This window comes from Phaethon aethereus (assembly GCF_964289735.1).
Source record: "Phaethon aethereus genome assembly, chromosome: 4".
Taxonomy (NCBI): Eukaryota; Metazoa; Chordata; class Aves; order Phaethontiformes; family Phaethontidae; genus Phaethon; species Phaethon aethereus.
In genome coordinates, this window is record NC_138578.1 from 58,603,445 (window position 1) to 58,891,802 (window position 288,358).

The window sequence follows — 288,358 nt, forward strand, 5'->3', positions numbered from 1 at the left end:
GGAAACAGTCTAGGAGGTTCCTGGAGTGTGTGGAGGATAACTTCCTGATGCAGCTGGTGAGTGAGCCCACCAGGGGAGGTGCCTTGCTGGACCTTGCTGTTTACAAACAGAGAAGGACTGGTGAGAGATGTGGTGGTCGGAGGCCGTCTTGGGCTTAGCGACCATGACATGATAGAATTCTCAGTTGTGAGTGAAGTAAGGAGAGGGGTCAGCAAAACTGCTATCATGGACTTCCGGAGGGCAGACTTTGGCCTGTTCAGGTCACTGGTTGAGAGAGTCCCTTGGGAGACAGTCCTGAAGGACAAAGGGGTCCAGGAAGGCTGGACAGTCTTCAAGAAGGAAATCTTAAAGGCACAGGAGCAGGCGGTCCCCATGTGCCGTAAGAAGAGCTGGCGGGGAAGGCGACCGGCCTGGCTGAACAGGGAGATTTTGCTGGGACTCAGGGAAAAGAGGAGAGTTTATCACCTCTGAAGAAGGGGAAGGCAACTCATGAAGAGTACAAGGATCTCGTTAGGTCAAGCAGGGACAAAATGAGAAAGGCAAAAGCCCAGCTAGAGCTCAGTCTGGCCACAGTCGTAAAGGATAACAAAAAATGTTTTTACAAATATCTTAACAACAAAAAGAGAGGCAAGGAGAATCTCCATCCCCTACTGGATATGGCGGGGAACATTGTCTCCAAGGACGAGGACAAGGCTGAGGTACTTAATGCCTTCTTCGCCTCAGTCTTTAACAGCCAGTCCAGGTGTCCACAGGATATTCAGCCCCCTGAGCTGGAAGACGGGGATGGAGAGCACAATGTACTCCTCATAATCCAGGAGGAAGCAGTCAAGGACATGCTAAGCCACCTCGACACCCAGAAGTCTATGGGGCCTGATGGGATCCACCCAAGAGTACTGAGAGAGCTGGCGGAGGAGCTTGCCAAGCCACTCTCCATCGTTTATCAGCAGTCCTGTTTAACAGGGGAGGTCCCAGAAGACTGGAGGCTTGCCAATGTGACGCCCGTCTACAAGAAAGGCCGGAAGGAGGATCCTGGGAACTACAGGCCTGTCAGCCTGACCTCTGTTCCAGGGAAGATTATGGAGCGGTTGGTTTTGAGAGTGCTCACAGGGCATCTGCAGAACAGCCAAAGGATCAGGCCCAGCCAGCATGGGTTCATGAAAGGCAGGTCCTGCTTGACCAACCTGATCTCCTTCTATGACCAGGTGACCCGCCTAGTGGATGAGGGAAAGGCAGTGGATGTTGTCTACCTGGACTTTAGTAAAGCCTTTGACAGCGTCTCCCACAGCATTCTCCTGGAGAAACTGGCGGCTCGTGGCTTAGACGGGTTTACTCTTCGCTGGGTGAGGAACTGGCTGGATGGCCGAGCCCAGAGAGTTGTGGTGAATGGAGTTAAATCCGGCTGGCGGCCGGTCACGAGTGGTGTTCCCCAGGGCTCGGTTCTGGGACCAGTCTTGTTCAATATCTTTATAGATGACCTGGATGAGGGAATCGAGTGCTCCCTCAGTAAGTTTGCAGATGACACCAAGCTGAGTGGGAGTGTTGATCTGCTGGAGGGTAGGAGGGCTCTGCAGCGGGATCTGGACAGGCTGGATCGATGGGCAGAGGCCAACTGTATGAGGTTTAATAAGGCCAAGTGCCGGGTCCTGCACTTTGGCCACAACAACCCCATGCAATGCTACAGGCTTGGGGAGGAGTGGCTGGAGAGCAGCCCGGCGGAAAGGGACCTGGGGGTGCTGGTTGACAACTGGCTGAATATGAGCCGGCAGTGTGCCCAGGTGGCCAAGAAGGCCAACAGCGTCCTGGCCTGTATCAGGAATAGTGTGGCCAGCAGGAGTAGGGAAGTGATTGTGCCCCTGTACTCGGCACTGGTGAGGCCGCACCTTGAATCCTGTGTTCAGTTTTGGGCCCCTCACTACAAGAAGGATGTTGAGGTGCTGGAGCATGTCCAGAGAAGGGCGACGAAGCTGGTGAGGGGTCTGGAGCACAAGTCTTCTGAGAAGCGGCTGAGGGAACTGGGGTTGTTTAGTCTGGAGAAGAGGAGGCTGAGGGGAGACCTTATCGCTCTCTACAACTCCCTGAAAGGGGGTTGTGGCGATGAGGGTGTTGGTCTCTTCTCCCAAGTAACTAGTGATAGGACGAGAGGAAATAGCCTCAAGTTGCGCCAGGGGAGGTTTAGATTGGATATTAGGCAAAATTTCTTCACCAAGAGGGTGGTCAGGCATTGGAACAGGCTGCCCAGGGAGGTGGTGGAGTCGCCATCCCTGGAAGTGTTCAAAAAACGTGTGGATGTAGTGCTTCAGGACATGGTTTAGGGGACATGGTGGTTCTGGATTAATGGTTGGACTTGATGATCTTAAAGGTCCTTTCCAACCTAGTGATTCTGTGATCTGTGATTCTGTGAGGCTGTGACCCTGTGGGAAGTCCATGCTGGAGCAGGCTCCTGGCAGGACCTGTGGCCCCGTGGAGAGAGGAGCCTACACTGGAGCGGGTTTGCTGGCAGGACTTGTGACCCTGTGGGGGACCTGCACTGGAGAAGCCTGTTCCTGAAGGACGGCACCCTGTGGAAGGGACCCAGGCTGGAGCAGTTCATGAAGAACTGCAGCCTGTGGGAAGGACTCACGTTGCAGAAGTTCGTGAAGGACTGTCTGTGTGGTGGGGACCCCACACTGGAGCAGAGGAAGAGTTTGAGGTGTCCCCTCCCTGAGGAGGGAGTGACAGAGACAACGTGTGATCAGCTCACTGCAACCCCCATTCCCTGTCCCTCTGTGCCATTTGAGAGGAGGAGATTGAGAAATCAGGAGTGAAGTTAAGGCTGGGAAGAAGGTAGGGGTGGGGGGAATGTGTTTTAAGATCTGGTTTTATTTCTCATTATCCTGCTCTGATTTGATAGGTAATAAATCACTCTTTGCTGGGTAGAAAACTGGCTGGATGGCTGGGCCCAAAGAGTTGTTGTGGAGAATGGAGTTAAATCCAGTTGGTGGCTGGTCACAGTTGGTGTTCCCCAGGGCTCAGTATTTGGGCCAGTTCTGTTTCATATCTTAATTGATGATCTGGATGAGGGGATCGAGTGCTCCCTCAGTAAGTCTGCAGGCGACACCAAATTGGGTGGGGGTGTTGATCTGCTGGAGGGTAGGAAGGCTCTGCAGAGGGATCTGGACAGGCTGGATCCATGGGCCAAGGGCTTGTTGAAACTCATACAGTTGGCCAAGTGCCGGGTCCTGCACTTGGGTCACAACAACCCCATGCAACGCTACAGGCTTGGGGAGGAGTGGCTGGAGAGCTGCCCGGTGGAAAAGGACCTGGGGGTACTGGTTGACAGCCGACTGAACATGAGTTGGGAATATGCGCAGGTGGCCAAGAAGGCCAACAGCATCCTGGCCTGTATCAGAAATAGTGTGGCCAGCAGGAGTAGGGAAGTGATTGTGCCCTTGTACTTGGCACTGGTGAGGCTGCACCTCGAATACTATGTTCAGTTTTGGGCCCCTCACTACAAGAAGGACGTTGAGGTGCTCGAGTGTGTCCAAAGAAAGCCAACAAAGCTGGTGAGGGGTCTGGAGGAGAATGAGTATTACGAGGATCAGCTGAGGGAACTGGAGTTGTTTAGTCTGGAGAAGAGGAGGCTGAGGGGAGACCTTATAGCTCTCTACAACTTCCTGAAAGGAGGTGGTAGTGAGGTGGATGTCAGTCTCTTTTCCAAAGTAACAAGCCATAGGACAAGAGGAAACTGCCTCAAGTTGCGCCAGGAGATGTTTAGATTGGATATGAGGAGCAATTTCTTCACCAAAAGGTTTGTCAAGCATTGGAACAGGCTGCCCAGGGAAGTGGTGGAGTCACCACCCCTGGAGGCATTTAAAAGACACGTAGATGTGGTACTTAGGGATGTGGTTTAGTGGTGGACTTGGCAGTGCTAGGTTAACGGTTGAGGATCTTAAAAGTCTTTTCTAACCTAAATCATTCTACAAAATTAATTTGATTACCCCGAGTTAAGTCTGTTTTGCCTGTGACGGTAATTGCTGAGTGATGTCCCTGTCCTTATCTTGACCCACGAGCCTTTCATTGTATTTTCTCTCCCCTTGTCCAGTTGAGGAGGGGAGTGATAGAGGGGCTTTGGTGTCTTGGCACCTGGGCAAGGTCAAACCACCATGGTGATCTGGTATTCTTTACCAAGAGGGAAATGGATGTGACCCTGGCAAAGAAACACTGTCCCTGGTCTCGGAGGTTTGGTGTCTGTCGCACCTGAGATGGGGGAAGCGTGCCAGATGACTCGGGTGACATTTATTTCCTCTCTTGGGGTCTGTTTAATTTAGGCCTTCTTAATAGAAATATTTGCTTGGCTTATACAAAGCACAGTCACTTCCTTTCCTGGTTCTCAGGATTCACAGAATTAGCCCAGTTATGAATTTTTTAGGGCTCTACAGGATTTTTGAAAGCCTTTTTGTGGAAAACGTGGCAACTGCTTGTGAGTTTTTAACTTTTCTCCTTTTCCATATCACCAGTTTCTTATACAGAAGTGGGAAGAGATGCTGCTGCTGCTTTTTTTTGGTCTGTCAGTCCTCTGGAAGGGTTTGTTTGGGTTGTGTGGCCAATCTTGAAGCTGCCGTGTCCAATCTTTTTTAGGTGTGAGGTGGACTACACATTTCTCAGCTAATGCAGTGCCATAGTCAAATAACTTGCTCTCGCCATAACTTAGCTGGCCAACACCATTAGGTTTGAAAGCTCTTTTTTTTGCTGAATACCAGCCACATTGGGATTGTGTTAAATTTAAACATAAATCTTCACGTGCCTGTATAACGACCAACTCAGAAAGATGTAGTTCATAATCTAGTAGTCCACTGCCAGTCAACATCCTCTGTAGTGTTTGTTTTGCGTACAGGTATCCCTAATTTGGACTTTATCTTCCAGAATAGTAGTTCAGTGAGTAAGTTGAGCTTTTAAAAATATCATATATATTCTGCTGGTTTGATACGGTGATCCTGCAAAAAGATGAGCAGCAAAGCCTGTCTCTTAGGAATACTTGATGAGTGGCAGTAACTGGGTTTTTTAAATCATCTGTGTTAAGGTTTAATCATACAGTAGTGTGCCTGTGCTATACTAATTATGGATTTTTTTTTTAAAAAAAAGATTTAATTTAAAAATAGATTTAATTTTTGATTTCTTTTCGCAGACTATCTTTGGGTGAGTTCACAAGCTGTTTATTAGAAGTACTGACAGAAACAGGATTAATTGGAAAGATGATCAATAATAAAATACCCCAGGAGATCAGGTAACAGATGATGACTGGCACTAATGCACTGAGAATTTTAAGATGTTCTCTCAAATCAGGTATTTAAACACATATCTATCTTTGCATATTCTATGGAGGTATGTGGCGATTTTAAAAAAGATATTTATTTAATGCATTGATTTCTCTGAAGATTTGACAAAGATCTGGCCAAATGTATTTGCAATTGAAAAGGAATGTAAAAAACCACTGCTGTTAGTTACAGAAACAGGGTGCAGAATCCTAGCCCCACTGATTTCGCTGGGAACAGGTTTTGTCTCCTGATTACTTCTCTGAATAAGGTTTCCCCCTCACTTACACCAAAGCATTCTCCATTGATTTAAGACCATGCTTAAATTACTGTCAGTTAAAGTACCTTTGCCTGTGGCACTGTCTGTATCCCTTAGGAAGGGATGCAGAACGCTTCCCTGGTTTCTATTATATTTTCTAACTTAAGCTGCCTTTGAGCTATAGTGTTGGTGCTTTCTCAAGCTTTATTTTTCCTCTAATACTATTACTATTATTGGATAAACTGACTTGCAGGAGCACTGGTGTCTCTGTCAGGTAAATATTGCGCTGACTGGTTATCCAGTGTACAGGGACTCGTGACGTTTCTCTAAGTGAAACCCCATTGCTGCGTGTTGTGCTCTGCTTCCTGCATCTGCTGAAGCTCCCAGAGATTCTGGGTATTGCCCAGCCTGGCTGATGTTTCTGACAAAAGGCATCTCTTTAAAAATGCTTGTTACTGTGGGCAGTGTACACCAGGTACGTCTAGATTCTTTTGGGGGGCTTTTGCTTGTCTGATGTTGTGGTCACCCTTCCCTTCCTTTCCCAGGTGGCACGGAGTGGGCAGGGCTGTCCCTGTGTCAGCAACTGCATCCTCCTTCTGGACCTTCAGAGAAGGGAGGAAGACCTATTTGTGCTGAAATTAGATCAGGCTCCGATCTGAAATTTGTAGAAACCCATTTGTGGATTTCTGTAAGCTTCAGGTATGACCCCAGTGAGATTTCTTCCCCCCTTCCCATTTTTAAACAACAGTGAAACAGAGTGGGCAGGATAAGAGTCGAGCACACTGGTGAGGTTATGCGTGTCATCTGAGTCGTTAGTGCTGGCGGTGCTCCTGGCCTATCGTGTGTGCCAGATGTGACATCTTTCAGTGAAGTTTAAAGGCGTGGTGAAAGATTATGGGCACAGTTTCACATCACTCTGGACTGCTCCAAAATCAATATTTTAAAAGCTGTTGCTGACAGCATCTGTTAAAGGGTGTCTGTCCATCTTCTTCAAACTATTACAACGTGCCTTCTCTTCTTCCCTGGAGCCCTTGTGGCTCCCTGTCCAAGTTGATCAATTTGAGAACCCAGCTGAAAACTAACCCCTCAAAGAAGATGCATCCTTGTGACAGTGTCTCTGTGATGAGGCAGATGAGCCAGTCTAAAGGCCAACTGCTGCTGAAAGGGACAGTTGGCTTAAATCAGTGTAGGTGTAAACTGTACCGTTACGTGAAGAATTTCACTCTTCCAGCTGTGGAACAGCAACTTTGACTTTCTGCAGCTGAATGTGCATGGAATGATTCCTTAAGCTGAGGTGAGTACTGCCTGTTCATACTCAGGGGTTAACCTGTTGAGTCCAGGACTCTATTCCATTTAAGTTCTGCCTTCATGAAGTTCAAGACAGTTCCAGCTCTTGTTCATGCATTTTCAAGTTTATACTGTGTTTAATAGCAATACTAAATTTCACTCTTGCTTTTGACTATGGAAATAAGTTGCTTTTAAATGAAGACTCTGAGTTGACTGTCCCTGCAGGCATCTAAAATGTGTGCCTGTGTTCATCCGCGTGCATACTTATGTATGTGCACATAAACACACATTTATATCTCTAACAAGAAGTCTTGGAGCTACTGGTTCTACCCCATTAGCTCTGAGCACAGCCAGCTTCCTAGGTGGGTAAACTGGAAATAGCAGGAATTCTTCTTCTTGGCTTGTCTGGACTTCATCTGAGGTTGCAGGTGCTCACTTCTCATAGTGCTTTCTAGCAACCTTCGGCACCATTTAGGTTTTTGAAGGGTTTGATAGAGTGTTTCAATGTTTTGACATTCAGGTGGTCCCATTTCAGCTGTTGTGTCAACCTTGTTGTGACTGGTTGGTGACTTTGTTCCTAGAGCTGTAACTCTGCACTTGTACTTTAACAGATTCTGAGATTTATTGGAGGTGGCATGTGTGAGGAAAAATACTTGTAAGCTCAAAAGAGTTTTTAATTTTCTTTTTCAGTTGCGACATAGACTTCAGTCTAGGTTCTGTGAAATTGGTGGCTAAATTCCCATTGATTTACTGGAGGCTTCCTCAAGACTTCTCTACCAGTACTTCAGCTCAATTTGTTCAACCTATTACATGCTTTGCTTCTTATTGTAGAGCACCTTTTTAATTCTTAATTTTGTAATACTTTGCATCTTTTGTCACAGTTTAGCCAGAGAGGATCAAAACACAGACAGCTCCAGAACTTCCCTGTCCAAGCCAGCATTGCTCTCGCGCTTCTGGTCATTATCAGTACTTGTTTAAGAAGCTATCAACCCCCTCAGTCTCTAGTGAAGAGGTTCCTCTTTTTTTTTCTCTGCACTGATTAACTTAACTGTTTTGAGTAAATTTGACTGCCTGTGGCTACTTGCTGACCCTAGATTCCTGCAGTACCTCCAAGCAAAATGCTAAACATAGCTGGCATTCTTGGTATAGCATGAGTGGGCGTGTTGGGAATTCGGGGAGGCTAGGACAATGCACTGCAGAATATCCAGGACAATCTTTTATTTGGGCGGGCGGAAGAGTCTTATTCTGTGTCAAGTGCAGCTTGGGAGCACAGCCTTGACAGATGAGATGCTCCTCAGTTTCTTGCTGGTGTGGATGGTTCTGCATGAACTGGAAAAAAATTCAATGTACTGGGGGGGAAATTCAATGTAATTCTCTGTAATTGAGGCTCTAGTTAAAACAAGGGGATGGCAGGATGTTTTCATTCATAACCAGAAACAATATGTTTAGAAGTGAGCTAGGGTGAGCAAACGTTATTAGGATGAATTTTGTCACTTCCTTTTGGAGCATCTGGTAATAGCTGCCGTCAGGTCTGTTCTGGGATGGTATTTCCTGTGTTTTAATGAAAATGGCTGTAGCAATGTACTGGGTATTTTACTGAAGACTCAGCAATATTACAGCAAGATACTAATTTCTGTAGTTTGACTTTTTGGTATTGACATGAAGTGTAAATATAATTATTTGGCAGTGTAATTAAGTATGTTTGACATCCTGTGGGAAAATTTCCTTCCAATTCAAGAGGAAATTAATTTAGAAACTTTTTGATTTAATACAGACATAGTTGCCTCTCATGCATGTATATGAGCTTATTTTTTAAAAAAAGCACACTTGCTAATAAAAAATCTAGGTCTTAAAACCTTATGAACGGAGAACTTGGAAAGAACCTAAATGAGCATATTTTGGGCATAGTAATACAGTTATTAACTAATCTGAACCCTTGTTGTTTTGTTAATCACTTTAAAAGTGTTTTATTTGTATTTTGAAAGAACTTCCTAATCATGCAACTTCATTTGTATTTGTTAATAAAATTAAATAAACTCGGATTTTTAAATTTTATTTTATGAATAATTGCCACATCGGACTTGTGAGCATGTATTGTATTTCTTGGCTGCGTAATCGTACATGAGCAGAAGTCATTACTGAGAAATACTTTTTATGAAGTAGAAATGCTGAGTGCAGTCCTACAGCATGTAGTTCTTTGGACGTGATGTTTTGTCTGCAATTGTCAGAAAGGGTTTTTCAAATTTAAGTAATAATATGCTTTTGTGTCACAGAGTAAAATATGGTTAAATTTAGGGGAATAAACTTTCGAAGCCTATAGGATGTTTAAGGAAAGCTTTGTATAACTTAAGGCAAAGACATAGTCAATGCTGTTTTGAAGTCAGAGGTCATACTAAGAACAATGGGAAGTCACTGGTCCAATCAGGAAGCAAATGTATGGATACAGGAGTAACATCTGCGGCATAGAAGTACCAGATTTCTTGTCATCTGACAGCCATCCTTGGAGTTTGTTCTTTAGGTAGTCGTTCTCCTGACCATTCTGTAGCTGACTATTTTGTATCTTCTATGTTCCTAATTTCTGTTCTGTGGAAAGCATATTTCTTCCTGTTGTTGCTAGGATAGTTAATCATCATTTTCTCAGGAGAAACTGCAGGTTCTCTTCTACCAGTGGCCTCAAGTTCTTTTTTTTTTTTTTTAAAAAGATACTAAAAGTATATGGATTATAAATAAGAGGTAGAGACATATATATAAAAAGGGGTGTGTGTGTATATATATAAGGTGAGAAGTTTTAGCCTCCTAGCAGATGTTGACACAGTAGGAAGATGTATGCTTGTTTTTTTGAAGATGGGCAGAAAACTAATCTCATTCTTTTAATGACGTTAGTGCATCATTAATAGATGTCCCTATCAGAGGTAGGGAATTGAGAAAATAATGCATAGCACTAGAACTGCAGTCTTACTTAGAATACTTGCTTATTTTACTTACCTTTCTGTTGGTGAGAACTGTGAGTCCACAGCTGCCGCATTTTTCATCCACTTCCTTAAGAGATCAACTCTAGATGGTGAGTCAGCTAGCCAGCAAAGATGATTAATAAAGGAATAAGCTAAATAAGGATTTTTTTCTATTAACCACCAGCTATTCTGAGCAAGAAATGTTCCAAGTACTCACTGACCCTGTTTTTGTTTAAAGTAAACCAAAATAAACAAAAAAACCCCCAAGAAACCCCCAACAGTTGCTATATTTGAGGTGATGGAAATGTGACGGGTCTGATAGTTATTTCTAACAGTGGTTCTGCCTTAATTCTACTAAACATGAATGTAATGGTCTATTCCAAACCTTTCGTAGGCTTTAGGGGTGGGGAAGGGGGGAGGTGCTGTAATATTTTTTTAACTTTATTCCCCCCTCCCCAAACCAGAAAGATAGAGGCTTGTAAGGTAGAGGATATGATCCCTTTTTACAGCTAAGCATCTGTTGTGCAAAAAGTTTTGAGTATGTTGTCCTAGTTTGCAGAACAGTATGATGGCAACATGTACTAACAGACTAAGTTCTTCATTATCTTTTAGCTGGCTTTGAAGCCAAACTTATGAGGGCTTGCAACAGCATCATTAAAATTGATTATGACTAAAATTGGACAGAGACTTGAGCCTTTTATTTACTTTTTTCTTTTTTAGTGCACTCATTTTAAGCAAGCAGTCTGAGAGTCTGCCTGAGCTTTCAGGAATGCAGTTTGGTCTCTTGCTGGACAAATTTTCCTATATAGATTTTCTTGTATATATGAAAATAATGTAAAAGAAATATCATGAAACAATGCAGATGTGAGACACAGACACCCTTCTAATGGTATAATAAATCTGCCGCATGAGTGGTTGCCCAGGCTAACGTGAAAGCTGCATAAAGGCCAGCAGTGCTGGCAGAGTGGCAGGCTAAGCAGGGTGCTGGAAGGCAGCGTGCCAGGGAAGCCAAGCTGGCATTGCAGAGTGCCTTGTGCCACGAAGCTGTAAGCTCTGTGCCTTGCCCTGGCATGGCAGGTATCAAGGATGCTCTAAGAGAGAGCACCCTGTTGTGTGCAGTGTAAGCCAGAAAGTACTGGAGAATATCAAGAGAGGTTGGGGAGAATTACACAGTGATAATAGCACTCCAGGACAGGAATGAATAACTGAAGTCAGCTAGTGGCAGAGTTTGTATTTAGAGCACAGATAATAATGCCTTTTTTTAAAAAAAGGAGATGACTCACAAGTTCAGATTTCACTTCAGTTTTGCTGGACATTCTTAATAATTTGCCTTCATTCAGGCAAATTCAGTTACAAGATAAGGCTGAGTGTGGCTCCACCTGAATTTATCCTGGTTTAGCTAAAGCTTTGTGAAAGTATTGTCTTAACAGCGGGAAAGTATATCACTTGGGAAATGTGAACAAAGGACTACCTTGTTGGGAAAACTCTGGTTTGTGGAGCTCTTGTATTGAGCAGATGATGTAATATTTTAACATCATCTTCTGAGAGGTTGTATTGCATTTCTGTTTGTGTCCCTATTTATTCTGTAACGACTTGCCCTGTTTTGCTGGATTTGACCTGTTAATGTACGTGCAGAACAGGAGGTGGAGAGAGAAGAACTAAAGAGCATGCCTGTGCCCTGGAGAGGGAGGGAAGGATGACTTAAGCTAAAATGCTGCCTCCATATCCCATGGGTATGATATGTGGTAGAGTGACTGGATCTCCTGCATTATTCATTGCCACTGGCTTCTGCTGTGACGTGGGTGTTTATCACATGAATAGTAGTGCTGTGGGTTGCTGCCAAAAAGGTGTGTGTGACCTGAATACTCATCACCCACAGGTCTTTCTCTAAGTGACAGATAAAACCTGGTCTCAAATATGGTATGTCTGCTAAGAAGCCAGATCACCTGGAGATGTTTTTCTCTCAGACAGCTTGTGGATGAGCATCTTTAGTTGCTTCTAACCCTCACGGTTGGTCTGTCACATGTATCAGCATGAATTCCCAGGCTTTCAGTTTGTTCCCTAAAACTTCATGCCTGTGTGAAAGTAAATTTTGTTCTTAATATGTATGTGGAAAATTGATCAGCTAGCAAAGTTGCACCCCATTGTGGTAAGGATAAGATTTTTTTTGAGAGAGAAATTCCAGGCTGCTTTGTTTTCAAATATTGATTTTAAGTATCTTTCCACTTTTTTTTAAAATTATTTTTAACTTAGCTGCTTGAACATTTTCAAAGCATGCTTGTTTTGCTGCTGAAGTGCTAACAGCAAATAGTGTGTTGGGCTTTTGTGAGCTCTAATGCTTGGGTCAGGAGGGATGAGCAAACAGAAAATATGGCTTGATTGCCATCCACTGGGGGGAAAACATGCCACAGTGGGACTCGGACTGTGCTTGAAGAGTTGCTGTTGAGCAATACGTACCCCTGCGTCGATTGTGCTGTGCTTTTGGCATAATAACCCAGAAACTGTCAGCCTCAGCCCAGATCCTTGCTCAGACGGTTTTGTAATAGCAGCTACTTGTCTGGCTCTTGTTGCGAGTCACGATAGCAGTGATGCTGAAAGCTGGGGAGAAGGGGTGGGCTTAGGGATGGGAAAGGGGGACACAAGGCTTAGTTGTGCTGCTGTGGGGATGCTCAGCACGCTGCAAACCACTGAGTGTGGGAGCTGTGTTCAGGACAGTTCTGTCCCCTTATCCTCTTCCACTGGCTTTTGCACGTTGGATGTATGTGTGCTGAGACCTAGCACCAGAACAGCATCTGTCTGGAACAGCTCCTTGCCCTGGCTGGCTGGTTCACCCTTAGGAAGCTGAATTGCTCACCAGTGGAAATACCAACTCCCTCAGGCTATAAGAGTAAGGCATTTCCATAAAAGTTTTTACTAGTAGGATATTTTATGATGTATGAGTAGCTATAGAAGCAGAACACAAAGCAGATTTTTTAGGGTGTGCAATCTGATGAGCCCAGGTGAGCTGGAGCTAGTGCTGTGCAGTGGGAGATGTTGGCCTCTTGGAGGATGAAGATGAATTCTGCTTCAGTGTCAGCTCACTGCTTTGCTTTCTTCTGCTTTGGTGTCTGTGCAGCACAGCTCAGCGAGCAGTAAGACTTGAGAAAAGCAGTAAGTCATGCAGCCAGAGGGCCAAAGTAACACCCTGGTGTTTTGGTGCAGTCACTGGCAACGTGGAGGTCTGGATAACTGATTTAAGGGCGATGGTAGGGAGATTTGCGAAAATGAAACTACAGATTTGGTCCAGACTGGCATGAAAAGAAAGTTTCTTAGCTCCTCCCCTCCTGCACCCTGTTCTGTGCAAAACTTTAAAAAGGAAAAAACAAAAAACACCTTCCAATATCTGCTTTGGATGTTTTAAATAAAAAGAATCACTAAAATGAAGGGCACAGACTTGGGTATCATTCATAAATATCAAGACTTGCCCTCCTCGCAGTCTCTTCTGCAGTGACCCTGTGGTCAGCACACGTTATGGGGAGGCAGAACACCCAAGCCCATATTCCTTCTTGGCCCAGGAGGACCTGACCCATCTTCTGCCCTTTCCAGGAAGGTGTTCTGAACATGTTTTTTAACCTGGAAGGGGAGGAGTGGGACCCCGCCTGCAAATAATGGATAACCAAATGCCTTCAGTTTTGTTGGACTTCTCTGAGTTCATAAGTAAAATAGTGCCATGCATTTCAGTGTTTCAGCCACTAATTGTGAAATAAATATTTCTTCCTGACCTTCAAAAAAATTATGCTTCAAAACTTTGGGAAGGTAAAATACCATCTAAGTGGTGCTATTTTCCTTTTAGCCCTCTAGGGCAGTAAGTGGATTAATGTGTGAGATCCTTCTGTGGATTTGGCAAAAACTGCTGTCAAAGAAGGAAAGATGCAGACAAAGAAAGTTAGATGCTAAAAATGTCAGGGAATTCTTGAGACGGTGACAGTAGCCTTCTCCTCTACCTCATCTGTGATCTTTAATGAGTCTTTTACCAATCATTATGTTATGAGAGTCCTCTGCATCTGTCAGGTTGAGGTGCAATTTGTTAATACACATGTCAGTTTTGTTTTTTTTTCTCCTGTAAGAAAAACCATAATTTGTTGGTTTGTTTTTGTTTCTTTCTTTTAAACTATTTCCAGACTGAGGCCCCTAGAAACCTCAGAACAAAACTCAGCTCTTCCTTCTCTCCTTTCGGAAATGTTGGTTGCATAGACTTACGGAAAGGAAACGTCGGTTGCGTAGGTTTACGGGGAGACTGTCTGATGGACAACAGTTTGAAACTGGTAATGTGCTTTCTAGAAGGAAAGAGAAAAATTTGTCCCTGAAATAGTTGACCATGCTGTACTTATTAATTATTGACGTTATGCTGGATGACTTTTTTCTTCTATTTTTAAATTGGAGCAAGAGGTGGAAATTTTAATGGAGGGGTAAGTGGGATCCTAATTCCTGTTTAAAAGACAATTTAAGGCAGTCCTCAGTCTGATAACGTTAAGTGCAGCATGCCTCCATGTCTGTGTCCAGAGAAAACTGCAGTATGAAAACTGTCACCAGTTTCACACTGATTCCAGTTCACTTATCTCTCTTTGATGAGTACATATGTAATATCCTCAACCTCATGCATAAGTTCGTAACTGTGCTTCCATTCTAAACACACAAGAATTGGGAAATCTGTAGTTACTCTTCCAAGAGAAACTGGATCCCTGCTGACTTGCATGTTACTGATTTCACACCTTTCCACCCTGCCCAACACAGGCAGGTTTGCAGACTGTTAGCAATATATAGCCATTACTATACAGGAGGAATGCTCCAGACTGATGTAATCCTTAAAATTTGTATTCCCTGATACAGATAGGTGGATTTATTTGTCTACAGAACAAGCTTTCAAGGTGAGAAGTGGAAGACTATCTGCTGCTCTCCTTAGAGAGACGTGCCAGCCCCAAGGCCAGGCTGGCTGCTCTCTGTTGGGGCGTTCCAAGAAGCAGCTGCCCAGTGGGGAAGGGGAAAGAGTTGGTGAATCTTTTTATTTTTTGGTGTCAGTTTTTAGATTAAGTGGATCAGTTTAAGTTAACAGAAGCATCTGAGAACCTTGCTGGTATGTTTTTTTTCTGAATTTAAAGGCGAGAAGAAAAAGGCAATTCCATCACCGAGGAACACACCATTTGTATAACGTGTGCTTTAGGAAAAAGAGTTACTAAAGTATAAAACCTGTTGTTTTGACTCCAGTTTAAGTTTGGTGATAGGAAACCTGCCTCTTTTATACTTAACCTAAACTTTAAACTTCCTTACCAAAAGCAAGACGGTTGGAATGGAGAGCAATTAAACCTACTAACCTTCTTAGCTCTTGGCGAGAAGCCAGCAGGCACAAGCACAGTTTGCAGTGGAGCTGTAGGAAGAAAGCTGCAGTGATTCCTAGCTTGGTAAATTCCTACAAAAGAATCTACAAAAGTAAATTTTGTTCTAGCATCTCAACAGGGGTGATAATTCCCAAATTTCTTCCTTGCTGGCTGGTGTGTTCTATTCGGTTTAATGATTTTGAACTGAAATTCTGTGATGTGCCTGAGATCAGGTGCACACTGGCACCTGTGAGGTCACTTGTTTCTGAGGCTAGCAGAGGTCTGTGTCCCATGGAAATCCGAGCACCCAGGAATATCTAATCCCATTTTAAGTATATGTAACTGTTGTCCGTCTTTGCAAAAGAAGGAAATAGGGACTATTTAATTTTTTAAACTTGCATCTAGTATTACCTCAACCAGACAGTTGTTTATTTCATTAATTGTAACAGTATGTTCCTACTTTGTCATCTGTGGGCGTTAAACATTTGCTAATTCATTTTCTAAGAGGGGTATCAGTGTCTGCATGCTATCTGCCTTCCAATTTACTGTTTTTAATAAAGTTCTAAATTAATTATTCTAGTTTGCATAGGTCTGGGACACTGAACTTGCTGCACTGTTGGCTGGCTGAGCTTTTCTTTGAAATGTTAAGATTTGTAAACAGGAAAAAGAAAATTCATCTCCTCTTCATCCCTGAGTTGTTGTTTTCAAGTCCACCAATTTTCAAAGCAAGCAATGTGGTAAAAATGTGGGTGGCGAGGGGGACATGTTCAGCAGGACACAGAGAAAAAGGGAAGGACACTCAGGGTGGGGAGAGATTCTCAACTGGGAAATATAGAACATTGGGTGTGTGGTAGCACAGTTTCAGGAATTTATGTTGTCAGTGTTAATCTCCTGTTGGATCTGAGGTCGGATGTCTCTTGTTTAAACTTTGTTTTGCAATTTCCTATCTCCTCTTGTATTGGAGGGCTTGGTCATTCCTGCTTTCGAGAGCTGTATCTGGTATTTCAGGCTTTCCTCTGATCTCAGAAATGGCAGCTGACCTTATCTTAGTTCAGTTCACCAAATTGTCTTGTTCCAGACGTAAAATGCTTTTTGAGCTGTTGCTTAATTTTTATTGAATTAACCACTGTTCCTGTTGCAGTTACCTAATTTGCTGCAAGCCAAACCTAGTGTTTCATATATAGGACCAAGAGGGTTAATTATAAAAATGCCCATGCCAACACAGATGGATGCATCTCTTTGTTTATCTCAGGAAGAAACCCCTTAAAATTATTTGGAAAAAAGCTAGCATGTATGCCCAGTCTGTGGGGAAGTTTGGGGTCTCAACACTTAACCCAGGAAGTTTTGTTTGTATAAAACCTTCTCAAACAGAAGGAAATCACTAGTTTCTTGGCTTTACTGCTATGAAGGTGTTAACACAACCTGTGTTTTCTTTTTCTCACTCTCTTTCTCTCTTGAGTACTGAAATCTGGTCATCTGATAAATAAGTCCACAACTGTGCCTGCTAAATTGGGCTAGAATGTTAGTTTAATGAACGTTGTTCTTTTTTTCCCCTGCCCATTGAAGACTGTTTTTTTCAAGTGCAACTTCATTATTGAAATGAAAATTAGTTTATTTTCTTCAAATATTTCTTCAAAAAGGTTTAAATTTTAAAATTATTTTTCATCTGGCTTAAGAAAGGTCCATTTTCAAGTTTCCAAATGACAAATACAATTTTTAATGATAACATTTTTAACTCCCTTAAATGAGCTGTTCTGTCTCAGTGCTTTCTAGGATTTCTAGTTCTTGGATTTCTGTTAGAACAAGGACAGGGAAAAATAGATCTCTCTTTAAAATGTAATATGATTTGGCTTGATTTTGCCTGGCTTTTGCTTTAACAGAGAAAATTTTTTTTTTTAAGCTCTACAGCAGATGAGATTTGTATCTTCAGTCTTGCACGTTTATTTTCTCCAGATGAGAGAACAAATATAAAGTTGAATAATACCTTGAATCCTAGAACATTGTTTGACTGACAGATCTGCTACCACTGATGGAGTATCTTTTGATGAGGAGATAACCTCGCTTCTGTCACTATCTGGCAACAGTACCAAAACCCATAGCATTAGTGTAATCAATTACTGGGGGTGGAATGGTTGGGGACTGACTGTGATAGAGCATACAGACTTCGCAAAAATAAATTATGTACTTGACGTCTACTGAACACAAGCATAATAGAGAAGATGATTTTTCACTTTCTTTTCTAAATTCAGTTAGTAATGTGCTGTTTAGTGAGGACTTTTTGCTGCTTTTTTCGAACTTGAGGCTCATCTCTATAATCTAAATTAATTTTCTTTGTGATATTCAATGTTTGTGCATGGGGAAAACAGCAGGTCTGTAATGCAGTGCAGAGAGAGAGAATTTAAAGCGTGCTTTGCAGCTTCTCTTACATGCCTGACAGCAACTTGCAACACCTGCCTGGTTTGGGAAGATCCTGCACTGTAATACATGGATCTTCTGTTCTGTTTTTACGTTTTCTGCGAGTGTGCTGTTGAATGCAGATGGTTTTTGAGGATTTAAACTGAAGGTGGCTGTTTGGGTTCCTCAGTCACTTGTACTGCTTGTCTGATTCCCAGGCTCTTCGCTGTCTTGCTGGCTTCCATTACCACGGAGGCAGCCATGTGGGTTTCTTTTGGTAACCCGCACCTTTGCAAACTCAGTAGTTTTCATGAATCCCTCCTTGACTCTTCATAAATGAAAACTCTAACAGGTAACTTGTTTTTGTTTTGCAGCTTTCCTGATTTTGGCATTGACCTGAAGGGGTGCTGCTGCCAAGGACTCCAGGACCTGTCACTCTGCTACAGGCTTTCCACCAACGAGCTGGGGAGAGAAGTAACCTGCTCTGTGTCCGAGGATCCTCTGGGGTGGGGGGCTCTTTCTGTACTTTTCTTGTGCCACGTCTCAAACACTGAAGTCTCAGACTTGTCCTGGCACAGAGACCGGAGGTACCTGTATTTCTATGCAGTATTTACATTGTTTATCAAGATGTTTGTTAACAAAGATGCTCCAGCTCTTTAGGTACTGTAACGAGCAGTTCTTGATTTATCCATTCTTGCAGATTAGCTGGTTTTGTGCAACAAACCACTACAACTTGCTCTGCCACCTCGTGTGAGAAAAGGCTGTATGCAACAGAGGGGTTTCACAGTAGTGCTGTTCCTCTCTTGTGCCAATAATACTATTGGTTAATGCCATGTTGGATTTCAGTGTACTGTGCAGCAGAAATGTGGTCTTCTGCAATGTGTTCAAATTGTTCTGTGTGGGTCTCAAAGTGGGAAGGAGGCCCACAGCAGCAGCTGCTTTGTGGCACCAGCTGAGGCCATCTATGTGGAGGGATTATCTGGTGGCATGTCCCCCAGCAGCCTCTGGCACTGTGGCTTTCCCTTCCTTCTCATGCAACCTGACAGGCTGGGGCTGTACTTCCCAGTATCTGGCAAGCCACGGGGCTTCTCATCTTCAGAAACAAGATATGTGGGAGGTCTGGCATTGTCAGCCCACCAAGAAAGTGCTGTTAGCGGGAAGATTTGGGCTAAGCGTGTCTGCAGGTTTGCCTATGCCATACAAGCAGTTGTACTGCAGAGAAACTGCACCGTTTGCTGCCAGAAGGAGGAAGTTTTTCCATCAGGATAGCTGTTCCACCTTCCTGAAATGCAGCAGCACTCTTCTGGGCTTTTCCTGATGGGATCCATACAAGGGTGTTATTTTGTGTAGTCCTAACTGCTGGAGGTGAGCTGGCAGAGCTTTCAGATGTATGCCAGCCTTGTAACCACTGAGCAAATCTTATGCATGCCTCAAGTTCTTGCTTTACTTGTGGGATGCCCAGCTGCAAACTCTTATCCTGCAAGTTTCCCCTTTAGCTGGTTAGTTAAAATGTAGAGAGGAGCTAAATGCTAGTACCTAGCTGAGACATTGATTTAGAAAATGATCTTTCATGCTGCATGTTACTTTTCCCAAAGAATTCCTTTTTTATGAAGAAATTCTCATCCTGAAGAATTTGAGAGGTTTTATCTTTGGTGATTTGTACTTTTTTTCCCCCTGGATAAAGCTACACTCCAGTGAGACAAGATAGATATTTCTTATTAAAGCAGACTTTGCATAGAGAGAATGATGGGACTGCAGCCAGGGCTAATCTCAGTTGTGTGAGACACAAATGTTTTAGCCAGTGCAGTAACATGGCTCTTAAAGGCTTATGTAAGGGTTCAGGGTTAGTCTTGGTCTTCATGCTTTTCATGTATGTTAATCAAGCAGATTTAGTGGTCTTTAATACACAAGGAGGCTAACGATGCAACTTGTCTTTCCAAGTTGTTTTTCTTTAGTCTCTATACCTACTTGACAGAGCCTCAGTTCTTACATGGGAATGGAGCAATATTCTTCTAAAACATAGTTGCCATGCAAGTTACTAATTTATATCATATACTAGAGCATTCTTGTATCTTTTTTCCCTTCTTTTTTTAATTCTCTTCCCTCTTGGTCCTCTCCCTTTCACTAGAAGAGCCTATGAGTCCTCTTGCTGTCCTGAGTAATTCGATGTATCAGTAAGAGTCTCGTAATTTCCCTTAAGATTCCAGTCTTTTCCTGGGGAAAAAGCTACTGGGTTGAGGACCTTCACCTTCATAGGACCAGTCACCCTAACTCATCTTGCTCTTCTTTGCAGCCATGTCCAGTTCCCCAGGGGGCTGTCCATCAGTGTGTCTTTAGGTGAATTGCTGCGTGATGCTTGACTGGCCTCTGTTTTATTGTCAGGAAGCACTCTGCCGGGGCATGGTGCACCCATTGGCCTGGTGTTAGCTAGCTGTCTTGCAGGCAGCTTTGTGAGACCACCTCTGCTAATCTTTAATCAGCATTATGTGCTTCTCATGGCAGGCTGCTTTGATGCCAAGATGAGGGGAGTAGTGCTTCAGTCATTGTTTAATGAAGTTGAAACTCCTTACCCCAGCTGCTCAGGGAAGATACAGGTTGCCAGATCCTAGCTTTTCAAATTAAAAAGAACAGTTACTCATTTTGTGGTAACTGTGGGGTTTGGAGATAATGGAGTTGGCGTGCATTCAACTACCTGAGCAGCTATTGCTGTTTTTCAGAGTCTTTTAGCAAGCCTTGGAGAAAAGGCATGGGTGTCATGCTTGCAAGTGGAGCTGGTGCTCACCACATCATCTCCAAGATCAGATACTGTAGCATAAACTAATTATTTTCTGGACTTTGCTGGATTAATACTTACATGTTTAACATGTCTACAGAGTACACTTTAAAGGTGGAAGTCCATGCCAAGAACAAACTCTGTAGATGCAGCAATAGCTCAGGTTGCCCTTCATGCCACATCAGCATCTTCCTCCGTGCCTCAGTGGGATCTCAGTTTTCACAGCTAGTCTGATATTTCTGTGGAGACAGTCGTTTCTGTAGTGTGTGTGCCTCTCTGTTAAGGGTTGAACCAGAATCATCAATTTGTTGCATAGGCTAGTAGAAAATCCATGGTTGCTCTCATCTCAGGATGTACTTGTATTGGTGATCCCTCTTTAGTTTAACAAGAAACTGTTTAGAGTAACTTAAAACTGGCTACAGTTTTAAAATTGGCTACAAAGCAATGAGGTTTGAACCTGAGCTTCAGGTCCAAGTGTGGCCCAAAAGACACGTATTCTGTGATACTTTGTAGGGAGCCTGTAGGAGATGAGTTTAATGGGTTTCATTCTAAGTGACCTGAATTCAGCCTGTTTTGGTGCCAAAATCATATGAGATCATCTATAGTACTTGTTGCTTGGCAAATATGGTTGCAGTACCTCCATGGTAGCTCCCCAGTAGTGTGCTGCAAACCCTCTTCTGTGGCTCAGCAAGGCTATCAGGAACTTCCTGCTGTGTTATTGTCACTTAGGTCTTGAGAGAATAGCTGCTTGTTTGTGGAAGATGTTATTCACAAAAACAGGCTCATTCTCTGGTGCCTGATTTTGTTAATAATAGTAATAGGTTGTGAAGGAAACCCTGGGGGAAATTCTCAAATTGCAGCAGGTGAATGGAATAGCCTGTGCTTATGCTCCCAGTGTTGTTACCATTCATCATCACCTTTTGCCACCGGTAACAGCACCAGAAAATGTAGTACTGGGTAGTGTAGGACATGGTTCAGTCTTTTTTACTACCTTAGTATATCATACTTTCAAAAAGAAATAAATTTCTTGCTATATTGGTAGCAATTGTCCTTGCAAACCAAGGACATAGCTCTTGCCTTGGGGGAGGGTGTTGTGGAGAGGAGAGACCTGAAAAGAGGTAATTGAGTCTTGGATATTTGTCTTGAGCTGATAGTTTGTTGTCCCTGGCCTCATCATCTTTGTCAAAAAAATTGGTACTGTGAGGTAGAAATCAACAGTATTTTAGAAAATATTAAACAATATTGCTTTTTTCATGGAATATTGCAATATTTAATATGATTATTCATGGCTCGGTTAGGATTAGGAAGCATGAGCAACAACATGAAACTCTATTCTGATTATTCTGACAGATGTTTAATGATGAAAAAAGATTGGTTTTTCCTAAGAGTAAGTTCTTCCATCAAGAAAGGTGGAGCTGTTATGTGATAACTGCAGATAATGAACCATATCTTGACTTGTGACTCAGTTAATGACTTTTTCTTTTGTGATGCTGTGAATCTCTTCCACTGCAGTGTGGCAGAAAAACATGGCACGTGGTATGTCAGCTTAGGAACAATTTACACATTTCTATTGCAGCAGCTGTCAATACGACATCGGTTGTGAATGGAGAGGAAAGGAGGTACCCAGGAATATGCTTATATTATTCTAAATGCATGTCATCATTAGCTTTGGAGGAAAGAATCAAGGAGCCCCAGCGAGAGCCTGTCTCGTAACTACTCTGCTGTTTGTATGCAAGTGATTTCGGTTACTGTCGCTAGTGTAGAACTGAATTCACATGCATGGTTGATCACGTCCATATGTTGTTCAACATCCAAAAAGGCTGACCTAAGTTTTATCTCAGTATGTTAGACACCAGTTTCAAATACTCTTTTAGTCAAATAAAACTACAAATCCTACTTCACACTATTTGGCTGTCTGTTGTAGCCATTATTACATGAGGCTAAACAAGTACTTTGACAAAAACTCCAGTATAATTTTCAGTGTAATTACCATTTTGTTAACTTCTTCAGAAGTATTTCAGTACAACACTGATACATTATGTCATGAGGTTTTGTTATAGAGCTATAGAGGTAGTTTGTGTAGCTTCCTTCTAGAAAGATGCAAAAACCCCCTGGTTTATTATTTCCTTATTTCATTAACTGATCTTAAAGTAATTTTTTTTTTTTTACTATGATGTTGCAGAAATTACTCCTTCCAACATTTCTTTATTTACTAAAATGCTGAGGGGTTTTGTATGGCTGATGAACAACTGTTTAGTCAATAGAGGTGTTGTATGAGAGTTCTCTGTATTGAATGGGTCTGCCATAAAACCTGCTAAAACTGGAAGCAAAGGAGAGGTTTATTTTGTGTACCCTATTTAGATGCTACAGTGGTGTTGTCCGTATGAGTTCCTCATGACTTTCAATTCGTTTTTCCTTCATATCCTTCTGGGTTAAAAAACAAAACAAAACAAACCCAGAAGGCTGAATTGTTTCCTTGTAAAAAATGTACATGAGTTGCTTGCTTCCTACAAATAGGACTCCTAGTCCTTCCCTCAGTTCAGCAGCAAAAGAAATATACTTGCTTAAGTTGCTAGAGCTGTAGCTGTTGTCCAGATTACAGCAGATTGGGACATTCAGACATGTGCTTGGTAACTACACCTAGAAAAACGGGATTTTTAAGGAAGAAAAAAAAAAAGTAGCAGAAATTAAAATCCTGAATCATAACTCAGAAGTCATCTGCTTTCAGTCATTCCTGGTTTTGACTGTTTTAGAGGATGCCAAGAAATTCTGCAGAAGGTAGAGTGAAAAATCTGTTCACAAAGTTTCTTCCAGATCCTGTTAGATGAAAGCCATGTTGTCTTTTGAAACTTGATACCCCAAACCTTAGTTTGTTTTTTGCTTTTTTTTAAAAAAAAAAAACCAACCCCACACCCACTGTACTCTGGATCTTCTTGTTACTCCCTAACCATGCAGTTCTATAACCCTGCTGGATTTTTGTCCTGAGGTTTTTTAGATTCACATTAACCTCTCAGTGAATTCCACAGAAAAATTGTCAATGCTGTTTTTTAAATTAAAAAACAAAAAAAATCACATCACAGAAAGGTATCTCCCATTCAGCTGCTTACTTCTATCATATTACACAATTCATAACTTCTAAGATGATTTTTATTAGATGATTTTATACCGTTTTGGAAGGCTGTTCCTGGACCACCTTTCTCTGGTGTTAGGTATGTTCTAATTCCAGCCATGACTGTTTTACGTGCACTTGTTTCTTGTTCTGACATTACACCTAAAGTTTTTGCTACTTCTTTCAGCCTTCATTTTGATGTAAGCCAAACCGTTAATATCCTTGTACAAGACAGAAATCTGGTACCTAGACTATCTTCCAGTTTCCTGTGTTTTCCATTAGTCCCTGGTGTGTGAGGGACCAGATGCTACCGAGCTGTTTCAGACGAGGGCATTACCTCGCACGATGGTATCAGTGTTTTCCTCGCTCTGCGGGAGAGGCTGTAACCAGAGAACGTTTGCCTTCTCCTGTGCATGCATCACACTGGAAGCTCAGAGCAGGTCGGTACCCTGCTGATGTTGCTGGGTTGTGGGGTTTTTTTTTTTTCATCACAGCCCAACAGTGACAGCAGAATTTCTTAGCGATTCCCTGAATGAAGACCTTGTGCTCTGTGTTACTTCACTTCATTACATTTCTATTATGCTCCTTCTCAGCATCCAGTTTTCTTTGTGGTGATTCCATCTTTCCCCTTGCAGCAGAGCGTCCAAATCTTGTGTCACCAGCAGATTTCACTAATACCTTTTGTGACAATGCCATTAATGGTAATATTAATTGAAATTTCCTTTTATCATCTGATATTTTGCACTCTTCTGTTTAATTTGTATTTTCCTTTCTCTTCTTATTGTGTCAGAAGAAGTTCCCAGTTTGCTTCCACTGAAGCATTTATTTGGACCTTTCTTTGTGTTCCCTCTTTTTAACTCCTCTGAGGTAAATATTTTGTGCTTCCTTCAGTGCATCAAAGCTGCTGTACAGTAGCTTTGATAATTGGCTGTTCCCTAAGTCTTCCTGGTTTTATGGTCTCTGAAAAATACTTGAAGATACTTGGGCTTGTCTGGACTGCTGAAGTTTGTGTACTGCACCTGAGATCAAAATCAAGCATGGAGGAAGCCTGTGTTAGCATCTTACAACCTTCCATAGCCATAGGTAAAATAACATTTTGCTAAAGTAACAATTTGCTTTAGCATCGTTCCTCTGCTGTGACTTGTAAACGGCATTTCAGCTGGTTGTCCAATGGTCAGAAAGCTGTTACACACACAAAAATATAAATATATGTAAAGTGTTATGTATTTCCATATGAAACATATATATTTATGTAATAAACATGTATTTTTCATACATAAAAATGATAGGGTAAACTTTTTAGAGGAATATCTACCTTGATATTTCAAAATACAACCTGCACAACATTTGTTATTGCACCTGCTACCACCAGGTCCCCAGGGAGCAGCAACAGCTAATGCTGTGACTGTTGCATCGCAGGCTGGGGATATAATGCACTTGGGTTAAATAAAAATGGGAAACTGATGGGAGGAATTAGTAATAAGGTATAAACAGAATTGTTGTGGTTCTGTTTTTGGTATTTTGCTTTCAAGGTAGAAAGCATGGAGGCTGCATGGGACAGTGACAAGGAAATCCACAGAAGGTATCTGCTAGTGGTGGAGCAACTGTTCCAGAAGGAACGGTTTAAAGAAATATCAGCGCAGGTTTTTTGTATTGCATTGTAATTCCCTTCTTCTGTCCTCACACTCAGGAAACCAGCTGAGCTCAGCTTTATCTTATGCTCAGCTCGTCTTTTGAGGGCTTTCTAGTAACCACAGGAGTTAGAAGCAGCCTTGGCTTGAAATCCTGGTCTTCTGGCAGTAGGTGTGTTCTGCTGTGCCCACTGCTCCTGTGGAAGGGTAAAACACAGGGAGTGCAGATCAGATCATTTAGATGCAAATGGGCAAGATGGGTAAACTGGGACTTTTTGTCTTGAGTAATAAAATGAAGTGTTTATCTTAAATTATGTTTCAGTATTTAATGGAGGATACAAGCAAGATGAAGGTGGTGGTGGTTTTGGTTTTGTTTTTCTGTCTGAACAGTTGATGAACGTTTTTGGTTTAGCAGATACATCAGCTTGGATAGAGAAGCTGTAGCTGATCCCATTATTTAATTGAGAGCTGGCAAACACAGAAATTATGACATTTCTCTAGAGTTTCAGGTTCTGTTTTGTCTCCGCTTCCAAGTTTTGCATCCATTCTTGGAAGGACAGCAGTAACATTGTGTCCATTCCTACAAGATACAGGGTGGGAAGAAGTGGAGAGTAGTGGTGAAATGCTGTAACAGAAAACCTAGCTGTGCTTGAAAAACTTCCCGCAGAAAACAAAAGCACAGCGGCATCTCTTAACTTCAGAAGAAATAACCACCTTCTTCATTTCGAATTACTGCTATTACCCAACAGTCAGCTTTAAAAAATACTTTTCACTGATCTTGCTGTAAATGGGATTCAGAATGCATCACTGCAACCCTAAATATCGCCCTCTTGTTTTAGGCTTTGCGGGAAGATCTGCGTTACCTGGCGATGACTGCTTTGATCGTGTAAAGCCTTTGCGCTCCAGCACAGCTCCGTGGCTTGCCAGGCTTCCTTCTGGCTCGCAGCCTGACCTTGCTGCAACCCCAGAGGCTCAAAGCATGGCAGAAGCGGTCTTGTCAACCTTAACTTTGAACTTTTAATTTTTTTTTTTTTTTTTTGGCATGTGCAACTTTACTTTTAACTTAACAAATCCCCCCAAAGAGCAGGTAAAATTGAGATAGCTGATGCCAGTCCAGACAGTTGCACTGGAGAGAATGAAGTTATCTTGATTTATAACAAACTGCCAATATTATGGACAGTGTTTTTCTTGTGTTAAAGTATGTATGGACTGTATAGTTGCACATAAAATGTCCTGATACTTTCTTTTCCTGTTTGGCTGAACAAAATCTGCATTAAGATAACTTAATGTAAAATAAATATAAAAAGCAGGTGTGTTTTACTGAGAAAGTATGTATCATCTGTGCAGGGGATTCAGGGCCAGGGGCCCATGAATTACTTGGAATTCAGCTTGTTCTACATGATCTGGCTGCAGAAGTACCAAAATGCTAAATTTCAGAAAAACGCGTGTTTCATGAGTTAGGGACTCTATGACAAAGCCTCAAATATGAATTAGGGACACTGTAGGAGCTTTGTCCACGTGACTAATACTGATTATATCCCCCAGAACAGGGTGGGGAGTAATAACATCCATCCCCACGTAGTATATGGGAACCTCAACTAAGTAAGCAGCTGACACAGTACCTGGAAAAGATGATCGAGAATAACCAAAGCTTTTATGAAGGACTTCTCAAAAATGGAGAAGAGGGAAAGCATCCAAATAGGAACTTGTTAGGGGGTAAGTTAGAAGCACCAAGGCAACTAAAAATTATACAGGACAGAGAACTGCAAGCGAGAATGATGAGTAGTGTGAATTTGTTGGAAGGAGAAATGGTGGAGTCACCAGGCTTTTTGAGCAGGGCAGTACAGGACTTTCCAGGTCTCCGAGCACGACTGGTATTGGGATTACACTGCATCCCAGAAAAGTCCAAGTATGGTAAACCCATGGTGAGTGTGGCAGGGCTGGAGTGCAGGCAGGACATCCTCTGGGTCATGGGGTTGTGGTTGTCGTTCTGGTTCCTGGAAGGCTTTTATCCCGTGCCAGCAAGCGGGGATGATGAGGTCCTTCAGTAAGCAGGGCGGCTTCCTGCCCCTCGGCAAAGGCAGGCAGTGGGAAAGTGTAACCTCCTGGATGTAAGCACTCCCAGACAAAACTGGAAAGGTGGATAGGTCTCCTGGGTAACAGAAGATTTAAAAAAATAAAAAAAAATCCCTGAAATGAGAATAACTTTTTTCAAAAAGTGTGGCAGTTATTAGGTAAAGAATAACAGATATGAATCATTAATGATGTCGAAAAAGGTCACTCTCGCAATGATAGAAGGTATTTGGCTAGTAGACAACATTATGCTTTCTCCAGTAGGTAGTTTGGTGTGAGAGATCCACATCTGATAGCTGTTCCCAGCACAGAAAATTAATGTGCTGTCTCTGTACGTGCCTCCAGAAATCAACAGCACAAATTCCTAATGGCCTGGCTGTGTACTTTGCTTGCTTGTTTAAATTGTGTTTCGCTAATGTTCTCCTACAGGTGATGCTCTGAATGGCTGCTTAGAATGCAGGCAAAGTGAGAAGCAGTTGACTATAGGAAGCAATACAATATAACGCAAATATGTGCGTACATATCTACAAATACACTTTCTTATATCAAAATGAGCTATCCACCAGCCTTACAGGCTGATTTTTTTTAATTTTTTTTTTTTAAATCGGCCTCTTTCAGTGTCTGAACCCTTTTCTATAGTGGGCCTATTTTTATAGGACCTGTGGCCCCTGTGTGTTTTTAAAACAATGCAAGGCACTCCTCTTACCCATTGCTTAGCAGGGCTCTTTCCTGGTATTCAAAGCAAGCCTTCAAAGGTGGGATTGTGGTGTTTGTTAGAATATCACCCAGAGAGTACAGGAATGTAATTTCTTGAGTAGGTGTCCCTTGAGAAACTTTGTGCAATAACCCTTTTTCTTTCCCCGCTGTGTGTAGCTGTTCCTTGCGAGTGTTGAATGATGCAGTCAGTCATACTTGGATGACTTCTGTAGGTAATTTGCAGTCATCTCTTCTTTTCTGTATCCATTTTCTTGGGCATGTGAGGGTAGGTGTGCTGGCAATCTATTGTATGAGATTATAGCAGCCAGTATGAATGTACTTCCATTTGTGTTTGAAGACACACGTATTTATAGAAAATGTTTCTTGTAGAAAACCAGATAAGGTCAAGGAGTCAGCTGGTCATTTAATACCTTGATAAGCAGCAGCACGCATGAACAAATGAATCTGTGAAACCCAAAAAAGGTTTAATGTCCATTAAAAGTATGGAGGTTGGCCAATGAGGAGTTTGCCCTCAAACAAAAGATAATGGCATTATTTCAAGAAAACATGATCCTATGTGCCTGCTGTATAGACATAACCTTTGATTTAACTCTCTCCTTTAAAAAAAAAAAAGCACCAGAATTTAGTTTTTCTTTTTTCCCAGTAGTGTCAAGAGACTAATACATGAAACTCTTATGTAACAGTTATAAAAATTAAGAAATGTGAAAAAGCCGCAACAAAAAAGTGCTGTAAAGAAAATAGCTTTAGAAGATGACAGCCTCGGCTGAAAGTCATGGCAGGCCTCTCTGCAAGATGACTTATGCCCTCATTTTGTGTGATGATGAGCAGCTGGTAGCTCTGTCACCACAGCTCCTAGAAAAGGCTTAGCATGAGGTGAAGTGGATAGTGCTCCTGTCCACCTTTCAGATGCTCCTCTGGGTGGCAGGTATGCAGTGATAGTGCTCTGGTCTTGTTTCCATGGTTGTCTGTAATGCTTGCAGTATGGGGCTGGTCACCTGAAATGAATCAGGGAAGATCATCACGAAAGGACAAAATGTAAATCTTCAGGCAGAGCCAAATCAAAACATTTCTTGAAGAGAAGGCATTAGGCGCTATGTACATTTGTGTATATATAGTTTTTAATTTAACTGTAAAGATGTAAAAATAACTAAAAAACATTTTAAAAGCAATTTTGCAGTGGAATAATAACAAAAAACCCAGAAACCTGTTACAAAACAATTGTGAGTGAGCAGGTTAAAAATTAATACTAAGATAACGTGATCTGACATATTAGGTACATTCAGGTTTAACTCAGATTTATGTGCAGTTGTGGATTTCGAAGTTATGTACATCTAAAACAAAAACTCAAACCTGTACATGCATTGTACTTGGATCTTTTGAAGGGAATTTTTGAGACCTCCTTCCATTTTGTTTACTATTCCCATGGATGTATATGGAAAATAAGTGCTAGTTTTCACATGCTTTAACTATGGCATTTGGATACCAACAAGGTTACTTACATTTCTGTGGGAGTTCTCTGAGCTTGCTGAAGCTCAGGAGTCCCTCCGAGATACACCTGGGTGAGGGGATGTGTTTAAAAGGCAGGTTGCTTTGGCTATTCTAGTCACAATTCAAAGACAGTTCTTGGGGGGGGGAAAAATTAAAATGAACTCAAGCAGCATCTTCATTTGTCTTGATCTGGGTGTGTCCCTGCTTGTACATACAATCATAGAATCATAATGTGGATGGGAAGGGATCTCTAAAGGTCATCTAATCCAACCCCCCTGCAATGAGCAGGGACATATTCAACTAGAGCAGGTTGCTCAGAGTCCTGTCCAACCTGACCTTGAATTTTGCCAGGGATGGGGCATCTGCCACTTCTCAGAGCAACCTGTGCCAGGGTTTCACCACCCTCGTGGTGAAAAATGTCTTCCTCATATCTAGTCTAAATCTACCTTTTCTAGTGTAAAACCATTACCCCTTGTCCTATCGCAACAGTCCCTACTAAAATGTCTGTCCCCATCTTTCTTACAAGCTCCCTTTCAGTACTGGAAGGCTGCAGTAAGGTCTCCCTGGAGCCTTCTCTTCTCCAGGCGCAACAACCCTGACTCTCTCAGCCTGTCCTCACAGGAGAGGTGTTCTATCCCTCTGATGACTTTTGTGGCCCTCCAACAGGTCTATGTCTTTGCTGTGCTGAGGGCTTCAGAACTGGATGCAGGACTGCAGGTGGGGTCTCACCAGAGTGGAGCAGAGGGGCAGAATCCCTTCCCTTGACCTTCTGGCGACGCTGCTTTGGATGCAGCCCAGGATACGGCTGGCCTTCTGGGCTGCGAGCGCATCTTGCTGGCTCATGTCCAGCTGTTCACTCAGCAGTACCCCCAAGTCCTTCTCAGCAGGGCTGCTCTCGATCCCTTCATCACCCAGCCTGTATGGATACCGGGGGTTGCCCTGACCCAGGTACATGGACCCTGCCCTTGGCCTTGTTGAACCTCATGAGGTTCACGTGGGCCCACTTCTCAAGCTTGTGAATCCAGTATCACTACTGTTTTTCAGGGCAGTTTAACTTCACTTACTCTGTGGCACTTGCTTTTAAATTATGTTTTGATAGTTGGCTTTAATCCAAGTTGTAAATCCTTGCAGTTCCCATTTTATACAGTAACTGATGAAAACTTTGCTATAATGAGAATACATCTTTATGTTGTCTTTTTCACTGAGATTTCTGGAGTTTTAAAACTTATTTAAAATGGTTGTACCTTTGGGTCCCTACCTGGCCTCTTCAAAGAGTGATTTATTCCCATGGTGGGCACACTTCTTTAGGAGAACGATACTCTAGTTTAATTCAGCTGTTGTTGTCTCAAATTGTGCAGTTTGGGATTTTTAATCTGTATCTGTTAGGGTTTTTTTTTATTATTGTATGGCACAGAAGGCCCCCTTTAATGCTGTTGCTGTTAAGTAGGGAAGGAATAGCATGTCTCAAGTGTAGACCTTTGCTCTTAGTGAGTGTTACCACTTTAGAAAAGTGCACACCTTCTAGAAAGACAAGGATGCATTTATGAAAAATGAATAAACTTGCACCTCCATACATACCGGTCAAATGCTTTCATAAACTAGGGAAGAGAATTGTAAATACTGTCATCCAGTTACAATTTTTGTTTCCCTTCAATTTTTTTTTCCCCAATCCTTGCACAGCTAAGGACTGTTCTGTTGTATTTTCTATGAATTATGAACTTGGTGCATAGGTATTTGAGGGAAAGTAAAAAAGTTAATGAATTTGGGGTGAGGGGAAATTTAATTTTTTCTACTAATAAATATGTTTGAGGGTTTTTTATTCCTATAGATGAGGAAAGGGGAAGCAGCCATCTGCAACTTTTTTCCTTGCACAACATTATAATGAGTTGAATTGGTAGGCCATCACAAAAGTTTGAAAAGGTCTGTTTGGCCCATGGCAAGGAGTTGTCCCATATTGCCCTGCAAAAAAAATGCAGAGTTTTTTGACTGAATGTGAATTTTACTGTTTACCACTCACTTTTCATCGTAACAGCCAGAATTCTCCTTTTTGTTGCAAGAGAGTACTATCTCATTGATTCATTGAACTTCCTCTGTTGAGGAGAGTTGAGCAGGACACGCTTTGTCAGCACTGATTTGGGAAATAACGGAGATCTTCACCTGTTTTTTGCAACGTCAGGTATGCAGCCTTGTAGGCGTGTCTGTATTTCAGAAGTAATCCACAGAGCCTGTAGTTGTGTTTGTGATTGCATTTTAAGTCATTTTAAGCACAGGCTGCAATGGTCCCATTCTTTCTGCTTGCCCCCACTAGCTACCAATACTAGTGCAACCACCATGAGCCAGTTCAGGGGCCTAATCCGGATGAAAAGACATCTTTATGTTGAGTTTTCAGCTGTGTTGGCTCCCAGACCAGCTCACCAGAGAATTGCATGGATGCCTATATATATATATATATAAAAAAAAGGCTTATCTAATTCAAGAGTAAGCTGGTGTTCTGGCTCAGTCAGGGAATTGATGTGTCTGAAGATTTGTGGAAATCTACCAGTTTGGTGCAGTTCTATTTAATCTATGTCCTGATATTTCTATTTCATCTGTGTCCTGATAGTTCTGTTTCCTGGAGAGAACAAGCTTGTGCTTGTAGCTGCAGCCTGAGACAGTAAAAATCCTTAATGAATTAGGAAAAACACTCCTCATAATTTGCTGCTTTTTTGGCCCTTCCAGCAAGGGGGAGAATGAAATAAAAGGAAGTATATCTTTATAAATTGCGTGCTTGACATGCAGTGCATATTGGGAGGACATCTGGGTACGTGAAGGCTATTCAGATAGGCTAAGAAGAAGGTAAAGCCGAAAATCAGCTGAAAGTTGTGTTTTAGTACAAAACCTTACGCTGAAGAAAGAAACAATGGGACTTGATTTTAGACTAAAAGACTTTATGCTAGCTATTTGACAGGTTCAGTAGCATTTCAGTTAATATTTTGGATTTGTGATTTGGTATTCCAAACTGACTGTAAGATGTGCCATGCATTTCTTGTTTGCTTGGGTTTTTGATACTTCCGAAAAACCTGATACACTGCATAAACTGATAAACTGATAGCCTGCATTCCTGTAAAGACACTCTGGTTGTTAGGGACAGATCAAAAGTCATCAATGTTATGTAGCACGGCTAAGTCTTGCTGCTATAGCAAATTGTTCATAAGCTTGTTGCTTAATAATTGGTTTACAAAATTTAAGACAACATTGTTACTGAATCTCACCTACTGCCTAACTGTATCTAAAGCCAGAAGCAAACTTTCTCTTGCAGTGTTTGTTGTTCTGTCTGTGTCATGGGCCAAAAGAGGCTATTGTATGACCCCAGACTTCTTTGTGCCTTAAAATATATGTGCGCTTATTAATGGAGGCCAACCACTAATAATAAATTTGTGCTGCATGTGTAGCATAACAGTTCATCTCCTCTGACAACATGACTATGAATAACTTATAGCTGTAGTTATCCTGAAATTTGTAGGGGTCATTAGCATTTTAATGAAAAAAGATACAGCTGTTGTACTAAATCTTCACTCTTTTTTTTCTTCTCCCTCAGTTAAGCGTTTCGATCTATACTTCGGAAGCAGCTGACAGCGTGTGGTAATGTGCTGACTGGCACTATGGGCAGGCGGTACCCGGGGGCTCACTATCGGCCAAGCAGCTCATGTATGTATGCAATTGGTCTAATTTATTTGTTGCTTTATTGCTTTTGAAGGCTGCTAAGTTTATAAATTTTGAAATTGTGTTTATAAAGGCTGCTGACATATTCTAATCGATGTCAGCTCTCCTGTGTGTGCCCAAATGGTAAGTACATTGATTAATGTTTAAACTGGTAAGGTGTTTTCTAAAACTTTAAAAAGCAGCTAGTGGTGTGACTTGACCAAGTCTACTGTAGTGTGCTGTGTTTTGTGTTCAGGGTCTCTGACTTCATTTATTATAGGGTTCAAAAGTTTAGCTGCTATTCCTCTTCACTCCCATCCCAAGTTTTTAATACCAGATACTTTCAAATTAACAAACTACTTGAGCTTATCCTAAAATGTTGCTGTGCACTATAGCTGTAATTGCTTACAACTGCAACTAACGTTTCCAGTTCAGATTATTTATATGCTTGAGTTCAATATTATTCACGTTGTTTTTTCTTCTGAATTGTATCCTATTGGATTATATTACATTATCTGTTGTTTTCTGTTAAAGTACAAAGTCAACTCTTAAAATTTATCACCTGCACCTTCCATTGAGTAAGCAAACATGTCTCATGCTAGTGCAGATGGCAGGTACCACACCGCAGTGGTTCCCTAGTGCAGGCTATATGAAGTGAGCTGACGTGACCTTCCCTGGAGAGCTGTGTGGGGTAGCGCCCTTACTCTAGAAGGCTGCTGCCAGTCCTCGTGAGCTTTCTGTTGATCCCTCAGGCTGCTGAGGTGAAGCTGTGGTGGGTTAACTTTTGTATTCAGTCTTCGTACTGCTGTAGCAGAACATGATCCCATGTGCCTTGTCTTGGCATAAAAGCCAGCTTAAGAAGCTCTCACTTTTGTACCATTCTTTCTGTTTCTTTAAAGGTTTCTTTAAAAGCCTCAATCACTTCAGGCATCCAGCTAAACACATATTTGTGTTGGCTGATGTAAGCCAACTGCAGTGAGAGCTTACAGCTGTGGCAGGACAGAGACTTCCTATGGTGGCATTGCCATGAGGCTGTGAGGAGCTGCATGGTGAGGTCCTGTATTCAGAACTTGACTATGTGATTTTTTCCTAATTGTAAGGCTAAATCTTAGGAAGTAGTAAAGCATATTTACTGTCTGCTGCAGGCTAGTCATAGATGTCATAAAGATGTGTCTCAAAAAGGAGCATTAGAGCCAAGTTAGACACTACTTTTCCAAAGAATTTGTTTTGGGTATTAATGTCGGGATATTGTCTATCCTAGAATGGAGGAGATAAATGGTTGTTATAGTTTTGACAGGTCTCTGGTGGTCAAGTGCTGGAGTACAGAGGAGTACAGATGTGGACTGATCTATTTGAATCACTTGACAATAAATCTAGACACTAGCTTTCAAACGTGTCCTCTCGGTGTACCGTAGGACATGATATGCATGTCTCATACCTAGGCTTGAAGCTCAGAGCTTTAAAATGATCTAGTGTAGGGGTAGGCAAGCAAGTCTTTCCCATTCCTACTTAGAACAAGTAATGGGCATTAAATTCTTACCAGAAGAGCCTAGGATGTTTTTCCTGTTGTCTAGTTGAGCAGTTGCAGTGAAGAAGTGGAATTGTTTGCTTGAGGAAATGCTGGGGTTCCGAAACTTGCATCAGAATCAATTGGCACCAGACCTCCCTCTCCTTGGGGACAGAGATATCAAAATATCTACTTCATGATTGCGTTATGCTTTTGTTAAGCCAAGTTTTCCCTTTCCTTAATCTGTCAGGGTTTCTAAGCCAGGAAACTTGCCTTATTTTTTGGTTTTGTTGCTGTATGATTTGTGCAACTTCCTGGTGCCTAACATAATAAGTGCTTTCAGTATCCAACAATAATGGCATTGAAATTGCCCAGTCCTTGGCTGGTACGGATCATAATGAAATTTATGGTAGCAAGATTAGGTCTCAGTGAAAGTGCTGGTAAAATACAGTGTTTTGTTTTTATTTTCTTTGCATAAATAATGAGTAATTGCACCATCTCAGCTATTGTATTTCACATTCACAGTTGTTGCAATCTTAATGTTGTACCATTAAGGACTTGGTGCAGCCTTAAGCCTTAATCTCTGACTTTTATCTTCTGTCTGTACATACATACCTACCTAAATAAAGTCTGTGAAGGGAAGAATTAGGTCTTCCTAATTCTGAAAAAGCCCTCTCTTTCAGAAGACATTGGAAGTGAGGAAATGCAGGAATTTGTGGGTGGTAGTTTTTGGCACTTGTTAACCTTTGGAGTGTGCCAGGGCAGAGGTGCAGCCCTGTGGTGGCACGTCAGCATTCACTGGGAGGAAGGGACCTGCTTGTGCTTGGAGCTCTGCGACCATCCCTCGCTGCTCAGAGAAGACGGCACCACATCTCCCACCCTTAAGTCATCTTCTTGATTTGTGCCAGGCAGAGGTGGACTACTGTTTCTTTCTGAACTATTAGGCATCTCTTATTTAAGAATTACTCGTACTAGGGCCCATATGGAATGATTTATTGGTAGAATTCTGCCACTATAATTATTAGCGCTGACTGGAGTTTTATTTCAGGAGGAGGATGTGGAGATGGAGGATGTGATATTTATTTTTTTTCCTAAGCAAACCTTTTTGGGGAAATAACATTTTGATGAAATGTTCATAAATCAAGGATAAGGATGAAAGGAAATATCCCTCACGGGAAGGCACTCCCCTGGACTGCGGAGAGAAGATGTTTTAGTCTTGGTTCTTCCTGATTATGTCCCATGCTAGAGCTGCTCTTATAAATAACTCAATATACTTGAGGGCAGAGAGAGCAGGGTTAATTTTATAAACTTGGGGTTTGATTTCCCTCTAGGAACACTGCAATTCCTGCTCTGCCAGTGTCTCTTCTGCTTCGCAAGTGCCCAGCAGTGACCTTCTTTGCACTGGGGCAATCCCCCACTGCTGGTCTTGCTTAGTGAAACTGCTGGAAAGTCTTGGGTTCATTGCAGTGAAATAAGGAAACAAGTGTCAGAACAGTGACATTATAAATAACAGTAAACCCCTGAAAAAAAAAAAAACCACCAAACTTCCAGTCTTGCAGCCAGTGCCAGTAATTGCATTGCTATTGTTAGCCTGCAGTGAGTTGGTGTGAAAGTGTACCATGGACTGGCTCTGCAAGCTTGGCCTGGAACTGCTTCCAGAGTAACAGAAAACTCATCCAAAGAGGTATGCTGACCCTGAGGAGGAGCGTATCCACCATGCAACTCTTGGTTCTACCCATCCCAGTAAAATTCTACCTCTGCAAAATCCTGCCCTCTATCTCCTGACCTTTTCTTTCCAAAGAAAGATACCTTGGTATAAACGAGACTCAAACTTTAACACTGCTTATGTCGTGCTCAGGGGGGACAGTTTTCTGTAAAGGTGCTGAAAAGCTCCATGTATTCGTTGCTTAGCTGAGGAAAATGCAGGAATACAGATGATTCATGGAATGAAAATTACAAAAGCACCCCATGACACATACGTTGCTCTCCCCATTAAAGCCTCTCTTGTTTAGGTTTCTAGCTTTCCTAGGAAGCTATGTGGAGACTTGCATAACTTCATTGAGGTCTCCTGGGTGATCTTAGTGAAGCCCCAAAACATGTGCCGGTTTCCACAGATAGGAGCTGACTTGGAGCCTGCAGATAAAAGGCTTTCTTTAAGAACTGTGTGTTATTCTGAATGCATAATTGTCACTTCTGGGTTTATCTCTTAGCATAGTTAAATAGTACCTCCATCCAGAGACCCTGAGAGGTCTGTTTCTTCTTCATGGTGAAACCAGAGGTAGAGTGCTCTGAAGCTGAAGGTTCCTGGTCACTCAGCTTCTGGTTATGTGTGTTCATGGAGAACCACCACGGTACCAGACGTGCATTGCATGTTTGTCCCTTTTCACAGGAACCCCAGTTCCTTTGGTGTTTAAAGTGCTTTGTGAAGATCTGTGAGTTTGTAGATAAGAAAAAGCAGTAGAGGATTTTGGCTAGCACATCAAGAACTCAAGAATCCTTGTTGAAATTCAGGCCAGTAATACTACTACCTTGTTCTTTTCCACTTGTTCAATGTCTTCTACAGCCAAGTTTGCTGCTTGTTGAAACTGAGCTCACTTTTAGCCACACTTCAGTGTAATATAAATGCCAGTAAGTGCAGTTGCTTTTCTGTTATGTTCTCCTTCCACTTTATTATGGATTGATCTGTTTAGTTTATGGGGACCATAAAGCAAATATGATACTTTGATTTTATGAGCATGTGGTTTTGTTTTGTATATGAGCACTATGCGTAGAAGTTTCTCAGTGTAGAACAGCTGCATTCTCAAGGACTTGCTACAGCAGGCCAAGATTAAAAGTTATTCCTATATCCTGGTACCATAATTACACTGGGAGAGTTGCTGTAGGGTATGGCCGTTTTAGTCATCTCTCAGCATTCTGTCAGCTTAAGCAGTACTGCAATGATTTGTTTATGAACCATTCGTGTATTTTGAAGTATTTCTGATTGGTCCCCATTAAAGTTTGTTTGAAGACAATATGTAGCTTTGCTGGCAACTTTCAGCCTTGCTGAGATGTAGCTCTGTGTAATGAGCCTTATTTTAGTTTAGCTTTTAATGGAAAAACAAACTAGAAATGTGAAGACCTTTTCTAGTTTGATGCATCCTGTGCTCTGAAATACATCCTGTTCCATTACTGGGAGCAGGGGATATGTGGGTAGGACACATGAGTCCAAATTTAAGGCAGTTTTAACAGATGGAGTTAAAAGTGCACATATAATAGCCCTACCTAGGTGAGATACAGAATGTTTTTAATGTACGTGGAACAGAAGCAATCTTGTCAGTGTGCAAAATCTTAATTTCCTCTCTTTGAGAGCCCTAATAGTCTCCTCGCAAAAGATGGACTGCAACTGACGCCGAGGGGCAAAAGGATTCTTGCTCATGAGCTGGCAGGCCTCATTGAGAGGGCTTTAAACTAGAATTGGAGGGGGGAGGGGCTAAAACCAGGCTCACTAGAGTTGAACCTAGGGGTAGGTTCAACGTGCCAGAGTTGAAATCGATAGCCCGGCTCAGGTGCATCTACACCAATGCACGCAGCATGAGCACCAAACAGGAGGAGCTGGAAGCCATTGTGCAGCGCAACAGCTATGACGTAGTTGCCATCACAGAAACATGGTGGGATGCTTCTCATGACTGGAGTGCTGTGATGGATGGCTATAAGCTCTTCCGAAGGGATAGAATGGGAAGGAGAGGCGGTGGGGTGGCTCTGTATGTTAGGGAGTGTTTTGATTGCATAGAAATCGAAGATTGTGAAGACCAAGTATAGTGCTTGTGGGTAAGGATGAGGGGGAAGGCCAATGAGGCAGACATCCTGCTGGGAGTCTGTTACAGGCCACCCAACCAGGATGAAGAGACGGATGAGACATTCTATAAGCGACTGGCGGAGGTCTCGCATTCGCTGGCCCTTGTTCTTGTGGGGGACTTCAACCTACCGGACATCTGCTGGAAGAATAACACGGCAGAGAGGAAACAGTCTAGGAGGTTCCTGGAGTGTGTGGAGGATAACTTCCTGACTCAGCTGGTGAGTGAGCCCACCAGGGGAGGTGCCTTGCTGGACCTGCTGTTTACAAACAGAGAAGAACTGGTGAGAGATGTGGTGGTCGGAGGCCGTCTTGGGCTTAGCGACCATGACATGATAGAATTCTCAGTTGTGAGTGAAGTAAGGAGAGGGGTCAGCAAAACTGCTATCATGGACTTCCGGAGGGCAGACTTTGGCCTGTTCAGGTCACTGGTTGAGAGAGTCCCTTGGGAGACAGTCCTGAAGGACAAAGGGGTCCAGGAAGGCTGGACAGTCTTCAAGAAGGAAATCTTAAAGGCACAGGAGCAGGCGGTCCCCATGTGCCGTAAGAAGAGCTGGCGGGGAAGGTGACCGGCCTGGCTGAACAGGGAGATTTTGCTGGGACTCATGGAAAAGAGGAGAGTTTATCACCTCTGGAAGAAGGGGAAGGCAACTCATGAAGAGTACAAGGATCTCGTTAGGTCAAGCAGGGACAAAATGAGAAAGGCAAAAGCCCAGCTAGAGCTCAGTCTGGCCACAGTCGTAAAGGATAATAAAAAATGTTTTTACAAATATCTTAACAACAAAAAGAGAGGCAAGGAGAATCTCCATCCCCTACTGGATATGGCGGGGAACATTGTCTCCAAGGACGAGGACAAGGCTGAGGTACTTAATGCCTTCTTCGCCTCAGTCTTTAATAGCCAGTCCAGGTATCCACAGGATATTCAGCCCCCTGAGCTGGAAGATGGGGATGGAGAGCACAATGTACTCCTCATAATCCAGGAGGAAGCAGTTAAGGACATGCTAAGCCACCTGGACACCCACAAGTCTATGGGGCCTGATGGGATCCACCCAAGAGTACTGAGAGAGCTGGCGGAGGAGCTTGCCAAGCCACTCTCCATCGTTTATCAGCAGTCGTGGTTAACAGGGGAGGTCCCAGAAGACTGGAGGCTTGCCAATGTGACGCCCGTCTACAAGAAAGGCCGGAAGGAGGATCCTGGGAACTACAGGCCTGTCAGCCTGACCTCTGTTCCAGGGAAGATTATGGAGCGGTTGGTTTTGAGAGTGCTCACAGGGCATCTGCAGAACAGCCAAAGGATCAGGCCCAGCCAGCATGGGTTCATGAAAGGCAGGTCCTGCTTGACCAACCTGATCTCTTTCTATGACCAGGTGACCCGCCTAGTGGATGAGGGAAAGGCAGTGGATGTTGTCTACCTGGACTTTAGTAAAGCCTTTGACAGTGTCTCCCACAGCATTCTCCTGGAGAAACTGGCGGCTCATGGCTTAGACGGGTTTACTCTTTGCTGGGTGAGGAACTGGCTGGATGGCCAAGCCCAGAGAGTTGTGGTGAATGGCGTTAAATCCGGCTGGCGGCCGGTCACGAGTGGTGTTCCCCAGGGCTCGGTTCTGGGACCAGTCTTGTTCAATATCTTTATAGATGATCTGGATGAGGGAATTGAGTGCTCCCTCAGTAAGTTTGCAGATGACACCAAGCTGAGTGGGAGTGTTGATCTGCTGGAGGGTAGGAGGGCTCTGCAGCGGGATCTGGACAGGCTGGATCGATGGGCAGAGGCCAACTGTATGAGGTTTAATAAGGCCAAGTGCAGGGTCCTGCACTTTGGCCACAACAACCCCATGCAATGCTACAGGCTTGGGGAGGAGTGGCTGGAGAGCAGCCCGGCGGAAAGGGACCTGGGGGTGCTGGTTGACAGCTGGCTGAATATGAGCCGGCAGTGTGCCCAGGTGGCCAAGAAGGCCAACAGCGTCCTGGCCTGTATCAGGAATAGTGTGGCCAGCAGGAGTAGGGAAGTGATTGTGCCCCTGTACTCGGCACTGGTGAGGCCGCACCTTGAATCCTGTGTTCAGTTTTGGGCCCCTCACTACAAGAAGGATGTTGAGGTGCTGGAGCGTGTCCAGAGAAGGGCAACGAAGCTGGTGAGGGGTCTGGAGCACATGTCTTATGAGGAGCGGCTGAGGGAACTGGGGTTGTTTAGTCTGGAGAAGAGGAGGCTGAGGGGAGACCTTATCGCTCTCTACAACTACCTGAAAGGGGGTTGTGGCGATGAGGGTGTTGGTCTCTTCTCCCAAGTAACTAGTGATAGGACAAGAGGAAATGGCCTCAAGTTGCGCCAGGGGAGGTTTAGATTGGATATTAGGAAAAATTTCTTCACTGAGAGAGTGGTCAGGCATTGGAACAGGCTGCCCAGGGAGGTGGTGGAGTCGCCATCCCTGGAAGTGTTCAAAAAACGTGTGGATGTGGTGCTTCAGGACATGGTTTAGGGGACATGGTGGTTCTGGATTAATGGTTGGACTTGATGATCTTAAAGGTCCTTTCCAACCTAGTGATTCTGTGATTCTGTGATTTTGTGAAACCTGGCAAGTAATCTAATACTCTGTTCTGTGACTGACACTTGGATGTTTTTATTTTTGCTCACAGGTCTCAAATTTCTGTTAGCCATTTGAAATTATTTGCAAACACTTTGGAATTGATAAAATTAGAGGTTTTCATTCATTAATTGAGACTTTTGATATACAGGTATTTTTGTTCTTTATTTCTTTTCATATAGAGTTGTAGAGAGTGTACTAAAAGATTATTTCCCATTTATTTAATTTTCAGATTTTCATCTCTAGAGCCCAATTTAACACTAAGTACAACCTTATAATAACAAGATAACAATTTTGGTGTACCATGCTCTTTCAAATGGTTTTTAAGATCTCACCTATGAAGCAGTGATAATAGGTGGCTCAAAACTATTGCTACCAATCTGGGTAATTTGAGCATAAAAACATTTCTGCATAACCTTGAGAATAGCTTAATGTGTAACTAGTCATAAATTTCTTATACATAGTTCAAAGGGCAGATGAAGTTGTGGCAGGTGAAATCATGAAGTTTAATTGTTAAAATACACTAGTTTAAAAAGAGAAGCTGAAATGTCTGTGTTTATGTGCATGCAGTTGTTACTGAAGAAGCGGATTATGCTCAGGAGTATGCAGTGTTGTTTCTAGGCTTTGCAGGAGCAGTTGAGTGTTTGCAAGCTGCAAATAGCAGGGCCGCAGACAAGTTGTGTGGGAGGTGGTTAATGATAATCATCTGTTTAATTTTTTTTTTTTTGGTCCAGCACAGATGCTGTGCTGGAATTTAACTCATCCATTGCATCTGACAGGCTCAGTTAACATTTTTGCTCATTCTGTTAATAATGCTGTGACCTATGCTTAATCTCTTTCCTGCTTTTGCTGCCTGTGTCTCCTGATCAAAGAGCTTGGTATTGGACTAGTGCCATTACAAACATCTGGAAAGCTGGTGCTGGACCTTGCAGGTTTCTTTAACCCTGTTCAGGATCAGTCATCTTCTGAATGGTTCTGCTTCCTGACTTAGGACCTATTGAATGATCTAAGTTCATTTTATGTGGGGCTGAAAAATCCCTGGTCTGAACTCAGTCTGAATCAGTCTAAATCATTTCATGTGCCAAATACGTGGCCATTGATTCTTTTCTATTACTCCATTAAGCATACAGGTACGGTGCCTGTTCTACAAAGCATTTTGGTTGCCTTTTTTCTCTGAGACAGCTTATCCTAGCTTTCTTTTTCATATGGCATCATGCTTTGGTTTTGGTAATTCTGATCAGATTTGATTACACATTGTTTACCTTCAGACTTGGTAAGAGTTATTTTTGGATAACATTTGAGATCAAAGTTGCAGGATATGGAAGACCAAGTCCTTCTTGCTTTAGTCATCATCTCAGTTGCAGAAATTTAAATTACCATTTCTGAGTGTGTGTGTCTGTTGAACAGAGGATGAGGTTTGTGCTTGCGCCCTATATGAGCATGTGCCTCTGAGGTGTGATATTTATTGTAGAGATTGAATAATTTATACATAGATTATAAAAAAAAGAACGGTAAGGCTCAGGAGTTTAATTTACACAACAGGATTAGAAAAAACAACTGAGGTTTACTTAGCTGTGAATGTATAGATCCGATGACAGAAGGTCTTATTATCTGTGTTTGCAAGTAGCTGATAGATAAAACGCACTCCATCTTCTTGCCGTGACAGCACTGTTTTTTGCCTGCCAGATCGTTCCATTCTGCACAGGGGGAAAATCTAATTAAGGGGAGAAAATTGAATTTGGAAAAGTATGCTATCTTGCTTTTTCCCTTACTAAATGCAAGATTAGTTGTTATTGTATGTCATGGTTATGCCTTATGTAAATGAAAGAATTGCTCTTTATTTCTCCAAGTGATCACTTGATTTAAGAATATTCTAGTAGCATAAGATGACCCAGGTCATCTGCAACATAGAGTTTCTGTCAGATAGACAAATATACACTGATTATTTAGCTGTATCTATCTTAATAAAATTATAAATAAAGGAGCAATGGATTTAGCCTGTTTCTTTTTTTCATTATTATTTTTATTGTTTTTCACTTTCCTTTGTAGGTGTTAGAGTCTGATTCTGAGAAGCATCTTGTCTCTTGGTTTTTGCTGGATGAGGAACTTGACTGGCTGTGTAGGAACGGGGAGGGAAAAAATGGCAAATGGGAAGGCATACTCCATTTGAGTGCCAGCACTCATTGCAGAATCTGGAGTTGTTTTTTCCTTAATAACTTTATTTAAAGACAGATCAGCATTATGGATTTCCATTAATAAGAGCACCACTAGAACAGAGACAGCACTGCTGCTAGGCTGTTGCAGTCAGTTGGCAGTATGATTAGTTCTAAAAAGAAAAATGTAATTACTGTGGCAGCAGGGGCTGGCAGGGTGCCTCTCAGGAAGGACGAGCCAGGACAGAAAGCTGGTTACCGGATGGTGATTTCAGTAGGACTAGTTGAAGCAGAAATAGCTAGAAATGGGGAGAAGCTGCATTTAGCAAGCAGGTTGAAGTTGTGATTTTGTTCTGAGGTGAGAACAGAGCCAGGGTGGAGTGGAGAGGGCAGTGGTGATTCCCGGCTTGGGCAGGGGGGTGGGCTAGACTATTTCAAGAGGTCCTTCCCATCCTCAGAAACCCTAAGGTTTGTGTTGAGGAGTCTGCAGATGGGTTTGAGAGCACATGTGCAAGCTCCTTGCAGCCCTGCTCCTTTCCTGGCTCTTGTGTTCCCAAAACTGCTGTGCCCACCATCGGCATTTGCTTTCCTGGCTTTGCTGAGCTTTCTCTCTCCAGCTTCCAAGCTCAGTCCAGCAGAGATGTCATTGCTGGAGGGAGCAGCAAGAAAACCACTGGCTGTAGGAATATCATCAGTTGCTCTGATCTACTACAGCATTTCATTCAAGTGTTTTCCTTCCTTTTCTCTTCTCAAAGGGTTTAAAGTCCCCTGGAATTTGTGTAGATACATAGGCAAGGAGGAGCATAATAACGTTACGAAAGCTTCTACTCTTGATTCTGATTTCAGCTATGCTAATGTAAACCTAGCCTTTATTTAGGATGCTTTCGGCCAACATCTGTTTAAGTATTACCATTTAGCTGGCCCTAGTTGAAGAGTGAAGGCAGATGTGAGAGGACAGTGTGTTAGGATACTTAATTAAGAATTAATGTTTTAACATTGGAATTCACCCTTTGAAGCAGAGAGAGTTGGCTAGCGTTGAGTTGCAGCTATTGTGTAATGGAGGCATTCTCTTCAGCTGCTTAGGCTTTAATTAGAGCTGAGCGTACAGGACCTGAGGCTGTAGCCTCATGGCATGAGTTTGTCATTAAATGCTTTGTACCCAACAGATATTCTTGCGGAAAGGAAATCTGCTTTATGAAAAGGTTTGTATTATTTCTTTCCTATGTTTCCTAGACACAATAGCGTCTAGAAATAGTCACAAGTGCTCCCAGTGTATGTCATTCGCATCCAAACCAGAGACTTTAAGGCAAAATGGTTTACTTATGAGAAGATGGCCAGGAAAGGGTCCCGTACAGGTGCTTGCTGCCTAGCTTGCTTTTTATGATTCCTTCCTGTGGGATCAACCCTGCAGCCTGTGCTTCTTAGTTTCATATGCTGGATCTCATTCTGCAGATTCTCGTGTGAACATGCCTTACTGCCATGTTTATTTTTACTGATGTTGGTGTAGTTTCCTGCGTAAGCTGTAGTTGGGTAATTGGGGAAACCCCTGGATTTTCTCATGTCATGAAGTTCTTGCTACAGTATGTTGATTAAAACTGGAGAATACTGTTGAACTTGTGCTCATAGTAAAGCATACATTAAGAAAAATGTCATAGTTATTTTTAATTACTTGTTCTCATTGCTGTAGACTGGCCTCTCCCATACTTTAATGACTGTCAAATGTCATTGAAAGCTCAGAAGATCCTCACTGTTATGTTCTGGGATTTGTTTAGAATGCTTAAAGTCTCTCAGGAGGTTCTGAAATGTGGTATTTTTATTTGTGTTTTCCTTTGGTTTTAATTCTTAAATGATCCCTCTTTTCAGATTTCAAATTATAATCTATTTCCTGATGCATTGCTGACGCCCCGTGAGCCATGTCAGAAGTACTTCCAGGTCAGATGCCCTTTAAAAGATTCTGCTATGCAAATATGTGAAACTTTCCTCTTCTTTTTCTTCTATTTCCTCCCAGGCCCATATTTCACTTTAATTTTGCACTTACACATGAAAAAGAGGAAGCACTTTCGTTTCTGTTTAATAGTGCCTTTTTGAATAAACTCTCTATGCAGCTTTTTAAAAACTATTCCTATAGAAAACACAATGCAAAAAAGTCTTATTAGAGGTAAAGGCAAATCAGTCATGCACTGTTTTCTGTTTGCAATGGTATTTTTTCTCTCCTTCCAGTTCTATGGCTTATGACAAGGTTGAAAAATATCAATAAAAGCCGTTCAAGTGATAGCATTATTTGTATTATTATGATGCTTAGAAAATTGAGACTACTTGTGTTAAACACATTATAATGGTGCAAGTGTGTTAATCTGTAGCTGCGGGTATGTTTCTAAACATTAGAATTATGCAGTTGAAACTGTGATTTGTTTTAAAAAGTAAGCACGCTGAAATCATTGATGAATTGCTATGACAGGCCGTCTACCTACTTAAGTGCCAACATTTTAATAATATCCTAATTATTCCCAGTAATGATAACATACTAATTATTCCTAGTTTTTCACCAGAGTCCAATATTTTTTGTTTTTACTCGCTTATAACTTGCCACTGTTCAACTGCTTTAGCTGAGATATGTATCAACTCAGTGACTCTTGGTCTGCTTGTCCATTTGTGTTTGCTTTTCAGCAGAAGGCAAAGGAGTTGAAAAAAGGGTACCCTCTGCCAGTGGTGTCATCCTTGCTTCTGGCCAGGCGGTGTGAGGAGCTGCCCGAGCAGGGGGATGGGGTCTGCCTGCGGCGTGGTGCCTGGGTGCGGGACCCCTGGCATGGGGTGTTGGTCAGCTGGTGAGGGGCACAGCACCAGCCTGCTTTATGTACCACTGGGGTGAGGGAGGCAGGCTTGGTGGGAGAGATAAAGTAAAAGATACGGGAAATCGGCGATTGGAATTTTGGTCTGGAAATTACAGGCACAGGAAGAAGTTGTGTTTCCTTGATGTTTTAATTAGAAAGTTGGGATGTGCTTCCTCTGGGAGTCGTGACGAGTTTTGAGCATCACTATGTCCTGTATAAAGGAGGAGGGACAGGCTATCCCTCTGCTTCCTTTTGCCATTCTACTACACAATCTTCAGTTTTCTTCAGTGCATTTAAGCATTTCTTTGCATTCAAACATTTTCCAGCGCTTTAGTCCTGGTCTGGTAGCAACTTCTGCTCCTGAGACGCAAGACCTGCCCTTTCCCATCTGTATTTCTTGTACTCTTTTTTTTTTTTGCCTCTTTTGTTGCTTTCCTTTTTCCCACCTTTGTATCTCTTTCCAAGAGAGGAGGGAAGCTGGCTGCATGTATCCTAGAGCCTGCCTGGGAGTGCAGGGTGGTGGCCACCAAGTAGGCACCTGTCCCTTGCGAGGACAGCCTGCTCCTCTCTGTACTTACCTCCTGGTACTGTTTGCATGTTCATTGATCATTTGATCATGATGATTTGATCAACAGATCTTTTGAAATGGGGTCAGGAGTGGAGGTAGTGTGTAGTGAAAGGTACATTTTGACATTTTTCTGCTTATCATCAACCAACCCACCCAACTTAGCACCCAACTTGCAAACACTGCTTAGGTTGCAAAGGCTTCTGGGGGCTTTGGCTCAGTCATTCATCAATTTACCAATGTTCATCATAAATCCATGGGGGAGCTTTATCAAGCAGATTAGTAAAACATAATACATTTTGTTTCAATGTTTCTATGTGCTTACTCTTACAATATTTTTTGATAAGTGAAATGCTAATGGCAGGAGGCTGGCTAAAGGTAATCTAACAGGCAGATACTAAGCTTTATCTAGAAAGATTATTTCTTAAGAAATTTGTTCAGTGCTTCATTGCATGAAGCAGCTCACTTGTAACAAAGGACAAAAATAAATTTCAGTCTTGTTCCAGATTGTGGCAGTTGTACTGATGAAAAAAATAAATGCTTGTTTTAATTTGCTGAAGCATAAAGTAAAATATAATCTATTGAAATCTGTAGATACTGTGTAATTCCGTAAGTTCTAAAGGTCAGGCAGTGGGTCAAAATTATCCTGCCATATAAATTTATTTCTCAAGTGACTTCCAGTTTGTCAGACTTTTAACTGGTTCAGAGAAAATATTAAGCAGCCAGTCTATAAACACAAGCCATTTTGTGTGTTTAGATTAGAACATGCTTTGGTAGCATTATGTTGGATCAGATGTGACCTTGCTTGTGTTACGCTTGGTTGTTTTTAGGCAAGATGCAGAAAGCAACATTTATTGATGTATTTGAGAAGTACATTTACAAAGTGCCTTTAAGTTATGTGACGGTTGTGTTTTAGAAGTCTTTTGTGGATAAGGCTGAAATTGTGTATAGGATGTTTGTTAACTGTTAGCTGAGCTGATGGCTTTTGCACAGTGGGCGTGGGGTGACCTGTCTTCTGAAGAATTTGCAGTTGGTCTAGACTGACTGACTGGGGCTTGACGAAATGGCAGACAGGAAAAATTGTAAAACTTAGTTTAAATTCTGTTTCAAACAAGTTTTAGAAGTTGTTCTATGTGGGTGATTCAGGAAACAAAGAGTATACTTTGTCTGCTTGATTTTAAATGAGCCGTAGTGATGGTTGGAAGTGTGCAGCTTTGACAGAACATCAAAGAAGGGAACACTAGCAACTGTGCCTGCATTCAGGTAATGTTGTGAAGTGTTCCTTTTCACTCTGTGTTTGTTTATGTTCTTTTAAAACCCATATATTTAATCTCTTGTAAATCTGTACAGCAGTCAGTTCTGTCATGTATCAAATATACAAGGATGCAACACAACTCATCTGGAATGATCTGTCATCGGCTAGTTCAAATTACAGCTTTTTCATTCCTGGATAAGCCCCAGACATGTTTTTTATGTTCAATGTAAGCAGTCAGTGATATCTGAGAATTAGGAACAACAGAAAGGGTGTTTCATACTGTGGCAGATGGGAATGATTTGCTAATTGGCCTTTAATTTGGTTGCCAGGTGTCAAACAACAGTGACTACTATTGTGTGTAAATTGAGGTGTTCATGGAGTATTTGTGCAGATTAGTGAGAGCCATAAATAGGCAGTACAGGAACAAATTATAATTTTTTTAAAAGTACATTTTTTGATCATTGTTTCATAGCCTAAAAATCTGTTCCCTCAACAAACTTAATATTTTTTCGAAATGTGGGCTGTGCCCCTGGCTAATAAAAATCAGAAACTTGACTACAAGTAGACAAAAGAACAGTTTTATTTAACTGTGGAATATGTGTACTCTGCCCTAGGACATTATGTTTTATCCTTAAGTTTGAACTCTGTGAGCCTTTTTCATCTCTAGAGCAGCCTGTTTTTAAAAGTTTGTTGAATTAGAGCACGATTTTTTATCAAGGGATTTTTTTCTTGTTTCCCCCACAGAAATCAAATACAGTATTGTGAAATAATCTACTTGTATTCCCTACATTCTGCCCCTCTACCTCCCGACCGCTGCCACCCCGCCCCCCCCAAAAAAAAAAAAAAAAAAAATTGGGGTGAGAGGAAAGAGACAGACAAAGAACAGAGGAAATGCAGATATTAAGAGGCAATAACTGACTGGCCAGTCAGGCTTAAAATTAACAGTATTTTGAGTCCTACCCTAGATAAAAGGGAGCAGCATCTGCCTATGGTCTGCTTAGAAATTTCTCAAATTATCTGCTCCTTAGTGATGAGCGCTCAAGGAGTTCTTCCTCTCCTCCTTGCTGGAGGTAGAGGTGAAATACTAAAATGAAATGATAGTGGGGATGATTTCTGGACTCCCAGGCATTTGCAAAGGGCACCTCTCCTGTCCCCAAGCCTGCCTGCTACAGAATCAGACATGAAAAAAATGCCTTAAAACTGCCTTGCATAAGGTCAAGCTTTCTGCTTTTTCTCAGCTTCATGGTCCTGATGATCTCTGTTTTTTCAGCCTCTGTTTCTCCTTATTTAATAAGCAAAGCTTTTGTTTATTCTCTTACTCACTTAGGTTGTGGTAATTTTCCTACTGTAAAACAATTATGTAAAGTGCAGCATCCTTTTACCAGAAGGCCTAGCGAAATAGTGTATATAATGAATGTATTTCATGACTCTTTCTTTTGCTTTTCTAGTCGATTCTGGTGTGGACGCGTTGGCGGTGTTTATGGCAAGCGGCAGCACGACGGACGTTGTGAACCGCAACAGCCCTGCCACCCCACCGAACACCCTTAACCTGCGCTCCTCTCATAACGAACTTCTGAATGCGGAAATCAGGCACACGGAGACAAAGAACAGCACTCCTCCAAAATGCAGGAAGAAATACGCACTGACTAACATTCAGACAGCCATGGGTCTTTCTGATCCGGCAGCACAGCCCCTTCTGGGGAACAGCTCTGCCAATATAAAGCTGGTGAAGAATGGAGAAAACCAGCTCCGGAAAGCTGCTGAGCAGGGACAGCAGGATCCCAACAAAAACCTCAGTACCACTGCGGGCATAAACGTAACTTCTGAGAAGTTTGAAGGCAAAGAGCCAATCCCGCAGGATTCCTCTGGCTGTGAAATACTACCCTCGCAGCCAAGGAGGACCAAGAGCTTCCTGAATTACTATGCAGATCTAGAGACATCTGCTAGAGAGCTAGAGCAGAGTTTTGTTGCAATGGAAGATAAATCTGCACAAAGCAACAGCCAGGCTTCTACCATTATTGTCAATGGGGAAGTCCTGCCCCGGAAACAAAACAAGCTGTCAAGCCCAGAGGATGGCCAAGTTGCAACAGTGTCGTCAAGCCCCGAGACTAAGAAAGACCACCCGAAAACTGGGGCTAAAACAGATTGTGCCCTCCATAGGATTCAAAACCTGGCCCCAAGCGATGAGGACTCCAGCTGGACTACACTGTCCCAGGACAGCGCCTCACCGAGCTCACCCGATGAAACAGGTACGCAACTAAAGGCAGCTTGCAGCCACTCTTTTAGAAATGCATTGCTTAATTCCTCTCAGGTAGCGGCTGGAAGGGGAGAGGTGATGTAATGGTGCTTTCAGTGGTGAAGTGGGTTGCATCAAAACACAAGCTCTGGGCTTGAATGCAGCTCCTTGTCTCTTTGGGAATGCTTGGCAGCCTCCTGCTCGGCCCTAGCGGCTTTACTGCTGCTTTAGGAAAGGCACCAGGTCCTAAAAATATGCTAACTGCACTTTTTCCTAGTTTATAAATAATTGCTCTTCACTGATCAACGGGTACATGTTGTGAGAAGTACAGGATTGTCTGTTAAACTGTTGATAGCTGCCTACACACAACAAACTTTTCTGAGCAATGATTTTTAGGTTCAGCAAAGATTTTTACTTTTCTAATTTAAATCTTTCGTAAGTGTCCCCCCTCAACCCATAATCATTTGATTATATTCTTTTATTAACAAAAAAAAAGGTCCTCCCAAGCCTTGGGTCACTTAACTTCTGTATTTTGTTTTCTTTGTGCAGCAGTTCCATACAGTAACTCAGAAACTGAAGCCATGGCATTTCTTATTTTGGAAGCATGGGCTCATTAATTATTTGAACAGTAATGACGACTTCTGCAGTGGCTCTGTTGTGATTTATAAAACATCTGTATTTTTAAAACTCTAGAGATCTCATTTACTTTTGTTAATGGACTTTGTAACTTTTTTTATATCCAAACCAGCCTACAAAGGTACAACTTTGTCAAATTGAGGGAAGGCACTGCAATTCTTGAGGGTGACATGTGGCTAAAGAAGTTTGTCATATATTGTTTGTACTTTAAGTGTACATTTCATTATTACAGCACAGAGATTATATACTATTTGGAGGCCACCATGGTCCAAATCCACAGCTGCATTACATGTCAGTCATGCATGATGATGACAATAGTGATTTTTTTACTCAATGTGTAGGGTTTTTAGAATCACCACTATGTGACTTATAATAGATCTTCTGATCTTCTTTTCTGATACGTAACAAACCTTTGCTGTTAAGAAAATTTTCATGAAGTCACCTCTTCACGTGCAAAATGAAAAAGTTTTCAGTTTACTAAAATTTCCAATTGAGTTAATATTATTTCTTGGGATACTTGATATAACGTGACACCACTGATAACATTTTCTGGAGAAACTATCAATAGAAGGTATGTAGATAACCTGACACTGAGTTTGTTGGCTCCTTTTGTACTTTCCTCAGGTTTGGCAATAAGAAGCTGTGAGTAGAGAATTTATATTCACTGAGAACTAAATTAGAGTAAACTCAAGTAGTCTAATTAAATAAAGGTGGCCTAAGATGCTAAGAGCTAGCGTGAGTTTTGTTTCTTTTTAAATAATGTCTTTAAAATTTTCTTTCCACATGTATATTGCCACTGTATAGTGTACAAGCTCTTTCAGCACTCAGGAAGGGGGATTTTTTGAGCTGTTTTGAGGTGTTGGCAAGTTTGCTTATTTAAGTATCCAAGTGTTAGCTGAGCTGTGGTTTGTTTGCACTATGGAAATAAAGGGGAACTTTCCCCTGCTGAGTATGGGGGGTTTCCTTGGTTTTTTTTTTTTTAAAAAAAAAAAAGAATCAATTAATGAAACCCTCAGAGCTCACCACTCTTCTAAAGCAAAAAAAAAAAAGGCTTTTTTGAATTCTCCACTACCTTCACCATACTAGCAACCAATGTATTGTAAACAGACAGTTGTGGAAAAGCAGATGTCCAGGTATCTGAGTAGTCTCTGTAAGAAAAGAGTTAAACAGAAACTCCTAGAAAACCTCAAAATTGCCTTTTAAGTCAAAGTGGTAGAAATGTTTCTTTCTCATCCCCATGGTCACTGTCAGAGACCACTGAGAAGGATGTAGGACCTGTCGTACTGGATTGGATCACTGGTTCTAGGATGCTTGTAACAGTCTAGAAGGTTCCTGGAGTGTATGGAAGATAACTTCCTGACACAGCTGGTGAGTGAGCCAACTAGGGAAGGCGCCCCACTGGACATGTTGGTTGTGAACAGAGGAAGACTTGTGGGTGATGTGGTGATTGGAGGCTGTCTTGGGCACAGCAACTACAAATGACAGTTTTTGATTCGTGAAGAACTAAGGAGGGGGGCTCAGCAGAACTGCCGCCTTGGACTTCCAGGCTTGGACTTTGGCCTGTTTAGGAGACTGGTTGACAGAGTCCCTTGGGAGGCAGTCCTGAAGGGCAAAGGAGTCCAGGAAGGCTGGACATTCTTCATGAAGGAAATCTTAAAGGCACAGGAGCAGGCAGTCCCCCTGTGCTGAAAGACGAACTGGCAGGGAAGAAGGTGGGCCTGGCTAAAGAGAGCGCTTTGGCTGGATCTCAGGAAAAAAAGGAGAGTTTATGACCTTTGGAAGAAGAGGTAGGCAACTCAAGATGTCATGAGGTTTTGCAGGGAGAAAATTAGAAGGGCCAAAGCCCAACTAGAACTTAGTCTGGCTACTGTGGTAAAAGACAATAAAAAAATGTTTGTATGAATACATTAGCTACAAAAGGAGAGCTAAGGAGAATCTCCGTCCTTTACTGGATGCAGGGCAAAACATAGTGACAAAGTGTGAGGAAAAGGCTGAGGTACTTAGTGCCGCCTTTGCCTTAGTCTTTAATAGTAAGGCCAGTGCTTCTCTGGGTACCCAGCTCCCTGAGCTGGAAGACCAGGATAGGGAGCAGAATGAAGCCCCCATATTCCAAGGGGAAATGGTTAGCGAACTGCTACATCTCTTCGACACACAGAAGTGTATGGGGCTGGATGGGGTCCACCCAAGGGTACTGAGGGAGCTGGCAGGAGTGCTCATCAAGCCACTTTCCATCATTTATCAGCAGTCCTGGCCAACTGGGGAAGTCCCAGTTGACTGGAGGTTAGCAAATGTGATGCCCATCTACAAGAAGGGCCAGAAAGAGGATCTGGGGAACTACAGGCCTGTCAGTCTGACCTCAGTGCTGGGGAAGGTTATGGAGCAGGTCATCTTGAGCACCATCACATGTCACGTACAGGACAACTGGGCGATCAGGCCCAGTCAGCATGCGTTTATGAAAGGCAGGTCCTGCTTGACTAACCTGATCTCTTTCTGTGACAAGTTGACCTGCTTAGTGAATGAGGGAGAGGCTGTGGGCATTGTCTACCTGGACTTTAGTAAAGCCTTTGACACCATTTCCCATAGCATTCTCCTGGAGAAACTGGCTGCTTACTGCTTAGACGGGTGTATTCTTCACTGGGTAAAAAAGTGGCTCGAAGGCCAGGCCCAAAGTATTGTGGTGAATGGAGTTAAATCCAGTTGGTGGACAGTCACAAGTGGTGTTCCCCAGGGCTCAGTACTGGGGCCAGTTCTGTTTAATATCTTTACCAATGATCTGGACGAGGTGATTGAGTGTATCCTCAGTAAGTCTGCAGATTACACCAAACTGGGCAGGAGTGCTGATCTGCTGGAGGGTAGGAGGACTCTGCAGAGGGATCTGGACAGGCTGGATCAATGGGCTGAGGTCAGTTGAATGAGGTTTAACAAGGCCAAGTGCTGGGTCCTGCACTTGGCTTACAACAACCCTAGGCAAGGCTACAGACTTGGGGATGAGTGGCTGGTAAGCTGCCTGGTGGAAAACACCTGGAGGGTGTGGGTTCACAGCCAGCTGAATATGAGTCGGGAATATGCCTGGGTGGCCAAGGTGGACAAGAGCAACCTGGCTTGTATCAGAAATAGTGTGGCCAGCAGGAGTAGGGAAGTGATAGACCCCTGTACTCGGCACTGGTGAGGCTGTACCTTGAATACTGTGTTCAGTTTTGGACCCCTCACTACACGAAAGACACTGAGGTGCTGGAGTGTGTCCAAAGAAGGGAAAAGGAAGTTCAGGGGAGACCTTATTGCTCTCTACAACTCCCTGAAAGGAGGTGGTAGTGAGGTTGGTGTTCATCTCTTCTCGCAAGTAACAAGCCATAGGACAAGAGGGAGCAGCTTCAAGTTGTGACAGCGGATGTTTAGATTGCATATTAGGAAAAATTTCTTCACGGAGAGGGTTGTCAAGCATTGGAACAGGCTGCCCAGGGAAGTGGTGGAGTCACCATCCCTGGAGGTATTTAAAAGACATGTAGATGTGGTACTTAGGGACGTGTTTTAGTGGTGGACTTGGCAGTGCTAGCTTAGTGGTTGGACTTGATGGACTTAAAGGTCTTTTCCAACCTAAATGATTCTATGATCCTATAAGTTCATATATCTCCAAGGATGTTTGAAGGGTAATAAAATAAGAGGTGAAATAAAAGTTGAGTAGATGAACTGGACTTTCTTTTTTGAGGCAAGGTCAAAAACAGTTCAGTGTTTTGCACTGTAATCACCTGTGCCTTTTCCATCTCCTTCTCAAGAGTTGCTTGAGTTACTGTGGTGCCTATCGGCAAGCAGTCACCTCTCACTGTGCCACGTCAAGCTATGGGAGTTGCCTCATTTGCCAAATAACTTGGGTGCTACAGCAGTGAGTAGTTGGAAGTACTGAAGGAAATCAGGTAACTCTGTTGTGCTTCCCAAAATCCCTTGCACCCTTCTGCAATGCTGGGGACAGAGAAGTAGTTTCCCACAAGCAGAAAATACATCCAATGCATTTATGTCAGTGGTGGTTGACCAAAAACCTGAGAGATTCCCAGGGGGCCATGTCTAGCCCCTCTGAGGCCATGGAGTAGATGTGAGAGCCCACATTTATGAATAGTCAAGAAGAAACCTCAGAAGGCAAGGACTGGTGGGAACTCTGTGCTCTTGTTATTGTCTGAGCCAGTTTTAAACATCCCTTCAGTGGAGGTGTTGCCCTAACCTGCTTGGGCTCTGTGCTCCAGAGGCATGTGATGCTTTCCCCTGTGGGAAAAGTCTTTTTAGAGTAATCTTTCATTCCTCGTCATCCCTATGTGCCAGCACGGGTGAAGGGAAGCCCTCCCAATGTGTGGGTTGTGCAGCGAGCCCTGGTGGTACCCATCCTGGGGGTCTGAGATGTTGGGCATGGCCAGGGCTCCTCACTGCCACTGCATCTGGGTGGGAGGAGAGAACTGCGTGGGGTCCTTGTGGCTCAGTGCTCTCCAACCCTTAGGTTTATGCTCCAGTAATCAATGTTAGGGACCAAAGGGAGAAAGGCATCTCTCAGAAGAATCTGCCAAAGTAGACAGTTTTAGTCTGTAGCTTCTCGGAAGGCAAAAAAAGGTACAGTTTTGAGAACAGTTAATCCATTAAAGAGTGCACTCTAGCCAATACCTGGAAGATTATTAATGTTCAATCCAGAGATTGTATTTAGCACTTCAGTATACATAGGAATTTGATAGAAATACTGTTTTACTGAGAGATCACTGCTGAAAATTACAATATACTACTTCCAGGGGCTTCTGAATTATTTTGTCGTCATCTTCCCTCTGTTAACATAATTTGTTATTCAAATCCTGGAAAACTTGAATGTTGTTTGCTGTGTTTTTTGTTTTGTTTTCATGTGTTTTGTTTTGGAGGTATGTAATTCAAAGGCCCTGAAAAATTTACCTTTAAGCTTAATTGCTTGCACTGGGGATGCATCACTGTTTAGACAAAATCCTCCTGAACTCAACTCCCCTTAGGGCAGGATACTTTTATTTGTGGTCTAATGAAAAGGTGTTTTCAAGAGACTTGATTCTTTTTCTGAATGAGGCGGCAAAAATAAGACAACCCAATTTAAAGATGAAAAAAATGGCTAGATATTAAACAGATGTTGAAGTTGTTGATTAGTAATGTTGCTAAACAAATGTAATAGTCTATTAATAACAGGGGCACCAAACACCTCAAGCACAGTACAAGAATTGTGGTTTGAGGAACCTCTCCAAAGAAATTATCTGTATCTGCTTCTTGACAAGAACTACACTGGCTTCAACTTTCAGAGACTTTTAGCTTTTCTCTGCTGGCCTCAGGACTGGCTGTGCCCATCCAGCTGACTCTGCTGTCATTCAGAGACGTTGCTGAGGGTTACAAAAGACCAGCTCCAGATGTCTTTAAAACTGCCGATGTCACAGAGCTGTTTTTAAATCATGATGAATGCTTCCTCCCTCTCTCTCCAGAAAATTTCCTTAGTCTAGTTTTCAAAGGAAACTAATCTTGTATTATTACACCCTCTATCTCTTCTTTGTCTCTGTGTAGTCACCAGTTTCACCTACATTTTATGAATCTGATGCGATGGGAGGATGAGGGTGATGCTAGCGCTGTTTTTTGGTTTTTGGCTGGCTTTTTTTTTTTTTTGAAGCCGCAGCTTACCAGACCACCTGTAGGAGGCAGTCACATTTCTTAAGCTTCCTGTCACCTGCAAACCAGTTTCAGTGGAAAGGTATCCCTCCTTAGTAAAGTGCAGCTCTCTGTGCAATGATCTTTAACGAATTAGGAATGAAAGGGGGGGGGGGGGGGGAAGAAATTCTGTTTGCCTCAAAGCTAAGAAAAATGCTGGAATTTGCTTTTGCTTCACGTTTTATCTTAACTTGAAGAAACCCCACTCCTTCCAGAGCACAGAATAGCTCCTTAATTAAGAAGGTCCCTGAGATGTGTGACACATGGTGCCAGAGAGACGCAGGTTTTCTTGCTCTGGGACAGTTGCCCTCCTTGCTCTCTTGAGAACTTCGGGAGACTGTGCGGGGGCAGCAGCCTCCTCTGGCTCCCCAGCTTCTCAGCCTTTTACTCACACAATGCCTTGTTTCTCCCCGGTTGAAAATGTCATTCCAACGGGTATCAAAAATACAAGTGTCCTCTTTTTCAGGGAATTCTGCCGCTGTATGCACCTGCCATATAGCAAATGCCTGTCTGCTGCTGGTCTTTGAGCAAATCTGGGAGGGCAGTTTAATAGCTACTTACAAATAAACAAGTTCAACCCAGTGCAGAAATGACAGCGATGAGGCTGGCCCTTGGGTATCAGGAGTATCACTCATGTAAATAAAGCCTGGTATTCTGAAATAACAGTATGTCTGGATAGAGCAGCCCTCTAATACAATAAAAATTACAGCAAATCATGAACTAGTCAGAAAGATTTATACCAATGGTCAAGTTCTGCCTCTGATTTTAACCAGCATCTTTGACAAAATTAAAATGGATGTCCTTTTAAAAGTATCATTTTTCCTTTGCAGTACCTATCTGATGCAGACAACAAGTATGTTATTTACTACAGAACATGTTTTCTGTATTCCTGAGTGTGGAAAAAGATTTATGGTAGTAGAAATACATTCAATTACACTGTGGATGAACACAAGTCCTACAATACTAGAGAAAGACTATATTATCTGTACAATTATAGGGTTCTAGGTTAACATCCAATTTTTACATTTTGAGGAATAAGAGGCTCTAGTTCACACGTGTTATGCCTCCTAACAGGCTGTCAACTTTTAATATTGAGCTGTTGGGTTTTTTTAATCCTGCATGATACTAATAACCATGTATCAAGAGCAGTACATGCTTTATAGTCTCAGACTTGACCATTTGCTGACTGCTTACAAAATAGGAAAGGTGACTATTGTTGTATATCCCCAGTGTTTGTGTAGGTAACATTCTATATGTGGAGTAACTAGCTGCATTTTTTTATCTTCCTTTTAGCTAATCCTATAAGAGGATTTTAGGAAAGAAAAAGTAAGCCAGTTTAAAGGAAATAAAACCCAAAAGGCCACACAGTTACAGTGTTCACAGTAATGATCAGCATTCAGGGTCTACTGGTAGAAAGCCATAAAATAAATTGAACTTGATAGCAAATTGAAGTTGAAAGATGACTCTCTTGAGTACACGCTGCTGCTATCAGTTGCGCAGGGAGGTCGCTTCCTGTGTTTGGGCACTCAGGTCAATTTTACCCTGTGGTTCTCAGTGGAGCTACCTAAATCCCTATCTTGAGTGCTCAGATAAGTGCTCTGACTTGAAACCCTACGTTTCCATGGTAAAGAGGGGTGATCAGCACCATTTTGAACTGGGATAGTTAATAAAAATAGTTATCTAAAAGTGAATTAATGTGCATAAACTCAGAAATGGGAGGACAGATATTTTATACAATAGCGATTAGTATCCTCTCCCAAACTCTGTTTGCAATTACCAGAATTTGGGACTATAAAAGAGGCTTTCCAGGATGTGTTGTATGGCCACAGTTGCAGTTTCATACTTACTGTTTACCAAAAGGATAAAGACCAATTCTGTATTTCATTAGAGCCATTCATTTTCTTCCCTAGGGAGGGCTTGAATCAACTGCCTGCCTGGTGTCCCTTGAGATGCCTGGTGGTGTCCAAGATAGGCAGTAGACAGGAGGCAAGAACTAGGACTTGCATTCTGGGGAAGCAACCGCAGGCTAAGCGGCATACACGTCCAGTAACGCTCCAATGAATTAACCAACTGGACAGAGCCTGCAACATCTACCCTGCAATGCAGAAACAAAATTTGTTCCTTTTCTGTGTTTGGCTTTGTTTTAAAAATCACTTGGGGAATCTCTGCTATATTGTGCCTAAGGGGTCTGGGATGGTTTGTCATATTCTTTCCAAAAGCAGCTCTCCCAGCGTGACAACTCTCCCTGGGTGCTCTGGGGCTGGGGGAGATTGAGTGCAGAGACAGTTGGCTTCTAGTGGCTGTGCTTTGATTTCCAAAGCACTGCTGTGCCACTGAGTGCTTGGGGTAAAATGTCAAATGTGGCCCTATCCTAACTGACATAGCTTCATTAATTTTGACATTACTTCAGCTGAATTTCTGGCCACTTGATGAGAATTTAACAAGCTGACTTATTTTGCCCTTGATATTTCTTGTTTGGTGCTTGTCTTTTCAGGGACTCTTTCCATGCTAGTGTAGTAAAGTATGTAATTCCTAATCTGGACAAAATCAGAGTGCTGCCTTGTATAAGTGCAGTGCTATGTTTTTGAGTGTTCGAAAATGAATATTTTCTACTTGGCAAAATACATAATTCTGCGGTAAACACATGCCTGTAGGCCTAGTTGCTGGAACACATGGAATACTGGTGAGGGAGAGTGAAAGGCAGCAATGGGGAATAGAGGTTGTGGCGAGACAACACAGGAAAAGTGAATGCTAGCGTTGTACATTCACCTGGGTGGAAGCTATAGAGTAGTTCACAAGATATTCGGAGCACTGTAAGTTTCCCCTAACTCTGTAGTGCAATTTACATTGTTGTGTAATGTTAAGAGATGATAGGACATGCTTTTTATACAGAGCTCATTGTGCATTGTCACAAAGTGGAAGACTCTTCTGAGCATCTGTAGGGAAAACTCAAGTTTCAGAAATGGTGAATAGCTTAATGATGTCTGATACTTAACTTGACAGACTATTTTTGGAAGCTTTTCCAGTTTCTCTTGTTTCAGGGGTGGACAGGTGTAATTCCAGATTCTGCATGTCCTCTCTGAGCTTGAATGAGTGTCTTGCTGAAGAAGTTCTTCTGTGCCTAGGATTGCATGTCTTCACAGGTCTCTCCTGAGATATATGGAAAGAGTTCAGGTCCAGTCAGACACATGGCCAAGTAAAGAGGAAGAGAAAACAAACCACAGAAGAGAAACCAGGGAAGGTAATGGGGAAAAGTCAGGATCTTGATCGGTCTTTCAGAGACATGGTAAGGCAGGAAGTTGCACAGAAGAAAAGACACCATCAGCTAATGGCAGGCCTCATCGAGAGGGCTTTCAACTAGATTTGAAGGGGGAAGGGGATAAAACCAGGCTCACTAGAGTTGAGCCTAAGGGTGGTGTGCCAGAGTTGAAATCGATAGTGCTCAAGTGCATCTACACCAATGCATGCAGCATGGGCACCAAACAGGAGGAGCTGGAAGCCATTGTACAGCGGGACAGCTGTAGTTGCCGTCACAGAAACACCGTGGGATGCTTCTCATGACTGGAGTGCTGCAATGGATGGCTGTAAGCTCTTCCGAAGGGATAGGCAAGGAAGGAGAGGTGGTGGGGTAGCTCTGTATGTTAGGGAGTGTTTTGATTGTATAGAAATCAATGATTGTAAAGACCAAGTCAAGTGCTTATGGGTAAGGATGAGGGGGAAGGCCAATGAGGCAGACATCCTGCTGGGAGTCTGTTACAGGCCACCCAACCAGGATGAAGAGACAGATGAGACATTCTGTAAGCGACTGGCAGAGGTCTCGCATTCGCTGGCCCTTGTTCTTGTGGGGGACTTCAACCTACCGGACATCTGCTGGAAGTATAACACAGCAGAGAGGAAACAATCTGGGAGGTTCCTGGAGTGTGTGGAGGATAACTTCCTGACGCAGCTGGTGAGTGAGCCCACCAGGGGAGGTGCCTTGCTGGACCTGCTGTTTACAAACAGAGAAGGACTGGTGAGAGATGTGGTGGTCGGAGGCCGTCTTGGGCTTAGTGTCCACGACATGATAGAATTCTCAGTTGTGAGTGAAGTAAGGACTACCTTACCTAAGTGCTACCATGGACTTCCGGAGGGCAGACTTTGGCCTGTTCAGGTCACTGGTTGAGAGAGTCCCTTGGGAGACAGTCCTGAAGGACAAAGGGGTCCAGGAAGGCTGGACAGTCTTCAAGAAGGAAATCTTAAAGGCACAGGAGCAGGCGGTCCCCATGTGCCGTAAGAAGAGCTGGCGGGGAAGGCGACCGGCCTGGCTGAACAGGGAGATTTTGCTGGGACTCATGGAAAAGAGGAGAGTTTATCACCTCTGGAAGAAGGGGCAGGCAACTCATGAAGAGTACAAGGATCTCGTTGGGTCAAGCAGGGACAAAATGAGAAAGGCAAAAGCCCAGCTAGAGCTCAGTCTGGCCACAGTCATAAAGGATAATAAAAAATGTTTTTACAAATATCTTAACAACAAAAAGAGAGGCAAGGAGAATCTCCATCCCCTACTGGATATGGCAGAGAACATTGTGTCCAAGGATGAGGACAAGGCTGAGGTACTTAATGCCTTCTTTGCCTCAGTCTTTAATAGCCAGACCAGGTATCCACAGGGTATTCAGCCCCCTGCGTTGGAAGATGGGGATGGAGAGCACAATAACCCGCCCATAATCCAGGAGGAAGCAGTTAAGGACATGTTAAGCCACCTGGACACCCACAAGTCTATGGGGCCTGATGGGATCCACCCGAGAGTACTGAGAGAGCTGGCGAAGGAGCTTGCCAAGCCACTCTCCATCATTTACCAGCAGTCATGGTTAACAGGGGAGGTCCCAGATGACTGGAGGCTTGCCAGTGTGACGCCCATCCACAAGAAAGGCCGGAAGGAGGATCCTGGGAACTACAGGCCTGTCAGGCTGACCTCCGTACCAGGGAAGACCATGATGTGGTTGGTCTTGAGCGTTCTCACAGGGCATGTGCAGGACAAGCAAGGGATCAGGCCCAGCCAGCATGGGTTCATGAAAGGCAGGTCCTGCTTGACCAACCTGATCTCCTTCTATGACCAGGTGACCCGCCCAGTGGATGAGGGAAAGGCTGTGGATGTTGTCTACCTGGACTTTAGTAAAGCCTTTGACAGCGTCTCCCAAAGCATTCTCCTGGAGAAACTGGCAGCTCGTGGCTTAGACAGGTTTACTCTTCGCTGGGTGCGGAACTGGCTGGATGGCCGAGCCCAGAGAATTGTGGTGAATGGAGTTAAATCCAGCTGGTGGCCAGTTACAAGTGTAACCCTGTTCCCCAGGGCTCAGTTTTGTGGCCCTGATATTGTTTAATATCTTTATTGAAGATCTGAATGAGGGGATAGAGTGCTCCCTCAGTAAGTTTGCAGATGACCCCAAGTTGGGTGGAAGTGTTGATCTGCTGGAGGGTAGGAGGGCTCTGCAGCGGGATCTGGACAGGCTGGATCGATGGGCAGAGGTCAACTGTATGAGGTTTAATAAGGCCAAGTGCCGGGTCCTGCACTTCGGCCACAACAACCCCATGCAGCGCTACAGGCTTGGGGAGGAGTGGCTGGAGAGCTGCCCAGCAGAAAAGGACCTGGGGGTGCTGGTTGACAGCCGGTTGAATATGAGCCGGCAGTGTGCCCAGGTGGCCAAGGCCAACAGCATCCTGGCCTGTACCAGAAATAGTGTGGGCAGCAGGAGTAGGGAAGTGATTGTGCCCCTGTACTTGGCACTGGTGAGGCTGCACCTCGAATCCTGTGTTCAGTTTTGGGCCCCTCACTACAAGAAGGATGCTGAGGTGCTTGAGCGTCTCCAAAGAAGGGCAACGAAGCTGGTGAGGGGTCTGGAGCACAAGTCTTCTGAGGAGCTGCTGAGGGAACTGGGGTTGTTCAGTCTGGAGAAGAGGAGGCTGAGGGGAGACCTTATTGCTCTCTACAGCTACCTGAAAGGGGGTTGTGGCGACGAGGGTGTTGGTCTCTTCTCCCAAGTAACCAGTGATAGGACGAGAGGAGATGGCCTCAAGTTGCGCCAGGGGAGGTTTAGATTGGATATTAGGAAAAATTTCTTCACTGAGAGAGTGGTCAGGCATTAGAACAGGCTGCCCAGGGAGGTGGTGGAGTCGCCATCTCTGGAAGTGTTCAAAAAACATGTGGATCAGGCGCTTCAGGACATTGTTTAGGGGACATGGTGTCGCTGGATTAATGGTTGGACTTGATGATCTTGAAGGTCCCTTTCAACCTTAGTGATTCTGTGATTCTGTAATATCAGACTAACTGCCCCTCCTTAAAAAAAAAAAAGTTCCCAGTTCATAAAGCTGTGCAAGTAGTAACAAATTACGGTCAAAATTGATCCAGTAAACCTCTGCCTCAGCACTTCTGAATGCTGCATAGAACTCAAGCCAAACTTCAGTCCACCTGACTGATGCTTTGAAATGGGTGTAGAAATCTCTGGGGAAGGGAAGGAAAAACCAGTGTTACCTGCGGGCCTCTTTTCTTTAGGGCAAACTGAGACCATGGGTATATTCTGCTAGGTAGGTTCTGTGTGTGCTGAAGCTCTTTGCAGCCTGGTTGGGTGCTTGTTTGTTGTTTTTTGTGCTCCTGTACCTCAGCTGCAGGAGGCGTGGTAGGGGAATGGCCTTGCCACTCAGCAGAATGAGTCGCTGATCTTTACAGTGGCTCCTGAGCTTCGGGAGGATCACACAGTTGCTGGGATAGCAGCAATTCATCCAGATATATAATGCCGGGAAGGACTGGCACAGTTTTGGGAGTTTCCTGCTCAGAAGTGATTCCTGCCTCTTTGCAGCTAAATCCCCTACAGAGTGGAATGCCAAAGCCTGGGCTGCTGCAGTTGTTTCTCTGAGCACCTGCAGCGATACCAGTGTCGGACCCCAGTAGCAGTGGTGAGCTTGTCTCACCACTGCTCTCAGCAGAGGAGAAAGCTGATGGCAGAACAAGAAGAGTTTTGGGGGTGGGAAGGAAGGTAGGAAGGGTTCAAAGATGGGAGTATGATGACCTGGGGGCTAGTTGGGAAGCGGCACGCACTGGAGGGGGAAGCAAAAGGAGATTAACTGCAGCTGTGAGATAAATGAGAACTTGGCACAAACTGGGGGGAAGCTGGAATAAGCAGGAGCTAGAAGCAAGTAGGGGTGTTCATAGTTAGTACGTTAGGCAAGTAGGACTAGCCCAAAGACAGCAACAGTAAATACATGGACTAAGAGTGAGAGTAGAGCAGCAGAAGTCAGTATTGGGGAATTCCCATGTGTTTGAGGCTGTGATGTTATTTCACAGAAGTTCTGAAAACTTACAACAGGCAAAACCAGGGAAGATCTAGGTGAAAGTTACTTAATTCTGAAATACCACTAAGAGAAAATTAAATCCTAGCTAAAGCTCAGATTCAGGTCTTGGTGGAAGGAGATATCTGTGCAGTGAGGGGGACAGACCTAAATTCCCCTTGAGTTCTTGCTCTGGTATATTTGTACCCGTTGGTATTTCTTTCAGTCTCTCCTTTAGACACCCAGTCTCTCAGTGCACTGGTTCTTCATGTGCTTAACTCTCACACAAGTCAGCTTAGCTGATTGAAATTTAATTCAGCTTTAATGATGTGGGATTATCTGGGTTGGGGTCGTGAGTCGCTTGAGTCACAACTGTACTATTGCAAGCTGCGGTATTAAATGCGCAGAAACGTCTAGCATGTACCGCAGAGATATGGACTAGATGGTGCTGCAGGCAGCCTTGGGTTCATTCCTGCTGCATCAAGAGAAGGTAGGCAGATCCAGTGCAGTACTGAGCCACCTCCATGGGCAAGGAGAGGTCTCGTATGATGGGACTTGGCAGGCTGCAAAGACCTGGCTCTGAACTCAGTCCTCGCTTGAGTGTGGATATATGGTCCCTGCCTTAAGGGACATGAAGCCTTTTTTAAGCAATCCCATGAAAGCACATACATTTGCCATTAAGGCTCAATTGGTTCATTTTGAGATGTATGGAGCCCCTGGGTACTCAGCATTAGACTGTAAATGTCCAATATCAGGATGTCACAGAGCTCAAGATAATGATGTTAAGTGGGTTTCCTGTAGCGTCTGAAACCTGGATTTCTAAAGCCTAGCAATGTGTGTCCTTTTGGTTTGTACAGTAGATTTATCCGTGATACTTCAGTGATGAGAAATCCTCCGGAGGAAGCAGGGAAGACAACCCCAAATCTGAAGCATTATTTTTGCTCTCTGCTCATAGTGTCTCTGGGGCATTTTTATCCATTTTTTTAAGGTGTTGTGTTACAGGGATTGTTTTTAACCACCATTTGTTATGTTGGTCATTTTATATGTACATCATTTGATAAACTGGACTAATTTATTACCTAATACAATTTTCAAGTGAAAGCCTTGAAGTAGTCAGGCTCAGAACTATTCATGGAACTGTTTCTTAATGAAATGATTTTTTTCCTAAACAGTGACATAATTTAATATTAACTAAACTCATTTTTCCTATTCTTTGTTTTTTAATTGCTTTGCAGTTGAGGTTCTGCAGGACATTTTTAATATGGGACACTTCTTCAGTTAGTAACTCAGAGATAATTGCAGTGCACTGAGAGAGATGTAGCAGCACTGTCATAATACTCAAGTAAGAGTTGTAACTCTGCAAAGTGTGTTTCTTGTTTGTGTATAACTGATAAAATACTCTAAATCTAAGGTTATGGCTTCTTTTACTTTTTAGAAGTGGATATTTGGCTCTTTCCTGAGCCAGGGAAGTTTTCAGTATGGAACAACAGAGCCCTTCCCTCCTCCACTTCTCAAAATGAAAGCCGAAATGCACAACTCAGATTGGCCAAATTAATTTTTTAATTAGAATACATACCCATTCAGACTTTAATTTAATTTTACTTCTACTCTATAAGAAAGAGACAGTCAGTTACCCTGGTCATTTTGGCTGATATGATTCTTGGCTTTGCTTAAATTATTGATTATAGCAAGGGGAGGGACTTTGCGATGAGAACACCGCTCTCACTAATAGAAGTCTTTCACTAAATCAATTTCTACCATTGCTGCAATGCATCTTTGGGGAGTTGGAGGTTAGCAGCCTTAAGAAGAATTTTGTCTTCAAAGAGTGGATCTGTGCCATACATTTTTCTAAGCCTTTTCATGTTTTTACAGGCAACTAAGGAGAAAAAAACAACATAAATATATTTCCAGGGGTTGATACGTAGGGCGAGGGGCTGTTCGGTCCAAAGTTGAGCTGATTAAATCTTGATGTGATTGATACCTAAAGGCTTGTGAGCTGAAAGTACTGTTTCAAAAGCTTGTTTCCTAAGCAGAGTCAGTCAGAAAATACATCAATGTCTTGCAAGCTGGAATCAATTCAGTAGAGAATGCACTGTATGCACACGCTGCTGTAATTCCTGTATAGCCATCTCTCATTTTTTCTTGGCTTGTTAGAAAACGCAGTCATTTACATGGTCAACATGTGGTCTTTCCTCTGTTACATCTACCGGCAGTTGAATAGGGATGGCTTTTCATTTCTCCCAGCCAAAGCCCAAGCACCATTCCTTGTTAGACTAATTAAGTAACTGTCTGTTTAAACATAGCAGTGTATTTTCCCGTATTTGTGTTGGAGATGCTACACAGAAGGAGAATATGAAGCTGTTTGGACATGTATATAGCAAACTTAAAGGATGCTGGTAGCAGATCAGTACATGTTGAACTATACAGGAGCATCTAGTAACTGTAAGTAACACTTCTATTTTACTTTTTCGTAGCTCTGGCTAACAATGTCGCTTGGCTGTGGATATTGAATACAACTATTTTATCTGTTAATAAAAAATTCTGCTCAGTGGAAGATCAGCTGGTATCTGACAGCTTAAATTGCAGAGTGCATGGTGTGCAGTTAATACTGTAAAGGTGTCTTGCTGAATGCTCCTCATTTCAGTAGTGAATTGACAAGTGATGTTCCAGACTTGTGATCCATAGAGCTTGAAGGTTTTTACATAGGTTTAAAATCATTGTGATCCAGACTTCTAGTTTCTCTTTCACACGTAACAAATGCCTCATCTGGGACTGCTTTACTTTCCTTGCAGTCAAAGGGTAGCAAAAAGTCTTTTTAAATAATATAGAAGCAGTATCTCTAGTAATTCGCTAAAGTTCAAGGTAAAGCAATTTTGTTATACTGAATGAGGTTTTGGGGGTTAGAAATGTGAGGTGGTTTATAGCTGGTATTTGAGATCTGTCAAAGAATGTTGACTAATATCTTGGATTATTTTTTTTTCTTCATTTTGCCAGCTCTAAATCAATCAATTTAGCTAGCTCAGGAAAACAATCTTGTCAGAAAGCTGGTTCACACAAAACCTTTACACAACATTTGTTTTCATTTGTAGAATTGTAATTAAATAGCATAACTGTATTTGCTCTTTACAAAAACAAACAAGTAATAAGGAAAGGTGATCTGGTTTGGCTTATGTAAAATTATTTGAAATTTAGTTCAAATTTTTCTTATGTAGGCAAACCTCATTTGTAGCTGACTTTCAAGATAACATTTGGTGTTAAACTCAAATTACCTTCTTTTCTTTTGTGCTTAATTAAACCAGAATATTGAGTTTCCCTTTTTTGCCACAGGAGTCTGTCAGCAGATTGACTAAAGAACTTTGTAGTCTTCTGACTACATTAATTTCCCATGGTTAATTGTGCTGAAACTTAATCCATGCTTTTTTAACAGACAGATCTGAAAAGTTGGAAGAAGACGTCAGAAAAATAGAGATTTCAGGGCTAAGCTTCCACTAGCATAGAATAGGAAGTTTATCTGATTTTTTTTTTGGTTTTTTTTTTTGTTTTGTTTTGTTTTTAAATACAGGATTGTGTTTTTTCCACTAAAATGGGTGTTCTGGGCTTTGTAAAATTACATTCTGGATATGTATAGGAAACAAGGCCCTTACGCAACTATCAAAATGAACACTTCCTGGAGGAAACCTGCCTTTTTTGGTTGACTAGGTGTTGCTAACTTGAGAGAGGCTGTTGTTAATCTGTGACAAGCCTCGGCTGTTCCAACACAAAATCAATTGAGCAGCGACTCTGGAAGAGTTGTAGTTACCCAGGAATGATGCAGAATGGTGGATTGTCTGAGATGTCTCTGCCAGAAGTAGGTAGAGATGCTGTCTATGAGCTTGAGCAATGTTTCAGGTTGTCTACTTGCAAATTTTGTGAACTTCAGCATAGTAATTATTTGACAGTATTGAGGGGAAAAAAAAAAAAAAACAGTCAAAAAGCTATGATTGAAAAGTTGTGCTCCCTGCAGAGCACACGTGAAATACTCTAGTAATTGTAATTACTGGTTGTATTTTTTAACCTTTCTTTTTATATATTCAAGTATACAACAGAAGCTTTGCTGTAGGTGGAGGATTATATCTAGTATTTGCAAAGTAGATATCTTTTTTTTTTTTTTTTCCCCTCTGCTAACCCACCCTGTCTGCAGGCAGGGCAAGGGGACAGACTGAGCACTGGAAGCAGAAAGGCTCTTCAGAAGGGAGGAAGTTTTCAAACGTTGCTCTCTCTACTGTTAACACATTTATTTTACATCCTCTCTTTAATTACACAGGAATTCTTATAGATACCATGTGTTTATAAAGGCTGTAGTACTGAAGAGTAAGTTAGTACTGACGAATAAGAATAAATGTTTCAATTTATACCAAGAAAACAATTGAAAACTAAATGAAAGCAAAGCTGTTTGTTTTTCTTGAAATACATACACCCTGTCCCCAAACAGGAGTCTAAAAAGAGTGTGTTTTCAAAAACAAGGAACAATTTTAGGTGGTTGTTTATCTTTTAAGGTTTTCTTTCTAATTTTATTTTTCAGCTTTTGTAGGGAGGAGACATGAGAGATTCTGTGGCTTATAGTGAGAGGGTTTTTTGTTGGTGGGTTTTTTTTGGTTTTTGTTTTTTTTTAAATGAACAAGCTGCAACTTTCTTATGATTCCAGGAGTTGGGGATTTAAAAAGTACCAGGTACCACAAGACACAATACGAAATTGTAAGCATTTCTGTCAATAATGATGAAAATAAATGTAAGTGCACAAGAGTAATACTTCATTTCTCTAGTGTTTTAAAAAGTAAGCTGTAAGGCTCATTTATTTCAAAAAGTTTGAATTCTGCAGTGATGAAATCTACTACCTTATTTGGTCATATGCTAAAGGTCTTTCGGTGGGATGTGCTTTGTTATTTTATGACTTGCTGATGAGCAAGGTGATGGTCAAAGGTTAGAAGAGAGAGAGAAAATTTTTTTTTTTCCCCTCCTTCTGGTACAGTTGTTGCAAAAGAGTCACTGTAAAGATCACCAGATCAGGTTAGTTTGACTTAGTTACTTTTCTTTTGGTTTATGGCTTTACAGGTGTGATGTCAGGATTGTATGTTGTGCTGCACAGAGTCTTTTATCTGGGCTAATTCTGTTTTCAGAAGGTGGCAGGATTCACTGGGAATTGTTACCAGTGCAGAAACTGAATTTCTAACTAGCATCTCACATCCAGTTGCCATCATCTCTCCTCTCTATTTCTGAATTTTTCTGGAATGCAAATAACATAAGGGAAGCAAGACTGTAAACATTTACTGACATAAGAGTTCTTTTGAACTGTAGTAATTGTCATATGTAAAAGCTGGTATTTTTAAGCAGTGTTAATTACCTCTCGAAAACAGTGAGCTCTACAGTAATCACTAAATGAAATCTGTTCTTTGTGGTATTTCTAGTGTGTTCTCCTTTCCTTATTCATAAAGATATTTAAGCCTGATAGACTTATTTGCCTGTAGAGAAATTTTTATCTATCAGATGGCTCTGTACAATTTAGTATAAAAGCAATGACATCTTCCTTTTAGATACATGGTAATATAAAATGAAGGTGACAAATGTGTAGGGATAATGATATTCAGTCCCATAACTCCTGCATTGCTGTTGTCGTATGAGGTTATAGTGTATCTCAGGGTAGGGAATTGTGTACCTTTATACTTATGAGAACAAATTTATTGTGGATTTTCCTTCTGGGAATATATATATCTCCCTTAGAGGAAGCTTGGATATATTGATTTGAGGTTTCTCACGTCAGGTGTGGCTTTTTAATCTGACTCAGTATAATTGTTATGGTTACTTTTATCAAAGTCTTTCAATAATGTTAATTCCACTGTTTCCAATGCAAACTAATATACTGACTGGAAGCTAGAGCTCACTTTTACAAGCATTAGAGGTTGCAGTTCCATTTTGTACATCAGCAGGTAGTACATCAGCTCGTAAGAATGGCCATATCCAGCAGACCTTAGACTCATGTAGTTCTTTATGGGTTGCCTCTGACAGTGGTCAGTAGCAGAAACTTATGGGAGCAATAAAAACAAAAACCAGGGCTAGCATAAAGTGGTCATCTCCCTATTATATTTTTTTCAGTTTCAACAATTGGTTGTTTTAGGGCTTTCAGACTTGGTATGTCATTCATGTTGTCTTCTTTAATTGCTCTTGATAGGCTAACAAGAATTTATGTAATCATTTTTCGTCTCTTTTGTATTTCTGGCATCCACAACATCCTGTGACCATAAGCTCCATAATTTAATTGTGTTGTTTGAAAAAGTACTTCCCTTTGTTATAAAATTGCTCCCAAATAATTTCATTAGGTGCCCATTGCTTTTCTGCTGTAAGAAGCAGTAAATAACAGTGAATGATCATTTCCTTTCCATCCTTGCCTTCTCCCTACCATTCATGATTTTACAGATTTCTGTGACATCCTCCCCTCCTCCCTGTCATTCTTCTCCAAGCTCAAGAGCCCTACTACACTCAACATCCCTGCCTGCAGAAGCAATTTTACCTGTCTTTATGTCTTTTCTAGTTCTGCTATGTCAATTTTTGTAATAGGGCACATGGAAGTGCACGCACTAGTCCTGTGATAGTTCAACTCTACGTTAAAGCAGTAGGCACAAAGGTTTTTGTCGTGATCTTAGCTCCTAACATAAATTTTTTTCAACTGCCAGTGAGTACCAAGCTGCTGTTTTCAGAGGACTCTGTGACCTTCATCCTTGCAGAGTGCCAAAAGGTAATTAATTGTCTGCCATTGCAATATGAGCATTTTAAGTAGCAGAACAGAAGAGTAACAGTAAAGGAACTTTAAGAAATTAATAAAAACCAGGACATGGACATCTGTGTGGTGAAGGAAACTGGAAAGTGAAGGCTGTACATTAGAAAAGCAGCTCTTGAAACCATGTGTGTCCTAATCCTGTAGGACCTATTTGCAGTCTTTTGGTTTTGCACAGCAGCAAAGGTAAATATCAATCCAGAAAGGGAACTCTTCTCATCCTATGTAACTGTGGTTTTCTTACTTCTGAGGACTGCCTGCAGCCCTGTGGCGTTTTCACAGATTGTAACATTTTCAGCAAAGGTTAGATACTGTTTTAAGCTGAGGGAAGGATGACACTATTACTTGTACATCTCTTGATATTTTGCTGTTTCTGACAATTTGTGATGACAATCAACTTGTCTTTTCCATAGTGGTAATAGCTCTCCATGGCTTGTGGTGTATCATATACTGGAGATCTTTTGTGTATTGTTTTTACTGTGCTTTGGCACATTTACATTCTTACCAAGCAAGTGTTTTGAGGGAGATTCGAGCTCAGGTTTCACAATAAAGGAAACTTCTGAAGCTGTTATATTCTGGGCATATGCAGCTGTAAGGAGAGTTTGTCCTCAGCTTTTAAAAGAAGAGAGTAGCTATTTGCCAATATACTTTGAATTGAAGTAGGCGATGTTTCACAATCGCAGGTGAAATTCTGTCGTGGTTCTGCGGAATTGCAAAATTCAACCTTCCCTTTTTCTCTTTTTAAATGCTTGTCTGGCATAAGAATCCAGCTGATGTATGTTAGGTTTGTTTCTGGCTACTGTTTGCTGACTTAGACTTGCTTTTGCTAAGTTAGACTTGCCATGATGATTGGTGACACAGTTAATTTTCTGAATTTTCTTCTAATTCTTATTAGTGGTTATGTCAGATATACCAATTCTGTCTCCTTAAACCTGGATTTCTGAATCTAGCTTCAGCAATGTGTATAAAACTATCCCTGTGAAAAATAAATACAAAATTCTATTGCTAGAGTGCCCCAAAGTAGATTTTTTTAGTGCTGGATGGATGTTTTCAGGGAGGATTAGTATCTCTGAGTTTACTTAAAACCAAAAGGTGTCTAGATGGTATGGATAAGGATTTAATAGAAAGTTTTTACTAATGTGGCAATGTGAAATACTTAAATAAATTTCCAGGCTAAGTGAGCCCCATGTGTATTATCCCTTGCTCATGGTGGGTGAAATACAGCCAGCTCCCCAGACACTTGCATCTGCTGGCAGAAGCCCCAGTTCATAAAGCCTTCCTGTTTGTGATGGGTTGACCTTGGCTGGATGCCAGGTGCCCACCAAAGCTGCTCTGTCACTCCCCTCCTCAGCTGGGCAGGGGAGGGAAACTGTAATGAGAAGCTCGTGGGTCAAGGTAAGGACAGGGGGAGATCCGTCAGCAATTACAGTCATGGGCAAAACAGTCTCAACTTGGGGAAATTAGTTTAATTTATTACCAGTCAAATCAGAGTAGGATAATAAGAACTAAAACCAAATCTTAAACCACTTTGCTCCCCATCCCTCCCTTCTTCCTGGGCTCAAGTTCATTCCCAATTTTCTATACCTTATCCCTGCCAGTGGTGCAGGAGGACAGGGAATGGGGGTTGTGGTCAGTTCATCACACGTTGTCTCTGCTGCTCCTTCCTCCTCAGGGGGAGGACTCCTCACACCCTGCCCCTGCTCCAGCGTGGGGTCCCTCCCACAGGAGACAGCCCTCCATGAACTTGTCCAACATGAGTCCTTCCCACAGGCTGCAGTTCTTCACGAACTGCTCCAGCCTGGGTGCCGCCATGGGTGCCGTCCTTCAGGAACAGGCTGCTCCAGCATGGATCCCCCACAGGGTCACAAGTCCTGCCAGCAAACCTGCTCCAGCCTGGGATCCTCTCTCCATGGGGCCACAAGTCCTGCCAGGAGCCTGCTCCAGCGCAGGCTTCCCTCAGGGTCACAGCCTCTTTCGGGCATCCACCTGCTCCACCTTGGGGATCCTCCCTGGGCTGCAGGTGGAGATCTGCTCCACCATGGAGCTCCATGGGCTGCAGGGGCACAGCCTGCCTCACCATGGTCTTCACCATGGGCTGCAGGGGAATCTCTGCTCCAGCGCCTGGAGCACCTCCTGCCCCTCCTTCTGCTCTAACCTGGGTGTCTGCAGAGTTGTTCCTTTCACATATTCTCACTCCTCTCTCCAGCTGCAGTTGCTGTTGTGCAGGTTTTTTTTCCCCTTCTTAACTATGTTATACCAGAGGTGCTACCACTGTTGCTGATGGGCTGGGCCTTGGCCAGCGGTGGGTCCATCTTGGAGCTGGCCGGCATTGGCTCTATTGGATACAGAGGAAGCTTCTAGCACCTTCTTACAGAAGCCACCCCTGCAGCCCCCTCACTACCAAAACTTTGCCACGCACACCAAGTACACCATTGTACATGGCATGCATTGCATTTCATGTATGGGTCTACGTATTGCGCAGGAGAAGACTTAGTCCAACCGAAGCAAGACTACTTCTGAAAAGCGTAGTTTTTGTTGTTGTTTTTTTGTGGGGGGTTTTTTTTTAAGTCTCCAAGCTTGAAGGCTGGGACGTGCAGCTGAGTTCACATCTTACAAGGCCTCAGCACAGCCTTTAGCTGCCTGATGTGCCTGAGCGTCTCCCTTAACGTATGTCTTTGCAGGCAAACTGTAGGCCGTGAGGGCCAATGCATTGCTTCCTGAGCTTGTGCAATATTTCGTGCTTATGCACCTCTAAAAAAAGAAAAAAAAGAGAGGGTTTTCACCATAATAACTGTTTCTCTCTTCCCTTCAGTACTGTAGCAACACGAAATTAATTTGGAGGTGAGGAAACATTAGGTCTTCAGCTTCTATGTTGGAAAAAAAATGAGTCTTCAGTTCTCTAGTGCACATTTGCCTATAGCTTTAAAGTGGCAAACTACTCCATTATATAGATTGTTAAAAGTAACATTCTGGCTTTTACTGATAGTACTAAATTGGGTAGGATGGGGTAAGAATTACTTTTCTGCCCGATCAGGAAGAGCAGCCCTTCGTGTGGGACAGAAGGGGACTCTGGCATGTGGACACACCAGAGAACAGCGGCTGGTCTCTGTCTGCACACCTTGATCTTGTGGTTGGTCTTTGAGTGCAGAGAGCCTGCATAGGTCCACGGGAGTGTGCAGAGTCTGGGCATGACACTGGGGAAGTTACTTACTGCATCTTGGACCTCTCCTCCTATCTCTTCCTGGCTTTGTTTAAAATGGGGCTCTCACTCTCCTGTTTCACAAGGTTGTTGTGAAGATAAAGTCATTTTCACGGCATCCTAGAGCATCTGCTGCGCTGTGTGTGGAGCCGTGGGTCTGCATGGACTGAGGGATGAGCAGAGCTTGCATCTGAAATGGGAAATGGCTGTTCTTGCAGGTTTTGGTTTTTCTTGAAGCACAACATTTAATTTCAGAGACTAACTCCATTGTAATTCAATTTTATGTTCTGTTTTCATTGAATCATTAAATTCAGAAAAAGATTTTTCTCATGTATTTGCACAGTGCTGGAAATGAAACTGGGAAAAGTTTTAGTCAAGCCATCATTTGAATTGTATGTCTGTGCCACTGGACAACCTCACTAGCTTTTAATTAGCCAATTGTATGCACAAAAGCCACAAATGAGCATTTCTATAAAATTTCAGACTGTATCAATTTATTTATGTGGCATGTTCTCCAGTGAAGTACAGCCCTTCCCTTCTCTACATTGTTCCCCCTCCTGAAGTCAGTAGGCTTCATATTTTAGATGAAGAAACTTATTTGCCCAGTACCTGACTTTTATGCATATTTCTTTTTTCTGCAATTCCTGTTCTAAAGGGAGAAGAAAGTAGTGCCTGCTAGTCAGATTCCTTCTTCCATGTTCTACCATACTACTTTTGTCTTTCAGATTAAAGAGACATTCACTAGTGTCACCAAATGTAAACTACTGAGGCTCTTTCTATTCCTCAGTTGAAACGAATCTGATAGAGTGCAGTCCAAGCCTGTTGCTGTTCTTTAGGACCAGGTCTTGATGGTAAGTGTATTGTAGTGAAGTAAGGGAATAAGATCTGTCCATCTGTCTTTTGTGGTGTGTGTCAGGTTAAGCAGCACCAGCTACTAGCAGAAAGTCTAAGAGAGATGGGACTCACTCTCTCTTACAGAGCCAGGCCAAGCAAAACAGAGCTACAGGTCAGGAGATACTGAACTCTGTAACGTTTGATGCTTGTAAAACAATTTTGCTTGGAAATAAGGCATAATGGTGCAGCAGTTCCTGCCTGGAGAGTTGAGACGGCTGAGATGACCGTGCTGCTGTATGCCATACATTGGCGTAGCGTCTCCTCCCGCTCTGCAGGCATCTTGCATCTTGAAGTCAGAAGGACATCTGTGTTTAACTGCTTTCTGTGTCAGTATTTATAGACTGAATCTTTCCATTTTGTGTGATTATTCCAGATTGTATTTGTTTGTTGCCCAAAATGAAGTCATTAATGGTCTCTTCTGTGGATCGTTTGACAGTAACATATCGATTTGCTTTGAGGGGACAGGAGAAATAGACTCTTTATTGTAGTAGAGAAATACATAAATTTAGAGCTGCCACCAAAGTGATTTTTCCCTGTTTTTCTGCCAAATGGTTGGCTGCTGTTGCGGAGACAGATAAATTTTGTGGGGTTAAGGAAGGCTGGGCCCCGTGCATGTGCAAATTGCTTTTGCTGCGCGTGCTGTGCAGTGCGTCTGCCGGTGCGACAGTGCGTGTGCAGGCTTTGCTGTGCGAGTGCAGCGGTCCCTTGGCTGAGATGGCTGTTTAATTTTCATTCTTCAGATTAGACAAATTCCCCTGTCCAAAACAATACAAAGTAGTTAAATAGGGTATGAACCCAGACCACAAGATCATATGCTGCAATCCTGCTTTCTGTGGGGAAAGGCATGGGAAGAAGAGATACTATGCAAAAAAAAAAAAAAAAATCAGAAAAGCAGATGCAGATTGTTGCTGGACTGTTTTAGCCCTGAAAGCTAACTCACGTGACCATTTTTAGTGATTTGCTAATGAGGAAGAAGATACTACTCTGGATGGATTATTTGTTGCTTAGAGTCCTCCATGGTGAGGAGGTCCCTTGGAGTGCAATCCCACAATGCACGGTCACGGTGGATTTAGACCGAGTTAGAGGTACGGTCTGCTTGTGTGTTTGACTATTATTTTTAAGTAAAAGCTTTTGCCATCTAGTGGAAAGAATAGAGAACTAGCATTTCAAATAAGCAAGAAACCTACTAATAGTGGTCATGTGCAAAGTGTATTTGTAAGCAGGAGTAACTCACTTGCTGGAACAGTACCAAATTATTCTGACCTGTGGAAATCAGTTGGTAGAAATCTTTCGAGGTAATGGTGAGTTTTGTTCACATAGTATTTGAGGCTCTATCTCATTTAAGTACAAAGTTGGTGAAAAGGGCATTCATCTGGACGCTGCTTTTGCTCACTCAGGACTCATTTTCGTTCTACCCTGGAAGGTACCTGTCTGCTCCTCCCTGAATCTTGGACTTGGCTAGTATGCTTTGAATGCCTCTGTGGTGGCTCACTCCTCCCACCAGTGGGATGGGGAAGAGAATTGGAAGAGCAAAAGTGAAAAAAACTCACAAGTCAAGATAAATAAGCGAAGAAAAATAAATAAATAAATAAAAAACAAGTCATGCAAGCATAATCACTGACCAGCTCCCACCAGCAGACCAATGCCAGTCTCTGGCTGGGGGCAGAGTGAGAAACCGAGAAGGTCTTGACTCTATGCAAGCACTGCTCAGCAATAACTAAGCCACTGGTGTGTTTTCAACACTTGTTTGGTCACAGATGTAAAACACCAGACCTTACAGGCGGCTGTGAAGAAGATTTAACTTCATCACAACCAGACCCAGTACAGACTCTTAGTTGCCCAACTCTCCTAATGTTCATCAGCCCCCTAATCAAGAGATGGAGATCTCGTCACACAGTAAAATTGGTGCAAGAGCTGTAGGATGTCCTTCTACTACAGCACTTGCAGGTAGCTATTGATCAGCCTTTGCTGCAGCTGATGTGGTCTTTCCTCTATGTCAGCCATTTCATGTTGCCACTGCTGTTTCACCTGACTAAACAGCCACCCTCCTCCAGGTGGGACAGGTCTTCCCAGAGCCTGGCTTCTTCCTGGTCCACAGCTTCTGCCATGACAGCCCCCTTGAGACCGCGGGTCACCTCCAAGTCTTCCTTCCTTCCTTTGCTGGACTCTGCTTATTTTGTGGCTGGATATTTTTGATTGGTGAACAGCTTAGTCCTCTTGTTCTTACCTATTTTTGGCCCAGGAAGGAACACATGGACCTTTCCTCACGGTCTTCCTGCGGTACTTTCCCTCACTGCTGCTGCTATTAGTACCAACTCCCGTAAATGTAAGCTGCGATGCTGCTTTCTCACCGCTTCACCTCTGGACCTCAGGCTGTATTGCCCTTGAGCAGACACCTCACAGAGCCATGAAATTCTCCCACTTAAGCAGGACAAGTAGTACTGTCCTGAATACTTGTCCAGGGCTGTCATCAACAGTTCTTCTGAACTTCTCAAAGTCACTTGCCCGTGCATTTTTTTGGTTATTGTGCTAGTACTTTGGTCCTTACGTCAACAGGTTGGGGTTTGGTGGTTGAAAGGGAGAAGCAGCCAGGACATCAAAACAAGTGGGTTTAGTGGTGTGTTTTTTTTCTCCCTGAGTGTTGACAAATGGTTGGACTTGATGATCTTGAAGGTCCTTTCCAACCTTTGTGATTCTGTGAAATCTGCTTTCCTCTCTCCTCCTTAAGATTAGTCATCTCTGCTTGAATGCCTTGTATGCCTGTAGTAACTAATGATTTATACAGCAGGACGAAGATCGCACCACATGGAAAAAATTGTATAGGCAATTCATCCCAAGCTTCCTTAGGATTTTTAAGAAGTCAGTCTTTTCTGTTTATGGTTTACGTTACAGCTGATCAAAACAGCAATTCATTTGGGCACAGATTGTCAGGTTACGTGTATGCCTGTAAATCCCACATTTCAGCACTCTTTCCTGGAACCTGTTTGAGAATCTTCCTCTTCCCAAACACATGCAGCTGGTTCAGTGATTCGGCAAGGAGGATAACAGGGTTGTCATGACAACCAGTTGCATGCTGTGAGAAAAGATGATGCCAAATGACCAGTTTCTGGCTGTTTGTCACTCCTTGTTGAGTAATGTTCCCCAAATTAGACAGGCTTGTCCGATTTATAATTACTTGTCCTAGGGGCTTGCATTTTTGCTGCATTTGTTTATGAGATAGCATTCATGCTTCTTGCAATGATGCTCAGGCCAGACTACCTGCTGACCATCGTTGTTGTGAATAATAAGGGTAGGTGGTACTGTTGATTATGCTGTAGTGCATGCAAAGTGAGGAGAAAATTTGTCTTTGGGGTCTTTTTTTTTTTAAATCTGAGCAACTTAAACTTGCACATTTGAGCCCACTACAGGGGAAATAAATGGGATAGAAACATTCAGGGCCCGTGTTCTTTCTATTGTGCTGTTTAATGGAGAATGTTCCTACAATTTTGTTTGCCTTCACTCATTAATACAACATGTCTTCCCCTCCTTTCCAATGCCTGCCTTGATCTTCAGTGTGTGTATGGGGTGGGGGAGGAATATGCTCCCTTTAGGATCAAATCCTGGATCTGCTGAAGTAATTGGCATCTTCTTAAGAAGACTGAGTTGTTCTGTGGCTTGCTTTTCCTTTGGTTTTGCTTTTATTTAGGCCCAGAAGGTGGAAGGAAAACATTTTTATTTCAGGATTTTGGAAGTTCAGAAGAGGAAAAAACAATTTCCTCCTGTACCTTTCCTTTTCAATACAACTTTTTTATCCTCCTGTCTTCCCAGTACCTTTCTTATGCTTCCCCTTGTGTACCCAGAAGGATGGCATCTGTAACACACACGTGATTTTGTGTGCCAGCTTTTTCATTATGCTTCATCCCTAACAATGAAGCAAACCATCAGATTTGAAGCTAGTGGTTTCCCATTGCTGCCCGAACACTAGGACAACGTGGTGGATCCTGTCGCCATTACAATTTTTGACATAGGAAACTTTGATGCAGATCCCTTATTTAAAACAAGGTGCTTTTCTGTTTGAATTCCTTCATTTACATTGTGCACCCACTGCTGGAATGGGAGCAATGGGAGTGCCAGAGACTGACAAGTGCATTTACAGATTTATTATTGGCCAGATTACTTTTCTAAATTTAGATAACCCTGAATGTGTCCCTGTTTGGACCATCATGCTTCTAGTCTGGACACTGAACACTCCTTTTCAGTTAACTTTTCACTATGGAAATATACTTTTGAGACGTTGGTAGACAATCAAAGGCTATATCAAATCCTGTATTTCTGAAGAAAATCCCTTTTCTTCAGAGGATTTTTACAGGAGCAAAATTATTAAAGAACAGTTCTAAGAATTGACATAACTAAGCTAGGAATACAAAAAAAAGTGAGTTCTCGTGTTTATCTCTGTAGAGTATAGGTATTTTATTTCCTAACCTGTTTGGATAATATAGACCATGTGCTCACAAGTATTGTTGAGCTTTGCGGATAGATGGTCTCACATCGTCATTCTACCACCATGCAGTGGAGGGAGTCCTCCTTAGTTGTAAAGACAGTAGGAAAATCAGGCTCCACTCCAGTGGAGCTGCATTTACATAGCCAGAGACTGCTGCTGCTTCCAAGTAGTGGAAATTAATTCCTTAAAAAGCAATGCACTGATGTCCCTTTAATGATGCAATGATACCTCTCACATTTCCCTGAATATATTTTCTGTCTTATTATAAGTCTACCTTGGTGCTCTTTCCCAATTAAAAAAAAAAATGCTTTTAAACTGAAGTAACACAGTTAAAATTGTCCTGGTGACATTGGTTTTATTACTGTGCACCTCCCAGGTACAGAATTCCCAGTACTCTGATGGCTCTGTGCAGCACTTTTACATTCTCTACATTGAAGTCATGTATGCTGCCAACGTTGAGCCTTTTGGGACTGAAGTTCCTCCTACTCAAGGATATTCTTGGACATAATTTGATGCCCTAGCTATGTTGGTTGGTGGGACTTGTTTTTACTTAAAGAAGAGCTATGCATCCAAAACACATGGTTTTTTCCAAGTAAATCTCCTGGTTCAATACAAGTTTTATTGCATTAGACTTTAATTGCTTAAGAGTATTTTGCACAGGAAGTAGGTCTGTTTGGCCTTTAGTGAACTAGGTTTGAGGCTCTTGTTCCCTCATGCACAAGAACCTAAGTAGAGAGGCACTGACAGTTTGATCTCTGTCCCCAGCACCTTGCTTATCACCACCAAGTTGTCTTCAAAGTGGAGATACCACCTAGTTGCTCCTTTTATCCATTTTGTTTAGTTTAGATAAGGGAAAGCAGAAAGTTTGTTTGTTATGGTCTATTTTACATTATATTTTTGTTCCCATACAGTTTCCTTGCATTTTTTGGTGCATTTTTCCTTGAGGTGTCTATTCCTGAGATATCTAGCTTTTCTTTCTGTCACACAAGGTGATCTTTTGCTTCCGGTCCTAAGTAACATGTAAATAAGCTAGTCATCTTCCACTACCTTACTTACAGGAAGGGAAGGAGCTAGATTATGTTTCTTCCAGACAGGAGTGTTGAGACTTGTTATTGAAATGATATGGTATCTTCTTAGTCTTTATCGAGAAAAGATCTTGATTCATTTAACTTGGCACAAGCACAATGTCATACAGTCAGATTTTATTACTGGAATGGTGACAAACTAACTTATGACAATGGTGGGTGGAGTATTTGGCTTATTTGATGCTGGTAAATGCAGACTTTGCTAAGGATGATGGAGATAGTGCTTTATTGGATAACACAGTTTGGTCCATAAGAAGTCAGTTCATACATTCCACCTTTGTTATAGCACCAGCTCAACCCTAACTGAACATTTTACATTGGTGTAATTCTTTCTGAAAAAGATGAGTAATTATTGTCTGAAGACATTAACACAACTTACTCTTAAATGAAAATACACTGTGCTGTACCTTTGCATTCCTGCTCTTCCAAAAGGTGCCTCCAGAGCTCCTGCCATTTTCTTTCCGTCTATACTTGTTTCTAAATGGTTGCCTTTGATCTTCAGTGCAAGGGATTTCTAGCTGCGCCTGCAGAAGAAAACCTGAACTAGTTAAAAGCTGCTTCAGCTTCATCACAGTTAGTCTCTCTAATTATGAAATATCCACAAGAGAGTCAGGAATGGCATCTGGAAAGCTGCATTGCATTTAGATACAGGATGTACTGTTTGTATCCGCTGTGATGGCACCGATGCGACTTGGCGCTTGGTGAGTATTGACCTTGCCTTACACAGGATGCCTGTTAGGAGGGAACAGTTTGTGGCATTGCAAAATGATGGAAAAATAAATGGTCTCCATTTACTGCACAAGGCTGTAGTTTTAATTTCTATTTAATTGAACAGGGGCTAAAGAATGATTTATAATGGCAGCAATTTGATTACTATCCTTTCCCCTGAAACAGCACTAAAATAAATTATAAAAATACTAGTAGTGCCAAAGAGCTTGGTCACCAATTACACGCATTCTTCAGTGAATTATTAATATAGTTATTAATGTTAGTATCTCTTTTCAATATTGTAACACTGTTTTCCTAGATCAGCCTCAGATAGTAAAATAATTTGAACTTGAAATAAAAATGTAATTACTAAAATTTCTAATTGTTATGCTAAACTGAGTATCTGAACTATAGCTACAGCATGGAATTTATCACTGCTCTATATTAGGTGATTAACAGAGGCTGCCATTTGGAGAAGGGAATTACAGGAATATGTTACATTACATTGCCTTTATCCAGTCTTCTTTAGAATACAAAATGTGTTCACAAAGCTCTCCTAGCTAGAATTGCCGGTTAAAGTTGGCTGTGTTTATGGTTTTGTGGAGGTACATCTATGTTGCTAGTTGTTTAAAAGAGTGAATTAATAGGTTTTTTTGCATAACAGACTTCATTTTTCCAGTATTTTTGAAGTTTTAACTGCTCTCCTCAGTTGTTCTGATACCAGGATGAAGGCTGTATTCTTTTTTTTTTTCAATTACAGGCTCCATGTTTCAGCCATTTACACAAAAATTCAGACGCAAGCATTTATTTCTCAGTGAAACTTGACCAGACAATTTCAGCAAGTTTTCAGAAAGCATTTCAGACTCTTTTACTCCTTTGTACATTTATTAAAAATAGAAACATTTATTAAAAAAAAACCCAACTATTTATACTTTAAAAAAAAAATCATTCTTTGGTACTTTTCTAGAAGGAACTATGGTGCTGAGACTAAGCAAGCTTTCGGTAGAGGGGAAAGGGAAATTTTCCCGAGTGACTTGGCAGGTCCTGGTGCAGGAAGGTGGTGGAAGCATGAAAGCCCAGTGAAGTCCACTCTGTGTTTTTCAGTTTTACTCAAATGAATTTAGCTTCTCATCTTAAATCACATCTTTCATGTTTTTATGTAATCTTCCATTTTAGTTCTCAAAATCCTCTACCGTGTCTCTCTTATTGTAATGTTTTTTTGCCAGAATTGACCTATGCTTCTTCCATAATAACATCCTCATGAATAGCAGGTTTGGGGATATTCCCCTGTACAGACAAGGCTTTAGTCTTCTGTCTTCAGTGAGGCAAAAGTCCAACAGAAAAATATCAGTCCTCTCCCTGCGATCTCTCCTTTGATGTGAGTCTGCCTGCAGAAGACCAGTTGTGAACTTCTAATTATGCTGACCTTTAAGCTGGGAGTGCTGCATTTCAGGGGTTGGATGGTGACAGCTCACACTTATCTTAGGCAAATTTCCAGTCAGCAGCTTGCCAGTGAAGACTCGTTGATGGATCCATGCCAGTGTGGGCAGATCTAGGATGAGAGACGGCCTGCCTTGCCAGTGACGGCTCTCATGCACCCTGTGATCAGTCGAGGACAGAAAGTGAGGTGAAGGATCAGCTGCAAGCTGACTGCCTAGCCTCCTGCGATGAGGACTGACTTTGGACTTCATTTCTGGAGTGTATGTAGGAAGTGGAGCCAACCCTGCTCAGTAAGGTCTTTCTCCAGAAAGAGAGTCTGCAGTGCTGTGTGAATCTGCATGATGCCTCGGTAAAGGATATACCTCATTCCTGTGCAGAGTTTTGAATTAGTTACATCTTAAAATAGTCTTTCCACTGGTAAGAATTTGACTCTTTCTTGCTGTAGAAAGACAAGTTATACAGATAATATGAATACAAGTTTCTTAAAGAAACTCACTATCTGCTTTCTCATACAGCTTAGCCACAATGGCTCTCTCTTATTATAGTTCAGTATTGTTTTCCTGTTGCTTTATGCATTTTATATAAGAAATGTCTTACAGTATAGTCTTTCAGGAGATCATGGTTTACTGTAATACACATGGTAGGTGAACCAACCTCAATACAACAGGATACTTTTTTTTTTTTGTGAATCATGCTCTAAATTTCTGTAGTAAGCCATACTTTCCATATTATCAGAGCTTGCCAATGTGACGCCCATCTACAAGGCCAGAAGGAGGATCCCGGGAACTACAGGCCTGTCAGCCTGACCTCTGTACCGGGGAAGATCATGGGGCGGTTGGTCTTGAGAGTGCTCACAGGGCATGTGCAGGACAACTAAGGGATCAGGCCCAGCCAGCATGGGTGAGGAACTGGCTGGATGGCCAAGCCCAGAGAGTTTTGGTGAATGTCGTTAAATCCGGCTGGCGGCCAGTCACAAGCGGTGTTCCCCAGGGCTCGGTTCTGGGGCTGGTCAATAACTTTATAGATGATCTGGATGAGAGAATCGAGTGTTCCCTCAGTAAGTTTGCAGATGACACCAAGCTGGGTGGAAGTGTTGATCTGCTGGAGGGTAGGAGGGCTCTGCAGCGGGATCTGGACAGGCTGGATTGATGGGCAGAGGTCAACTGTATGAGGTTTAATAAGGCCAAGTGCTGGGTCCTGCACTTGGGTCATAACAACCCCATGCAACACTACAGGCTTGGGGAGGAGTGGCTGGAGAGCTGCGCAGCGGAAAGGGACCTGGGGGTGCTGGTTGACAGCCGGCTGAACATGAGCCGGCAGTGTGCCCAGGTGGCCAAGGCGGCCAACAGCGTCCTGGCTTGTATCAGGAATAGTGTGGCCAGCAGGAGTAGGGAAGTGATCGTGCCCCTGTACTTGGCACTGGTGAGGCCGCACCTTGAATGCTGTGTTCAGTTTTGGGCCCCTCACTACAAGAAGGATGCTGAGGTGCTGGAGCGTGTCCAGAGAAGGGCAACAAAGCTGGTGAGGGGTCTGGAGCACAAGTCTTCTGAGGAGCTGCTGAGGGAACTGGGGTTGTTTAGTCTGGAGAAGAGGAGGCTGAGGGGAGACCTTTTCGCTGTTTACAACTACCTGAAAGGGGGTTGTGGTGACGAGGGCGCTGGTCTCTTCTCCCAAGTAACCAGTGATAGGACGAGAGGAGATGGCCTCAAGTTGTACCAGGGGAGGTTTAGATTGGATATTAGGAAAAATTTCTTCACCAAGAGGGCAGTCAGGCATTGGAACAGGCTGCCCAGGGAGGTGGTGGAGTCGCCATCTCTGGAGGTGTTCAAAAAATGTGTGGATGTGGTGCTTCAGGACATGGTTTAGGGAACATGGTGGCGCTGGATTAATGGTTGGACTTAATGATCTTGAAAGTCCTTTCCAACCTTAGTGATTCTGTATAGCAAGGGCAGAAGCAGTGCCTATCTTAAAGTGAAGAGAATAAACATTTCATGTCCTGGCAATGTTGTAGTATGGTTGTTTAATACTGTAAGCTGTGTGAACCTGAAGTGATCTGAAGCTTTGCCCCTCTGTATAATAAAGGCTTATTATTTTCCTATTCCAGCATGCTTTGAAAGGCCCAATATGTAAGTTTTATGAACACTGACATTATTTTGATATTTTGGAGGTTTTGGAGATATTTTGGAATAATCAGTTATTTAAACTTACCCATATGAATCTGGATTTGCAGATGTTGCTATGCATACTTCAATGTGATGTTTAGATATTCAATTTTTGCACATTGCCTTTTGCATGACGTGGTCAAATTACTGAAAGTGTTTTGCTTTTATTTTCCTTTTATATGGCTGAGAAGAGTGCAACTGAGTTGTTCAGCTGGAAAATAAAAATGGACAAGGTTGAAGATGAATAGACTTTAAAACATGTAAAAGAGTTTGAAGTCAGAATGGAGCAGAGGCTACAACAGGGGACATTTAGAGGCAGGTGTTTAGAATACTTGGGAATTTCTGGAACTGATTATATGAATGTTGCTGATTTCAGATATTGGGCTATGGATGAGGCTTATTATTGAATTTAAGTGTATTTAATGTTATTCTGCAGAATTTGCTCAGATTAGTCCTCAAGTGGTTAATCAGTAATTTAAGAACTCTAAGTGGCTCTGGGGAAGAACTAGTCTGGTTTGTGTCATGGAGTGTAAGAGTTATTTCAAATTATCGTGTCACTTGTGCGTGTGTGTTTGTGTGTGTATGTGCATAAATGCGGGTAGCAGAAATGAGAGAGTTTCAGAAATAAGCAACTGTGATAAAACCACCTACTAGGACGCTTGAGGATAGACTAACAAGAAAATTTTAATTCAAAAAAGAGATTAAGAGCAATATAACAACAGGTTATTCATCTGTTGTCCACTGAAGGTGTTCTGAGGTCCATCTTTCAAGGTTGGAAACAAGTTACTAGGTTAGATGAGCCATGGCTGATTGGTATGGTGCTTCCTTTTTTCCTTCTTGCTACCTCAGTTCACTGTACTGGTGTCAGCCTTCATCATATTTGCTCAGGTGCTGGTGGAAACATCAGTCCAGGAGGTTACTTGTTTCTCCCTGCAGCTTGATGGTCCTTGGAGTAGACCATAGCAGCTGGTTAATAGCACGTACCATAATGACACCACCAAAGCAGCTTAGCTGGGAAGTTTAGAAGAGCATTGGCTCCCTTCGCTGCCTCTGGGAAGCATGTATTCAGCAGAAGGTGACTGCCCCTGCTAGGGTACAGCTGCTCTGCACGTAGGTGATGCCCTTGCCTTTCTCAAAAGCACTACATGTTCTCCACTGGTGACATCTGTCAACTGTATGAGGTTTAATAAGGCCAAGTGGTGGGTCCTGCCCTTCAGTCACAACAACCCCATGCAACACTACAGGCTTGGGGAGGAGTGGCTGGAGAGCTGCCTGGCAGAAAAGGACCTGGGGGTGCTGGTTGACAGCCGGCTGAACATGAGCCGGCAGTGTGCCCAGGTGGCCAAGGCGGCCAACAGCGTCCTGGCTTGTATCAGAAATAGTGTGGCCAGCAGGAGTAGGGAAGTGATCGTGCCCCTGTACTTGGCACTGGTGAGGCCGCAGCTTGAATGCTGTGTTCAGTTTTGGGCCCCTCACTACAAGAAGGATGCTGAGGTGCTGGAATGTCTCCAAAGAAGGGCAACGAAGCTGGTGAGGGGTTTGGAGCACAAGTCTTCTGAGGAGCGACTGAGGGAGCTGGGCTTGTTTAGTCTGGAGAAGAGGAGGCTGAGGGGAGACCTTTTCGCTGTTTACAACTACCTGAAAGGGGGTTGTGGCGACGAGGGTGTTGGTCTCTTCTCCCAAGTAACTAGTGATAGGACGAGAGGAAATGGCCTCAAGTTGCGCCAGGGGAGGTTTAGATTGGATATTAGGAAAAATTTCTTCACCGAGAGAGTGGTCAAATATCGGAACAGGCTGCCCAGGGAGGTGGTAGAGTCACCATCACTGGAAGTGTTCAAAAAATGTCTGGATGTGGCGCTTCGGGACATGGTTTAGGGGGCATGGTGGTGTTGGGTTAACAGTTGGACTTGATCTTGAAGGTCCCTTCCAACCTTAATGATTCTGTGATTCTTTTCTGTGGTCTCTTATGTGCATCTATAATCCCAGGTAAATCTGGGATATTCTCTAATTATAATATGAATTGCTGGCACATTCTTAAGTTAGTAGAAGTTTGTCAGTAGAGCCAGTATTTCATCTCTGTGTTGGCACTGTGGATGAGTTTTTGATTTTTTTTTTTTTCCCCCTATACCATTGTAGAACCAATTGAAAACTGTGTTTGTTTGTGACAGCTAGGGGGGTGTAAAATGATTGCTCAGTTCTTTTGTTCTCATCGTTTTGAACAAGGAGTCTTCTAGCTGTTGTAAGTAAACCCAGTGCGGGTTGTTTGGCTGGGGGTGTGTGTATCTTGTTTTGATAAGCTGACTTTGATTAGCAGAAATATATGCTCTGCTACCATGCATTGAGAAGGAAGGATAGAATGAAAGGATAGAATAGGATAAGATAGAAAAGGATAGAATACACCACAACTCCGGGTATTTCTTTGTATGCTATGATTTAATGTACTTGAAGCTAAGCCTTACTAGAAGAGCTAGTTTATCTGATGGCGTTCGATAGCTGCCGTATTAGAACAGCTCTTTGGTAAGTAGTGTATTTTTTTTTTCTCTACAGGCCAAGTCAAACCAGGCTTTGTCACCTTACTTGGAGCCTCAATAATTCAGTATGTTTTTCTGGTGCTTATTTACACAGGAACTGTACAACAGCAGTACCAGCTGTGTATCACTTGCATCGAGGCAGACCCATATAAGAACTGTTTGTGACTTAGTAAGGTTAATTAATTTTCTTTTTCTTTTTTTTTTCCCCCCTGACATTCCTAGCAGATATATGGAGCGATCATTCATTTCAGACAGACCCAGACTTACCACCTGGATGGAAAAAAATCAATGACATTGCTGGGATCTACTACTGGCACATACCAACAGGAACAACTCAATGGCAGCGTCCAGTGTCCATCCCAACAGATCTCCAGGGCTCACGAAAAGGATCCCTTGGTTCCATTACTCCATCTCCTACTCCAGAAACTGAGGTAACATACTGCGTCTTCTTGGCTGCATACTGTAAAGAAAATTGAAATAACTTTTTGAACTTGCAGGTTTAACTGTTAGCTAAACTGATCGTTAGAATATGGGGCCAGATAATATCCCAATGCATAGCTATTTGCTGATAATACGTCACAAGTATCTATTTTCTATGTGCATTTTCTGATGGCTGTGCCTCATGAAACATCCTAAACTTTGGATGTGTAGGATGAAATCAGACATATCTCAGATCAATTAGAGAGCCAGTGCCTGATCAATGTGAAGCTACTGCAGTTCTGTAGCATGCGCTGAAGCATTGCTGCACTATATGGATGCAGGATACATACAATTTTTACACACTATTCAGGTCTTTTGGCTGGAACTTTGTTTGCATCTCTTCTTTTTGGTTCACTTGGTGAGAGTATCACACAAAGATGTATCAGTCTTCATCTGAAACACTAGTTCCTTTACAGGGTAGTTTCTATTGAATAAATATGAAGTATTCTCAAGTGTAAATCTCTTAACATCAGGCCAGTGCAAACTATCTGCACAAGTGGATCACTGTGTTGCAGTCAGTCTTTAACTAGAAACAGAAAGAAATGCATTCTCTCTTCCACATGTGCTGAAAGAGCAATATGTGAAACCCCCTTTTAAAATAATCCTTTCAGGCGCAATCCAGGGGTTTCGTTGGTGTCATATAAGAAGAAAAATAAAAGAAATTATCAGAAAGAAGAGTATGCTTCAAAATATGTAGTCACTTTGTTTTAGTATGCTCGGAAGACTTCTATGGAATTAATATAAAATCAAATTGTTTTGAAATTAATTCTTTTTCATACTAACTTTTCAGAAGAAGGTCCAGAATTTTATGAAATCAAGGGAAGTCTTTGTACTAGCTTTCAGTTTTGGATCAGGAAATCTGTAGGTTTTAGTTATTTTTTCTTTAAAATGTATTTAGATATGACATTTGTTCTGTTCTTGATTTTGTTGATATATGCACGAAAATAACTTAAATGAAAGTTAAGAGGAGTTAAGGACATTCAAGTATGTATTACCATCTTGACCTGAAACTTTTATCCTGTATAGGCTTAAACATGTACATTCTTGTTCATTATTTTAGAAAAATTGCTCACACATGTTCTTAAACGCTACTCATAAGGTTTGCAAACTTGACCACAGCATTTCAGTTATGGTTTACATCAGTCAAGCTCCCATGGAATGTACTGTGCACCAAGCATGCTGGAAATTGTTTATGAGGGGGGTTCATGAAGAAAGAACAGTAATTGTTGTCATTCAGGTAGAAAACAAGAAAAAAATTCCAGAAATACTGAATGTTAAGTGCTGTACATGCTTCCAAGTATAAATTCCTGTAATGTACACTTACTTCACCATTAAGTGTTTCTCTTGCTCTAAAATATGGAGAACAGGGTTTTAATTGGTAAGTTACAGATACCTTTCACAAAAACCCAGAAATCAGTACATTTTGTAAATTGCAGGGAAAATATGTATATTAATTTCAAATATTTTTCTACCTCTGTTTAAAATGTCTTTAAAATGAAAATTTCACACCTGCTGGTAATGTGGCAGATGCACTTTTAACCTTTCACAATTTTGTTTGTTTTAAATGAGAAGTAGTTTGTGATTATAAATAATGATCATTAATTCTCAGCAGCATCATGGAGAATACAAAATCTATGAATTAGAACAACATAGATTTTAATACAACGTACATGTCTTAAATAAGACATTTGAGGAGTCATTCTGAAATGCCCTGTATGTGAGTATGTAGAAGGCTAATCTAGGTTTTGATATGGCAGTTCTAATTTAGCAAGGAATTTGATCCAGCAAAGACTTTTGCATATACAGTTCTGTGGCAGCATCAAGACCATTTACTGTAGTGTAAAAGATGATACAGAAAATAAGCAAGTTTCCAAAATTTCTATTAGTATGATATTATGTGGTTATTTTAATTGTAGGTATAGACAAACATATTTGTCTCTTGAAGGTTTCTGCATTCATTGATAAGCATCTTGTATTCCATTATTGAAACAATACTGATTTTTTTTTTACTTGGTGGTTATTAAGATAGCATTGCAATCCAGTACCAGCAGACTTACAGTAATGGAGTTCAAAATGAGAGTGTGAATTGGGCTCGGGATTTTGTGCACTGAAAGGGCATAGCTGGAGTTACAGTGGGAACTGTTAGGAAAAGTCTTGCATTTCCTGAAACCACAGATGTCGAGCTTTATTGAGAGGGAACTGGAGGAAGAATCCTTTGGGGTTTAGCTGGTTCTGAGCAGAACCCTCGGTACAGAGCAGTAAGAGGGAAATAAGCCACGGTGTGGGGTTAAGAGATAGGGGTAGGTGATGAAATCATTTTTAATCTAGATTTAACAGTGTTGGCTATCATGAATCTTTGGTTTTTCATCTCTCCACAATCAATACTTGCCAGCACCTAATCATCTCCAGGTCACTTGCAGGTGATACTGGTTTCAGCCCCTGTTCACTGCACTGCAGCCTACCCCAAGTGTTCCCCCTTTTCCTCCCCAGGACGGATTAGCCTGGACATCTGTGACATGGTCAATCTGACACTTGACAAAAGATGTGGAATTCAATCTAGAACAGGTGCTCCCAAAAGCCTTCATCCAGGTGCTACCATTGGCAGCAGCAGTTGTGGTGGACAGCTTCCAGCTCTAAGCTGGACCACGTGTGAGCTGTGTACTGCTGGTTCCCTCATTGCTGTTTGGAAGCCTGTGCTCCAAGATAATCCCAAATTCATTCCCAAATGCTGGAAGTTGTATCGCTTTCTCCTGAAAAGGTTGGGGCATATATATGTTTTAGGCGAAAGAGTATAATCTAGGATTGAAGACAGCCATGGGTAGTGTTTCATATATGTCCTAGTAGGCTTCCATGAGTCCATAAAAAATACTTTAATCTTTATCACATTTCTCTGTGAAGTATCATGTGCTAGTCTTGAGATAAGTTTAGCTGGGCTCTTTCAGCTTTTGAGTTTGTCAAATAAACATTTAGAAACACCCTTTTTTTTTCCCCAGAGTAATGCCTTTTTACCCTTTGTCTTGTTTCCTCTTTTTTTTTTTTCTTAATTATTTTGTGTCCCTGTCTCTGAAATAATGTGATATACAGAAGCTTTGCTTCATTTGGTAGAATGTGGCTCACAGCTGAGGACAGTCAACAAGAGATCAAGTCAGCTATTTTTATGTTGTAGCGTACTCTGGATATTTAGCATAAAGAAAAGCAGTTACTTACTATTGTTGAACAGAGAATCAGAAAAAAATGGGTAGGGAAGAATGATGCTGTAGTGCATACAAATGGCAAAAAGGCTTTTAAAAAGGAAAAAATGCAAAAATGTCTTTTGCACAGGCTGCAAGGCAATTTTTCTTACACAAGATAGTAAGTACATTTCAATCCAAAGCAATTATGGTTTAAGCATTATGCAAAAATCCTGCAGATTTAACAAAAATGCTACTAAGTGCTAAATATGAATAACCTGGAACGTTCCTTCTCTTCCCCCCCCCCAAAAGCATGAAAACGGTATTTTGGTTTTGCACAGCTAAGTAAATTTGACTTAGTTTTAGATGGCTCTTTTCTCCTGTGTGTTGCCAAATGACTTGCGTTGTGAATCCTCATCTTTTGTAACATCCTCTTCCAAACTTGAGAGATGTTGCTGCCTTTTTCCCATTTCCTGTGCAGAGAAAAAGCCATAGGGTTTAATTTTCAGTAAGAGCTTCTTTGAGATCATGGCAGAATTTGGTGATGGCAGTTGTGTCGTTTTACAGTCTGACTCATCCCAGGCCAGGATCATCTCTAGAAGTTCTTCTGTAGGTAACATAACCACTAGCAGCTAATAATTAAAGAGGAGAGGCTTAGGAAAAGCTAACAACTCCATTAATTCAAAGGCATGTTAGGGAAGAGTTACTCCTGGGAGTTGTTTCTCGCAAATAATTCCTCTAGTGAGGATATAGTGAGAACGCTTCTAAGGTGAGAGGTCCACCCTGCAAATTAGTGCATTGGGCCTTATTAATAGATACCACTTCATCTTGGGGCTGAGCTGGGCAACCTGGGAGAGCTCATCTTAAAAGGGGACACTAACTACAGGAATACTTGATTTGGTGAAGCTACAAAGAGGTCGCTCTGGGTTTCTCAGAAACCAGGTCTGTCTCACCTGGCTCTTGTTCAGGACTGTGGCATTTCTGTCCTCATGAGGAAGAGGAGAGGGGCAAATCCAACATCAGCTGCTCCTCCCAGGCTTTACAGAGAAAGATGAACCTCAGGTTGCTGTAGTGCTAAATGCACTGATACTTGCTTGATTGTACCAGTGAATACCTCTGAAAATTTTAAGAAACCTGAGTGGAAAATGAGAGGGTGAGTGATTTGTTTGGGGTTTTTTGGTTTTATTCTGGTTTTTAAAAAAAACCAAACAAACCTGCTTTAAATGTCTGTAAATGACATTTAAATGCCTGTAAATGTAAAAAGCTGTAATGTCTTTAAAAAAGACATTACAAAACTACTTTTTCAGCATGAAATCTCTCTGCACTCCTTACTAATCCTCCTTCCCTTCACTGTCCTTTTCTTGTGCTTTCCCTCTAGAAATATTTGATTTTTACCTTCTATGTATCTTATCTTTGTATATATCGTTGTATTTCAGTATTTCTAGTTCCAGTAGTGTTAGGGCCTTTTAAGAAAAGTGCCAATCAAATGGAAATCCTAGTTTCCCCTTAATTGCTGTTTGTCAAAAGCTGTAGCAGCTGTGGCCAACATTCATCTTCAGATTTATTTTGCTTGCTTTTAAGATCATAGTTAAAGAGTTATTTCATTGTCTGTTCCTAATTTATATTAACTTTCCTTGTTTCAATCATTTGTTTTGGTAAGTAACTGTTAGAGGCATGTCTTCTCTCCTCTTTCCTCCAAATGCCATGGTATAGTGAATAATTAGTTGAAGTTTGAGGTGATCTGTTCCCTAACCCATCCTGTAAATATCAATGCTAACAACAGTGTCTTGTGTTTTTTTTCTTTTTCTTTTTTTTTTATCAATGTGCTTCTTCCTGTGTGAATAATTATGTGTCTAGAAACAGCCATGGAGTGATTTTGCTGTACTGAATGGGGGAAAGATTAATAGTGACATTTGGAAGGCAAGTATATTGTCAGATTTTAGAACCTTTAATACTATTACCCTTTTTGTTTTTTGCATGGCAGTGGCTGTTTTTTTCCCCCCCCCTTTTATTTTTTCATGAATGTCATTCATAACCTAGGCCAAAGTGAATGGGGGTACTGCTAGGGATGTCTAGCTCACAAACATGCTGCCTTTTCTATCTTTCCACTTGGAATGGATTCAGTCTAAACTAGCAGGGCAACAGCCATGATGTAACGAATAAGATGCCTGCACGGAATGAAACGCAGCTTGAGAATATATGCATGCCTCTTTTCAACTTCAGCCAGAAATACTGTCGCTTCTTTGCAGGGAGGATTTAATTTCTCTTTGAAATAAGGCATAACATGGTGGTGTACTTAATACTATATTAACAGCACTTAATGCTATACTAATAGCACTGCCTTTGTCTCTAGGATCTGCATGCAGCCACTGTGAACCCAGATCCAAGTCTGAAAGAGTTTGAAGGAGCAACATTACGCTATGCCTCTTTGAAGCTCAGGTACAGTGACTTCAGAAGTCTCAGTGGAATGACCAGCTCCATTTGTGTTGTGCTGTAATTTTTATATGATTTTAAGATTGATTTTTGTCTTGTTTTTTTCTTTTTTCTTTTTCCTGTAACAGAAATGGTCCACAATCTGATGATGATGATTCTTGTAGCATCAACAGTGATCCAGAAGCCAAGGTCTGTAAGAAGATCCACAATGGGTTAACAATTTAAAAATTGCAATTGTAAACACAACTGGCAGGTGTAAACACAACTCACAAGGTGCAGAATGTCTCCTTGGTTTTCAAATTAACTATACTCCCCGCCTTGGCACAGTGTAGGTTGACCATGCAAGACTAATTCCATCAAAGGAATTTGCAGATCTAAAGTTTCATTCACTTTGGTCAGGAAAGTGTGACATTTTAAAATCACCTGAGCCAAAAAATAGAATGTTACAGCTCAAGATTCTGCTGTACAATTGTAATAAGTGACCCCTTGCACAACTAAGTGGGTTTTCTGTCCTGTGTGAGAGAGGACTCTCTTGTTTGTCATGGCTTGTGGGTAAGGATGAGGGGGAAGGCCAATGAGGCAGACATCCTGCTGGGAGTCTGTTACAGGCCACCCAACCAGGATGAAGAGACGGATGAGACATTCTATAAGCGACTGGCGGAGGTCTCGCATTCGCTGGCCCTTGTTCTTGTGGGGGACTTCAACCTACCGGACATCTGCTGGAAGTATAACACGGCAGAGAGGAAACAGTCTAGGAGGTTCCTGGAGTGTGTGGAGGATAACTTCCTGATGCAGCTGGTGAGTGAGCCCACCAGGGGAGGTGCCTTGCTGGACCTGCTGTTTACAAACAGAGAAGGACTGGTGAGAGATGTGGTGGTCGGAGGCCGTCTTGGGCTTAGCGACCATGACATGATAGAATTCTCGATTGTGAGGGAAGTAAGGAGAGGGGTCAGCAAAACTGCTATCATGGACTTCCGGAGGGCAGACTTTGGCCTGTTCAGGTCACTGGTTGAGAGAGTCCCTTGGGAGACAGTCCTGAAGGACAAAGGGGTCCAGGAAGGCTGGACAGTCTTCAAGAAGGAAATCTTAAAGGCGCAGGAGCAGGCGGTCCCCATGTGCCGTAAGAAGAGCTGGCGGGGAAGGTGACCGGCCTGGCTGAACAGGGAGATTTTGCTGGGACTCAGGGAAAAGAGGAGAGTTTATCATCTCTGGAAGAAGGGGAAGGCAACTCATGAAGAGTACAAAGATCTCGTTAGGTCAAGCAGGGACAAAATGAGAAAGGCAAAAGCCCAGCTAGAGCTCAGTCTGGCCACAGTCGTAAAGGATAATAAAAAATGTTTTTACAAATATCTTAACAACAAAAAGAGAGGCAAGGAGAATCTCCATCCCCTACTGGATATGGCGGGGAACATTGTCTCCAAGGACGAGGACAAGGCTGAGGTACTTAATGCCTTCTTCGCCTCAGTCTTTAATAGCCAGACCAGGTATCCACAGGATATTCAGCCCCCTGAGCTGGAAGATGGGGATGGAGAGCACAATGTACTCCTCATAATCCAGGAGGAAGCAGTCAAGGACAATGCTAAGCCACCTGGACACCCACAAGTCTATGGGGCCTGATGGGATCCACCCAAGAGTACTGAGAGAGCTGGCGAAGGAGCTTGCCAAGCCACTCTCCATCATTTATCAGCAGTCGTGGTTAACAGGGGAGGTCCCAGAAGACTGGAGGCTTGCCAATGTGACGCCCGTCTACAAGAAAGGCCGGAAGGAGGATCCTGGGACCTACAGGCCTGTCAGCCTGACCTCTGTTCCAGGGAAGATTATGGAGCGGTTGGTTTTGAGAGTGCTCACAGGGCATCTGCAGAACAGCCAAAGGATCAGGCCCAGCCAGCATGGGTTCATGAAAGGCAGGTCCTGCTTGACCAACCTGATCTCCTTCTATGACCAGGTGACCCGCCTAGTGGATGAGGGAAAGGCTGTGGACGTTGTCTACCTGGACTTTAGTAAAGCCTTTGACAGCGTCTCCCACAGCATTCTCCTGGAGAAACTGGCGGCTCGTGGCTTAGACGGGTTTACTCTTCGCTGGGTGAGGAACTGGCTGGATGGCCGAGCCCAGAGAGCTGTGGTGAATGGCGTTAAATCCGGCTGGCGGCCGGTCACGAGTGGTGTTCCCCAGGGCTCGGTTCTGGGACCAGTCTTGTTCAATATCTTTATAGATGATCTGGATGAGGGAATTGAGTGCTCCCTCAGTAAGTTTGCAGATGACACCAAGCTGGGTGGGAGTGTTGATCTGCTGGAGGGTAGGAGGGCTCTGCAGAGGGATCTGGACAGGCTGGATCGATGGGCAGAGGCCAACTGTATGAGGTTTAATAAGGCCAAGTGCAGGGTCCTGAACTTTGGCCACAACAACCCCATGCAATGCTACAGGCTTGGGGACGAGTGGCTGGAGAGCAGCCCAGCGGAAAGGGACCTGGGGGTGCTGGTTGACACCCGGCTGAATATGAGCCGGCAGTGTGCCCAGGTGGCCAAGAAGGCCAACAGCGTCCTGGCTTGTATCAGGAATAGTGTGGCCAGCAGGAGTAGGGAAGTGATTGTGCCCCTGTACTTGGCACTGGTGAGGCCGCGCCTCGAATACTGTGTTCAGTTTTGGGCCCCTCACTACAAGAAGGATGTTGAGGTGCTGGAGCGTGTCCAGAGAAGGGCAACGAAGCTGGTGAGGGGTCTGGAGCACATGTCTTATGAGGAGCGGCTGAGGGAACTGGGGTTGTTTAGTCTGGAGAAGAGGAGGCTGAGGGGAGACCTTATCGCTCTCTACAACTACCTGAAAGGGGGTTGTGGCGATGAGGGTGTTGGTCTCTTCTCCCAAGTAACTAGTGATAGGACAAGAGGAAATGGCCTCAAGTTGTGCCAGGGGAGGTTTAGATTGGATATTAGGAAAAATTTCTTCACTGAGAGGGTGGTCAGGCATTGGAACAGGCTGCCCAGGGAGGTGGTGGAGTCGCCATCTCTGGAGGTGTTCAAAAAATGTGTGGATGTGGTGCTTCAGGACATGGTTTAGGGGACATGGTGGTTCTGGATTAATGGTTGGACTTGATGATCTTAAAGGTCCTTTCCAACCTAGTGATTCTGTGATTCTGTGATTCTGTGGCTGAATAGCTTCCTGGGGCATTTGGTGACAGAATTTGCTCTTTATTCTTGAGTTTGTCCCCTTTTTAAGTATTCTTCCTTGTCTATGTGGCTGCCTCAACTAGCAGCTAGTAACACTAAGAATGTTTTATTTTAGAACAAAGAAGTTCTAGAATTTTAGAACCTCTAGAAGAAGTTTAGAACCTAGTTTGGGGACAAAATTTATAGAGAAAAATGAGAGCATTATGTGAAGAAGCACCATAATTAAATCAGAACCTTTACTGTTGTAATCTAAGGTTTTTGAGGAGAAAGAAGCAGCAGAAGGTTTTGAATGCTTGTGTACGAATCTCCAGATTTTTCTTGTTGATGATTTTTCCTTGTGCTTGCATTCATTTTTAAGGATGTATGTGAATCTCTATAATTGAAAATCCGAGTAATTTAAACAAGTGTTTTGTCTCTGCCATACACCTGCAGTGACTGACAGGATCAGAAGCTACTTACTTACAGGAAGACAGTATATAACAGAGTTAATAATTATAATAGCATTAATGATATATTTTAGGAGAGAAAACAGACTGATCAGGGTACTTCTTTGTCATCTTGATTATTTAGCTTGTGATGTTTAAATCAGATGTGAATAAATGTGTTTTGCTTGGCAGGCTGGCAGTTAAAAAGCAAGTGTTTCAGCTGCGCTCATTACAATGACAACCACTAAATTCTGAGCACAGTAAATAGTTGGAGGAGTGATGAGCATTAGGTACCAGTCCTCAGAAACAGAAAGTTGTTCCTTTCAAGATAAGCGTTTTGGTTTGGAAAGCATTATAGGGAAGCAGTATTTTGATACATCTGACTCTCTTACCAGGCGATTTGGTCTGGGTAGAATTAGGAGCCCTTCCTGCATGGAGAATTGTGGCAGTATTTGTGTGGGTGAATGACTCGTGTCGTCATCTCCCTTCCCTCTCTGGCTTGCTCTTTAAACTTCAAAATGTATGGAACTGATACCCATCCAGTGTCTGTGAAACGGGTCAATGCCAAAAGTTTGTCCTCTTTTGTCTATCACAGCTGCTTTTGTTTCTCCTGTTTAGGCAAAACCATGCTGATGACACTTAAATGGGTAACCAAAATTGGGCGCTGAAACATTCACAGAGGTGACTGAGGGGAGCCAGGCAAGAAATAGAGGAGAAACTATATATGTTTGGGTTTTTGTTGTTGTTGTTGTTGTTGTTGTTGTTGTTGTTGTTGTTTAAATCAGTTGAATCAAAGCACCTTCCCTGCCATATATCACTGCCTGACAGGGATGTTGTGCAGGGGCAGTAGTTGCCATGTGCGTGGTCCTGTAGGTGAAGCTCAGCAGTGCTGATGTTGCTTTGCAGAGGGAGAGGCTGTGGGCAGAGCTGTTCAATGCATCTGCCTCTGCCCCAAGGACAGGACGAGCAGCTGCTGCATGGCCGTACCTGCAGTGGTCTGGAAACATCAGGGGAAAATCTTCACCTGTGGAAAATACTCTGGGATCTTTAATTCTCACATGAATGGGAAGGGGTTGTGGTAGGTGGATTTCTTGCTAGCCCATTTTACCCAAAATATTGAGAGACTGAAGGAAGTCTGATAGGTTTTGAAATTGATGACGTGAGACTTGGCAAATCAGATTTTTTTAGCCCTTTAGGCTCTTCTCTGCCACATGATGTGGCACATTAACTATATTTGATTGAAGCTTGCTTTTGCATGGCAGCAAGCACAAATGCTTTTTTTTCATTTCAGCACGAGAGAAGGAAGCTTTTTTTTTAAACTCGTTAAACTCTCTATTGGAAGAATTCGTTAAAATGAACCCTATAAGAGATATTTGAGAAATTTTAAACCTATTCATTACATTGACTAGTATATTCGAAAAAAAATTAAATTAAAAAGTTACATTTCCTCAATGGCACTGAGTTAATGTGGTCTTTCAGTGAAGGGAACCATGCCACCTTGTGGAGAACTGAAGTGGTTGTCTTCCCCCAGAGTGTCAACTTCTGCTAAGATTGTAGTGCTGCAGAAATGTCAGTTTTGGGAAAAGTGTGTCATATAATTCATGCAATTCTTGTAATAGAAGTGGTTTATGCAGCAACATAGTTAAGCATTCAAAATTGTCAGTAAACAACAAATGTTTCTTTATATATAGCGTGCTTAAAGATGCAGTTCAGAGCTTCATATCCTTGGCATCTTGATGCAAGTTCTCTGCACAAGGCCATAAAAGAGAATGGGAAGCAGGAGAAAGGGGAGAATGATTACATCCAGCTTCTTGATTTCAGTAATTTATTTTGGTAGGAATTTCTTGAAGAGATGGCTCATTGTGCTTGACAAGGGTCCTAATTCTGCATGTGAAACATGCACAACTGGAAATGAGTTTTGAATTGGTACTTCCCAGGAGACAGATCATGACCTTCCTGGTTAATTTATAGAGCAACCTGTGCCTTCCTAATTGAGTTTCAAGGCAGATAAAAAGATGCTTTTACCAATCCTGGACTATAAATTCCTCTGGGCTGTCTCTTTTTTACATTGTTATAAAATATGATGGCCATGTGTAAAAAATATAGAAAGATGCTAAATTTTTTCCTTGTGGTCATGCAAAGAAACTGAACCTGCTGGGAAACCTGTCTTTGCCCCTAGGAATGGGATGAAAAATGGACAGTGACCCAATCTCTCCAAAATGGTTTCAGAATTGGCCTGTTTGGCCTGACATTTGGGCTCATCTTTATTCTCTACTTTAAATGGGATTTTCTGCTAAGGCTTAACTTAGTCTTTCTGTGGTTTGTGTATTTTTTTTTTTTCTTTTTTCAAATTCCCTGTCCACATTAGACTGTTCAGCAGAGCTTCACTTAAAGCCCTTGCCATTTTATAGTAGTTTCAGTTATATATCGATGTCTAAGAATGGGAAGAATGTATTTATATGTGCGGAAGTACTAGGCAGTTGCTCCAGAAGTCTGTTTACTAGTTTAGAAACTAGTAAATGCTCAGTGTCTCAAAAGAAAGGAAGAGGAGATTATTTCTAAGCAGGGTGGAGGTAGGAGATGCTGTTACCAGGTATTTAAATTTAATTACTTAACTGTAGGTGAATGAAAACACAGTTGGAAACATGGGAAGTGAGTTGGTGATCAACTCCTACGGATTACCTGGGCATTAGGGATTAACCAGTTAGGCTTTTTGGGGTGATGTGAGGGATGTTTCTGACAAGCTGTCTTGTCAGACCACTTGTGGCTGCCATGAAAGTGGCCTGTAAATAGCACCTTTGAAGTAATTTTACAAAATACGATGTGCCCCCCAAAGAGCTAATATCCGTCTATCTTCTTTTCTTGCTATGGAGGTGGGTATGTGTGTTTTGGAGATTTCTTACATTTCCTTGTTTCTGGTCCTCTCCAGAAGCAAATATCCTGGCTAGACACAGGATCATTAGTAAATAATCAGCATGTCTCCTTGGTAATGGAGATGAGTCTGATTTCTGATGCAAGTGAAGACTTAACCAGAGAGGAGGAGTATTTGCCATGTCTAGTAATTCCAAGAAAGGATCATCTTTTCACACTGAAGTCCGTAATTCTTTCTCACAGTCAGAGTAGCTTCTAAAATTGTTGGTGCAAACAAGGAGTATTCAACATTTTCCAGCAGTTTCACAGTCCACCTCATGCTGCATATAATCTTCTCATGAACGTATGAAACACTGCAAAAAGCCTCAGTTTAATTAATTTCAATTAATGATCTCAATTTGATTAATTAAATTTGAATTTATTCCATCTTAAGCCTCCTTACAAAAAAATATTAAATGTAAAAGAAAAATGAGGCATCTTCAACAGTTTTTCTCCCAAAATGGTACTTCTGCTTGTTTTTGGAATAGGAATTTGTTTCTTTCAAAAACAGTCCTTGGTTTTTATTCCCTAGGAAACAGGACTTGTTACAGAGTAGAGGACTGGAAGAAATCTTGAACCCGTTCCCTTACCCTTATAGGGAACCACAATATATAATCCCATGTATTCATTTAAAGTTTCTTAAACATTTTAGGGTTTGTTTTTTTGGTTTTTTGGGGTTTTTTGCTTTGACTAGTCTTACAGACAAACTGATTGAAGTATTACCTTCCTTTGATGGTCAAAAACCTTTTAACCTAAACTTTTTGAGGCCATTTTTTATCCTCTTATTCTATGTTTAGACATTTTCTACTGCATTTATAGCAGGCAATTGTGTCTCTTCTTCATCTTAATTTTATTAACGTAAACAAGCCAAGTGCTTTTCATTATTCATAATGAGGCTAGGAGGGTTGCCATCTTCTTCTGAGTCCCTGTTTCCCTGACTTTTGTAGCAACTCTGTGTTTTCTGTCTTGAATTTTCAACCATGGGCCATCAGATTTGTTACTTTGGGTGGAGTTTTTCCAGGGTCTTGTAGGGTAGCTTTAAAATGTCCATACTCCGTCCATTCCATCCCACCAGTCCCACACCCAGTCAAATCAGAATCAAAGAATACCTTCTGGGCCTGTGAAGTTCTAGTACTGACTGTGACTTTGTTGCAGGATTTGCAATCTTTTGACCAGGAACTGTAATAAGAACATAAATAGCAATTGCATCACAGGAGGGTAAACAATGCAGATGGGACCTGTGTGAGTCACGCTTTTCCCTTGAAGCAGTTACCACCTTGTGAGTGCCGTGGGTGGCCAGGTTGCACGGGCAGTTTCGGTGCCTGCCAGTGACAGCTTTCCCCGTGGCGAGGTAGCTTCCCTGGCTGCCGGCTGGTGAGGCAGCGTGCCCCGCCTCCAAAATCACAGCCCTGGGGCACTGAATGTGCTGCTGCGGCCCCCAAGTAATGAGGAACTATTTCCAAAGCGAAACAGTGCTGTTAAAATTTGTAGCTACTCTACCAGGAAGTGCCAGCCATATCTGAGAAAACATTTTTATATATATATATATATATATATATATAAAATTTTTTTTTTTAACATGATACTGTTTCTTCCAGTAGTGGCTGTTTGAGAAGAATTTTCTATTGCTTCACCAGGTCGAAGTACCAGTGTCATCTTCAGTACTGGTTCTCATGGAGATGCATAGTGCGGTTTTTCTTGGCTGGGGTCTGAATACTGCATCTCACTGTACACAACCACTTAATAAACTTGGCTGTTGTGCAGAACACAAGAAAAACCTAGCTGCTGGTCTTAAGGGTTGGGTTTTTTTTTTCCTTGGAAGAACCTGCACTTCCTAATGGTTTAATATTTCTTATTTTTAAGTGGTTTTAATCACAATTTATTCACTGCTCTGTGGTGCGATACAGTAAACTTTCTGGGCCAGCAGTATTTCGTGTATGATTGATGAAGGAGCCCTCAGGAGTGGACAGAAGCCAGGGGAAGAAGCGGTCTTCATCATATTCGTGTCCCACAGGCAAAAAGCTCCTGTGCTGTTCTGCAGACCGATGCATTTGGTACACAGGGAGCTCCCGGTTTAGCTCAGCCTCTGCTGACATTGCTGGCAGACCTCCCCACCAGCTCGCCAGCATCTTTGCTAATACACTTCAGAGGTAATCACAGCTTGCAGCCCTTCCTACTCCCCACTGGAAACTGACCATTTCACCTCTAAAACAATATATAGCCTCTGTCAGATCGAGCTTTAGAATGGCCTGTTGATTGTGAACTGTCTCTTGAGTGTCTGTTCATCATTTTCCTGCTACAAAATGAACTGATCAGATGATATTTTTGTATTTCTCTTCAATTGTTTACATAACGTGCCAGTTTAGGGTACCTCAGGGAAATAGCCTGCTCTAGTCTGCAATGTCACAAAGTTTACCATTCCATTGCATAGATTTTTAATGAAAAAAGTGCAGAGTGTGTATTTATATGTATGTGTATATATATTAACATACATAAATACATATATTTGTATGTTGTATCTTATATATACACAGTTTGAAAACAGCATGGTACAACCTTGGTGGGTTATTTGTCTATTGTGGACTTGCTGAAGGCTACATTTATGGAGGAAGTTAATTTAAAAATCAGTTAAAATGGAACATTGTGTTGAATGACAGAGAAATATTTAGATAGCTCTAGCCAGCATGTATTTTTATTTTGCTATTAGTTCTAGCTCTAAATTAAAAAAAACAGAAGTCTTCCTGGCTAAAATTTCCTGCTTTTCACCAAAAAGAAAAGGGAGTGGGAGGTAATATTTATCTCTTAAAAGATTTTAAAAGATGAGATATGCGGTACATCGTAATGCCATGTTGTCCCTACGCAGGTATGCGTTAATCCATATGCTTGGAGATGATCACTCTGCGGTGCTGCAGGGAGGCAGTGTTGGCAGTAAGTGGGTCCTCAAATGTGAGAGGCCCACCAGGGCTCAAGATTTCTGGACTCAGGATTCATGTTCATTTGAGTCCTCTTCAAAGAGTAGGAATCAATCAAAAGTTATTTAATTCATTGATTTTGGATCCTGTCATAAACATAATTTCTGCATAAAAAAAAATTACTCTTAACAATGTTGCTTCTAAAGAAACATGAAATCCTGACTCTAGTGAAAACAGAAGGTTTTTCTCCATTGATTCAGTAAGGTTGAGAGTTCACCTAAAGGTTTTTTCTTCTTTTTAAAGTTGGATGTCATGCATATTACCTTTGAAATTATGCACCAAAGTACTGAATAAAGTGCTGCTGACTGCATTAGAACCATTTACATCTATCAGCCTGCAGAAGAGCCCTCATGAGAAAAATACAACATTTCAAGTTAAAGATAACAAATTCAGAGCATTAGTTTTTAAGAAATGAATGCACACATTCTTTCATGACCTGTAAACTCCTGCAAGGCTTGTCTTACTGGCAAAGCATATGTGTATTTGATGGGGTCATTTTTGTGTGTTGCAGAATATTGAAACCTGCTTCAGTTATCCTAAGAGTTCAGTTACTCTGCAAGATAGACCCTAATTTGACCATCATTACAACAATCATCCTGTGTTAGTTTCTGGTGAAAAATACGGCTGCCTTTTCTTCACCGAAAAAACATGGTTTTTTATTTCACTGTATTAAAATGAAACCCAAAACACCCTTAATATCTCAAAGCAAACATAAGCCCATGCTTTCAGGATGTGAAGTCAAGGTATCTGCAAAGCATCTAAAATCAAAAGCTATTCTTTACCGAGAAGACTGGAGAAAAGAATAAGGTGATGTTAATTTTTTCTTCAGAACTACATATAGCGAAAGGGTATTAGTAGAGAACACTAGAGTCCATTCCATTTTTGCTCAACTGACTAGATTTTTTACTTGATTCCGAAATACAGTAATGAATAAGAAATTGGGATTCAAAAAATCTTCAACCAGAACGACGGTTCTGCAATATTTTCTTTCCTTGATAGAGCAGATTTGACCCCTGGTTGTGAGCCAACAGGAACCACTGCAACAGAAGTATTAAACTCAAAACAAGAGAGGGACTTTTGTCATCCTACACGTTGAAGCCTGAATGCATGGAAAAAATGAGACCATAGTGTCTTGGAGAATAAGGGACCGTGAAAGCAGAAAGTTCAATATTGACCTGCTCTAGAGAAGTAATTTAATATAAAGGCTATTTTACAGTATTTGTAAAGCCCTTATATTTTATTCTGCAGAGGTTTAGTTTACAATCATCTGCTTGAAATAGAAATAATTAGTGTATTTCTGAATTCTGTTGTGACCTGAATACCTGTGTGCTTATTTTTGCATACCATACACATTTTCAGCAATTCAAATAATACAACATGAACTGCAACAGAAAGCTGGAAATGTTGAAAAATCTTATTAGTATGTTTTTGATTTTTACATTTTGAATTTTTTATAATTCAGAATTTTGATGTGACAACTGTCAGTATTTCTCTGAGAAAATGGATGCATCGCAGTCTATTCACATCAATTAAATGATAGTGTTTGTTCATTAATTGCAGAAGCTCTCTTTATTCTTTTGTTACTCAGTTTAGCTTTGATCATCTCCAATATTTTCATCTGGAGTCAATGCAAGCTTTCTTCATGTATAGCAGGCAAATATACTGGTACATATTTCTTTCTTGGAATAGGGTGGCTATATTTTAGGGTACTTGATCTTCCAAAGCATAAAATAATGATAGTTTGTTTTATTTTTAAACTATTAAGTCAAATGTAGTGGAATTTCCAAGATTGTGTTGACTGCATAAGAAGTAGTTAATTATATGACCTACATGCTGTCTCAGGCACAAGCCTGCTCAGTGGTCTGTGATAAAAGGCCTTATTAAGTACTGTAATGATTTACGTATATCTGCAGACAGATGTAACCTTTAAAAAGGGAAAACATAAAGGGGAACAAAGGAAAATCCAAGTCCTTTAGTAGAAGGAGAAATCCTTCTCCTCAGAAGTAGAGAAGAAATTAGTAGCACAGATTTAAGTCATCATGGCAAACACACTCTAATGTAGATGTTCGTAGTGGCAACCAACAGCTATTCTGAAAAACAATCAGTCCATGCGTTTGTAATGTTCATTAGTTTGTTGTTCTCAAACTGATGTTCTCATCCCATTTTTCTCTGTAATGGATCTTTCTACCCATGAAAGTTTCATCTAGTCCATCCAGTTTTCAATACTGTTCTGCTATCAGTCTTGTGCAATGGATCTCTTGTTCTCTCTTTAGTAGCAGGTTGTATCTGCTTTGCTTTTCTTGCCTTTTTTTTTTTTAAGGTACATGCTTAGCACTATGAGGGGCAAGAGCTAGTGTGGCATTTGCTTACACGCAGAGGTTCGTCATGGCTCTGCATTCCTGTCAAAGCTCCTTCCAGAGTTCCTCTTGGAAAAGCTGCTGCAGAGCAGAACCCTACCCAATGGTGAAGGTTTTGCAATGCCAAAGAGCAGAAGTTTGCACCACGGTTCATTCGTTCCTTCAGACCTAAAACTCCCCCAGCTTTAGGCAATGTTTTAGATCAGAACTGCACTACAAGGGAGGTTTACAGCCTTTTACAGAGTTTGTATTACAGCATTTATGAGTTTTGTTTCTTGGCTACAGTTCATTAACCCTGCAACATTAATTGGATTTGCAGCCTTGCAAACATAGGTTCCCCAGAACTGTAAAACTGACCATTTTTTTGGTTTTTTGTATTTTCATTTCTGTCCACCTGTCTTTTCATGGGGCAGCATGTGATAACCTAGCCTTTTTTTCCCTTGGGCCTTTTTGCCCTGTGTATTTTCTAATGTCATGTGTAGCCTAGCAGGGAATGTGAAGTTTCCAGTTGAGATGAAGATACAAGATTGTTGACAAAGTGTGGTTTAAATGACACTTCCATTCAGCTATCTCAGACACACGGTGTTCATGGTAGTATCTTTGATCCTTCCCCCTCCTAAACAGCAATGATCCAAATACAGTATACAATTCCTAAATCTGTCTTTTGTCCTGCTACATTTATCAGCTTTCTTTGGTTTTCTTCAAACATGGCTTTCTTTGCCAGCTGTCGGAAAGAGTCTGGGGACAGTAGGTTCAAGCAGGTAGGAAAATCATGTTTCACTAATCTTTATTCAGATATGTTTTTCTAAATGGTCCTTTTTAGAGTTTTGATTTTAAGGTAGAGCAGAGGGTCTGACCAGGCACAAAAAATATAAGATTTTATTTTGTAAATTAATGCTAATAATGTATAACATGATACAAGTGTTACTTGTTCACCTCCAAGGGAGAAGAGAAATGCAGTAGACTACTATAAGATAAAAGTTGGCATCTGGATTATGAAATTATGATTTTACAATATTTATGATTATCCAATATTTATGATTTGCCAGTAATTATCTGTGAGCCTTGAATAGAGGTACTTAACCAACTGACATCACCAGGAATGTCTTTTACTGAGCTCATAGGCTCTTAGTCAAGGAGGGCTGCACTCCAGTTTCCAGCTTGGCTTGCTTTGCCTCTAGATATTAGTTCCAGGAGAAAAGAGGGTGCATTAGCAAAGCTGTTTCAGGCTAAAGGAAGCACTTTGTCTCTTGTCTAGTAAGTACCGTTGGTGGGAGGTGGGAAACCATGATGCTGGGTTAGTGTGGTAGAGAACTAAGCAATTCTGCTGTTGTGGTCAGCTCAGCTAGCCCTGGTTTAAGAATTAGGTCATACCTGATTGGAGACACTAGGTGGTTTGTTTCTGCTGGGTTTTGTGTTCTTTTGTTTCAAAACAAAAGGTTTTGTTTGACCTCTGAGTCAAATAATTGAAGGGGAGGAAAAACCCACCAATAATTAAAACATGAAGTGGATCTTTTACAAGAGATCTACAATTGCTGACAATATGCAGAGGGGGACGTGGACATGTGTGCACACACTTCCACTGCCTGCCCCCTCTCCCCGACATAGGGGTCTGTGTATATATATTTTTATTATACTGTTGATAAATGAACTGTAGTATGTATCACATGTTACTCTGAGTCTTCATGTTTTCTAGTGCTGAAATCTGCATGAAGGTCTGCCATCACTTCTAAGTCATGCCAGCACATGTATTCAGAGCCAACCAAGAAACAGAAGATTCTCATTTTTAAGTGTATTTTGAGCAAAATAATGTTTCCTGAATGTGTATACTTGGGGACATAGGCATTGCATTGCTTTGCGGGTGGAGTGTTGAATCTTTCTGGGTTTTATTAAGAAGTTTTTTAATTTGTAGTGAGTCTTTGGGAAATTGGTTTGCTCTGATGAAGCGGTTCTGAAGGATTTTATTTGCATTATGGTAAGGGCTTCTTGTAAAACACACAAACAAAAACTTGCCAGGTGCCAGAAGCCAACTGGGTTTCTCACAGGTATGTGGCTTAGAAGGGAGGGAAGAGAAGCAGGGAAGGAAGCCAAGTCCTTCACATGGAGGGGAATACATGGGATGGACAACAAGAGTGTCCCATTCAGCTCACTCTTGACTGTCGTGACAGTGGCCTAGGAAGGGAAAAAACCACAGTGGATGCCACCACTGGAGGACTTAAAACATAGAATAAAAATTACCAGGAAAAAAACCTCAAAACAGTCCACCATCTTTACTACTAAGAAATGTGCCTGCTGTCAACTTGAACTGGTTGTCTTCCATCAGTTTTTTGACTTCTTAAGATACACTCTGTTCAGTGCAAGAACTCTGGTTGGAAAGCAGCTAACAAATTGCAGACATTGTTGAGATATGAAGAATAATCAGAGAATCACAGAATCATTAAGGTTGGAAAGGACCTTTGAGATCATCAAGTCCAACCGTTAACCCAACACCACCATGCCCCCTAAACCATGTCCCGAAGCACCACATCCACACGTTTTTTGAACACTTCCAGTGATGGTGACTCCACCACCTCCCTGGGCAGCCTGTTCCAATGCTTGACCACTCTCTCGGTGAAGAAATTTTTCCTAATGTCCAATCTAAACCTCCCCTGGCGCAACTTGAGGCCATTTCCTCTCGTCCTATCACTAATTACTTGGGAGAAGAGACCAACACCCACCTCATCACAACCCCCTTTCAGGGAGTTGTAGAGAGCGATAAGGTCTCCCCTCAGCCTCCTCTTCTCCAGACCGAACAAGCCCAGCTCCCTCAGCCACTCCTCATAAGACTTGTTCTCCAGACCCTTCACCAGCTTCATTGCCCTTATATATATATATATATATGTTTCATTTTTCACCTCTCCTAAGCTAATTTTGAAAATGTTTTCTCTGCTAGTACTCTGTTGTTTGATGTAATATTGCAATACTTGTAAAACCCTTTCTTCTGGCTCATTAACAATCCATATTTTAAAAGCTTGCAAAGATAAATATTTAATACCCCAATGGGCATCGCAGCACTTTTAGCAAGATTCATAAACATCTGATGTGCCAAAAATAATTCTGCAATCTTGAGATTAGATGACCTTAATAACTGCTAAAAAAATGATATTTTGATATCTCGTGTAGCCCTGAAGTGAAGAGCACCCCTGAGTGGTGACCCCTCCTTTGTTTCCTCTTTCACCTTCTCCTTCATCTCCCTTTAAAAGCCGAAAGCCAGCGCTTTTGTGGGTTTCCAGCAGAGCTGGGTCAGGAAGCAACAGCACAGGAGAATTTGCATACTGGTTTCCTTGTTTGCAAAGCGCAAAAAAAAAACCCCAAAAAACAACCCCACAAAAAATCTGGAGGCATGAAAGGCGTTAATATTTCACCCACACTCACAAAAGGATTTAACACAATTTGCAGAGTGTATTCGCTGTCTGATGCCTTAGTTGAAATGTATCATTAGTGACTTGTTGGAGTAGGTACCAGAGATTCAAGAGGCAGGCTCTTAGGCTGGGTTTTCTGCGTGGCGAAGTAGGCTGGATGAGTGCGTTGTGCAAGCTGAAAGAAGGCTGAAGGAGGAGAGAAGTTTTAAAGGGAAAGAGGGAGACACTCCTTCATCTTTTCCACCGGTGAATTTTATTCCTTCTTTAGTTTGCCAAAGTTGACATATGCACATTTAAAATACCTTGGTGTTTTGGGGTCTTTTTTCGAGGACAGTGGTTCCCAAATGGCACACCAGTGACAGTGTGTGAGCTTAATCTACTCACTAACTTCACAGCAGTTTTTAGGAGGTGGCAAATAAATATTCAGTACCTGCTTTTGAATTCTGAAGCTGATTTATTTACTGCTTCTCAAGAAGAGGGATTAATTGGTAACTCCGGCATGGACCTGCTATTGGTGCTCCTGGGCTGCGTGCTGGTGTGGGCAGGGTCCCGCTGGAGGCAGCGGGGCTCCCAGTGGTCACTGGTGCCTGCTTCCTTCGTGCAGTTCCCAGGATCATTGCCTGCCTTCCCGCAGGATGCTGCTGACAGCCAAAAGGGCTCTGTGGCACGAGGCAGCAGCGCTGGACAAGCAGTATTGATCTTTGCAAGGTCGACATTGCGCTGAGTACCTAACGGGGAACTGGATTGACTGAAACAATGGCAAGTCAGTTTGCCAGAACAAGACAGCATTTCAGGAGAGCATAACATTTCAAAAGAAATGTATGAGTAACACTGAAGCAAGCAAGGTACCAAGGACTGAGTACTAATGGATGTCAATACTTGATCCATCTTGGCAGGGGGAGGCTTGGGGTGAAAGAACAGAGACGTTATACGATGGCCGATTTTTAGTTATTAACTGTATGTTTTCTCACTTCTGCTTTTGGAACTTGTGCCTGATGAATCCTGCATGTCTGTAGACAGCATTATGGTTAGCAAAGAGGATTTGGATGTCAGAAGTGAGCGCAACTTCATGTCAGTGCTGGTGCGCTATCTAATCACTGACTCGAGCCAAGAGTCGCAGGGAAACCAGAGCTCAGAGATGGGGTGGGATTTGATTTAGCAACATTCAGTGGCAGTGTCTGTCGCCATATTAAAGACTTAGGAGATAGGAGGACTTTGATATGGAGTTATTCAGGAATTATTATTGCTGAACCTTAGGGACCATCTTAAATGTTTGGTGTGTCTATTAAGGAGGTGCAACAGTAAGTCTGTTTGCATCCCACACTGGTGGTGCGTTGCCATTTGAGAGTGCGATAGCCATAACGTTCTCTGGAGGAAATCTTGGTCTCGTAGGCAAACTCCTATTGACTTAGTGTGAGGTCTTGCATTTCACCCACCGTAAAGCCTGAGAGCAAGTGTGCAGGTTTTTTTCCAGAATTAGATCTTTTTATTCTCTACCCCAGTAAATGTAGGGTAGAGATGGTGCCATTCAATTTCTCCCATTTTGTTTTGTTTGCAAAAAGCACCATATGTTCAAAGTAATGTTGCCTTGGCTTGTTCTGCCAACTGAGTGCTCTGGTTGGCTAAACATCCTTCTGCTAAAGAACTGTATAATTAGATTGTTTTATTTTAAAGGTCATTTTTAATTTCTTCTGGAAAAAGCCTGCTTTCCTCTTATGATAGCTTATTTTTTTGTTAGTGCTTTGAATTTGTTATTGTTTGCTACCTTAGCTAAACTTACTGTAGAAATGATTGCTGTAATCCACAAAAAAAATTTATTTTCTGCTTAAAAGCCAGGCAGTGAGTGTAAATCTCACAACAGACATAATCCAATAGTATTTTCTTCTTAAGAAAATAACAAAAGTATTTTATTGTAAAGCATTACTGTTACCTCCACAGGTACTTTTCCTGACAAGTCATGTATTCTTCTTTGTTCCTTCAAATGTTTTCACCTTGCCATTCTCAAATTATATTTTAATTTACTTACCTTTGAGCATAAGCTCATCTACAAGGCCTTCATTGCTGGGGATCTTTAACCTTAACTGACTAGTTCCTGTTGCATGACAAGATTTCCATAGCAGGATACAGCAACGTGTTGTGTGCTCTGATAGGTGTTCAGATATCTTCTTGTTTCTTTTCAGTGCTTTGCTGTGCGATCTCTGGGCTGGGTAGAAATGGCAGAAGAAGATCTGGCTCCTGGAAAAAGCAGTGTTGCTGTGAACAATTGCATCAGACAACTCTCTTACTGTAAAAATGACATCAGAGACACTGTTGGCATTTGGGGAGAGGTAAGAAAAGAGCGAACTTCTCCTTCTCTTAGAACATCCCTATTGTGTCGTAAAACATCTTGAAAGAACAATTCCGTAAGCAAATACGTCCATGCTCTGTGTTTGGGATTTCCCTATACTAACTGGCACTGCCAAAAAATATAAAAGAGTTCAAGAAAAATGTTGATAGTTTTGTTCCAAACTGCTCAGAACAGCAGATGCCACAAAACTCTCACCTTCGTGTTTACATCTGTGCTAGTACACACCTGTGTAGTAACAGTGTTGGGGGCACACAAGCCGAATCACTGAAATCGGGGAAAGTCTTTCTCCTGACCAGAGCTTTGAGAGTCATGCTTTGGAACAGCATTTTCACAGGTTCCCCGGTAACAAAAGGGCTTTCAGGAAACCCAGACTTGTGTAACCTGTGCTTCTGAAATGTATGAGAAGATTGAGACTGATGGATAGGTGGCTTAAGATGATTATTTTATCAGTGTTTCAGAAGGAAGTTAATTTCATGTCATCAGTTTGTCTGTTGGTTCCTGTCCAATAACTCTTGAATCTGTTCACCAGTGTTATCCAGTTTTGAAGGATGACAAATTCCCACACACTGAGGGAAAAACAGAGCGCCCAGCTTTCCTCTTTCCTGGTTTGCTGGTGGGTCAGTACACCTTCCTCAGCTGAACCTTCCAAGCTCTGTGCTTCTTGCTGAATTGGCGGCAAAGACAGGATAACACTGTGGGAGCTCAGCGGGAAACATGAAAGGAATCTAGAGGCATTGTGGTTTGAAAAAGAGGCATGCTGGGGACAAGTGGCTGAGTGGAAGGTGTGGAGGGATCAGTAAGTGAAACAAGAAGAAAGGAAAAGATGGGGTTATAGTGGTGGGACATACAGAGGACATCGGAGACAAACCCAGAGAAAAACAAATCTGTTATTTGATTGTTCATGGAACAACTTAAACTTTAGCCAAACCTTATTCTCTGCCTCTCTCCTGACATTTTCAGGAGACTTACACTAATGCGGGTTTACTACACAAGATCTGAATGCAAAAGTCATATAAGAGTGAAAGTTGTAACCTTCACTTGTGTCACCTAAGAGAAATGGCACTGCCAAACAGAAGAGGAATTAACAGAAAGACTTGTCTATTTCAGTAAAAATTTTAGGGAAAATATCCTTCTGTCCCCCTCTAAGGCTTGAGTCCAGTGTCCTGGCCATGGCCACAACAATGCAGAGACACTTCAGAGGAGCAACTGGGAGAAAGTGCCTGATTAAAAATAAAAGTCATGTTTCAAGGGACACATTTAGAGTGCCATAACTATTTAAAGTAATTTCAGAAGGGTTTTTCTATGTAAGAAATGTACATTGTATGTATAAATGAACAAGATAACATTGATCTCCATTTTTCTTACTTCTGGGAGTAGTTTTATTTAGTTAATATAGCTAGACGAGCAGTTAGAGATGTGTCAGTCATGGACTTTGGACAACTGCTGACCCCAGAAGGAAAAAAAACCCACTCCCTTTACATGTGTGTAATCCCATCCATTTTTCAGATGACAGAACTTTGATCAACTTGAAATATTTCATTTACTTTGAAATCATGTGCTTTATTCTGGTTTAAGAGTGAATGTTCCCATTTTTCCGGATTTCTCTCTGTCAATCCCATTGAGACATTGTTCTTCGTTGGAAACCCTTGCTGGTTTTCAAGCAAACTGCTGAAAAGTTTTGGTCCTCTTGAATGGAAGTTTTAATTAAGAATGCTATTCATAGAAAAATAAAAAAAACCAGCCTGACAAAACAAGAGAGACACTGTGCTTGAATAGGTGGCCCCTGAAGTAAATTGTCGTCTTGATTTTAAAAGAAATCATTACAACTACATTTTTCTGCTGGCAATGTAATGCTTCAAGAGTGATTGGAAGAGGCACGTTTTAGAGAGGAATCTGAAAAAAGTGGGCCTGTCACTGACATATCAGATGGAACACATACAGCAGAAATCTATTATGAAGCTAGAACTGATGACTGCAGATAGAAGTTTTAAGATTGCCTAAAGATTTATTTTAGCTAGAATGTAATGAAAGTGAAATTGTGACTAGGACAATCCCCAAGTTTTCATGATTTAAAAACACAAAAAACCCCCACACCCTGCGTAAAATCCTGACCCTACAGAAGCTTTGTCACTGGCTTTAATGTGGGATTTCATGCCCTCCGCTCCCCTCCAAAAGAAATTCCCTGTAAATTTCTAATGTCCACAGTTCTGTAAAATCCAAGAAGAAAAATGCAACTCATCTGTTTTTGTTGCTACTTGGCCATGCGTTATATTCCCGTACATTACAAAATCACTTACATGAGAAAGATGTATTGTTGCCATTGACCTATATACCACAGTATATAACTGTGTATGTAACACTTCCCTAAGAGATTGCTGAGATTGAGTCTGTCTTTCCTTCATTCACTTTGCCTGCATCGTCTTCCTGTGAGAGCCTTCCTCATCTTGGACCATCAGGTCTCTGCAGGTCTTCAGCAGTCTAAGACATTGAGGCCTATGTTCAAGCTCCCAGTCTGGCTAAATTATTTCTTCTTGCCCTCTGCAGTGTTTTCATCTCTAAAATGGCTTTTGTATAATAACGCAACAAAACTTAGCAAAATATATTGCTTCCGGCTGTGGCCAAGCTATCCCTTGAGCATTGCAAAGATAATTTTCTGTGACTTTATGTTGCTTATCCGCCCATTATCCGATCTTTTCCAGCTAATTTGGATTCAGTTTTATTCCCTAATCCCAGTGTATTTTGCATGATGAACAGATTTTACCTTCTTGTAATAATTTCCTTCTGGAACAAATATATAAGTACAAAATGTGTCCAAAAAACAACTTTTGTGGTGCTCACTAACATTCTTCACACAATGTGTTTACTGCTTCTGACCTCCAAGCATATTTGTCACCTTTTTCTTTGTGATGAGACTGTTTTCTGTTTGTTTTCCTTCATCATACTGGTCTGCCTGGTGCCATCCTGGCTTCTGTATTTTATTTCCCATGTTTCTTTTTCAGCCTGCGACAAGCATTTGAATGCTGCTGATTCGCCCCATTTACATGCATGGTTACTGCAGCTACATCTATTTCTGCTTCTCTAGGAGCAGCCTATATATCCAGCCTTGCATCTCGACCACAGCTGTACTTTTTCCATCAGGCAAAATGTTCTTGTGTTGGCATCGCATATACCAGCCTGTGTCCCCTTCCTCTCCCGTGCCCCTCTCGGCGTTTGCGCTGGCAGCCCTGTGTCACAATTCCCCTTTGAATCCCTGTTAGGAGATCCAGGAGTGAGAAGTGGTGGTCAGCAGTGCCTGCCCCTTGCTGCCTAGCCTGGAAACCCTGGAAGCAGCCCCTCCAAGGGTGACATAAATGTGTGTCTTACACAGACACAAAATGAAACATTATTAAGGTTTGAGCCACTGTAACCAAGCGGGAAGAGGGTTTCTGTGTCACTGAGGTGAAGAAAAAGGTCATTTTTGAAACATTTGTCAGTAGGAGGTCAGACCCTTTCCATTCTTTCTGTTCATTTATAGATTCTGGCACAATAGAGGGGAAACAAATTACTCTATACTTAGCCAATAGCTCCCATCTTCTTATCAGCAGGAGCTTCTCTTACCTCTTAGCACTAGGTCCAGGATCATTTCCATGGAATCTCGTGGTCTGCAGAGTACATATACAGCCTCTGAGAAGAGAGCTATTAGATGTGATATAGAAGGCAGCAGACCTTTTGCAAATGCTAGCCACAGGAGGAAGATTAGCATTTGTTGAATTAGCATCAAAAGGAAAATTGCCTCTAAATTTGTTTCCTCTAAGGGGAAAAAGCATTCTCCTTGTTCTTACATGCCAGAAGAATTAGGGAGAAATCCTGGCTCCAGGATTCTGCAGTCACCGGCAGAATTCACATTCGTGTCTTAATGCTAGGTTTTCCCCTTTAATTAATCTTTCTTCAAAGAGTATCTTATAAATCCTTTGACATGTACAAATTGCTGTCTGTTCCCATGACCCATTGGTTAAAGTTTATGGAAACAAAGCTCATTGTTTGAAGGAAGAAATTCTGCCTTAAGAGTACAAGTTTTTATGTAAGCTTTTACTATTAAGACAGTTCTTGACTTCTCATATATTTGGAAGAATTTACTGTAGAAAGGATAAACAACATAATTTGTTGAGTAACTCAGTAGCTTGGGGTTGAATGAGTCAAACCGTTACATTTAAAAGACATCAAAGCTTTTTGTGATTGGGATCATTTAAAAATATAATAGTAGCAAGATACTATCATAGATCTTTTTCAGATCAGAAGTAAATGAACTTGTTTTCATTTGCTCTTGGAACAAACCAAAACATTAAGTAGATTAAGAGGATGCAAGTCTAGACAGTGTAGGCGTAACACCTTGATCCCAGGCGGTTTCAGAGGCAGACGTACCGTGTAACTGTACTTTGTCTGGAGTTGCAGGGCAAAGACATGTACCTTATACTGGAAAACGACATGCTGAACCTGATTGACCCCATGGATCGCACAGTTCTTCATTCGCAGCCCATTGTGAGCATCAGAGTTTGGGGAGTGGGTCGTGACAATGGCCGGTGAGTCTTCGCTCTCCTTATTCCCCTTGACTTGCTGCTATTTCTGTCTGCTGATACAGAGTACACATACACCTGGAGCAAGTTAGGTATCAAACCTATTCATTTGATTGAGTAAATGTGTCCCAGGGGCTATGAGAGGATGGGTAAATTATTCTTTTTCTTGCTGGTGTTACTTGTCCCTGCTTTTCATAGTTTATCACTTACATGCTGTTTTGCTAAACCTATATTGAGCAAACCTTTCAGATTAATTCAGCCAGATGCATAAAACTGCACACACAACATAATTTTGTTTCAGATTTATGTAATACTTCTTTTTATATAAAACTATGTTTTCGAGTATGTCCCATAGTATGTTTCTCCTGGCTATGTGAGAGCTTGTCTTCCTGCTGGTCCAAGTTAAACGTGCTACTTACACTCTGACTGTATGCATGTGTTTCCACTTTCTTGAGATATTTGATTTGATGGAGAAAAAAGCTGGATTGAGGGAAGTAATGGTTTTAAGCCATTACTATTACTTAAAGATCTTGGTGCAAGAAAATTCCTAAGGGTGTTGCAGAAAACTAAGGTTTGTCTCTGAAACCTGACTTGCCTGCGAACTGAAGTTCTTCCTTGACGTAGGGAGCAACCATAAGTGCGTCCTAAAGACCCTCCTGCCCTGGAGGCAGTCTTCCCTTAGCTTTCGTTCCTGACTGGTCTTCTTTTGGTAGCATCCTTCTTTGTCACATAACATTGGTGTGGGAACAGGATTGTGAAGGTGACAACAAGCTGTCTCCCTGTCCCATTGAGCATTTTGACCTGTCAGAAATGTTTCCATTCACATTAGATAATTCCAGGATCTTTGGGCAGTACCCATCCTGACACACAGGTAGTAAGGATTGAATCACCAAAGTGATTCAAGTGATCACTTGAATCCTAAAATATTATATAGCGAACTGCTGCTTTTCGTGTCCATGATTGATTATGGCAATATTTGCAATAGTAGTGGTGGGGGTTTTTTTTTGGCTCTGACTTTTGATGGGAAATGTCATTTTGGACCTGAAAAATCTTCACAGTAAAAGATTTTGTGAAACTTCTTTAATCCTCCCCAAAGTTTCTGATTATCTCTGGCTACATTTCCAAAAGGAAAGGTGATAAGTGTTTCTGAGACCCAACTCCTTATTTCTAGATTTTTTTACTTCTATAAACGGCTGATGGGTTTTTTTTTGTTTGGTTGTTTTTTTTACTGTTTTTCATTTCCATTGATGCAGATTTTTGAGAGCTCTAAAAGGGGCAAATCCAGTTTGAAATGGTGGGAAGTAAAGAGGTTTTAACGTCCTATGAATAAACCATTACCATGCTTTGTTTGCCTCAGGAAATGAATGCATTGCACGTTTCCCTTCAAGTCAGATTTTGTAGTAGCTTGCTTTGCTCAGGAAATAAATAGAGCATCTTAAGGGGCACCTAAATGTGATGCAGCTTTACAGAGTAAAGGATGCTTTGCTTTTATTTTTTTTAAGCATTTACAGTTGTTTTTTCAAATAATTACATTACTTTGGAAAATAAAATCATTCCATTATCTTGTTTATAAAGTAAGATAGTGTCACATTTCTCCAGACTGGGTAGTTACTTCTCCTAAAGACAGAACTGGTCATAGAAACATGGGTGTTGGAAGGGGAACATGTAAGAGAAATCTGCCTTTTGCAATCATGTAGCACCAAGAATCCAGGAATTCAAGGCAATAGCAAACACAACTAGATGAATATAAGCCCCATCAGTAGGACAGGAGTTGGTGGGAAAAGTTCTTTGTGCGCAGGTCATTCTGTCTGTTCTGACCTACCATGGTATCCTACAATATTTACCAAAAGCCATGTACAAGGCACACAGTGGCATTTGTGCCACACGAAGGCATCCCTGATCCCATTCCTGCCCAGTTTCATGCCATATCTGGGGACCAAAGGTGAATTCCAGTTGTGTTGAGACTTCTGCAGAGACTCATGTCTCTATTAATAAAAATATTGTAGTTATGGAGTATGTGGGTGAAGTACACATCAAAGTTTAAAAAAATTTAAAAACCCAAACAAACAAACAACAACACCCCCTACCCCCCCAAAAAACCCCAAACAAACCAAAACAAACCCAGTGATCTCCCTCTTGGTCATAAAAAGTAGAAGCTTCCTCTACTGTTTGACTGAAAAGAGATTTTATTTGTGACATTAACAACACAGAGAACCTAGTACAGCAAATAAACTAAACTTCTTCTCATGTTTCTACTATCAGAAGAGGGAATTGGCCTTTCTGTGTTGAAACTGAACATTTCTTGTTTCTAGAGAACATGACTTTTCTTGGTTGGTGCTGTAAACAACATCAAGAAATAATTTATCGATGGTTTAATATATAAACACACAATCAAAAACAGCCTTAATATTTCATTTGCTGACACAGTAATTTTCTTAGCCACTTTTATTGGAATCTGTTTTTTTTAATCATAAGAAGTTTGATTTCAGAGCTTTCCTATTCGTAGCCCTTCGTAAGAATTTTGATAGATGCTTGTACAGAAATCTTGTGTCCAGTGTGGCTTTCAGAAGCCCATTCTTTCTGAAATTTAATTTGTTTATTGACCCATTTTAAAAGATAAGATTGTAGGTAAAACAGTGTGACCATTATTTGTAAGTAAAGTCAGACTGCGTGTGATGTTAAATAGCAGGTAGAAAATCAAAAAGACAAGCAGAAAGAACGCACTTACGACTGAGTAGTCAGACGTACAATGTGTTTTGACCATAAAGAGGTTCAGTATAGGAAACGTGTTTTGAAGGGTAGCATAGATAATGTAAAGTTTGCTGAAGAAGCACCAAAACACAAGGAAAAAAACATTTGGTGAAAAGAGAACCTGAGCTGAGACAACCATATTGTTGAGCTAGAAATTGCACTGTATCTCTTTCCATATATGCATTAGTCCTTGGGCTTATCCTGGTAAAATTACCTATCGATCCTGAGGTGAGAAACACTAGAGCCATTCACTGACTGCAAAAACAACTTTCCCTGACTATGAGATTGCCAACATCAGAGTGAGGGGAACACATTGCTCCTTTGTTGGATTAATTGTCCAGGAAGTTGACAAAATCCCAGTTTCTGGGATGAAGCTCTTCCAGAAGTTGTTGCACATGAATGTTGTTCATTAGCTACACTTTCTGGTCCAAGAGCCTGTATAATAAAATATGTTGGATGTATTGTGAAAGGCAGTGTTTAAATTTTAAAGTATTGTAGAAATGTATATTTTCCTCTATTTTGAGCTATTTGAACCCCATAATGATCTGCAGGCACTCCTTTTTAATTGTATTTTGCTTGTAGTAATTTATTTGGATAGATTTTGCTTTGGAAGATGAAAAGGTTTTCTAGTGACACCTGACCAGATGATTTTCTAAGCTATACCATAATGAAAGATTGATGAAATCCAGGGATCTGCTGATGAAAGTTTAATCTGAGGATGTGTCTGCTAACTCACCTCAGGCAGAAATGGCTTCCAGGAGGCTGTAATCACTCTCTCCGTACGTTACACTATTATCTCAACCTCTAGGGTTACTTTATTTAGAACAGTTCTGTGATAAGCAGAAGCTTCATAGTTTTGTTCACTTAGGCTGTGTGGCGATTTTGTGTTTTGAAAGGTAGCATCCCTTGTTTTCCATTAATCAGTCAGTAAAATATGCTTGACCTTGAGGAAGGCCAGAGTGCCTTGGTAAAATGATGAACAAAAGCAAGTTCTCACAAGTGAGGTTGGTTGTTACATATGTATATATGTGTAGACTCCAAGCGCCTATGTTTGGTATGTATGTATGGGCTTTAGAGGAGAAGAAACATTCTGCATCTGTCCATCCTTTCGGCAGATTCAGTTTCTTAGGTGACGTTGTGTGGGGTTTTTTATAGTAAAAGCCACTTTACTCAGAACACAGTCTTCCTCTCCTGCTGTGCTGAAACCAGAGCCATGATGATTATTTTAAAATTATTTGTTACTAAGAAAAGTCCTCATACTTGCTTAAATAGTTTGATTTCAACATCAGTAAGTAAGGTCATTGTCACGTGGAAGATTTGTGGTATCACGGGTATACAGTGAGTAATGGTCAGTGGTGTTTGCTTCTTAACAAGCAGCCTGTGGCATGTTTTTTTCTGGGTTTTAAAAGCATATTGGAAAATATTAGCCTACTGAAGCTATAAAGGGGTTGCTTGTTTCACTTTTGAGCTGCAGGATGGTGCATTAATCATTCCTCAGGTTGTGTTTTTTCTCCCCTTCTCAACTGCTGGTGCATGCCCTTTGCTTTCTGAGCAGCTCGCTAACAAGGAAGAGAGAAAAGGTAATGACCCATCAATTTTGTAAAACAGTTTCCGTTAGCACATTTCTCTGAATCCTCCTTTATTTTCATTGCTCTTCCACCAATCCAAAGCCCACCTCAATCCTTCTGGAACTTTAATTGCCTAAAAGATCACAGTCCCTTCTGTCATGGTGTGTCCATACAACAGCAGTATAGTCCAGATGAAAAATTCAGCCGTTAGCTGGCCAGGAGGGCTGCAGGTGGGTTCAGGAGACAGCTTTGGTGGAACTAAATATGTAGCCAGTTGCTGGATGGCATGGGCATCTGCCGTGTTGGACTGAACACGTAGCACATGTCTTTGTTCATCCACTAGCTTTGTCATCACATAGCCCACGTTTGTTTTCTCTGTAGAGTTTGTGTGTTTCCCTGGCAGACTGAGGAAGGAGGGTGGTTGCTCTTGCATCTTAAGTGGTGGAGAGGCAGGTTCTCCGATATTGGGGTTTTCTGATTGTAGGCGCTGTGACTAGACAGCGTGAAAGCATTGTGCTCCCTCCTCTGCCCAAATAATGCTCATTTTGGCAGGTGGTGGTGGTGGTGGGGATATCATTGTCTCTGTGGATGTCCATTGCCCTGCTTCTTTGACCCACTGCTGGTTTTCTGCTGCTTAGATACCAGGGAATAAAATGAGGGTGGGAATCAAAAAGGGAAGAAGGGCAGAGAGAAGGAAAGTAGGATGATGCACGCACCAAAGATGAGGCTCAAGCTGCCTCAAAAAGGGAGAGCAGACGGCTAAATGGATAGACACCCCAAGTCAGAAGGACATAATCCCATAAGGCTGGAAGAGAAGAAAGTCATAACAACAAAACAAATTACCTGAGCTCCATTGTCTCAGGAGCTGTTACGGCAAGAGCTGAGAAAACTGTAGGGGTGATATGAGTGAGAAAATGAGACAAATTTGTGTAAAGATGAGGAGAAAATGGCATAAAGTCATGGCTTAGATTCCTCAAAATATGGGTAATTAAAAATAGTATTCTATCTTGTGGTTTCAACAGCCATAAAAATGGTCTGGTCTCAGTGGTGTTTAACACTCTCACTGTCTGCTGACTTCCATAGGGTCTCCATATATTCAGTGCCTTTTAAAAATCAAATGTTTAAATACTGATCTAGGAACCTTTCTGTAGACATCCAGAATTGGAAGTTTTCACTTGACCAACAGTGCTACATCAGGTTAAATGTTTTATTTGTAGTTTTGAGAGAGCTAAGAGGGGTACGGACATGTCTGAGCAAGAACTGGTTTGTTAGAGGAAGGAAGAATGGGGTATGTGGAAGCTGTGCTGCAGGTCGAGTGCCTGTCTCATGGGGAGCTGAGACTGTATTTACAGATGTCACTTGGCTTGAGCTCCAGTGTATGTCTATCAAATGGACATGAGATTTTAGGAGGGATACCTGGCCTTAATGAGACAATTAAAAACTAAAAGAAGAATAAACAATAAGTACAAGTTTAGTGTGGTTGTTTCTGTAATTTATTGTTCCCCCTTTCAGAAAATATTTTGTGTACAAGCAACACAACATCAGGTTTCAGTGATGCAGTGTGGCTTATAGCTGTGTCATTCAGGGAGGTGTTCATGGTCTTCTGGGTTTGCCTTCCCTTTGAGGTGGTGATTGAATGTGCTGTGAGATTGAGTCTTTCTCTGATTCCGGTAGAGAAGCTTATCAAGCTGTATGAGATAATGAATAATAAACTTTCTCTTCTGCATTAAAGAGATGTGGTCAAGAAAAGCAGAAAATAAAACAATTTAGAACTGAGATGGTGTTTGCACCTACTCTTCTGAAAAGATAACACCCTTCAAAGAATGCGTAATATCAGCTGAACTCCTCAAACTCAGAGACACCATTAATCAATACTGCCTATTCCCCTTGGTCCCCGTAACCTTGGAGTAAGGGCAAAACATACTGTGAGAAGTCCTGTAAATAGGGCATAGGTGAGGGGATTACACTGCAGGAAAAGGATTTTACTGGCTTTTCTGACCCATATTCTTAGCTGTTTTTTTAGAGTAATATTTTGCTTTATCCTTTTCCCTAAGCCCACTGCATCTGAATATCCTTTTCTGTATGTTTTGATAGCATTTTCCCCTCTCACTAAGAAGTAGTTTAGGTGATTGATTATACAAAACTTCCCATTTATATCCATAAGGCCTGACATTACTGTTTGCAAGTGGAGCGTGTTCTAGGAAGGGGGAACGAAACAATACAGCTGTGAAAGGGGAAATCCAGTCAAGCTTACAGAATTAATGTATTTTCAAACAAATACAGTTAAGTGGGTGCAAAAAGCTGTACATGTGCATTCATACTTTGGTTAATGAAACTGGTTTATTTTAGTTTTGGGATTTAACTTGGAAGACATGGTAGACTGAAGATGCATTGAAATAGGCCCATATTAACTTGAAATAAAGCACCCATAGTTTTGCACCAGTGGATGGTTTTGTATCAATAGTGGCTTCAACTTTGTTAGGGCAACACCACTCTATCCTTTCTGCCTTAATGCCACTAATGAGCTTAAAAATGATTACATGTGACAGGCAGGAGGCTAAGCTACCCTTCTTATTAGGAATAACCACCAGACAACTGTTTAAAATGTGTCACTTGCAATGCTAGCGGTTTGAGCATGGCAAAAAATGCTTAGTCACCTTAAGCAGAACCCTGTTTAAGTATTTTATTGTAGAATGTCTTTAGTATTCGATATTTGTTTTCAGGAAATAATGGAAAATATTACATATAATTTGGAAATTGTATCTAGTGTTTCTTCTGGGAGGCAGACTTTTAAAATTGCATTTAAATTGGAATTGTTCAACTGTAAAGCTTTCAGTTAAGGCAAATGGTATGTCTAAACCTGGACTACAAGTAACCACTGCGATGCAGTGAGGTTGTCTCAATTAATAAAAAACACAGCATATTGACTGAGTCCCTGGCTTAAAATCTTTCTACAGATTTGTGCTAGAAAGTCTCCACACATTCCCTATGATTCTAGCTATTAAACTCAAATGCTTTGGGATACAGCTAAGGCAATCTATGAAGTTCAGTGGCTATCGCACAGGTCCCTCAAGTATAGCCTGAGCCGCCTGTGAAAGTGTCTGTGGCTCAGGATAGCTACTGACTGCTAGTTTGGGGTGAAAATCCGGTGCTTTCTTCTATTATTCTTGTCACTGTGTGTTAATCAAGCAGATGCTATATGCAGGATGAATTCCTATATTTAACTGCTGCTTTAACTCCATGGAAAAACAGTGATACAAAAGTGATGCAACAAGTAGCTGCTCTTCAGCTCCGTAGCAGTGAACAGAAAAGATCCCGTCCCCAGGCTCGCCGCAGCCCTCCTTGTTTTCAGCACCCAGTTAGAAGCTTTGGTCTTAAGTGAGGTCAAAGGTGGTTTAAACTTACCTCATTTACTTTGCCTGGTCATGCACTTGGGTGCATATACAACCTGTTGCTTCCTCTCAGCAGAGGCTCTGCTAACGAAAAATAGCATCCTCCTTCCCAAACCAATCGGAGTTGACTGAAGGCGCCTTGCCTTCACGGCTCGTCTTCATCAGCACTGAAGTTAGACTCTCGGTTACACATGTCAGATGATATGTCAACAGTAGGGACTGTATATAGAGGGAGTCACTTATGGAATAAATTTTCACAAGAAAATTTGGCTTTGACAGCCTCATGAAGGCTGTCAAATAATGTCAATTTGATAATGCTTTTCAAAAAAAAAAACCCCAAAAAACTTTACTGTATTCTTTCATTTCCATCTCAAGACCTTGTCTAGTCTAAGGTCTCTGTAGCAGGTAAGAGAAAACCAAATTAATCCACTAGTGATTCCACTTTGCTAGTCTAATTTATATTGAAGCTGTTCAGTTACTGATAAGGTGGGCATATAAAAACCTTCTGAGGAGAAAAGCCACAGAGAGCATAGACCACTGAAGAAAAGAGCAGTGTTATAAGAAAAATTGTGCAAAGAACACTTAGGAGCACCGTGCTGGCTGAGATGTTCCATATATAGCTCTTTGTTACCTTGATTATAGTATGTTTGTATGAGCAGTAACAGACTTTTCTGTCGTGCGGTGGCTTACTTGAAAAGGTTAGCCTTTTGTAAGATGTACATTTACTATACTTACTGTTTCCTATTGTAGGCAAAAATTTGACGTCCTAAAAATTGTTACTATACTGGGCAAATAATTTCTGAAAAAGTAATTCGGAGGAGAGAATTTACTGTGCAATGGAAAGGGTTTCGTTTGATTATCTCTGTGTTACACTACTTAATGAAATGTGGGACATTCACAACTTTCTCATATAGCAAATTAAAAAGCAAAAGGAAAGCCAGAAAATGACCTGTGTCTAGTTCTTCTTCCTGTCCAAATAGTTTATGCCTGTACTGTACTGGTGGGTTAGCGAGAGGTAGGATGTTTCTATATATGCGTTTACTGTGTAAATATTTATATCCTCCTACATAAACACACTTTTCATGTTTGCATCACTGTTACACTCCTGATATCAAAAGAACTTGTGACATGCTTACATATTTGTAGACCAATGAAGGTCTTATGGAACTTGGTATATGCTACAGTAAAATAAGCTGCAAATTTTGTCCTATACCTCTCTGTAAGCACAGTCACACACTTGACTGAACTGCACTGGTGTAAGAATTTGGAATGTGCCTTTAAAATATAAGAGGATGCTCTTGCTATCAACTTACCACTTCAATTATTTACATGTTGCATCTTCCTCGGGGTGCTTTTCCATGTTTCCTACTAGCCAATTGCAATTCAAATATTTATATGCGGTACATCTTTATGTAAATCATAGCATATACTGTCTTATCCATTACATGTGTGTAGAAAGCATTTTCACTTCAGGCTTTTAATTCTGAGGATGGTATGTTGGCTTGATTCCTAACACTGGCTCCACTGGGAAAAGGGCCCTCGTTTGTCAGCGGTATTCAGCATCATCTGCCCTCTGGTAATGGAGGTAGATCACCTACTAAAGTCTGTTTGATATGTGCAGATTGATTAGCAGAAACGTAAGCTAAAGAAATGTTTTTTGACAGATAATTCAGATGTCTTAAACATTTACCTTTTTTTACTGACTTGTTTTTGTATTTAGAAACTGCATTATGCGACGTCCATATTTTTGCGAAAAGACAGTCGTTCTTAATGACACTGGAAAATCTGGATGCATTACATCTGTGATGATGGTCTCCCTCACATAAATGCTATTCATCTTAATGCCATAGAAAGAATTACAATTTATAATTTGACTGATGCATTCAACAGAGAACTCAATTGTCTCTAAAATTTCAGTATTTTACTGCTTGAATTCCCCCCTCCCTACCTCGATTAATTTCAAAGCTGACTGGGTGTATGCTTGTGTGCCCCTCTTAGTCTGCCCTAATTCCCCTTATAATTGATTGGAAGTTTTTTAGTAACTTCAACACAAGTTAGGTTAGTCCATAACTTCCAGCTGTGGACCTGGAAAACCTGGATACTGCTTAGGAAAATCAATATAATACCTCTGGGAGTGGCAGGATGGTGTAAATGTTATTTCTTAGCACGGTTAGGGTTCTTCATGTAGAAAAACAAAATAGCAAGTGGAAAAGTAAGGAGCCTACTATGAATCTTAGAAGAGTATGAAAGAGTTTGAGGTCTGCAAGGTCAGGCAAAGTGGCTGGCTTCAGTATTTGACCTGGGATGTTGCTGATCTTATATTTAACATTGATGTAAATGAATTTTTCTGCTTCAGACAAGCACCTGTAAAAGTGAGCTTGCCTGTGTTCTGGGATGCCTGTTACTGACACATGGCAGTGTTTGGGACGATGCTTTATTTGTCAGGGAGATGCAGAAAGAGGAACTGTAGATTACTTAAGGAATAATTTTTTAGTAGCTCGGAGTGGAAGAGTCCACCCTGGGTCCTTATGGCCTGTCCTCTGCAATTGCAGCTCATAGTAGTTAAGGTCCCTCTTTTGGCAAGCTGATAGCGGGTCTAGCTCAGTTTGCTAAGGATCTATTGACTAGCCTTTGTTTTCTAGTCATTTATCATCAGTCGTTCTTCATTGATTAAGAAATTTATTTTCTGCCTGCTCCTTTTTGTATTGTCTGAAGAATCTAAACTTTACAGGTATATCGCAAAAAATGTACATAAACATTTAAGATAAAATGTACCCAAACCCACAAGAAAACAGGCGCACTAAGGTAGATTCTTTTTTATAATTTTTTGTTTGGGCACTCGTGTATTTTAGGAAAATTAGTTTTCATCTCTGCTTTTGCTCAGCTACCAATAGGAACATGATGTGATGAATTAGACAAAGCAAACTGAGCAATTGCTTGTGCCCTCTATTCATTTATGAAATACATACATGGCTTCAAGGGCCTTAGCCTAAAAAATAAACAAAGCCCTTCTGGGATATTGCCAGCCCAGGCATTCATAAATGGTATTCAGTCTGTCACTTTTGAGCCTTTAAGATTCAAGGTATTATTTCAAACTTTCCTCATCCATCCATGGGTGCTGGAAGCTTGTTTTGCGGTGTGTATGGAGATTCTCATATCTTTGTCTGAATCCAAGATTTAAACTTGATGAAATGTTTCCTTGCTTATCCCTCACCTTGTCTGCGCCCCGCCCCCCCCCCCCCCCTTTTTGAAAATAATACGAAATTTCAGATTAGAAGATTTGGCACTGCTGTTGCTGTTCAGTAATTTGTGATGGAAGTAGATGATCACAGTGATGGTGTGGGAGGTTTTAAACTTCTAGGTTGTTAAAGACTAAACAAAATTGTTGTTGTGCTCTGAGTTTTGCTAGAAAGACTAATTTTTTGTTGCCTGGAAATGTCAAAATGTTTTGCTTCAGAATAGGATGGGTGCCTCAGAATAGCAAAAGGCAGGAGAAGCTTGGGAAACATTTGTTTCTCTTCCTGCAGGGCAGAAGGGGAGCTTTGAATGCTGCAGGTGCAGGAGCTGAGATGCAAACCTGCTTCTGTTTTTATCTCAAGTGTAGGATTACAAGTCTGCAGGTCTACAAGTGTGAGCCAGCTGTGTGAGTGCAGCTGCTAAGGCTAACTACCTCTCTACCTGCAAAAATATGCTCTTGGCCTCACGACATTGATTTGTTGCTATAATATCGTTTTTCTTTTGTTCAAACTGAAATAAACTGCAACCTGAATCCAGGTTCCTTACTCATAAACTCATTTTCTTTTTTCCTCAAAATTTCTGTATGTGAAACCCTTGGATCCAGTCCTTGTACATGCTTTGGGTGGGTATGAGCATCTCAGCTGCTGATAGTGGTTTTGTTTCTTTAGTCCAGCCACAGCGCTGCTGGTATTAGCGGGGCTGTGTGTGATGGGATACTCGGTATTTTGCCCTGAGGTAAACAGCTTCTGGCCATGCAATAGGAATATATTCTCAGTTTGGGGAGAACATAATCCCACCCCTGTGTCTAGAGTATATGCTAATTTAATTTACTTGGATGCCCTGCTGTTCACTGGCAGTTTGACCAAAGAGTTGGGCACGTCATCACTGCCAAGTGCATGGAGATCTGCCCAGATTCTTCACAGTGTTAAATATCCACTTCCTGATCACAAGGTTGGCTGAACCTTCTCTCCAGTGAGGAACACAGCAGCTTGGGGACATATAACCGGGCTGAGGACCCATGAGAGGGCAGCACGTGATAGCTGGGAGAGGCTGAAACAACATGTGTTGTATTTATACACCAGGCATGGTGTATAAAAAAACCAAAACACCCCTGCTGCCTTCAGTTTGGCATTTTTGGCAGTGTGGGAGTTGAATTTGTTGGATCTTCGTCAGCTGAGAGCTCTCCTGCTCAGTTTTCACCTTGCCAGGGCTGGCTGCTTGTGATCTTTCTGTCAGTGTAAATTTGACCTGTTAAGTGCTGCAAGCTCATTTCTTTTGCAGCCTGTAGGTAAAGTGCAGCAAAAAGGTCCCTCCTACCCAGTGATTTGGCTGCAAGCTCGCAGCGCTGACTGGCAGTGGGAAATAGGGCTCGGTGCAGTGTTTGCACTGGGAATTTTTTCTTGTGGTTTACGATAGCAGTTGTTGCTGGGGTGAGCCCGTCTGCCCAACTCAGCAGCCAATGTCAAGTGCTGCAACTTCCATGACTCGTTTCAAAACTTGAGTTATTGATGATTATTTTTTAAAACCCAGGTTATGAAAGAAGACTTCTGTGTGAGTTTCACCTTTTGTTTTCAGAATGCATATATTTGTCCAAATAAGCTCTAAGGAATCATAAATCAGACACCACCACCCCTCTGCCTACAATTTTCAATTCATGTTTGAATTCACATTTTTGGATGGGATTAAGGGTTGGTAAAGCTAAGTTTTGGCAGAATGACAAACACATGGCACAGTTGTAGTTACTAAGCAAATTGCGTGTGCATAAACAGGAAGACATTGGGCCCAAATTGTTTTTCATTTTCAGAAACTTCCTGCTGGCCAAGCCCTGGGAGATTTTCCTGTTGCTGGTGGCAGAGGTAAATGTTACCCTTTCCATAGACAGCGGCTTGAAACAAAAAATTTGGAGGAGCAGAGAGTGTGGGGCAAGTCAAAGGGAAGCCAAAATGCTGATACCAGGGCAAGTTATTTCTCAAAAACAGAGCCAGCACCTTCATATCTAGCCATATCATTTCTGCAAGGTGCACAGGCAGTATCGCATCTATCATGTACTGAAATACCACAACCAACACAGGATTAGAATTCAGTCCCAGTTCATTTACTGGGTAGCAGCTAAAAACTCGAAGACTGGGATGTAGTTTTAATTATACTTATTTTTACAGGTTTCCAAAGTTCTGCTGAATCTCTTGTCTTGTGCTGAAGAGAGGTTCAGGGAAGAGTGGTTCTCCCACAAACTGTTCCAGCATATTAAAACAGCAAAGTCTGGCTTCTCTCCTTAGAAGCCTTTTAAGTCAGAGTGTGACATTGTTCTCATGAGTGCTGTCGTTTGGCCAGCTGGAAAACTACCATATCCTGTTGTATGCTACTTGCTGAGAGTAAAAGAGTAGAACAGCAATGGAGAGGGTAGTTGTCATAGTTAATCAGATTAATTCTATCTTCATTTGCAAGTTTAAACAAGTTATGTTGAATGTGTATTGGAACCTGGATTAAAAATGTCATGCACATGCATTTTACTACATTTAACCAGTTTCAGGTGCCATTTTGCTTATCCATAAAAATACCCCTTTCTTTCTCCACAAGTGAGTTACCCATTTGTGTCAAGATTTTTGAGAACTTGCTTGTTTGCTTCAGTGCAAAAATTATTACATGGCCTTGAATTCTTGCTAGCGCTGGGCATCCAGCATATCCAAGAAAGAGTTGGATCTGTTTCTTCTTAGGCAGCATCAACAGGTTTGTTTATTAAATTCCACCCTGTTACTTCCGTGCAAATCAGCGGAAGGCTTTCGGGATGGCACAGGTTATCACTTGAGCGTAACTGCTCCTGCCAAACCTTCTTGATGATACGCAGGAGGGAAGGAAGGAAGGAGCCTCACTAGACTCTCAGGGTATATTTAGGCTGTGAAACAACATCCTGCTCCCAGTACGTCTGTGTGTCTGGAAGAAGCGACTGCCAGAAAACTGTCCATAACTGCTTTTCACTCTCTCAAATCTGCTGGTGGAAATACCCATAGTACATTCCCTGCCCTGCTTTCGCTCACGTTGAGCTCAGCTAGTTTAAAGAGGCTGGCTGGTGGGCATTTGCCATGTTGGCTTGTTTTCCTTGAGGAGGGCAGGGTATGATCCCACGAGCAGGGTGGTGATCGTTGCAGTTCTGCCTCGGTTGGAGTTTGCCTCCCCTGCATCCAGGAGGAGTGATGTTCAGTGCCATGGGTAGCTGTGAAGTCTGAACACCCTGGGGGGTAGGGTTTAAGCCCCGCCACATTTTCAGTGCAGACCCTGGAGAAGCAGCTCTCTGCTGCTGGTTGAGCACATTTCATGGGGAGTTCTGCCAAATGAAAAACCAGAGCTGCAAGAGCGTTGTGGTTGCTGTCACCCTTAGTGCAAGCAACACCTCTAAATTAGATTTACTGTTATTGCATGTGTCAGTTCTGGAAAATCAAATTATTTGGTGTGTTTGTTTTTAAAGCTCAAGGATAAATCTTACTTCTAGCATAAGCAGGTATAATTTCATTGAAGTAAATGTAGTTGTACTTCTGTCTGAATTCTTGGATTTGGCAGTAAATCTTTGCTGCCTCTTAAAGAGACTTTCTTTCCCTGTTGCACTCAGTTCAGAGTCACGCTGTGAAAGCTTTGCACTGGTTTTGGAAAAGTGGGAGGGGAAGACTCCCTGCGCACTTCAGCTTTCCCCAAAAGATTGCTTCTGTCACAGCAGATTAATTCTGGAAGTTACAGGCTAGAAACACAATGCGTAGCAATGCAAGTTTGTTAAAGGGGGAGAGGAGAGGGGCTGCTTCTGCAGGTCAGAGCGCGGGGAGCCGCAAGCAGTAAAAGCAATGGGAAGGGAGGAAAAGACACACCCCTGATGGAGCGGTGCCTTCCAGGGAGAAGCACCCACTCGCTCACAGCTGGAGCTGGCGAACACAAGCGTGCACAGTCCGTGAGGAGAGTGGGAGCTGACATGATGTGCTTCAACTCGATGCAAAATGAATGAGCTGCTGTTCTCGGGGGTATTTGGCCCCCATCGTTGAAGTACAAGTACACGGCTGCATCAAGTGCACTTTGCATCATCTGATGCATAGATACACGCTAACGGAGACGAGGACCAGGCAGAGTGTTGAGTTGGGTGTTTGCTTATGACGTGCTTGGCATCAAATTCCTGTTTGCTGCAACAAAAAGGTAAGAAACTTAAAAAGTGACAAGAAAAAAACCTCAGCCTCCCCCCCCCGCCAATAATCTTATGTAGCCTTTGTCTCGAGCTGTATTTTCAAAGCTATGGTCCATTAGTCTAAAGCTTCTTTGTGGATGCCTGCAAGGCAAATTACAGCTCCTGGTGTGACAAAGGCAAGTCAGATTTTTTTTCTCCAAGAGCTGACACTTAACCTTCAGGAGAGCACTGTAGCAGAAATGCTGGACTGTGTGCTGAGCGGTAAGTATTTGATCTGTTCTCCCTCTCCTTTATCCCTTCAGATGTTGCTCATTTGAACAGTCAGCTAACTACTGGGTCTTGATGATTAATAGGTTTGGGGGTCTGTGTTCAGCTCAGAATAACATGTTCCTAAACTGGCTGTGGTTACTGGCTGCATATTGACCAGCCTGATTTGTAGAGGATGATCATAATTTGTTTTTACTGGTAATGCTGTATTAATGGATGAAAAGATGTTGTGGTTAAGAACAGCAGAAACCTCATTTACTGAAGAGAAGAAGCCTCCTTGTGTTTTCCCCCAAACATGCAATGCCTGTGTAATTATTTGTGTGTAATTCCCAGCTAACTTGTAGCTAGCTAGTCTGGGCTTTCTTCCTGCAGCCCATAATTGACAATGGTCATTGTGCAATTTGAAATCTTTGTAGAGCTCCAAAAGAAGTAAACATGTTTAAAGATACACCATGTGTAGGGATACGCATGTAAAGATATATTCAGCTGAAGTGCAATGGTTAATGGCTCTTTTGACAGAAGAGGAAACTTCATGATTTAAATGTAATATATTTCCTTGAGGTCTCTGTGCTTGCTTAATCCTATCTGTATTCATAAAGAATTTGCAGCAGGAGAAATTTCATTGATTTGTTAATTGATATATAGCTTTGAATCCTCATTACATTGGGTGCATACAGGAGGGAAGAGAAACAAGCACATTCATCTTTTTCTTAAACTCAGCAGCTTCATCTTGAATTAGGTTTCTTGCATTTTATGGAACCTCATTGCTCTCCCCTGTTCTGTGCAGTAATTTTTGCTCTCTTAAAGGATACCAAACATTGCTGAGTTTTAATCTCTATCAGGGAAATATATGAAGTGTTTAATCTCTTAAAACTATGGCTTTAATTATGTTTTTGTAGCTGTTGCCTTGCAGTTAATGTAATTATAACAATTTGTGAGTGAGGAAGAGAATATTATTTAGCCCTGGAGCATTTTTCAGTAAAAACTGGCTTGCTTATTATCATAAGGAGTTAAGAGAGAGAAAGAGAAAGATAGTGGGGTTTTATTATGTAATAGTAGTTAGAATTATTTTTTTTTAATAAGATATACATCAGTTTTCCCTTCTTTAACAGTGGGTGTATATAAATAAATGAAATAACCTTATCTCTGAAGATATTTTAAACACTGATCAGTTGGAATACAGATGAGGATCAAACAAATGGTGTATATTAGTATTTTAAACAATTAAGGTGTGTGTTGAATGTCCATGATGTTTCTTGGATTGTTACAGTCTGTTTGGGTATCCTGTTGGGCAAGGCTTTCTGGTTCGCTGTTTGGAGTTTCCTGTGTTTCGTGATGTGAAGTAAAACTCTGTGTTACTGTGGGCAAAATTCTGATCTAATTGATACTAGAGTGCTAGTATTGATTCAACTGTTCTGTATAGCTTTAACTTGTGTTAGAGTGCAGTTTGCTCCAGTGTAGTTTGAGATAGGCTGAGATGTCTTTATTCTCTGGGTGAAGTTAATCTGGGTCAAAACCTGACATTTAACAGGGAATCTCAAGTCAGTAAGAGGTGTTCAGTTTCATTTACTCCTATTAGAAAATAACTGATATGTGCCCGAATTTGGTTTGCTACCTGCCAGAGAAAACATACTTTAGTTGTTGTTGTTGTATTTTGATGTGATATTAAAGTGTTCTCTGCGTGTTTTAAGAAGTTTCCAAAAGGAAAGCAATGGTCTGCAGTGGGTTATGAAAGACACCCCTGGCTTACATCCGAAGAGGAGGTGCCTGGGGTGGCCGTGTGCTGCAGGGTGTCTGTAAGTGCACCCGCTCTTTCATCTTGGGTCTTCAGTCAACTGTCATTCAGTGTGTGCAGGTGAGGGAAACCCTGAGGAAATGATAAAGTGAGCTGAGGTTGCTTATATCTGGAGAGGACTTGAGGAATAACAAGGAACCAGCTTGCCTGTCAGATACCAATGTGATGTCTGCCATCCAGACTATCAGTGGGACTTACTGATTCAGAGCTTGTGGTCTTATGAGTACAATCCAGTCTTTACAAAATGTGAATTCATATAATGAATCATAGAATGATTCATTATATGAATCATGCTTTGGGCTGGAAGAGACCTTAAAGATCATCTAGTTCCAACCCCCATGCCATGGGCAGGGACACCTTCCACTAGACCAGGTTGCTCAAAGCCCCATCCAACCTGGCCTTGAACACTTCCAGGGATTCATCCACATCTTCTTTGGGCAGCCTGTTCCAGTGCCTCACTACCCTCTTAGTGAAGAATTTCTTCCTTATATCTTAGTCTAAATCTGCCCTCTTTCAGTTTAAAGACAGTACCCCTTGTCCTGTCGCTACATGCCCTTGTAAAAAGTCCCTCTCCAGCTTTCTGTAGGCCCCCTTTAAGTACTGGAAGGCTGCAATAAGGTCACCCCGGAGCCTCGTCTTCTCCAAGCTGAATAATCCCAATTCTCTCTGCCTGTCCTTATAGGAGAGGTGCTCCAGCCCTCTGATGATCTTCATGGTCCTACTCTGGACTCGCTGCAACAGGTCCATGTCCTTCTTATGTTGGGGGCCCTGGAGCTGAATGCAGTACTCCAGGTGAGGTCTCACAGGAGCAGAGTAAAGGGGGAGAATCACCTCCATCGGCCTGCTGGCCACGCTTCTTTTGATGCAGCCCAGGATACAGTTGGCTTTCTGAGCTGTGAGTGCACACTGCTGTGTCATGCTGAGCTTCTCATCAACCAGCACCCCCAGGTCCTTCTCCTCAGTGCTGCTCTCAATCCATCGTCCGCCCAGCCTGTATTTGTGCTTTGGATTGTCCCGACTCATGTGCAGGACCTTGCACTTGGCCTTGTTGAACTTCATGAGGTTCACATGGGCCCACCTCTCAATCCTGTCAAGGTCCTTCTGGATGGCATCCCTTCCCTCCAGCATGTCGACCGCACCACACAGCTTGGTGTCATTGGCAAACTCGCTGAGGGTGCACTCAATCCCACTGTCCAAGTCGCTGACAAAGATGTTAAACAGCGCTGGTCCCAATACCAACCCCTGAGGAACACCACATGTCACTGGTCTCCCCTTGAACATTGAGCTGTTGACAGCTTTGAGTGTGACCATCCAGCCAGTTTCTTATCCACTGAGTGGTCCATCTGTCAAATCCATGTCTCTCCAATTTAGAGACAAGGATGTCATGCGGGACAGTGTCAAATGCTTTGCACAGGTCCCAGTAGATGACATCAGTTCCTCTTCCCTTATCCACAAGTGCTGTAACCCCATCATAGAAGGCCACCAAATTTGTCAGGCATGATTTCCCTTGGTGAAGCCATGTTGACTGTCCTTATTTTCCATGTGCCTTAGCATAGTTTCCAGGAGGATCTGCTCAAGGATCTTGCTGGGCACAGAGGTGAGACTGCCTGTAGTCTTCCAGGTCTACCATTTTTCTCTTTTTTTAAAATGGGTGTTACGTTTCACATTTTCCAGTCAGTGGGAACTTCACCAGACTGCCATGACTTCTCAGATATGATGGGTAGTGGCTTAGCAACTTCATCTGGCAGTTCTCTCAGGGCCTGCGGATGCATCTCATCAGGTCCCATGGACTTCTGCACTTTCAGGTTCCTTAGGTGGACTCGAACCTGATCTTCTTCTACAGTGGGCAGTTTTTCATTCTCTGAGTTCCTGCCTTTGCCCTCTGTGACTTGGGTGGTATGGCTTGAGCACTTGCCAGTGAAGACTGATGCAAAAAAGTCACTGAGTACCTGAGCCTTCTCCATATCCCGGGTAACGAGGTTTCCTGTTTCCTTTCAGAGGGGGCCCACGTTTTACTTTCCTTTTATCACCGACGTACTTATAGAAACTTTTGTTGTTGCCCTTGACATCCCTGGCCAGATTTAATTCTATCGGGGCTTTATATTTCCTAACCTGATCCCTCGCGGCTCAGACAATTTCTCTGTATTCCTCCCAGGCTGCCTGTCCTTGCTTCCACCCTCTGTAGGTGAATGTGTCAGTAATATGTCAGGCTGCCTGTGTTTTGGTTTTTGTTTTATTTTGGGTTTTTTTTGGGGGGGGGGGGTTGTTGATTGTTTGTTTTTTAATTTTAAAAATAGAATCTGATTAGGTTATAGTAGTCTTCATGATGTATGATTAGCAACAGAATGCTAGATCAAGCCATCAATTTCTAAGCAGAAATCTTGTTTGCTACCAGTGGAGAATTGCTTAAAAATTGATGGCACAATCTGGCCTACAGTGAACAGGGGATTTCTGCAGAAAGCATTAGTTGTCTTTCTATTCAGTCTCCATTCTGGTGGTGATGGAGGCCCAAAAACTCAAGGCCAGTCTGCTGGGATAGTCTGATACTTGTTGGAAGACAAAGGGCTTAAGGGCTGTTTTAAAAAAGAGGTTAAAAAGGCTACCAAATCCTTAGAAAAATTATAAACTGCAGCCATTTTCCTTTCAGTGAAAGCAACTATATTTCTCTAATGGCATACATAAGTGAAGGACGTAATAATTTTCTAAGCAACAGGGAGACTTCCAAATGTACAGAAATAAGGTTGTTTTCTTTATTTGTTCATGTTACGTTGTTGAGGTGTAAATACATTTTACATCAACATTTTGCTGCATTAAGTGCTACTAGACTTCATAATTGCAAATTAGAAAACCAGAGTAGGGCCTCTTCTGTGCCTCAGAGGATATGCTTTGGCAAGTACTTATAACTATAAATAAAGATGAAAGTATTGTGCCATGCATCATTATTTTTAATCAAGTACAATGTGTTTTAGTCCACTAAAACTCTCCCCAGTAATTGAAAGCAAAGACATTTCAGCTGGTCGTTATCTCTTAGGAAGAGAGATGGCAAGGGCTGCTGCTCATGTGTGTAGTCCCATGTGAAAATGTTTAAGGACCATGGAGGCTAGAGGGCAGACCTCTGTACTTGCTCAGGGTGTAGGTGACACGTCAACCTTATTTTTTCTGATCTGCTCAAAAAAAAGACAATTAGGGAAGTTGCAGTCAGCCAGACTCCAGGGGAAGCTACAAGAATGAAGAGGTGTGAAGTGTTAACCGCTTCACCCTGTTAGCTGAATGCATCAGTCACAAAAATGGTTGGGCTCTAGACAAATTCATTCTGCCAGCTACTGGAGAGTACACTCCTAATGCTCTCCCAGGCTCATGTGCAGCACGGTGCCCCACTAAAACATTAACCGACCATGGGAGCAGCACCTTGATCCTTAAATATCTTGTTGGAGATGCCAACAAGAACAAAACCTGTTGCGTTTGTTGGTGTGGTTTGCTCTCCATCACCTTGTAGTCTTACAGTGGCCCTTGCTGAAGTAGAAGACACAACAGTAGCAACCTTGTTCTCTTAGCAAAGAAACTTGTGTTTGCTCTATTTTTTAAACCCTTCCATGAGCAAGTGGGAGACATTAATTAGATCCTCCCCTCGTTACCTCATCTCCAAGCTAAACAAGCCCTCAATCTACAGGCTAAACAAGTGCGGTTCCTGCAGCCATGGTAGCCCTCGGCTGGACTTGCTCCTGTTTGCCACTCCCTCCCGTGTACTGATGGGCCCAAACCTGGATGCAGAAATCCAGATACAGCCTCACGAGTGCCACATGGAGGGTGTTTTTTGGGGCTCATGGGTGTTACCACTGCACTCTCAGTTGGTTCATCTGCCAGGGAAACCTCCATTACCCTTCGGCTTGTGGGTTGAGCATTGTATATTGATGATCAGCCTCCAGGATGCAACTTGCATCAGTCGCTGATGTACAAAACCTGGGGCTGGAAGGAGAAATTGTCTTACACTCAGTCACTGTCAGGTATTGTGAAGACCTGTCCCGTGGGAGGGTGCCCCATCAGTTACACTGCTCTCTGCAACTGTCTTTCCTCCACTGTGTCCCTGGGCTGGGTACGACCCTCTGCGAGAGGAGTGTGGGGGAAAGAGGGTGATCAGGGATGCAGCACCCACAGCAGTACTGTAATTCGCTGCCTCCAAAGGCACTAATTGCATAAATGGGCCTGGCAGAAGTGGTGGGGAGGAGGAGACTGTCACCCCCTTCCTGGGCAGGCAGCGTCCCCTCGGGGCTCGCTGTAGGAGTGGGACTCCTTTCTCAAGCCTCTGTAGGCTGGAAGGTCCCAGGCTGGTTTCCTCAGAGGTCTTGGCCTTTTCCCCTCAGAAATTAATTTCAAATTCTGTGTAGCAGCCCTGGCACAATTTTCTAGGTATTGTCTTCCCACATTATTGGCAGGCTCTGGCTTGACCCCTTTTAACTCAGTCAGCTTGGAAAAGGATATATAGAGCACCATACCCAAGCACTTGCACAGCTGCTCTTGCAGCATTTCTGGCACTTAGAGCCATCAGCAAAATCTGCCGTTTGAACTGAAACTTTCCATGTCTGCTTTTTAGCCTTGGGGTGAATTTTTTTTAAATGTCTTTATTTATTTTAAGTTTAAAGGTAAATCATTCAATCGTATTTGAGCTACCAGAATGTGAACAAAATAGAGGCAAATAGTCTGCCATGTGAAAATAACTCATAAATTACAAGACACTCTATGAGGAGGTGTTGGATTAATTGGAAGGCTGTAATTAACTGTTTAGAAGCAGGATACATCCCCCCTTGATCCGAGTGTATCCCACCATGTGGGAGTCCCCCAGCTGGAAGCCCCGCAGCCTGACTGCTCACAGAATCACAGAATCACTAGGTTGGAAAGGACCTTCAAGATCATCAAGTCCAACCATTAATCCAGTGCCACCATGTTCCTTAAACCATGTCTTGAAGCGCCACATCCACACGTTTTTTGAACACTTCCAGAGATGGCTACTCCACCACCTCCCTGGGCAGCCTGTTCCAATGCCTGACCACTCTCTCAGTGAAGAAATTTTTCCTAATATCCAATCTAAACCTCCCCTGGCGCAACTTGTGGCTCCTATCTTTCCCTCACCTTCCTGAAATTCCTCCTGTGCTTTTTCTTTGTCTGTCACCAGCTGCAATGGTGATTGTTCTGTACATTTGTATTTTGCATAATGGTAGGGGAATTAACAGATCTTGCTTTAAGAGTTTGCACCAGCAGGTCATGTTTTGCATCTAGTTGTACTGTGTTCAAAATCTGCTAGAATCAAGACATTTCTCCCCCCATCCCCCCTAGTACTTTGTGTCCAAATTGCTGGAAGATTTTTCCAATATAAAGCTTTGTTCTGAGAGGTAATCTCTGTTTGTCCACTTCATATAAAGCCAGTGATTAATGCATGGATAAAATTACATATATTTTGATTCTCATACTACTTAGAAACATTGACAGTATTTTCCAGGAAAGTAAAAGTGATATTACTTTTTCATTTCTGATTTTCACATTGGCACTGAAATACAGAATCAAGGGCTGTTTAGACTTGAAAAACTTCCAATATTTGCAATACTGAGATGTAATTTTAACCTATTAATTTGTAGAATGTTAGCAATAGGCATGGTGAAGTCCTTGCTGATCTGCAAAGCCCAGTAGAAAGCCCACGCAGCTGAAGCGAAGGAGTGATTGGGGTTTTGGTTGGGGAGATACACACAGGTCACCACCAGGATATTGAAAAGGGGAAACTCCCAGTTCACTGCATGGAAGGAAGTGCAGCAGAGAGCCTGATGTTTCTTCCTCTTTATAATGAGGCTAAGTCTTTTACTTCCATTGTAAAATTTCTGTGAATGTCTGCTACATTTGTAAATACAGATCTTCTTTCCAACTTGACTGCTTTCACAGAATCATAGAACAGCCCGGGTTGGAAGGAACATCAAAAGACCATCTGATGCAACCTTTAATGGGAAGGGGAGCCCTAGATGAGATTGCCTAGCACCCTGTCCAGTCACATGTTGAAAACCTCTTGTGATGTGGACTCTATCACATCCATACAGAGGTTGTTCCAGTGAATGTTTGTCCTTCACAAGGAGCCACATGGAGATTACAGGGGGCAACAGGTACAAGTTGTACAAGAAGAGGTTTCATCTTGACATAAGAAAGAAATTAAACCTTTAGCTATGTACATATGCATCCATGCATGATTTGCACTCCCACATTGGACGGATGCATTAGCTAACCATATGCACGTTTAAAACCTGGCTTAGAAAGTCCATGTTTATTCCAGATCTACTCAATAAGCCATTTCTAAGTAACGGATTGGTCCCTGTAAGCTTTGCAAGCTTGCTAAAGTGTGGTGTCTAATGAGAATTGGATCCCTTCCCTTCAGTGTGCTCTGTCTTTAATCCTGCCCTTATTACATAAGATGGGGTGATTTTTCTACTCCCCTACTTTTTTCTCTGAGTCAGTTACAAACTAGGATGATGTAGGGTCCCACGTTTTGTGCAACTGCAAGGTTGTGCATGAACCTTGGATTTCCTGGATGCTCACTGGAGATGAGTCCTTCTTAAAAGAGGGAAGTTGTGAGATGCATGTGGGAGGCAGGGGTGGGAGAGCAGGACTAAGCCAGCTCTCTTCTGGAGAATGGTTATTATCCCTGTAGAGACACTATATGTTGCATGAAGTGGTGTCCTTTTTTTAAGGAGGGATGGGGAGAAGCAGGCAGCCAACCCACCTCGCACCCCAGCGCAGCTAACCCTTTGTGGCAATGTCATGGGAAAGCATGTGCTTTCTTCACAGGGCAGCTCCAGTTTGTGCTTGTACCCGCGAACTCACGCTGCCGGTGTTCCGTGGTGGCTGGCGTGACCTAGAAAGCAGCCAGCTGCGGTGGGTGCTGGGGACCCGCTGCGAGCCCTCCCCGGGGCTCAGGGAGCAGGGCAGGCAGAGCCGCTCTGCGGGAAGCGGGAGAAGGGCAGCCCCCAGCCAGGGAAGCTTGTGCCTCTCCTGCCCACCTTTGCCTTCGGGAAAGGGGTGTTGGTGAAGTAGTACCAAGAATTAGTGGTTGCTGAAGTGCTTCAGAAGTGAAGGTGCGTAGTGATCTTATACGTCCTGGCTTCAGCTCGTGGGAGGTTGTTACTCAGGCTGTCACTTCTTCAGGGTGCAACTTTCAGAGGAGCCCAAGTGACCTTGGGGCATAAGCTTTTGGAAAAGGCATTAAAAAAACTCATTACGATCTTTCTGCTCTTTCAATTTAAACAACATGAGGTTTTCATAGCCTGAAAATTTGTTCTTGTTTGTTTTGTCACTGTCTGCTTTGAATAGTGTTACTTTGGAAGAAGGAAGGTTCATGCACTTTGTATGTCTATTTATGCTTTCTGCATACTACTTCCAGGACTTGTGTGTGGTATTTTAAGCTTGATTACCTCCCAGTGTTGATATGTCTGCACTGCCTCTCTAAATTCATCTGATGCCTGTTGGCTACATTACACGTTTCCAAAAATACAAACTTCAGAGCAACAGGATTCAACCAAAATAAGTGTCGAAATAGTGGCAGTATACTTAGATACACTGCTGCAAACAAACAGCAAACGTTAAATGCACAACACTTCTAGCTACTCTGTCTCATCATATGCTGAAGCTCTGTCGGTGTGAGTGCTTTCTAACTTGCTCTTTCTGTTTCTTCATGCTTCCCTGGATTCAGAGAGAGGTAAATGATTTTCGTTTTTCCATTATTCAGTGTATTTACCCTTCCGGCATGCACTAAACAATGCTTGTATAAGTTTGCTCGTATCAGTGAACAGAAGCTAAACTTCAGTGAGTAAATTCATATCTCTGTCACGTTTTCACCTTGCTATTAGCAGTATTTGTCAAGTTGAATTGCCTGCTGGTTTTTTTTCCCAGGTCCCTAAACCCTTAAGTATTATAAGTTTAAAATCATGCAGTGCAGTGGGGTTTGGTATTTGCTTCTAGTGTTTTGAGTTTAAAATGTAGACGTTGTTGTTCTCTGTAATCTGAAGTGCAGGAAAGTGGTATTGAAATCCCACCTTTTATTTAAAAAAAAATTAAAAATCAGGATGCTAAGAGCAAGGGATTTAAGAGCTAAGTTTAGCAAGAGTTGAAGTGTCGATGTTATATTTCCTATTTTTGGTACTTGTTTCAGATCCAGCGGGGTTGGTTGCTTGTCTGTCTTTCGGGGTCGAAGAAAAGCTGTCCCCAGTATGTGTGATTTGTTTGGATGTACAAAGGGATCATTTGGGATTCTCTACAATGCTTCCCGTTTCATGGGAGCACAGACAGTAAGGCATTGTAGTCAGGTGCTTTGCAGCACAAGGGCTGCAGCCACTCCAAAGGCTCTTGCTGATAGAATTGCATCCCTCAGCTGAGATTTGGGGTTTGTTTGCTCTCCTAAATTGCAAGGACTTGATACTGGGACTGGATGGAAGGAGTATGGTTTGGAGATGCACGCTGTTCCTTGCGTTTGCTTTGTGGAATATAATGAGAATGGTTTCCAGGCTCGACTGGTTTTTAATCAATTCTTTAGGCAGCACTGGCCTAGGGAAATGTTTGATCTTTCTTGATTATGGCTTTGCAATCTAATGTAGATTTCATGCATGTGGGAAGCGATGATCCTCCCAGACTAACCCTGGCAAAAGTGTGCTGCAAGCAGATTTGCGGGTAGCGTCTATGTGCAATTGCTGTGTTCTCTGAATAATAAAGGATAAAGGAGAACTAGTATGCATTGCTTATAAAACAAATCACACTAGAGAGGTTAACTGCTCTAGTGTAGTCTGTTGTCTTCTTCAGTTAAATCTGTAGTAGTGCTTTGAGCATCTCAACTTGATGTATTTCTTCATTAAATCTTTAAATATTCCTTATAAACAAAGGCCCACATCTTCAATTAGATCTGGCAGATAGAAGCATTGTCAAAAATAGCTAAATACTGATTTGTCAAAATCAAATTTACAAGATCTGCTCCAAAGAGGCTGTTCAGAGGTTCACATGCATAATAATAAATTCATCTGCTTTAAGGTAGTTCAGCATTCATCAGAAATGCTACACTGGCCACCCTGAGGAGTTAAATTACCACTTTCCAATGCAGCAAAGGAGAAACAACAGCTATAATGGCCTTGACAACCTACCTTATTTGTGTGCCCTTACCTTGAAAACTGTGGGTCAGAACGCAGGGTCAGAAGGAACCCCCAGCCTGTGCATATTTCCTAAATGTTGTGAAGCAATTAAGAAAAAAAAACCCAAACAAAAAAAACAACCAACAAAAAAAAAAAAAAGAAAAAAAAAGAAAAACTTGCAGCAATAAAGACAGTGGTCAGTGATTTTCATAGGATCTGTCTCTGAAGTTCTGTCTTCTAAGTTCATTTGAAAAACAAGCTGAGGTCTAAGCTTCTCCTTGGCTTTTCAACTTGCCTTTTCTGTCTAGCGGTTGGTGAGTGGCTGGAAGCCCCATCTGACCCCCAAGCACTAGCGGGACGTGGCATACTGTTAACTGGACCCCCCTTATGCTGCCAGTGCTACAAGAGTGCAGACTCTCCAGGGCAGTCTTGGTAGTGACCACGGCATATGTGATAGACTGTCCTCCTTGCCCTGACGGTAGTATTTCAGCCATATGATCATGAGGTGAGGCTGGGAAGGAGGACCAACATAGAATGTAAATCTTAGCTGTACAATCTGTACTGTTGTCACTAGGTTAACACAGCTCATGGATCTGCCGAGCTTAGATATTGAGTCGTGCTTTGATGTTGACGCTATCTATGTAAACCTTTGGTGCTTTGCAGGGGTGGGATATAGCCCTTGGTGGTAGAAAGGGACTCGATTCGTAACATCTCAGACGCAGCAGTGGCAAGGCTGGTGGGAGTCCTGTCCCCTCCCCTGCAAAAGGAGGCAGTGGGAAGCACATCTCGGGGAACGGCTTCTGCAGCTTCCTGAGGATCAGGCCACAGGAAGGAAACTGGAGTGGAAGTCATGCAAATGCTTTCAGGCTTGGAAGCTCTGGGCTCTGAAGGGCTGAGCTGGCTATCAGACTTATCAGGTCTGTGAGGGTTTTAACAAATTTTGGAAGCGTGCAGAACCATGGCAATGATAAGACATCAAAGCAAACCCGGCAGGCTGTGTGTTTTTAGGGCTGCCAGATTAAAGCCTCCAAGTATCACACAAAGTAGCCATAGCTCCTCCTTGAGACTTAGCAAGTGACGTTATCAAGGAATGAAGCAAACAGCCTTTCAACAGGGGATAATTTGCCATACAAACTTTATGCATTAATTAGAAAAACAAGCTATGCTGTGTCAATGCCAGACTAATAGAGAATTTCATAAATGCAGAACTGGTGTTTTGCTGCAAGGAAAACACATTCTTAACTTGTGTGAGAACTGAATAAGAAAAGTCTCCCAAAAGCCTGCACTTGAGAGGAAGTCTTAACTACTTGGGTTAAAAATTAATGACCGGGATAATGTAGTGGTGGCCAAGACTGCCATTCTGGGTTGTAGCTGGGAAGCAGCTGAAGAAGTGCAGGAGCTCCGTGGGGTGGAGCTCTTGGAGTGAGGAAAAATTGCAAGGCTTTCGTATGTTTTTAGGATTGCCAGCAACTGTCGGAAACGTAGGGAAGATCATTCTCTCCCACATCCCTTCCACCTCTCATCACTGAGGAGAGAGGAGTACACGTGGCTAAATGCACCATGACTATCTGTGGGAAATGGGAAGGAGAAGATTTGTGGGAGTAGTTATTTTTCTTCCTTCGCCGGCAAGGTTTGATTCCAAAGTGGTTGGTATGGTCACCTGGACAAGGGGCTGTGGGTTTCCTTTGGAGGGTGTGGAAGGGAAGCAGTGGTTTCATTCAGTGTCTGTCTGATATCTAGTAGCTGAAATGAAAGTTGAAATGTTCTTAGTAAATCTTCTACAAACAGATTTTGCAGTTTGTGTGAATGCTGTTTGTGTTGTCTAGTTCTGGTTTCTTACCTTCGGGTTATTCTCCCTAACTTTGCAAACTCCTTGACGTGAGCCTAATAAAAAGAGTGAACTGAACAGAGTCCCATATTTCATTTCCGCTATAAATCATTTCCCTTCCTCCTATGTGAACAGCAGTCTCAGTAAAGGATTTAAGGCATTAATCCAGAAGATCCGTAATTTCTGTCGTCCGTATTACTGCAGGGTTTTTTGCACCTCATTCTCTCCTGTTTGTGATACTAGAATATTTGTGTGTCACGGAAAAACTCCCATCAGAGCATGGTCTTGTTGGTGTTATATTTATCTGCTTTTCTTCTCATGTGTCTCCTCTCGCTTTCCTTGCTTTTCTCCTTCTCTGCTCCTTTACTCTGCTCCCATGGACGTTCATGTCTCGCCACTGAATGGCAGCCTCCCGCTGGGTGCATCCTGACCCAGCTTTGCCGTAGTGGTGGCTGCTTTCCCCTTTTTTCTTCCTGCTTTCACAAATTGCTGGTCAGCTGTTTGCAGAAGAGCAAGGTGAAGCCTGAAGGTTATAGGCTCAGGAGATGGTTCCCCTGCAGCCTGGCAGTGTGTGTGCTCTGTGACCCCGCATTTGCAGACGTCTGTACGGTCACATCAGTATGTAGAATCAACAGTCATCTTCTGTAGGCTATTCTGGATCAATTACAATCAATTTTAAACCAAGCCCAGAGGATATAATTTTCTGGTTCAGGGATTCTTGTTACAATTTGTAAAACATAAATCTGTAAACCAATTTACATTTTCCTGCATGTGAATCATTTTAATATAGCTGTTTGAAATAGCTGCAATTTAATTTTGATTGATAAGAGTAAAAAATTTTATTTCAGACTCCCAAGGCTAGGGAGCTGTGGTTTTTTAACAAAAAAAAAAAGGGTTAATGCTCTTCTACACTCCTTTGAAGAAGTATGTTTATAGTGAGAAGGTAATGGAGGATGTTCTGCCCTTTCAGGCTGTACTTAATTGGGATGTCTCCTAGGACTTTAGCCTAATAGTGGCAAATGGCTATGACTGCTACTCAAACAGGACAGCATTAGCATAAATTGCATTTAATGTGATTATATTCATCCAGGGTTGAGCAGCTAACTGATGCTTAGCCAGGTGTTAAATAGGTATGGGCTATCTAAGGTTTTGTCAATTACTGTAGACATTTGCCAATTAAAGAGGGTAAAAGAGCAAATAAAAATGAAATTCCTTTCTACTTAGCACCTTACATTGTCTTTGCACTTTTCTAAATTGCTTTTTAAAATATTTCTCTCTAGTCCTGTACTCTTTCAAAATGAAGAAATTTTGTACTGAATTTTTAACTGTTCAGCCCATTTATGGAGCAAAATAATTTTCTTACCTATTTCCTGATTTTTCTAGCTTTTTTCCCAGAGTACTGATTTATAGCCAGTTCCTATAGCCAGAAAAATACTAGCAGATGACGTAGTACATGCACAAATGATTAAAACAGAAAAATCTGCTATGCAGTACCCCATCTCTATAATCCTGTGGCAACAGAAGTGGTATGCTTGTGTTGTAAAGTTTTAAGAATATACAGCTGTTTTCTGCAATGAAATACATTATTCTCACACTAAACACCTTGCTACTCTCCTCACTGACATGGAAGGGAGTTTTACCAGGAGGTGTGGCTCAAATCCCACAGATTTCATGTGCACACACACACCCTTTTGAGACAGAGGAGACTCCAGCTGGATGAGGTGTGATCTGTTAACCCTGTGCTAGCCCTGTATCCAGCCACAGGCTTTCTTCTTGCCCTTGTTTTCTCAGCAAGTTGTAAAGACAGGAGAATGGTAAGAGGAGGCATCTGCCCTTTTCCATAAATTTCTATTGCAGACACGTTACTTGGCACATCTTCATTATCAAAGGAGCTGATTGCACATTAATCTCATTTAAATGTTAATCAGCTTCAAATAAGATGCAATCGATTGAAGGTTTACCGATGAAGTGACCCAGAAGGGATCCAAAGTGAAAGAAGAATGAGAGAACAGCTTTTGGGCTTATTTGGTATTCAAGGCTTTGGACAAATGAGAAGCTGGTGCCTTCTCTCCTGTGTAGGGAAACACAAAACTTTTCCCAAGTTTTACTTTGTTACTGATGCTGCAGGGAGCAGGTAATCAGGAATCCCCAAAGCTGTAATTTTCTTCTCCAAGAGGGAGCATGGAGGCTGATTTTGTTATCCCAACAAATGCCCAAAGCAATGCCGCAAGGCTTCCACTGGTGTTGGAGGAGCCGACTGCCACCAGCCTGTACCGCCATCTCCAGGTCCTGGCTACTGGGCTGCCATGGAGGACCGCTCATGGAACGCCTGTGCATCTGGGTGACTTCATGAATTGATGAAATCGGTACTATTGTTTGCGCACCATCAGAAGGGAGAGGGATGGTTCATGTGCTAATTTTGATTGATGATTTACAAACAGATGGTGCTGGCAGGGTTGCACGTGATGCATTACCACAGGTTTTGAAGAACTCGGATTTCCTCCTCTGTCTCGGCAGACTTACAAGTGCAAGCCCTGATCATCTAAGGGTTTATGCATATTCACAATCCAAGCATGTAATTAGCCGATTTATTTTGTTCAAGCTGTTCAGGTACTTAGTGACACACTGGTGTGTGAGTCTGAAACACCACCGTGAGGGTTTTATTAGCTCTCAGTAGTTGAAACTGATGTACTAGCTGGTGTTTCATTTTCTCCTGTAATTGTGCTATACTGCCTTGTTTATGAATGCATACCATTACAAGCAGAAATATTTACAGAAGCTGCAGGACCAAGCACTGGAGAGGCTCGACAGAAACCTTATGTGCACTGCTGCAGGGCTGAGGCAGTGTTGGCTGAGCTGCGGTGTGGGCCAGGTGCCCCCAGCAGCACCTTCCTGGCACCCATCAGCACCCCGTGGGTGGGAAGTGGCATTTCTGGCACTTCCTCAAGGTGACTCAACTCGAGTGGAATTTCATGGGACAAAGAGACATTTCTCACAGCCTCGGGGGCTTTCCAGGCCACACGCCAGAGACATGCTGCAAACAGTTGAGGTGTCAACGTGTTCAGGAAGAACCTCGAGTATCAATACAGGCTGGGCGATAAAGGGATCGAGAGCAGCCCTGCTGAGAAGGACTTGGGGGTACTGGTGGATGAAAAGCTGGACGTGAGCTGGCAAGGTGTGCTCACAGCCCAGAAGGCCAACCATATTCTGGGCTGCATCCAAAGCAGCATGGCCAGCAGGTCGAGGGAGGTGATTCTGCCACTCAACTCCACTCTGGTGAGACCCCACCTGGAGTCCTGCATCCAGCTCTGGAGCCCTCAGCACAGGAAAGACATGGACCTGTTGGAGCAGGTCCAGAGGAGGCCACAAACATGATCAGAGGGGTGGAACAGCTCTCCTGGGAGGACAGGCTGAGAGAGTTGGGGTTGTTCAGCCTGGAGAAGAGAAGGCTCCCAGAAGACCTTATTGCAGCCTTCCAGTACTTAAAGGGGGCTTGTAAGAAAGAAGGGGACAAACATTTTAGCAGGGCCTGTTGCAACAGGACGAGGGGTAATGGTTTTAAACTAAAAGAGTAGATTTAGACTAGCTATGAGGAAGAAATTTTTCACCATGAGGGTTGTGAAACACTGGCACAGGTTGCCGAGAGAGGTGGTAGATGCCCCAACCCTGGAAACATTCAAGATCAGGCTTGATGGGACTCTGAGCAGCCTGGTCTAGCTGAAGATGTCCTTGCTCACTGCATAGATGAGGTCCCTTCCAAACCATTAGAAAAAAGTCCTGCAGCAGTCTGTGGAGGAAAGCGTTAGGTGGCATATATGTAGGGTCGCTACCAGCTCCGTCAGAAAATCAACACGTTCTGGTTTGACTAAAAATAACATCTTTATGGGCAGTATCTACCCTTTGACAAGTGCAGAGCAGGTCTGTCTCATCAGGACTGTTGTCATCCTCCTCTTGCAGGGACAAAAGGATTGCAAGTACTTTTGTGGCAGGACTAAAGTGGCAGGTGAGCCCCCTTGTCACCTGGAGTGTCCCACTACAGATACTGCATCCATAACACTCATCAGACTCCTCCTCCCTGCCCTCACTGCAGGGCTTGCCATTCAGAGAGGGTACTGAGCTGGGCTCTGCCTGGTGGCTCATTCATTTGGCTGTCATTAGCCGTCCAGAACAGAGAAATGTTCTTGCTGAAAAGCATACAAGCTCATTAAAGGTCAGCACTGCCCTCCACATTGGTGTCCTTTGATCAGAAAAGCAAATTTATGCTTGTGAGAGAAATGAGACTCAGCAGTCTGCCCCCAGTCCACTCTCTGCCTTTAAAATGTTGTTGAAAATACTCTCATCTAAGGTGTTTCCCACTTAATGGGGCATAATTATGAGTTGTGTTCTTTTATAACCAAAATCTTTGATCCTGACAGAATTTATCTGTGGTAACACAGTTTTAATTGTTTGGCTCATTTTTATGTCCGCAGTCCTTTGAGTCCTACCTCCACTGGGAGTTAATGTGCTGACTAAATGAATTTAGTATTATCTTACAGGTTCCCTTAAGGCTGGAAGTCCTTGCAGCTGAGCTTGGGTCTCAGATAAACTCTCTGCAGGGTGAGATTTAATGTGGCCACAGGGGTTGTCCATGCATCAGGGACTTGGCAGTGCAGTGGAGGTGCCCTTTCTGACATGTCTCCTACAGCAAAGCACAGCAGTTCCCTGGGGCAGTTGCAGTGTGCCAGGGCATTGCCAGACCTACCGATCAAAGGTTGGACCACAGTTTATTGGGCTGTTACAAATGGGTTTTGCTTGGCAATGTGTTCTGTCCTCCAAGCCCAGATGACTTGCTTTGGTAGTTCTGTCCCATGTCAGTTTTTATTTACAACAGAAGAAGGTTCTTACAGGTAGGTGTATGGCTAACAGAAGGGGGAAGTTATCTTCTGTGTGCAACTCCTTGAAGGTGGTGGCCTTATAATTGGAAATTCTGGTATTGTACAGTGCTCCTAGGGCTGTGCAGATTTCCATTTATTCAAACAGGCTTCTGCACAGTTCAGGCAACTTGGCAAATCAACACAGGGTGCTCCTCCTAGGATCATCTCGTAAAAGAATGCATAAATCACTTGTTTACAAGTCCTCAAAGGAATAATATTGATTGGAGGTAAATGCTTGTAAAGGGTAATAAATAGCCATGTAATGGTCACATGGATGGCTTTCAAGGTTATTTTAAGTTAATGCGAACGCAGGTTTCAGCTGTTACGTCTGCACTCTGAAAGAATAGAATAGTGTCTGTTAAGTGAACAGTGTTTTTGTACTGCAGTTAAAATATTTGTAAGGGAAGGTATTTGGAGTCAAAAAAATGAAGTCTGAAACTTAGGGCATTTGAAGGATGGTAGCTAAAGCCAAACACATAGAAAACAAAAATCCCAAATGCTTAGGATGTCTGCAAATTCCTCACTTAACAGCTCTCAAACCAGGGACGGTCTTTTCATAGCTCAGGATATTGTATGTGGGATTTTGTGAGCCTGTGCATTTCCAAATACCTGCTCTGCAGATCTTTCAGGAGCATCAGTAATGTTGAAAGCTTACTTCAAAAGGCAGAAATTTCAAAGGTTTTTCATGTGGTGCTTGCTTTCATTTTTCGCACCGTAGCTGCTAATTTTTCCTAGGCCATAGCTGAGCCATACCCCCTTCTCTTAGTCTTATTACTAGAGTACAGCTAGGACTCTTCAATTTGCTTTTGAAGCATTAAGCTAGGAGGAAACGCTTGTAAAGCAAGGCTTGGTACATGTACAGATGAGCCAAGAAGCATCAGCTTTTTTCCAGGAACAAGATTCCAGCTGGAACTCAGCATCTCTGTGAACTTGCAGAAAGGCTCTTAAAGATTGTGGCCAAGGTGCTTGGGCGGTCAGGCTGGAGCTAGGAAACCTCAGGGCATCTTCTGTAATAGCAATAATCCAGGAAGGTGCTATCTTTGTGATTTCCTCCCCCCACAAGTCACAAGCAATCGGGTGAAACACTGTCCCCCCCCAGGGTGCCTGCGTCGCATGTGAGGGCAGTGCTGGAGCCCACAACAGCCGAAGCAGCCTGTGGGCTGCGTTCCCAGCGCAGGAAGGGTTCAGGTGGCAACACGCTCCACGTGCTGCCCTGCTGCCTCCTGTCTCTGCGGTGCCTGTATATGGAGAGGTCCCTCCAGCTCCACTGTGTTTCTGCTCAGTTCTGCCATGTGGAATTGTTTCCAAGTCTCAGCTGTTTTGTGGGGTTTTTTTAAGTATTATTTATCAGGCATCAGGTTGCAAGGCAGTTACACAGAGGAGCAACCCGTGCCTGTCACTGAGCAGCCCAGGCTGTGGGCAAGTGCCCCTTTCATTGCCAGGACTCATTCGTGACAAAATCTAGTGCTGCTGAATTAGACACAGGTGAGGTACTTAACTGCAGGACAACATTCGTATCTCGTGCAGAGCTGGAAGTCCAGCTATCCATCTGTCACGGTCTCTGGTTCTCCCTGGATAACTTCAGTACAAAACTCTTCAATTCACTGGGCTTCTACAGTGAACGAAGAAATTGGCAATCCATGCTACATTAAACCCTGCTCGGGATATTTACAGACTTTAATATAAACTGAAGTATTTCTGTATATAAAACCTGTGGTTTATAGGAGGGGAGGGACAACATGGGTTTTTGTCTACCTAGAATATCCCTCCTATCTCTTCTTCAGTTGGGATCTTGCTGGTAATTAGTTACATGTAAAGAGGAAAGGCACTGGAAAGAGACTTCAGGCATAAGAGGCTGTTGGGCGCTCCAGCTTCCCTTGCTTGGTCTAACTCTAGTTAGTTAGCTACTCATCATCGCCCTGCTAGGGATGCAAAGTCCCAGAGAAATCTGCAGATAGCCGGAGGGTCTTGAAGTAGGACTGGGCTGTGGTTGCTCAGAGGACATGAAAGGGCAGAGGTGCAAGACAAACGAGTGCAGAGTCTCGTACAGCAAGAAGATAGCTGAGTCGGGAAGAAGCCTGGCTTTGCCTAGTTTCCATCCTTGCACACCTTTCCTGCTGCAGAACCAGCTTCAGGTTCCCACCTGTGAACGGGTTAATGGATGTCTTTGTCCCAAGAGGGTCATGAAGGCAAATTAACTCTAGGGGACCATGGTGATGGGCTCTGTGAGCAGGGGCACTCCTTAACTTGGTATCCAAAACATTGGGATGTATCCAAATTCTGATGCTTCTTTACACCATGCGCCCATTTTGACTTTTTCAGAAGAGCTCCAGATCTTAAACAGCCTGAGAACAAATAAACGTAATCCTGGCATTTCCATCACCCATACTAGAAAGCTATACTATGTTGTGGTGACTAGCCAGAATGGTACAAAAATGTCTTTTGTAGGGTAGCTTTATTTAACTTTTGAAAAAATAAGGTCAGAAATTTAGGCCAATTAGTGTGAACAAAGCTCAGCAGGTTCACATCTACCTTATGCAACCAGATCTCTAATTACTATCTGTGTATTTTAAACTCTTTATACAGTCCTTTGAAATACGATTTTTCTCTAACTATAATCTTGTATGCTGTTTCTCAGCTTTTTTTAGCATTTGAGAGCTGCATGGGTTTTCTGTCTTAATCTGTAATTCTTTCCCCACTTCATCTTCAATAAAATATTGAGTAAATTTTACCAATTACAGTTGGAATTACGGGTTGTATAGTCAGTAAGTTGCCAGGGTTAGGAAACTGTAATGAGCTCATTAATTATATAGATTAAGCACCAAACTTTAGATATGTGTTTCATGGGTATGCAGTTTATTACATTTGTAGATCTGCTTTGTCGAAGGCACGTGTTTTATTCTTTGACAGCCAAAACACATACATGTTAAATAGAAGTAGGACTTGCTGTTTTGGAGATACTGCTGATTCTAATGCCTTAATTAATTTTGCTTGGTTCTAATCTGTCAATTCATTTTGTTTACACAGAGACTTTGCTTATGTGGCAAGAGACAAAGACACAAGAATTCTGAAATGTCATGTGTTTCGATGTGACACACCTGCAAAAGCCATTGCCACGAGTTTACATGAAATCTGCTCAAAGGTAAGTGGATTTAAAGTCAGATGCATTCATCTGTTTAGAGGTCCCTGAGCCTAATGCACACAATCAGCAACCATGCGCAGTGTTAGTTTAGTTTATATCACTGGCAATGAGAAATAGTGTAGAGAATTTGTAAAGGAAAGGATGTGAATGGATGGGAGTAACGGGAAGGTGAGCATTTAGATTTGAGGAGGATGAGACGTGCTTTTGATTTGACAGGAGTGTATAGAGACTGGAGGTTTTCCTGAATAATAAAGAAGCTACGAGTTCAAAATGGAAAAAGAACACACAGCTTCAATTAATAATAAATGGTGACGTTAAACTCCGTAAATAAATCGGACCTTGTTTAAATGCTATTATTCAATGGTATTATCCTGCAGGACAGACAGGAAAATAGTTGCTAACGTTACTCTGCTCATTTAAAAAAAAAAAAATCAGGGAGAAGAGGGGGTTTAAGCTACTCTAGTTACAAATACTGAAGGATCTTAGTTCCTGCTTGTGGTAGCATTGTCTTTAGTACTAGAGAGGACTGTTCTTTTCAGTTGTTTTACCTTCCAGATTTGCCACCATACCCTGGTTATTAATTTTGGTTTTCTTGCATGATCAGTTCATGAGTGTCCTCTGTATGGTCATTTCATGCAGCAGTAGCAAGGCAATACATCCTTTACATCAGGCAAATGTGATTGAAATGCTTTATAGAGAGGCAGTTAAACCAATCTACTTGGAACTCTTTTTCATTCTTTTATTGAGCTATGGTGGATTGGAGGCTGCATCCCACTTTTTAAAAATATTATGCTGCTTATTTTGGTTTTCCTTAAGACTGTTGGTTTGTACCACAGGAAAAGTGGGCTGTGGGGATGAATAACCTTATCGGTTATCCTTGTGTAACTTTTCCCTCCTCGTGAGTCACAGCTCTTCTAGAAAAGCTAGTTAGGAAATCTTCAGGTTTTAAAATTCTGCTGATTTACTATATGCCTGTCATTTGCTTTTTACATTTTGCCTTCGTGTTAGTGAATGGAATCAGTGATGTCAAATTTCCCTCTGTAGCCAGTTGTGTAGTCTAAACATTTTTCATTTTTGCAACGCCGCAGCCGTGGCTACTGAAGTTGCAATGTTTCACGCAAACAGCGTGAGCATTGACACGGTGTGCGTTACTGTAACCTTCTGGGCAGCAGAGTTTTGCCTGAGGCAGAGGCAGAACACAGCCCAGCAACTGTGCGAAGCCGGGCAGGTCTGTCGGGCTCGGGTGCCTGCGGGAGTACCGGTGGCAGGACTCGGGGAGCTGCTCAGGCTGGCCCCGGAGCTGCAGGCTGTGCTTGGTGAGGTTTGACACCAAGCGTCTGACTGGAGAAGCCTAGACCTGGTACGTCCCTCAGCTTTCTCCTCCAACTCGCAATTCTCACAGATGTTTCCAGCAAGTCCAGCGGGGAAAAATATGCTACACAGGCCCTACCACAGCTGCTTTCATCCAGTAAGGTCAACATCAAGTAGCTGCCATGGTAGCTACAGTGCTGTATGCCCCACAGGGCCATCAGAAAGGCAGCAGAGCTGTCGCATATGTAACTGTGCCATGAAACTCCTGGCGTTAATTTTGGGGAAGGAGCAACTAAGCATTTAAAACCATAGTTAATAGTAACACAATAAAACAGGATGGTGTTGATAAGTAGAGCATGTTCCTTTCTAATTCAGCAATAGATGTAATCCTGATTCAGGGAAGCACTTGGCATGTGCTAATGGACACACTGGACGTCTTTACTGAGTCAGGGCTTCTTCCTAAGCTAGTGTGTATCGCACTTCATCTGCAGGGGGGAATATTATGTGTCCCTGTAACATAAAATACTTTCAAAATACTAAAAAAAAAAAAAAAAAGAGAGACATTTGCTAGAAGCATCTTCAGACCAATTGTCATCTGCTCGAACACTAGTTATATTTATAGCTTAATTACAATTAGCAGTCATAGTGTAAAGCAGCAGATAGCAATACTTCATATATGAGCTTTGGAAAACCTCCATCAGCTTCCCGGGGTCCCTTCTCAGTCATATATTTGTAGGGAATAATCATCCAAAGTGGTTATTTTGAAGTGGTTGGGGTGTGGTGGGGGTTTTTTCCCCTCTTTTGCTAACGTTATATGTTTTGGGGGAAGAACAGGTTGTATTTTGTATGGGTTTTTTAATTCCAGAAGAAACATTAAAGTGGAGGAAAAAATATACACAGCAGAAGATAGATCAGAGAGGAACATGAATAATGAACACTTTTCTCTGTGTGTTAAATATTTATATTTCTTGCTGTATTACTCCTCACAGCAATTGTGCTATTGATAAAAATGGGTAGTTTTCTTCCTTCTCCATCTGTCTTTTACCTAGAGTTGGACACCACTTAATTTCTTTATATAATTAAAGGAATGGTTAATAAACTGGAGGACAATTAAAATTGTTATTTAAAAAGAATAACCTGTTTGGTCATGTAGCTTCTGACTTATTTCAGATTTCAGAAACTGGGGTTGTAATAGGTGTAAATTTATACTTGTAGTTGCTACTGTACTATAGTTTTTTAAACAAATGTTGTACTATCACTATCATCTTCAGATTATGGCTGAACGGAAGAATGCTAAAGCTATGGCTTGCAGCTCATTGCAAGAGAGGACAAATGTCACCCTTGATGTTCCTCTGCAAGGTACTGTGTCGTTTCTGATTCTGCTTTTGACCAAACTGAAGCATGTTGGGTGGAGAGGTCAGGAGTGTAATCCTGTCTTTTAATTACTGTATCTGACTGTACTTTGCTACTGGATTACATTTTTATTGGGTGTGTTGACCGTTGCTCAGTTATGTCAACTTGTGCATTTCCTCATTTGTTTTGAAATACAGATTTTGCAATTGCAGTCTTACTTATTTGTGGCTACTTGCACGTGTTGTCTCGTTCACATCAAAATACCTCATGACTTGAGACTGCACAAATTGGCCAAATCTTCCTTAAAAACAGAATATACTCCAGGTGATCCCTTGGATTCAGGGGAGCTGTAGGAGGACTCCACCTAGCATCAATTTTAGTAACTTCCAAGGCAAGAGGTGCAAGTGGATTGTTAGCCGACTTAAGGGGCTTTAGCACACTGTACTACAGCATGGTAAAAGAAAGTTGCTTTTGCATGTCTTTATTAGTCATAGCTTCATAGTTGCTATTTTGAAGGTATTCCAGAAGAACAAACATACTCTGTGTTAGCTTTACAGGAAATTACATGCTTCTAGATCCACCAGTTTATGATGAGTATCTTACTCCTAATCCATACATCAACTTGTGTAATTGTCTGCTTGGACAGTAGTACTCATTACTCGTAGACTGTGTTTAACACTTTAGCAGGGATGGTATTAAAAACAGATTTGAGATTTTACATAGTTATGCAGTGAAACTTTGGTCTGTATGTCTGAGACACACATTCCTCTGTATTTTCTGGGTTTTAATGTAACAGCAAGATAACATGACCTTATTCTTAGCTTAGATCAAGAATTAGATAATGCAGTTATTCCTAATTCCTTTAAAAATTACTAAGCATTGTTCTTGTCAGAGGGAGTGAAAATTTGTTTTAATACAATACCTTCAGAATACAATTACTGGGTAAACTGTTTTATGTTATTGATGAAAAAAAAGTGGTTTTCCCTGCTGCGAATGCTTGAAATTGATTTTTGTTCCCATGCAGTAGATTTCCCAACACCAAAGACAGAACTTGTACAGAAGTTCCACGTCCAGTACCTGGGCATGCTGCCTGTAGCTAAACCTGTGGGTATGTAACACTTATTCTTATGTGACTTCCAAAATACTTGGCGCAAACTCTAAGGTCTGGACTCTGCTAGCCAAGCGTAAATGCATGGTTTTCGAAGGGTATGGCCTGAAGACATCTAGTATTCAGGGTCTCATTTGAACATGTGTTTTGCAACCAGAGTATTTTGGGAGCTGCTAGAAAGGCGGAGTTCCTTTCTACTGCTTTCTATAACTATGAGCTCTGCTACTAATGAGAAAGGCCCTAGAGAACAGCAGCGGTGCAGCAGCTAAACAAGATGTGATCCTGTTTTCTAATTGAGGCACCTGTTTTGTTTCTGCAGTTGAAGAAAAACAACTTCACAACCCCTCCTTCAATCATCAAATTAATTTTAATAAGGAGTCAAAACCTATGTTTTCTGTACTATTATGTGCAAATAAGTATCGTGTTATTGTTTGCTTATGTATGTATTTTTCATTATTGCATTTTCTTCTATTTTAGGAATGGACACTCTGAATAGTGCCATTGAAAGTCTAATGGCTTCCTCTAGCAAAGAAGACTGGATGCCAGTTACCATGAATGTTGCTGATGCTACTGTCACAGTCATCAATGAAAAAGTAAGGCAGACTGTCTTTTTTTAGAACATAACATGAATGCTGAAAACCAGGAACACATAAACACTAGTAGAAAGCATTCATTTGTACTAGAATTCATTTGCTTATCTTGCATTTTATTTCTTTCCAGGGCTGTGAATCTGTAGAGGCTGTTTCTGCTTGTATCAGCTTCAGCTTTATTTACCATTCCAAGCATATTCTTGGAAATATAAATTAAGTATTCATTAGATACTTAAAACAAATTAAAAATTAGACACTTACAACAAATTTTCTAGGAATTTTGAGTCTAAAATGTTGTAGGTTAAGCCCTAAGTAGCAATCCTAAATTCTAAACTGTATTTACTTTATTCTTGGTACGTAAGCCAAGAGTAGTATTAAAATCTGTGTTTCACATCACTGTCCTTTTTGTAGAGCATCTTCCGTAGAGATTAATACAATGAAACTTTCAAAGAGTATCTTTTATATAAGTCTTCTGATGAGGTCTTAAACAAACATCTCTAACACAGCACTGACAGGGCAGTATTCTTTGGAGTCATAATAGCCATACATTTCCTCAAAAAACAAGCAGTACTTGAAATGCACAATATGTTCAGGGCTGACGCTCAAAGCCTTGGCCTTCTGGCGATAGCCTAGCAGGGGAGATCCAGCCCAGGCCTGAGCACGCAGGATATGTGCAGATAGATAAAAAGGAATTCCACAATACTGCATCAGTTTCCCCCTTTTAATCAACTTATGCTTGAAAGTAAAGTTCCACAGAATATCCAGTAGTAATGATCAATCATTTGATTCATAACCAGAATGAAGAGGAAATCATGGTGGAGTGTCGTGTGCGGTTCCTGTCCTTCATGGGAGTAGGCAAGGACGTTCACACATTCGCCTTCATTATGGATACAGGCAACCAGCATTTTGAGTGCCACGTTTTTTGGTGTGAACCAAATGCAGGCAACGTATCAGAAGCTGTTCAGGCTGCTTGTATGGTAAGTGAGCTTCTTCAAAGGCACCTAGTAGCACTTGGGTTTTTCACCTCCTCCATAAATAATTGTCTTTCCAAATTTGCAATTATATTAATTTCAAGACAGAAAAAGAATGAAGAGATAAAAATAGGAATTTGGATTCCGATACATTTAATCAGTTAAAATCCAAACATTTTTAAGTTTGAAATGTCAATTTAGTGAACAGTGCCCCTTTAATCATCTTCCCTCCTAACCTCTGCAACATCTGTGTAAGTTAGATATCTTTTCTTCCGCTGCACAAGTTACCTAATGCTGGAAAAACATTTTGCACTGAGTTCTGTTATACAACACAGTGGCCATGTAGTGAAAATAATCCTTGTTCAAGAATAGCTGAACGCAGAAAACTTATTTTTCCATTTTCAAAGGGCTGTTTGTATGATTTAGTATCCATCGTGTGCTAATGAACAGTTTCTGCCCACAGATTTAACAGACCAATGTCCCATTAACTTCAGTTGGGCTGTATGTCACGGCCAAAATGAAGGTTTGACTCTATTTCATGAGAAAGCATATTTAAAGTGCTCTGTGAAAGTACTGGATACAGTAAGGATTGCAGAATGCTTTTGCTTTGTTGCAGTTACGGTATCAGAAGTGCTTAGTAGCCAGACCTCCTTCGCAGAAAGTTCGACCGCCCCCACCTCCTGCAGACTCGGTGACAAGAAGAGTTACAACTAACGTAAAAAGAGGAGTGTTGTCCCTCATTGACACTTTGAAACAGAAACGTCCGGTCACTGAGATGCCATAGCTGTGTGAGAGAGAAGATTCTCGCAACATTTAACTGAAGACGACAGTAGCTACACTAAGGAAAATGAACTGATGATGTCTGGCCTTCCATTTCAAACTGCTGATGCCTTGTCTTCAGAGAATCTACCCTTACCAAAACAATGTTAGACAAGCATGTTCTCTCGTTCTTGCCACCATCGTGTGATATGAAAAGAAGCATGAATAATTTTTTTGCTGTCAGTGAGTTACATCATGAGCAATGGAAGGTCTGTTTGATTGTAAATACATGAACGTTACCTAAACTCACACACAAAAAAGAATGTGGCCACGTCCCTCCCAGTGAACTCATGCTAAAGTCCTTGGAGTGAATGATGCCCGAGTTGATAGTTTTACCGTCTTGAGCTGGATTTGTCACAAACCAATCGTAAATCCTACAGCACTTTGCTCTGATTTCAACACTGGAGTAGGTACCAAGTATTAGCTACCATTGAATAACTGTAGATTAAATACCAAGTTTTATTTTTTACAGAACTACACCTGTTAGTTTTAAATTGTTTGTCAGCCATCGGTCTAGCAACCACTTTAACATCTCCCTGACATGCTTTTGAATCACGGTATATCATTATTTTATCTCCTGGTTATACATTAAGGTCTTAGAGAAGAATCGTGTTTGATACCAAGCCAATGCAGAAAAATCCAGAAGTGTTTTCAGTAATTGAGTTGCAGGATGAGCCACTGAAGCTTTTCAGCTTTAAAACATACAAATGCAACTGTCAGCTGTTAAATTTATTCTCCTAAATCTGTCATTAATGCATTAAAAATACCATTTGTTTCACGCAGGGCTCAAACCAATCGGGGTGAGAAAGAACTAGTCTAATTTTATTGTCTTACAACACTTACAGACCAAGATATTCCACACCTTTTCCATATAAGCATTTGACAAAATGTTCACTTCAGCAACTGGTTGCAGAATTCCCCCTTGCCCTAAGTTTGTTGCTGAACACTTAACATGTCACAAAAAAAAAAAAAATCGTGTTTCTTGTTATTTACAAAATTCCATGGGATTTCTTTTACTTTTGATGCTCTTGTGACAAAGTAAGAGAGTTGTTTTCTAACAGGATAGCGCTTCAGGTGGTACAACTTGATGTCAATGCTTTTGCTCCAAAGGCTTCATCTAATTGCTTTGATGTACACACTACTGCAGACCCTGACGAAGTCAGCCCCGTATCGCCCCTTAACTAGCTTGAGGTGCAATTTTTTCAGATGCAGTTATGTGTCTTGACCCTCTCCCTTTGCCATCTTCTGTCTAGACCTGCAGGATTGGTACAAGTTTTGGAAATGGAACATTAGAGAGATATTTAACTGGTGTTAAAAACGTTTTGCCTCCATTTACAGGTATGTTCCAAACTGTAACTGTCTTCCAAGTCTGCAAATCTGGTCACACTGTAATTTTAAAAGAACAATGGCAAGGTTGGTATTACAAGAACTCTCATTTTGCTGTGCAAGAGGCTGTTATAAACAAAACTTTTCTTTTTATTTCCTTGTTTAAAGAAATTAATGGCAACACCTGGGCAAAGCAACTTAGAGGAAAAGAATGATGATTCAAGAAATTTCTGCATTGAAAAATGCCGAAAAATCATTAAACTCGGTGTGATGTATGAGCGAGTGTCAGGTGTCAGCGAGCTATGCAGCTACTGTAGTTAAATTTAGCTCTCTAGAATACCCTCTGAAGAGCTGATCCTCCACTCATCTCAAATCTCTTTACGGCTGCGATTCTGCATCCCAGGCACTGAAGCAATTGTTTCCCCTCCCAGGGCTCCATTGCTTGTGCAGCTGGAGGAGAAGCTGCCTGCACCAAGCAGGCAAGGAAGAATCGGAGGCTCTTTTAGCCCCTTCTAGCAAACAGTACTGAGGGTTTCAACTGACCCTGAGGCCAGGTCTCAAGGCACGGGGGTGGCAGCTTGCCTCCATGCTCGTAGAGCTTCTAGCGTTGGCCCCAGCGGCATCTGCTAAGGCGCTGTGCCAGAGCTCACCTCCTGCCACCGCTGCGCTCAGAATGTGGTGCCCAACAAGGTACCTTTAGGGAGGATCGTGCATTTGAGAGAGAAAAGTTCCCTTATTTGTCATCATGCTAGTGATTCAAACTTGACCTTATTTTAAATTACAGAAAATACTTTGACAGCGTCTTTTTAAAGTTCCAGATGGAAATGCCAGGGTTGGGGATTTGCAACTGTTCTACAACAGTGAATTTTAAACAGTGTAATTAATTTTGTAGCTGCAGCTGCACAGTGGGGGTTTGCCCCAAGAGCGGTCCGGGCTGTCTTTAAACTAAACCAACGCTTGGCAAACAGCAATGTAAAGGTTCTCCTGCATAGGTGTTGTCCAGGCTGTGAACATCTAGTTGGCTTTCACTAGCAAAGCGTGCAATTGCAGGGGAGCTGAGGAGAAGAGAGAAAGGTATTGGAAAAGCCACGGGTCACTTGCCAATGTGTGTTTTAAGAGTTTTGTGTCTGTTAACAAAACATTGATTTTGCAAATATTTAAGTACTGTCCTTAATGGTCTGACTATATGTGGCCTTTTTGCTTCAGTAGAGCTCCTTATTCTCCAAAAGATTAAATATACACACAGGTGTTTGCAGAATCAGAGCCTAGTATTGCAATGCCATGTATCTTTTCTTAAACAATATATTAAGACACTCCTTTTACCATGGCCAAAACGAGGCGGGGGGGGGGGAGTGTGAGCAACTGCCACTGTTTTAGTTGACATTATGACCCTTCAGTTATCTATGCATTTTTTTATAATACCCAGTAATTCTGTAGACAGGCAGCCATGTTCACTATGCCTTGTATGTCTGATGCCATATTTTAAATTAACCTGTTAAATACAGCTTAAAATATTTTTTATTTTATTTATTCTATTTTTACTGAAATATCCTGCATTATTATGTTCATGTATTGTCTTTACTGGACGTGCTCTTGTAACATTCGCCACTCTGTACACTATAGGTTGCCTAAAAAAAGGCAGGCTTTGTAATTATTTGTAGTTGCATTTTTATTGAAGTCGGTAGAAAAATCATGTAAAGCAAAGCTAATTTCTTAATTTTTTTCAATGCAAATAGTAAGTTAGAGGTAAGTATCATGTCAGCCATGTCATTAGTGCACTCCCTTGCAGAAGCAAGGAGATGTATATTCACAATCAACAACTAACAGATAAAAGCCTTTCCTTTGAAACCTGAAGTGCTTGCTGTAGGTTTTATTTAAGGCACTTAACTATTTCATTTGAAGGGGCACAAGGGGGTGTGGGAGATTCAAGGCTCCAGAGGCCACCTACAGGGCGGTTCAAGAGGAGTAACAAAAATGGCATGGAAGGGCACAGGTTCCCTTCATCACAGTAAAATGAGTTCCTAGTTGTATACTTCATGTGCAGTCTCACCTGCACCTATTGAAATAATAAGCCCTTTTGTGATGGAGGAAGAAAAGCTGTGGAGTAGCTAATCACTCACACCAGTTCTGTGCCACTAAGAGTTTGACATCGCTTTTAATTTTATCACACATTTCATAGATCATTTAACTAGGGATCTAAACTTGCTTGTAAATCACCCCTGGAAAACAGAACTTTCTTATTTCAACAGCTAATGTGGGTTCAGCCTTTACAGCATTACCATTAACCCCATTATTCCTTTCTTGGGCAGGTTAATTAATATATTGCTAAAACTTGTGCTGTGGAGTCAGCAAAAGCAGGTTTGATTTAACAGCAGTAGGAAAGAAGGAACCTACTGTTTATTAGCAGAGCTCAGTCTTAGTAAAGCACCTGCTTAACACCAAAAAGGACAATTTTCCCTGCTGTTGACCACTTCTCCACATCTAAATGTAATCTATTCTGAGAATAAATTTAGCTGCATAAAATGATTGTCTCAACTGTTACTGGTCTGGGAAACTGTTTCGTTTGTTCCAAATTGTCATTGAGGGGAGGGAAAAAACCTGCTGGTTGTTGAGAAGCAGCAACAGTACAGCAGGCACTTTTGTATCTGGAAAGCTGAAACAACAGTTTCTAGTTGAAAATTACAGATACATAACAGGGTTACAGAAAATTAGTTCCATAAGATACAGTTTTACTGTAAAAAGTCATCAAGTGTTTAACTGAGCATATAGGCTTCTACCTACAAGCCATCTGAAGTCAGCCCCAGATGTTGCTGCTGTCTCATGTGCAGTGCTTACAAAGTAAGCTGCTGAATCAAATTCTTCACTACCAGCTCATCAATATTCTTCGTAAGACATCAAGATTCTACGTGGTTTGGCCTCCATAACACTTCAAAGACTCAAACTCCTGGAAGCAAGATGAGGCTAATTGTCAGACATCATGATGCATAGTATGTAAGTAGCCCAGAACTTATGTCATCAGACACATGTATGTTCATTTACAAGTAATTTTAATTACATTTAATAAATGAATGATAGCTATTTTTAAAAAATCAAAATCTATTAGTTCTCTAACTGCAGAATCTCTAAGTTTATTTTAATCATTTAACAACTGTATTGAAAAAAAACCCCACAAATCTCCTTACTGTCCATTCCTTTTATCTAACATGTAGAAGTAGGGATTATTTTTTTCTTCAGTTCCTTCAGCAGTTATAAAAGTAACAAACTTTGACAGTCACAGCTCTTTTCAGCTAAGGCTGCTTGTGTGAAGAAAGCTGGTGAGAAGCAGCCATGACCCATGACATAGTCTGATGTGATGTTATGATGACAATACAGTATTATTAGCATGAGAATATCCAGTTGCATGCACATGGGTCTAGATCTATCCTTGCAGTTTGTTCAGAAATGAGCAGAGTTCATCCTTTTACTGGAACAGGAAAGGAGCACAGGTTACTTGCAGGGATATGCAGCAGGTGAGCGATGCCTCTGCATGGGCCAGCTGGCTCAGATTAAAATGCTAAGAGAAATTTTCATGGATTCAGGGAAGCAGCGATGTTTGTCTGATGAACAAGAGCCAGCTGTCTACACTGCTGGCAGCGTATCATTCTGATTCTTTCGTCTAAAGGCAGTGCTGATCCAGCTACATTGACTGCTGGATGGGTCCAAATCCAGTCTTGTGTATATGTCAAATAGGTTAAGAATCCATACCATATTGTCAACACTACTGCCACTACCCTTGCCAGATGTCTTAAATGACTGTCTAAGAGGGAAAGCTCTATTTCTGGGCCACAGCTACCTTTGTCCTTCTATACTGCTATGCTGCCTTTGCTTCAATTCTCCAACAGTATAACATGAATAAATACAATCCTTGAGGTTCTTCTTGCTGTCATTCCATCAGTGTCTGCCACTTTCCCTCTTCATACTGTCCGTATTTAATACTAAATGAGATTCTTGTTAAAAGTATCTCTGTGTGTCCCTTTTCTCCATTTGCTAGCAACAGGGACCAGGTTAGAAGCCTGCAGCGATTCCCAAAGACAGACAAGCTACTCTGTGTTCAGTCATTATTCAGCTGACTAGCAATAGCCATTATAAAAATAACTAACTTTGACAGTCGCAGCTCTTTTCGACTAAGACTGCTTGTGTGAAGAAAGCTGGTGAGAAGCAGTCATGACCTATGACATAGTCTGATGTGACGTTATGAGGACAACATAGTTTTACTAGCATGAGAATATCCAGTTTTCATTATTAATATTTTGAAGCACACCTGAGTAGAAACCAAGTCAGTAAGTACCAGGAAGCCTGTGCAGGGGCTTTAGTGCACTTGGCCAGCTGCCTGTACAGAAGCTCACATCTGGTTTTAGAAATAAAGGCGAGCTAACTGGGTTACTGTGCAGGGCATACTTTCCATGCGTCACAGTCTAAATAGTAACTTACAAAAATGGTATCTAGCGCTTGCAAGAAGAAATAGCCACTTTAAAAAAATATCAATTTGAAATTGAGTATTCCTACAGTTCTACGCAGGTCATGGGGGAAAAAAGCCCCATATGCTTTAAGTTGTCACTTTAAAGTGTATAGCAAGAAGTGGTCTATCAGCCATATGCAGCTGAGCTGCATTTGCTTTAAGGTGTAATTACCAGCTTAAAATTACTATCTAACATGGGTATTTCCTTGCAAATATCCCATAATGTATGTTTCCCGCAGCAAGATTATCCTTCACAAAGATACACTGTTAAGTGTATTGATTAATATATACAGGAATCTTTACCTTTTCTGTACAGGTAGGGACAAAGCTTGACGATTCTTACAGCCATGGTCAAGGATGGCTCAGCACAGTTGGCTTGACTGCTTTAGATAGAGGTGGTGGAAGTATCCTGCCACCCAAACCCTTTGCTCCAGTCCAGCCGTGAAAGCAATGCCAAGTTGATACCCTGGGTTTGTTTCCTTGCAGACCTACATATGGTGTTACCACTGGAGGCAAAACAATTTCCACGGGCTTCAATACAACCCTTTTCCGTTCTGCATGTGCCTTTCTGGCAAGTGTCTGTCTTCCACTGGCCTTGCCCATAGATGACAAGTGAGATGTGCGCTTCCGTGCTCCAGGAGGAGCTGTGGCTGGAACAGGGTTGATGGATTTCTTCAGCTGAACATGGCTGGTTGTTCGGTTCCCGTTCTTTTGTTGTACGTTACCGACTGCTTTAGACGCAGAAACTTCAGCCTTCTTGTTAGATACGGTTTGATGGTGAAGGAACGCTGCGATCTTTGGCTCTATACCACCACCAGTAATATTAGTTCTACGTTGTGTTACTTTTGGTTGCTTTTTCTCTTCTTCCTTTGATTTTTCTACATCAAGGCCATCTAGTAGTCCTTTTGCTGCAGCACGAGCCAAAATGTCTTTAACAGACGCATCTTCAGAAGAATCTTTCTGAACGTTTCAAAGGAAACAACAATAAATCTAAGCCACAACACAAGAGCTGTAAACTCAGTACTTTAATCGCAGATTCCTCAGATTTTACTCCATGAAAAAACTATGGCAGAACCTAGCAGAAAGACTTAAGTCACATGTGATAAATGCTAACCAAGCTATTTATTCAAGAAATTAAGAATGTAGCTGTTGTGACAAGTGGTATCTGAGCATTTGCTTTTCAGAGACTTTGCCCTCTACAGGCCTGAAGAGGGGAAACTGAATTCTGGACTTGGTACTACACAGCTCCCACACTGACTCGCTCTGTAATGCGACTAAAATACTATATATATGTACACACATATATATGTACACGTCTATCAAATAATTACTAAAATACCAAAATACTGTCAATAATAATAGTAATTTTCATGATAGTGAAAATCCTTGCTCATGATACATAAGCAAGGAACTCTCAAACTAGATTAACTAGGAATCAGGTCAACATCCAAATATGTAAAGAGAAGCAATGGGGAAGAAACTATTTACAACTAGCCAAGAAGAGGAGTAGGTACCTGAAAACCAGAAATTTCAGTCAAAATTATGCTTCTTAGTACACATTTTATGCCTCAGAAAAAACTCATTCCAGAGTCACCTAAAAACTGGCCATTGATGCAAGTAGGAGCAATTGGTTCTGTGCATTAGAATTTGACTCCAAAATTATTCCAATCAACTAACTGAAACACAAGTGTTTCTTTCTCTGGACGGAGAGAATATGGTAGGCAGGTGTACACAGCATGATTAACTAAAAGTTACTAGCTCAGGGAGCCAGGTTAAAAAATATTCTACGTTGAAAAAAGGTCAATAATAACTTGAAAGGCTTTTCATGTCTGATTCTCTTACTCTAACAAAATCTTCCTCTTCTAATTCTCCAAGACACAAGCTTCTTTCAAGCACATAAATTCAGTACAACAGAAAGTGGTGCAAATAACCAAATAAGATCTCATATCTTTAATTTTCAATTACATTCTAATTAGCTTCCCCCCTTCCTGTTTTCGTGAAAAGTCCTACTTTTCTCAGGCACAAGAGGAAAACACTGATGGCCAGAGATGCAAACTAGCCCTTTGAAGGCCCTTCCTCAGGAATCATGCGAAGATTTTTTCCCTTTACCCAGCAAAAGCCCCTTGCCTTTCAAGCCAGATTTGCATATGCCTTAGTTTTGGAAGGAAACCAAGTCATACCTATTTTACTGAAATTCTAATGAAGTCTTAATCCCTACGGGTGACACTGCTTGCATACTGGCAAATCATCGTGAGGCATACAGACATAACAAATAACTTTACTAAACACCATTTATCATGAGTCTGATCAAGCTGTGTACTTCATTCCAAGGTGTGACAGCAACAGTGCATTTCTTCTAGATGTTCCTAGCACTGGCACAGATGGAAGAAACTGCGCATTTCAACTGCTCACTGATTCTTTGTTCTTAAGACAGCTAAAGAACAGCTGGGAATTTTTTTTAAATGTTCCACAATATATTCTGTTGTGGAAAATAGCAATAGTCTTTTTCTGTTAAGTGTTTCTAAATGGTAATTTTCTTAGCTTACCTCTCTTGCTAAAATAGCTAGGAAACAGCCACTGGAAATTTCTGATGGCTCCAATTTGAAAAAAATTTCAGTGGAAGCCTTTGAATTGGCACAAGTAGAAAAATCAGGAGGAATAAGCCTGTAAATAATAATCAAATGACCGGAAAATAATATTTAAGGATATAAAAGAAAATAAACAAGGATATATTAAAAGTAATTTCCAAATTATGTCTTTCAATAACAGTCTTATAGAGCCTTATCTTCATTTAAGACTGCATCAGCGAGGAAGGAAGAACTAGGCTTTTCTCACGTTCTCCCTGTATTCCAGTAATCCCTAGCTGTCACAAACAGGCCTCAAGGACTTGGCTTGTAAGGCTGCTAAACTACTAAGCTGTTTCAGTAAAGAAAAATGCTATCAAAATGTCCTTATGCATTTTTTTACCCCCTCCTCTTCCCATTGCCGAGGACTGTAAGAAACAGCCCCTCCTCAATGCTGCACTGATCCTCTTTAGACAGAGCTTTGTTCAAAGATGGTTACAGAGAAATGCAGTAATATTTGTAAGCAATATCCTGATTTGGTTGATTAGCCCATTTCTAATGGGAAGTCTCCAAACTGTTTGTTCCCAAGTCTTCACTGTAATCTGTTTTGGGGTTTTTTTATGCCGCTCAGGACTTGGTAACAGACTACAAGGCTCACATCCTCCTTGCATTACTAAATAAGACTCTACGTCCTGTGACACATCATAGGAGATTTTTGCTTTTAGCTCAGATCATTCAATGCAAAAAGAGTGATAATCTTTATTTTCATTGATATATACAGAGCACTGTTACCAGGAATCCCTTTAAGCGATGGTCTGATCCTGAAAATTGATGCAGAAATTAACTCAAATTGGAGAGGCCAAAGAGAAATGCACAAATGGTTTAGATTCTCCTCTGCACACACCCATTCACCATGTGTACCCTTACGTAAAGAGTTTGCCATACCCGTAAGGTAAGCTCAGCTTAGACATGTTTGAAATGATCTTTATTTACAATTTCACAGCCCTAAGACCATGACCCCAAACTCCAGCACAGCCTTATTTTGTTCAGCACCACTCCAACGCTGCAGAGTAATTCCAAAAGATACAGTACACGTAAGCACAACTGGCACAAGAGCTTCCTGAAAGCCCTTCATTTTCTTGGAAAAGGAAATAAATATGTAGGTCTGTGGTGATCACACAGGATGTTTTATTAGTACAACTTGTCTCTCAAAGACACTACTGTGACCACAGGGGCTAGTAATTCTGCACCAGAGTTTTTCATTCTAGCCTGCATTCTTTTAGTCAAATACGTTACCTAGTTAATTCTAAGGAAAGCGTACAAGGAAGTACTACATGCATCTTAAACAGCTCGAGCTTTCACCTTAAGACAAGCATAACAACACTACATATTTTATTTATGGTGTTCTGTTACTGTTCTCTTTATGCTGGTTACCAGCAGCTTTCTTGTAGCAAGAGCTATACACGAAAACGTCCAAGATATGAGCATGACTGTGAAGGAGGAATCAATTCTGGAACTGCCATTTATGAACTTCAGTCCTCAGTCACAAATTTGCTCAGGTTTGCAAAAATCCTAATGTCATTTTATTCTCCCTTTCTTACGATCTGAGATTGGCTTGTATTTGAAAGTAAAGGTATAATTTGGTGGTTTGGCAAGTTTCATGATGTTTCTGCAAAACACTGAATAGATTTTGTTTTGGCTTTGGGGGTAGGGAAGGTGGTTTAGGAATTTTGTCCTGAAAAAAATGAAAGCTTCAGAAAAAGAAAATCAGAATTTTTGATACATACAGCAAAATTTGTATTATGAATTATCACACAATCATTAAAGTTGGAAAAGACCTTTAAGATCATCGAGTCCAACCACCAACCCAACACCACCATGCCCACTAAACCATGTCCTGAAGTGCCACATCTACACATTTTTTGAACACTTCCAGTGATGGCAACTCCACCACCTCCCTGGGCAGCCTGTTCCAATGTTTGACCAGTCTCAGTAAAGAATTTTTTCCTAATATCTAGTCTAAACCTCCCCTGGCACAACCTGAGGCCATTTCCTCTCGTCCTATCACTAGCTAGTTGGGAGAAGAGACCAACACCCACCTCACCACAACCCCCTTTCAGGGAGTTGTAGAGAGCGATGAGGTCTCCCCTCAGCCTCCTCTTCTCCAGACTGAACAACCCCAGTTCCCTCAGCTGCTCCTCATAAGACTTGTGCTCCAGACCCTTCACCAGCTTTGTTGCCCTTCTCTGGACACATTCCAGCAACTCAATGTTCTTCTTGTAGTGAGGGGCCCAAAACAGAACACAGTATTCGAGGTACAGCCTCACCAGTGCCGAGTACAGGGACACGATCACTTCCCTACTCCTGCTGGCCACACTATTTCTGATACAGGCCAGGACACTGTTGGCCACCTTGGCCACCTGGGCACACTGCTGGCTCACATTCAGCCAGCTGTCAGCCAGCACCCTCAGGTCCATTTCTGCAGGGCAGCTCTCCAGCCACTTCTCCCCAAGCCTGTAGCGCTGCACGGGGTTCTTGTGACTGAAGTGCAGGACCCTGCACTTGGCCTTATTAAACCTCATACAGTTGGCCTCTGCCCATCGATCCAGCCTGTCCGGATCCCTCTGCAGAGCCCTCCTACCCTCCAGCAGATCAACACTCCCACCCAGCTGGGTGTCATCTGCAAACTTACTGAGGGAGCACTCGATTCCCTCATCCAGGTCATCTATAAAGATATTGAACAATACTGGCCCCAGAACCGAGCCCTGGGGAACACCGCTTGTGACCGGCCACCAGCCGGATTTAACGCCATTCACCACAACTCTCTTGTGGCCATTTCCGCCAAAGTTACTCACCTGAATACAAGGATGAGCAACCCTACAGCAGAGGTTCTTATACTTCTACATTATTCTCACGTTTTAAGACTTAATTTCTTTTTCCTTTGAAAGTGATCATTCTAGGTCAGAGGCTGAGAGCATGCTAGCAAGTTCCCTGGCTTCTAGTCTCCATTTTATCTTAAACTAGCTTCATTCTCTGAATACTGATCGGATGAAAGCAATAGCTCTATCAGAAGCTCACCACAATGTTATTTCCAACCAGTGATGCTTTTCCTCCCATCTCCATTTCAGATGGGAATAAAAATATTAGATGAAAAAGTCAAGAGGATACTACTTAGTACTCTCATAACATCACAAGGAATGGAATGAGAGGCAGCAAAAAAATATTTTAAATGTTAATGTAATGCAAGACACAGATCAGTCCAGGATAAGAATTATGATACAATTTAAAGTTATACTTTAATTTTTCCATAGACAAAACTACTGATTCCATACCTGTATGGTTGTACTTCATTCCCTTCCATTCCAGATTCCAGTGCTTTTTTCACTACTAGTTCATTTTCTTTTGGGTAAACTGAACAAGTGCAGTAAACAATAGCTTGTACTTTGTTAACTACAAAACAAACAAACAAAAATTTTCCACTGTTCAAATTCTTCATAGACACAGTGGTTTAGAGAGGACTGAAAGCATTATAAAAATTATGCTTGGATGTCACTTTTACCAATAAAATATAGCCTCCTGCACACATTAGTATTCAATCTCTAGTGTTTTTTAATAATTCAAATCGTTTTAAGTATTTGCAGATTTCGGCACAAATACAAAGCTGCATCCCGTCTTTTCACACAGCTACCAAAGGAGGGGGGAAGAAAGTGGCAGCGTGAAGATGAAGTCAGACTACATTTACAACTTTTCCAAAGCAGAGTATGACTAAGCCAGTAAGCCAGTTCTCTACAACAGGCTGAGGATTATTGTATTAACGGCTGGTGAACGCTAGGACACAGAAACACCTTCAAACTTGGAGATCATTATTTAGGGGTTTTGGTTACACACTTACTGTTAACTAGTAGAGTAATCAGTGTATTTTTATCTATATAAAAACACGTGATAGTACAATGGAATTGATAGTACAAGGTTGTCCCAGAAATTGGAGAGCTAGCACACTTACATTTCATTGCATGCATCAACTCATTAAGCTGCCGCTCAGCAAGAATCCTAAGTTTATCCTCAGATACAGATCCTTGGAAAAGGTCTCTTAGCAATCCTGCATCTAAATGCAGAGAGTTGTAAATTTATTATTGCAACTTGTATTAGTGTCTTAAAATTCAGTTGTTTGCAGAATACGCTTTGGTAACAGACTTGATTATTACTAGAGCAGTATGAAGGTAGGTTTTACAAATTACAATACCAAGGAGTGCCTAAACAATTCTTCTTTCCCTCTTTAGCTGTAATGACTAGTGCCTTTTATTTGCCTCTATTTAATGAAAATTGTACAGTGAATAGACTTGTACAAACAGTCAATGAAGGAATGTAATCAATGGAAAATTATATACACGTTGGTATCTTGAAATAAATTTTCTGCCTATGGTCTTTTTACTTTAAAGGAAAGGCTATATACACTCTGCTCCGCAGAATAACCCTCAAACTTCGTATTATTGACTTGAAGCAGACACACAGAATTATGCACGTTATTTAATATATATGTTTTCTAGTAGTTCAAATGTGGAAAGGTGGGGGGTTTTTTAATAAAATAATACCATTTACTGAAGCAGCTACCATGTCCAGACCACAATCACAGAATCACAGAACAGTCTGGGTTGGAAGGGACCTTCAAAGGTCATCTAGTCCAACCTCCCTACAGCGAGCATGATACTTGAATACTACTTCTACCAGAAAGCATGAGTTAGCTATTGTATCAAAGGTTACCTCCGTGTTCATTTAAAATAAAGTCTATTGGATTGCCAACACCCAGCCCAGAACATGGTGGTAGCAGCAAAATAACTTTTGCCTTTTGAAGTCTCAGGTCTGTTGGCCCAATCTCAGTAAAGTCTTCATGTAATAACTGAATATCTGGAAAAAAGGGAAAAACTCAACAGTTCTACATGCAAGCAAGCCTGCCTAATTTTAATGTAATAAAGGCAAAGAGGCAGTGGTGTTACACAGACTTCCACAGAGCTAGAGCCTGCTAGACCCCGATCCTCCTAAGTATGCCCTACTGATTTCAGACTGAAGGACTATCTAGACATTAGCATCTTCCACTGAAAAGACTGCTAATGGGGTTCCAGAGTCTTTGCATTCTGTTCTGATCACGTCCTCTGGGTAAACTGGACAAGTGCATGGGTTTTGGATTAACATTCTCAAACAGCTGAAAAATCAGACTGAAAACAACAGCCAAGGCACCAAATAAATGGACCCAAAAGTTCCTAGCTACACCAACTGCTATACCATAACTACTTATATAGAAAAATTTGCCCTCACATTTCAGAAGGTGCATCTATGACATGGTTAATCTGCAACCTTGATTAACTGGACTGTAGCTGAAGAGCTGTCAGCGCTGACAAGTTTTTACTGCCCTCCCCAACTCCTCAAACAAGGGATCTCTGAGTTCTAATAGAATTATGCCATGTTTATACATATCACAAACATCTCTATTACAATACCAACTGTTTCAACACCTACTTTTACATCCCATGTGACTGAACAAGTTCCTCAGTTCTGCTGCTTTTGCTGAAGATTTCACACCACAAACAAAAATTCTGGACATGCTGTGATTTGTCAGCACTGACATATGGGCAATGGTTAGATGAGAACCCACGTGAGCCACTATAATGTCGTCACCCGTAGTCAACAGTGCCTGTGCAGAGTGTACAGCAAGACTGCGAGACTTATCCTAGAAAGTAATGACACAAAACTTAAGTATGACCAACTAATTTGGTTTCTATGAATGCCAATCTTCTTTTCCAAATTAGGAAAGTATTTCATTGTTTTCATGACAAATGGGAAAGAAGAGAAAAATTAATCAGGGATAGCTGCTGACACAGAATTAAATATTAAGTACAATACCAAACATCTTATTAAGTCATTCACTAAATTAAAATTCATCCTAACCAATGCGTAAGAAAGCATAACATCTACAGGTGAAAAGAATGTAAGTGCATATCACCCCCAAAAGGACTAACTCTTAGCACCAGCCAGTTCCAGAGAAGATAAAGGTAGGCCACACTATGCAGAATACCTCCTCAGATGCAGCTTAACAGGGAAATGCAAAGCTATTCACATAGCTCTTGACAACAATTATAGGAGAAACAAAGCCCTTACAGATCAAAGACCAAGATTTTTGCTGAAATTTGAACACCACAGAAGCAGATTTGAATGCAGAAAGCACAGGGACCTCTCAACAAGAGGAAATGATCTCATACTACAGGTGATGAAGAAAAAAAGAGATACATATCAAACATTATCTCCATCAAATTACTTTAAAAGGCAAAGAGCGCAGATAGGGACCACAGGTATCATGTTGTGCACCAGACCTGGCAAATGCTGATGATAAAGGGGGGGGGGAAGCGTTACAGCTTTAAATTCACATCGATGTCTACGTACCCACTTAGGGCATTCAAGTACCACCCTACCCCACCAAAGAGAGATGGGAGTTTTGAAGGTTCTGTTTCCTCACTTTGAATATTCTTAAGTAGTAATACTGAGAATTTGTCCCCATGACCTATAGGGCTCTCATGTATACTTCTTTTCTGTAAGTCTTCTATTCAAAATATACACACTGAAATTGAATACTGAATTATTTTACTTTGTAAGTTGGGTAATAAATTCCGAGGCTAAAATTTCCAGAAAATGTTAAGTATCAAGTGAAAAGGCCCTTTGAAATATTTCTGCTAAGCTCTCAATAGTCATCAGACACTGCAGGTAATTTCTGGTTGTGTATTGTTGCACAGTTACTCCAAACTACTGCTTTACAACAGGAACTTCCGACCAATCTTGCCTGGAGAGGCTAATGATGGCAAGTCAGGAATAAGACCAGTGGGGTTTATGAAGATTTAGGAGCCACACTGCACAAAATACAAAGAAGCGTCACCATTCCATCACAAACATGCAGTTAAAGAAGAGGAGATATTGCAATAGTAGCATGCCATTTTCTACTAACATATAGAGTTGCATAGAAACTTCCCTCACATTTTCAGAAGTGAGACTGCCTCTTTGACCATTTTTGAGGCTTATTTCAACAGTGTTAAGATTAAATTTAAAACATTCTAACTTAATTGTAACTATCCATTATAAGCATTAACATTTGCATGCTAAATATTTTAAGTGAAACATTTTCTAGCCTTCTGATTATTAAAAACATCCAAAACCTTGTGAGAGTATGTTGCTGCTTGACTCATTTAATAGGACTGTCACACAATACATGACCTCATTCTAATGCAAAGCGTTCTTTTAGTTTGCAGATCATGTTGCTCAAGGATGACATCAACTCACCTGCAGTAAGAGTTTGCAATGTGCAAAAAGATCTAAATTAAGCAGTTCTTCTTTAAGAGAGGAAGGAAAAACCAATACATCATGGCAATGTTGGTCCACACAGTACGTATAATGGTCAAAGTCTGACACAGTTTCAACTTTTGTGAATCCCTTCTTCTTCAAATCTCTGAAGACATCTTGAAGGCTGTTAACATACAACTCTGACTATTAAATATACAAGTTACTTAAACAGTCACATTGATTATATGGATTTTCTAATAGAAAATTTCTTGTAATAAAATAAAAATACACTTTTAAAAATCCTTCTAAGTTTACACTATCCTTACAGAATAAACACCAGTTTTAAGTATTGTTATCTGTCTTAACACGCTTTGCCAATGTTATGGCTTACAGTAATACATACACTTTTTTAGAAGTTTTCTCTCTATTTTTTGTTACAGAGTTTACTCACCCATGTAGTTTTTTGTAACTTTATTTCCTCCTTTATTTAGCAAAAGACCCACACAAGCAACAGAATAGTAAGAAAAACTGTTTCACAATGTTGTTATGGTTTACGAATACTGTTACTGCAATATTATAAAAACAACAAACAAACATAAGGCAATGTTGCTGGGCTAAGCAGAATTTACTATAAGAAACTTAAATTATTGTTAATAATATAACCTGGAAATTCTAAAACAAGTCTGTAGCAAACTGTATCACTTCATATATAATAATATCAATATTATATGATACTTTAAAGACCTCACCTGGTTTTAAGTGTGTTTATCCAAACCCATAAAGGTAAAGCAGAAGCCCTTTGTTCCTGCTTCCGTATGGCTTCTGGTAGAATGTATTCAATTGAAGGAGCATCATGTTTGATGCGACATCTTGCTAATGCAGCTGCCAATTTGGTCCTAAAACTACAAAAACATAATCACAAGTTTAGTAAGTTTTGTAAGTGTTTATAAGTGTTTACACCAGCTGTTAACATGCAGTATCTCTGTTATAATACTGTCTTGCTCAGAAACCAAAACCAAAAGTGAGGTCTCATTTTGCAGAAAATACACAGTTATAGGACATTTTCTACCCCAGACAGCAGCGGATGCAAGGCAGTAGTACACAGCTAAAACTGTTTTACTTAAACGCACATGGGACTGGAATTATGACAAATGACTCCCAAATATATCCATTTTCTCAGACAGCTGAAAAAAAATGGTTTGGAACTGCAATCCGTGGAATACAATCATCAGATTTTTTTGTCTCTTTGAAGATATAAATACATATATGTGCAGAATGAGCATTTGATGAAAGCTGACCTCTGAATGTGTACAGAAACAACACAAGTATGATGGCAACCAGTTTTATTACTGTTACAAGAAAATCTCAGAGAAAATATGCCCAGTCTTTTCTTCCCACAAGCTTTATGCATAATCTTGATATGTGATAATTCAAAGCAAATAAAAATTGCTGGTGAGCTACTTCAGATGTCAAGGTATATTACTTACTGCCCTGCAGGAATACCTTGCACTTATGATATTCATGAACTTTTTGGGCCATTCTAAATCCAGCAGCAATACAATTTCGTCCAACAGATGTCTGTTGCGTTCATCAACAGACTGACAAAAGAAATACTTGAACACTACTTAAAATGTTTATTTTACATATCCTTTTTTTGTTCTAATTACTTAAAATAATAAATATTTAACAAAATTCCACAATAGCAGTATTGCTAAATAAATCAATATTATTCCATTCCGTGACCTCTTGACTCTATTACACTCATGTTTATGTTTACTGAGTATTTAATTTCTTTTCTAAAAATTGTATGAAAAAAGTTTCAACAACTACAAAATAAGATACCTTTTTTTTAGCAAAATAATCCACAATATAAAGATGGTTTGTTAGCTGCACCTTTCTTAACTATAGGAATATGAAAGTTTCACAGAATCACTAAGGTTGGAAAGGACCTTCAAGATCATCAAGTCCAACCATTAATCCAGCACCACCATGTTCCCTAAACCATGTCCTGAAGTGCCACATCCACACGTTTTTTTGAACACTTCCAGAGATGGCAACTCCACCACCTCCCTGGGCAGCCTGTTCCAATGCCTGACCACCCTCTCAGTGAAGAAATTTTTCCTAATATCCAATCTAAACCTCCCCTGGTGCAACTTGAGGCCATTTCCTCTTGTCCTATCGCTGGTTACTTGGCAGAAGAGGCCAACACCCTCGTCTCCACAACCCCCTTTCAGGGAGTTGTAGAGAGCGATAAGGTCTCCCCTCAGCCTCCTCTTCTCCAGACTGAACAACCCCAGTTCCCTCAGCTGCTCCTCATAAGACTTGTGCTCCAGACCCCTCACCAGCTTCGTTGTCCTTCTCTGGACATGCTCCAGCACCTCAACATCCTTCTTGTAGTGAGGGGCCCAAAACTGAACACAGCATTCAAGGTGCGGCCTCACCAGTGCCGAGTACAGGGGCACAATCACTTCCCTACTCGTGCTGGCCACACTATTTCTGATACAGGCCAGGACGCTGTTGGCCTTCTTGGCCACCTGGGCACACTGCCGGCTCATGTTCAGCCGACTGTCAACCAGCACCCCCAGGTCCCTTCCCACCGGGCTGCTCTCCAGCCACTCCTCCCCAAGCCTGTAGCGTTGCATGGGGTTGTTATGGCCGAAGTGCAGGACCCGGCACTTGGCCTTATTAAACCTCATACAGTTGACCTCTGCCCATCGATCCAGTCTGTCCAGATCCCGCTGCAGAGCCCTCCTACCCTCCAGCAGATCAACACTTCCACCCAGCTGGGTGTCATCTGCAAACTTACTGAGGGAGCACTCGATTCCCTCATCCAGGTCATCGATAAAGATATTGAACAAGACCGGCCCCAGAACCGAGCCCTGGGGAACACCGCTTGTGACCGGCCACCAGCCAGATTTAACTCCATTCACCACAACTCTCTGGGCTCGGCCATCCAGCCAGTTCCTCACCCAGCGAAGAGTAAACCTGTCTAAGCCACAAGCCGCCAGCTTCTCCAGGAGAATGCTGTGGGAGACACTGTCAAAGGCTTTACTAAAGTCCAGGTAGACAACATCCACAGCCTTTCCCTCATCCACTAGGCGGGTCACCTGGTCATAGAAGGAGATCAGGTTGGTCAAGCAGGACCTGCCTTTCATGAACCCATGCTGGCTGGGCCTGATCCCTTAGTTGTCCTGCACATGCCCTGTGAGCACTCTCAAGACCAACCGCTCCATAATCTTCCCCAGTACGGAGGTCAGCCTGACAGCCTGTAGTTCCCAGGATCCTCCTTCCGGCCTTTCTTGTAGATGGGCATCACATTGGCAAGCCTCCAGTCTTCTGGGACCTCCCCTGTTAACTAGGACTGCTGGTAAATGATGGAGAGTGGCTTGGCAAGCTCCTTTGCCAGCTCTCTAAGTACTCTCAGGTGGATCCCATCAGGCTCCATAGACTTGTGGGTGTCCAGGTGGTTTAACATGTCCTTGACTGCTTCCTCCTGGGTTATGAGGAGTATATTGTGCTCTCCATCCCCGTCTTCCAGCGCAGGGGGCTGAATACCCTGTGGATACCTGGTCTGGCTATTAAAGACTGAGGCAAAGAAGGCATTAAGTACCTCAGCCTTGTCCTCGTCCGTGGAGACAATGTTCCCTGCCATATCCAGTAGGGGATGGAGATTCTCCTTGGCTCTCTTTTTGTTGTTAAGATATTTGTAAAAACATTTTTTATTATCCTTTATGACTGTAGCCAGACTGAGCTCTAGCTGGGCTTTTGCCTTTCTAATTTTGTCCCTGCTTGACCTAACGAGATCCTTGTACTCTTCGTGAGTTGCCTGCCCCTTCTTCCAGAGGTGATAAACTCTCCTCTTTTCCCTGAGTCCCAGCAAAATCTCCCTGTTCAGCCAGGCCGGTCGCCTTCCCCGCCAGCTCTTCTTACAGCACATGGGGACCGCCTGCTCCTGCACCTTTAAGATTTCCTTCTTGAAGACTGTCCAGCCTTCCTGGACCCCTTTGTCCTTCAGGACTGTCTCCCAAGGGACTCTCTCAACCAGTGACCTGAACAGGCCAAAGTCTGCCCTCCGAAAGTCCATGGTCAGTTTTGCTGACCCCTCTCCTTACTTCACTCACAACTGAGAATTCTAACGTCGTGGATGCTAAGCCCAAGACGGCCTCCAACCACCACATCTCTCACCAGTCCTTCCCTGTTTGTAAACAGCAGGTCCAGCAAGGCACCTCCCCTGGTGGGCTCACTCACCAGCTGTGTCAGGAAGTTATCCTCCACACACTCCAGGAACCTCCCAGATTGTTTCCTCTCTGCCGTGTTATACTTCCAGCAGATGTCCGGTAGGTTGAAGTCCCCCACAAGAACAAGGGCCAGCGAATGCGAGACCTCTGCCAGTCGCTTATAGAATGTCTCATCTGTCTCTTCATCCTGGTTGGGTGGTCTGTAACAGACTCCCAGCAGGATATCTGCCTCATTGGCCTTCCCCCTCATACTTACCCTTCAAACTAGGTTCTCATTAAAAATAAAAACAAAGCCCACAAAATTTGAAGCTGAAGGTCTTAAAAAAAAAAAAATCTGTAATATTGACAATTATGAAAAAAAGGCACTGGCTATACAAATCTGTATTTCTGCTAATATATATCAACAAAAAAAGTTCTTAGCATGTATACCTGTATAGATAATGCTCTACTTTCTGAACTTCTGCTACAAGTTCCTCTTCATTAAAAATCTCTCGTGCTTGAAACTTTCGGTCTTGTAGGTCATAAAGCATCACAACAAGCAAGCTGGTTAATTCATCTGGCTGCAACAGAAAAGCAACTGGATACAGAAAGTAACACAATGCATGCCTTCTGCAAAAAGATCCATATCAAACAGCAGTCTCCCATATAAGAGGCATTAAAAACTCCAATGAAACCCTTATTTGTAAGAATATGAATGTAATTCCTCATGAAGAGTTAGTAAAACACTGAAGAATTTTTTTTAAATTCAAATACACAACTTAAAAGTTATTTACCTTACCAAAATTAAAAACATTCTCCACACACAGAGATATATATACTATACCTTAACAACCTTTAATGCTATCAGAATTTAAACTTTGAAATTATTTTCTCACAAAGTAGTTCCTTGAATAGCTAAACAAAGAAAAACTTCTTGTCTATCAATTTGTTTCTTGTTAGATTCTTTGGTATGTAACAACCAATAAGGTCAGTTATAATAACCATTCTGCAGTTAGGACATATGTAAAATCTCCTTCCCATGTCTAAATGTTTAAAACAGGGAGCATCTCCTTTATAGGGACAGTAATTAACAGCACTTCACTTACCCTTGTCTGCCTCTTTTCATTCAATTCCTACAGTTCTTATGCCTTCGAAAACTCTCACCTTCTGACAAACATGACCAAAATTAGCTAGAAAACTCAAGTTATAAGGGAAATACCACCACACACAAAATGTTACCACATAGGTCTTACTCCCTTACAAAAACAAGCCAAAAATCATTAGATCATAGATGCTCACATCAATCTCCACAAATAACATCAGTTCAAATCCATCTTCTAATTTTCACAGGCACGAAAGACTAAACTGGAAGGAACAGCTGATTACTCTGCCAGCTCTAGATTTTCTTTTCACATCAAAGCAGGAAAGCATGTTGAAAGAGTAAACTGGACCAATTTTTGCCAGTATAATCTTTGTATACAACACTGTTTGCCCAGGAAATGAAACATGGGTTCAATGCATTCTTTTTTCTGCTGGGGTTCACTCTGTTTTCCAGCTCCCAGAGACACGAAGGGAACATGACTTTTTTCCCCACTCACAGGGGGATACGGCAGGGAAGGAAAGCTCATCGACATGGACTGGCTCATGAACAACATCACTGAGCAAGTATTGCACTGCAGTAAGCATTATGGTTCACTTTCCTTCCTTCTTTCTTTCTTTCTTGATTCCCGGCAGTGAGGTGCAATAAGAATCTCACAAACAACATATCTAGTACCTTGGAGACTGATGCTCTAGACAGCTAACTAAAAAGGACAGCAGTATTTCGGTCTCAGGCTACCATATAGTTCAAAACAACAAATGTTGTTTTGAAGAATGTTGCAGAATACTCAGAAAAGATTGTAATTACATCAACTCAGAAAATACAAAATTTATTTCCTCACAAAAATCTTCACTTACTATTGACTGGCATGGGTAAACACAACTATCTAACAATATTTCTTCAAGAAGATCTTGATCTGCAAAAAAATAAAATATTGACAAGTTACACTATGAAATCTACAAGATTCTATGGAAGAAAAACTTATAAATCACTAAAGAAAAAGCTGAAAGTTTAATCATCATGAAAATTAAGGGCAAATTCAATCATAAACAGTAGCAACTCTAAATAAGTGTAATTCCTTTACATGAAAAAGTATAGAACTTAAATGTTTGACTTTGCAAAATGCTAACAACACTTACATATATTTAAATATCTGAGGGATATGAGTAGTCTAGTAGTAACCTGTACTTTAACAAAAAATTCCCCAGATCTCTGCTGTTAGGCAGAAACTAAACACTATGTTTTTCCGTATTTTTCTCTGCTGCATTATTTCTGTTGGCATTTCTTGAGAAAGTTTTGCACTTACATTTTAGAGCACTGAAAGCCAGTTCATAAGATACACGCTGGGAATACTCATCTTTACAAGTCAGCATGGGAGATACTGAGTCATCACCATAGTGCACCAATATTCTATCCTTCGACTTTTTAGTATGAATGCCTTGAAAAATCTTAGCTGCATTTATGTATACAGAGTCGTGATAGCCATTCTTCTCAATCAGAGTCATTGTTCTTTTTTCAACCGAGCCTTTTTCATCTGAAATTTTCATTTTACTCAAGTCTGAGATTTCATTTATAACATCCTCATGTAAAGACACCAAGTTACTTTTAGAACCTGGCATTTTTCCAGTTGTTGATTGTGTAAGTGCAAGTCACAATCCTGCTGACTCTGCAAAAAACAAAGTTTGTATGGAATTATGAAATTTTCTTTCACTAGAATACACTTTTCCCTTAATTTTCAGGTTCTCAATACAATTTTTCTTTTTTAGGCTCTAATCCTGCAAATACATATATACACATATCATTTAGGGTCTTGAACCTGGGTCGGGGCAATCCCTGGTATCAATATAGGCTGGAGGATGAATGGATCAAGGGTAGCCCTGCTGAGAAGGACTTGGGGGTACTGGGGGATGAAAAGCTGGACGTGAGCCGGCAAGGTGTGCTCACAGCCCAGAAGGCCAACCATATCCTGGGCTGCATCCAAAGCAGCATGGCCAGCAGGTCGAGGGAGGTGATTTTGCCCCTTGACTCTGCTCTGGTGAGACCCCACCTGGAGTCCTGTATCCAGCTCTGGAGCCTTCAGCACAGGAAAGACATGGACCTGTTGGAGCAGGTCCAGAGGAGGCCACAAAAATAATAAGAGGGATGGAACAGCTCTCCTGTGAGGACAGGCTGAGAGAGTTGGGGTTGTTCAGCCTAGAGAAGAGAAGGCTCCCAGAAGACCTTATTGCAGCCTTCCAGTACTTAAAGGGGGCTTGTAAGAAAGATGGGGACAGACTTTTTAGCAAGGCCTGTTGCGATAGGACAAGGGGCAATGGTTTTAAACTAAAAGGGGGTAGATTTATATTCTTCTAGGGAGAAGTTTTTGACAATGATGGTGGTGAAACACTGGCACAGGTTGCCCAGAGAGGTGGTAAATGCCCCAAACCTGGAAACATTCCAGGTCAGGTTGGATGGGGCTCTGAGCAACCTGGTCTAGCTGAAGATGTCCCTGCTCATTGCAGGGGGGTTGGACCAGGTGACCTTTAAAGGTCCATTCCAACCCAAACTATTCTATGATCTATACTTCTATACATCTATCATCTTACATATAGTAGAGAAGTATTTATAATAGTTTTCTTACCTTATTTATTTTCACTAATGCAGATACAAAGACTGGTTACTTGTTTCAAAGAGGCCAGTGCTTTACAATAAATGATCCTAAACAGACTATATGCAGAGATTTGATTCTCTGTGTCTAATAAGAAGCATTATTATTGCAGACAGAATTGTACCTCTCACTAGGAATTCTTCTTTAATAAAAAGACACTAGAGAAATTTCAAAGCAGCTATTGTCTCTTCCAAAGAATCATCTTGAAAAGAGTTGCAGTGAATTCCACATGCTTGTCCACTAAACTGCGTACCTGTTCCAAAAAATGGATAATAGAGATCACGTAAGTGTTAATGAATTTAATGTATTACCTAAACAGCACAGTTTTAAGTGCAGGAAATCCATTCTGACAGTCTCTGAAGATATTCTCCAACTCTCCATAAGCCCATGCGTGTTTCTTAAATTTTCTACACACCTTACATAAACAATAAAATAAAAATTACCTTCCCCTGAGGTGGAATAGGGCTTCAAGAAAATGAAAAATAAAAATCCCCAGTGTTAGTTAAATCCAAAAACATGCTTAAGTTCCACAAAAAGTATACTTAAAGTATATCCATCACAGTGTTTGTATTTATCCTACTTGCTCTGGTTGCTATAACATGCATTTATGACAATGCTTGGAAGCTTAGAAGTCAGGTTAAATGTTCAGAAGGCAGCTAAACCAAGACAAATTTAGTCAGAGAGGAAAAACTTAAAAAAATGAAAAATAAACCACTCAGAAAAAACAGTCTTCCTGTCTGTGGAATAATACAAGAGAACTGTGAGGAATTTACCTGCTTTAGCACAGAAAACTGGGCATGGATCTGATGCTGACAAAAAGTTCTAGATATTCTAAGATTAACAGCACAGGATAGTAGGATTTGTCCTTTTTGCTAGTCTAAAAAAAATCAAAAAAAGGTGATACTAACCAAACAGAAAGGATCTTCTGTTTTGCTACATAATTTAGTTCAGTACAGCCATTATCAAGCTTTTTCCCTGTGCTTCCTACATTCCTCAGGATAAACTGCATACCTCTTTTACTGTCTCTTTGCAGAGACCTGGGCCTCACACAAACAGCTTCCTCTGGTGGGAGTTAAGCTCGAACATCCCTGGTGTTAGATGCAGCACTGATGCATCCATGGAGCAAACAAATTTATTTTATGAAGCCATATTGAAACAGAACAAGCAGGGCAATCCACAGAAAGCACTATTCTTCACTAGAATAAAGTACCAGATTACCTAAACCAAACTGAAACTCTTGTGCTTAGAAAGGAAAAAAAATCATAAATGCTTTCAGGATGTTTTACACTAATTTGACCAGAAGACATGTATATGACTTCACAGAAACGACCACAGCATCTAGCAGGGACCTGGAGCTCGAACCCCTTCTCCAGCTGAACACAAAATATTCCTTTTCAGAATATGTAGCAAGTGAACTAATGTTTGTTGGGTCGGGACTTTCAAGACTTGTAGGGTTCCCGACTACTGTTTGTGACTTCTTTGCCAAAGCCGTTTTTGCTGACCTGCAAGACACACTGCTATTAAGATGATTTGATGAATACACTTTCCCCAGAGAAATATCACCTGCTCTGCCCTGTGCAGACATAGCTTGGATTACTGAACTCTGTGCCACGCAGAGAACACCAAGCTTGATTAAATATGAAGCTCAGCTGGGAAGAACTAGAGAAGAGACCCTGCCTTTGTCTATGGAAGAAATGAGCTGAATCTCAAACAGATTACTCTGTTGAGGGGACAAAAACCCACAAGGTCCCAAGGAGGCCACCATTCTCCTAAAAGAGAGAATGGCCTTCAAAGTTCAGAAAGATTTTTTCCCCATTGTTTATTTAAGGAAATCTCCAAATGAAACATGAATTTGTTATGTTAGGGGGTCGCTGAAGAGAGATGAAGAAAGAATGTGAGGATAGAAAAAAATGAAATCAAAGTTTATAATATTCCTGAGTCCTGCAAGCGCTAAACCAATCTGATTTGCACCCAAATCCAGCATCTCTCCATAGACTCTTAGCACACTGATTCAATGTTAAAAATGCATACATACTCTCAGCAATCTGGCTGATTAGAGGTACAACTGCCTCATCTATGAAGCAGAAACTTGCTGTTGCAATAAAGTTTCCAAGTTCTTGCCAGTATACTTCCCCCCAATTTTCCTTAAGCTTGATCAGGTTTGCAAGTTAAAGTAGTAGCGGGGTGTGCAGAAGAAGGGAACTTAAAAGACACCTGTGACTAAAATTTAATGGACAGTTACTCGGCAGCTGTTCTGCATGGCACCTAGCGTTTGTGTTGTAAACAGCAAACACCTATCTCGGGACAATACTGGTTGTGAAAGCACAGAAAACAGACAAGAAACTATCTCCCCACTTCTGCTTCCAAGTCATAATCCGCTAAACTGATGACAACGATCTGGACAACTCACTGCTAGCACAACAGTTCAACAAGCAATACCAGTAGCATCACAAGGCAAAGGGGGTGCGTCTCATGTCCATTATCTGTGCAAAGGGATGTACAAACCTCTCTCCTGAAAACACCTGTATTAGGGATGCAGACAATCCCGTAACACAAGTTACTGTTATTCAAGTACAAACAATAGCAACAAAGATAAGATTGCAGGTTTCAAATAGTACAGTGGGGACTAGAGAGGAGGCTGAGGACCTAAGCTGGGCTATATTGCTTTACAGCCAGGCAGTGCAAGGTAGGAGGCCTGGAGGACTTCACAACATTTTTTCCTATCTCTTTTCCCAGGACTGAGTGGACCTCTCAGCTGCTCTGGCAGGCTCTGTATTTGAAGTGTTCAGCAAGTCTAAGACTAGGCCCACAGGAAAGCCACTGGAAGAGCACCTGAAGAGAACCTGGATGAGAAAGAACAAAGACTTTATGCTCATGCTCTGAGGAAGCTCTTGAACAAGACATCTGAGGTAACCTTTTTCTCACTCCCTAAATCATCTGGGAAAAAGTAACACATCAGGTATCTGTCAGGTAGCCTCACAGGATGTCCACCAAATTGAACTGTCTCAAGACCAGGAGGTTTAAATACATAAGAGAGTTTTAGTCATTGCTTCCCAATACTGGAGATACACTACCCTTTTAGCCAGTACACTTGCCAACGGAATTGAAGAAAAAATTAGATTCATTTATTTGAATGTTCTCGGTTTCAAGTGAAGCTGTCCATAGACCATACAGTTTTGCAATTATGAACTAACAGCACTAGACAAATACAGTATTTGTGACACACAATATAGATCCATATGAATAGCAAATAAAAAATGTTTCCAATTTATATGTATTTTCATTTAAAGTGGAAGTGAACTAGTGTAACATAAACACTCAGCTTGAAGGACGGCTCCAGCTTTGACTTAATGCACTCAAGTGACTAGAATTATGAAATTTATTCACTACACAGCATAGTAAAGGATTTCCACACACACACACCCCTCATTATACAATTCAGGAAAAGAGACAAACAATAAACAACCTCAAAGCTTTTGTGTTGTATTAAGTATGGCAGGCAGCCTGGCCACCCAGGACTAATTCACATTAACTGGAATTCATGAAAAGGGGTTCTGAGAGCCTCAACACGGTTCCTCATACACCAACAAACAGCAGATCCTTGACAGCCATATACTGTAGTTTTTGTCTTACAAAATTTACGGGTATACATCACAGTAACTGCTTTCTAACATCAACTGCAACTGATACAGAGCTCAAATAGATCATAAAGTTTCTACTGTGCCCAACTTCAGTTAACTAAGCTGGAGGGAAGGGAGGATTAGTGAAAATCGGGAAGTCAGCCACGAGACCGTTCCCCAACTCCACTTTATTTATGAGAAACGGTCCACGTCAACTCATAGTACAGTCATAGAGAAAAAAGGTACTTCTCCGTATAAACACGCAAAGGGTTTCTTGAAACCCTAGGCTGAAAGGCCTTAACAAACGAAAAAACGAACACACATACACACACCTCCAAACCAGAGAGGCGCGGACAGGACCCTTCTACACCCCCTCTCCTCAGCAGTAACCCAAGGATCCTTTCTTCCCTGACAGGGTTCCTCCCACCAGCTCCCGTCTCCGGGGATGGCGGCGCCGGGCGCTGCGGGAGAAGCGCCCCCCGCCAGTGGCCTGCCCTACGCTGCCGCCAGGCCTGAGGGGCTACCCCGGGCCGCGCCAGGGCAGCCCGGGCGCTGCAGCCCCGCTACCCCGGCTGGAGTTACCCACAGCCCCAGCGTCCCACGCCGAGCAGTAGAGCGGGACCACCCCACCGACAGAGCCCGCACGACCCCGCTAACCCTTACCCGCCAGCGAGCGGCTCACCGCCCCGCTGAGCCGGGCCGGACCGCCCACGGGCCCACCTGCCGCGCCGCAGACGGGGACCGTTGGGTTCGGGACGGGACGCCCCCACCCTCAGTCCTCCGGTGGGGGGGGTTCCCCTGCCCAGCTCCCCCGCCTGCCCGCGCCTCCCGCCAGCAGCCCCCCTCCGGGCCGGGGGCGTTGGTTCGGGCCGTGGCGGGCGCGAGGGGGTGGTGCTTGGTGGCGCGGAGCGGCGCAGGTGCCGGCGGTGCTGGGCCCCGCCTGGCCGCCGAGCGGGGCCTGCGGGGCCGGGGCTCCGTCTCCAGGGGCCAGACCGAGCCCTTCACTCTAGAGATTCTCTAAGAGTCGCCTAAGTAATTCAGAAGCCACAACAAAATGTCCAGATCCACCCTGGCAACGGCACGCGCGTGCATGAGATGCGCTTCCCAAGGGTTGTCGTGACTGGGCCTTTGCAAAATGCTGTGCTTCTGGGGAGCGAGAGCTGCTCACATGTTCCCTTCCTAACTTTGTTTTGTTTCTGTTTTGGTTTTGTTTTTTTTTTTTTTAAAAAAAAAAAAAGTTTAATTCCCCAGCCAGCATTAATTCCTGTAAATTCCGTGACCACTTTACAAAGCAAATCTTACCTACGCTCACATTTCTAACTGCATTGCAGCACCACCCAGTTACAGGGCTAGAAATACTGAAAACGGAGGAATAGCCCCAGATAAGGTGCTGGGTTTTCATTTGCAGCTGAGGTTAGCAAGGTGCTATTACTGTACACCGTGATCTTTTTAATGTGTTAGCTGTCTCAACCTCAGCTTTTACTGAGTCTTGAAACACATAACTGGATTGGGTTTTTAAGTTGTTTTCAGAATTTTTATTAAAAAAAAAAAAATCGAAATTACTCCCATAATCAACCAATAAATCAATCATAATCTCATCAGAAATCTCCTCTTTCCCCATAAACTTTGTTCCCATTACATCAGTGCTGTTATGGGCAATCTTCAAATTCTCCCTCATAAGGGAAAATGGTAAAATCCCCCATGATTCAGTTAAAATCTGTGATGGCCTTCAGTGTGTCATTTCTCCACTACAATCCTGCCTGGCACCTCATGCAAGCATCTCCCACAGGTAGGAGTGCTCTTCCATGGCGAAGCTAGAAGTTCAGACTCACTTCTGCAGTAGGACTGCACAAAAACAAAGTAACCAGGGTTTTGGCGTAGGTTGACTGTACATGCAGTAAAGCTCAGTACAAATCTTAGCACATCTGTGTTTTTACAGATTGAGAGTTTTTTTGGGAACAAGCCAACGCTTGTTATCCTGGCCGAAACTTGGACGTTAGCCAGATCCCTTTCCAGTATCGAAATTATCAGACATCTAATCAAACCAAGCTGCAACTCTATGCAGCCAACCTGTGACTCTCTGCAATCACGTGCATCAGGACTAGAAAATTTGGTGAGTTAAAAACAATCCTTAGTTTGCTGATAGGACAAAGACACCTTTCTGTTTTGGATCTGCTACGTGCTCCAGCAACGCTGCTGCAATTGCGACAGCAGCGAGTAATTACACAGCAAGCCAAGTAGGCTGGGTAAACTTTGCACATAATAGTTCAAACAAATCTTCAATCCTTCCTGATGAAGAGGAGGAATACGTGATTAATAGGTTGTGTGGATCAATAGGGCACTACGCTACCTACAATATAGATGGAAAGGGTTTTTTTGTGCTGTTTATTTCATTTTATTCAAATAGATACAGCAGCTCTTTTTAAAAGACCTGACTGGAAATTACTGCCCAATGTCATTGTCGTTTCTGTACACTACTTTTTCACCTTCAAAGTGAAGGTGAATATTATTTCACCTTCAAGTGAATATTACTCAGATTAATATTATTTTGCTGCTGAAGATCGGAAAAAAAATTCCTTTCTTCTTACCAGGCTTTATTAATTCAGGTTCTTCCTGCAGTTATATTTGGGTCTTGGCACTGAGAACCAGAAAGTAATGAGAGAATTCAGAGCTGGCAGATTGGTTGCAAACACGACTGGCTCAAAGAGGAAGGTGATGGAAATCGCACTTTTAAAGGCAGTAGGATTTCTTATTGTATGAGAAGTAAAGGATTAAGCACTTCTCGTACAAACTGGAGTGTGTCTAAATTCATCAAAAGTACGATTTTAAATTGAGACACCAAATGATTCACAAGTGTCTGAATGGTTTAAATATTAAAATAATGCCTGCACATGTGTTTGAATAGAAACTTGAAAAAAGACTTAGGGACGATGAGTAGTTTTCCTATTCAAATGCCCAATGATTATATGAAATCACAACAGATTTTCAAGATAAATCATAATGAAGCAGAGCATGGCAGAACCAAAAGAGAGATGCTGGTAAGGATTTAAAAATTCTCTTTTTTTCTGGAGATCTAAACTCCGTATTGTGAAGCACTACTCTGCTGGCTTAGGCAGAGGGAGGTGTTTTAAAGCTGCAGTCTTCAGCCTCCTGGTTACCTGTGCATAAGAACTGTTCGGCACAGTGCTGCTTCTGATGGTAGGCTCTTGAGACAGATTTAAAGGAGTGGGTTGGGAAGTTTTCTGTATCCTAAATTTGAATGTACACCATTTCTGAGTATTGAGCACCCACTGAGAAATGTGTCTGACCATTCTTTGGTCCAAGCACATGATTTATGAGACTCTGGAGCTAAGAAAAAGCCTCTTTTCATATAGTTTATTGACACTGCTAAACTCACACGTTTCATGTACCTCTATATTCATAGAGCACAAGTATTAATGAAGCATCTTCGTTTAGAAAATTAAATATGCTTTGAGTTGATTTGCTGCATCTAACAGCTCATCACCTGGACTAGTAAATTAAAAAATATACAATAAAAGATTCAAGCAATGTCTTTTCATCCCTGTAACATATATGTTTTAAAAGAAATAAAAACATGGCAGTTTTGGTTTTGGTACCAAGCCACTGTTGAATCAACAGAATGCACAGTACTGTTTCTGTAAACAGTTTTCAAGATAAGCATGGAAAGTGAGAGGTCTTACAACAAGAATGTAACCTGTGCAAACTACTTCATGAAAAGCTGCCATTTTGAAATGTCTTGCATCAGCGATTTTATTTTACATTTGTTAGAATGCAATATTACTGAATTTTATTTCCCTTATATTAGTATGAATTAGTCTGTCTTATTTTTGTTTGGCTGTGTTAGAAGTCAAAACTAAGAGGCCACACGCATTGAAGACATGTGAATATGAACAAAGAGGGAAAAAAAGATCAGGAAGTCTGTTTTCCCTCTTTTTCAGAAAGTAACATGTCCCAGAAAGCCACTTAAGTATTTTCTAAATTGGTATTAACATTTGAAAATAATTTGAAAAATCAAATAATATTGATTTATAGGACTGGCCGGAATAGAGTGTGGCAAGCCGCCTACAGGGATATTTACTGTAGCATTACAATTTTGGGAAGGACGTTTGTATGTGACACATATCACACATTGGGAGTAGACATTAGGGTTGTAGGGGTAGGAAAACATTTTTTGTCCCCAGCTCTGTGTACCAGTAGGTGCATGCAGTAGGTGACTGATCAGTTGGTGTGTTAATTTAGTGGAGCTGGTCCACTGTGACTGTCTTGGGATGTTCTGAACCATAGGAACACCGAGACTGGGGTCAGATCTTCTGTTATTTAGGAAAGTGTGAGTGTCTGTTATCTGGCCAATAGTTGCTGCATGTGTAATTGAGGGCATTATTTTCCTGTTAATTTTTCAATCATTTTGTCCATTGAATTAATTCATACTCATTAATAAATTTTTTTCTCACAAATTGTTGGAAGTAAAAGAAAAAAGTTATCAGAGCCAAAAAAAACCCCAAAAACAAACCCTGGAAAGTTTTCTTAATTTCATTCATTTGCAGATACAGAAACTCTGTTTATTTTGCTAAGAGTTCTGCTAAGAATTTTCAGTACCTGAAATATTTGTCTTTTTTTAAAAATAAATATATATTAGCACCACCATCTCATCTCTTTTTTGTCTCTGAGCTACTGGCCTCTCCCTGAAAACTTTAAAAATGCCCTTGTACCTTAAGTTAAGACACCTTAGCCTGGATACTTTCAACTGATTCATGGAGTGGAGGGGAGGAAATACTATTCTATTTCTTCTGGGCTCTTTCTTCACAGAGCTTAGCATGTCCTGGAAGCTGAGTTAGGGTTTATTCGGTGGACACTAAAGTGGCTCACCAGTTTGCAGGCTTGGCCCCCTAAATGGTGCCTGAATTAACTGCTGACAAAGTTAGAGTAGAACATTAAGAATCAGAATAAAAGGCTAAATCTCATTTCCTTCCTGCACAAGTTGTAATACTTGAGTGTGTTTTTTAGGCTAAATCATGTAAAATTTGATACATTAATTTGTTTCATTCAAGATGAGTATTAGGGAGCCCTTAGGCTTTTTTATGTGAGCTAGTGGTTTAAACTATATATAGTACTACTCAAGGACTGGATATGGTAAAACCTGAACTTAGCGGCTCAAAGATGATACAGTGCATTGAATTGATACTTCTATGGAACTGCCTATGATGGGAACGAGATCTTGGTCCTGGGAGTGACTTCCTGCTCAGAGTTCACCAGCCTGTATTTGAAGACAGGGCTCTTTTTTTCCTATGTACGTCATTTATCTGATTTTTATCTGTCATTTTATTGACCACTCAGTCTTTCTGACCTCATTTCTAACACCCTCCCTCATCCTCAATACTCTGAATACTTTCATATATCAGCAAGCTATCACCTCTCATTGCTGCCTTCCCTTTCCAAGTTGTTGCTGGACAAAAAAAAAAATCCCAATATGAATTATTACAGAGCTCTACTGATGACTTCCCTTCACACCTTCCCTTCCTATCTTTTCACCAATTATTCTTCCATGCAAGGGCATTCTTTTTTATCCCTGTTATTTTGAAATTACAATCTGAGTATAATAAATTATGCAAAGGCAAAAAGGTCAAACTCTGCCAAGCTGGTCATGCCCGCAAACATCTTACCTGCTGATATTGTCGGTGCTGATTTCTGAAGCGCTGAATTTCTCAAAGAAATCAAGAAACACCAAATATTTGATTTTTCAAATGAAGTGGCGGGTGCTGACAACGTATATCAAAACCTAGTTGATCAGTTCATATGAGTTTCAATTCATCCAAGTCTTTCACCTTGCAGAAGTTTTCATTACTTATTTCATCCACAGGATCTTGGGTTTACTAGCTTGCGAAATTCTTCATAATGAAAGATCAGTAAATAATTTACTCAAAGTAAATAAGAAGTCATTAGTAGTATCTACCGGGATGCCATGAGTAATGGGCATGTCTATATTTAGCATCATGTTGTTCTTGGTGGCTATGGAACCCAACCCTTTCTGTTGTTGCTCTGTTTTGATAGCTCTTTCAGACATACTAGGTTAAATATATGACGGAGGATGCCATTTTTATTTGAGCCAACACAAGTTGCAACATTAATGTGTAAACATATCTATTATATAGCAACTGGGAGTTGGTAAGAGAACAAAGTCTTCAACAGTTTTATCTCCTTTAAACCCTCTCTGAGTAACTGTGGTTTAAGTCAAACTGAAAATAAGTTTCATTGCAGAAATTTTCAGAAATGTGATTGTTTAAAACTGAGAGTCACTGTAATATTTTGTTTGACACAAAGTTGTCTTAGTTTCACATGTCAAATCATTTAACAAGTACCATGTCTTAAATTTAAAGCCCTTAGAGAACTATGGTGGTGAAAGACATATGAGATCTTACCTTGAATTCTCTTTTTCTTTTATGTTATTCCTTCTTGTTGAAGTGTTACACTTGCCATAAATTTCTGAAATACTTGTTGATATCCTGATTAGGGTCAGCTCTCCTACCTCAGAAGTGGAAGATCTAAGTTCTAGAACAGAGTGTCTTTCATCAGAGTTAGAAGTTAATCTGAATGCGGTATAACTTCAACCTAAAATACCATTTAACCATACACAAACTGCTTCCTGGAGTCTAATGCAAGACTGAGGAAATAAAGGTGATAAAACAAATCTTCCTCCTTTGCTTTTCTAATCTACTTGCAAATCCAGCAAAAAATGTAAGGGATTCAATTAAAAAACAATTTTTGACATTTAGTTTTTCTCGATTTTTTAAAATTTTATTTTATTTTTGAAGTTAATGGACAAATGAGTCCAAAAATTGCTAATAGCTTCAGAATGATCAACTGTTCACTGGAAAGGCTGCCAGATATGTTCTTTACTCAACAACTGTGCTTTTATTTAATTTTCTCTTATAACAATTACAAGACATCTTGGATTATGCTTTATAATAACGAAAAGACCAAGTTTGTTTTGATCTGGAATGTTATAATTTTTCCCCATTCACTTTTTGAGCATTTATTTTACAGCTCGGAGGACCATGACTGTAACTTAGAATAGCACAGAACAACTAACAGGAACTGGCTTGAGACTAATAAATACCATGGTAGAAAACAGTAGGGTAAATAAAGCATTATTTTAGCAATTTTGAAGTGTGGAGGACAAAGGGAAAGCTGACTATGAGGTCTGAGGAAGAAATCTGGACATCAGACACCAGAATAGTTGCTATTAATAAGGTGGGTAGAGGCTTGGAAAAAGACTGGAGGAAAGTGAGCTGCTTCAGGGATAATAGGAGTAAGAGACAGAGGAAACAGAGACAAAGTTTCTAGCTAGAGGCTATCAGAGAAGAAGGAGCAAAGAAGAATAGTGGAGCTTCCAGACAGGCAGAAGCAAAGTAAAATGGCAGCAGTAATTAGCATTTCACGGCACTCGTGACCTTAACTTTCCAAGTCTTCAAATAGTATCATTAAGATCTTTTGTAAATCTTAAGCAGTCAGGGTATTAATAAAACATTCCTCTTCAGTTTCATTGGTTTATAGGTTATGTAAATGCATATCTATTGTTTATTTACCAAGAAAAATGCAAGGCTGAGTTCCTTGTTTCTGATGGTTATGGCCTTTAGCTAATATGGTAATCATTGCTGCTAACATTAGGATTCAGCAGTCATTTTCTATTCACAAATACTTTTCATAGACATTTCCATCACAGGCAGAAATTCCTGTTGGTATAGATGGGCGATTATCAAAATTACATTGTTTAGCAAATCTAAAGTTTGACCTACCCATAAAAAAAATCTTTCAGTTGTTCTTAAAATATATATAGATACATTTATAATATTATTCCTTGAAGCTGAGAACAGGAGAACAATTACCAGTACAAATATTTCCCTGTGTAATCTAATTACAGCCCAAATGTAAGGATTTAACATATAGGTCTCCTCAGTTGCCAATGTTTGTAGTTTATCAAGGAAAACAAAAATACTGCATACATTCCATAGAAACCATTTGTGCAAGACAATGTTGATTTATGTATATACTAATGAAATTGCAAAGATGTCTGCCAGGAAGATAAAGGAGATACAGTACAGAGAAGTAAAGCGCAGTCAGATGATTTGACACCAAAAAGCAGTAGCCATGCAGCTTGGCAACATGTAAGAGAGAACATTCTTTCATCTGCCAGGGACAACAAGTTCAGGTTTTAGTGACATAAACAATTCATTTAATTTTCATCTTGTACAAAGGTAAGCATATCTATACAGAATGGAAAGCCCTGAAGCTATAAATGCATAATGAACTGAAGCTCAAAAGATTTGTGTTCATGTCACTGCAGTTGCAAATAAAATTATAACCTGCCTTGTTAGTACATTTTTTGTGGAACGTGTCTAAAGTGGTGCACAATGCTTTCTCTGTCCATTTTCCTCCTTTCTCTTGTAACTTAGGTTCAGAGACAATCTGAATGTCCAGGACGACTTGAGCAGATGGGAAGAAGTGAGACCCTCTGTTGTTCTCCAGCACCCCTGCACAGGTAACACGAGACATCACGGCAGATTTAGGCTCCTGGGGCCCCAGCAGCCTTCCCTCTTACCACCTACAACCACTGAACTAAATTTAAACGCTCCTGCTGACTTCAGCGATACCGGATCAGGCTTTATTGTCCCCCTGCTTCTGCCCAGGTAGTATCCACCAGTGGTGTCAACTTTGAGATCCTTAGTTCATTATGTCAATTGTTCCAAATAATTTGCATTCCATTCACAAGGAAATGGTAAGTATGCAGTTGCATGGGAGTCCTGGTGGTGTGGGGTTGTGCATGTTCCCTTCCCCACTCCAGCTTTCCACTCTGTTGCTGATATCCCTTTTACTATGATGGCAAAGTTTCATTTACAGAGACCACAGATCTGTGCATGGTAGTTCTACCTTAAATCCAAGTTCACTGCCGTCCGTGTCCCTCCTCTGATCTTGCTGCTTCTATAAGAGTCACATGTCAAGGCCAAGGTAAACTCTAAACGATACTTTAAGATATCTGTGTGTCTAAACCAAGTGAATACACATGCTGTTCATGTCCACAAGCACCCACTTTACCGTGTTTAGTTTTATTGTTAGCACAATCAATTATATGCCCAAGCATCCTTCTGACTTTGCTTAAATTTTCCTCCTTTTCCTGGAGGGGAATTCCTGTTTTCAAATTCCTTCCACCTCCAACTGAGGCTCCAGCCCCTTACTTATAAAACTGAGAGTATCTGTCTGCCAGATCAAACAGCTCTTACAGCTCTGCCTGTTTATATAGGGTACCCACACCTGATGTCGGGGCAATTTAGCAGACAAGCCTTGCATTCCAGTAGTCTTCCCTGTGACTCACTATCATCTAACAGCATACATTTCGGCCAAGGCTATTTTCATGTGTCTCTTAAAAGTTTGTAATATGTGTTAGATAAAGTTATAAAAAAAAATCCATAAAGCTTAAATAGATGAAGAGTCATACTTCCAGGGCTCCAACCCTCAGCAAGCTAGGCACATGTTGTAAGAAATCGTATTACAATCCAGTAGATTTTACAGGATCAGGCTGTTAAGTACAAACTAAGGCAGAAAACGAGCATCTTTCTTTGTCATGATTTTCCTGCTTTCTTTGCCTACTGGAAATTATTCATCTAAGAGCTAAGTCTCAATTCAATGTCAGCCTGCTGACTTTGCAAGATACACCTGTTGCAGGACATCTTTCTGATTAAGAGCATTCATCACGGTGCCTGTACATATTTTTCTCTGATGATGAAGCTGAATCCTGTTTCAGAAATCTCTGGCACTGCTCTGCAGATAAGGATATTGTAGAGAAAGCCACGAGTCTAACTCTCCTTGCAATGCCGCCAAGCATTTTAAGTCTCAAAATTAACTTAACTCAGCCCTATTCACAAGATCAATCAGTTCCCCCTCAAACATATTTTACCTGAAAGAGACTTGTGAAAAGTGTTTCTTAAGCAGTGCAATTTCAATGCAGCTGTTGTGGCAGTGCATATGCATCATCCAGTCGTTGGCTGGCGATGAGGTTGCTTGATCTATTATGCAGTCATAGGAATAAGAAACACACTGTGCTCCTATTTATTGCTTTTTACCATTTGCAATTCACTTGATAAGTGCCCTTGCATGAAATTGTCCATTCTTCCTTTCTGAATACTCTGTCACAATTTTCCAGCAATAATGACAAAATAGTCTGTTAAGAACATGAGTTGACAAGTTTTTTAGCATGACCTTTGCATTCTCACCAATACCTAGCAAACAGAGATAATGAAAAGGCACATACTTTGTCCTAACAAGTCACAGTCGCATTTTCATATTCTTGAACAAATAGAAACGAAACAGTTCTCCCAACCAGAGATTAAAAGAATTTAACTCACTCAAGCAGAGGCAACGTAAGAGTATTCATCAAAGCTAGGAGGATAAAGAGGAGGCACAGTGGATCAGTTTGTGCTCCAATCTTTTGCTGGAGTTAAATGTTGCTCAGGACATAAGCTGAAATTAGAAGCAGCTTGTCATTGTGTGCTTTCTGAGACGTGTCAGATTAGTGGCTTTTTTTCATAGAATTGTTTAGGTTGGAAAAGACCTTTAAGATCATTGAGACCTATTGTCTGTAAAGCAGGTAACTGGCATACCCCAATGACTTTCAAACTTGGCTTTTTGTTGTGTGATAGGACAGATACTGCTAAGGCTGTGAGCCTGTCCTCACAGTGCCTATCCTTTCCTCTCTTTGTATTCCTCTCACTGTAAGCCCAGCTTCTTGCAGGGAGTGAAAAACAGCAGTGACCTGATACAAAGTCTGGCATTTCCCTAGCCCATATCCTGCAGTGTTTAAGTACTCTGTGAAATAGAGTAGGCTTTAGAAAACACAGCCTTCCAACTGATCTCATGCATCTAGTAATAGCCTCTTAAGTGAGGAACAGTACATGTGCCTCATGTAAGCGATCATACTGTCGAAGTAGACAGAGACATACAAGCTACAAGCTCAGAAAGCCAGTTTTATAAGCTGCTGATAGGTTTTCGTTCTTTCCATGCAGGCCAAAGGCATCAATTCAATACTGGGGTGGCCAACATGGAGTGAAGATGGCAATTTTCTTCCCCGTGGTTTTAGCATAAAAGGATTTATGCAGTTCTCGCTGTTCTCACTCAGAACTAGCCTGAGATATCTTGCACTTGACTTCATGCCTTATTTGCTTTTTTGCATTATTCAGTGGATGTTGGTGATAATATTGCACTCTCTGAGTGGTTAAATTCATTAACATTAATAGCTAGGGCTGTTGAATGCCATTGTACACTACTGTGATCATCTTGGCTCTCTGAGCAAAACTTTCCTGAACAGAAATAGCAGTGTGCTTATCTGTCCTAAATCAAAACAGCTATCAGGCTTCCATTTAAAATTTCACTGATTCTGCATCTGTATGCTGATCTGGTTCAGGCCAAAGAACACTGTGTACATTAGCATTTCACAACTTAGTAATCAATCTCAAACATTATGGGTTCCTGTTGAGACTGTTAGAATTAGATGTGGTGCTTTTCACAGGAGAAAAAACAGTTCTATTCAAAATACTGCAAGGAAGCTAATGGGAAAATACTAAGAAAAGAATGAGAAAATAAAAGATTATAGAGCATATATTCACATTTACCATCCATCTCCTTTTTCGAAAGCTTTACTAAATTCCTTGTGAAGCACTCATTCTGTTACGCTAGCAAAGGATATCATAACATTAACTTGTAAAATTATGTAGAAGGTTGTTGCTGATCTTTTCTTTCAGTTGTTAAAAATTCCAGTGATAGTATTTAATCATAATAGAAGGACTGCAGGGCCCTGAGTTTTCATCTTGTTACATAGATGAATGAAACACAGATTGTTTGATATCAACGTATTTATTGGCATTTCAGAGGTTTTGTTCTTCCTGACAGCAGTTTTATATGTGCCTCTGAATTTCCCTTGATCTGCAGAAGTATCAGTGAAAACAAAATAAAGGGATGCAAGTCTAAACACCTTTTTTTTCTGAAATGAGATCTCAGGTTTATGTTTAAGTTACAGAAAGAGTCCTCGATTATTTAATTTTTCTTTTCTAATCTATTAAGTCCCCATCTTGTTCATTCAGATCAACTCCCCCTGGTTTCAGCAGTGTATTAGTGATCATAGCAAGCCCTGGACAGGCAAAATACTACATTAGCTCACCCAGCTTGAGCTTAACATGTCCTTGTTACATGGAATTACATCTTTTCTTAATTTACTCATTCAGGTGACTGGCAGTTAGGAAAACTAATAAAGGTTGCTAGAACAAATTAAAAGCATTTTGCCTGAGGATATTCACCCAGCAATTTCATGCCACTTAATTAGTGAAACTTGTGACTTGAGGTGTACCAGTGAAAATGAGAAATAATTACAATGATGGTAATTTCAGTGATATTCCAGTGATGAACCTGAACCTTGTCTTCTAAACAGGCATCAGGTTACTCTTGAGAAACCTTCCAGATTTAGTCTCTCAAGTTCGTCTTTCAAGTTCACAGCATGAAGTCCAATGACACATTCAGAACTTAGGGCAAAAATCTCATATTTCTTTTACAGATTTCAGCTCTGATACTTGGCTGCTTCAATATTGGCTTGGCAATAGCCCCTGATGATGTGAAAGCTCCCAGGATGTGTGGAGAGGACAGGCGTGGGGTAGGGGGCTATTCTCCTGGTCTAAAAAATTTATAGTAGTGAGCTGTGTTATAATTTCACTAGAATCAAGAGAACAGTTAACGGTAGTTAAAACCCGATCTGATTCTGGTGCTGAATTTCCTATGTTTCTAGTAATTCCTGGCAGTGTTCAGACTCTTTAAGCTTACCTTGCAGAACTCAGGTCACAGTTGCATCCTGATATCGGAATTGAAGCATTTGTAAATGGAAATACACTGTCTGCTATTTGTCAGCATAAAAAGAAATTCCAGAGGAAGAACAATATTCCCAAATGGAACTTTGCCAGCATAATGCAGTTAGGATTTTTTGATTAAACATTAACATAAAATTCTGTAATATTACACTACATTTACTACACAAAAGATGTACATAAATTCAATAGATGACATGGTCAATTTGGCAGTGTTTTATCAGACAGCTCAGTTATCTGATTGTATTAGCACTACATATCCAAATTCCCTTGTTCTGTCTTTATATCTCTCCCTGTTGGAATCCAAGCCCTGGAGTCAAATAAGAAAATTTCCCCATCTCTTTGAAAGTCTTGGATCAAAGGAATGAGTGACAGCTGTGAACTCTGAGAACAGAAGAGCACACACTTTGGTAAGATCTCACTCACTGTTAAGAAACTGTGACTGGAAGACACAGCACATGGTTAAAGCAGAGTTAGGGGCAACTCATGAAGTGCAGAGCTCAATCTTCATCTGCAACTGAACTAATGTTGTGATTCCTGGTGTTAGAGTTCAGATTCAGCCCCTCACTGAAAATTGCAGATCCAACTTTTTCGTGCTTGGAGCATAATTTTTAAGTATGATAAAAAGCATTAAGCTTCTCTCTAACTAAATTTAACCAAAGCCTCTCCAAGCCCCGCATGCCAATCTACCTTTTTTTTTTTTTCCTGGATTTCTGATCCACTGCCATCACTTCAATTGCTGTGAAAAAAATATCACCTGTAATCAAACAGAACAGCAGCATTAGCTGGTTCAGAAAACTCCTCCGGTATTAGAGAGACCACTGTGCAGTTAAGTGCTCGGTGTTAATGGGTTCAATCAGACTGTTGTGGAGCCAGAAAAGAAAAAGTTGTCACCTACAGCATCGTGCATCACAAAATGCAGAGAATGAGTCACTCTACATACGCCTGGGCATGCGGGAGCTGTAATCGGCTTGGATGCCGACTGAGAGCCGTCACCCGTGCGGGGAAAGCTGTCCTGTCCTCAGGAGCACGCGAGGGCTGGAGACCCTGGTCTGCCGTTCTGCATTGCCACCTCCCGGCAGAGTGCCCGCACGCCGGCCCGCGAGGCTCCGCCTTAGCAAGAGGCCTGGACTTGTGCTGGGACCATTCCTCACGGCCGAAACAACCCCAGCGTGGTGAGCGTAAGGGGCATTCCGAGCCCCCCCGCAGTGTTGCTGTGTGTTTTGTGCCTTACTCTGGCCCCGCAGGGAAGACCGGTGGGCGACGAACAGTGGGGCGCAAAGACGCTGGGGCTTGCTGCCTGCATTGTATGTAAACCCCTGTGTGACGGCGTAACAGTGTTTCTGTGTATGTGATGTGTGTGTGGATTGGAAGTGTGACACTGCAGGTCCTCACCGCATTTTCAAATTCTAAGCTAGGCTGAGGAGCTGCCCTCCCATGAGAGACGTCCCCTTAGCTCTACGCGTTGCCGGCTCACGTCTGGGCAAAGTTCAGTATTTCTTTACTAGTACCCAGGACAAATGGGAAGTGGACTACAGCCTCATTTTTCTCACTGTTGCTTCTCCATTTATCTCACTGTCCTATATACACCATTTGGTAGGGACACATCGTGTGTCGATCACAAAAGTAAAGCTAGGCTTAAACATACGTTCATTTAACAGATGAGTTAGAGGTAATGCCCTCCTCACCACACCTCTCACCCTAGGATTCGTTATCGCCTCTCTGCCAGCCGTCACTGGTGGAATGGCACACACGAGCACTCCTCAGCCACGTCAGTGCAAAGTCTGATGGCTTAACTTAAGCTGTCGTGCAAGGCGGTTCAAGCTAAGCTGCAGGGTTTTGCGTGCACCGTAGAAAATATCCATATGTCCTCTCCCACCAGCAGAACTGAGAGGGCCACGCATTCAGAGTGGGTAACATACAGCTGGGAGCCATAGCATGGTGAACCTCTGCTATCTTTTTTTTTCCTATGAATATTTTGTGTCTGATTTCTACCGTGTCTTTCACCGGTGGATTTTAACAAAAGCATACATAGAGCTTGGTCTTATTTAGAGTAGAGTGAAAGACTCAGCATTGCGTTTAAGTATTCATCAACTTGCTGGGTATGAAACATTTTAACATAAAATGCACCCCCTCCTTATAGTTTTACAGGTGCCTTTCTATTTATATCTCAGAAATATATTGAAACGTTAAATTGCCAATTGGTTAATAAATACAACAAAAACCAGTAGAAAAATAATATGGTTAGCATTATATAGCCTTTCTTCTGTGCCTCTGGTGGGATGAATATGCCTCGCTTTACAGCAGCATAGAAGCCATTTTAATTAGATTTTTAAAGTAGATTTTGTAGACCTGAGGAGAAGAAGAAGGCAAATATAGGCCAAAAGGTACCACTGACTGCAGAGAAACTCATCATGCACCAGTAGCATCCTGGTAAAGCAGATAATATTCTCTAACCTGATCACACTGGAGGAAGAAAGCATCGCAAGCTCTGTCACAGAAAGAGTGCTTATGTGAGGATTTAAAACTAGCAGGTGTGCAGAGGGTCTCTACGTATTTGAACACCTCAGGAAAACATACCAAGATAGAGGGAGACGTGAGCTAACAGCAGCATTTTAGAATTCCTGCATCAGTAGCTTTATATACAGTTTTCCAAAGGAAAAACTAATTTGCTGAAGGTTTTGTAATGTAGTATGGCAAAGCTAAGGCTGGTTTTTAGATGCTTTTTTCCTCTGGGTGAACAGTACATGCCAGTCTTCAGGACTGGCCACTCAGCACTTTTCACCACCTTTCCATTAAGAACACTTTAAATGTAACAAAAAAAAAAAAAGCCCATGGGTCTGCTGCTTCTAAAATAGAGCAGAAATCACAGTGCTAATTGAGAGGCAAACTTCTCAGGCATTGTTTCTTCCTAGATGCAGGTCATGAACTGAAATTTAACCAGATTCAAAATGCTGACTGGGTGAAAGGGTCAACATTTGGGGTCCCAGTGATCATGGTAACATTATTGCGAGGTCAATAGCTGTAATACGGATGTTGACTTTTGAGTTGTTTTCTCAACTAGTCATCTGAGTGCTGTAAAACCAAGTGTCTGGGCTGGTACTGACTAATGTGTATATCACTGTAATTATCAGTGCATTTTGGTATTTTTTCTTGCTATAGGATCATCCCAGGTTATTTAACAAGCGTGCAAGCCAGAAGGCAACATTTTTCTTCCATAAGGGCTGGGGGCATATAAACACACTATTTTAGTTCTGCATTATGACTGCAGATATTTCCAGACATTTCCCTTTATTAAATGACGAGAAGTTTCATTCATCTTGGGAAAATGACTGGTCTTGGCAATTGCTTGCAGCACAGAGAGCAAGGAGTGACTCTCTTCTACCTTTTTTCCCTGCATCTCTGCCGCTCGTCCAGCAAGGGGAGTTGTAGGAACAACGCAGCCAGTTTCTCTCAAACATAATCCTGAAGAAAAATACCTGTCATCATTAGTAAGGCAAGATCCCTTTTGTCTACGCTACTGTACAACGGGTCAAACATAAGACGTTCATGAGATACTAATTTACTATCTACTGATTTATTCTCAGTTTTGCGGAGGAGCAAAAGGTCTATCACGTAATTAGACTGTTTTCCAGGCCCTGATGTTGGGTACTCATCAATACTGAATTTCTTGAGTTTCGGCTATCAGTCATTAGCAGCTGAGTACATGACAGCTGTGCAATACAGGTAGAAGAGGCATCAATGTGGTTGAAAGGGAAAGTACAGGTTTATTTAGCTTTTCATTATTTAGAGAAGTATTTTTAAACAAACAGAATAGTGCCACATAAGCAAGGGAAAATAAAATGGCAGCCTAAATTCATTGACTGTGCACAATAATAGATATTTAACTATGGATAAAAGGAAGTTTAGCCATCTATTCAACATATAATTTTTCCTGTACCTTACCTGATCTGTTTCATTACTAAAATGTATTCATACTACTGTCATATCTTGGTCTATACCCTTGCTCTATTTCCATGGAAGTTTGTTTCTGACTGTTCATTTCTCTTACCGTAATACTCTGTCAGGATCAGATCCTGTGACAAGTTGCTTGCGTGGGTTTGATTTCATTCCTGCCCCTGTGCCCACAAACACTTGTGTACTTTTGGGCCAGTAGGAATGTGAGTAGACCCAGGGAACAACGGCAGCAAATAGACAACTTACATGATCTGAGTTAAGCGAGTGCAAAGCTCTCTGTAGGATGTGGGACTTATTCTTACCAGGTTTATCCAATAATTTCCTTCTGGTTAGGTTTTGCTGGCTGGTTTGGTCATTATCTTTGGTCCCCATGTCTCTTTCTCAAACCGTGCAGTGTCACAGTGATCTCATTAGGCATTGGTTAGACCGAGACATCTCACCATTTCACTCACCAAGCTGGGCACCATAATAAACAGAAAAATGGCTGGTCAGACCCTAAAAGCATTTGACATTCATGGACAACGAGTTAATATAAAGTTATTTGGGATCCCAGTAACTGGATACTTATACTTTGTCTTATAAATACTTATATTTTTGCCTTAATGCCTTTTATAAACATGTGACGTGCAGCTCTGGTAGAGCTTCCCATTCTGGGATAGGCTCTTACACTACGACCTTCTTCATTAGGTGTGCACCTAAACTGTAGAGCAGAAGCAGTCTCCAGGCCAGGTAGAAAATACCCAAATCTATACTTCAGCAAAGTTTGGGTTTAGATATGGATCCAGAACTTCACAGCTAGTGCTGCCTCTGACGTGGGCTTTTTCAGGTGATTTGCTCAATGCTTCCTCAAAGCTCCAGGGCCATGGTCATGAGGGTCAACGTGACAGTTTGCAGAACACATTCATTTCCAGATGTACTCTCCTTCTGCTCTTCTGTCTACTGGTTATATCAGCCTGACATGCTCCTAAATCCAGATAAAAAAGTAGCGGAATTTTGCTGAGATGAAGTTTGTCTTATGTCCCTACTTCATCACATGGTCAAAGGCTGCATTAGCAACCACTTCACCAGGGATAAGTTTATGTGGGTCTTGCCACACACAGAGTTGTTACAGTCAGGAATTGTTCCAGTCAGATTGGGACAGAGAAATCTCCTTTTCAAAGAATGGGTGAGGCAAAGCCAGAGCTTATTCTGGAAGCTTTCCATGCCAGACTGGGTGATAATGTCAGACCTTCTCCTTCCTTTAATCGAAAGGGTGAACTTTTAGGATGTGTTACCGTGAACATGTTTGTTTGTTTAGAGCTAGTTGATCAGGTGGAAATGGGACACAGTGCCATGGGATGACCACAGAGGAGCCAGTCTGGGAGCAGTTCCTATGGAGCTGTGCAAGTCTTGAACTGAAAAGGAAGAAAATAGGAGGCTGGGCTGTCTTTGCCTCTGCCTCACCACGCAAGATAACCACACTTTTGTACGAGGAGATGATATAAGGAGACTGTGGCTGCACATAGAATCATAGAATCTTTGGTGTTGGAAGGGACCCTTAAAGGCCATCTAGTCCAACCCCCCTGGCAATGAGCAGGAACATCTTCAACTAGATCAGGTTGCTCAGAGCCCCATCCGACCTGACCTGGAATGTTGCCAGGGATGGGGCATCTACCACCTCTCTGGGCAACCTGTGCCAGTGTTTCACCAAACTCATTAGGAAAAGTGTCTTCCTTATGGGGGTTTTCTAGGAACCCCCCCACGTCTGCCTGCCCAAGATCCTGATGACTGTAAAATATTGTGAAACTGTTGTGGATGTTTGTGTTTAAGTAGGAAATTGAAGATCCAGGGGGTTTGGCATCTTTTTTTCATAACTTTTGTGATAATGTTCAAGCAAGAGTCTTAGGCTGGAAACAGAAAGGTGGAGCTTGAGGTGTAAATCTTGTGCAGTTGCACCCTGATAACTGCATGCACACACACAGGTTGGGCATTGAAATGCAGGCATTTGAAAATACGAATAAAAAAAATGTTGATCTACATTTGATACTACTGGGAAGGAATTGCGCTGCTTCTGAAGATCACCTTATATCTGCGCATTATTTAAAGTCAAGGCAACTTGATTTTTTCCAGGTTCTCTGCCTGAGCTAATGTGCCATCAGGAAATGCAGGGACTCAGTCCTACTTCAAAGTCCTGTTGAGACCCAGGGATGAATGTTCTTCCATTATCTTCCTCACACTCATTTTTCTGGGAGCCCTTCCTTTGTTTACTCACTCCTGAAAGAAAACTTATCTGCCACCCTCTTCAGACTACAAAGAAAGTGATTTTCCTTCCTCTTTCAATGCTTGTATTTTTTCAACTAGGACCTTATCTCCAGCCTGAAAGGTGGGGTAAATTGTGTCTTCATTTGAGTATAACTCCAGGCTTCCACTTAAAACATTACAGGCGATGCTTTAGCCTCTATTTAGAACAGTGATCCTGCTCCATGGATTTAACTTTAATAGGTTTGAAAGGTCTGCAAACATCCATCTCTCTAACATAATTATTTATTAGATTCTAATCATGAATAGGGATCCAAAATTTGCTCTCTAAATACATCTAGGGCTTGGACAAATATTTTCATCACTGATGTTCTAATTATATAAAATAGATGTGGATGTAAACAGAAAGCATTTTTTTCATGGCTAATAAAAATATAAGTAGATATAAATAAGTGTAATATAGTGCTTGATTTTAAAAGATAAGAAATGTATCATCAAATGTCAGATAAACTCTGAGTTTAGCTTGATTCTAGTTCAATTTCACAAATTAAAGGCAATAAAATATATGTTAATGGACTAACATTTTAAATTATCATTGTTGATGGATAATGTTGTTAAGGAAATAATCCCTGTATCTCTTTACGCTAGAGTTGGAGTGGGAGGATTTACAGTCAACTGCTTCAAATTTCTGAAGCTACCTTGCCTCAAATGCGTATCTGTTGATACATTGCCCAAGCTTGCAACAAACTGGCTAGATCTAACAAACCAGAACTGCTTGGTTTTAATACTGAGCAAAAGAATAGCGAAAGTATTCTGTTTTGACAGATTCTTGTAGTGAATTAGTATTTCTATCTGGAGTGGAGTCTTATTCTGGCATTTCTTGCTAGAATAAGAAAGATTAGTATGTTTTAATGCAGTATGTCTGTACTATGGTCTACTCAATGATAGAGTCCCTTATTCTTTTTTTTCCTGAAAATGAAAATTACTGCTCTGTATTTACTACAGTTTTTCATTATCTTAATTTACTATATGCCCTGTAGCTCCCTGATAGGTAATTAATAATACATTTGGGCTTGGGGTTATTTTTATTTGTAACATTATTCTGGGTGAATCATAACAAATCCGGACTGTAGCTGACCTCATTTTTCAAGATTTTCTTAAGAGCAAAGTTATTATTCTTCGGACTTCTCAAGCCAAGTCAGGCATTAATGTTTTCAAAATAACAACCACAATTAAAATCCCTGCTAGCATTTTTTTTTAAATTGTGTTTAGGTGAGTACCCAAGTACCCAAGGCCTCATAACCTTTTGCACTTGCACTTTTGCTCTGATGTCATGAGCAGTACAATGCTGCCTTTATCAAAAATATAGTCATGTCCCTGAAAGCTATTAAAATCGCTTATGCATTCCTTAAATCATGACAGACACACCTGCATGCACACGTGCACACATTCATGAGCGTAAAGACTCCTTGCTAGTAGGAGTCATTGAAATGCCAAAATTGTTATTAACTAAAACCTTAAAATGCACCTAACAACAATGGTCTCTACTCAACTTTCAGCTGCACTTTTTGCGCATCATTTGTATCGACGTGCCTCCTCATTTTTTTGCCGCAAAACTAGCAAACCACTCCTTTCTCACATGAAGAGAAGGCAGGGCATTAATTGCTGGGCTGGCACTTGGGGGTAACGATTACAGTGACTCCCAGGATGCTTTCAGTGATCCAGAAAGCTGAGCATCAAAGCTTTTCCCTTTGTTTCACGGTCTCACAAAGCAAATCCATAGAGGTACTTGATGTATGTCGGTTTTTTCCCTCCCTTTTGTGCTGCACGGAGTGCTCTGGCTTTCTGCTGCTGTCCCTGTTCTCCATTTTTCTCCCCATGCCGCAGGGCCTGATGCCTGCCACTAACTGCTTTTGCTTACAGGTAACATGCTGCCACGCAACTCGTTGGCCTTCAGAAAACCCTTTCACTCCCCTTTCTCCTCTGATAGTACGGCAGTGTGCCAGGAGCTCCTCACCTTTCATGTGCAAGCCATCTAGGTTGTGTAAGAGGAACAATACTGGACGCCACTGCTTTGGAGGGTTCTTTGTGGTGGCTCTTAATATAGGAGGGTGCAACCTGGATGTGGCAGAAAAGGCAGGGTCCAGAACTAGTTAAAGATGTCCCATACAGTTAAAGATGTCCCTGCTCATTGCAGGGGGATTGGACTAGATGACCTTTAAAGGTCCCTTCCAACTCAAACCTCTTCTCGTCTCGTCTCGTCTCGTCTCGTCTCGTCTCGTCTCTTCTCTTCTCTTCTCTTCTCTTCTCTTCTCTTCTCTTCTCTTCTCTTCTCTTCTCTTCTCTTCTCTTCTCTTCTCTTCTCTTCTCTTCTCTTCTCTTCTCTTCTCTTCTCTTCTCTTCTCTTCTCTTCTCTTCTCTTCTCTTCTCTTCCCTTCCCTTCCCTTCCCTTCCCTTCCCTTCCCTTCCCTTCCCTTCCCTTCCCTTCCCTTCCCTTCCCTTCTCGATGTATATTTGATGTGTTTACACATTGTTTTCTAAAACAGGTCTCACCTGGAAGATGTGGCTTAGCAGGAGAATCCACGTGGCCTTTGCCATGGGCTGTAACGTACAACAGGGGCAATGCTGAAGTTCTGGGTTACTGTGAAGGCTCCCCCAGCACTCGGCTTCTGTTTCTTTTGGAGGGTGTCCCCTTCCCTGCCAGGACATCTCCTCCGATAGGCAGCAGTGGCTGAACTGGCAAAACTGACTGACAGCTGCTGCCCAAACTGGAACCAAAACAACAATTTCCAGGAAAAGCATCCTGTTCTATGCAATGATATTTCAAAGTTCATGAAGAATTATGTGTGAGACCCTCACACTGCAGCATATGCCATTTTTGGGGGTTACCAACATGTTTTTCTGCCTTTCAAGACTTCCAAAACCTTCCATTTTCAGGATTACCTGTTTTACCATGTATATGGAGGAAAGAATTTCTGGACCTGTTTCATCTGACACTGATAGACTCAGCACATGTCCTTTTTCCATTAGACTACAACACTAGCTTTATTTACCTTCTCAACTTTTGTGTAGGATGTTGCAGGATTCGTTATAAGGCCTTTGCTACTCCGCTGATCTGTGGAATCCATACTAGAGCTGACTTTGAATAGCTCGCTTGTCCACATTCACGGTCTATCTTTCAACAAGCAGCACAAAAGAACAGAAGCCGAGTAATGCTGGTGGTTAGAAGTTTCCCCTATTGTTCATCAAAAATAAGCACATCATTAGCTTAAAGCCAGCTGAGAGTTCTGAGGAGAGTGGATACAGCCTGCAAAACCCCAGCTTCAAAAAAAAAAGAAAAAAAAGAAATAAAAAAGCTGTAACCATGTAATTTTTACAGCCCTCAGAAGTAATTTCAGAGAGGTGCCCTAGGTCTTGTACATCTTACGTTTTTCTTTCACTGACATTTCCCCAAACACTTTACAAATGCTTGCTCTAGCTGGTGAATTCGACACTATTGTTTAGTACAATGATGTGTTTGCAACACTGGACAGTAATGTTTTTCTACAATGGAGGGATTTTTTTGCATAGTTGTGTTTCCATTCTTTGATGTGGGTGAGGTGATCTATACCCTGTCAATGCATTAGAATCCTTTAAAAATGTTTTTTTTAAAAAAAGAAATAAAACTCCATCTTCTAGACTTCCTCTATATTAGACCCCTTTGATTCTTTTGCAAAATGCCAAGAACCTAAACAAAAGCCTGTCTATCTATAAAGAGAGCTATCAGGCCAAAGAGGGTCTTACTGAGCTTTTATTCACCTGTTTGGTTTGTCTGAAGCTTTTAATGAGAGCCATATTTCTGAATTCTGTTGCTCATGTATTTTATAGAAATGGTTAGCTGGTTATACTGAAGATATGTAGCGGGGTATATGGCATGCCTGCAGGAAAAATAAGAAAAGATCATTTTAAAGCCTTTTGTAAATGAAATACTAAACTTTTCTTTTTTTTTTTTCCCCCTGAGATCTAGTCCTAGGTGATATCAGTCCTTTGCATTTGGGGGTTGAGGCTCAACATGTCCTGCGCCGTTCCCGAGGTGTTCAGGGAAAGCACAAAGGCTGGAGTGCCTGTGGTTCCCTCTCTTCCACCCTTGCTCCCAGGGATTAGCACTTACCAGCAGTCAGTAACCAAAGAGGTCTTGCAGAAAAGCCCAACCCCGTAAGCACAATTTGCACATACAGCACAACACCTGCAGTGGCAAAGGAACGCAGCACTCTTGGTTTTGTTGCCGTGTCACCCAAATGAGTTATATCACTATTATATGATATGACTCATTATGAGGAAGACAAGGTTATTTCCCTGTAACCTGAGGTCTGTGAGTTATATTGTTCCTGCACAGCACTATTAAGTCCAACTTAATAGGCGTGCCTTAAATAGCCATGCAAACAGGGATTTTTTAACAGTTTTCTATTAAATACAAAGGGTTTAAATTTGAAGGGTGTTCTCTGGCCTCGGCATTACATTGTCAGAGTTCGTACTCTGCTGAAGAGTTCCTATTCAAAGGCAGCTGCTGCTCTGAGCAGCTCTGCATTGCCGTCAAGGTCATAAAACAGTGCTGATATTCACTCTCAAAATCAGGTGGGGCAGGGGGTAGGAAAAGAAAGCTTTTAACTTTGTGTCTGCCTCTTCCAGTTCTTCCCAGGCAGCTTTTTCCAATGCAGAGCAGGAAAACAAGAGGCCTGTCCTACCATTTCATAGAGCCACACCACGGAGTTCATGGGATGACACCACGGGGGTTCACCTGGGATAACACCGGGGCAGAAGGGCCACCAGGTGGCCTGACAAAAGGTTTGAAGGGATACTTAGGCCCTAAATAACAAAAAAAGTTCCTTGTCCTGGTGTAAAGGATAGAAAGAGCCAGCATATGGCAGCAGTAACATCACAGGAGCTCCTCATCAGCCTCCTCCTGGCCCTGGCCAGGCTGGTCACACGTGCTACCAGGAGGAGGAAGCTGCGTGGGGCACCTTGGTGGCTGTGGGTCTGTGGCCACACCTTGTCCTCTCAAATCCCTGTGCAGAGCACCCCTGGGTGGTGGCCACTGCCTCTCTGGACAGCTTCAAGGAGTGGTGGGTTGTTTTGGGGTGCTCTGCTTGGTGTCTCCCTCCAATCCTCAATGGATCCATTTTTGAGCTTGTAACTTTTGTACCCTTTCCCTTTTTTTCTCTTTTGTCCCCTGAAATCAGTTTTTTTCTTCTCAAGTTTTTTTTTTTTCTTTTCTTTTTCTTTTTTTCTAAGGCCTTTCCCTTCTGGGGAGGGCTCGAAGGTTTCATTAGAGCCAGGAGCAGATAGGGTGAGTTGCTGTCCGGAGCGTGACCAATGGTTACTTGTAGAACTTGGGAGCTTGGCTGTGACTCAGGAGGTTTGACCTGAGATAAGGTGCTGGGCTCCCAGGGGTGGCAGGAGACCAGGATGTGGTAAAAGCTCAATTGTCCCATCAGGCTGGAGGGGTAGGTGCTCTGCTTGCTCTGGCAGAGAGGGAAGAAAATGTCTGGGCTCTACCTGCCGCTCCCCTTCACCAGGTTAGGTTTGAGCCCAGCCCTCACCTGGTGTGCCACCAGCAAGGGCACGTTTAGAGTAAGAGGATTCCCAAGCTTTTATTTTCCTCCAAAGGTCATGCTTTTCCCTTTCTCCTGATTTTACCAGTTTCTGGGTTTTATTGCTTTTTTGAAACCCATAATTCTGTCCATCAGAAGTTTTACATCCCAATGCAAGTGTGATTAGTGTCCGCTAGTAACTGTTTGGTGAGCAGTGTGGGAAAGAATATCGGAATTTTCACACAGACAGTGGTTTTCTGGGTTTTCCGGACAGTGGGCATTTGGCCCACGGTTTCAAAACTCCAGGCTGGAACGCATGGAAGAAAATCATAGCAGCAGTTTTTTTCCAGAATGCCTTTCTCTGTAGGTCATGCAAGTGAGGTCAGCTTCCAGACATGAGGGTTGTATAAGCAGAAGACAACCAGCCCAGCTGAGGAGTTTGTGCCGGAGATGTCAAGTTCATCTGGAAGGAGTTTGTATCTGGACGCTTTTGGTCAGCTGAAACACGGCAAGGCAATTTCCCAATACGAAGCCTTTGAGACTCTTAACCTCAGACAGTGCTGCTGGATCTTGCTGTTCTTCAGAATATCTAAAACCACTTGGGGTGGGAGAATATATCTGCAAATTGCAAGCAGTCACGTTTGACTGGACTGGGGTTTCAGTTCTTCTAACAGGCATGCACACAGCTGGCGTATAACTGGTACCAGTACAGCACGCTGGAGTTTGACTGGTGCATGTCTTTTGCAGGATCTCACAGTTAAATGTATGCCTAACTCTACATTACTATGATGTTTTAAATATAGGGTGACATTACATAAATAAACAGCTTTACTCAACGGTTTTCTGCAAATAATAAGCACTTTATTAAAAAAATTCCAAATCAGCTTACAGCTTAACCCCAGTCATTGACAACCATCTTTAACAACAAACCTCTACTTTTCAGGGAATGGGACTCCTGCAAAATATTGAAAGATCAAGCCTGTTGCTGATGTATGTTTTAAAGATCTTAAAAATTAGGTACCTCAGATGTCCTTGCGTAGTGACAGTTTAAACAGCTCCTTGCTCGCATTAGGAAGGTGTCATTTGTTGAGTGGCAGAGCCTATTACCAAGGTAGCTTGTAGGAGTTGAAGTATTTCTTTACCAGCATAGTTTATAACGGTAGTACCTAAGGAAAACAGTCTATTGATAGTATATGGTGTAACAGAGAGCAAAGAATTATTTTGCCAGTCTAATTGCCAAGCCACTGACTTTTTCTTGCACAGGCTAAGTAATTAATTTTGCACTTCTTACAACATAGCTTAGCTGGAAAGATCTTTAAGCACCATCTGTGTCTGTGCTTACTTGACAGATAAAGTAGAAACGTCAGAAAATTCTGCGAATCTGGAAAAAAAAGCAAAATAAAGCAATGCAGGTAAGATTCAAAATATCTAATAGCACTCCCCGTGCCTTCCGCCAGCGTGCCTTCCCTCAAAGTCAGTCTTTGTACCAAGCATCTGCAAGCAAAATGTAGGTACCCGGGCGCCTCATTTTCTCACGAGAGCAAACGGCCTGGCTGAAGCAGGCTGTAGGATGGCCATGTTTTGGGTAATCCAAATATAGAAGGTCTTTCAATCCTTCTGCAAGGACAGGGCTGCACTAGCAGCGGGATCGTGGCTTGGCCGGACTGGGGAGACCTGCGTCCTCTCTACGCTTTGGAGCCCAAGGTGGCTGCCCCGGTGCAGAGGGATGGGAGACGGCCGTCGCACAGGCATCGGTTCACTGGTGCAAGGTGCTCGTCTGTCACTCAGCAGCAATGACAGACGGAGAAAAGCCTGAAGATCGCTCTTCCTCCACCGTCCTCCACCTCCCAAAGGAATCTTTTGGAAGGTCGGGTTATTTCATCCAGACATTTAAAAGCTTTGCTTTATCGTCTTTCCATCACTGCCAAAAGCTCTGAATACTCTTGTGTGTCAAAAGACAGCTTTGATTTAGACCTCAGATAATTAAAATCAAAGAGAAATTGTTACAACTTTAAAAAAACCACCAAACTTAAAACCTGCGGGCTGAAGATAAGCTGGGAACATATTCATTTAAAAATGGCTTCTCCTGTTGACAGGAGTTTAAAAAGCTTGTGTGTTTATACAGTTACCTACAATCTCTCCATCCCTTCACCAAGGATCGATGCAAATAAATGGAGAAGGCATTCATTTCTTCACACATGAAAACTGTTTTCTGTGCTGTATGGTCGCAAAATTACCAGGGGCAGATTTTTGTGGCTTCACAAAACAAAGCCAGCCATCCACATTAGCTCAACGTCCTGGCTGCACTTTATGCTCTTTCTGTTTTCCAGCAAAGTTTCGCTCCTGGAAACATCTTGTTCTTGGAATAATCCTGGCAGTCAGAGGCAAAAATGGCCATTTTTTGGCTGCTTTTCTCCAATGGTCTTAGGCTTAGCAGGTTGCTAGTGCTACCAGGCCTTCCCCCAAGGGACTTGGCAGTGGATCTGCCGTTGGTACCCGCAGAGGTTTGAATCCATCATTTTCTTCTGAAATTTTCAGAGGGGAAAAATATTGCTCTTCTCCCAGTTTTTCCACTTGAAGTCTATGGAAAATTCGAAGTAAGTTTTACAAATGTAGCTCCTCCATAGTGAACGACAACAAAAAAACTTTTAGAGTAGAATTTGAAATCTTGTTGTTATTGCTGTATTTAATCCTTCAGATCGCTTCTGCTAACAAATAAGTAATTTAAAGAAAGTTTACTTCAAAAGTTAGGTACTAGGTTATTACAGTGCCTGCGTACCCCAGGCTTATATGCTAAAGCTAAAATATGCTTTTGATCATACTCTGTAGTGAGTGTATAAGGCCGGTCATTTTTCTTTTCCATGTTCTTTCTCAAGAAATTCTAACATTAGGTCTCAGCATAGGTGCTACTTCTAAACCTTGTGGACATAATCTTCCATTTTGCTTATAAATCAATAATAATGGCGGGTTTTACTTTTAATTTTCTTTGTTCTCCCATTTTAGAACTATGACAGCAGGCAAATGTACGAGTATCTGAATGAAGCCCAGCTCCATCTTGGGCTGTCTTTGTTCAGAAAGGATTGTATATGCTGCCGAAACACATGCTGTGACTTTCCTCGTGCATTTCTTATTTATAAGGTTTCTAGACATGCACTCTAAAGATACATTTCGTATTTAGAAAGAACTACAAGTTCTATTCAAAGAGCAAATAACCACTCTGACTCTTTGCTTACTCCCAAAATGTGCTTTTTCACATGGGATCACAGGACCAGTCTACTCCTAGAGAGCAGCAGTAAAGCAATGGTTTTCCTAGTAAATTGTTGCAATTGCTTTTTGTCTCTTTATCATGAAATCTCTCCCCTTGGTTTAGTTGACACTTAACTTACAACCAAGCGGCTGAGAAAACCCATGTTAAAAAAGAAATAACAGTGTGTGTCTTTCAGCGTAGGTTTCAGCAGGAAATGAGCGGGATCTCTGCGTATCTTCCACCTCTCCTCTCTCTGCAAGCGTGTAGTTTGTGCAAGGTTTGCCATCAGACAACTGCACAAGGAGTGAAAGGACGGTGGCAGAGATGGGGTGTACCGTGGGTGAAACACCCTTCTTCCCATGTAACGAACGCAAAGCAATGCCCAGGAGCAATTCTGGTAGCTGCCCCCAGAGCCTGGCTCTCCCGCTCATCCCCAGCTGCGGCTGCCCCTCTGGCTGGCCAGCGTGACCTGGCAGCAGGGCCTTTCTGCGCCTGCTAAGGAAGCTAAAAGAGAAACATTTCCAGAAGAGCACGGTGGGATGGTTCACAGATACGCAGTTCCAGTACAGCATCAACCGTCTCAGGTGATGCCCATGTCTCCTACATTTAGTATGGGATTTTATGCATTTTCTCCTCCTCCAAAGAGAAGCTTCAAAAAACGGCCAGTACAAGACAAAATAAATCAGCGCTCTTATTACTTCTGGAAAGCCAGGTTCCTCCTCTGACACTTCAAAGCTTTAGCTCCGGCTGCGTCCTGGCATATCTCCCCTGTGCTTGTTTGCTTACGTCCTCCCTGGGTATATTTTCACCGTTAACTAAAGATTGTTAACTAAAGGAGCTGGTGCAACGTGCCAGTGCAGCATCCCTTCCACGATCTACAGCCTCGTGTTTGCGGCTCAACAGGCTCCTGTCTCCCCCGCATTTGCGCTCTGGGCCTCCGTCGGGGATGACTCCAGTTCTATTTATCTCCGGGAATCAACACAAATCTGTTTGCTGTCTAGTAGCTTCGAGTTTCCCGAGATTACTCGCAACTGTGGGAGTTGTCCCAAAGCATGTCTGCTGTTGTGACTGCCTTAGCCAGCATCTCTTTGAAATGCAAGGCTCCAGGTGATTGACTTCCAAGTAAGAGGAGCTGAATGGGTTTAGACAGATTAACATTCTAGCAGTAAGTAGCAGTCATTCCAAGGAGCTAAATCAAATTCTCAAGTGCTCATTAGCAACGGGGGCAGGGAGGAAGAGAAAGGAAAAAAAAACTAGTTTGAGAACATAAAAAAAGAATCGGCACGTAATGGAGAGATTTGGTGGAAGCTGTTTTCTTCATTAGAGTTTTTCATTGATGGCCATCTCCCTAAAACACCAGGTCACGGGGTGCTGCTGCCCAGCATTTGTTTATAACACAAAATATGAAGTTGCAGTTGACCCAGGTTCACTTCAAGTTCAGAATCAGCCTGGTAAAGTCTGTCTGTCAAGAAACGCATTAACAATACCGTACTTCAGCTGCAGGGTACAAGCTGCTGCAGCTGCCGTCTGCTGTCCTGTCTCGGAAAGACGGCTCTACCCCCCTGAAAAGCAGCACACAACTCTGCCGCGATGACTTCACTCGGGTCATCCAGGGCACTGCGTGTGCTCATAATAATTTGTCTGTTTGGGGTGTCCTAAGAGGACGTAATCGCACAAATTGCTGTGTGGGGGAGGTAAAGAGGGACGCTCACCACTTCGCAAACCGGACGAGAAATACCGCTCTGTCTCGGGGCGTGCAGGGACGGCGGCTTCGCCGCAGCTTCGGAAAGGTGCAGCCTGCGTTTCTCACCGACACCAGCCATTCCCAAACAGCACGGTGAGGAGGCGAGGGCACAAAGTAGCCACGCGGCAACTGCCTCCAGCACGGCCACCCCGTGTCCCCCTCCCCTGGCGGTATGGCCCCCGGCCCTGCAGGGCTTCCCTCCCCGGGCACCCACCGCCCTTCCCCTTCCCACGCTGTCCTCAGTGCTCACTTCAGGCTTGGGAGCAAGGCTGAAACGTGGGCCTGAACCTTGCTAGGGAGTGGAGTAGTTTACATGAATTAAAAATATTTACAATCTTTTCTTAAGCTTGTTTTCCTAGAGTTCTACAAATCACGCAAACAGATTTTTGCAGTTTAGGCAACGGCGCTGCAAAACTTCACCTATTCTCACTAAAAACATAAAAAAAGGCATGAATAGAAAAGATTTTAAATTATTAACAACTAGTCCCATGAAAGTAAAACCAGCTCTACCCGGGTAACATTTTTCTATGCAGAGTGAAGTCCCTGTTTACCTCTTACATTTCAGAAACAGCAGAGGCAAATCCTGCCCCAGGTCCCCCTTGCTGCTTGATTTACTCGGAGAAATACTTCTGTGGCCGTTTCATGCAGCGCTAATGAATTTAAAACCCAGTCGGTTCACAGCAGCTGAGCAGTGGCGAGAACAGAGCCCTGAGCTGTGCCCAGCCACAGACTCGCCTGGAGCAGAGGAGGGCAAACCCAAAAGCACCTCGCAGACCGCAGCGCTTGAAGGAGAGCTGTCAAAGGGTTGGGTTTAAATCCAAAGAAAAAAACCCACAACTGGCTTTCTGCACACGGATGCTGCTGCTGCCGGCCCTCCCGGGCTCTGCGTGGCCACTGGTTCGTGCTGCTTCGTCTCCTGCGCTCTCTGCCTGCTCTGCGTCGTGGTGCTTCGCGTCAGTGGAGCTCGCCCTCGGCACGGAAGGAGCATCCCTGGTGGGAAGTGCCTGGGTGCTCTGGGAACAGAGCCAGCGTGAAGCCTGGAGGCAGTTAAATACATCCCCTCGACCAGCATCCACATTTTTAAATGCCTTTTAGAAAGCTGCTTTTGCTGGGGGAAAAAAAAAAGCAGCGAAGAGAGCAAGACGTCAGGAAACGTTTTTGCTGACTTGGTGCGAAGAAAGTATGTTTCTTATCCAAAACGACAGAAGAAGCTGAATAAGCCACTTCACCTTCCTTCCTTTCTTCTCCTCCCTCTCCAGGCCGTCTGCCTCTGCAAAGGACATTCCTTCAGCTATTTGATGTCTCATCCAGTGTATTTATTTGCGATTTATTCTCTTGCATGGTCAGCTCCTGGGACTATTCAAAATGGTGGATGCCTCTTGGTTTGGCTTCTACCTTCAGCTGCTAGTGTGGAACCTGGACCCGCTCGTCAGCGGACCAGCACTGCCAGCACTGATGGGCATGGCTCCCTGGCAGCATCTGGCACGGCGAAGCCTTCTGCCTGGCTCCATCACACACACACACGGTGGTTACGGGCTTTTTGCGGTGCCACAGAACCGGATGCTGAAACGATAGCAAGTGAATTTCCTTTCTGGGATTCTGCATCTCTCCGCTATAGTCTTGATAATTTACAAGCAGTAAATTTGAGGATCTAAGCCCATTACACTTGAAAGCGCTGCATACTGCAAAAATTCTTGCAGGAATTTGAGTGATTTCTGCTAGGAAGTGTCATGCATTGCTCCCATGATTACTATTACAAAGTATGATCCTAATTAAAAAAAAAAAAGACAAAAAGTACCTTTGTGTTCAGAATCCTGGCTCTTTGCTAGTGTAAATGATTATTTCCTTCCCCTGTCCTTTGGATTTCTTTGTTCTCTGAGCCAACACAGGTGAGGAACAGGAAGTGGGATCCTTTTCCTATGATACTGTACATCAGCAGGAGCTTAATAGATCCAAATCGCATTCACCTGTGGAGCCCCCACTGCCAGCACTCTGGGCACAACATGGTATCCAGGACCGTTATTAACAGCGATGATTAAGGACAAGTGTCTGTCAGAAATGGCATGGGAATAACTGATCATCCCTTTAGGCAGGGGGATGCACAGGATGACCTCTCAAAGTCTCTGCCAGCACCGTGACTCTGTGATAACACCAGGAGAAAAGGGGCCCAGCTTGATTTCAAAGCTTGATTTCAAAGAGTCAGCCTGTTTGCAGGGCTGCAGCGACCAGCCAGGAGAAAAAGCATCCTTCCGTCTGCAAGCAGAGCTTATTGATAGGTGTGCAAAATTCTCCTGCCGTGTAAAATTTTCTGGAATATTTGATCATTTTCTTCCAAGTATTAGCACACTTTAGTTGTACTACGATGCTACATGCTAAAGGCAGGCTACCTGTTCCAAAGGATGATTGTTGTGATACCTGTAATCAGAGTATGTAAACCGGAGCCTGGATTGCAGTAGGTGTCCTGCTGTCATGTTAGTCTAGAGAATTCAACCCAATGATCTTTCTTAGAATTCAACCCAATGATGAGCATTAAAACGACTGTTTTCTTACCTGATTCAATGGAAACAGATTTATGTTAGAGAAGAAAGAAACCACCATATCTCAGAGATTTAGCTTTTTGTAAAGCTGTTGTCAGCATTGTTCTTCTTTCTGTCTTCCACAAGAAAACTAAGAACAAGAGCACACTTTAATGAAAATGTAATTTTTTAATAAAGATCCTAATTTCTAAAGGCAAAAAATATTTCAGTTAGCGAAACTTGGCTTGATGAAGATGTGAACAGAGGTGCAATGGCATGAAGCTGGTGCCACTGCAGTAGCTCCTGTGCATGATCAGGTTTGTTCCCAGGTGGTGGCTGGTCCTCAGTAGGCAGGCATTACCTTCCTGCTGCCCCCAGCAGCACCTCGCTGGTCACTCAGGGGCTTTTTATGCTGAGTTGGATGACTTGGCCTGAACTACATTTGGAAGTGCTTACCTGATTTTTCTCTGTTGGCTCAACTTCAGCTTGTACTAAAGAAGTGGTAGCAGATGGGAGGGAATAGCTATTTTTCAGAGCCTTCTAGGTTTTTGTGTGGTGTCTGCCTGCAACCTTTCCACAGGTGCTCAAAACCTAGTTCTTGTGTTCTCCAGTTGCTCCTGCACACTGCCTGTTCCTCATCTCACTGGAAAGGGTCTATGATTTTTGCTGTCTGCAAGTTAAACTAGTGAATTTTGAGATAAACTGGGGCTGGATGGGTATGTCTGGGAAAAGAGAAGAAAGAAAGAAAAGTCAAACATAGTAAAGATTATGGAAGTAGGAGAAAAAAGAATTACAAGAAATTAGAGTACTACTCAGGAGAAAAAAAACAAAACAAAATAAAACCCAAAACCACCTTGGCCATCACAGTAGAAAGTGCTGCTAACAACACAGTCGTGTCAGCATTGGCCAGAGGGGAGGTGCTTCTGACTCAGTGCACCACGTTCCACTCTGTCTCTCCTGCTTAAAACAATTCTGTCTATAATGCCAGTAGATATTTTGGCTTTGTCATGGTTATTATTAACAAACCACTAATTACTAAGCTAATAGTATTTAAAAAAACACAATTAAGGCCTATAAAATTCATATAAGCCCTTCTGCTTTTGTAGGAGCATTCTGGCAGGGGTGGTGGAATCCATTACACGGCGCTGAAGGTAAGCCCCGGCTGGCTTCCAGGCAGTGTAAGTCATCGGGTCTGCGGCAACTCATACTTCTCAGCAGAGGTGGGAGGGGATCTGGAAAACTGTTTTTTGCAAGATAATAAAAGCTAGTTTTGGATTTGTATTTGATTTCTTAGGTGAAGGAGATGTTCAATTATTGATTACTTTGATTAGTAATAGGTCTGCAGTAATTAAGCTGAAGCAATTCCTTCTGATCTAGGTTTCTTTCTGGTTTCTTTAATTAACAAAGAGAAATGCTAATCTAGTGAATGAACAGATGAGTTAGTACTGGATTCTCTTTGAACTTCTAGGTTAAAGGTAAACCCCATGGCCTCATCATCTTCTCCACATCTGCTTCCTGTCACCTCCCTTTACTTCACTCCGTTCCGGGTTAACTATCCCCTTTGCCTTCCCAGCTGGGCAGGAGATGTCTTCACCATCCATTTACACCAACTGTTCCTTGCTTCTTCCTTCTTTTTTACCCTCCTGTTTAAAGCTTTATCTTCAGTAGAGACCTGCCCTCAAGTGGAGGCAGCACTGAGACACTGATAGCATCACCCCCCATGGCTTCCGACCACCACTGCCCACGACGCCCCTCTAGCACAGCCAGGACCCGGACTGTAATGTATGAAACAACACTTCTGTCAAAGCAGCACTGCATTTGCTGGTAAGAGACTATTTTAGGGCACACAGATTTATCTGGCCTTCTCTTAAGGCTAAATGGCTTAGTCCTTAGTCCTAAGACTAAGCCATGAGTTTTTCTTCTGGTGGATCCCATTAATCATCCCACCAAATATTGCATCAGGGTTCCTGATGGGAAAACCTATGGAGGAACTAGTGGTTATTATGAACAGCAATATAGCTTATCGTACTGTAGTGCTGGAGGGACTTGGTCATGGATCAGGACTTTATTATACTACATGTTGCCAAATGTGGATCACATCCCATGTTTTTCCCACAGAACTTATCATCTGAATAGACAATGCCTTTTACTTTGTCAACAGATCTTCCTTAGGATAGAGTACACCTCGACTGGAAATATTATACAACAAGAACTACCTTTTTTTGTTATTATTTACACTTATACAATAGCCAAACCAACCATGTCCATGACCCTGTTTGTGTCACAAATTCTTCCAGTTACCGTGTATCAAAAGTCATAGTTTTATTTTGATTCTTTTTCTTATTCTGTATGAATGTTATATGTAACCCTAAACATTGTTTCTACATTAATTTCTTAAAGAACAGTGAATTGCTTACAATATTGCAACTATGTCTAAAGTAATGCATGAATATCAATGGACTGAGTCCTTTATTCATGTATATATAGTTTACAGTTTTCACATTGGCTGGTTGAATTTCACTTTTACAATATATATTTTTAATAAATTTTCAGGTAGGAAGGATTTAATTCCTCTTTAGAACCGTCTTGTTTGAACCCTCAGGTTAGGCTGAAAGATTCTGGGAAATATCGAAAAAGAAGAAAAACCAGAAACATACAGATGTTCATCATTAGCTAACTACAGGACACTACAAGTAAGTGGATGGAAATTATGAATATGTTTTTTGTATAAAATCACAAATTTATGGTGTACTGTTCATCTTGCTGTCATGAATCTACAGGTACTGGTAAGGATAGGGGTTCTCTTCAAATATTGGAAGAAGATAGCACTGTGGTGCTGTTACATGGTTATCACCAGCATTGCCTCACATGCTTCACTGTAAAAATAATTATCATAGAAATGATCAAAACTGGACTTCAGTGCACCTCAGAGTATTCCTGCCAGAGCTGGTCACTCTATCTAGGTTTCGAGCTGGTTTGGCAGGCAAGCGGAGTGTTTTTAACTTTGCTGTACCCGATTTGGAACAGCACACTTATTCCTGCTCTTATAACGGCTTGTGGTGCAATCCACTCTTCAATGTGATGTGTATTTCTTTTGTGGTTCTTGGCTTTAAAAAAAAAAAAAAGGAAGAACAGAGAAAATATTGAGAGCTGGAAAATTTCCCTATCACATAGCCTCCTGTCCCTATTTACCAGCAAGATGTGTGGATATTTTGTAATGTTTAATTACTCCTTCCGTCCCCATTGCTGATGCTTGGCTCTCCTAGTAGTCTGCACTCTCCTTTTCCCTTGTGCATCACCAGCTGTTGATTTCTGTGTCCTCTTTGGAGGGTGAGAGACACGCAGATGGACGCCAGCACTTGCCCAGCCTTTGCTTTTGGGATTTCCTCACCGGTGGGGCAGGCAGCAGCTCCCCAAAGCCTGGGATGAGGAAACATGAGTAATGTTTGATCAAAGGTGGCCAAGAGCCCAATCTTACTTTTGTTTTTTGCTGTATCATGGGCCCATGGAAATGTTTTAAGGAATTACTTTGAAAGTGAGTTAGATCTCATGGAACCTGGTTTGTGACATCTGCCACTCGTTATTGACGGTAGTTGTCAGAGGCTTTCAAGCTCCTCTACCAGAGTGGGTGTTAGAAACAAGAATAGTTTCCAAATTGGAGTTTCAACACAGAGTTTTTCTGAAAGCCAAGGCAAATGCAAAGATGACCATAATTTCCTTCTGAAATTCATCTTTGGGCATATGTCCCATTGGAGAGTGGAGGGGGTTCAGCTCTCACCATTATTTCCGAGTCACTGAGTCATTTGAGTACTTTTTTTTCTACTAACCACCCATGACTATTATGGGATGTGTGTGAACACCCCTCCCTCCCACAGGCACAAACCTTCCTAGCTGTTCGCCTGACCTCTACACAAGCTCACACCCAGCCAAGCACGCAAGTGTCTACATGCGCCACAGTGATATCTGATGTTGTTTCGGGGGTGTCTCAGGCCTTGCTTCTTCTGTATGCTGAGAGACAGAAACTGTGAGTGTAGGCAACTTCTTTTGTTTTCTTTTCCCCATTTACAGGGATTAATAAATAGCTGGATTCTACTTGGCTCGATTTTTGTTCTGTTCTTAGAGCTTGCTTCGGTACATAACGATAATTTCCTGCTGAACTGCTTCTGCTGCACTTTGCCTGTTTCACTTCCCTTCCAAGAGAAGTGACTTCAGACCAAATACCAGACCAGCACTCAGTGTGCCTCCTAGCCAGGGTTAAATCTGACCACATAGCCTTGTGATTCTACCCAGCTTCTGATTTCACCAGCTATGGCTTCCAGTTTTGAGCTAGAGAAATGTGTGTTTGCTGTGATGAGAACGCCCAAGTTTTTACCTGTGAATTCTCAGCCATCCTCAAGGCAGAAGACATCTCTGAGATCCCCTGTGCAAACTATCCACTCTTCTGAGCTGAGAAATTAAGAGAGAAGAGCAATACTACATTCAGAGGGTTTTACCCTAGCATTTTAAGGTCCTCATTTTATTTCAAGGACTGGAAAACCACTTCACATATGTGAGAGAGCTCAGCATAACAATAACAAAGGAGATTACTATTATTATTGCTGTGCTGGAACAGGTGCTGCCCATGGCTATGTGAAAGTGCAGAACTCCCTTCCCTCCAGAACTTTTCAAAGGCGAGAGGGAAGAAGAGCAGCAGCTTGCTGCAGCACCCTGCAAGTTGTGAGCTTAGGTTGGAGGGGCAGTGAGGGTTCTTCAAGGGCGTGTTTGCATGCAGCCAAGGCACATCGTGCAGACATCCCTGAACTAACGCTCCCCAGTGCACTGCTCTGGCTCCAGGAGCCCCCAAGGAGTATTTGCTGTCCGAACGCAGCAGGAGCACCCAGCATACCCGCCATGCCCGCTTCCCTGAGTAAAGGGCTTACATCAAAGATAAAATAGAGCCATGGCTATCGCAGACAGGCATTGCTGCACAGCTTCTGCCAGGGCCGGGTGAGGGCACACTGCCCGGCATATCATCTCCATCCCAAAACATAACACTAGGAATCTCTCACAACAGACCTCTGTCTTAATGAGGGACTCTTGGAAAAGGCATCAGTGGCATTACCTGTTTTTTTCAGTTTGGGAATGTATTTGGTGTAAGGGCAGCATGGAAGAACACATGAGGTTACTTGTAGAAAACTTGCAGATGACACCAAGCTGGGTGGAAGTGTTGATCTGCTTGAGGGCAGGAGAGCTCTGCAGAGGGATCTGGACAGCCTGGATCAATGGTCCAAGGCCAACTGTATGAGGTTTAACAAGGCCAAGTGCTGGGTCCTGCACTTGGGTCACAACAACCCCATGCAACGCTACAGGCTTGGGGAGGAGTGGCTGGAGAGCTGCCCGGTGGAAAAGAACCTGGGGGTGCTGGTTGACAGCCGGCTGAACATGAGCCAGAAGTGTGCCCAGGTGGCCAAGAAGGCCAACAGCGTCCTGGCCTGTCGTCAGCAGGAGTAGGGAAGTGACCGTGCCCCTGTACTCGGCACCGGTGAGGCCGCACCTTGAATCCTGTGTTCGGTTTTGGGCCCCTCACTACAAGAAGGATGTTGAGTTGCTTGAGCGTGTCCAGAGAAGGGCAACAAAGCTGATGAAGGGTCTGGAGAACAAGTGTTATGAGGAGCAGCTGAGGGAACTGGGGTTGTTCAGTCTGGAGAAGTGGAGGCTGAGGGGAGACCTTATCGCTCTCTACAACTCCCTGAAAGGGGGTTGTGGTGAGGTGGGTGTTGGTCTCTTCTCCCAAGTAACTAGAGATAGGACGAGAGGAAATGGCCTCAAGTTGTGCCAGGGGATGTTTAGACTCGATATTGGGAAAAAAATTTTTACTGAGTGGTTAAACATTGGAACAGGCTGCCCAGGGAGGTGGTGGAGTCACCATCACTGAAGGTGTTCAAAAAACGTGTAGAGGTGGCACTTCAGGACAGGGTTTAGTGGGCATGGTGGTGTTGGGTTGATGGTTGGGCTTGATCTTAAAGGTCTTTTCCAACCTTCATGATTCAATGATTCTATGAAAAGCAAATATTTGTGTGACCTGGGCTGGCACTGCTGGAGTCATGGCAAGGCAGAGGCAAAGTGCTGAGATGGAAAAAAGAATGAGAAGGGCTGAGACATGAAAGGTTTAAATGAAAGCCTGAATCTGAAAATGTATAGATAGAAGGTGAAACTGTTGAGAGGGCAGGATGGTCAAACCACCAAGTAGGAAAGCAAGGTGAACAGACTGGGGATGGAGGGAAGCCATGGAGACAGAGGTTGCTGTCATCCAGCGTGGAAGAATCAGAGAGAAAACATGACAGGTGAGAAAATACAAGAGGACAAGAGGATGGGGGAAATCATGTCAGCTGCTACAATTTCTTAATAATTCAAATTATAATCCTTATAATTCAGATGATTACCAAGAATAACATGAGCTATTCCATTAAACTTCTGCATTCAACGTGATGGGGTGTTTTCACGACAACATGAGGAAAAGAGACAAGATTTTTCCCCTACCCATAAAATATTTCTGAGCAAATTCTTCTGTACAAGTCCATGATGCCTTTCCTGAAGTTATGTGTCTGGATTTGATCTTTAAAAGGAAATTCATTCTCTTATATTATACTCTTTTGGTCTTGGTGGAAACTGATATCGAACCAAGCCAGTTTTGTTAGTAAAAAGGCATTGCATCTAAGCCACAGGATGTCTGTGCTCATCCCAGCTATAGGACTCAGTTTAATAATTCTGGACTGGTGCCAGCAGCAAAGTGTCTGTAAATACGTTCTGAGGAGAAGCTGAGTGTTTACAATATGGGGAGCTTTGTTGATAAGAGGCATTTAAACCTATAGACAGAGCCAGCTTGGATACTTTCAGCTGTGCTGACAAAGGGCTGATTTTTCTGCCCTGATGCTACACTGGCCTCAGGCAGTTCCCGGGAGAGTGGATGGGGCAGAAGACAGGGTGGTCCTGGGAGTTCGAAGATCTGCAAGGGTTTCTCTGGGCTCTCTCTTCCCTTCCACTACCCTCCTCATTAGCTGCCCCTGTCCGTCTCATCCCCTCTTCCCAAGAAAAGGGGTCCCGGATCTGCTCCCTGGAAGACCTCTCTGGAGGAGAAGGTTCTGTGTCACAGACTAAGCACACAGAAATCTTTTATGTAGGAAATGACAGAATTCCACAGACCACTCTCAGAAATATTCACTCTCCAAGCTTCAATGTTAACTGGGAAAAAAACCCAAATGCTGTAAGATGACTGACTTAATTGCAGAATGTCTTTGCTTACTGAATTATATCCAAATATTTAACCTGTACTAGGAAACATTCTGTGTGTTAGAAAGCTTAAACAAAAATGTTGAGGTGAAATAGAGGCTTTTTCAACTTTTTACAGAACAAATATTCTACTTCTCCAATTAGTTTTCTGTTATTTAGAAACATTTCATTCCTGGGTAACACACTTTCTCACTTGTGTTTATCATAGTTTCTCAATTAGTTAAAAAAAAAAAAAAGTTTTCATAATCTCCTGAATGAAATGCAGTTGCCAAACTTTCAACATGCAGTTTCTTGCTGCAGTAAAGTCAGCTCTTGGCAGTAGTGATAAACTGTACAATAGGTATTACACAACTGACACCACAATACTCAGAAGGAAACATTACAAACTGGGAGACAACTCCCCCCAAAAAAACACAAAAAACAGCCCTCCGACATTGAATGTTCATAGCCAGACATTTTTTATTGCAATTTTAGGATCAGTTTTGGAGGACTCCTTCCTTAATCAAATACTCTTGCCTTTAAAGATTAGTGTTCACAGTCTAATCATGCTGCACTTAGCTTAATTTGCTTTGCTATGGACTCATTAAATTCTTTTCTTTTGGTCAGAAACCCTACCATGGCTTGGCAGAGGAACAGGAAATCTCTGCTCAGTGCTACAGGGTTGTGACTGCTCTTTCATTTTAACCCATAGACTGGAGGGTGCTGCAGCAGATTATGGCTGGGTCACTCTTTCCTTCCTATGTAAAGAACTCACAACCCCTTAAAACACTTTGTCAGCTGAACAATTGGGACTTACAGAAGGAGAAAAATTATTCTGATGTCAAAAATGGCTCAGACTACCATTAGATCAATTAGATCTTACGTTTAATTTTAGATGACCTGAACCCCCAATGGCAACAATCCCTATGACTGACCATAAATTTTCGAGGATGCTTTCATCACAACTCAGCTTTGCCATAGATCCAGCACTTGGTGGTCAAGAAGAGACTTCCCTGAATTGCTGCTGTCATCTGAATGGCTGCTGTATGCTGAGAAAGGAAAGTGCACTTCAGGACCAGCCTGACAACATTCACCTGTTATTTGAACTGGAATCTGTGAATCAGAGTGCAGTAGGAAATACGCTATTTACAGCCACAAGCAATAAATAGTGGAGGTTTTGCACTACTGTTTGGCTGGCAGCTGTGCAGCGTAGAAATGGCTGTCCTCGCCAAAGTTCGGAAATCCATTAAAAAGCAGATGTGTCATGGTCATGCCTGTACCTGCAGGGTTGTGCAGACAGATGTGGTACCTTGCAGTCTCACCTGGGCCCATGGAAAGTGTCCTGTCACACACACAGGCAGTGAGCAGTAATGGATATTTTAATTGCTGGATGAGCTCTAGCCTGGCATTAGCTCTAACAAGACTCCCCATGTGCTGCAACGCTCTTCACCTGCAGCTGAACTGCCCTAAGAAAAATGTCAAACTCTTTCCTATCTTTGCTATCTTCAAAGCAAAGCTATCTGAATCCTCCACCAGAAAAGAGGGCATAAACTGGCTTTCAGAAAGGATGTCGAATCCAGTTTGACCAGCACTGACAAGGATACCTCGTGGTGGGATAACCGGTACGGCTGTTACAATAAGAGGAGTTGTTTGTTTTTCAGAGACGTGTCAGTCAGAGTTGAGGCCCACAAGCGCATGTGAGGAGTCAGTAAAACAGGCAGAACTACGCTTTTAGCAGCATACCTTAAAATAGTTGGCTTCACCGCACCAGTGCAACCACAGCTCTTGGTAGTATGGCTGTGTCCCGGACACGCAGGGCAGTACATTCCTGTCTTTCCATTTTCTATATTATTCATTGTATTACAGAGGCTGTCATTTAGAAGAAGTAATCTGTACATGTTGGCAAAGAAGTACTTCTGCCAGTAATGCCTATTTTGTTCCTCTAAACAGAGCAAATGGAGCATAAGCTCTCTCTACATGAGATGGATTTCCTGGGAACTTCATTGGCAAACTGATTGGATGAAGACACTATGGAAAAGCCTTGTTTTAAGACAAATGGGACACGTTTTTAAGGAAGGTGGTGCTAGAATTGAGAGATTTTTGTGCTACTAAGACCCTCATTATTTGCTTTTCTAGACTATTTTTCCTTAATGAATTTAACTGCATAAAATGTTTGCAGCTAATGTTAAATTCTCATTTTAATTCAAGTATTTGATGACAATTTTCCCCATGATTGTTTGCTCATTAGTACTGGTAAGTTTTGAAAGATGTCTTTTATGCTTGATGCATTTGCTAAAACTGGAATCACACCCCTTTGTCAACTTTTGAATTAGGATAGTTTGGAGGAAACACTCTGCTAACTTGAACTTTGCAATATTTGGCTGTGTTGGCTTTACATGTTATCTCAATGGTGGTTTGGTTCCTCAGTTTCTGCCTGAAGCAAAACTCTCTTAGGAAGTCAAGGTGGATTTGCTTAGGTAAAACATGTAGGATTTTTCTTTACTGGAAAATTAATACAATTAGATCAACACATGTTTAGAAGGACAAACTGCTTTACAAAAGCATAGGTAATATAACAGTAGCAAAGCAGCATAGTGTGTACCAAACTGAATATTTATTTTAAAAAATAAGAAGAATTCTTAATTAAGAATTCCTAAGAACTAAATAAGAATAAGAGGATTTATTTTAAAAATTAGGAAGAATTATGAAGGATGAATATCTATCCCTAGCTTTAACCTCCAAGATTATTTATTCTTTGAAGATTTATGTTGCAGGACTGCTAATCTACTGTTTGTTGGGGGCTTGCTTTGTGCAGCTGTTCTAGATGAAGATCCTCTGTCTAGTCATCAATTACAGATGTTAACTGTAGGGGAAACGACTCAGTTGCAGAAATGTCCTGCACAGGGAAACAACAACAAATAGATGAATAAGAACTTTAGATCGCTACTGGTAGTAAATGTTGTTCTGTTAAGCATTTGCATATACGTGATGAAACATTGCCTCTATTAAGTTTTCCAACACAAAAAAGAACTGCATTTCAAGAAAAGTGACTGAAGGGAGAAGTTGAAAAGGCTCTTTTTTTTGTTGGTTTTTTTTTTTTTTTATGTTGCATGACAATGCAAGCAGGAATTACTACTTAAAAAAAAAAAATCTGCTGGTGTGTGCTTCCTGTTCCAGTTTGTTTAGTCACAAGTCTGAATTAGATCTCTCTGTTGGTTGGTTTCATTTACTATAAACAGGTCTTGTGCTTTGTTTCAATACATCAAAGCCCATAGCCAGGCACAGACAGGTAATGTAAAAGGGGGCGAGAAAGTTTACAGTCTTGCTTCATTGTTTCTTTAAGCCTTCGAGACAACGGTCAGAGGGATCACCCGGAGGTTAAAAGAAGGCTTGGCTGTTGTGGGTTGTATTTTTTTTTTTTAATAAACTGGTTTCTCTTTTGTTCCTTTTCTAGAAACCACATGTAACTTTAGGTCAGAAAAGGGTAAAATGTGGCCCTTCTTTAGCCAGCGTTACCGCTGCCTTGGGGTAACCGGATCAGGCAAAGGGGTAGGCTCCTCTCCATGCCCTGCCGGCACCGGCGATGCTATCCTTCAGGTGAGTACCAGCGCCTTGTTTTCTTTCCAAATCTCCCTCCACCTGAAGGATGCAGATGGCTGAGGAGGGTATTTTCTCATGGCTCACACTGACAAAAAAACCCCAAATCACTGGTTTAGCCCTTTAAAGATAAAAGGGAATCGCTCCCTCCCACAGCATTTTTAGTAAAGCTGCTCTAAAAGTTTGCTTCCTTCCAGCCTTTGCATCTCTCCAGGTTCCCCTCTCTCTTTTCTTCCTTTCTCTCCTTCTCTCTCTCTCTCTTTTTTTTTTAATCTGCACTCTTAAAACAACAGGAATGCTGCACTGGCCCTTAGCCAGCCAAGGCTGAGCGAGCAGGGTAAAATTTCAGTTCAGATTTACGGGAAGGTGTTGGGAGTAAAAATCTGGTTTGGTGAGTTTAAGGCAGGGAGTAGTCAAGAGACAACCTTGCTACTGTGAGTGCGGAGAGAAAGGGAGGAGGAAGCGGGGGGGGGGGGGGAAGGATTTAAAAAAAAAACAACACCCAGGCTGGGGATGAGCGAGCAATTTTTCCCCTGTCCGAGTTTCAGTGCATATTCCTGAGCTCCTGCAGCCTTATCGAGTTTGTAGGCAGAAAGTCGGGTCTGGGAGTGGAAGAGCTGCGCGGTGCTGGCGAGGAGCTCAGCATCCCGCTCAGCGCCCTGGAATGTGCAGCTTAGGGCAGGGGCAAGCAGGGGCTTTAGCTTAGCTGGTACTAATTGCAAGTTTCAGTGCTCAAAAACTTTGTTAACAAAAAAAAAAAAAAAAAAAAAGCCAAGAGCCAGGAGAGGAGGTTAAGTCTTGGGAGAGCTGTTGCTCCAAGCAGCAGTGTGAGGAGAGTTGCTCAACTCTCCTTTAGCAGCCCGGTAGAAAGGAAAATGCATTAGCTTGCTGCGCTAAAACGTTGCCGCTGCTGTGAATGGTGCTGGGCGCTGAGGCGGGCTCCAGGTAGGTACCGTCGCTTTTCGGGTTGCTCTGCTTTTCCTCTGTCCTTCCTTAAGGGTTTACTCTTCTGTGATTGGGCTGACAACGTAAGAGGACAGAAGTTCGCTCAGAAAATACATTTAAAAATATTTTTAGGGGAAAAGGCAAACGGAGGGGACCGCAGAGATTCTCGGTGATATTTTTGGTGACTCTTTCCAAGAGACAGATTTCTGGTGATTCTGAGGAAAGATGACAGACGAGAGGCAGAAACAGGTATTAAATAAGGACAGAGCAAGAAGTGATCTGCAGATCTGCGAGTTTTAAATTAGAAGATGTAAGTTTCTCCAGGTCAAGGAAAAGCCACAGAGTGACGTGCCTAATGTCGTCGGAGTAACTTTTGGAAGGAGTATTTGTTTGTATGGCTGCTGCTTCTTTTTCAACATTTAAAATACCGTGGGTTGTGCAGAACGCGGAGCGGTGGCACAAGTGACAGGGAGGTGACAAGAGGGCTCTGAGATAGGCTGCTGTCTGCCAGTCTGTTACAGGCATTAGCATAAGAATGGGATCTTATCTGGGAAAAGTTTCTGATGGCTGTTTAAAATACATGTATCGATCAAGAGGTCAAGCATTTCCCTCACGCTGAGGTATGTGTGATTAGACGAGAAATGCCAGGGACTCCTTATTCATGTTAAAAGACATAGCTGGTGTTTTTTTAGAGGGAAAGCTACACAGCTCATTTCTTCTTAGGAATTTAAAATAAAACTTTGAGTTAAAGCCAAAGCATTATAAAGACGGGCCGGGAGCTAGCAGGTCGCAAAATCCCTCCTAAATTTTACCAGCTCAACTGGGCTGGCCTGGCAGAGGGCAGGCGCGTAAGACTGGGCTGAAATGAGCCGCCTGAGGCTAACATAAATTGAATATTGGTGCCTTTACGTGCCTCCTAGACTTAGTAAATGATAATTTAGCCAAGCCTGCAATTATCCTTTACCAAGGTGAGCCGAGCTCACATGATGCGAGAGGGGGAACTGAAGGCGCCTTTCGCAAGCGGGGAGGCAGCGGGCGGCCGGGCGCAGGCCGGCTGCCAGCGGGACCGCCGGCGGGCTGCGCTCCCGGCTCGCCGCGCCGCAGGTGCCAGGCCGCGGCGGTGAGAGGTCACCCCCGGTGTTAAGCGGCGCCTGGTATACGGCTGGATAACAGCACAGCGCGCTCTTGGAGAGGAAACGGAGATAAACGCCGGGAATATGCCACCGCTCAGTGTCCGGCAGGCTGGTAGCACAGTTGCTAACAGGCTGCTGTCTGGGAGAGAAATGAAGAGACAAACAGGGTTTTTTGCGCCTTCGTTCTCTCTCCCTCTCCCCACGCTCCCCCGCATATCCCCGTCCCGGGAGAGGTTCCTCCCCTGGTTTGTTTCAGAGCCGTGCTCCCGCCGGGTGCTCCCCCCTGCCCGGGGAGGCCCGGGGTCCCTCCCCTGCTTTTGGGCACCAACATCCTCTGGGACACAGGCTGCGGGCCCTAGGCGCTGTTAGGGAAATATTTGGAGTTGCTAATCATTTCTGCGTGTCCCTGCGGCAGCCCAGGAGGCGAAAGCTTTGTTTGAAGTTTTAGAAAGGAAAGGAATGTGCTGCCTCCAATACACCAGATTAAAAAAGCATCGAAAACCTTGGAATAAAAGTATTTGATATAAGCAGAGGAGACGGCAGAGCCTTCAGGAAACACTGTTTCGATGGCAGTTTAGTCTCAAGCCTTGACCCTGTGTGGCCCGTGCCTGGCCAGCTTTGGCAGGGCTCTCCCCAGCACCAGGGTCTGCTTTTGGGGGTGCCCATGTTTCAGGGTATTGGCTTTCTCAACATGGCAGAGCCCGCTCGCTCCTTTGCAACTGCTCTGTGAAATGCTACACCCTCTTTTGCGAAAGCTGTGAGAGCATCTGACAGAAGGCAGAGGGGTTTCCTTCTCCTTGCTGAGACATTTTTTTTTCTCTGTGAGAATTAAGACCGCTTGGGTAAAAAGTTGGAAATGATGCTTTTTTTGTAGCTGATTAAAAACATTTAATCCCAGCAACATAGATGGTGATTCATACTTCTACCATCATAGATTTATTATTGGCTCTGACAACCGGTGAAATTTATTTTTATGGTTTTAAGTGTATACTGAAGTCCTGTTCGTTGGGTTGGCAATGATATATTCGAAATTCATTAATATCCTATTTTTTTAAAGAGCAGCTAGAGAAAAAGATCTGGGGGTTCCTCTGGAGTGGGCATACAAGCACCCGTTGGTTTACCATAGGAGACCTCAGCTCTGTTGGAGTGACAGACTCCAGCAGATGTTATACTGCACCGATAGGTGAAGTAATAACATAATCTTGACTTTTTCATTCAAACCGCTGACCCTGGTCACCTGTGCATGGTTTCCCAAATCAACATTGCTCTGATTTATTGAGAAATTTAATAGGGGAAACTATGTCCTCTTCGTGAAGAAATGTTGCCAGATCCTGCTCTTGTTGAAAATAAGAAATCAATGACTTGGATGAACATAAAGATCAGGTTTTGCTTTGTAGCAAAGCAGCAGATGTGACAGACTAACTATGAAGGGACTACCTCCATGCCTGTGTATGGATGTATGTAGTTGCCTCCTTCATCACAAAGTTGAGATTTCCAAATTATCGATGGCCTAAACCGACAAGTCCCTCCTTATATTGTACTCAAGTCACTTTGAAATTTGTTTCATATGGGGAATTTTACGTGCAATTTTCAAGGTTGTAAAATGGCTTCTGTGAACAGGGTATTTTTACAAGCTGCTTTAGCAGAAGGAAGGACTCTGACCTTTATCTTTCCAGTAGGAGGCCTAAAATAATATTTCTTTCTGCTGTTGTAATTTTTTTTTCAATAAAATGCTTCTGGGTACACCTAGCTCTTGCCAAGATCAGGAACATCTTCTCAGTAGCCTTGCTGAGACAATGCAGGCTTTGTATAGCTATGACTGTTAGGGTTTTGGTGACACAGTAAACTCAACAGAGCAAAGCAACTTCTTAGTAACTGCAAAGCTGGCTATCTGGTATTTGAGGGCATTTTTGTCCGTTCCAGTCTTTCATTTGCCATGTTCACAAGCAAGCTTTCATTTGAAAAGGAGAGGGGTTATTTTTTTTTTTTTTAAGCGTATGTTTTACAAAATATAGAGAGAGTCTGGATGTTACCTTTTACCCAGCTTGGTCATAAAGCTGAGACTAAATCAGCACAGATGGGCTTATTTGGCATGAGATGGGAAGAAACTACAAATGCACGAGGTTCCTCTACCAAGAATCATGATACAAAAGTAACTTTCAGCTATTTCCAAAGTGGACATGGCTTAATCAACCACTAACAACGGAAATGCTTTCCGTCCTATTCACCGACGTCAGGGCCGTCGGGAGATTTGCTGTGGAGAAGCACCACCCTAAGTGATGTAGCTCAGGATTTGCATTCATGTTTTGGCCTTTTGGGTACCCAGTGGATGTACTTGAGTTCTACCTTTGAAATATATTGAAATTACTGCCATTTCTGTCTTTTACCAGAGAAACTTAGTAAACTCCACCACAAGGCAGGGTGTAGGTTTGGCCTCAGCAAGTTGAGTTCTCGGTAACATTAAAGACGTTGTTAGTTATTGCGCTGTCATAGACGCGGGATTCCTGAGCGGGGTGTTGCTGCTGCGCGTGTACTCGCTCTGCAGGCAGAGCGGAAGGGCTGTCACCGCCGTGCGGGGTTTACGCATTAAATACCCAGCAAGAGGTGGGTTAGACGCGGGGTGGAGCACAAGGAGAGGGTGAGAGGGGTCAGCTGGGTACAGCGCAGGCGCAGCACGCCGGCTGCCTGGCTGCTGTTGCATTATTTCAGCAGCAAGGGTGAGATTTTTAGAAGGAATTTAGGAGAGGTGAGCAAAGTTTCTCTGCAGTGGTGAGCAGGGAGATACTTCCAGGGAGGAATGTTGAGGGAAAACAGAAAAGGTACTTGATGAGAAGTATAAATTGTGTTCAAAAGCTGCAAAACGCACCCATTTGTCACTCAGCTCTGCCTGCCTGTGCAAGCTGTATGTAAGGACGCCTTATATTTTATTTGTTAAGGAATGGAAAGCTGGAGGTCAACAGAAGCACAAAAATGAGTGGTGCACTCGAAGCATCAGGCTATGAAAATGACCCTTGTAATAGCATTTGGAAGATGAAACAGCGGATGAAGATTGCAATTATGAAAGCAGACAAAAGGGTGTTGCCATTACTGAGATAATGCAAGGGTGAGACCATGGAGAAGTGGTTTAGCTGTGAGGGTGGATAGAATAGGCAATGTCTTGGACATGTAAGTGGAAAACATCAACAGATCTTAGCTGTACCTTGAAAGCAAGGCTGCCTAAGTAAAAACTGTGCCCTGCCTGCAAACAGAGCAGTAATTGTCTACCGAGGAAAGAAAAGAGATTTCCGATATCCCTTGAGAGTGGGACTGCTAAGGACTGTTTTATCCATGTTGAGCTGGAAAGGATGGCGAGGCTTTCAGCAGACTGTCTTTCAGATAGCAGAAAAAGTGGGTGAGGGGCATCAGCTGGGCTGGCTATTGATGGGAAAGCAAATTGAGGGAAATTGAAGTATAGGGTGAATTTGCAATTGAACTTGGTGGAAAGACGAGGGTTAAAGGCAAAAAAGAAGTCATCAGGGTTCATGGAGTGGAAATCACAGAAGGCTGAATGGTGGGACATAATGGGGGAGGCTAATGGATGGTGCTGATTGGGACCGCTTGAAGATTAGTGCAGGGAAAATTCAGCAGTAGAGAGCCTGGAATCTGAGCTGTGCATGCTGAATAAACCGCCTTTTTAAAAGAAAAAGACCAGGGCAGCAGTGGAAGGGAATAGGTGAGATGGACACAACATGATTAGGGGGTGATGTGGGTCATCAGCATAAATCAGCAACAGTGAGAAGAGGAAAATAGAGAATCAAAACAGGAGGAGGAAGGTGGAGGACTTGGGTGAAGGGGAGTTGTCTGCAGGGCTGGGAAGGGAGTGAATGAGAAATGAGATCTAAGGGATCCTTGTAAAGAGGAGAAGGAGGGAGGAAGGGGGAAAAAGATCAACCCACAGAGCACAGCCTGATGCCAGTTATGGAAAGTCTGAGACAGAGATGCTTCATTGGGGTTTGAAAGCCTTGCTGCTGAAGCATCAAGGAGGTTTCAGGACCTGGAGGGAGTGAAGTATGAAGAGACTGTGGCTAGCTGAGGTCTTTAAAGCTGGATTGTGTGCTGGAGTGAGAAACAGAGAGCGTGAGGACTGGGCAGGCAGCAGGCAGGGTGCAACTGCAAGAGCTTTCAGGGCTGGGGAGGGAGGAAGAGCCAGAGCTGGGAAAAAAGGCACCAAAGGTGAGGAGGGAAGATAGAGTCAAACATGAACATACATGCAGGGACATGTCCTCAAGATGTTTTTACAACAAAAGAGCACGATCAGCTCACCTTAATAAAATGTTGACATTATTAACATGACTTTAGGCCATGTCCCCGTCATGTGCATGGTTTTGGCAAGAAAATTTCTGTTGGCCATGGGTGCTGCAATTTCACCAGAGTTCATGCGCTGGTACCCACATCCTAATGTGAGTGCTCACAGGGAGCATTTCAACCATCATTAGTATTCCCATTAAAGATAGCACTAACAAGGTGCCTGAACCTCACAGGAGCACAGTTGCAGGCATAGTCTGCAAGCAGAGATAGATTTCGTGAGTGGGTGTATTGAAACTTGTGAGATCACAGTACAGTCTGTGGATCTTGAAGATTGACTTTGTCCCTTGCTTTTTAGCCTCATGAAGTGGGCAAGAAAAGACCCACCTCTGACTTGCTGAATGCGTGTTGGATGGATGGGAAGCTGGAGGTGCCTCAGGTTGGATCAAGGTGATCTGAACGTGCCTATTGTTTCTGCAGTGTCTTACTTAGTGTTTACAGAGTAAATAGGACAAGGAGATGCTGCTGACAAGGTTGTCCACTCACCCCAAGCACCCAGGCTGGGGTGGCTGCAGATGTACCTGGCAGTGCTGCACATGCCCAGGGCCCAGGAGCAAGCTTTGACCTGGGCACGGTCCCAACAGGCCATGATTGTCCTGCAAGGAAGGGGCGGGGGGGGAGTTATTTTCATAGAAGCTAATTGTATTGAGCAATAATAAACAAAAAGGCTTCTACGTGCTTCTTCTACATACTGAAGTCCCAAGTCTCATCTTACCTAAGTCACACAGGTCAGACTGTACGTGTGCAGAATAAATCTTCCTAAGCGCCGCAGGGGAGGCGAGGGGTGTCTGGCATGTTGGGAGGATGCTCTGTCTCCTGTTGTGGGTGATCAGTGGGAACACGATCCAAGACAGGTAGCTCTGCTCCTCACTGCCTTGAACCATGCCAGCCTGCAGCCCCTGGAGCCCTTCCTGGTACTGGAAGGTCTTTTCTCTGACACATGTTTTACCGTGGGTATTTGCAGGTCCTTATTTCAGGTGCTGACAAGATCAGAGGCCATGTCTTCCCATGTTCAATTTTTATTTCTCTTGAAAATTCTGTTTTTCTGCAAGTGTTCGTCTGCAAGCTTACATTCCTGGTAAGCGGCAAGACAGACGGACAATTTTACTTTTTACTGTCTGCTGACCTTATGAGTCTAAGTAAGAAAATTCCTGTCGAAATTCCTGTGCAAATTCCTGGCCATTCCCATGGCTACCTGCCTCAGGAAAGTTTATCAGCTCGCTGTCTGGTTGATATATGGAGCACTGTATAAAACCTACAGCTCTGAGGGATGTGGAATGAACTGTCAGAAGCCCTGAGTAAGTGCAGTTAAGTATTGCTAGATTGGAGGCACTGGTGGCCTTAGCCATTGGCTTTCTCATCAGAGTGAGAAAAGCCCAGGGCAAGCAGCTCTTCTACTCACAGAGCAGTTCCAGGGCTTTTTTTTCCCCTCTATCTACAACCTTATCTGGAGTTTTACCTGTGGCTTTTTGATTCCTGTTATGTCCCAAAGATGGGTTTGTGGTGGTGTGCTAGCGGGAAGAGAGGCACCATTAAAACACAGCAGGAGTGTTACCTGTGATCCTGCCAGCCCCTGGGCTATGGAGTTGCTGGGAGCAGGCTGTCGGCACTGTTGTGGTGTCCATCCCATCCGTCCATCCCATGTCCATCCCAAGCAACACAGCGGAGGGCTGAGCCTGTTCGACTAGCCTCAGCTTGTGGTTTTACCGAGGAGGCTGAAATCTGAGCCAGATCCTGGCATTTCCATCTGTAGATCACTGAGCTTTTAAAAAAAAAAAAAAAAAAAGAGAGAAAGGAAAAGTATGTTATTTAGATTTGTATAAATATATAAACATTTCTATTTTTTATTTTATATATTTATATGTTATTGCACTCCTTGTGCAAATAGTAGCCTTTTTTCTACACTGGTATCGGCGATCACGGACTTCAGTGAAGTCAGTAAAAGTGCTCTGTACCTCTATAGGCACAGAGAACAAGGCTTTGGTGAGTTTAACTTTGCAGCTGCTTGGGGAATACCTTGCTGCTTCTAAACAAATGTAGGCTTCTCTGTATATGCACAGCAGGTATCAACACAAATCAGTCTCAGTGTTGGATTTTTAACTCCCAAAACAGTGTCAGCCAGCTGTCGGTGTTTAGCTACCATCTTTGTCTCTGGTTTAGAGGGAGATCTTGATGGGATCATTTTCCCCTCACTGTGCCATAGTCTCCCCACCATAGATAGGAAATAGGTATTTTTTTTTCCTCTTCTCTTGTGAAACACTAGAAATGCACTCTTGAGGAGTGCCATAGGAAACAGGGTGTTAAAGAACATACTGCCTATATACAAGAGGTGATAGAGATGCACCTGCTTCTGGCATGAAGCATCTCTCCTCCTTTACATTTCCCAATGTACACAACAGTTTCTTTCAAATACATAAGTTGTGTAGAAAATACAGGGTCTCCAAAGAAAGTGAAAGCAAAACTGCTGATGGTGCAATCTACTTTCCTACGGGCAGTGTAATAACCTTAGTTTTATGAAAAATGCCACATATCTGTAAGCCTAGAGGGTTAGATTTGCAATAAGGCTTCATACTGGTAATAGTGAAAAACGGTTAAAGACCATGGCCCTCCATGAATGCTGTGGATACCCCAGGCATAGACTGCACGGGGGAGTTGTAAGCTGGGGTGTAAGTTTATAGTATCTTTGGACGCACCTTCACATTTTCAACACATAGGCAACTGTATGTTCTTTTTTCTTGTACTCCAAAGTAATCAGAAAGGATGCTGCTGTAGTTTGGGAGTTGTAATCATGCTACCACAGGGCAGACACCAGGCTATCTGTCCCCGTGCGTGCAGTCGTGCCCTAGGAATACCCACAAACAGGCTGAACAAACCCTTCCCAGAGCTAGGGCCAGTGCAAAGAGGATTAGATAAGCTTGCCCATCGTTGTTGTGCAAGTTTCTTTCTGAGTTCTGGGTTCAAAGCCACACTCGGCCAAAACCACAGGATCGAAACCCCTCGGTGGCTGGACTCCATCCCTGCGGCGCGGTGCGGCAGTCAGCACGCCGCGCCTGCCGCTGACTCACCGCTTCCCCATCCCACGACCTCCGCCCTCGCCTTCTGGCACGGGCGACTGTTTCTGGGGCCTCGACGCTCTCCTCTTGCTCTGCCTGTGCCCGCCAGCGAGTTCGGGACCGTGGCCGGGCACTCGGGGGCAGGATGCGTGTTTGCGAGGACGCGAAGCGGGGGGCTGCTTGAGCAAGGGGTCTGTGGAGCGCCGGGGCGTATGCAAGCCGGTTCGGAGTGCTACACAGCTGGATGCGGAGGTGCTGGTACCGTGGAAAAGCAGAAGGGATGAACACCCTCCCCGCCAGCGCTGGGAGCTCTGAATGACGTGCAAGGTGAAGGAACCAGGCTTTGATTTTCCTCTGTGTTTCTACGTTGTTCAAATTTGGGTTCCAGTTACGATGCCAAAATGCGGGAAGGGCTGAGCTTCTGTCTTACCTCTGGCAAGGGGGCACTGCCTGTGTCTCTCCTCAAACGAGCGCTGTAACCTGAACAATGCGAGGCAAACAGCATTTTATTGCTCCTCCTGTAGACCCAAACCATTTCTATCACATTTCCTCTTTGTCTAATCTTCTCTGTTTCATGTTGCAATCCTTGCTGTGCTTCCCTATTTCCAAATCAAAGCACAATCTTTCTGCAAAGAATCTGAAAGTTGCCTCCGTTTTGAAATGCGGCCTGCTTTAAACAAAGAGTGTCAGTTGGTTGTTAACTCATTGGGTTGTTAATAGTTACCTGGAAAGTAACTGAAGCCAAAATCATTGCATTCATAAAGCTCTTGCAAGTGTCAATCACTATTAAATAAAGTTTATTCTGAGTTCACACATACTATTGCAAGTATATGGGCAATAGGGTGTAGAACAAGCCAGGCGAGAAGCAAAATGTGTACGAATGACTGGTTTTGCAGGAAAGGCACCAGTACAAAGCTTAGGAAACCTGGGTTCACGTCCCTGCCTTGCCACAGAAAATGGCACAGACAAGTTAACAACGGTGCAGACAAGCGGGTTGTTTCTAGTGGCTGTGGAAATCTGTTCTGTGGTTACTGGTTTCCGCTGGGATAGCTGAACACCCCCTTGGGTTGTGAGGTCTTGCAGCAGGATCTGCCGTGGATGATCTTTGGGGAGCTATGGCAAATTTCTGGGGTTTTTCTGTGTGTTTGGTTTACACCTCCATTTTGACAGATTTGGGCAGTTGTGCATGGGCAGCTGTGCTGCCAGAGCCCCGGCGAGGGAGGAGGGAAGGTGCCGGTCGGCCGGATGCCTAACCCAAACCTCCCACAGCCCACGGGGATCCCTGCCTCTGCTCCCCGTCCTACGCAGCCCCACGGCCCTGGGGAAGCGCTGCCGGTGCTACGTAGGTCTTTGTGCTCACCGATGGCACAAGCTGTCGAGGCAGGGTGGGCAACTGCGTTTCGTGCTCCAGCTGTGCCCGTGTGAAGCAAGAGCCAAGTCCCGCCGCTGGAGCGGGTGAGCGGCGCTTGCTGTGAAACCCCGGGGCTGGGAGAGATCCAGGAGTGCCAGGGTGCTGATTGTGACAAGTCCTGGGTGTCTGCTTCAGATCATGGCTTTTGGAAAAGCAGTTTGAAATGCACTGCTAAAGGGTCTGTAGCTTTAGTATTAATAAATAGATAGAACTGTTGTAGCCCGCTCTGGAAGAAAATGCGCACACGGTATAACCTACAGAGATCTGGGACTCTACCTAGTCCAAGCACATCAGACTTTGCATTCCAAAGTTCCCATTGTATGAGCAGATGTCAAAGGAAGAGGACGGCAGATCTGGCTAATAAGGATGCCCTGCGTTTTCTAGTAGAAGACTATTTTAATTTGCTCCTACTTCTGCAAAGCTTTAAGTCTCTGGATTGAACCATTGAATGGCAAAATGTCTGCCCGAGGCATGTGAATTGTTCTGCATTTACCTGAGTAGAAGCCCCAGAGTTGCTTAATCTAAGATGATGCGACCGTTTCTGAAAATCAAAGTTTAAGAACTCGCTCTTTTCAAATTTTTGCAACCTCTTCCTAGGGCAGTGACTTGACATTTAGCAGGGAAGTACGTCTTGTGCAGGGGTACCCAGATATAAACCTTTGAAAATCGGTTTTCCATGCGCATAGTGGAGACGACAGCTTTTAACGCCCAAGTCCCAGGAAACCCCCTGTTCACACTGCGTGTGCTCCAATCTGAGCAAGACTTTAGCTGAAGGTGTGACAGCAGGCTGCTGGCTGCCCTGCCCCTGTGATTTGCTCAGCTACTTCATGGAGCAGAAGTCTGTGCGGTAAATCTCATGTGCTACCCCTCCGAGTGACACACGCGTCAGAAGGATGCCACATGATGGAATTTGGGGTTGGGTTTCAGTTTGCATGCAAAAAACCCTAAAGCATAAAAACTTAGGAAACAGTGCACAGACTCAGAATAAATATGAAGTGTGTAATTGAGGTAGTGCCAGGTTTATAGTCTGCACAATCATAATTTGCCTTCTGGTATGTATTATTATAGTAGTGTATGTATAATGTATGGTAATGTATAGTAATGTATAGTAATGTAAAGTATGATCCTGTTTTTTTGACACATTCAGTATGGTTGATTTTTTTTTTCCCTTTACCAGATATGAAAAAAGGGGTGGTCAGTGAGCAATTTACTTTAGGTATTAATTTTCTTCTCCTGCTGTTTTGGTTGTAAATGGTTCATGCTCTTGCATTTTTTTTCTCTGAAGAGAGATTTACGGCTCTTTGGCTTTTTAATGGTGTTCGTCTATAGTATTTAAATAATTCTCAAGCATTAATGAGATAATTTGCACAACAAACATTTGATACTTATTTACTAAAAAAATAGGGACACAGAATGTAAATTAAGAAGTTTACCATAGTTTTGAGTGTATAATTTAGGCTGTCAGGGCCAGGCACAGGTGAACTGTTTTAGGTAAAGGTTGTCTTCACTGAAAAGTATGCTTTAGGATTAACAAGCTCTAGCTATAGATTCATGTCAAGCTTAGCAGGTTATTTTGGGTGAACAGAACTAAACATATTCAAATAAGTTGAAGTGTTATTTCCATATTTTCCAAATAATGCAACCACATTTTTTTGCTTTAGAATGACATTTAATTTAAAAATTTGACCAAATTTAACATTAAAAAATGGGGTAGAGAATCCAGACATTGAATGGCTTTTTTTGCACTTCAGCTAGCAGTATGAGTCAGTAACACTGCTTGCCTTATGACTCTATTTTCCAGAAAATTTAGTTTTGCTCAAGATCCACATTTTCAAAGTATATTTCCCAGCAAGACCAGTTGCAGCTCTAAGTGTTCTTTGCTTCTGCAAGCAAATTGCAGATCAGAAAATGTTCCCACCCCAAAATAAGGAACATGCAGTTGGTGACCATGTGTACAAAGCTTGGTTTAAATGACTTGGCCAGTGATACACAGGATCCATGTGCAGAGCGAGGACAGAAAGCAGCAGTCTGTTTATCCGCCTGAGCTTCCCCTTTCTCACGGCATCAGGCTCCACATCTCCTCCAGCATCACTGGGAGGCTGGCGGGGACAGCGGCCACCGTCGGTGCCCAAACCCAGCTTCTCTGCTGGAGCAGGGCCACCCTCTGCACCGCACGGTGAGCGAAAGAGGCCACTGTCTCCCATGAGGGTTTGGGGCAGTGCGGGATCCAATCTGCAGCACCCAGCTTCCAAATATTGGGTGCTCCAGGGGACCACTGACCCTTCTCAAGGGGGAGCAGCACATTGCAGTGCTCCCTTTCCCATGCACTGGTCTGCAGCATTCTTCCAGACCCAGGCTGGCACCTTCACCTAGTGAAACACTAAGTTGAGGGCAGTGGCATTTCTTGTCAGGACGGAGGGTACCCAGGGAAAGCACCATCGTGCTTCAGTGCCTTCTGGACTGAAGAGCCTGCGTCAGGCTGTGTGCCTGGGGGCAAGCGGCTGGGGTGGCACCAGCCCTCTGCTGCCACATGGCAGGAGAGCTGTGGGGCTGGGAGGAGAAACCCCAAGAAGAGACATCCTCACCATCAATGGCTGATTAAGTTTTGGGCTGGGAAAGGGGAATCCCGGGTTGTCATGTCTGCACCATGGTCCTTTTCTGTGTTTTATCCACAGCCCTGCACATCTGTTGGGTAAAAGAGGTAGGAGTAAATGTCAGCTTGGGAGTCACCCATGCTCTGACTTGCACTGGTTTAGGGGCTGGTTTCAGGTTCGTTCTGGATGCAATGGTCCCACACATGTCCCCGCTGGCAGGCTGGAGAGCCGGTGAGCCTGGCCCAGCAGGGCAGGTGACCAGCGTCTTGCAGGGCTAGCCTCTTTCACTGACATTGTTACAGCTGGAAAAAGAGCCTGTGGAAAAGATAAATGAGGCTGGTGTCCTCAGCATGATAAGAAAAGATAGGAGGATAAAGAAGGAAGAGATTACAGAAGACAAATAGTGAGGAGAGTGTTGAGGACTGGGATAATGCCCTTGCTAGGTCTCCTAGCGTTAGACGTTTCCTCGCTTCAGGAATACGTCCAGCACAGCTATGAGCACCACACTACACCTCTTCTGGAGATCTGTTTAATAAAAGGGGTTTGTAAAAACAGGAGTCCAAGGTAGCAACCCACCCTGTGCAGCTGGGGTGTTTGGCTCTCCTTTCCCTGGTGGATGATAATTTCAAGGGATAGTTACCCGAAGCTAAGCTGTTTTCAGGTGAGGAACAGGACTTTGATAGGAGACTGAAATGATGGGACTGTGGACTCGGAGGAGCCCACCACACAGTGCTGTCCCTCTGCTTTGCACTGTGCCTTCAGGCAGGCACAGCCATGCCAGGGGGCTGCTTCCCCTCCTCTAAAGCCATCCCAAAAGCCTCAATGATTTGAAAGGTGCAGGATCAGAGCCTGAATGCATTAAATGTCCCAGCCAGCATGAACTGGTAAAGGTTCGGTTCTTTCAATGCACTGTTCAGAAGCAGAAGCGGACAAATGAAAGATGCCCCTTGCACTGGGTACCACAGACATGGGAGGGAAAGGCAGCCCCTGGTCAACCAGCTTGAAAATCGGAGTCAGAAATGAAGCACACAGAGCAAACTCCCTCACGCGTAGCAAATGGGTGAAGATAAGGATGAAACCTACCATCCAAAGTAGGCTGAAATGTGGCGGATCATGCTGCAGCCTTTGTTGAGCAAGCCCACATTGTGAACATGCTTATGAAAACTAGCGGGTGGATGATTCACAAACAGAGAAAAGGACCAAAAAAATAATAGCAGAAGAAGAGTTTTCACCCTTCTAATGGGAACACAGCATTTAAACTCCTAACCCAGTGTGGTAGCGGTACATTCCCTTTCACGCACCTGCGCCCGTGCTCGTTTCTCTGTTCTTCTGCAAGGTCACCGGCTTTGAGGAGGATCTAAAATGTGTGACGATAGCTTTATAACTCAGGATGGTAATTTTTCAAAAAGTGCAGGACTGACGTTGTTATTTCATGTCTGTCCATTCTTCTGTTCATTTAATGGGATGATCAGAGGGAATGCAAGCTGCCTTCTTTTCAGTTTCAAAGCTTTGGTCAGGTCTACAGTGCAAGCGTTGTCAGCCAGAGCATATCTACTCCTTCTGTTCTGCCCCTCAAACAAACAAAACTAGGGGTCATACCCAACCACCTTACCAGGAAAACCTCCTCATGAATCCGCAGTTGTACTGGCAAATGCCCTACCGTGGAAAGAATTTATTTTACTTGGGGATGGAGGCCCTGAAGAAGCTCTGCTGGCCAGATTGTGCCTGTATAGGTTGTACAACGGTACGATGTGCAGGGAAAACGCAGCCTGCGTTTTATGTGAGCCACTGCAGCCTGCAGCAGTGACCATCCAGCAGCGGCTCACAGCCACCTCCGCTGTCTAACGGTGGCAAGGAGAGCTTGTGTCTGCACTGGTTGTGCCTAATTACTTGAAATTGGTGAAAATCAGCACATGGTTTTCTGGCTTTCAAAGCTGAACTGGCGTCAATCCCCTGGGAGATAGCATGCAGTATTATTGTTGTACTTGAGCAGGTTTTCTTCTTTGTATTCTCTCTCTGTTTGGACTTTGATTTAATACTCCTTCTCTCCCTCTGTTTTGGTTACTCTGTGTCTTAGTGTTTAGAGATTTCTTGCCCATATATTGAAAGTTTTTAATGAAGAATTTCAGCAGCAATCAGAGTTACCAGTAAAAGCCCTCTGCAGATTTTGACAGAAGAAGGAGTTATATGAAATTACCTCTAATCTCTTTATCCTTGTCACACCACTCTGCTATGCAGTAATACACCAAAGAATTTCCAGAAAGCAAGGGTTGGCGACTTACAATACCTACCAACTTGGTTGAAAAAATAAATAATAAAGGAATTGTGAGGTGAATTCAATCTGCTGCCATGTTAGCTGAGGGACAAAGGAGGGGAAAAGTGGAGAGAGAAGGCTGGAAAAAGTAAATGCTTTCCCAGTTGTTTTTTGTTTGGTTTTGTTTTTAATAAAACCTTGAGGCCAAGCTAGCCATTTCCCTCAAAAGTTTAGATCGTGTTCTGAAAGTTAAAAAATGAAGCATTTTGGTTGACTTTATCATGGTGGCTATCAATGGCACGTTGTTAATCCCTGCTAGAGTGGCAAAGCTGCAAAACAAATAACAGTACATCCTTGAGTGCACCAGTTATGTGCCTGACAGGTTTTCATTTTTCACCCTGTTGCACAACGCTGACATGCACATACAACACGTAACGTATGAAACTTTCTGGGTTGGGCTTGATCCTGCCTCCATTCAAGTCAAGGGCAATACTCTTCCAGTTCTCAAAAGAGGCAAGGTCATGGCATGTGCTGGAGCCAACTGCAGCCCGATGGGGAAGGCAGGCAGCAGTATTTTAGAGCAGGTCAGCTGTCTCCCTCTCCAGACCAATCCTCCGTGCAGTTCTGAAAGGACTTACCTTTTGAAATCCCATGGCAACTAATGGCTTTCACCACTTGCCTGCTGTTTTCTCAGATTTATTTCCTTGAAAGAAGGAAAAAAAAAAAAGGAAAAAAAAGAAACCACAGCTATTATTTCCTCCTGAGATATACACACAAAGAAAAAAATATATTGATTTTCTTGTACTGTGTGTTTGTCAGTCTTAGCCAAGCATTGTGTGTAGGTGTTATGTGATTTTAAAAAATAAGATGAAATGTGGGTGGGACTGAAAATGTATTTGCTATTATTCATCTATTTATGCCATCATATACGTGTGATCAGGCTGTGATCTTGTGCAGCAACCTAGGAACCTACGGAGTGCTTGAATCATCCTCCTGTAAAAGGGCCAGGAGATGTGTTATTCAATCCTTCTACTAGATCAGCAAGATCGGTATATACTAAATTTATATTTCATACCTACAGCCAGCATCAGCCCACACATGTGATGAAACTTCAGCATAGAAATCTGTACCGGTGCTTTTTTTCCTTACAATATGCAAGCTCATCAGGATTCCAGCTTGGGGGGGGCGGGCAATTGTAAACAGCACAATGACCAAAAAGTGAACCTTTTGTAAAAATAAAACTGTTTGTAAGTTTGGGTCAAGTTTGCAAAATGATCTGATCTGTGTAAAAATAAAAATTCCAAGGGAAATATATCCACTTTTCCTTTTGGAGCACCTTATGTAGAAATTGTAGGAAATTTTAAAGAAGCACTACAGAAAAAAAATCAAACTGAAATTATTTTTTTTTACTTTGTCGAGAAAAGCAAGAAAAAAATATCTTTGTTATTGTTGTTTCCAGGGTCAATTTGTGATAGAAAGAAAAAAGGTTGTTTATACATCTCTACTTTTGATACATTCACCTTCTCAAAAGGAGTAAAGATGTGACACTGGCACTTGATGGCCAAGCCAGCCTCAGCTGGTTTGAGTAGGGTTTTTTTACATTTTAATCCTGAATGCTCTTTCAGCTCCATGGAAACATATCTGTGACATACACAGACCATCCAAAAATATTAGGTATAGATCCCTTATCGCGTTTTTGCAGGCTCGACCGCATTCCTGCTTCCACAGAGAGAAGTTCTTCTAGCTGCAGGCAGTACAAACTTGTTGCAGTGCTAATTATTTGATCATCTGCCTCAATATTTCCAGATGTAAAAGATTTCTTTATTTCAGTTGTTAAAGAAGGAGTTTGGTTTTCTATCTCCGTTCCCCATTAGCTACATCTCTGCTAGTAAATTTAAACATGCCCCGAATCGCTCCCTGGCACGGAAGCTGACCGCCTCCAGAGAAGGATGCTGTCTCGCCCGCCAAAACCGAATGACTGCACCCAAACTGCACGCTAGGAATGATCCGGAGCTCATCCTAACCCCCAGCCGGAGCTGGGGAGTGTGGTATTTGCCCTCTGGTTTGGGCGAGTGGTATTTAAATGACGTGGGGCCGAAGTGCGTCAGGGGCTGTCCTGGCCCTTAAAGGGTGCAACCATCTTCCAGTGCCCAGGAAAGCTTGCTGACGTGATTTAACTTAATTTACTTCTGCAGAGGTAGTTTTTACATCTCCCCCTTCCTTACTGGCACTGATCAGCACAACAGCCTTCTTTTCAGAGGCTCCAAAATCAGGTGTATACTTATTATGTCCCCAAGCAAAGTATTTTCATTCAAATAAAAGTATAATTAGTGTTACGAGTATTAGCAAGTGTTATAGAATGAGGCTGGTAGGGAAGAACAGAGCCATCAAGATAAAACCCTGGGATCCGTGGGACGTCTGCCCAGGAAGAAGCAGTAAAACAAGGCAAAATGACAGGTAGCAGCAGATGCTGATGGTGAGGGCTGCTGGCTGCTGCTGAACCGAACAATCTCGCTGGGAAGGAAGTCAAGAATTTCTGAGCAGGCATAAGACAGGAGTGTTTTCAGAAGAGGAGGAGGAGTCTGGAGGCTCTAATGGCCTATTTTTTGGTGGATTTTTTTGGTAGGGAGGAAATATTTGTTCAGCGCAAGTATGCTGTGGATCTAAATTCCATTTTCCCTAATCTATCCTTACTGGAGATGCTACTGCAAGCAGTTCCTTATCGGTGGAAAAAAACAGTTGCCTTCTGATTCTCATAGAAACATGAAAGAAGCTGATTCTTTATAACCGAGAGCCCCTGGAAGGACAGGGTGGAAAGTCATTGAGAGACACTGACTTCCCAGCCAGTCAGTACAACAGGAATGAGACGTGGCTGCTTTCTCAGTTTAGTAGCAGACAATCCTTCTGAGGAAAGTTTAGAGTTGCGTTGTCCTTAGCCAGCTTTTGGCCATGTTTGTGTATACCTGTATACCCCATGGGCTAAGGTAGTAAACCTACAAGAATAATAGAAAATACCTACATTTCCGTAACAAGAACAACACTGGAGATGAAACGATTTTAATTAAAGCTGGTTTTGCCTTCCCTATGCAGAACAAAGTCTTCTCCTGTTACATGGCAATATTGAATTCAAGAGAGACTTTTTTCTATGGAATATACCTGATTTAACTGTCATCTGAGACTTTTGTTTCACAGATTAATTTTGTTATCCACTCCTTTCACCCGCACACACTAGGGTAGCATTTTTAAGAATTAACAGCAACAACTTTGTTTCTCAGTTATGTCTAGTTTAACTAACATCTAATCCTCTTAGCTTTTATACCTTCACAAACAGGGATTTGTTTGGCTAAAAACTTTTAATTAGCCCAATCACATGGAGCAGGTATTTAACAACCCCAAGGCAAACCCGCTTCAGACATCAGAGGTGTCTCACCACCAGATTGGGAGAGCTAATTCTAGGAGCCCTTTCCCGCAGGCTGCAGAACTTGAATAACAGGGTCGATGAGCAGCTGGCACCCAGTTTTTCTACATAAGTGGGCAGCATTCTTTAATGTTAACTTGCTGGCTCCAAACGTTGTTTCATGATCCTTCACTAGCCCCCGGTCTCTGCTCTCCCTCCAAAACAGCCCCTTGGCTTGTGCTTGCACAAGTCAGTCCAGCTCTGAAGAGCGCCGAGGATCTTCTCATGGGTTTGGTAGGACAACTGAAGACCTGACACAGAACAAATAAACACGTTAGCAGACCAAGCGAGGATTGAACCTGCTGAACTTTTGATCTTCGTAATTTGAATCCAGCAGCAAGGCTGCTCGAGCGGCGTAGGGGTCCTAACCCAGGAAGCATGGGGTCACTGCTGCGGGGCAGGCGAGGCCGGGGAGGGAACGCTGCTGCCCGTGGGACCGGTGCTCCTGTGGCGTGTGAAATCAAATGAGAAAAGGAGTGGCTGAGACAAAGAGGAAGAATGGACGCCAGTGAAAAAGCAGGAGTGAATGCTTGTGTAATACGCTAAACGTGTTAATTGTTAACCCGAGACCGGCTCTGCCGCAGGACCAGGCCCGCGGCCGTGCACGGCCCACCTGTGAGCGTAGATAAGTGATTCTCCCGTCCAGGCTGTTTCCCCAACAGTGTCTCTTGGCGGGGACCCTGTGGGGCTACATGGAGCATTTAGCACTGCCCCTCAGGCAGGTCTCTGGGGGAAACCAACAATATTCTGCTGGGCTGAGACTGGAGGGGAAGCCTGTGAGTGGTGGCTAGCAGAGGTATCACTTCGATGCGCTTTTCCAGCTGTAAAATCTTCCTCTAGTGTGTCTGTCACCATAGAGTTTTCAAGACACCCGTGCCAGCAGGAGTGACACTGACCAAGTCATCCCCATTGAGCGTGCTGCCGTGGAGTTATTTTTGACCTCTGTTCTCATCTTAAACTTGTGTTGGAACATCTCAAAACACAGTAGAAATAAATAGGTAAATAATCAAGAAGTAATATCATCGTCTTCTCTTTAACTTTGATGTTGCAGAGAGGTGAGCCCTCAGCATCTACCATTTTCAGCCATGGCTTTGCAACACACTCAGATCTTGCCTAGACACCAGCTTGAACTGATTGCCGATTAACCTGAGGTATTCGATACAACTGTCCCCACATTCTCCAAATACTCATTCCTGGCTCCAGCTGCCCCTCTTTAGGATGCCAGTGCTAACATTCAGAGCCGGGTGGCCCTGCCTCAGCGGGGGAGCAGATGCCTGGAAGGTCTGCCTAGTCAGCAGGGCATGACGTGCTCTTGGGATGCCATAGCGCACACAGACCCGTGAGGAGTACAGCTGACCAAGCTGTTTTTTATGGATGTGGTTACGACGAGCTGCTGTAAACAAGAAAAAAACCGCCCTCCCATCCCAGTACAGGAGGAAAACCAGGTAGCCAGACGGTGCACGTGCAAATGCAGGGTACCTGGTTTAAACCTATTTGGTCATGTTCTAGCTAGACATAAAATCAGTCTTTAAAGTCAGTCGTTCTGATGAGTGGGTGTAAGATCAATTGAAAGTATGTTGCCTGAACAAGACCTGCATGATCAGGCAGAATTTCCGTTACAGACCACTTACTGAGAGAAGTTAAAACAGCAAAAACATGAAGTTTTAGAAGTTGTTCCTTAGGAAGGCAGCTTTTAAAAAAATCTGCTGACCTCATCCTGAACTTTCAGCTTTCAGAGGGCAACTAAAAAGCTCAGAAAGTCCAGTCTCTTGGGTTTTTTATCTCACTAGCATCACATGCAGACCTTTGCAGACAAGAAGTGTATGAGTGCTCACAGTGTCGGTGATGTTCATATCATTAAAAAGCCCGCTTTTTGGATGACTCTTACAGCTAGCTGAAATTAAAACATGAGCCAAATGAAAATCTGGTAGAATGATGTGAAGGAAGGGAACGTGATGTCAGGTAGTATAACTAAAAGCTAGCAAGCGCATCTAAATAATGAGGGGGTCTTAGCTTTAATAGCCCAAGTGCAGTACATCAAACAAAGCAAAATCTTCTTCTACTTCACAGAGTACCAAGAGACAGTAAAACTGGTATCTTTGGAAAAATTATTAAGTAGTTGGGGTACCTGAGAGCTGTGCAACAAAGCTGCTGAGGCTCCATAAATCCAAGGAGAAAATAATATACAATATTCATGAGAAGTAGACTTAAGTGGAGACTGGATCAAGACAGAACCCTATTTTTTTGCAATGTCCATTAAACTTTAGGAACATACATGCTTTATTTTAGCAATTTGAGTTCCCTGAATGAGCACTCTTGCAGGGCAGGTCTGCCTGCAGATGTGCTTGTGGAGGGCAGGTGTTGGACTTCATGGTCAGGCAACTGTGTTGGGCACCCACCCAAAGCAAGAGGGTGGGTTTCTACGTGTCTTTCTAGAGCATGGACATGCTGGTGACTAAGTATTTGGGATCACTGGCCCACACCAAGCTTTGCATGAATGTTGCATTCAGCATGTTCAATATCCAACCTGTGGGTCAAATTTTTGCAGTGAGGATGTGCAGGGAGCCTGAGCAACAAGAACATTTTAGTAAATTCCCTAATCTCTTGGAAACAAGCAGCCAAAACATAACATGTGATACTCAACTTCTGTCTGAGTAGGCTTAGGCAAAGAGACCACTGGGGGGGTCTCTCAGGTCTATAAAATCCTGGGTGGTGTGAAGAGGGTGGGTTGTGGTGGGTTGCTCACTGTCTCTTCCAATGTAAGAGGTAGCGACTGTTAAACAAACAAAGCTGTAGAAGCCATTTTCAGAACAAAAGGAGATATTTCTTCATGCAGCAAATACTAGATCTGCCTAAGGGTGTGATAATTGCAGAAGTTTTTGCAGGCATTCAGGGGAAGACAGGGCAAGTACTTAGAAGAGAGGTCCACCACTGGGCAAACTACATCAAGCTCAAGGAGTCCCTTGCGCTGAAAGTGGTTGGAGGCTGGAAGAGGACTTGCAGGAAAGATCACATATGCTTGTCCTGCTCTTGCTCTTCTGTAGGGCTCAGTTTGTGGTCACTGCTGCGTACAGATTGCTGTGCTACATGGTCCCCAAAAATCTGAGATAATAATACTGTTCTTAATGTTTTGGATGGTGAGCAAATTTTATGCTGATTTTCTGATGTGTAGGTGAATTCAAGGTGCCCTGTGTTCCTATCTGTGCTTGACCTGGAGGGGAGAGCGCTACAGGGAGCAGTGGTACCACAGTACCTGTGGGGAAGTAGGTTGCTCCCTCAGCTATATACCATGGCTATAGGTACCAGATGCAGAGGAAGACAGTAGGGCGCAGTGGCAGGAGCATTGCATGATGGTGTATGTTGGCTGGGGGTCCAGTAAGATGCAGGCTAAGCTCTCTGAAGCTATGCTACCCACATGTGCTGTAGTATTGCCAGTTATTTATGCTAGGAAGGTATTTTAACTCTGTTAAACTAGCCTGACAAGATTGACTTAGCCGAGAGCACCTTCTTCTCTGTGTCCCCTACCCACTTTTATCCCTCTTTCTGTGCACAGGGAGACTTAGAACTGAGCTCTGTGCCTTCTTTTATGAAACTAAAATAATTTTTGCAAAATTTCTAGATTAACAAATGACCCCAAGTTCTTTCTTTATCCTTTAAATAAGTAAAACACCCTTCACAGCAATACAGCAAAACTGGTATTGCCCTTGTGCTTGAGAACATATAGCAGGAAACATAATACTCAGTAGTTTAAATTAACTCCTCAGTCCACAAGAAAAAAACCCCAAACATTATTTAACCCCCTCTTTTATACTGCAGCAATGATGAGCACTTTGTTAAAGCATATTCCATTGCCTTAAAGTCTGAAACTGTGGGGAGGGGAGACTCTGACCAGTTGATTCTGGCCCACTGTGCTTTGTAGGTTTATGATCTGAGTGCCATTGTGGCACAACACAAGCACTGTAGGTTATGAAATCACAAAAAAATCACTCTAATATTCTTATTGCTTAAGAATCTTTTAAAAATTATTTAAATAAAGATTTTACATTTGCAAAATAATAAATAATTTAAAAATATTTTAAAAGACTCAAAATTTAAAAAAGCAACAAAAGTTGTACTGCAGATTTCGTGCAGACATACATCCACAAAAGCATAAGAATTGTATCAAATATGTGAACAAATGCATGTCGTCGTGAGCAGTGAGTTAGTTTCCTTCCTGTGGCTGCAGGGAGTTAGGGCATGTTTTCATACGGCCTTTTGGAGAACTGTACATATCTGTACCACCTGGGATAGAGGCTTTTACAAGAAGTTTTATAGATGGTATCTGCAATTTTTAAGTTGTATTAAATAGCATTTTTAGGTTTTTGTCTCAGTGGGGATAAAGCAACTTATTCCTGGTATTAGTCACATTGCTTAAAGCTCTGCTGTAAAGCCCTCAGAAGGGCTTTATAAGCATCGTATAAGAACATACCTGAAATAGTACAGCTACCTTGACCGTAGTGCAATTATGCTAATTTGCTTTCACAAAGAATGCAGACTCATTAGGTTAAAAGTTGTCGCAAATCATAATCTGACATCCCAGACAACCTGTTAGATTCTGACTGATACGTTAATTTGCATGACTGAGCACTCTATCGTTTTTCTTTAGGTTAGAAATGCCGGCTAATTTAACTGGGATGTTGCTTCTGCATCTTAGTCACAAGGCAAAAAAGACCTTGGAGACCTAAGTTTCTAAAAGAATGTCACCAATAATATGAAAGGGGTGAAACCTCTTTTTGAGCGATTGCCGTAGGCCCAGCATCTCCTTCTTCACTCAGCTGGAATGAAATCAGCAGAAACTTTTAATTTCTAGAAATCCATTTCCCAGGGATATGCATTTTTAATGAGGCCATGCAAAATTCCTTTCACCTTCTCTGGAACATCATTTATCTTCTTTCCTTCCTTCCATATAGTACTTCATATGTAGGGCCTACAGATGGCAAGGGAGGGATTGTAGCAGAATTAAGGCAATGCAACCCCCTTGCCTCCATTTCCGGTTACAGTGTGGAAGGAACGGAGCTTCCAGGACTAAACAGACATGTGTTGGCTTGTCCTGTATGGCATCCAAGGGATGCTAACCCAGGGCATGGGACACGTTAAACTATTTGCTTACTAGAAATAAATTCCCTCAGAATACCCTTGCAGGGGGTTGAAAGAAACCCTCATAAGGGTTCATAAGAAACTTGCAGAGCTTGTGATAGTCAGCAACATCACCAGTAGCGCAGGGATGGAGGGGGCTTTGTTTAAACAGCGGCAATTCCTTGGTACAGCTCTGGGATTTTAAATCCATCTTTCCTTCGTTTCTCCCCCTTAGAGATACAGTGTCATGGGTGGGAGACCTGCATGCCAAAGTTGCTGCAAGCTACCACTTTCTTTTCTGTTCCTTAATAAAGAACGCAATCAGCAAGATGCTAAAACACCCAAACATTGACTAACACACTGATGAAAATGAAGTTTCAGCAAGTGTTAATCCATGTGCCATTTTTTACAAAGGATCACTGCAGGCTCTGCCACACAGTCCACAGACTGATTCATAGCCTGGAATTTCAGACTCATGCACAGTGTGATCCCAGAGGCTTATATTCATCACCTCTCTGCCTGGTGCACGTTTTTTGTGGGCTTAGCAGTGTAAGAAAATGTTGATTGACACTGATGATCTACTTAACTGCAAGCAAATGAAATTGTATTCAACCTATCAATAGAGTGGCATCAGCCAAGAACTAGAAATGGGCTCAGTAATTGGGATTTAATCAATAAGTGAACTGTAGCATCCATCGTAATAGCATCTGAAGTGTCAAATATGCACATGAAGAATAGCAGCAAATCCAAAAGGTGCCATTTTTCTTCCTTCTGTGCTTCTGTTTGTTTATTTGTACTGGCTGAGTTGCCCTCACTTGTTTGTATTTAGGAGTGACGTTGTTCCAACACGCCATTGCCTTCATTCCTGAGAGAAGGCTGGTGTGAAGAAACACCTTACCTTTCCCCTAAATGTGCTGGGGTTCGGGCTCAGCCCGGTTGGGGTGGCGGGGCGCTCCCCAGCTACCGGCCGCTCCCCCGGCGTCCTCCCAGCCACGCTGGAAGCGAACGCCGGAGCGGAGGGAGGACGGCAGGAGATCCGCCCTGGTGGCAGACGCTCAAGCCCAGCTCTTGAACTGGTGTCCCAACCCAGAAACACGCTTGCGGAGAGGTATGAGGCTGGTCAGCGGTGGTGCCGGCTGGTAGGGCAGGCTCTCACCGGCTGCGTGCCGTAGCGCACCAAAGGACACTGCGATAGTGCTTCTCACAAAGGCTCAGACAGACTGTCTAGCAGGAGGTAATTTATTATTTTTAGTGAAGTAAATGTAAGTAAGTGACAAATACGAAATTTGCAGACGCAGCCTTGGCTGGCCCCAAACGAAACAGAGATGTTGCTCTTTGTTGTGTTGGACCTGTTCTCATCTGCCGCAGTTCTTCATTTTCAAGCAGTCTTGTGTCCCTACTTCCTACCCGAGAAATGGGTGAGGGTATGGAAACACTATTCATGATCTAGAGCCTTTTTTAATTTTAATAATTAAATAGATGAGAGCTTCCTGACTTTTCCTAGGATGAATGGTGCTTTGCTGCTGGCACTCTTGGAGACAATGCTGTACTTTAGTAAGAAGAAAATCTTTAGAAGTGGCCAACATGCTCAGTTTCCCAAGCGTAGCCATCCCATTTTTCTCCCATCCATTTTTAACAAGTAGCCGGCTAACACGTTAAATCAGATAAGTGTGTTCTATCTCTCAAAATGCTCCCAGTAACCTTAGTGAAAGCAAGAGGTTTTTTTTTAATTTCTAACTTTAATTATTTCACACTGTGTTCTCCTTCAGAGCTGACTGTATATCAAAGGAGGTGAAAACACTGTGTGAAAATACTTTAGCAAGTGAGCTGGGATTCCTTCAAGGGAAAGACTGTGCAAGTGTAAGCCATTAATAGCGTGTAAAAGCCCACAACTATGTAACTGTAGTATGAAATACTATCACTGCACAATACTTCAGGATTATTCCAAAATACCAATCAAGTTTGGATTTAGATTCAGGTGATAAGTTGCAAAAGAAAAAGGAGAGTACAACCAATCATGAAAAAATCCTGTTTTCAGGTTTGCAATGCCATTCTCACACTTCTCAACATTGCCAGCCTGCTAATGGTTTGTTTGTTTTCAGAATCTGGTATTTTATTAATGTTGGGTGGCTCTTAGACAGCCACATAACAATCTTTGCTAAGGCATCTTTTAAGACCTTTCTCATAATCCAGTGATGCTTAGAGTGTTGGTCATCTCTCTTCACAATGGTCTGTAACATGCATTTAGTTCTCTGAATGTATGTTATTTCAGAACAACAGTTTCCATACATCTGTTCCCCCATGTATACAAAGTCCGTGACTGATGTGCAGTACCATAAAAATGACCCAACTAGGAGTCCACGACACAGGCAAAACTTCAATACTCTTCAATAGCCATATGGAATAAACGGAGCTGTATTGCATCAAATGCATCCTTTCATTTCAGGTGTTTAAATTCTCACTGGTTAGGGAACTGTTTTGACTCTACAAAGCCAAAGATCTGGCTCTAGTACAGATGCAGCCCAACTCAAATGCAAACTGTTGTGCTCAGAGAGGTTTTGTTCTAAGAAGTCTTGCAAGAACAAGCTGATCCTGAGAGTCCCTCTGTGTTGTGCAAAGGTTAGTGCGAGCAAACTGTGTAATTCCATTTTTAACATAAATCAAGTCCAAGCCTCAGGGCTGAAATCTAGCCTGCAGGTAAGCCAGACTGAGACCCAGCCAACTGCAAATAGCTGCACCTCTGCTTAAAAATAGACACCACTTTTTGTCACTGAAATACATGTATCCAGCAGCTCCCGATTTCATAGTAGTGAGCAGAGCAGGGTTTTGTATGTCAGCTATCAGAATAAGGTGTCTGTCTAAGCTGAAAGGTTACAATATGAATTTTATGGAATCCGGTGAAAGGTTTTTGGATGCTAAAAACATGTGTAGGAGCAAGATGGATTTTATAACTTGGGAGTTTGAATCAGGATATTCCCAGTAGCCCTGCTGTGAGCCTCAGGACAGACGGATTGCAGATCAATTTGCCACTGATCTCAGAAAATGCATCCATGTGCTTGCCAGAGTAGGTGTTACAGATTTTCTCTTAAATCATTCTTTGCATGGAAAAACAGATACACTTTGAACATTAATGGAAATCTAATATAGAAATACCATAAAAATACTCTGGGAAACTGATACACTGGCTAAATGCTGCGGTCTTCTGGTATAGAACATTGTGTTACTTAGTTCTCCAGCTTTCATACAATGGATGGGAACACTACAAGCATAAAGTATCAGTGGTTGTGTGTGTGCATGGGAGTAAACGATATCTGGTTTTAGTCCTTACCTAGGAAAAAAACAAGTTTAGCAGCATATTTTATTTGCACATGTGATGTAGCTACCGTAGAGAGGTAGGTTCTCCTAGGCTCCTTTTATGTGAAGATATTTAATAAGTATGAAAATCTGCTTGGGGCTGTTTTTATCATAAACAGGAAAAAGGTTCATTGTTTCATTTTTCTTTCTGAACCGTTACCCCTCCAGTTCCCGCTCCTCCTTTCACCCCTGCCCCAGGACCAGCTCCACCACACAAGTAATTTTGGCTCTAACCTCTCTGTTTTTCTGTAGTCGGGCCCTCTTGTGCAGACACCTCTGTCTCTTTTCCTCTTTTCTCTCCAGGTGGACTCCATCTATTTCACCTTTGTGCCAGTGTGGCTTCCAGCACCCAGTACAGGGCTTCTAAATGCCTGGGTTGAAAGCAAATGGCCCACCAATTCTCCCCTCACCCAGGGACTAGCCGTCCTTTTGGTTATGTTCTTTCAGTACACTATTATTTTACTCGAATCGTTTGCATTTCTTTAGAGCCAGCATCTGTAAATTCTGCATTTACTGCTTCCGCTTTCCAGTTCAACCCCCATTTTCTCCTTGTATATCATACATTTTCTCCTTTCTCACAAGCATTACTGTGTCTCATCAGTTCTCCCTCCAAAACACCTTACCTCACCCCAGCAGCTGGGTTTCCCCATGCAATTTTTTTTCCCCCTTCAAAAATTATGGCTTTCCTCTCCTCTCTTCTACATGCAAGATGCCTTCCAGCTCTTCCCCACCTTCCTTTCCAGCTATCACCCACCCTGTAAGCAATTCACAACCCTTGTTCCTCCTGAACCATGCCCTGTTAATCTCTGTGATTCCTTATTAACTTCCTTCCAGACAATTATCAAGTCCCTGACTCATAGAATCATAGAATAGTTTGGGTTGGAAGGGACTTTTAAGGGTCATCTAGTCCAACCCCCCTGCAACGAGCAGGGACACCAACATCTAGATCAGGTTGCTCAGAGCCCCGTCCAACCTGACCCAGAATGTTTCAGCGGCGGGGCACCTACCACCTCTCCATCCTAAACACTCTCAAGCTTCCGCACATTTTTGTGGTTTCCAGTCTAGCTCCAGGCATGACTTAGCCATGCTGCTACCTCTAGGCACCCTCCTCCCTTCGAGCTGTTTCTGTTTCAGGAAGCCTCCTTTCACCTTGGGGCTCCCCCAAAAGAGAGGAGCAAGAGGCAGCTGGACACCTCTCATGGCAGGCGATAGGAAAACCACAAAGCAAGAGGTCCACTGTGTGGATCAGCCCTTCAGCCCACTCATCTACAAATGTCCTTTCCTGTGCCTTGAATTTGGTGATGAGGTGGACATGCTGAAAAAGGCATCTGTGTACTGAAGCTGAGGGATGGTTTTGGTTGCATGGAGATAATTAAGCAGTAAATAATAGTTTCCAGATATTTTAAGTACAGTCCTCAGGAACTGGCCTCACAAAGATCTGTATCAATATCACCTCTGAGATTCTCAGCAAAGCAAATAAGAACAAAAAATATTTCATTCATCTGCTTGGCAGTATCTGCCAGAAAGGCTGATTCAGTCCCAGCTTTTCCATTCAGCTGTAAAATCTCTGTATGCACTATCTTCTTAAGCATGATTTTTAAATGGAAACGTTACTTATCTCCTGGGGTTCATTCAAAGCAACTAGCTGCACGTGTGGTGTCTGATGAAGATGTTTCATGTCATCAAAAGTTAGGCACTGAATGAGATGGCAAATAGCTGCCCAAATTTAACATAAGGCACTAAGGATGGTGCTAAGACTGCTCATTGCTAAAATGGCTACAGGTTAGTTGCAGTTCCAATGTTAAAGTCCAAGGAAGTAGAATCAAGGCATTGTTAGCAACACATTTATTCTCTTTTGTTAGAAATTCTTACTTTTTACAGCTCCATGTAACCAGTCTCCCAAAGCATTTTAACTCTGATGTGTCTTGATAGAAAGAAAGATAATAGATAAATAGACAGAGGTATAGGTAGAGATAGGCAGACAGCCCATAGATTTTGATACAAGTACTCTCCTGTATAAAATAAACAATTTTATTCTTAACTTAAAGGAACTACAGGGGGGGAAAAAGTCATGTACCAAGCTGTGTCTTATAATTATTTAATTCATATACATAATACTTGTATTTAACCAAGTCATTAAAACTGTCTCAACTAAAATGTAAGTGGAATAAATCTCTCCCTTTAAAGGAGAATATTAGTAAAAAAACTATCTTGATATTAGGATTGTTTAATTTTTCACGTTCTTTTACATTTTGTAAACAACAGTCAGAGAAACCTATAAATGCTTTAGCCCTGAAATGCTTTTTTCTACCTATCCTTCGCGTCCGTCCTTCACCTTTGTGTGGCAAAGGGCTCCTGCTGCCAGGATCTCCTTGCGGAGCCTGCTCGGCCGCTGCGGGTGGCGTGGCCCTGGGCGAGCCCCATGTCCTGGGCTGGCGTTCGCAGCGCCTGAGCGCAGCCTGAGGGGCAGCGGCTGCCACCCCAGCCGCCCTGGGCAAGGGTCTGATTTATAAAATCACTCCGCTCCTTGCAACTCCTCTTGCGACACCTGTGCCCACGTAATCTATGGGGCTCCATTTTTGGCTCAGGATTATTTTGGTGCCTAAGTGAGAGGTGTGTTCTTCTAAAATACGGTTCAACGCACTCTGTTTTTCCCCCTGAAGTAATAAGAATTTTCCCCTGCTGCTGAAAAGCTCTCCAGCTTCGCCGGGGTAGCTTTCTGTCGCGCTCCCCGACATGCTCTGGACGCTGTTAGGTGCGCCCACGGTGGGACGGAGCAGATGTGCCGGCCAGGCACTCCTGGTGCCGTGGGTGCTCCTGGAGGCATCTCCCCCCAGACCACTGCCAGCTGGCCGGTTTGCTCCTCCGCTCCCCGTCTGCACAGGTGGACACAAGGGACCAGGGACACGATGGGAACATTGCTCAAACACCCAAACCACACAGACCCCCGACTGTCCTGTGAGGATCCTGACTAAACCAGCAGCATCGAAGCCCGAGCCTGAGATTCACCCTGTTCAGTAATTGCCCCGTCAGGGAAATCCCAGGAGCAGCTTAGCTGAGGGACTTTTGCACTAAACTCAAACCCATGGGGAATGCACATCTGTGATTTTAAACCATCGCGTTTCCAACACGATCCTTTCCTAAGCGCAACTGTGGGTGGCATCATGCAATGCAGCAATACATGTAAAAGCGGTTGAACAGCTATGAAGAAGGGAATATTTTGAAATATTTGTCTGCAGTGTGAAGTTGCTAAATCACTAGCATGGTGCAGTCATACAAAAGACAGATAAAGACAAGACAGGCATTTCCCCCTGAAAGCTTTGGATGACAAGGTTTTGAAATACTGTTTTTGAAAAAAAGCTGCAAATCAAGGAGTGAACAAGAAAGGTGGGACAGGGTAGTTTGTTTTTTGAACAAAGCCCTTTTTTTTTTAGGGAGTTTTCTAGCTTGGCATTATATGATTTTCTACCTGTGTTGCCCATTCTTTGCTAGCCAGGTGTTAAACAAATCATCTCTACAGAAGCTGCTTGCAAATATTCTTCCCCATCAACATTCAGTTTCTCTGTGAATCGTGAGCAAGTTTTCTTACATCTCATGTATTTTGCAAAGTCTGTTCCCTCCAAGGGAATAGTGATGACTGAAACTCTGCCAGTGAAACCACTAGCAAAACAGCTCTGGGATCAGCTAGCAGAAGCATTTTGTAAATAGTTCCCGTGCTATCTCTTTCCTCTTATCATCTGGAGGAGTACTTTGTCTGTCCAGTGCTCAGGATTCATTTTACAGTCGATGATCTACAGGGCATTTTGCTCTGAAATCTCAGCACAAGTTACTAAATTATGGACCAAAGGGGTGAGTAGGTATGACAGGGCTCTTGGACTGCACGGCCAGGTATGATTTCAGAGAGCCCAGACATGGAGCCAAAGCCACAGCTGGAGAGGTGTCCTCATGTGTGCCACCTTCAGGCCACTGCTGACGAGCCCTCTCAATTCACCACTTCTCTGCTTGTATGATACTATTTTCTTGTATGATAAAGATCTTCCACGGCTCACAGCAATAATTCTTCCCCTCCCACCTGTTTCTTTTGCAGCAGGTAGTTGCTAGTCCTTCTGCTCCCGAGGAGGGGACGTAGCTCCCGTTGGAGGGGATCGGTGCTGCTCCAGTATTTCCTGGGAAGGTGGTTTCGACACGCTCCTTAGGAATGGGTCTGAACATATTCCTGACAGCACCGTGTGCTCAGATACAGCAGGTTCTTTACTGGGAATATGAAGTTTTCAAAGCCTCCACAGTAGCCCCTCTGGATCTGCCTGTACTGTTTTCCAAAGCAAGTGTTGCCATGCAGGATGAAATACAAATGCATCTGTTGAAAGAGAACTGGAACAAAATTAAACCCCACTTAAGACTCACAGAAATTTCCCCTTCTGTTACCTGATCGCCACATTTCAGCTTTGTTGTTTGATCTATTTATCTTTAGGGCTGCTAACACTTTGTAAGTAAATTGGTGTTTCACTGAAAGTGCTTTGCCCAAAACCCTGTGAATTTTAGGTGCTTTTTCACTTTTAATATCCATATCTTCTACTTTACTTGCTCCCAAGCCAGCCTGAAGTTATATGGTGTCTGTACTATATTAACGTTTGACTTTAGAGTCTGTGTGCGGTACGACCCAGCACCTCCTCCATTTGCAGTAGGTAAATACGCAAGTGTTACGTTGCCCTTGAAACCTGTGCTCTGTGGCAAAGGTTGCGCGCTGAGAAGAGACTGAAACGCCAAGTTTCCGCGGGTCGCAGCCTCTCCTGTCAGCGGTGCATTAATCAGAAACCCACTCCCGGTTATCTGTGAAAGCGTGGTGTGGAGAACTTTGGACCAGATGACACAGGGGCAGACTTGGCCTCCTGAGAAGCATCTGCCTCTCTCTGAGCCCTCAGTTGTGAAAACCTCATCTCTGAGAGAGGAAAATAAGGAGAAGCATGTTAAACTCGGGTTGGTCAGAAGCCGACCGTGCTCATTTCAGGAACACAGGCAACAATACCTGCAGAGCTGACTGCAGGTGTGGTGCTGTCTTGCTGCATGACTTTTGGGAAATTATTTTATCTCAGCCTACCCCAGCCTGTTGAAGAGCTAAAGGCATCAACACTTCAAGGAAATGCCTCACAGCAGCATTTAATCCAGTTACTCATGTTTACAACTTGCTTTCAGATGTAACACCCTATAAAATTACTAGTGGTATCAGTTTCTTACGAAGAAAGGTAAAACTTATTGGTTTTGGAGGATTTTCATTCAGAGGTTAATCTCTGAAAACCAGAGGAAAGGTTGCACAAGCTTGTGTGCGTGGAAGACTGCGTTTTCACAAGGTGGTAGTTATACAGAGGTATGTAGGGAAGATATTTTTTTTTCTTATTGCCTGCGCAACAGTTATATCAGCTTCTTTACAAGGGCAGATTTGGTGGGAAGACCCATCAAATTGTCCACCGTTCTATTTGTCCAGGGTGACATGATACAACTTCAGCTGTACTATAGAGCCATCATTTTTCTGTGGTAGCTCACCCTGGCAGTTATGACAGATAACTGAGTTTCTCTGAAGTCCTTTGGTCTCAGTGGGTCAATACTACATACAATTTGACCTCTTAGGCCTGTGCTGTGCTAACATGCATCGCAGATGTCTTAGCACCATGGAAAAGTGAGTATTTGCACAGCCTTCCCATAACAGGCAGTGACTTTGTCTACACTGTCAGGTGAACTGAATTTGAGCTGGCTCCATAACTCGAGTCCCAGCGTGCCACTTATCCACTTCCACATCTCACCACTGCAGCCTCAATTTCCAACCTTGCCAGAGACTGGACCAGCCGTGTCATGACATGAAATGCAACGGTAATAAAATCTAGATCTGATCGAGATGGGTGGGCAGTGCTCCTCCGGAATCTTCTGCCGAAATGCTTCTCCAGCCGGGAAACACCAAGTTGCCAAAAGCAGACCTTTTCACAGAAGCATGATCTGTTCTCAACAGGTTTTGGTAGGAAGGTCTGAGAGATCTTGAGTGGAGTCCTTATCCAAGCAGGACAGAGAAACAGCATGGCTGGACCTCACCTAGTCCACCTGTCTGGAGCAGCTCTTGAAACCAGGTGGAGCAAGACTGCTGCAAGCAGTTCCTGCCCCCGGAGCTGGTTAGGCAGGGTCTTAAGTCCAGATAAGCTCTTTCAGATAAGACCCCTCTTTCTGCCTGGGGATCTCAGAGGTGATAGCCACAGCTGAGACTCCAAGTAGCTCTGTGCAATAGCAGGTTGTTATTATTTCCACTTACAGCTGAGGGATCAGCGAGGCACCGAGAGGCTAACATGATGTGGCAAGTGTCCTGCTGCAAGCCTGAGCAGCTGGCAGAGGAAGATGGGTCTCTCCCCTGTGTGTTTGCCACAGCACTCTTCCTCACAGGTTGGGAGCAGATGCTGTAAAGCAGCTGGGGGGGGGGGGGTGTTATCTAGACAGAATACGAGCTGACGTTGGGAATTAATAAGGCTTATGCAAAAGGCATTGCCAGGTCTTGCAGGTTGTCCTACAGCGGCAGGATTGTGTCTAGCAGCTGTAGGAAAGTCCATATGCCTTCTCATGCCAACAGCCTGTCCTATGAGGGAGCCACAGGCTGCCGCCATGGTGGCCTTAAATACCAAATGTGTGAGAGATTCCCCTCTGCCTCTCCTTTTCCAGGCAAAAGGAGAGGGGAGGTGAGTGCAGCTGGGCAGAAGGGAACACCGCACCTGAAAGTACCCACAGCAAATGGTGGCACCCAGGGGAGCAGAGCAGGCCCGTGTGCGCTGGGTGCACGGGGCATGCAGCACAGGCTGCAGCCACAGGGCTCGCCTTGCCCCAGTGGCTGGCCACGCACTGGCCCTTGCGGGCTTGCCCTGGGCTCTGAGGAAGCCCCCTGAGGAAGCCTGGCTCAGGGAAGGCACTCCTGCTTTTGGTGACACATCTGCTCAAGTCCAGCCACAGCCCGTTGTCACACGTGCGTGCCGGCCGGTGAGCTGGACGTGGCTGTGCCCCTGGCCAGCCATGAGTACACTGCCGTGTGCCCAGCAGGCAGAGAAAGCCTCTCCAACCCGACCAGACTCGGCTGGTGTCCCTCAGCCCAGCATCACTGGGCGTGGAGAACCCCATCCCTGTGCGAGGCCGTACAAGTCCCAGATCAAGAGCAAACCCAGCACATGGACATGCTCCTTGCTACACTACGTGGCAGGTTTTAACAGCTAATCTGACTAGCTAGAGCAGCCGGTGATGTGGATTTCCTCCTTAAACACGTGCATTAAAATACATGCTGCTCAAGTCAGGGGTCCTAGATTAGGCAAAACGAGTCACTCTTCCCCAAACCAGGACTGAAAGGCCATGACCAGTATCACAAAACCAGGACGCACAACACAGCCTAGATTTTCCCGTTGCTCCTCTGCAAGCACACGTCTGTGTACCGGGTCCGGGAAGGGTGTCCCAGGTTGCGAGCAGCCTCCAAGTCCTTCCCAAGCCCGGCAGCTGTCCCTTCCTCCTCGGGGAGTGGCAATGGCACCTTTTCAGCGCCGCGCTCGGCTGCCAGCCCGTTTCGGCTGCCCTCTGCTTGTAATTGTTAACTTTCTGGGGATGGGAAAGCTCTGGCTGGCGCGGGTAGGGCTTTAACTCTGAGGCGCTCCCGAGCAGCCGAGACGCGAGCAGAGCTTCTACCTGCAAGGTAAACCGTCGCAGGTTGCCTCGGCCATTTCTTTCCTCCGCCTTCGTGTTTAGGCTGCCTTTGCGTTATTTTATCACGCCGTTTCACGTTTTTTTGTTGTCATTTTGGTTTCTGAAGTTTTAGCTGCCATTTGAATGACTGCTCTCTTATGCTGAAGATTTATTTGGAAATTGATGTACTCCCATAAATTAAGCGTTCCCTCTCAGCTTTCAGCCAGGCACGCCTAGGCTTGCACACAACCGTAGAACAATATGGAGAAAGGTTATCATGACTTACCTGCCACAAATTGTCTATTAATAGCACCATTTACGTAGCTTTTTTTCTTTTCCTTCGTGGCATGCTTTCCCTGCATCCCCCTCTTTTAGCAGGTTACCCCTTTTTTCTGTGCTTTGTTTTCTCTGCGGAGGACAGGGCGGGCAGAAAGGGGTGACCTTTTCAGCACTGGCTCTGCCCCCATGGCCCCGGCGCTGCCTTCCCCACGGGGTGTTTGCGGGGAGGGTGGGACAGCGAGCTGCTCGCAGCCTGGTAAAACATTGACCCGCGCAGGCAGCCGTGGCCACGGAGGTGCTGGGCTGCCTGGGAAGGCAGGCAGCGGGAGCCCGGCGGCAGCCAGCACCCACGGGAGCACGCCAGCTTCTCCCCAGGTACCGCTTTCCATTTCCATTTTCCTGGCTTTGAGAGGCAAAAGGGCAACAGCGCTCGGTTATAAGGTTTGCCAAAGGTTCGCTCCCTAAAAGTAGGAAGAGGAGGCAGCATTGTTGTTTTGCTTCCATCAACTGTAGTTGACTGCACGGTGTCACCTGAAGCATGGGCTGATTAACCCATGCTTGAATAGCCAGTTGTTTTGATTTTGGTGTACCTTCATTTAAAAAAGCAAGCAAACAAACATAGTGGATGGTTGCATCTGAAAACTTCATGGTTTTCTAACAAAACTCAAAACAGCTGGCTTCTGCTTGTCTTCTAGATGAAGAGTAGGAACAGGAGTCAGAGTTTGTAATGAAAATGTGCAATCTAATTATTGCAACAGGGATGTGGGTAGTGACTCATGCTGAAAAATACTTGCTGGTTTTTGAACGAGCTTTGCAAAAATAGGCAAAGTGACTAATTTTTTCAATTTTTTTCCATGTTCCAAGGCAGTAGACACAGAAAAACTATCATCAGGATTTAAGTTCCTAGTACGCATATGCCACTGAGAGAGGTGAAGCTGAATAGATTCAAGTAATTGTTTTAAGTTTGCTCAGTGACTGAAAGTTTCTACCACGCCGTGGAAGCTGACTTGTTCATGCAGGAACTGTCCCCCCTGTGTGCTTTGCTGGTCGGGATGTGTCTTTATAGAACTACATATGGTGACTCCCCAGAAATCACCTTTTACATCCCAGGTGACTGTCAGGTATTCCTGAAAGGGGAGTTTTCACAGAAGGCTCGGTGTGAAGTGACTGACGTATAGCCAGTATTCACAGTTTATTTACAGTATGATTTGTGTGCAAAGCAAAATGCAAGAAAGTGAATTTTTTTTAATTTTTTGCTTCGAGTTTGTCAGTGTCAGGCCCTAGCTGTGCTTGTTGCTTGCTTCAACCCTCCCTGATGTGACAGATTTTCTTGACGTGTTTGCTAACTGGGCTTGCACATGACATGCTGTTTATGTTTAGTAAATGCTCAGTGGTGTTAGGCGGTACCGAAATGTGGTAACACATTTACTTTATTAAAAGTAGTCTAAGTGTGGCTTCAGTTCTTAGTGGTACTACAACTCCTAGAGCAAAGTGCAGGAAAAAATTACTGGAGAACAAAGCAACTGCATTCCCACAAGTATCTGCTTTAAAGGACTGAAATATGATTCAAGAAAATTTTTGGTAAAGGCTGCATTGTATTTTCAGTCTGTTGGTGAATTTGTAGATGTAAAGCATGACTATGATTAAAGCATGTGATTTTCTTGTGTGTAATAGCTGATGTGTGTTTTTTGCCCTCTCCTCCCAGGAATGGTGGTTCTAGTATTTGACACTAAATTGGACTGATGTAGAAGTTTTCTTTGCAGTAACTAAAAAGTTCAAATCTTATCTCAGAGCTCACAGAGACTGAATTAAAAAAAAAATCTAAAACAAAAGACAGTGATGACAATGTTATCTTGTCTATTTTCATACAAAGCCAGGAGATTATGTGGCTTAAATGGAAGGAATAGGACTGTTGACAAAATCTGTTCAGTCTTCAAGTCCTGTTTGCACCACGGAGGACTTCTTTCAGAGCAACTCCAACCCCTTTCCATCTCTGAATCAAGGAATCAAGGAGAAAAGCTATCAGACAGACAGGTTTCAGGACGAGGGGGTCATAGCTATCTGTAAATTATGAGCAACTTAAATTGTTTCAGTAAATAATAACATATTATTATGTGCTAAAATGAAGCCAGGACGTTTCATTTCATGTGCTGCATTTTCAGCACAGCTGTTTACCAAGTTTCAGTGGGTTAAACCTGTGTACACATGCTGAAAGGAGCAGGGCTGCACAGGGATCATGAGGGCAGCCTGGGCTGCAAAATCTTTTTTGGGATATACGAGGTGGAAAAGGTTGAGAATAATGCTTAACCTGGGCTGGTTAGAGAGTCACTAGTTAAAAAGAAGTCTGTCGTCAGCCTTAAAGGGAGTCCCTGTGACACAGCCGTTAGTGCTAAACCTATGCAAAATAAAATATAATGGATCCCACAGAGATCTCACAGCGACACTTTTCCAAATTTCCCTTCATGGGAAAGAAGAAAAATTTATGTTTGAACCAGAAACGACCACAGATATATTGAGATGTATTAAAGATGTAAAGAGATAGTAAAGAGAGATGTTAAAATGGGAATAATCTCTACAGATACTTTGGAAAGGAGTGATACTCGGTCAGTAGAGATGCTGATGCCCACATGCCTTTGCCGCGGCAGGAGCGGCCTTGGTCCCTACTCTCCGTGGGCAGGTGGCCGGGCTGCCAGCGGGAGGCTGCCACGAGCACCCAGGCTGTGCGTGCAGTGACCTCCCACACTCCAGTGCTCGTTCCGGCCGCTTTCACTTGTTTATTGTACTTGTTTGTGTAGCAGCCATCACACCATGGGCCAGGCGCTGCGATCACTTTCCTCGATTCCCCATTACAAAGGTGTTGACAGCAAATCACCTGTATCAGACAGGTTACTTGGAGTTTGCTGTGCTGGACCTCTTCGTTTAAGAACATAGCCCAAGTGGAGACCTTCATAGTCATTATTTTTCTCCTGTGACACAGCCGGCACGTGGCACCCGGCTAAGGCCATGGCAGGTGCTTTGGGCTTGAGGCAGAAGAGCAAGCAGTCTGCAGTCTCTGGCAGGAGTCTTGTTCCTTCTGTGAAGACGCGACTCCCTGCTTTTCTCTCTCTGAATATTGGAAAACCTTTTCTACGGCTGTCCACTAGTACAGCACCCATGTGACCAGAATATCTCCTTCATGTTGCTCTAGGAGCAATTTAAAACATGAGAATTTACTTAGTTTTTTATCTTAAGAGAGAAGTGTGATTTTACTGGGGGATTTTTGCCTTTTATAGGAGTAAGACTTTTCTGAGGGAAACGATTTACCTTTTCAGAGCCCATTGCAGAAGCATATTTTTATGACAATAAGCCATTTTTCCTCTTTCTGTGCATGAAACGATCACCTAAAATGCAAACCTTAAAGGACAGTGATTAGGGACAAGCAGACCTACCCTTGCACATTTCCAGCTGAACATAAGCACTAGTGATGCATTGAAACCCCAGCTTTTCAGTTTTGCTAAAATAACACAAAGTGTTAACCCATGAATTGCAGCTGAACGTGAAATATAATTTCTGCGAAATGAAGTAACTTTAATTATTTTAATTACCGAAATTATTTTGTGCTGGATGCATGTATATGCAGTTCCCAGTGATGTCAATGAGAAATGAATGCTTAGATCTTGATTTAGTTTTTTCTTCTTTGCAATGTGCACTTTCAATGAGAATATTTCTTTATGCAATTTGTTGCTTTCAGTAACAACTTTCAGAACTTTTGTTCTCATCAGAAGTCAGATGTTGCACAGATCAGAGTGCAGTATGTAGTTGATGATTAAACATCTCTATCCAAATGAATGGCAGCCCTGCCCTCCCCTCTCCGGTGCTGGGTCACAATGTTTCCCTTTACTTCCAATATTTAACAACAGCTGTCAATATCAAACAGTATTTGCCTACACGCTGGAAGGCAAAAGTAGAAATAATAACCAATAATTTTAGCAGAAATAATTTTTTTAATGGCTGACTAAACGAAGGCTTACTTTTCATACTACAGTATCCTGACTCATGTGGATTTACTGGTCGTCTTCCCTGCACCTCCCAGGCTATGAGAGCGAAAAGCAGAAGATGCTAAGCAAAAGCTGCAGTGCCATTCAAACTTCATATCTGGAAGGAATCAAATTTGAGAGGTAGTCAGATTGCCTCTCTCGTAGCTAATGAGTATTTGGCTTAAAAACGAAAACACTTTGTTCAAACCAAAACCTTTTGGTTGTTGAGTGAAGGAAGTCATATTTTGCAGATGTGAAGGCTCTACTGACTTTTCATCCTTTCTGAAGAGCTGCAGGGAACAGTCATTATTCCAGTCCTTCCTACCTCCTCCAAAGATATTATCAGAAAAATGCCATGACACTATAGCAGCAATACTTTTTTTTTTAAATGGTCTCCAGAAAAAGTCTTGCAGAAAAATGTGCAGAAACACATCTTGCTTGGACCTTCTTTCCTCTGGGCAGTTTTTGTAATTGCAACTGAAAGCAGCTCCAGCAGCAGCCCTTAGACAGGCTGTCAGCTGGATCATGCTAAGCTTTACTGAACTGAATGCTTTCACCTGAAAAATTTGGGATGCTTTGAAGGGAAAATTGCTATGTAAACATCCTGCAATGCACAGAAACAGCTTTTTCTAGCCTGGTTTATGGCACTTTTGTTAATGCTTCTCCAAGCAATACTCAGGGCAGCCACTCTATCATGAAGCTCTTTCACTTGAACAGCTCCCAGAGATGCTCAAACCACACCCGTAGTTAGCTCTGTGTGGGCAGACAGCTTTATAAGTAAAGCTGAAACTAAGGACTTGACAATAGAAAATCCATGGATTGGCAGCTACAGGTTGACTTTAATGGAATTACTCAGTCTGTTGGTGTCAGTTGGTGGGACTGATAGCTAAAAATCTTGATTCTGCAAATCTTTCTCTACCTGGCATTGTGTTTATTCCTGCTAATGTTATCCTTGGGAATGACGTTGCCATATGTACTGCATACCGAAGGAGCTTCATCAGGCTGTGCTTATGAGTAAATGCTATATCTGACAGGGCTATGCCTGCCTGGGCCATTAAATAGACATAACGGCAAGGATGGTTCTGAATGGAGTTCCAGGGTAAAATTCATGCTGCACTACTAAAAATTTACAGGACGTGCCTACAGACCTCTACAAGTCTCTTCAAGCACCACATCTGCATGAAAATGTAGGAAGCGTGCCTGGGATTACTGCATGGAGAGCTTGTTTGACTTGGTGGTGGGTACCACCAGCACAGATGGCAGGGATTAGGTACAGTGGAAGTTACTGAAGTATTACCACTACTTCATTTTTACTTAAAACTTCTTGTCAATCAGTCTTGAAGCACAAAGCACAGCGCTGCATCGGCAGTCAGGCAGGAATCCCTTAGCAAGGGGGACATTGTTTGAAACTGTGCAATGCTGTAAGTACAGGCATAATCACAGTGGCTGCAAAAACAGTATCAAAGGTAGGACCATAAGATGATCAAGCACATCTACCCAAACAAGGAGCACCACTGATCCCAGAGCTCTCTGTGGAGAGGGAATGAAATGGGGATAGACATGGGGGAGCCCTGCTGCCCTTTGCTAGGGAAGGGCTGGAAGGCAGAGAAGGACCTTTGGGCACCTGGTATCTCAAGACCACCCAGTGAAAAAATCCCATGGAGCAGAGCAATATCACAGAAACAAATGGGGAGAGCAGTGGGTGAAGGCAGTGAGGGAGCAGCAAGAATGGCCAACGTCCAGCTGTCTGGACATCGGACGAGTTGCCTATCTTGGAGGCTTATCACACCCTGTAGCAGAGTGGGGTCATCCAACTGGAAATCATAGAATCATAGAATAGTTTGGGTTGGAAGGGACCTTCCAAAGGTCATCTAGTCCAACCCCTCTGCAGTGAGCAGGGACATCTTCAACTAGATCATGTTGCTCAGAGCCTCATCCAACCTGACCTTGAATGTTTCCAGGGATGGGGCATCTACCACCTCTCTGGGCAACCTGTGCCAGTGTTTCACCACTCTCGTTGTCAAAAGTTTCTTCCTTATATCTAGTCTAAATCTGCCCTTTTGTAGTTTAAAACCATTACTCCTTGTCCTATCACTACAGGCCCTGCTAAAAAGTTTGTCCCCATTTTTCTTATAATTCCCCTTTAAGTACTGGAAGGCTGCAATAAGGTGTCCCTGGAGCCTCTTCATCTCCAGGCTGAACAACCCCAACTCTCTCAGCCTGTCCTCACAGGAGAGCTGTTCCATTGCTCTGGACATTTTGAAATCCAAGACAACAGTGCTGAGGAGCACTAAAAAGGGCCTAAACAACCTTGTTGTCTTGATTTCTCCCTTTTCTTCATCTTTCTACTTCTGAAAGACCTTATCTTTCAGTGTCCTGTGATATCCTCTGTACACAAAAATACCAGATGTACCACACCCAAGGAGGAAGGATTTCCAGAGGCTTACAGGCAATATCCTCCCTCCTTTTCACAAATTGGAGATAAGAAGAATTGTCAGTAAATGCAACAGAAACATAATTTGACAGGCTTAACAGGCTACAGTCCTCTTCCACAAAACCCTAGTGGGGTTTCACCCTGGACTGAAGTCAGTGAAGACCCTCCTGGTCCATTTTGTGCTGTGCAGGTGCTCTCATGAGGCTAAATTGAAGAATTTGTTCCTAATCAGCCAATGTGAGAACCATCATTGTGATTCTGCACTACCACCACAATTACAGATAGCCCACATTAAAACTAGAGTCATGCACTAGAGTCATGGTGCTATTCTATGCGCTAAGTTTTTTTCACACTAAGTAGTAATCTATATTCTGCTGCAGAATATTTTGCTGTAAATGGCTGGTGAGTAAATGCTGATGTTGGATACAAATACTGTGACTGACTGGAGTAATGTACATGCCTGTGACTGAGCGTTTTTCAAAGCGACTGCTTTCTGCACAAACATAAAGGACTTTTTTCGATGAAGAGTATGTTTCATTTTAGTTAGTTTTTTAAATGGCAAATAGAAGGTGACCAGCCTTTTGTAAACAGAAGCAGGATACATAGAGAGCTTTCTTTTAAGTTTCATGATGACACATCTCCCCTACAGAAGAGGGAAGGCATGGAAATGAAATCCAGTTAAGGCATTTCAATTTATGTTCATTCAACACTGTAGGCTCAGCTCTGCTCTTCATTTGCATTTAAACAAGGAAGTTTCAATAAAGAAATTGTTGAATTACTTGGGAGTGTCTTCAAGGCAGCATGAAAACACAGTGAAAGCTCTTCCATGCATTAACTGCAGTGGTAGGAAGGTTACCGAGACCTCTGGCTACATTTTGGGAGAGGCAGGTAGGGTCCACCCCAGCCAGAACATGTGTCATTTTAAACATATTGTGATTGTGTTAATCTAGATGAGATTTAAACTGTTTTCACTTCCTTAGATACTTTGGTGCACTGGGAGTCTAATTAGATATTTGTTTTATGGAAAACTGAAGAACTAGATTAAAAAGAAGTCAGGAAGGAATTATCTCAAAGACATGCATAATAATCACTCTTAGTCAAATCTTAGAATTTCTGACGGACACTAGCAAAACTGGCAAATTCATACTTTCATGAGTTCTTCCCTTTCTTCCCTTACGGAGGTGAGCAGCCTTCTTAAATGCCCATCGGATGAAGGGAAGGGGCTCTGCGTTAGCACCCCATAACAGCACTTCATGGTGCAGACCTCCATCAGCCCTGGGTACGCAGCGCTCTCCAGCAACCTCACTAGACTTTGTGTGCAGAGTCTGGGATTGCTCTGCTTGGCAAGTTATTAACTGGTGCTTAAGTTTATCATGGTGCTGAACTTTGAGGCCTGGTGGTTCTGTTCTTGAATATACTGGAGATGTATGTTACGGAAAAAAAAGGGGAAAAAAAGATTGTTTTGAAGAAGTCGAATTTTGACAGTGTTTTAGGAAGTGAAATTTTGACAGTGTTTTGGGAATAGAGTTGTGCTAACATGCCAGGCTATGGGAGATAGGATCTGTGCCTTCTCTTTTGTTTTTCTGCTTGTCCAATCCAGTTCTAGGGAGTTTGCTGTTTTGTTTAAACTCAGGTTTTCCAGAGTTGTAATTATGTAAATTACTTATAGTTAATGTTATGTTTTTGTGAGTGAAGTCCAAGTAATTTAGAAAAGGGTTATTCTAGCTTATAGACTAGTTTCTGTGTTAAGAGAGCAGGCACGTCTTTCTCAAGGGAAGTGAAAAACTGGATATATCTCTGTTTTGTGTCCTTCAGACTGTTAGCATGCAAGATCCACGAGTTTGTGGAAGGGGGGGCGTCCACAAGGATCTGACAAACAGATTTGCACGCAAGTCAATGAGTGCAACCTCCCTCTGCTTCCCGTCTTTAACCCGGGTGACCGCCTTCACTCTAGAAGACAGTTAATGCTCGATACTCCAATATCTGTGGGTGGAGATTTGATATTAGAGAAGATGGCAGTTCCTGACAGAGGAGCCATTGCACATAGCTCAGCAACTGCATTTGGCCATTCCAGATCTAATTCTCATCTGATTAAGAAAAAAACCCCAAAAACATTACTTTTTTTTTATTTAACAACTTTATAAATGTTAAATATTTTTAGCTGTGAGGGCAGCTTTTTGAGACTTCAGATAAGCATATTACATTGGTGGTACTTTTTATGTGCAGTAGATTTTCTTGTTTGCTTATAAAAATACTTGGGAGTAGCAGTTTTTAGTCATATATATAATTTATAGTGTATATAAGTCTCCTGTCAGTAAGAGATGGATAAGGTCAAATATCCTGGGGTTTTTTTTTTTTAGAAAATTAATGTGGGGTTGAATAAAGAGTCTGGGAGGTGCTTTATTTTAAGAAAACCATCTTCAGGACAAATGTACCATCTGGATCATCTGTTCAAGTCGGCTTTCAAACAGGATTTATTTCTGATTCATGAGCATGCTCTATTTCTCATTTATTCCTCTGGCTGCTCATGTGAAAAAGAACAGACACAAATACCAGGAAGATGTGACCCCTTCCCCGGGGCCTAAAAGCAAGGAAGATGCACAGCAAAGGGCAGGAGAGCTACAGGCCAGCTCACAGTCCCAGCTGTCTGGAGGGCATGTGCATGGTGGCTCCATACCCAGGTCCATCACCAGAGAGGTCTAGTAGAGAAAGAGCAGTTTTGCCTTGCTGAGGGGCACGTAACGCAAAAACATGACCAGCGTTGACTGGGCTGGTACGGAAGAGGGAAGCATTCAACCCTTTGCAGCTTCTCAGATTATTACAGGGCAATTACAATAACTCCCGCCATGTAAAAACGCGCCATCAGAAAACAGGACGCTCTGACTCATTAAATATACCCTTGCCAAAATCGTTTCTCGGGGTGTTCCAGTTTCTTGCTTGTGTCAGGATGCTAAATCATTACTTGCACTCAAAACCCTCCAGCCAGCTACTCGCCGGTTGAATAGACCCATAAACACAGCTGTGCTGGCGGCTGCTTTTTAGAAGGTTTTCTTCAAGCATTTGGCTTAACTTTTAAAAATAGCCTGTTTCTTTTGCACAGCCTCTCATCTCCAAAGCATGATCCCTTGTTGAAATCTGATTGTGAAATACGACTTTCCCGTTCACCTGCTGCCAGCGGGACGCTTTCCGTTCACGATGGGTGTAATAGCACAGTATTTCATTCGTGTTGGGTGATTTGACGCTCTCGGCGGTGGGCCATGCCGTGAGGCGTCCCTGTCTCCTCTGCTTGCATGTGTCTTCGCCGGGGGAAGGCTCCATTTTCATTTGTTTAGGGTTTTTTTTTTTTGACCACTTGCACTGCAAATGCCCATGTGAAGCGGGCAGGCATGGGGATGTGTATATTAATGTTTACACCTCCCTCAAAATGCTCCAATGCTAGATGTGAGTTTCTTCACATTTATAAATGAAATAACCTTTCAGCTGTAGGCCTACATTTCAGAGAACTGCTCCACTTCCAAGCAACCAGGAGGGAAACAAGTTTTGCCTCTCCTGAGCCCAGGGTAGGTTTTTCCTGGCAGGTTTCAGTAGAATCACACAGTCTTTTGGAGGTATGACACCAAACACTTGCAGCTTGTGCCTCAGATTTCCAAATTTATTTAGCCTGCTGGACATAATTTTTATTTAGAGTAACTTTTGTAACCAGCAGTTTTCACTTACATTTGCTAATTGTGCTGTGTTGCTTAGGGGAAAACAAAAGGTAGGTAGCAGACAATTTATTAATTTAAATTAATATAACTTTATTATTTGTATCAGAAGCTGTGGTGCTCTGCTAACCCTTCCGGAGCAGGCTGGGTCATGCGCACAACATGTGTCCCAAGCCTTCTCTAGCACCTGTGAAAACCCTCCTAGTCCTAAGGCATAATTATCATTTCCATAGGTTTTTTGTTAGCTGTGAGCTCCTGAAGTGTAGCAGCGGGGTGTCATGAAACTGAGGGTGTGCCCAGTCATGAAACTGAGGTTTGGCCACAGCATGGGGTCACACAGGGACACCCGTGGGTGCAGGGATCCTCTCGGAAGACTGTGCTGCATCAGCCCAGGCAGCAATGCCTGGCACGGGTTAGTCCATTTTGTCTGTCCCTGGAGCTCCATCTGGGCTTTGTTCAGAAACAGCTGGTTGGCTCTGTCCAAAAGAAGACCCAAAAGCAAGCATTGATGCAGTGTGGATGCTCAGCAGACCAGGACAGAGGATGACCTGGAGAATTGAGCTATCACATGGTGCGGATGTGCAGAGCAGGCACCGATCCAGCCCTTCTTCCACCAGCAATATCTTCTGCCTTCCCATGTAGGAATAAAGGTCATCCACCTTCAGAACGGAGTATCTGCAGCTCCTCCACAACAGACCAGTGCTAAGTAGGGGTTTATGAGCTTATGTTACGGCTTTTTGAGATTTTTTTTTTTAAACAAAACATAGTTTTGGTGGAGAGCATACATGATGAGAACCAAAAGTGTTCAGGAGATCTCACAGATTCAGTTAAACTTTCATGTCCAGGATGTGATTTCTGGGCCAAACCAAGAGAAAGAACTGCTCCAAAGCAGCTGGGAGGGCAGAGAACCCACCTGAGATGTGAGACACCCCCCTCCCCAGCAGCAACCTGTGCCCTGGCTACATCAGCTGGGGCTCGTGCATGCCGCTCTGCCACCTAACTGCAACATACTCATTTTCCCCAAACCACCTCTCTAGCTGTCGGTTCCTCTTTCTGAGCTAAGAACTGACACCAGGGTTTGTAAAACATTGTGCCCCCAGCTTGACAGGCACTTAGAAAAACTCCTGACTGGTAGTGATGGGTTCCCTTTGCTCCTATTATAAATTTTCCCTGCTTTCATGCTGTTCCTTATTTTCTTTGATATATATATCAGTTATATTTCTTCTGGACATGCAGTTGGGCAAGACTTGATTTCCCTGTTCTGATGAGAAATAAGAGCATTGTTTGATATTAAACAATACATTGTTTTGGTGCTTTTGCTGCTTTTGAGAGTAAGGACATCAGAAACAAAGTCCTATAATGGGATAATAAATAAACTAGGTTTTCCCTGTGCTGAAATAAACGCACAATAGTATGCAGTACGTTAACTGTCAGGGGTTTCCAAACCACCAGGCAGACAACTAGTGTGATTGTTCCCTTATACATCTTTAATAAAGGGCATCGTTGACTCTTCAAATTTCTACCTGTCCTAGGTGTTTCTTGCTTGTTTTATCAGAAGCTTAGCTCTTTCTGAATACGTCACCTTTGTTACTATTGCCTTAAAATTAAGCAGTTATAAAGAGCAACTGAAATATGGAAAAAGACAAGAGAAAAACAATTTCTCCTTCAAACCATTATGCTCCTTCTGTGCATTGTCCTCTTTCTAGAGAAGGAGGAAAGGTAGAAAAGCAGCTCTCTCCGGAGACAACACTTCTACTAATGAACTGAAAATAGCAAAACCAGTAACCAGGATTTTCCACGAATGTCTCCCCATTCCACGAATGCAAAAATCCATTTTTTTCTCTCTCTGCTGTAGGCCACACTTTTAGATGTTTTCATTACTTCTTCTGTGAAGTACAGAATTACTTTACATTTGTATCTGTAGTGTACTTAAGGAAGCCTGAATGTGGTGGTTTTAAAGCCAGAAGGACCATTTTAGAGTCTGGGTTAATTAATGAAATGAAAGTGTAGCATAATCTCCGAAAATTAGAATGTAACTATGTACTTTTTGCATAATTTTGTTGATGATAACGTTTCTGTGAGTTGGGTAATATAAGAACTAAAGTTTGTGTCTGAAAGACAGAACTATTTTTTTATATGTTGTCATTTTAAGACAGGGGTATTTAAAGTCAGACCTCCCCAGGCCAATATCTAGGCACTTATACAGCCTTCAAAGGCTCTTGAGCATACTTAGTTCCTACTTATCTCAGTATGAATTTGACAGACGAGGGCTGGAGGATTTAACATCATTATAACCTGATCTATGAATAGCAGAACTTACTAAGCCTGGTTTTCTATAGTATCGCCATAGGAATGTAAAGCAATTCCAGCTCCATCCTGTGTCCCCAGGTCCTCCCATCCTCCCACCAGTTGCATTCCTCCCTTGCTGTCTCTGCCCCCCTCTCCTGCAGGCTGGGTGGCTGCTGGGGGCCGTGGGCAATTTTTCCCAATACCCAATCTAAACCTCTCCTGGTGCAACTTGAGGCCATTTCCTCTCATCCTATCGCTGGTTACTTGGGAGAAGAGACCAACACCCTCGTCGCCACAACCCCCTTTCAGGTAGTTGTAGAGAGCGATAAGGTCTCCCCTCAGCCTCCTCTTCTCCAGACTAAACAACCCCAGTTCCCTCAGCTGCTCCTCGTAAGACTTGTGCTCCAGACCCCTCACCGGCTTCGTTGCCCTTCTCTGGACACGCTCCAGCACCTCAACATCCTTCTTGTAGTGAGGGCCCAAAAACTGAACACAGGATTCGAGGTGCGGCCTCACCGGTGCCGAGTACAAATGTCATCCCTCCGAGTTAGCCCTGGCTTTCCTAAAGCCACGTGAGCTCTGAGGCCTCTCTCCGTCCGCGTGCTGCTCAGCTGCAGCCGGCCAGCAGGTCCAGAAGTGCTGGACGGGGAGAACGGGGGCTGGCAGGCATGGCGGGAGCTCGTATGCCTGGGGTGGGGCCATTTTTAGGAAAGCAGGCTGGGAACACCACGCATTCAGCCAAACCAGGAAGAGCGTGCAAGTGCTAGGGTGTGCAAACAGGGAAATTAAACCCCAGGCAAAGACGACGAGTCTATTTATTGCCCAGTTACAGTGGCAAATGCTGTTCATCTTCTGTGCCGAAACGCACTCCTTGATACCTGTGAGCTTTGAGTGCCACAGCAGCTTTACTCACAGAGCACGGACAGTAAGCCAGAGAGGCTTTAGCTGTTTAACCATGAGCTACTGCTGGACTTTGTTCGCTCCGATGTCCTGACCTTTGGCCAGAGGAGATAGGAGAGAAGCTGCTTGCTCTTGGCAAAACACGATCACAGTGTACCCAGAGAGGAACCTTTTGCAAAGTGCCCTTTAGTCAGCTCTGGTCGTTGTTAGGGGTTGTAGTGATTTAGGTTCCCTTGACAGTTCCAGTAAAGAGCATCTGAAAGCATCTGAAATCTGTCGTTTCTCTGTGACCTCCGAAATCCCCGGCTGAGGTCTCGAAGCAGCAGGCGGCTGGGTGCTGGGGACGTGACGGTGGCATCAGGCACACGACAGCTTAGCGGGGCAGAAGCCTACTGCTGCCGGCTGGCTGAGGAGCGACCTGTAGGTCAGTAACCGTACCGGTATGAAGGTCATGGTTATATTCCCTATGGTATTTAGCAGGGGTGCAGGCTGTGTCGGAGGAAGCCTGGTCAGTGAGGCACCTGTTTCAGATGTTTTTGTAGATACTCTAAAACACAGTGTAAGCCTTCAATAGAGGTGGTGATGGAAAACCCTTATTTCAGAGAAATCTGTCTTCCTAGTCACTAAATGCAAGAGACCGTCTTATGCTTTAGACAGGAAGGTTGTTTCTTTTGTGAAGCTGACGGTGCTCTGAGTACAACTGGGTATCTGCTTGACCAACCTATTTCCTTCTATGACCAGGTGACCCACCTAGTGGATGAGGGAAAGGCTGTGGATGTTGTCTACCTGGACTTTTGTAAAGCCTTTGACAGCGTCTCTCACAGCATTCTCCTGCAGAAACTGGTGGCTCATGGCTTGGACGTGTTTACTCTTCACTGGGTAAAGAACTGGCTGGGTGGCCGAGCCCAGAGAGTTGTGGTGAACGGCGTTAAATCCGGCTGGTGGCCAGTCACAAGCAGTGTTCCCCAGGGCTCGGTTCTGGGGCCGGTCTTGTTCAATATCTTTATCGATGATCTGGATGAGAGGATTGAGTGCTCCCTCAGTAGGTTTGCAGATGACACCAAGCTGGGCGGGAGTGTTGATCTGCTGGAGGGTAGGAGGGCTCTGCAGAGAGATCTGGACAGGCTGGATCAATGGGCTGAGGTCAGTTGTATGAGGTTTAACAAGGCCAAGTGCCGGATCCTGCCCTTCAGTCGCAACAACCCCAGGCAACGCTACAGGCTTGGGGAGGAGTGGCTGGAGCACTGCCTCGCAGAAAGGAACCTGGAGGTGCTGGTTGACAGCCGGCTGAATATGAGCCGGCGGTGTGCCCAGGTGGCCAAGAAGGCCAACAGCATCCTGGCCTGTATCAGAAATAGTGTGGCCAGCAGGAGCAGGAAAGTGATTGTGCCCCTGTACTTGGCACTGGTGAGGCCGCACCTCGAATCCTGTGTTCAGTTTTGGGCCCCTCACTACAAGAAGGATGCTGAGGTGCTTGAGCATGTCCAGAGAAGGGCAATGAAGCCGGTGAGGGGTCTGGAGCACAAGTCTTATGGGGAGCGGCTGAGGGAAGTGGGCTTGTTCAGCCTGGAGAAGAGGAGGGTGAGGGGAGACCTTATCGCTCTCTTCAACTACCTGAAAGGGGGTTGTGGCGATGAGGGTGTTGGTCTCTTTTCCCAAGTAACAAGTGATAGGATGAGAGGAAATGGCCTCAAGTTGCGCCAGGGGAGGTTTAGATTGGATATTAGGAAAAATTTCTTCACTGAGAGAGTGGTCAAGCATTGGAACAGGCTGCCCAGGGAGGTGGTGGAGTCACCGTTTCTGGAAGTGTTCAAAAAACGTGTGGATGTGGCACGTCAGGACATGGTTTAGGGGACACGGTGGCACTGGATTAATGGTTGGACTTGATGATCTTGAAGGTCCTTTCCAACCTTAGTGATTCTGTGATTCTGTGATTCTGTGAAATGGGCAGTCAATTGTGGAGGCTCCTGTTCTTCCCGGTCGCAAGTGTCCTCCTACGTCACAGAGGTGTACATGGCATGCACAGCAGCCATCACACTGTACTCCACAACCGGTCTTTTAATGTTGTATTTCGTCTTCTAAGGTGATCAATAACAGACTAAAAGTAACCTTTTCACATGTATAAAATGGTCTTTTCAGCAGTAAATGTACAGACTCAAAATATTAAATTTTTTCCTCTCTGAAATGACATAGCTCAGTGACTGCATAAGGAAATTATTTTTCTGTTGTTGGCATCATCAATATACCTAGGAAACTATGTGCAAGATAATTTTAAACCGCTTAAGTTTCATTTTTAGCAATAGTTGTTCCCAAAAGAATTCAGATTTACCAAATAAAAGCAGTCTAAAGTACCAGTATAACCTTATTACTCTTCATTGGTCTTGTGGCATATCATCAGAAAAAGATTTTATTTCACTTTACAAGGCCAAAGGTCAAAACAAGGGAAACCTCACCACCTGATGGCTTTATTTGTATTTTCTGGGATGCGCTGTCTTGTACATACCACTAGTTTCATACCATGAAACATATCAGAAGTCACATCAAATCCCTGATGTAACATTGTTCATGTCAAACATGAGAATGTGGCACCAAGAATGAATTGGCTTCATTCAGATAAACTTACACACCAACAAAATTTCAACCATCTCTTCACATACACTCCTAAATATAAACAGAACAAATAAAGCCTTCTACAGACAGAAAATTCACACCTCAAGGGTGATGTGAAAGTCTAAGTATTTGGGCAGGTGAAGGACAGGTGACAACCTGGTTGTTGCCACATTAATCTGTGTGCTACACAGCAATATATTACATTTTCATATTCAGAGATTCTGTGCTAAAACATGTACTGGTGAACTGTACAGGCTAAGACTGGGACAGACTGCACAGAAGTGTGTTCTTTTTTCTTTTGGAATAATCTCCAACAATGTAGCAGGAAGGGCAACGTCCTCAAACATAGGTCTCTGCTTACCTCCAGTGGTGCTCTGAAGCCAGCACACAATGCTAGAAAGGTCAGATTTCAACCATTTTAGCTGCATGGAGACTGTAGCAGCTCTTTCTCTGGGTATTTGGGAACATGCCTACCTTTAAAATGCGACCTATATGTATTCGTGTCAATTGTGTGCTTCCTTTAGGAGTTTACTTTGCATGTTTTTGAGAAGGGTTAAGTCACTGAACTTTGAAAGTTCCTGAGAAGATTTTAACTGTTTTTTCCAAAAAGAGGGAGTATCGCTGTGGGATTATGGTCATTTGTCACCTGGTTAACTCACTGACAAGCTGCAATTTCCTGTTTAATTACAGATGCCTCCTTGCAAACAGCTAACGTCGCAGGTGCATGGAGGGCATTATTTATGCCCAACAGTTGAGGACAGTAGTTCCCATCGGTTACGTCTCTGCTAACAAATAAAACATGCCGGGGTCTCTTCCTTGGACCCAAAGGCACCACAGCAGACAATCTTTTAGCTGAAGTCTTCTCCTTCCCCCCAAAACAAGGCAGACTTGCCCTCAGTGCCTACCCTGGGCAATCTCAGGGTCTACATGCACCCACCGTGCAGAAGAGAAGAAATATGAGAGATAAATAGGGGCAGAGCTGAGGGTGCAGACACTGCTCAGAAGAGCCCATTCTGTGTCTCCAACCCCTCCTTTAGCCAAAGTAAAGGAATCTTCCTGTCTCGGGACCATGCAGCTTCTGGGTCTGAACTCAAGAGTTTGGTTATTGCCAGTTTGGAAACGTCCTCTTGAAAATACGGACCTTTCCCTAGGATTAGGTGTGTCCTAAATGAGAGATACCTTGCACTTAGGCTTTGTGAGTGCCTCAAGAGTGGCAGATCCTAGGTCATTGTAGAAAGATTTTCTTTACTGAGGAAGGGAAACAGTAATTTAACCAATGGATTTAATAATTACACCCATACAGACTATTTTTCTCATTCGTAAATGTTTCCGCTATTACGGTCCTTGAAATCACAGACACTTCGCCTGTTTTATCTTGTCAATTATCTATAGAGGTAGGTTATGTCAACAACGCTCCGAGGTCTTTTTTTGAGAAAGAAGTGTTTCATAGCAGGAGTCTAGTCCCATAAAAAAATCACCTTCCTGTGATTCCTGAGCACTGCCCATTAACACAGCCCTTGAGCACTTTCAAGTTTAATTAGGCCGGCTCTGCCCCACAGGGTGAGCTGGGGCAGCTCTCGCGGTCGGGGGGATGATGCCCGAGAGCCCCGCACCGGCGGTGGGCCCCAGCCCAGATGCAGCTGCAGAGCTGAAAGTGCCTTTTTGCTATTTAAGCGTGTTTGGTTACAGCGGGTGATTTTACCACGGGGTTGCAAAGTTCGTACCAAGAGCCACTTATGTTACGCTTGTGTTTCTGCACCATGCAAGTGGCTCGGTATAGACGTAGCTCTAGGGCTTGCCTGTGCTGTAGATAACGTGTTTGGTGGAACAATGGGCAAAGCTGTCCTCTTTCCCCCGCTGTAGAAGCACTTCTTAGACCAGCAGCATCGCCTAAATCAGCCCCAAACCAGGGCAAGCCGCAGCGGCTCGGGAGCAGCGTGCCTGCAGCTGGGTTCTGGTAGAACGCTGGCCACGGAAAAGAAAGCTGAGCCGGAGGCAGGTTTGCAGCCCAAACCCTGCCTTGCCCGTAGCGAAGGTCAACAGTGGAGAGGAGCAGACGGGACACAAACACAGGCGGAGGAGGAGCCTGTGAGGGGTGAGGTTAGGTGAGGCGAGAGCGTGTGGTGGCATGGGTGAATCCACGCTGGGCCGCGGGGACGAAGTGCGCTGTGCCGAGGCAGGGCGACGGGCCAAGAGGTGTGACCCCGGCTCCCAGCTCACGGCAGCACGCACTGCCGACGGGTGACTCGGTCACGGCAGCTTTTTACCATGTATAATCCCATCCCAGGTATTCTGGCAGCACAGGACTGGTATAAAGCTTAGTCTGCTTAACACAGACTTCTTTGGTAATGATGCCTGCTCTGTTCACAGCACTTCAGACTCCGCTGACACCATCAAATGCTGCCTTATCTAATCCTGACAGTAAATCAGTGTTCTGAGACATGGAAGTTGTGAACGTGTAATAAAAGGTAATGTAAGAGACACCGGAGTTAATGGATACAGTAAACTCCCCTGCAGCTCATTCAGTCTCCTGTAGTCTAAATTTTTTCTTCATGTTGCTGGGAGGCAGAAAAATAAATTTGTCTTCCTGAAGGAAACTGCGTCAGTTCCCTTACCTTATAATCTCTTTTTCCAAACAATTTCCGAGTGATGCTTGTTGTCTTATTTTCAATAAGACATTAAGAACTAAAATAGAAAAGCTTATACCCTAACCAGAGATGATGCCTGTTGGCTGGAAGAAAAGCTCTTTTTCTTCATATTCTTAAATTGTACTGCAACCTGCAAAAGGGCAGAGCAATTGCTGGAAGAGAGGAAACAGGGTTCCGTGTGCTAACCACACCTGCTTTCATACCCCAGTTCTGGAAGCCTCCTGTGAAGATAAGTGTGGAGGTCTTCATCCTCCCTCTTGTGAGCATGTATCACAAAACCCTGTGATGCTCCCCTTGGCAAAAAGGCCCCAGAGGGAACCAGTGAGAATGTGATTTGCTGGGAACCTTTTAATTATCAAAAGTGGTTGGTACACAGTTGGCTTGTGCTGGATGGATATCCCTGCTAGCCACAGGAGGCGGGTGCCTTTCGGTGACCCGTGGAGCTCACGCTACCGCGCTGGGCCTCCCTCCTTGACCTCTTGATACCTGCAGCGCTAAAATCCACTGGCTGCACCCAAACTTATAGAGAGTAACATTTTGCTATTCTACCCATCTCTCTGGATGGTTCAGTGAGCTGCTTGGTGTTACGGAAAGGCCCTCATGTACCCCCCCGTGAAATCCCTTCGGCTTCTCCGGAGCGGGAGCTGTGCTGTGCAACTAGATTCAGCAACCTTCAAAAGAAATCTTTCCCCTGTTTTCCCATGAATTTGCTCACGGCTGGTGACTCGACAAATGCTTTAAGCCAGCAATGCTGGCAGAAGAGCCGGTCCCACCTTCTTCTTCCCCTCTGCCAGCACAGGTCTTCAGGTAGCGTGTGTGCGGGGTGCCGCCGCAGGAACGCTGCGGCAGCAGAAGCGAAGGCTGCAGGGGGTGGCTGTGGGAAGGATGGAGCAGGATCTTACGTCGGCAGCACCGGTTTAATGTGTTTGTGAGACTGTGGTGTGAAGCGCTGGTCTTGAGCAGCTGCATCAGGCTAGTGAGGGCTAAACCTTTTTCCCATAGGGTGTTTTATTTACCCAGGGGCCGAAAAGCAATCGTCATATTAACCTCCCTTGTAGATATGTCTATCCAGAATCCACCCTGTTTTTACTTTAATGGAAAGCAAACATGCCACAGAAATGTAATGGTTTGGGCTATATTAAAAAACCCTTGAGTTTTGCTGGTTTCCTTCTTTTTTTATGTGCTAATTAAAATCTAATGCACTCCCTGGGTTTATTCAGTATTTGTCTTCTTACATTTTGGAACCTAAAACCTGCTTTCAGTTTTAAATGAAAGCACAAAATTGCACATGGGGAAACCAAACCCACTCTCCAGGGTGATCCTCTGTGCTGACTTTCATTGCAGAATGACAATTAAAGTGTTTGCTAAAAATAAAACAAAAACTTTATCTAGTGACCAATAAGGTTATCAGGGCAACTCTCACTGCCTATGAACCAGAGAAGCCTAAGAGTAAAATACAAAAGGGGAAAGTCCAAGGTGTCCTTGGCTGAATGTCCCTCTGGTGGAACTCCTCCTTTAAGGCTGTGACTTTGTCCTCTCCATGCTGGGATGGGGGATGTGGCTGGGGCTGGCAGAGTAGAAGGGTAGTCCACCTTTGCAAGGCCGTTTACTGGGAATCCTCCATGATGTGGCAAGATAAAGGTCAAAGTGCTGACGTAGGTTATGCTTGGAAAGGGCTTCGGTGTGAGAGAAGTTGGAAAGTTGTTGTCTCCGAGAGTCTAACCTGGGTGCCTGAACATCTCTTGAGACTATAGAGTAAAGCTGTTTTGAGATATATAATTATATGTGTATTTGTTGTATACTATCCATCCGTAAAAAACAAGAGTGTTGTGCTACAGACTGTATGTTCTCTGAAGGATTGCCCCAGTTTTGGGACTGTAATAACTTATGAAAGTCAGGAAATGACGAATTGTGCTGTATTAACTCACATTGTGTAAGAACAGGTGTAAAATAACATGTTATTCATTTAAATAAAGTGGTGTTGTCTCTTTAAACATTCAAATAGGCAATAAAATGGCTCTACAAACATGTGGGAACCTGTTCCACCAAACACAAAGTGGTTTTGTTAAAAAGAGAAGGAAAAGAAAGAAAAGGAAAATAAAGGCTGTCTGTTACATCATGAGATCCTAAGTTTTGTGGCTGTATTGAGGCTGAGGATGGGCTTCTGTGTGAATGTACTGATAAACTGTAAAGACATTCTGAGATTGAGATTGGAGACTTTGCAGGTCACTCTTAAATTCATGTGTCCTTTCTGTGAAATATTTTACTTGGCACATTCCCTTCTCATTCCACTACAGTCTCTCAGTAGTTTTTGAAGACCAAATACAACCATAAAAGCGATCCCACTGCTCTCTCCTTATTCTCTTTTCACTGGCTCCCATGTCCGCACTGTCATGTGATGCCAAGCTGCAGCCCTGAAATGCCTCCTGAAAGCCGGTTTCCTACCGTGATCATCAAAAATACTCACTCCCACCCAGAGAATAACCCCATCCCTATAAAATGATTGGCCTGTCATCAGCCTTTGGATCTCCCAATTTTGTACCTCCGTGTAGAAGAGACCCAGCCGAGGGGAAGCACACCATCTCCTCGAAAGCCTTTTCTGTGTCAGGGAGCAGGTCCACATGCAATAGGCATTAGCACATTCCAGTGAATTTCACTTTTTTTCTTCAAATGTCCAGCCTTTTCTATCACTCTGTTCAGGAGAACAGTTATTTAGGAAAAACTTTTCATGTGTAATCCCACTACAGGAAAGAATAAAAGGAAATGGAAGGTCTATGGGAAACATAGGCATGGACTGGTCTGGGTAGACTCTTCTCTGCACTGTTCTCTTTCACACCTCTTAGGATTTGGCCCCTGCTTAGCTGTCAGTCATCAAAAAGAGGAAACAACTAAATATTTATGGTATTATTGTAACAGATGGTGACACTTCATTGTTGCAGTCAATCTGTACATTAGGAGAGAAGATGTGTTTATATCCTTACACCAGCCCAGTGGATGCTGCATGAGGAGAGGAGCATGTGTGTGTGTACAGAACTCATCATCCCTGCTGCTTGGATGGTTCTGCCCTTAACACTTTTCCACTCTGTTTGAGGTGTATCTCTCTCATGATGCCAGAGTCATCATAAAGAGGTGTGTAAAAAGTCATTTAATCGTTATGAATGCAGTGTGCTTGAAGCTGAAGGGAAGTAGGTGTCTAACACCGGGGAAAGCTGGGGTACACACTTGCAGTGTTCTGCCCCACTTTCTCAAGTTCCCTATAAAAGCACAGCATGCAGGACAGATTAATATATGTTCAAATTCTGCCATTGGGGATTCTGAGGTGTTACCTCAGAAGACCCTGCAAGCAGCTTGATCTGCTGATGTTCATTGCTTTAAACAATAAGGGGGGCATAACTTGGAAACTAACAACAAGCTGGTGCTGAAAGTGAAAGTATAAAATAAAAGTCAAGGGTTTGAGCAGCATCCCTACATAAGCCTGATTGACACGATATATTGAAGAGCCTTCTACAGATGAGCCCATCAGCTCACTAGCATCGGTGCTTTTCCACTCCACCTACACCAGAATAGTCTTCCCTGTGCATTCAAGTACGTGCATGATTGTAGCTGATAGGATTCACTTTACAATGCTTATGGTTAAAAGTTTAGTTTGTTTTCCAACAGCAAAATGCAAACAGAAAAATGCAAAGTGAAGAGATGGATACTTACTTTAAAAAATTAATTATTCTGGTGGAGGGGAGTTTTGCAAGCTTATACCAGCTAGATATTTTATGCTCACTTCCCTATATAGATCAGTGGGATTGAAGCATGGATCTGATTTTGGCAGAATCTCCTAGATTTTATCCCCAGATTTGAGACTGGTTCCTTCCATAGTCCTGGGCAAACCGCTTAACTTCCGTGCTGCAGCTTCCCTGACAGCAGAGCGGTCCCGCCTTCTCTGCAGCTCTCATAGCTAACATGTTAATGTTTGCAGAGAGGAATCCTGAAGATGAAAGACTTGTACAGTAGGCTTGAGCTGCAGGCGTTTTGGGGCCAGGACCCGGGCTGCAGGTGTGTTTGTACAGTGGCTAACACACCACAGCCACAGTACTGTGGATAAAGAAGTATGAAAAGCCAGAACAGAGTGATTGCAATCATCCTTTGGGTTTGCGGTGAAAGGAGAAGCTATCCTTCCTGTTGGCCTTCAGAACCCCCTCAGAGATGCTTCTTTTGCCAGCCTTCCAATTTTAGAGTTCTCATCTCTACACCTGTTGACTTCCCTACTCCTCTTCCCTATTGACCAGCCTCTGACCCTCCAGCACAAGGATGTCTCTAAGTTTCACATGCCCAGATTAAACCACTCAGAGGCCAAGAACAAACTATTATGTAGGACCATCTGATACAAACTGATAGTGCTTTCTCTGCAGAGTCCACCCCTGTGCACAGAGGATAAGATACTCTTTCCACACTAGGATGCCCTGAGGTTGCTGCCTGTGTGCTGCTTGGCTAGAGATTTTAACCAAGGTTTACTTTTTGGAAAAAAAGAGAAAGAAGAAAGGAATGGCTATGCCAGTAAAAAAAACCTGGGAAGGGACTGGAAGCTGTCCTTTCCAACAACTGAAGTTGGTTTGCTTCTGTTTGCTGTTTGCTTTTCACCTTCTCCAGGCAGTGTCCTTTCCCAGAAATTAGTCGTCTCCCAAGGCATGCCCTGCTCCCTCTTCTCCCGCCGGCTGGTTGTGCACACTGCTTGCCAACTGGGCAAATCCATCATCCAAAGAGTGTTTCGCTGCGGTTCCTCCTCTTGGCTGCTCGAGAAGGTGTGTTGTTTGCTTTGCCTAAGTGCTCCCAGGGCCTAATGCTTCGTTGTTATGTACAGACCATTTCTGCTGTCATGAACCATGTTTTACCACCCCTGTGCTTTTACTTCTGCACCAGGCTCTTTTTTTTCTTTCAAGCAAACACGTTTGAGTTTCCGTGTTTGCCGCTGAAACGGTGCACGCTGGGTACGCAGCACAGGCTGAGTAATTCCTGCCGTCCCACCACTGCCACGATCAGTAAACCTACCTCTCGCTCCAGGAGCTGCAGACCATTTTTTTCCTTACAACCAAAGGTGAATTGATTCAGTGCAGCCTGCAATAATTTTGCCAAATACATATAAAGAAAAAAAAATTTTCACTGAAAAAAAAATTATGCCGTCAAGAAAAATATGCCCTTTTCTTATCTTATCTGTTGTGAGTAACTCAAGCTATTTGCACAACGCCTTGTGCTAGGAAGGAGTTGTTTGTACATGTTTCACTCCCTTTTTTCCAAGTTTTGAATTTTGAATGAAATCTTTCTCTTCAAATTCCTCCTCCCTGCGAAAATGTCATGGTTTCTCTTTCCTGTGCTTCTCTGGCGGTTGGACCAAGCCCTCCCTCCAAAGATCCTTTCGTTGCAGATGGTTTTCTATTAATCTTCAAACCGCTTTGGAGAGCTCTCTGCGTCTGGCAGCGCTAACATCCCCTCTCCCTCCCGTCCCACCCACTTAGCCTCAGCCTAAGAGCCCTTAACAAATGACTCCCAAGGAATTTAAATGGCTAACGCTCGCTGGCCAATAAAGAGATACATAAACTGTATAACCAGGTTACACAGCTCTTGCCATTAGGAAGAAAGGTTGCTCAGGCAAAGGCGCGAGTTCTCTTAACCTGTCGCACTTCGATCGCGGGTCCGGAGAGGTAAGGGAAATCTTGTTTGCTCTGTAGGGCTTTTTATCTGGTTTTCATTTATCAGCGAGTTGAGACTGGAAGTATGTCATTGTCAAGGTATCAGGTTTGGGGGTTGTCTTCCTTTAGAGGGTCCTAAAGTGTTGTTTGAGAAGGAAGCAACTACTTCTAAGCTGGAACTATGAGCTCGACATGTGAATATCTAAAAGAATTTGCATAACAAATAGCAAAGAGAATGCTAGAACAGTGAAAACTAAACCACTGGTATTTTTGACAGAGGAAAACAAATAAAATTGTGTCAGATATTTTTTCTACTATCTTAAATTAATGATGTGAAAGGTAGCCATTTACAACAGCCTGATGTTGTTTTTTTAACTGGTCTGTCTCAGCCGTCGTCTGTTTGTGCTGCCTGGTATTTTGTTCTGCTTTTTCAAGAGATTGACATAAAAATCAAGCTTTAAAAGTGTGTAATCAGCTTTAGGTACAGAATTTGGGGCTTGTAGATTGAAGATGGCTAGAAAGGTTGAGCAAGCAGGATATATATGAAAGTATTATTAATACAAGCTAATCTAATCTATATCACTCATTCTGCATACTGAAAATTTGTTCTGATATTCTTCTATTGATATTCTACTTAAGCAGCATG

At 42.6% G+C, this 288,358-nt stretch overlaps 2 protein-coding genes across 4 annotated transcripts; one reads left to right on the forward strand and one right to left on the reverse strand.

Moving 5' to 3' along the window:
* Window positions 1–32,968: 32,968 nt before the first annotated feature.
* On the forward strand, window positions 32,969–157,433 carry APBB2 (amyloid beta precursor protein binding family B member 2; the record flags this gene model as incomplete). Of its 3 annotated transcripts, none has more annotated exons than XM_081998871.1 (14): window positions 32,969–33,014; window positions 49,182–49,982; window positions 87,122–87,330; window positions 92,407–92,469; window positions 92,903–92,988; window positions 93,111–93,171; window positions 110,393–110,539; window positions 114,985–115,118; window positions 151,202–151,316; window positions 153,899–153,986; window positions 155,005–155,088; window positions 155,566–155,681; window positions 156,476–156,655; window positions 157,266–157,433. In XM_081998871.1, the coding sequence occupies 14 exons, from the start codon at window positions 32,969–32,971 to the stop codon at window positions 157,431–157,433; spliced, it is 2,298 nt and encodes a 765-aa protein (XP_081854997.1). The 3 variants fall into 3 exon arrangements, with proteins under 3 accessions (XP_081854997.1, XP_081854998.1, XP_081854999.1); XM_081998872.1 differs by having other exon boundaries at window positions 114,991–115,118; XM_081998873.1 differs by having other exon boundaries at window positions 87,125–87,330; window positions 114,991–115,118.
* Window positions 157,434–163,643: 6,210 nt separating this feature from the next.
* On the reverse strand, window positions 163,644–180,150 carry NSUN7 (NOP2/Sun RNA methyltransferase family member 7; the record flags this gene model as incomplete). Its single annotated transcript, XM_081999794.1, has 11 exons — window positions 179,802–180,150; window positions 179,353–179,411; window positions 177,847–177,977; window positions 173,929–174,081; window positions 173,180–173,363; window positions 171,371–171,581; window positions 170,618–170,761; window positions 169,860–169,961; window positions 169,189–169,306; window positions 165,839–165,956; window positions 163,644–164,252 (listed from the first exon to the last, which is right to left on the reverse strand). Exons 1-11 carry the CDS (start codon window positions 180,112–180,114, stop codon window positions 163,644–163,646), a joined length of 2,142 nt encoding a protein of 713 aa, XP_081855920.1. The 5' UTR covers window positions 180,115–180,150.
* Window positions 180,151–288,358: the final 108,208 nt, after the last annotated feature.